Consider the following 266,964-nt stretch of genomic DNA (forward strand, 5'->3'; position numbering starts at 1 on the left):
ATGTTACTAAGAACCAAAGATCTATGCTGTTGAAAAGACACGAAACAGGCTAACAGCAGTAAAAAGCGAAAAACTGTTCTGTGTAGTTATTTGCGTGATCATCGACGCAACAGGTTGTTCTAATCAATTAAGTATTTTTTAATTGCAGTGATGTCATCAGAGTGACTGCTGGTGTTAGTCACATAAAGGGCGCCCATAAAACAGCTGTGACAGTGCATCCAGTGATAATGGTAACTATGGTGCAGCCAACAGTACCTAGCTTGAATGGAGGCATCGGATGGCTTTAACCCAAGTCCCTGAGGAAAGTGTTGAAACCCGCGGCATCGGGCGTCACAGGGGGAAGCCGTTTGGACAGTTATATTTTGTTGCTGGGAAGTACACAGCAAGCAAGCTGGACAAGCAAGCAGAGTATTCCTTTAAAAAAACGTTTAAAGATAAGTTTACGTTTTTTTCTTCAACATTGTGCACTATATTATTTGTTAGCACTTTTTGATTCAGGCAATAGCACCTACACTTATGAATAAGAGTTAGCCCTATGAAAGATGTGCTATGCCACCTGGCAAAACTTATGATATTGCCTTAAAATAGGTGGATATTTCTGAGGGTACTCTTTAAAATATTGAGTGAGCAGCAGATGTTGAGCCGGTAGCTTTTTTTTTTTTTTAATTGAAAACAACCTTGTTCGGAGTGGAATTGTTAGGTCCAAACCCCTTTACATAATAGTCCATATGTTTCGGTACCTGTGGCCAACTTCAGGGGCAGATTTTGAAGGTGTAACTGGACAGACAATCCATCTAAAAATCATAGAATAGAAATAGGGATATGAAGGTCTTCTTACAACACCATGGGGCTCATTTTCAAAGCACTTAGACTTACAAAAGGATCTAAGCATTGTAGTCGATGATATGTTGAAACCATGGGCGTAGTTTGACTGTTTCATTTGGGGGGGCAAAGGATGGGGCAGAGCATATTAGCATATTCATTTGCATATATATATATTCAAATGAATACGCTAATATGGAGGAAGGAAAGAAGGAAGGAAGGGAAAAAGACCTGGCTTTTTTTGGGAATAACCATAATGAATATGTATGAGATATCAAGCCAGCTCTTTTTCCCTTCCTTCCTTCCTTCCTTCCTTCCTTCCTCCTTACCCAGCACTCCCTCTTCCTCTCCAGTAGTATTTCCCCACCCCCTTTCCCATACCATGCTAGTGTTGACCTTAGAAATGCATAAGCTCTATATGTAGATCCTTCAAGAGGTAGTGTGTCATGATTTAGGCTCTACACCCTTTCTGATGTTTTGGTGCCACCTCAGTAAGGCCAACACACAATCTCTCCACTGCAAAACGCTATACACAAACTTGTGCAAAAACACACTCATATCCTTACAAAACCATAACAGCACTAATTCCAAGGACAGGGCGAGCTACAACCTTATGCATGAAAAGGCAGAACTGTAATTACACCAGGCTCTAAAACACCAATACACTACCTCATGAAAAAAACAAAAAAACAAAAAGGGCTGCAAATACTACACGCTAGCAGAATACTGCACCTTGATCACACATGAAAAACAAATGACACAACAGACATGACACAAGGAACTAGAAATCAAAAAATATGAAGGCAAAATACTGAACTGGAAAGTTACCTCAAGAAGTCAGACTCAGCATGCAGCAATACCAGAAAAATTGAAACTTACATGCAAAATATCACAGATGCACATTTCCAAAAGCTGACATATTCCAATTAATAAATTCTGAATAAAATACTTTTTTCTACCTTTGTTGTCTGATCATTTTGTTTTTCTATTCGCTTTGGTCCCAGTGTCTTCTGTTTTATGCAGTGTCTTCTTTCCATTTGATATTTTTTCTCTCACCATGTCCACCATCCTCCTGTGTCCTTATGCATCCTGTCTACCATCTATAGCCCTGTCCCTATCCTTCCTCGAGTTTCAGTATCTGCCCTCAACGTGTTCCAAACCAGCCCTTAAACTCAGCAGTTTCCCCTCCATCCATATTCAGCATTTCTCCTCACTCCCCTCCATCCATGTGCATCTACTTCCTCTGTCTTCCCTCCCCTCCATCCATGTCCAGCATTTCTCCTCTCTCCCTTCCCCTCCATCCATGTGCATCTCCTTCCTTTGTCTTTCCTTCCCTCCATCCTTGTCCAACATTTCTCCTCTCTTCCCTGCCCTCCACTCCATCCATGTCCAGCATTTCTTCTCTCTTCCCTCCCCTCCATCCATGTGCATCTCCTTCCTGACTTCTATCCTCTCCCTCCCTCCGACCAGCAACTCTCCATTCTCCCCTGCCCTCTCCTCCATCCATCCATATCCAGCAAATTTCCTCTCTCCCCTTTCCCCTCCATCCATCCATGTCCAGCAATTCTCCTCCTTCCCCTGCCCTCCGCTCCATGTCCAGCGATTTCTATTCTCTCCCCTGCCCTCCTCTCCATCCATCCATCCATCCATCCATCCATGTCCAGCAACTCTCCATTCTCCCCTGCCTTCTCCTCCATCCATCTCCAGCAAATTTCCTCTCTCCCCTGTCCCCCTCCATCAATCCCTGTTGTCCAGCAATTCTCCTCTCTCCCCTGCCCCATCCTGTTTCTGCTTCCTTAACTTTCTTTACAAGATCTCCAGTCCATCTCCTATTTTTTTCTCTCCCTTCCTGTCTTCTTCACTTCTTCTCCCATTTCCAGCATCTCCCCTGTCTTCTTACTCACCCTATGTCCAGCATCTTCCAATATCCCTTTCTCTTCCAGCATTGTCCCTGTGTGTCCTTATCCCCTCTCTGTCCAGCATTGTCCCTTTGTGTCCCTGTCTCTATGCTCCCTCGATGACCAGAATCTCGCTTCTCAGTCTCCCTGACACTCTCTTTTCTCTTCCCTTCCTCCTACCATCCATTCATGGTCTAGTGTCTCTTCTCCTTTCCCCAAGTTCAGTCTCCCTTCTTCCCTCCTACCAGCTAATCCACATCCACAGCAGCAACTCTTGGGATTTGCTCACACCGACCGGCTCCGTTCTATCCAGGCTCAGCCTCCTTCCTGCACAACAGCCGAAAACCCAGCGACTTTTCTGCCTGCCTTGTTTGTATTCTGGTGGTGACACATGGCCAGGTGAACTGCAGTGCAACTTTCCTAGAGAACGCAGGGGACTTCGCGCTATGTCTGAGAGTTTGCTGGTGGCTGAGGGTCCTTCGCTTCTACCAGGGGCCTCTACCAGTGCAAGCAGTGAGGGCAATGTTGGCGGTAGTGGCGCCTCCGGGAACCCGCTCTCCCGGAAGCTGCGCAAGATCAGGCTCGCTCAGGCAGGCTGCTCGTCGACATCACTCACATTGTCAAACGTCTTCTCTCTCCCAGCCTGCAGCCCGCCTCTGCGGGGCTTCTATTGGTCCAAATTGCCAGCAAATTGCAAATTGGCAGCAAATTAGACCAATAGAAGCCCTGCAGAGGCGGGCTGCAGGCTGAAGAGGGGAGGGGAATGCTGGGCTTGTCGTCAGACCTGCTTAGTGCTTGCTGCTTTTACTACTGGAGTGGCGCCCCGCCCGCCAGTTCGCCGCTGCGGGTCATCGTCATTTGGGGGGCAATGCCCCTCTCACCCCCCCCAGTCTATGCCCATGGTTGAAACCCTCTGCTCAGTGTGCAGCGGTGGCTAAGAAAGCAAATAGAATCTTAGGTTTTATTAGGAAAGGAATGGAAAACAAAAATGAGAACGTTATAATGTCTTTGTATCGTTCTGTGATGCAACCGCATCTCGAATATGGTGTTCAATTCTGATCACCGCAACTCAAAAAAGGTATAGTGGAATTAGAAAAGGTACAGAGAAAGGCAACGAAAATGATAAGGGGAATGGGACAACTTCCCTATGAGGAAAGGCTGAAGCGGCTATGGCTCTTCAGCTTGGAGAAAAGATGGCTGAGGGTAGATATGATATAAGGCTATAAAATAATGAGTGGAGTGGTAGACATGAATCCCTTGTTTACTTACTCTTTCCAAAAATACTAGGAGAAGGGGGCACGCAATGAAGCTACAAAGTAGTAAATTTAAATGAATCACAGAAAATATTTCTTCACTCAATGTGTAATTAAACTCTGGAATTTGTTGCCAGAAAATGTAGTAAAAGTGGTTAGCTTAGCGTGGTTTAAAAATGTTTGGATGGCTTTCTAGAGAAAAAGTCCATAGATCATAATTAAAATTGACTTGGGGAAAATCCAGTGCTTATTTCTAGAGTAAGCAGCATAAAATGTATTGTACTGTTTTGTAATCTTGCAAGGTACTTGTGACCTGGGTTGGCCACTGGTGGAAACAGGATACTGGGCTTGCTGGACCTTCGGTCTGTCCCAGTATGGCAATACTTATGTAAGGACGCCCATCTTCCAATTTGTGTTGAAAGATGGGCGTCCTTCTCTTTCGAAAATGAGCCTGATAATGTCCTACCTATAATATTGTACCAATTTATCCCACCTAAGTTGTAAACGGCACAGAACCCTAAACAGGGCATATTAGCAGTATATACGACCTGAATTGGATTGAATGAGAGGAAAAGATATGACATTCATGCCCTGCTTTTCCTAGACTGCTGAACTGCCAAGACTGGCAGATATAACTAAGAATGTGGATTGACTCCTTAAGAATGAGCAGCGATATTTATAAAATCATTTGTACCCCTCTTCAGTGTGCATATTTTGGAGGATTGCAATTGCAATATGACCTCGTATCCCTCTTGCTCCAAACCTAGGTCCAACCACTGAGCTAAAGCAACATCCCCCTTCCCCCAGCTGACAGATCAAGTTTAATTGCTCATACTCCTCCTTTTGTCACTCTACCCCGTCAAATATCTGTATGCTCTAGAGGGATATGTCTTTCCCAGTAACACCCATTTCTGTTCAGAGTCATGTTCTTGTTTCACACTCACTAAAGCACTCTGCAATTCAGCTGCTCATATAATTGCAGGAAGTGGGGAAAGGCCTCCTACTTACTTGGATTATTTTACAGCTTTAGGTTCTTCTGCAGCTATGATTAATCGGACAGCTGGTAGAGAGTTCAATGAAATGTCTAGTCTTCAGACCCACAGTGGCTACCTAGCACTGTAAGTAGATGCCTGTATCTACAAATAACATTCAACAGTTCATCCAATATGAGGAAATTTTTTATATAGGTTTTTTTGTGTGTAAAGCATGTATCACAGCCCCCCTCCACTAATCATGCAATGATAAAATGAGGGGCTGCACATATCTTGACCCCCTAACCGCCTCCACCCTCCTTGCATCCTGACCCATATTGAGTACATTGAGCCGGCCAAAGGCATACCTTCTTTACCTGCTCATCCCCACTTTCCAGCAATGGTGCCATATGCTCCACAGGCCACCATGCCACCCTTTGTTCCCATGGCCACCTCAGTTCACACAGCACCTGTGTCTGTGTAATGCATACCCACCTCCTCAGCAACCCCCCCCCCCCCAATCTGCCTGTTGCTATCTGTCACAGACTATGTGAGGAGCATTGCATAACATGTTGTCAAAAATAATGTATGTGATACCAAGAAAGCCCATTTGCTGAACCCTGTCTCTACCAACTTGCGTTTTCCAGATTCTTTAGAACCTTGAGTTGCTCTGGCACCAGTACAGGCATGCCCAGCATGAGAACCCCGGTCTAATCTGTTGCGTGCAGAAGTTTCTCAGGCCCGACATAAGTACCACAGACATAGCACACCTATAACAACTCTGCCCTCCATCAAGGCTTGAGTATGCAGCTACCCTTGTTACTGGGTCCACAATCTCCATATCTACTAGAATGTGTTGCAGCCAACACCCAACCTATTAGATCACATGGAAATTAAGGGGGGAGAAGGGAAGCCCTTTGGTCATCATCTTCCAGTGACCAACAGAAAAGTGCACATCATGTCACGCACACCTACCTACCATATTGCAGCCACTATGGCAGGGGAAATAAAAGAGTAACCCCAACCACCCACAATGGGAATCAAATTCCATCCCCTGCATTCAAGCCACACATGCATCTAACCAAAGAGTATTGAAGGAGGACAGTACACTGACCACAGAGGGCCATCACAGCATCAGTTTCCCCACAAATAGATGTTCTCTCATGCCCCCTAACCCACAACTAGTGGATATACCATTGTCCGCTCCAAAGGTCAGTATACTGCCCTGTGAGAAATCCTTCAAGACCCAAGCTGGGGGCTCCTGAAATCTCCACATCATAGTAGGTCCCCAATCCCCACTGTGAAAATTCCCACCTATGTATATACATCCCCCCCCCCCCCCCAGCATCCCCAAAGTATAGGCATGAGTCATGGGATGATGTACAGCCACTACCATCAGTGAATGCCTTAAAACAACTATTATCAGAACCCCATAGATAGATGCCCCCAAACCTAGGTTTCCCACCTTGATGTCTGGAAACTGCCTTTCTCTTGGGGGTCCCATCAGACATGCCCAGAAGGATTGGTGGCAACAAAGGGATTCCCTGCTATCTCCCAGTCAGCTGCAGGACACATAGGCATGGGGATGCACACACACACACACACACACACACACACACACACACACACACACACACACACATACCAGTCACAAATGAAATCAATGGCCCCATCCATGCAACAGTACAATGCCATACTACCTCCCAGCCAGTGTCTGCTCACCCAGGGCCCTCCAGCAGGCCCAGAACATATCCTGCATGCCAAAAGCCAGATAACCCTCTCAGGAAACAAACACCTCTGATATCAATGCCTCGACAGTTCCATGCTATGTCATCTCGGGGGTGCTACACCTCACACATGTCTTCCAGGGTGTTCTTCTGTACAGAGAGGGATCCAAGATGGCAGCTGCAGACTGATCTCTGTCAGACCTCTCCTTACCTCTTGCACTTTTCTTGTTGGGAAAGAGAAAGGTCAGTTAGCAAGTCTGACCCTCTTGACCTGTAGTTCCACCTGCTTCGGAACCCTTAGATACATTTTTGCAGATATCCACAGCTCAACATTTTCAGGAGCTGGCCAGATGAAATGCAACAAGACATGGGAGAACTGGAGGCGTCCTTTGGCCAAGATGTCCTGATTCTCTTTTACCACTGCCTCAGCCACAGGCCCAAAGCTCACTGGAACCATAGGTCCCAGTTATTGTGATGCAAGTCATTACAGATCCAAGTGTGAGAGGGAATGCCATCGCTTCAGAACCAGGAAGTGGAACTCTGTATGGTCCAGCGGCTTTGGTTGCCAAAGAATTAGTCAAAGGTTCAGTGCTACTAGAGGATCACTCAAGAGACCTGCAGGTATCGTTGGAGGCTGGTGCTGCCAATTTGGATTGAGGGTTGTTTTTTCGATTTCCTTACTTATTGATTCTTTGGTGTCTACAAAACCATCCTGACTGTGTTACCTTGGAGGTTATTTGGCAGGCTGTCATGGACCTAGCCAGAGCTATGATTCCTCAAGTTAATGTTTTAACTCACAGTGTTATTTGTTCTGCTCCCACATTCATGGAGGCAGGATGCATTGTTACGTATATTTAACATGAGTATTATTTGTATTCAATTGCATTGTCTGCGTAATAGATAGCACTGTGTATTAGGACTGCTTTTCCTATAGATTGCCGTATCCTGTGATTGACTCCTTATGAGCTCTCCCTATTGGCTGTTAGTTTTGAGCTAGGACCAGCCCTCCCTCTCTGCCCCTATGGGCTGTATGAGAGTGCCTAGGCTTGCTAGCATGCCTTTGTGATCAGCAACTGTTCTAGGGGCTGATCCCTCCTTAATTTACTGTAATTTCATCAAGGTTTCTCCATTTCCCCAAGTCATTCCCCATTTATTTTCACTGAGTTTCTCCCCCTTATTCTCATTTGAGTGTTACAGCTTTTCTTCTCAGCTGAGCTCTGGGCTCTTCTTGCCTCTGGGGTGGCTAGATAAAAACTCTATGTGCAGAAGGCAACAATTCTCTTCTAAGCAACTGAACTGTAAGTTGGATTTTGTGTATTATGAGTGCTACAATAAAGATTTGCTTAAGAATTGAGAGTGCTGGTAAAGCTTCTACTTGGAGATGGTTTAAGTTGGTTGCTTAAGCTACACTACTTTGCCAACAGTGCATTACTATTCTACAACAGCAGACTGAAAAAGTTTCAACTGAAGTAGAATCTTAGAAGGTGCATGTTTGCGATCTTGAAGAGCAATGTGGGGATATGAAAACAGTACAAATGACTATGATTACAGATGCAACTAATCTAAGGGGAAAGATAGAACTTGTGAGAAATTTGGCTAAAGCAACAAATTTGTGTTTCTTGAATTTCCCTTATTCTATGTATATAACACCTCAAAACATATGGAGGAAATATCTTATGCAAGTTGCAGATTCCAGAGAATAATTTATCACCTTGTACTAAAATATATTATTTGCCAGTGAAATCTTCAGTGAATCAAGATCAAAGACAGTATGGAGAATCAGAAATTTTCCTTAGAGATTGTTTCACAGGACTTGGACCTTGGAGATTTAACTAAGTATTTGGAGACACCTGAGCAAGAAACTGAAATGGTTTCTACTTTAATGGTGAAATTAGCCTTGACTTCAGATAGAGACTGCTGCTAAAAATTTACTTTAAGTGTAGCCAGAAATTATTTTATAATAAGAAGCAGGGGCATAGCCAGACTTCGGCAGGAGGGGGGTCCAGAGCCTGAGGTGAGGGGGCACATTTTAGCCCCCCCTGGCGCCGCCCCCCCCCCCAATGCCGACCCCGCCACCACCACCACCAACTTTGCCCCCCCCCCCCGCCGCCAACCCTCTGGAACCCCTCCCGCCGCCAACATGTCTGACTTAATAGACTTGCCACCAAGAAACGCAAAAAGATCATCCCGAAGCTTCCTCAATCTCCACTTCCCCAAGTGCAAAGGCATAAAATACAAAGTACTGCATGCATCAACCTTCTCCTATATGAGCACGCAATTCTGGAATACACTACCACACAACCTGAAAATGACCTACGAATTAACCGACTTCCGCAGACTATTGAAGACTCACCTCTTTAAGAAGATCTACTGCAAAGACCAAAACACATGAATCCACACACGCCAATAGAAAAGCACTAATACACTCTCTTCTGAATACTCTTCCCCTTACTTTCATTACACTTAAAACTCCACCATAGATAAAACTGTTATATCCAATATTCTCTTGCTATTGTTCTACCGCCCTATCATGTCCCCTTTGCTACATTCTATTGTTCTACTCCCAGATGTTATTTGACTTTGATTTTGTCTTCCCATAACTCTTCAAACGTACCCATAATCGTACTGTGACCAATTGTATTTCGATTACTCACAATGTATTGTAAGCCACACTGAGCCCGCAAATAGGTGGGAAAATGTGGGATACAAATGCAATAATTAAAAAATAAAAAACTCACCGTTGCCTACCTTTGCTGGCGGGGGACCCAACCCCCGCCAGCCAGGTCCTCTTCTTTCCGCAAAAGGGTTCCTTCTGTTTCTGACGTCCTGCACGTACAATATGCAGGACATCAGAAACAGAAGGAAGCCTTTTGCGGAAAGAAGAGGATCTCGGCTGGCGGAGGTTGGGGTCCCCCGCCAGCAAAGGTAGGTGATGGCGGGTTGGCGGCGGGAGGGGTTCCAGAGGGTTGTCGGCGAGGGGGGGGGGCAAAATTGATGGGATCTTTTCTTTCGAAGTATCATTGTAAATGTATGGTTAAATTTAATTCTCAGAGATATGGGTTTTTTGTTCCCTCACAATTGATGGCACTGCTGGTTACTAGAAGTTTATCTGCTGGGGAAGTGGATGGAACCTCTTCAATGGTTACTGGTTAAGGGATTAGCCTATTATCAGAAGTGATGCAATTTCTTCTTTACTTATTGCCTTTGGTGAAACACTGGACCAGACTGTCAAAGAGCTCAGGATGCTCCATCAGGAGTAGTTCTAGCCTCAATAAGGGCAATAGACAATATCCATCGTGTATATAGTTTTTGTGTTTATTTGATATAAATACAATTTTCTCATACAAAGGTCTGTGTCTCCACTCTGTTTAAAAAAACGTGTTGATTTCCTGATATGCAAGAAGACTGACAAGTGCTGTGGTGCCAACATTACTAGGCAAACCCTGGAAAAGGAAGACCACAGAAACGGGGCAGGGGAAGGGTTCCAGATGGGGAGGGAAGTGCCCAAAGGGCCCTCAGTGTCCACAATCAAAGCAGCTCTCCTTGAATGTCAAGTACTCGACCAGAGGGATGCGCTAACAGAGAGGGATCTAATGTGCTGTACAGCAGAAGGCCCTGTGCCCCCCCCCCCCCAGGGTGCCAGGCCACGCCCCAAACCATCATGCTGTGCCACCAGTACACCAAAATTAGGTGATAGTAAATGTCTTAGGGCCTGCCACAGCCAACAATAAAGGTGGAACTAAGGTTGCCCACTAAATCACTTGACACAAGTGTAAGGTCTATGCAAGTTTCTACCTAGTTCCCTGTGTGGGAAGTGGGGGGCATCAGGACTGCAGTCTCCCTTTCCACTCCTTTCTCCCAGATCATGGCTGTAGGGCATCTGGGAGAGGGGCCATTCTCCTGCTGAGTCATGAGACCAGATATTGCCCTGCCAGATCCTGGGGCCAGGCTGGTCCCTCAGTTAGCAAGGATATGGTCAAGAAAAATGTCTGAGGGAATGTGGCCATTGCATGCAAATGTCTCTCTGATAGATTCCTGGGCCAGCTCCTCTCCAAATGAGTTGCCCCCTGGACCTGGCAGGGCAATATCTGGCCTCTGGACTCAGCTCAGAAAGGGCCCCACTTCCAGATGCCCTACAACCATGAGCTTAGACAGTGTCCCTCCTGGGATTTGGAGAAGGTTTTGAAGGTGAAATGAACAAAGGAGATAATCTGCTAATATAGCTACAGTTACCTAGACATGAGAATACAAAGCAGGACACAGAAACAGCATTGTGGGTTGCAGTATGGGGCAGATTGCTCACCTACATCACCTTTATACTCTGTAGCCATCTCTCCCCTCGGAGTTTACAATCTGCCCATTATCCTACACCAAACGCAGGCGGATTGTGAAAAATTGCAGGAAGATCTTAGGAAACCGATAGACTGGGCATCCAAATAGCAGATGAAATTTAATGTAGAGAAATGCAAAGTGATGGACATTGGAAAGAATAATCCAAATCATAGTTATTTGATGCTAGAGTCCACTTTAGGAGTCAGCACTCAAGAAAAAGACTTAGGTGTCATTTTAGAATAATTAAGAGAGGGATGTAAAATAAGACCAAACCTATTATAATGCCTCTGTATTGCTCCATGGTGCGACCTCACCTTAAGTATTGAGTTCAGTTCTGGTTGTCGTGTCTCAAAAAAGATATAGCAGAATTAGAAAAGGTTCAAAGAAGAGTGACCAAAATGATAGAGTGGATATAACTGCTACCATATGAGGAAAGGCTAAAGAGGTTAAAGCTCTTCCTCTTGGAAAAGAGATGGCAGAGGGGGAATATGATAGAGATCTACAAAATCCTGAGTGGTATAGAGTGGGTGGAGGTGAATCGATTTTTCATTCATTCAAAAAGTACAAAGACCAGGGGACACTCAATGAAATTGCATGGAAATGCTTTTAAAACAATTAAGAGGAAATATTTTTTCACTTGATAAATAGTTAAGCTTTGGAACTCGTTGCCAGAGGATGTGGTAACAGTGGTTAGTGCATCTGGGTTTAAAAAAGGTTTGGACAAGTCCCTGGAGGAAAGGTCTATAGTTTGTTATTGAGATGGACAAGGGGAAGCCATTGCTTGTCCTGGGGATTGGTAGCATGGAATGGTGCTACTAAATGGGTTTCTGCCAGGTACTTGTGACCTGGATTGGCCACTGCTGGAAACAGGATAGTGGGCTAGATGGACCATTGTTCTGACTCAGTATGGCTATTATTATGTTCTTATGAAATGCTGCCATCAGACATCTAGTCTGAGGGAAAGCTAGGATTGATGGGGCTGCATGGCCTGTGACATTAATATTGGTGCAAACCTAGAATACTGGTCTCCTAGTCCAGCCCCACGCTGAAGGCTAGAACTAAGTTCCCTTGACAAAGATCCTAGGTAGACATTTGTACTGCTGGACCAGATGGTATTCATCCCAGAGTACTGATAGAATTTAAAAATAAACTTGCAGAACTATTGTTAGTAAAATGTAATTTATCGTTAAAATCAAGCATGGTACCGGAAGATTGGAGGAGATCTGGGAAATTATAGACCGGTGAGCCTGACGTCTGTGCTGGGCAAAATGGTAGAGTCTATTATAAAGAACAAAATTGCAGAGCATATTCATAAGCATGGATTAATGAGACAAAGCCAACATGGATTTAGTGAAGAGAAATCTTTCCTCACTAATTTACTACATTTCTTTGAAGAGGTTAACAAACATATGGATAAAGGTGAGCCAGCTGATATCATGTATCCGATTTACAAAAAGCATTTGTCAGAGTACCTCATGAAAGACTCCAGAGGAAATTGGAGTGTCATGGGATAGGAGGTAGTGCTCTAGTGTGGATTAAAAACTGGTTAAAAGATAGAAAACAGAGAGGAAGGTTAAATGATCAGTATTCTCAGTGGAGAAGGCTAGATAGTGGAGTTATATTGGGGTCTGTGCTGGGTCCGCTGCTTTTTAACATATTTATAAATGATCTAGAGATGGGAGAAACTAGTGAGGTAATTAAATTTGCTGATGACACAGTTATTGAAAGTTGATAAATCGCAAGAGGATTGTGAAAAATTACAAGAGGACCTTATGAGACTGGGAGACTGGGTTGATGTTTAACGTGAGCAAGTGCAAAGTAATGCATGTTGGAAAGAGGAGCCTAAACTATAGCTACGTGATGAAAGGTCCCACATTAGGAGTCACCAACCAAGAAAGAGATCTAGGTGTCATTGTTGATGATATGTTGAAACCTTCTGCTCAGTGTGCGGCAACGGTTAAGAAAGTAAATAAAATATTAGGAATTATTAGGAAAGGAATGGAAAACAAAATTGAGAACATTAAAATGCCTTTGTATCACTCCATGGTGTGACCACACCTCAAACACTGTGTGCAATTCTGGTCATCACATCTCAAAAAAGATATAGTTGAATTAGAAAAGATACAAAAGGTGACGAAAATGATAGAAGGGATGGGACGACTTCTCTGTGAGGAAAGGCTAAACCAGCTAGGGCTCTTCAGCTTGGAGAAAAGATGGTTGAGAGGAGATATGATAGAGGTCTACAAAATAATGAGTGCAGTGGAACGGGTAGACGTGAATCGCTTGCTTACTCTTTCCAAAAATACTAGGACTAGGGGGCACGAAATGATGCTACAAAGTAGTACATTTAAAACAAATTGGAGAAAATATTTCTTCACTCAGTGTGTAATTAAACTCTGGAATTCGTTGCCAGAGAATGTGGTCAAAGCAGATAGATTAGCAGGGTTTTAAAAAGGTTTGGATAACTTCCTAAAATAAAAGTCCATAAGCAATTATTAAGATGGACTTGGGAAAAATCCAATGTATTGTACTGTTTTGGGATCTTGCCAGGTATTTGTAACCTGGATTGGCCACTGTTGGAAACAGGATGCTGGGCTTGATGGACCTTTGGTCTGTCCCAGTATGTTCTTATGTTATCTTTTTAAGTAAGGGGTCACATTCACTGATGTCGGCCACAATTCCCCTACTCTAAGCATTACCCTGTCTGTTCCTGACAGATTGCAGTAGGAGACCAGACCTATAAACAATGGTGTGCTGGTAAATTTTTAACAACATGCTCTTTCCACGGTCCACCCCCATCTTTAGCCCCCCCCCCCCCCCGTCTCTGCTCCCCCCCCCAAAAAAAAAAAAATTGCAGATCTGGCAATACCTGGGGAGAGAGCCTGGGGGGGACAATACATTACTGTCTCCAAGAAAAAAAAATTAAATGCTCCCTGGTTCCAATCTAATTCATGTTTAATGTGACATAAAATGCCATAAATAAGTAAATAAATAGATTGAACGTTGTGCTTCTGATTCTCATAACATGATGTCTGTTTTAAAAGCCCTTCACCAGGAGGAAAAAAAATCTCTGCACCAATATAACAGGGTTAGGGTGTCCCTATAACCAGTCCCTCCAAATGACACACCGATTATGAAATATAACAAATTACTACTCTACCTATGAAAAGTTATTCCCTTATTACACTTCCTCTGTGTGTGTATGCACAAGCCAGCATGTTTGAAAATTCAACTTTTTTTTTTTTTTACAGTATCCGGTATATGGTCTCCACCCCACCTCACCTATTCGAGACCTCCTCCCCACTTTCCCCAGTGAAAATTTATTCCGTTATTGTACTTCCTCTGCATACATCTATATGCACAAGCCGGCATTCTTGAAAATATTTTTTTGCATATCCTCCCTACGGTCCCCACCCCACCTCACCCCACCTACTCCAGGCCTCCTCCCCGCACCCCCAATCCCCTGAGCCGCAGGGTCCCAGCACGTACCTAAAGGCAGGCAGCCACCCTGGTGGTCTAATGGATTCTTCGGGGCCTGGGCAGGAAAGATCCTCAGTCTTTCCTGCCCGCTGCGGACGCTGACCCTTCATTGCTGCGTTGTCATTATAATGGCTGCCGAAACTTACAAGGGCGGCCTCGCGAGACTTCAAGTCTCACGAGGCTGCCGCTGGAAGTCTCGGCAGCCATTTTTAAAGAGCAATGCGGAGGGTCAGAATCGACAGCAAAACCCGCCCGGCTGGCAAAACCTGCCCGGTTGCCTGGCCATGTCCTCAAAAAGAGGACTTCTCCGGGTAAAACCGGACATATGGTAACCTTATGTGCAGGTAAATGCAGGTGCTAGTATGGCGCTAATGGCCTCTAATGCCTGCATTTACTTTTGAGCACTGAGGCTTTATAGAATAGTGCCTAAGTGTAGTTACATATATAACCGCTGTTCACCCACATTTTGGCACTTAACTTCCATTTGAATACCAAAAATTATGCACCAATTTGGGGGTTTATGTTATTGTTATCACATCAAGAAGCAATAGCTGTGTGTGGAATATGCAGGTAATTGAGCCAAGCTAAATGCATTCCCCAAACAGAGGTCAAAGGGGCAGGAAAGCCCGAAAAGGAACACAGGCTCAAGAATCCCTGCCTATCACTAAAGAGCAAGTGAAACAAAATCTGATCAGTGAGACCAGAAAAGCACCAAGGGCAGTGCTTGGCTGCAAGGAAAGTTTGATTCCAAGCAGGTCAGTGAGACTGCCCTGCTGAAGCTGAGAAGGACTAGGCCATTGGCTAACAGCAAACCTGTGTCATCGTGTTGGCATGCGGTGCTGAAGTGTGAGGAATTGGGCCCGTAATTGCAGCCTGATTCCAAGAAGGTGTTTAATCAATTATAATACCCCATGTTTTTTTCCACAGCCCTGGGGGATGGAGACCCTGCCAGAGTGCAGTGGTAGGATGTCCCTGGGTGGGAGGAAGCCCAGCCTATGGGGAACCATCAAACATATAAACGGCAAGTGACCGACTCACCTGCAAATGCGCAGCAGAGACTTCCCTCTCTGTCCCGCCCTCTGATGTCATCACGGAGTCGGAGTCACTGTCGGACACTGCCACCTGGAAACGAACATCGCGTGCACCAACCTCCACCCTCCCCCCATCCCCGCCGCCGCTCCCGCCCCCCTCCGTATCGGGCCCCCTGCACTGACCTGACAGCACCTCTCACCTCCGTGTGGAACCGCTGCAGACAGCAGCAGAGCGATCTGCTGCTGTCTGCAGTGCTTTCACACGGAGGTGAGAGGCGCTGTCAGGTCAGTGCAGGGGGCCCGGCACGGAGGGGGGAGGGAGCGGCGGCAAGGAAGGTAGCTGGAAATCTCGCCCGTTTTAATGGGCTTAAAGGCTAGTATGAAATAAAATGCAGAACAATAGTGCCCTGGTACTGAAGAGTGATGGGGGAGGAGTTCATGAGGAGATAAGGCTAAAGCTATGCCCTTTAGTGGTGGTCGTCTATGGTTGCCTGCAGGTATGGAGTTGACTGATGGTACCCTGCCAAGAAATCAGAAGGAAGAAAGGGGAATCCTGAGTGAGGAGTGTGATCACTAGCTGTAAAGGAAGGTTGCAGTTCCTGAAAGTGGCAAACAGGAGTTTGTGTGTGCTCTGGGTGGGCAGAGGAGAAACCCAGCCCAAGAGCAGGGGATTTGAGCCAGGGAGAGCTCGGTCCCGAGACCAGGGTGGATCTAGAGAGGGGTCACCTCTGGAAGAGGGTTAGACCAGAGGAGGGTCTGAGCCCGCAGAGTTGGATTTTGTTCTGAGAGGAGGAGAAACTGCCACTGAAAATAACACTGCCTTACAGGATAGACATGGACAGGAGAAGCTTTAAATACCTGTAAATATAACACCAAAAGGGGCATAATCGAACGGGGCACCCAAGTTTTCATGAGGGCGTCCTCGCAGGACGGCCCCGCGAAGGGGCAAGGAAACGCGTATTATTGAAACAAGATGGGCGTCCATCTTTCATTTCGATAATACGGTAGGGACGCCCAAATCTCAACATTTTGGTTGACCTTAGAGATGGTCAACCTAAATGTTGAGATGGACGACCTTAGAGATGGTCATCGCTGGTTTTCGGCCATAATGGAAACCAAGGACGCCATCTCAAAAACGACCAAATACAAGCCCTTTGGTCATGGGAGGAGCCAGAATTCATAGTGCATTGGTCCCTGATATGCTAGGACACCAACCGGGCACCCTAGGGGGCACTGCAGTGGACTTCACAAATTGCTCCCAGGTGCATAGCTCCCTTACCTTGGGTGCTGAGCCCCCCAACTCCCCCCCCAAAACCCACTCCCACAACTGTATACCACTACCATAGCCCTAAGGTGTGAAGGGGGGCACCTACATGCGGGTACAGTGGGTTTCGGGTGGGTTTTGGAGGGCTCACATTTACCACTACAAGTGTAACACGTAGGGGGGGGGATGGGCCTGGGTCCGTCTGCCTGAAGTGCACTGCACCCACTAAAACTGCTCCAGGGACCTGCATACTGCTGTGATGGAGCTGGGTATGACATTTGAGGCTGGCAAAAACAAAATTTAAAGTTTTTTTTTTTTTTTAGGGTGGGAGGGGGTTGGTGACCACTGGGGGAGTAAGGGGAGGTCATCCCCGATTCCCTCGTCATCTGTTCAGTTCAGGCACCTTTTCACGGCTTGGTCGCAAGAAAAAATGGACCAAGTAAAGTTGCCCAAGTGCTCGTCAGGGACGCCCTTGTTTTTTCCATTATCGGCCGAGGACGCCCATCTCTTAATCATGCCCCAGTCCCGCCTTCGCTATGGTGCCAACACGCCCCCATGAACTTTGGTCATCCCCACAACGGAAAGCAGTTGAGGACGCCCAAAACTGGCTTTCGATTATGCCAATTTGGGCGACCCTGTGAGAAGGATACCCATCTCCCGATTTGTGCCAGAAGATGGGCACCCTTCTCTTTCAAAAATAAGCCTGCAACTGTCCTGTACATATAAGTCAGGGAAGAAATGGAAAAGGGCGTTCCATTTTGAGAATGACAACACTTTGGATTGGTAAATTGGCAGTTGCCAGAGGTCAAATATAGAGTTTCGATTTTTTTTTAGACTTTTTGGGTATTGCCTAGTTTGTGGAAGAGAGAGAGCTGAAGTGTTTAATCATAGCCTATCAAACCCCGGGATCTTTATTCCGGACCATTGACCCACTGCCGTGCTTGACTGCATGTGTGCTGGAACTGATGACTGAGAGAGATTGACACTGAATGTCACACTGAATTGAACTCTGCTTTGTGGCCCGGGTACGGAGCTAGTGTGCGGGTTAGACACGGGTTACACAATTATCTTTTGCAATGTATTCTAGGTGGACAAAGGAAAAGGCAGAGTGAGCAGAAAGTGAGAAGCAAAATCCTGTAGGTGGTAGGAAACTATGGAGGGTATGAAAAAGTTTGGAGGCTTTAATCAAATGGATGGGAAAGAGAGAAAGAAGGAAGACAAATCTATAGCTGTGGGGTCATTCAACAGTAATTCTTCCTCTGACAGCAAGGAAGATAGCATGAATGTGAATGAGGGAGCAGTGTATAATGGTTATCTTACAATGTGCAGGCCCAGAGTGGCTGATTAATGAGAGTTGGAAGTATGAAATTTCTCCACTTGGTGTTCATGTACTAGGAAAGATTAAACAGGAAGGTCTGAAAGGGTAAATACTTTAGATTGATGTGTTTTCACTGTTCTCAAGAAATCCTGATAAGGCCTGGACAGAGGGGCAGGGTGAGAAGGTAAGAAGGGTGAGGCAACAAGAGAAACAGCATATAGCAAAACCCATTTATAAGAGGATTCTAGGATTTCATGTGTTAGCAACAATAAGTGCTGTTGGCAAGAAGAAACATGACCTGTTAATGAGCAAGTTGAATATTTTGATAGAATAATGTGTATGTGCAGAAGATATAGGGGGAGGGGGAACGTCACCAAATTATAGTGAAAGTTTTAGGAAAAAATTAGTAAGTGAGGCATTTGTAGGCTGGTGATTTAAAGACATAAGTCTATGGTTAATGAGACTTCCTTCGGCAGTTCTCAGAGTAGTTGCATCCTTCCTAGCTCTGCTCAGGGTATTAGAAATGGGCCAGAGTAAGTAAATGGCCCTTCAGGGCCTCTGGGATGCGGCACAATCATAGCATGCCAGCAGTTTAATGGCAATAAACACATAGATTTTAGCACAAAAGTGCCAGGTATAGGGATGAGAACTCAGTTTACCTGCATCAGCTTGGGGATAGTGACGTTAGTGCAACCAGCATACGTCTTACAAAAGCCACTTCTCCAATATCAGTTCAAGCTCTGAGCATGTGGCTCTGTGGGAATCTGAGTCAAGATAACTAGAGAGTCAAGTTGACTAGAACTTTGGGAAAAAGGAGTTTGTTTATCACTTTCGGGTTCAATATGGCTTACGATGTATTAGACTTGACATACTACTTTCCCTCAACATGTTAACGAAGAGGTTCTCAACACAGTCCACATGACACACCCAGTCAGCTTTTCAGGAAACCCACAATAAATATGCATGAGATAGGTTTGCATACAATGGAGGCAGGGCATGCAAATATAGCTAATGCATATTCATTGTAGATATCCTGAAAAATCCGATTGGTTAGGTGTGTCCCAAGGACTGAGTTGAGAACCCCTGCGTTAAAGTGATTTATAATGCAGTAAAATAAGAACATAAGCATTACTCTACTGGGACAGACTGAAGGACCATCAAGCCCAGTATCCTCTTTCCAATAGTGGTCAATCCAGGTCACAAGTACCTTGTAGGATCCCAAAAGAGTAAAATAGATTTCATGTATATACAATTTGAATGATTATTTGTCTCACCACTCTATGCTGGATCCATATCAATATGGTTTTCACAAGGTCCATAGTACAGAAGCATTGGTAGCTGCCACTGTGGATAAAGTACGCTATGGATTGGACCAACATACGGATTATTTTTTTTGATTTTTCGTTCTATTTCTGCAGCGTTTGGTACACCAGATCAATAGATCCTGTTATCCAGTTGCGAGAATGTGGCCTTGCGTGAACAGTCCAGCAGTGGTTCCAAACTTTTTTGGTGGGAAAAATGCATTTGATTCATATTGGGAACAGGCTCATGTGTTAGAAACGGGGGTTCCCTGGGGGTCAGCACTTTTATCTGTATTATTTCATTTGTGTCTGAGCCTGCTGTGTAAATTGTTGAAGTTATTTGGTGTATCCTATAGGACAGTGGTTCCCAAACTTTCTCAGTTCATGGCACCCGTGGAGAGGCATAATCGAAAGGGGCGTCCATCTTTTGCTTCGATAATATGGTCGGGAACGTCCAAATCTCAACATTTAGGTTGGCCTTAGAGATGATCATCCTTAGAAATCGTCGTCCCCAGTTTTCATCGATAATGGAAACCAGTGACGTTCCTAGGCTGGCTGACACCCGAGGCGGATCGCCAATGCGCCCCCCTCCCGGGTGCAGCGCGACCCCCCCGGGTGCATTTTTACCTGCTGGGGGGGTGCTGCGCGCCTGTCAGCTCCGAGTCCGCTTGTTCCCTGCTGCTCCCTCTGCCCCAGATGTCAAGGAGCTGGGCATGACATTTGAGGCTGGCAAAAAATATTTTAAACGTTTTTTTAGGGTGAGAGGGGGTTAGTGACTACTGGGGAGGTCATCCCCAATTCCCTCTGGTGGTCATCTGGTCAGTTCTGGCACCTTTTTAAAGCTTGGTCACAAGAAAATATGAACTAAGTAAAGTCGCCAACGTGCTCGTCAGAGACGCCCTTCTTTTTTTCCATTATCGGCAAAGGACGCCCATGAGTTAAGCACGCTCCAGTCCAACCTTCGCTGTGTTTCCGACATGCCCCCAGGAACTTTGGTCATCCCAGCGACAGAAAGCAGTTGAGGACGCCCAAAATCGGCTTTCGATTATGCAGATTTGGGTGACCCTGGGAGAAGGACGCCCATCTCCCAATTTGTGTCAAAAGATGGGCGCCCTTCTCTTTCAAAAATGAGCCTGTTAGTGTCCAAGTAATTTTTCACGCCACCCCTCCACCACCACACATTTCTTCCCCCCTCCTCGGCCACACATTTCCTTTTTGGCTCTCAGGTGTCCCCTCTCCTTGACACAGCCATTTCCTTTTAGGTCTGTTGGATTATTTGTAGTAAATAATTAGCAGATTTTAGTACACACAGCTTCAGCTTTAGAAATGTTAATTTCTTTCTTCATCTCTCTCTCATACACCCCTGAATAATTCACTGCTGAGTCACTTTAAAGTTGAAGTAACAAAACATCTGTTTACTCACAGTTTGTAGTTTGATTATAATCAGACAGGCTTATATATACATATTATTATACATTTGTATTATCAGCTCCTTCCATGTGCTTAGATGGTAATGGATGCTCACACCACCATAGATCCTCTCAGGTTAGGAGAGATCATGAGCTCCATGTGCTCCATGTGCTGCATGTGCTGTGTCTAACCCCCACAGGAAGTTGCATAGCTGTGTGACCTCTCTAAGTAATTCACATCAGAGGTCACAGAGTAATCACAGAGAAATAATAGGTGACAGGCAATGCATGTAAAAATACAATACATTCCAACAAACCCCTTCTCATGCATAACTGTCATGCAATTATTTATTCATACAAAGTCCAAGCTTTATACGCAGATTCACAAAACGTTCTCTGGGTAACGGTTTGGTCATGATGTCAGCTGTCATCTCACTGGTGTGACAATAGTGTAGACTGATGACCCCTTCTTTCGCCAACTCTCGCACGTTGTGGTATTTCGTTGCGATGTGCTTGGTGCGTGACTGAACCTTGTCATTCTGTGACAGTCGGATGCAGCTCTGATTATCTTCCATTAACTGGATTGGTCTCTTTTCAGCTATTCCGAAATCCAGCAAAAGTTTTTCAATCCACATCAGTTCTCTGCACGCTTCCGATACGGCCACATATTCAGCTTCTGTAGAAGACAGACTCACAATACTTTGTTTATGACTGGCCCATGAAATTTGTACATTTCCATACATAAACACATATCCACTTGTGGATTTATAATCAGAATGATCCCCTGCCCAATCTGAATCACAGTAACATATTAGTTTTGGATTACTATTGGCTGAAATCTTTAATTTACAATCAATGGTACCCTTTAAATACCTTACCATCCTTTTAACTGCAGTCCAATCTGATTTGGTAGGTGAGCTGACCCTTCTGCTCAAAATTCCTACTGCATTTGCTATATCAGCCCTGTATGTGGTAGCTAGATATAAAAGCTTACCTATGGCTGATCTATATTGGATGTTATCTGGTAAAGGTTCTCTTACTGTTTCATCCTTCAGAAAATCAGTGATCATGGGAGTGCTTACAACTTGGGCATCTTGCATACCTAAACTTTCAATAAGCTCATTTATTTTCTGCTTCTGGCTTAGAAGATAAGAACCATCATTTTGTTTCTCAATTTCTATACCAAGATAGTATGACACATTTCCAAGTTCTTTTATCTCAACATTGTGGTTTAAATATTTTACAATGTCCTTGTACTCTTGCTCACTTTCGCTTGCAATGAGCAGATCATCAACAAAAGCTAAAATGTATGCATATTGTCCATTTGTGCACCTAGTGTACAAGCATTTATCTGCTTCACCTTGCTTAAATCCTAAATTTGTCAATATTTCATGCAATTTGTCATTCCAACATTTTGCACTTTGCTTTAATCCATAAAGACCTTTGTTTAATTTACACACTAGCTGTCTTTGTTTTGTATTTATGAAACCTGTTGGTTGTTCCATGTACAAGTCTTCAGTTATATCTCCGTGAAGAAATGCTGTTTTCACATCAATGTGTTTGACTTGCATGCCTTTTGAGACTGCAATGCTCAGAAGTGTTCTAATTGTCGTGTGTTTCACTACAGGTGCAAACACTTCATCAAAATCTTCTCCATATTTTTGAAGATATCCCTTTGCCACTAATCTGGCTTTATACCTTTCCACTTTTCCTTGTGCATTCCTTTTTAACTTGAATACCCATTTGCATCCTATAGCTTTCTTGCCAGGAGGTAATTTTGTAAGAATCCAAGTATTATTTTTATCCAATGCATCAATTTCTTCTTGTGCAGCTTTATGCCATTCAGCAGCTTCTTCTGCTGGCATTTTCTCAATCTCATCCCATGTTGAGGGCTCTTGAGCTTCTGCTGACTTTGTTAGGTAAGACAGTCTTGGGGTGGAACACCTTTGTTTTCCCTGGATGAGCGTCTGACAACAGGTTGGTCTGACCTTTCCGCATCCTCTAAATCTGAGAGTCCTTCTCCAATTGATTCCCCTTCTCCAACTGTACTGTCTTCTTCAATGATCCTTTCTGTGTCTGTTTCCTCTGCCTGTTCCTCGTTAGATACAGGTGAGTTGCTTTCAGACATCTGCCTTGGTATGGCATTTATATACACTGGCATGTCTATTATGGTTCTAGTTTCATATTCTGGATGATAAGGCTCATCTGGGATAATCCAGCCTTTATCAACCCTCTTGTTTTCATCAAAATATGTAACATGTCTTATGCCAACAATGCCAGTTTTCAGATTCAAAATTCTATATCCTTTGTGTCCTGGAGCATAGCCAACTAAAATGCCCCTTTCTGTTGTGGAATCCAGCTTATGCCTTCTTTGCTTTGGTACATGAGCATATGCTGTACTTCCAAATGTTCTTATGTGTGACAGGTTTGGCTTCCTACCATGCCATGTCTCATGTGGTGTGCGCTCAGCGCCTTTAGTTGGCATTCTGTTTTGTAGGTACACTGCTGTGAGAATGGCTTCCCCCCATAGTCTTTTAGGGAGATTGCTATCTGACAGCATACATCTGGTCATTTCCACAAGTAACCTAAATTTTCTCTCTGCAACAGAATTTTGCTCTGGTGTATAAGCTACTGTTGTGATATGTTGAATGCCTTCTTGTTCTAGAAATGTGCGCATGCTTTGTGAAATGAACTCACCACCATTGTTAGTCTGAAGAACCTTTGGTTTTCTTTCAAATTTATTGCTCACCATGGCTACGTATTTCTTCAGCATGTCTGTGACTTGACTTTTTTTTCTTTCAGCAAATAGGCCACACAATATCTAGAGAAATCATCCAAGAATATTAGCACAAATCTGTTATTTCCCAATGATGGGATATTAAACGGTCCACATAAGTCACTGTGTATTAAGTCCAGTACTTTATTACTCCTATTTCCTGTGTATGCAGGAAATGAGGGTCTCACACCTTTTTGAGTAACACAGTCTATGCATTTCTCCATTTTACCAGCATTCTTCCTTACTTGCGCCATATGTGAGGCTTCACCTGAAATGCTCAGTTTATAAACATCATTATGCATAAAAGCTTCAGCATACACTTCATCATTTTTAGAGATGGTGCACTTACTGTTTTCAAAATGAATCGCAAATCCCTTCTTATCTAATGTAGATACACTAAGCATATTACAAACTGCTTGGGGAATATACAAGACATCACTTACAGGAATTTCTTTAACTTCATTAGACACTTTGCATTTTAAGAATCCAATACCTTTTGCTTGGATCTGAGCAGTCCCTGCGTTTGCAGTTTTAAGAATACCTTCTTCTGGACACATTTCCTGAAAGAAATCTTTACAATTGGTTAAATGGCATGTGCTCCCTGAATCCAAAATCCAAGTACTTTCATTTGAATTATTATTTACCATAGTCAAAGATTTTTCTGCCATTAGAAAGCCCTTGTGTTTATCTTTGTCCTTCATACATTTCCTGGTTGGAGAATTCTTTTGTTCCATTGGCTTAAGTGAGCTAGAGGGAGTGTTTTGTGTTTCCTTACACCATTTAGATACATGTCCCTCCTTTCCACATGAGTAGCAAATCAGCTTGCCCTTGGGTGGAGTTTTCCCATAGCTCCGCCTTCCTCTGTTCTTTGCCAAGAAATTTGTTTCATTTCTCTCTGACTTGCTTTGAGAACACATCTCCTCAGAATCATTTATTATGCATTCCTGCCTTAGTTTTGATGTTGCCTGTTCAAAAGATTGCCCTTCAATGGCCTCATTTACAGACCTAAAAACATCAAACTTCTTTGATAGTGAGGTAAAAAGAAATGCTCTTTTCAATGCATCACACATGGGAATTCCAGAAAGTTCTAGCTTTTGAAATGAAGACATAAGATACATAATGTGATCATTACATTTACTTTTATCCCTTAATTTGGTTTCATTCAACTCTGCCAGCCAAATTGGTTGCTGCTTTGCATATGTAGTTGCATACATAGTTCTCAGTTTATATAAAATGTCCTTTGGTGTATCTTTTCCCTCCACTAATATGGCTTGTTTCTCTGAGAGAGCTTCCAAAAGCATGCACTTCACATAATAGTTTGCATTGTCCCATTCAGCCATATTTTCATCTGTTCTGTCTTGGTCTAAGCATATATTTAATCTTTTTGCTCGAAGGAGACATATGAATCTTAGTTCCCACTGCTGATAATTAAACTCAGTTAATTTAGGCACCTTGAGAGAATAGAACAATGGTGAATTTCCTCCCTCAGCCATTTTCTTAGCCTTCTGTCTGCTGTGTGGGGGGAGAGAGAGACAGACTGAATCTTTCCTTTAAAACTTAAGAGAAAAATGTGGCCTTTTTTTCTGCCTGGTAATATTTCTCTTCTTTTTCAATTCCTGAGCCCTGGGCCCATAACCCTTTTGTTGGATTATTTGTAGTAAATAATTAGCAGATTTTAGTACACACAGCTTCAGCTTTAGAAATGTTAATTTCTTTCTTCATCTCTCTCTCATACACCCCTGAATAATTCACTGCTGAGTCACTTTAAAGTTGAAGTAACAAAACATCTGTTTACTCACAGTTTGTAGTTTGATTATAATCAGACAGGCTTATATATACATATTATTATACATTTGTATTATCAGCTCCTTCCATGTGCTTAGATGGTAATGGATGCTCACACCACCATAGATCCTCTCAGGTTAGGAGAGATCATGAGCTCCATGTGCTCCATGTGCTGCATGTGCTGTGTCTAACCCCCACAGGAAGTTGCATAGCTGTGTGACCTCTCTAAGTAATTCACATCAGAGGTCACAGAGTAATCACAGAGAAATAATAGGTGACAGGCAATGCATGTAAAAATACAATACATTCCAACAAGGTCACCCCCCTCCCTCCCTCCAACCAACCTCCCCCCAGCTGCACATTTCTCTTGGACACCATAAATCTTGTGCAGCATCTCTCCCTCTCTCACCCCCTCCCCTCTCCATATAGCATCTCTCCCTCCCCCCTCCACCCCTATATCCAACATTTCTCCCTCTCTCACCCCTCCCCTCTCCATGCAGCATCTTTCCCTCCCTCTCCACCTCTGTGTCCCTCAGCCTCCCCCCAGCTCAAGGAAAGCTTTCTGTTTCAACGAATCCACAGCAGAAATTCACACACGCTGTCTGCCTACCCTGGGGGCAGGAAGCCGAAGGTAGCATGTGGGAATCGCTGCCGCTATTGTGCTGCAGTTACCTGAAACCCCCCATATTTTGATGGGTCTACATAAAGTTCAAATAACATGCCTTGTTATTTTTGTAAGTTGTGATGCCCTCTCAGAATATGTCAGTAGGCAAACCGGCTTGTCCAATGATTCAGATTTTTGAGGCTATAACAGCAGCTCTGGATTAACATATAGAGCCTGTAAAAAGGCCCTTTGGATCATCCACCATGGGTTACCCTTCTGCAAAAATCTTTGAAACAAAGTCTGTGCCTGTAACTTGAACTCAATATCTGTAGTACAAATGTGCAACTTTCTTTAAATCAGTCACCTTACTTTCTAACTCTTCTTAGTCTCTAATCTATCTATATGTTACATCTTTGCTTTACCCTTCACTATCAATTAAAATGTCTTATTATGTATTGTGTTGACATTGTAATTAGTATACTATGCCATACTTTGTATTGTTATTTAAATATTTTTACTGCTGTAATCGCCTATTGCTTATGTTTGATCTATTCTTACCGTACACTGCCTTGAGTGAATTCCTTCAAAAAGACGAGAAATAAATCCTAATAAATAAATAAATAGATCCTATGGGTACAGAGAGATTGACTAATAGGTAAAGCTTGTCATAGTCTAGCTGGATGACAGCTGTTGTACTTCAAATAAATATTCCTTTCCACAGGTTTGCGGTATACTGTGGTATGTAGCTTGCTTCCTTGTTTGAACATTCAAGTATCCAGAAACAAAACAGACTGAATATCTTTAATCATCGTAAACCTCAAATTTGGATTCAAAGAACTAAACCAAGTAGTAAATGATATTAAAGAGGCTTCTGTATGGGTCCATATAAAAAAGATGCACTCTCTCTACTCACTAACTCCCTGATCATCCCAACTTATCCCACCGCATTAGTCTTTTTTAAATCTCCTTTCCCTAGAGAACATATTTTCTAAGGCTCATAAAATAACTTGCCCTCTAGACCCAGTTCCATCCTCTTGGCTCTCTTGTCTCTTGTCATGCATTGTTACCCTTGCTTCTGATGATAATTAACAATAGTCTTTCTTCTGGTGTCATTCCTTCTAATGGAAATCAGCTCTTGTTAAACCAGTACTTAAGAAGTCTTCCTTAGACTGGTCTAACTTGGATAGTTACAGGCCAATCTCAAATATCTCTTTTGTTGCTAAGTTGACCAAGAGGACCGTATTTTCACAGCATATTGACTCTGCTTATTTCTCATCCCGCCCAATCTGGATTTTGTCCTGGTCATTCCACTGAAACTGTTCTCGCATCTCTGTTCAATGATGTGTGTTTGGGGAAGGTCTCTTCGGATGTCAAAGCTGCCTTTGACCTGATAAGTTATTCTCTTCTTTTATCATGTCTTGCTGAGATTGGCTTATCTGACACCACGTGGTTTTCCTCTTTTCTAGATAAATGCCCTGATTCACGATCTGAGTCTTTCCCTCTTTCTTGTGGTGTTCCTCAGAGCTCTATTCTTTCCTCTCTACTTTTCAATATGTTTTGAGTCCTCTGGCCACCTTGATTCAGTCCTTTAATACCAAATTTTACTTTTATGTGGATTGATATCTTATCAGTCTCATGTCAATATCCTCTTTGTCCCGACTTCTCTACTTCGCAATCTACCCTCGATGCAGTTGATGAGTGGCTTTATAATCACTGTTTGTTACTTGACCCAGCCAAATCAGTTGTTCTTTGGATCACTGATCATGCTTCTGCCCCCACGGTTGTTACTTGTCTCCAGTCTTCACCCATATCATTCATTCACAGTTGTCTATGCAAGCACAAGTTTCGTAGTTGGTACAGACATGTTTTTTTTTCAGTTGAAAGTTCTGAGTAAACTGAAACCTTTTCTACCAAAGTATGATTTTCAGATTGAGGTTCAGAGTTTAGTGCTTACAAAACTAGATTATTGTAGTAGTCTCTTTTTTTAGCATTCTAGGGGCTACTACTACTACTATTTAGCATTTCTATAGCGCTACAAGGCATACGCAGCGGCTAGACTCCATGCACTGCAAGTAGTTCAACATGCTGCAATACATATGATTTTTGGTTTAGGGAAAGGGAAATGGGTCTTGATATACCACCTTTCTGTGTTTTTTTGCAACTACATTCAAAGTAGTTTACTTAGTATATACAGGTACTTATTTGTACCAGGGGCAATAGAGGGTTAAGTGTCTTCCCCAGAGTCACAAGGAGCTGCAGTGGGAATCAAATCCAGTTCCCCAGGATCAAAGTCCACTGCACTAACCACTAGGCTATGAGTCTGTTATGGGTGCGATGAAAGCTCTTCATTGGTTGCCTATTACCTATATAATTCATTTTAAATTTTTATCACTGGTTTTTAAGACTTTGCATGATTCATCTCCTGAATAATTTAGGAAAGTATTGCAGTATTATAAACCTATGCGAGTATTGCGTTCTGAAAACACACAGTGCTTGATTGTTTCATTATTTAAATGTATGCTCTCTTCTGTTGTTTCAAAGACAGCATTATTTTATGCTGGTCCCAGTGGGTGGAATAAATTGCTATTAAGAATACATGTGCTGCAAAGATTTGACATGTTAAAGAGACAGCTCAAGACATTGTTATTTGCACAGGCATACTTAGGGTTTTAATTCCATGTTCCTGTATTTTATGATGATGTGACAGTTATATGATTATTATGCTGTTTGTATGTGATTTTATTGGATTATTGTGTTTGTTTTTTGTAACCCGCCTCGCCTTGTTAATAGGTGGGTTATAAATATTTTAAATAAATAAATAAATACTTTAAAGTATCTTGGTGTTATTTTAGATCATCAATTATCCCTGCATCCCCACATTATTATTATTAGCATTTGTATAGCGCTACCAGACGCACGCAGCGCTGAACACCTGATACAAAGAGACAGTCCCTGCATTTCATCTGTTGTTAAATCCTGGTTTTGCTCTCTTTAGAATATCCATTCCTTGAGAAATTTCCTTGATGATACTGCTTGTGCCACTCTTTTGCATGCTTTGGCTTTTTATAAGTTAGATTATTGTAATGTTATCTATACTGGTCTTCCTTTGTCGGCGCTGAAGAGAAAATTTGTCTCCTCTCTCGTGCTTTTCATTTTGATGTTTATGTTTTTAAAACTCCTCCTGGCAGTTGACTCTGGGCTGTGTGATATCAGTTGTCTTTTCAGTTATGCCTTCCTGTGTGTTTGATCTTGTGTGATTGTTCTGTCCTATCATTTATGGAGTTCTTTTCAGTTGTTATTTTATGCTTTGAATTTTATTGTAAACTGCTGCGATCCTTGTTAGAAGTGGCGGTATATTAAAATTTTGAATCTGATTGTAGGATGGTATGTATTGAATGCAGAATAAAATTGTTTCAGAGTTTCTTCACCCTCCATCCAAATCATAAAAATGTCATCGATGTACCAGTAGTATTTTAGAGGTTTGGTCTGGTGTGATGACATTTTTATGATTTGGACGGAGGGTGAAGAAATTCTGAAACAATTTTATTCTGCATTCAATACATACCATCCTATAATCAGATTCAAAATTGACTACTCCCCAGAAAAAGTCAATTTTTTGGACACCACGGTCTCAATCAGTGATGGCTGTATACAAACATCTATATACAAGAAACCCACAGACAGATGTAGCTACCTCCACAACTCCAGCTTCCATCCTTCACATACAAAAAGATCCATCATTTACAGCCAAGACACAAGATACCACCGTATCTGCTCTGACCCAGGGGACAGAGACAGACACCTTAAAACCCTGACTGAATCCTTCAAACAGAAGGGCTACAACCCCAAAATAATCTCAAGAATATTGCCTCCTCCCTCAAAACACCCAGGGAGAATCTGCTACAGTACAAAAAGAAAAAATCCACAGACAGAATCCCGCTTGTAGTGACATACAATCCAGAGCTGGAAAAACTGAGGAAAATCATACGAGATCTACAACCTATACTCCAGGAGGATGAATTACTGAAAGAGATATTCCCATCCCCACCAGTACTAGCCTTCCGACAGCCACCCAATTTAAAACACAAGCTAATCAGAAGTAAACTTCCTTCACAGACTGAAAAGGAACAGAAGGGCACACTTCCCTGTAATTTATCCAGTTGCAAACTATGCCAAAATATTTCACAGGACCCCAAAGTCATTCACAAAGGAAAGATATTCAACATAAAGGGATCTTTCACTTGCTCATCTTCCAATGTGGTATATATCATTCAGTGTAAAAAATGTAACGAAGGATGCTATATTGGAGAAACAGGCCAGATGCTTAAGACAAGATTCAATTTACATAGACATCATATGAACAATACTGGTGCCAGCAGGGTTCCCACGCCTGTTGGTCAACATTTTACAGGACCAGGACACTGTACCAGTGATTTCACAGTGAGAATCCTCAAAGGTAACTTTAAAACCATACAAGAACGTAAGACCTTTGAAGTCAGAATGATTGAATATTTTAACACCCAACAGAAAGGACTTAACAAGGATCTGGGGTTCCTAGCCCATTATAAACCATAAAGCTGTATGTCTCTGTTGATCACCCTCCCCTCACCTATCCACACCCACCCTGTTAGAATATCATTGATATGCTTTGATGTCCCCATGCATACTTCCTACCCACCCCCCTCCTCCCACCCTGTCAGACTGTCATAGTAATGCTTGAATGTTTTCACTTATATACACTGTCAGCTAGCACATTTGCTTATTTCCGATCTGAGGAAGAAGGGCAACCTTCGAAAGCTAATCAAGAAATGTATTAAGTTATGTCCAATAAAAAAGGTATCATCTTATTTTCTTTTCCATATTTTATTTTGTTTGATTTCTATTGATAAAGTAATTTAGGAATTTCTCATAGATTCCTATGGGGTTTTTCTATTTTAAATGGAGATTAAGTTGTGCTGCTCAATATTCTGCTTGTCAGCAGGCAGATGCGGAATGTTGAGCAGGACTTAGGATTGGCTGCTCGGGTTTGGAACTCTAAGCCGAAGGGTCCGTTTCCTGGGAAACGGCTTGGTGGACAGTTGGTCAGAGTGATTTGGGTCTTCAGTGAGTGAGGAAGCGTTGTGGTGTCTGTGAGTGAAAGGGTGTGATTTGGTGAGTAAAAGGGAAGAAAGAGTGTTTATAGGGTACCTTGATAATTAAGGGGAATAAGGAAAAGTGTTGATACAAGCGGGGAGCGTGTTTCCTTTGTGTTTGGTCGTTTAAGGAGTGTGAGTGGTGTTTGAATAGTGTGAGTGTGAGAGAGCAAGGTTGATTAAAAAGGGGAGGGGATAGATGACAGTGTTGTGCAAGATTAAAGGTGGATTAGGAAGCCGGAGTGAAAGTGAGGAAAGTTTTACTTAAAAATAGGAGTGTATATGGGAAGTGAAGGAGTGGAATGTTGAGGGGTAAGCCTGGTAACAGATTGTGGTGTGTTGTGCTGTATCGCTACAAGAGGAACAAACACTCTGTTTAGGTTAGGAAATAAAAGTACAAAGAGCAGGTTTGAAAAGGACAGGGTAATTTATTTAAATTTATTTCTTTGTAATTAATGGCCCCAGTTATCGATTGAAAACCCTTATTGACGGCATCCAGGAAGAAAAGCAGGAAGGCAGGGTATTGCTTCCTTTTTATTTGTTAAGTGTGAGGTGTAGCTGGAGGACAACACCGCTGAAGAAAGCATCCGTCCAAAGGGCCCCACCGCAAGAAAGACCTCGAGAAGTTTTGCAGCTCTACAGCTAAGTACAGTTGAAAAAGAACATTATTAACAATTTTTATCACAAAATTAACAGAGTTCATACTTACCTTAATTCCGGAAGAGAAGAGATACCTGAAAAAGAGAAAAGTGAAACAAAGAATCAATTTCTTAATTGAAATAGTCAGGAGTCATATATGCAGGAGGGTTTTTTAAAAGGTTGCATGACTATTTTCACATAGAGAAAAGGTTTTAAGAAAAAAAATATTTATCTGATAGTTGCTGGACTCTGATGGTAAAGGTGTTTGACCTGAAAGAAAGAAAAATTTAAGTCAAAAGGGTTTCTCTCTAAAAAAATGTATGACAAAACTGAGAATAGTTGATAAGTCCGAGTTCCGAAAAGATTTAATGTTATTTTAATTCTTGTGTTACTTGTACATTCAATAAATGTAAATTGTTTAACAGTAAAAGTCTGACTTCTTCCAAAATCAGGAACAATTCAATTTAGATTATTTTCCCTCTTCACTTAACGGAAGTGAAGAGCGTGGTTAGTGACCTGTACAGCTCTGCCGCTCGGTTGGAAACTGGAAATTGGTCCCGACTACTCCCATCAAATTTCCAGTGAACCCTTGACAACTGGGCGTGAGCACAGCTGATTACATTAAGGTATGGGGGAGTGGAGGGAGGGAGGGAGGGAGGGAATTGCAAGAGCTATGCAAGCTGGGAAGTGAAGGAAAAGGAGAGATAACCAGATCCTAAATGGATGTAGGGCTAAGAGGGGGAAAGAGGGACAGATGCAGAAGAGAGGAAAGGAGGGAGGGAGGGAAGAAACATAGATGTAATCAGTGATGAATCGATGGGGGGCAGCCTTGGAAATTTGGGCCCCTTCCTATGGGCTCCTATGGAGGAAGGTGGCAGCTTTAGTACTGATTCTCATCAACTGGAGGAGCTTTGGCATCCCTGCCAGCAAAGAAATAATATCTAATTTGGGGTGGGGGGGGGAACTCATGCCCTCTAATGGATTGTTGGCTATGCCCCTGCCTTTAATCGCATGATTAATCACAATTTAAAATGTTGATTGAAATGCAGCCCCAATTAATAATAATAAGAATATTAGGGGTAAGAGATTGATATTAAGTTACTTTTTTGGATCTTGTAAACTGACTGGTAGGTATTATGTGGGTTATGCAGTATATCAGACAATACTAAACACACAACTAATGTGGGATTTCTCCATGGCATGTGATATACTTGATCATAACACACTGACCTCTACATTGCTGAAGTTGGGAGTAGCCAGAATAGTTCTTCACTGGAGTGGCTTAGCTTTGAAGGGCCATCAAAAGAGGGCAATATTTCACATTAAATCATCTGCTCCTTGGATTTATTGAAGGGTCACTTGGCAGATCTGCTCTGTAAACAGAAATGGCACCCAGAAGCGAATGCTAACCTGCCTACTAGTTCAGCCTTTGAAATGAAGATACATGTTGTACAGTAGCAGAATCTGGGGTTAATTTATTAACATTGTTGCCAGTGTGAACCTGTTAATGAATAACAAAGAAGTGAAACATCGTCACTACAGGACAGGGAAATATGAAACACACTTCAGTGAGCTATTTGCTAGCTCGGTGTTACTGTTTGTTAGAAACTGTCATAGCCAAGGTTTTCTTGCTAACTCAGCAGGAAGTAAAACAGTTGACACTATATTTCTGGTCATAGCCAGTTCATAAGATGTAAGGTTATGCAAATTTGCTTAAAAAAATGTTTTAGCACAAGCTACTATGTAAATGAACTTTGCAGTACTGCATTGACTGCAGAACTATGGGTGTTGCCTCACTGTGTTTTATGCAATCGTTTTCATTTTGGTAGACTTTTGTTTCTTTTTGAGATTTTGGGTGATATCCTGAGAGGTTAAAAGCAAGACTACCAAAATTTCTAGCATCTAGAGGTGTGAGAATCAACAAATATAAATAAAATATAATATGCAAACTGTTTTGATAAACCTGTAAAATAATTTCTTTCATCCAATTTGTTTAGTAAACTGTACTTTGTGCAGATTCCTCTGAATGGCTCATCTGTGTTGGAGGTTGAGCAAAATCTATTGATTCACAAGATCCAATAGCAATCTGATTCAATGCACATTTCCACAAATTGTCAACTGTGCAATCTGGTCTGTGACCAAGCTGTTGTCAAGTTTTGATAAGCTCCTGTAGCAGCTCTGGAAAACACACACAAATTCATCTATTTCAAATCTGATATAAAATTGTTCATTGCACATCAGGGAACACTAGAGATTTAAGGGTCCTTTTACAAAGCTGCGGAAAGGGGGCCTGTGCTGGCATCAGCGCGTATTTCTGGCATATGCTGAGGCCCCCTTTTACTGCAGTGGGTAAAAGGCTGTCTTTTTTCCATTATCAGCCGAGGGCGGCTATCTCTTAACCACACCCCCATCCCGCCTTTGCTACCCTGCCGACATGCCCCCTTGAACGTTTGCCGTCCCCACGACGGAAAGCAGTTGAAGCCGGCCAAAATCGGCTTTCGATTATACCGATTTGGCCGGCATTGGGAGAAGGGCGGCCATCTCCCGATTTGTGTCAGAAGATGGCCGCCCTTCTCTTTCGAAAATAAGCAGGATAGACTCTCTCATCCCTTTTGAACTTTTTGATCTTGAATTGCCGGATGGATTTACGGGCAGCCTTCAACTTATTAGAAAATTCCAACTGGAGCTTAGAGTAGTCATCTGGAGGAACATTCTGTCGGAGCTGCTCAGAAATCTCTATTACTTTATTTTTAAGCTCCTGCTCAACAGATGAAGCGGTTTCCACAATTAAGAGCATCAGGTCTCTACTACACCTCTTAAGGATAACATTCCATTTTTTATAAAGTTCTCATCGTAGGTAAACAGCGAAGGAGCTTTTTGGAGTCTCAACCCCCTAGGGATCATATGGCATTTGATATATTGCGCCATAATATCCCCATGCAGTTCAGCTTGTATCAATCGTTTATTAATGTTCTCCAGTTCTGCCCAAGATGCTCCTCCAGGACCCGATCCTTCTTCCTGCAGAATAGCTGCTCGCTGAATCAGCTTAGACATCTGATCTTCAGAGTATCCAAACATCTCCAAGTCAGGCGCAGTCGCCATCTCAACAGCTGTGGCCTGGTCAATATTTGATCAATCTAATTTGACGTTGGACAGTTATTAAACTATAAAGAACAACTCTGGATTTTCCAATTGCATACTCTGCAACCTTTGGGGTTAAATTCTGAAATCGACTGGTGGTCACTGATCTGATTGGTAGCTACAGGTGGAACATGGCCCAATCAGGATTGCAGGTTTTGATCAGCTGTGGGCTATTTAAAGGTTAACACCACGTCAGACACTGTGGCCATTTTTTTCCATATGCAGGAGTGTGATGTGAGATGGTAGTGCTACAGTCTTTTTTGTCAATACAGGGACGCTTATTTTTATATGAAGATACAAGTATGCAAGTGATATTATGTTTCTTTCCACAACGAACCTCTTCCCTGAAGAAGGATCTCGAAACCTGGCCATGTTGGCAGAGGTTTGTTCCTGGTGAAAAATCGCTGCCAAAGTTAAGTGCTAATACACGCGCATCTCTAATGTTTAATGCTTAAAGCTATTTGGAATATATTTATCTATGATTGCATTAAGAAGATAAAAAAGTTCCAAAAAATATAAGAACATGAGTAGATCTATGATGATGTGCGCAGCACCATGAGTTTATTGGGGCGCTGTTCCCATATGGTGTATGTTGCAAGATACTGTGATCCCCATTAAAAATTGAGAAATGAATGTTATTGGGACTGTAGCTCTGGAAATGTTGAATGTTGACTGTAGATGATGCATTGTTGTATAACGCATACTTTAATTGCAAGTGTTTGGGACATAACAAATTGAGTTTATACATTTAGTCCCCACACTAGAACTGTAAGGTCTCTCAAATTAGATTGATCTATATATGGCTCTGCATGTGGAAGAATGTTCATTTACAGACCACAATTTGAGTTCAATTATAGTGTTCCAAAGACACAGCTCCTGATTCATAAGGGCTTGGACCCTAATAAGAGACACTCTGGCAAGGTAAGTATCCAGCAATACCTGCCCCTCCCCCCATGACAGTCCCATGAATGTACCAGCACTGGATATGGGCAGGCTACTGGCACTGAAGTCCCCCTCCTGTTACAGCACATGTAAGAGCTCTCTCACCAATCCAAGCTCTAACTGAATTCCCTCATTCAAGAATAATCAGGGATATATATGTGTACATCCATAAATATAATCAATGTCCACATCCTGTCATTAAATGCCTATTCCCACATGCCTGCAATACTGTACATGCTGCACAGAGAGGGCACTCTCTCTTCCCATGTTCACTTAACCTCACATATCATCTGTGCCTGTGTAATGTCTCCCTCCCTGCCCCCCCTCCCCACCACCACCATCAGTGATAGCTGTCACTGGCAATGTGAGGTGCATTGCACAACTTGGCTTCAAAAAGAATGACATCTGTGAAGGCAAGAAGAGCCACCCCCTGAACCCCGGTGTACAATCTTGTGTGATGTTTTGGCATCCAGCGTAAGCTGGATCATTGAGACGCCGGTAGCGGCATGTTTGACAGGACAACCCAACGTAAATCAGGTCAGCCTGGTGATCCTGACATCGGTGCCGGGCAAAATGGTAGAAACTATTACAAAGAACAAAATTACAGAGCATATTCAAAACCATGGATTAACGAGACAAAACCAACATGAGATTTACTGAAGGGAAATTTTACCTTTGAAGGGCTGAACATGTGGATAAAAGTGAGCTGGTAGATGTGGAGGGGCATAATCGAACGCGAACACCCATCTCCATGGACGTCTATCTCCGAGAATGGGTACGTGAAGGGGCGGGACAGACCGTATTTTCAAAAAAGATGGGCGTCCATCTTTTTTTCAATAATATGGTTTGTGCCAGCCAAATGCATCGGATTTGTACGGATTTGAGCTGGGCGGTATCGTTTTTCAGCGATAATGGAAACCGAAGGCGCCCAGCTCAAAAATGAACAAATCCAAGGCATTTGGTTGTGGGAGGGGCCGGGATTCGTAGTACACTGGTCCCCCTCACATGCCAGGACACCAACCGGGCACCCTAGGGGGCACTTGTAACAATTTTAAAAAAATTAAAATGCCTCCCAAGTCCATAGCTCCCTTCCCTTGGGTGCTGAGCCACCCCAAATCCCCCCCCAAAACCCACTGCCCACAACTCTACACCATTACCATAACACTTATGGCTGAAGGGGGGCACCTAGATGTGGGTACAGAGGGTTTTGGGGGCGGTTTGGAGTGCTCCCATTTACCAGCACAAGTGTAACAGGTAGGGGGGGTGGGCCTGGGTCCACCTGGCTGAAGTCCACTGCACCCACTAAAAACTGCGCCAGGGACCTGCATACTGCTGTGATGGAGCTGGGTATGGCATTTGAGGCTGGCATACAGGCTGGCAAAAAAAAGTTTTTAAAGTTGTTATTTTTTTGGTCGGAGGGGGTTAGTGACCACTGGGGGAGTCAGGGGTGGTCATCCCCGATTCCTTCCGGTGGTCATCTGGTCATTTAGGGCACTTTTTTGGGACTTGTTAGTGAAAAAAAGGGTCCAAAAAAGTTACCTAAATTTGCGCTAAAAACGCCTTTCTTTTTTCCATTATCGGCCGAGCGCGCCCATCTCTCCTCAGCTGATAAACACGCCCCAGTCCCGCTTTCACCACGCTTCTGACATGCCCCCGTCAACTTTGTCCGTTTCCGTTACAGATTGCAGTTTGGAGACGCCTAAAATCGGCTTTCGATTATACTGATTTGGGCGCCCACGGGAGAAAGACGCCCATTTCCCGATTTGGGTCAAAATATGGGCGTCTTTCTCTTTCAAAAATAAGCTGGATTATGTATCTGGATTTTCAAAAGGCATTTGACAAAGTACGTCATGAAAGACTCCAAAGGAAATTGGAGAGTCATGGGATAGGAGGTAGTATATACTATTGTGGATTAAAAGCTGGTTCAAAGATAGAAAATAGAGTAGAGTTAAATAGTCAGCATTCCTAATGGAGAAGGGTAGATAGTGGGGTTACCCAGGGGGCTGTGCTGGGACCATTGCTTTTTAACATATTTATAAATGATCTGGAGATGGGAGTGTTGGATTATTTGTAGTAAATAATTAGCAGATTTTAGTACACACAGCTTCAGCTTTAGAAATGTTAATTTCTTTCTTCATCTCTCTCATTCACCCCTGAATAATTCACTGCTGAGTCACTTTAAAGTTGAAGTAACAAAACATCTGTTTACTCACAGTTTGTAGTTAGATTATAATCAGACAGGCTTATATATACATATTACTATACATTTGTATTATCAGCTCCTTCCATGTGCTTAGATGGTAATGGATGCTCACACCACCATAGATCCTCTCAGGTTAGGAGAGATCATGAGCACGATGTGCTCCATGTGCTGCATCTGCTGTGTCTAACCCCCACAGGAAGTTGCATAGCTGTGTGACCTCTCTAAGTAATTCACATCAGAGGTCACAGAGTAATCACAGAGAAATAATAGGTGACAGGCAATGCATGTAAAATACAATTACATTCCAACAAACCCCTTCTCATGCATAACTGTCATGCAATTATTTATTCATACAAAGTCCAAGCTTTATACGCAGATTCACAAAATGTTCTCTGGGTAACGGTTTGGTCATGATGTCAACTGTCATCTCACTGGTGTGACAATAGTGTAGACTGATGACCCCTTCTTTCGCCAACTCTCGCACGTTGTGGTATTTCGTTGCGATGTGCTTGGTGCGTGACTGAACCTTGTCATTCTGTGACAGTCGGATGCAGCTCTGATTATCTTCCATTATCTGGATTGGTCTCTGTTCAGCTATTCCGAAATCCAGCAAAAGTTTTTCAATCCACATCAGTTCTCTGCACGCTTCCGATACGGCCACATATTCAGCTTCTGTAGAAGACAAACTCACAATACTTTGTTTATGACTGGCCCATGAAATTTGTACATTTCCATACATAAACACATATCCACTTGTGGATTTATAATCAGAATGATCCCCTGCCCAATCTGAATCACAGTAACATATTAGTTTTGGATTACTATTGGCTGAAATCTTTAATTTACAATCAATGGTACCCTTTAAATACCTTACCATCCTTTTAACTGCAGTCCAATCTGATTTGGTAGGTGAGCTGACCCTTCTGCTCAAAATTCCTACTGCATTTGCTATATCAGCCCTGTATGTGGTAGCTAGATATAAAAGCTTACCTATGGCTGATCTATATTGGATGTTATCTGGTAAAGGTTCTCTTACTGTTTCATCCTTCAGAAAATCAGTGATCATGGGAGTGCTTACAACTTGGGCATCTTGCATACCTAAACTTTCAATAAGCTCATTTATTTTCTGCTTCTGGCTTAGAAGATAAGAACCATCATTTTGTTTCTCAATTTCTATACCAAGATAGTATGACACATTTCCAAGTTCTTTTATCTCAACATTGAGGTTTAAACACTTTACAATGTCCTTGTACTCTTGCTCACTTTTGCTTGCAATGAGCAGATCATCAACAAAAGCTAAAATGTATGCATATTGTCCATTTGTGCACCTAGTGTACAAACATTTATCTGCTTCACCTTGCTTAAATTCTAAATTTGTCAATATTTCATGCAATTTATCATTCCAACATTCTGCACTTTGCTTTAATCCACAAAGACCTTTGTTTAATTTACACACTAGCTGTCTTTGTTTTGTATTTATGAAACCTGTTGGTTGTTCCATGTACAAGTCTTCAGTTATATCTCCGTGAAGAAATGCTGTTTTCACATCAATGTGGTTGACTTGCATGCCTTTTGAGACTGCAATGCTCAGAAGTGTTCTTATTGTCGTGTGTTTCACTACAGGTGCAAACACTTCATCAAAATCTTCTCCATATTTTTGAAGATATCCCTTTGCCACTAATCTGGCTTTATACCTTTCCACTTTTCCTTGTGCATTCCTTTTTAACTTGAATACCCATTTGCATCCTATAGCTTTCTTGCCAGGAGGTAATTTTGTAAGAATCCAAGTATTATTTTTATCCAATGCATCAATTTCTTCTTGTGCAGCTTTATGCCATTCAGCAGCTTCTTCTGCTGGCATTTTCTCAATCTCATCCCATGTTAAGGGCTCTTGAGCTTCTGCTGACTTTGTTAGGTAAGACAGTCTTGGGGGTGGAACACCTTTGTTTTCCCTGGATGAGCGTCTGACTACAGGTTGGTCTGACCTTTCCGCATCCTCAAAATCTGAGAGTTCTTCTCCAATTGATTCCCCTTCTCCAACTGTACTGTCTTCTTCAATGATCCTTTCTGTGTCTGTTTCCTCTGCCTGTTCCTCGTTAGATACAGGTGAGTTGCTTTCAGACATCTGCCTTGGTATGGCATTTATATACACTGGCATGTCTATTATGGTTCTAGTTTCATATTCTGGATGATAAGGCTCATCTGGGATAATCCAGCCTTTATCAACCCTTTTGTTTTCATCAAAATATGCAACATGTCTTATGCCAACAATGCCAGTTTTCAGATTCAAAATTCTATATCCTTTGTGTCCTGGAGCATAGCCAACTAAAATGCCCCTTTCTGTTGTGGAATCCAGCTTATGCCTTCTTTGCTTTGGTATATGAGCATATGCTGTACTTCCAAATGTTCTTATGTGTGACAGGTTTGGCTTCCTACCATGCCATGTCTCATGTGGTGTGCGCTCAGCGCCTTTAGTTGGCATTCTGTTTTGTAGGTACACTGCTGTGAGAATGGCTTCCCCCCATAGAGGGGCATAATCGACCAGAAACGCCTATCTCCATGGGCGTTAATCTCCGAGAACGGGTCCGTGAAGGGGCGGAGTGAACCGTATTTTTTAAAAAAAATAGACGCCCATGCTTTATTCGCCAAGGTGTGAGCTGGGCGTTTTTGCTTTTCACCGATAATGGAAAATGAAATCGCCCAGCTCAAAAACGAATAAATGCAAGGCATTTGTTCGTGGGAGGGGCCAGGATTCATAGTGCACTGGTCCCCCTCACATGCCAGGACACCAACCGGGCACCCTAGGGGGCACTTTTACAAAAACAAAAAAAAAGGTAAAAGAGCTCCCAGGTGCATAGCACCCTTCCCTTGGGTGTTGAGCCCCCCAAATCCCCCTCAAAACCCACTGCCCACAAGTCTACACCAGTACTATAGCCCTAAGCGGTGAAGGGGGGCACCTACATGTGGGTACAGGGGGTTTGGGGGGGGGTTGGACGACTAGTAGCATTAAGCAGCACAATTGTAACAGGTAGGGGGGGGATGGGCCTGGGTCCACCTGCCTGACGTCCACTGCACCCCCTAACAACTGTTCCAGGGACCTGCATACTGCTGCTTGGGAGGAGGGTATGACATTTGAGGGTGAAAGTAAAAAGTTGTGAAACATCATTTGTTGTGGTGGGAGGGGGTTAGTGACCACTGGGGGAGTCAGGGGAGGTCATCCCCGACTCCCTCTGGGGGTCATCTGGTCATTTAGGGCACTTTTTGGGGCCTTATTCGTCAAAAAACAGGGTCCAGGAAAAGTGCCCTAAATTCTAGCTACAAACGCATCCATTATCGGCGAAGGGCGCCCATCTCTGTTCGGGTGATAACCACGCCCCAGTTCCGCCTTCACCACGCCTCCGACACTCCCCCGTCAACTTTGTCCGCATCCGCGACGGAGTGCAGTTGAAAGCGTCCAAAGTTCGGCTTTCGATTATGCCGCTTTATTTGTTTTTGTGAGAAGAACGCCCATCTCCCGATTTAGGTCGGAACTTGGGCGTTATTCTCGTTCGATTATAAGCAGGATAGTCTTTTAGGGAGATTGCTATCTGACAGCATACATCTGGTCATTTCCACAAGTGACCTAAATTTTCTCTCTGCAACAGAATTTTGCTCTGGTGTATAAGCTACTGTTGTGATATGTTGAATGCCTTCTTGTTCTAGAAATGTGCGCATGCTTTGTGAAGTGAACTCACCACCATTGTCGGTCTGAAGAACCTTTGGTTTTCTTTCAAATTTATTGCTCACCATGGCTACGTATTTCTTCAGCATGTCTGTGACTTGACTTTTTTCTTTCAGCAAATAGGCCACACAGTATCTAGAGAAATCATCCAAGAATATTAGCACAAATCTGTTATTTCCCAATGATGGGATATTAAACGGTCCACATAAGTCACTGTGTATTAAGTCCAGTACTTTATTACTCCTATTTCCTGTGTATGCAGGAAATGAGGGTCTCACACCTTTTTGAGTAACACAGTCTATGCATTTCTCCATTTTACCAGCATCTGCACTTATCTGAATGCCGGTGGCCAGTTGCTTACTGTAAAGATCCTGGATCACCTTAGAATCACGATGTCCCAGGCGGCGGTGCCAGATTTCCAGACTACATTTACCATCATTCTTCCTTACTTGCGCCATATGTGAGGCTTCACCTGAAATGTTCAGCTTATAAACATCATTATGCATAAAAGCTTCAGCATACACTTCATCATTTTTAGAGATTGTGCACTTACTATTTTCAAAATGAATCACAAATCCCTTCTTATCTAATGTAGATACACTAAGCATATTGCAAACTGCTTGGGGAATATACAAGACATCACTTACAGGAATTTCTTTAACTTCATTAGACACTTTGCATTTTAAGAATCCAATACCTTTTGCTTGGATCTTAGCAGTCCCTGCGTTTGCAGTTTTAAGAATACCTTCCTCTGGACACATTTCCTGAAAGAAATCCTTAGAATTGGTTAAATGGCATGTGCTCCCCGAATCCAAAATCCAAGTACTTTCATTTGAATTATTATTTACCATAGTCAAAGATTTTTCTGCCATTAGAAAGCCCTTGTGTTTATCTTTGTCCTTCATACATTTCCTGGTTTGAAAATTCTTTAGTTCCATTGGCTTAGGTGAGCTAGAGGGAGTGTTTTGTGTTTCCTTACACCATTTAGATACATGTCCCTCCTTTCCACATGAGTAGCAAATCAGCTTGCCCTTGGGTGGAGTTTTCCCATAGCTCCGCCTTCCTCTGTTCTTTGCCAAGAAATTTGTTTCATTTCTCTCTGACTGACTTTGAGAACACATCTCCTCAGAATCATTTATTATGCATTCCTGCCTTAGTTTTGATGTTGCCTGTTCAAAAGATTGCCCTTCAATGGCCTCATTTACAGACCTAAAAACATCAAACTTCTTTGATAGTGAGGTAAAAAGAAATGCTCTTTTCAATGCATCACACATGGGAATTCCAGAAAGTTCTAACTTTTGAAATGAAGACATAAGATGCATAATGTGATCATTACATTTACTTTTATCCCTTAATTTGGTTTCATTCAACTCTGCCAACCAAATTGGTTGCTGCTTTGCATATGTAGTTGCATACATAGTTCTCAGTTTATATAAAATGTGCTTTGGTGTATCTTTTCCCTCCACTAATATGGCTTGTTTCTCTGAGAGAGCTTCCAAAAGCATGCACTTCACATAATAGTTTGCATTGTCCCATTCAGCCATATTTTCAGCTGTTCTGTCTTGGTCTAAGCATATATTTAATCTTTTTGCTCGAAGGAGACATATGAATCTTAGTTCCCACTGCTGATAATTAAACTCAGTTAATCTAGGCACCTTGAGAGAATAGAACAATGGTGAATTTCTTCCCTCAGCCATTTTCTTAGCCTTCTGTCTGCTGTGTGGGGGGAGAGAGAGACAGACTGAATCTTTCCTTTAAAACTTAAGAGAAAAATGTGGCCTTTTTTTACTGCCTGGTAATATTTCTCTTCTTTTTCAATTCCTGAGCCCTGGGCCCATAACCCTTTTGTTGGATTATTTGTAGTAAATAATTAGCAGATTTTAGTACACACAGCTTCAGCTTTAGAAATGTTAATTTCTTTCTTCATCTCTCTCATTCACCCCTGAATAATTCACTGCTGAGTCACTTTAAAGTTGAAGTAACAAAACATCTGTTTACTCACAGTTTGTAGTTAGATTATAATCAGACAGGCTTATATATACATATTACTATACATTTGTATTATCAGCTCCTTCCATGTGCTTAGATGGTAATGGATGCTCACACCACCATAGATCCTCTCAGGTTAGGAGAGATCATGAGCTCCATGTGCTCCATGTGCTGCATCTGCTGTGTCTAACCCCCACAGGAAGTTGCATAGCTGTGTGACCTCTCTAAGTAATTCACATCAGAGGTCACAGAGTAATCACAGAGAAATAATAGGTGACAGGCAATGCATGTAAAATACAATTACATTCCAACAGGGAGTAACTAGTGAGGTAATTAAATATGCTGATGACACAAAGTTATTCAAAGTTGTTAAATTGCAAGAGGATTGTGAAAACTTACAAGAGGATATTACGAGAGTGGGTATCCAAATGGCAGGTGACGTTTAATGTGAGCAAGTACAAAGTGATGTATGTGGAAAAGAGGAACCCAAACTATAGTTACGTAATGCAAGGTCCACATTAGGAGTCACCGGCCAGGAAAGGGATCAAGGTGTCATCGTTGATGATATGTTGAAACCCTCTGCGGCGGCAACAAAAGCAAATAAAATGTTAGGTATTATTAGGAAAGGAATGGAAAATAAAAATGAGGACATTATAATGCCTTTGTATTGCTCCGCACCTTGAATATTGTGTGCAATTCTGGTCATCGCATCTCAAAAAAGATATAGTGGAATTAGAAAAGGTACAGAGAAGGGCAACGAAAATGATAAAGGAGATGGGATGACTTTCCTATGAGGAAAGGCTAAAGTGGCTAGGGCTCTTCAGCTTGAAGAAGAGACAGCTGAGGGGAGATACGATAGAGGTCTATAAAATGAGTAGAATGGAACGGGTAGACGTGAATTGCTTGTTTACTCTTTCCAAAAATACTAGGACTAGGGGGCACGCAATGAAGCTACAAAGTAGTAAATTTAAAACAAATCAGAGAAAATATTTCTTCACTCAATGTGTAATTAAACTCTGGAATTCGTTGCCAGAAAATATAGTAAAACCAGTTAGCTTAGCGGGGTTTAAAAAAAGGTTTGGATAGCTTCCTAAAAGAAAAGTCCATAAGCCATTATTAAAATGACTTATGGAAAAGCCACTGCTTATTTCTTGGATAAGCAGCATAAAATATATTGTACTGTTTTGGGATATTGCCAGGTACTTATGACCTGGATTGGCCACTGTTGGAAAGAGGATGCTGGGCTTGATGGACCTTCGGTCTGTTCCAGTATGGCAATACTTATGTACATATGTACTTATCACAAACAGAGCAGCCCATAACACTTCTGTCCCAGATCAAGGCCTGAGGTTGCAGCTACCCTTCCTAGAGTGTGCCTTCAAACCCCATATGTGTTGCCCCCAACTGCCCATCTATGAGTTGACATGGAAAGGAACAAGGGAGGCAAGAAGCTCTTGCTCACCCTCCACCAGCCTCCAAAACCCACACTGCTACCTCTACAGCAGGGGTCATCAAAAAATTACTACTGTGTGCACAAACATAGTGGCTCATCCTCAGTGTTAAATGCTGTACCACTGGTCAAGGCACCAATGGTCCCTGTAGCAAAGAAAGGCTCTATAAGTCTCCCATCTGCCCCCCCCCCCCCACCACCACCACCACCACCACCACCACTTTCACAGCCTATTCCTCAATCCTTCATGCTTTGCATCTTAATTAGGCCACCTTTAGGTGATATCAACTAACTTATGGCCTTTACCAGCCTGTAATACCAATTGAACTAAGGTAGCCCACCACAGCACTGGATACTGGGGCTCATAAATGGTAGGGGTTTTGGGAAATACATGTCTGCAGTCTCCCTTTCCCAATCTATTCTGCTGTAGGCCATGTGGGAGAGAGGACATTTTTGACCTCTGTCTGGGGATCATAAACATTGGCCTGCTAGGTCCTGGGGGAAGGGTGGTCCTACTACTACTACTAATCATTTCTATAACTCTACTAGATGAATGCAGTGCTGTACACATTATATACAGGCACTTTCTCTGTCCCCTAGGGGGCTCACAATCTAAGTTTTGTACCTGGGGCAATGGAGGCTTAAGTGACTTGCTCAAGGTCACAAGCAGCTGTAGTGGGAATTGAACCCAGGTTACCAGGATCAAAGCCCACTGCACTAACTATTAGGCTACTTCTCCAACCTCCTCTGGTTATTAGGGGAAGGTCTGCAATGTAGAAGCATTAAGGGAGATGTTTCCCAAATGTAGCTATAGTGACATGGACATATCAATTCAAAACGGGTCACAGTATGGGGCAGACTGACCACCTACCTCGCCATACAACTCTATAGCTATCTGTGTCCCAGAGTGGGTGGGGACCTCAACTTTTGCTAGTATACCTATGCTCCCACCAGAGATATGGTGTCATTGAATGTTGTGGTTGATGGGGCTGCATGGTGTGACATAAACTTTGGTGTCCAAATGGCAAGTGGGTCCCCAAGTCCAGCTTGCATCACAGTCATACCATGCCACAAAGCATACATGTATAGGTGTTCTGCTATGGCCAGATAAAAGGCCACATGTACTGATCAGGGTCACAATTAACCTAACCAAGCATTTCCTGTATGTTCCTTACAACCTGCAGCAATTACACTGCCCCATTACCCCCTTGACAATACAGTCCCACACCCTTTAGACACACAGCACAGAGCTGCCTAAGAGAAAGGTATGTTGTCTCGCACTAGTGACCTGCTTGTTACCAACCAGCAGATGTGAACAGGCAGTGCCTAGACTTTAGTTTCCTCTCTGTTCTACAGGCTTCCTTACCCACAACCAACATGGATGAGGTCCAGGAAAGTCTTGCTAACAGCTGGGTCAGTTTTATATGTTGGAATGTAATTGTATTTTACATGCATTGCCTGTCACCTATTATTTCTCTGTGATTACTCTGTGACCTCTGATGTGAATTACTTAGAGAGGTCACACAGCTATGCAACTTCCTGTGGGGGTTAGATGCAGCAGATGCAGCACATGGAGCACATGGAGCTCATGATCTCTCCTAACCTGAGAGGATCTATGGTGGTGTGAGCATCCATTACCATCTAAGCACATGGAAGGAGCTGATAATACAAATGTATAGTAATATGTATATATAAGCCTGTCTGATTATAATCTAACTACAAACTGTGAGTAAACAGATGTTTTGTTACTTCAACTTTAAAGTGACTCAGCAGTGAATTATTCAGGGGTGAATGAGAGAGAGATGAAGAAAGAAATTAACATTTCTAAAGCTGAAGCTGTGTGTACTAAAATCTGCTAATTATTTACTACAAATAATCCAACAAAAGGGTTATGGGCCCAGGGCCAGGAATTGAAAAAGAAGAGAAATATTACCAGGCAGAAAAAAGGCCACATTTTTCTCTTAAGTTTTAAAGGAAAGATTCAGTCTGTCTCTCTCTCCCCCCACACAGCAGACAGAAGGCTAAGAAAATGGCTGAGGGAAGAAATTCACCATTGTTCTATTCTCTCAAGGTGCCAAAATTAACTGAGTTTAATTATCAGCAATGGGAACTAAGATTCATATGTCTCCTTCGAGCAAAAAGATTAAATATATGCTTAGACCAAGACAGAACAGCTGAAAATATGGCTGAATGGGACAATGCAAACTATAATGTGAAGTGCATGCTTTTGGAAGCTCTCTCAGAGAAACAAGCCATATTAGTGGAGGGAAAAGATACACCAAAGGACATTTTATATAAACTGAGAACTATGTATGCAACTACATATGCAAAGCAGCAACCAATTTGGCTGGCAGAGTTGAATGAAACCAAATTAAGGGATAAAAGTAAATGTAATGATCACATTATGCATCTTATGTCTTCATTTCAAAAGTTAGAACTTTCTGGAATTCCCATGTGTGATGCATTGAAAAGAGCATTTCTTTTTACCTCACTATCAAAGAAGTTTGATGTTTTTAGGTCTGTAAATGAGGCCATTGAAGGGCAATCTTTTGAACAGACAACATCAAAACTAAGGCAGGAATGCATAATAAATGATTCTGAGGAGATGTGTTCTCAAAGCAAGTCAGAGAGAAATGAAACAAATTTCTTGGCAAAGAACAGAGGAAGGCGGAGCTATGGGAAAACTCCACCCAAGGGCAAGCTGATTTGCTACTCATGTGGAAAGGAGGGACATGTATCTAAATGGTGTAAGGAAACACAAAACACTCCCTCTAGCTCACCTAAGCCAATGGAACTAAAGAATTTTCAAACCAGGAAATGTATGAAGGACAAAGATAAACACAAGGGCTTTCTAATGGCAGAAAAATCTTTGACTATGGTAAATAATAATTCAAATGAAAGTACTTGGATTTTGGATTCGGGGAGCACATGCCATTTAACCAATTGTAAAGATTTCTTTCAGGAAATGTGTCCAGAGGAAGGTATTCTTAAAACTGCAAACGCAGGGACTGCTAAGATCCAAGCAAAAGGTATTGGATTCTTAAAATGCAAAGTGTCTAATGAAGTTAAAGAAATTCCTGTAAGTGATGTCTTGTATATTCCCCAAGCAGTTTGTAATATGCTTAGTGTATCTACATTAGATAAGAAGGGATTTGTGATTCATTTTGAAAACAGTAAGTGCACAATCTCTAAAAATGATGAAGTGTATGCTGAAGCTTTTATGCATAATGATGTTTATAAGCTGAACATTTCAGGTGAAGCCTCACATATGGCGCAAGTAAGGAAGAATGATGGTAAATGTAGTCTGGAAATCTGGCACCGCCGCCTGGGACATCGTGATTCTAAGGTGATCCAGGATCTTTACAGTAAGCAACTGGCCACCGGCATTCAGATAAGTGCAGATGCTGGTAAAATGGAGAAATGCATAGACTGTGTTACTCAAAAAGGTGTGAGACCCTCATTTCCTGCATACACAGGAAATAGGAGTAATAAAGTGCTGGACTTAATACACAGTGACTTATGTGGACCGTTTAATATCCCATCATTGGGAAATAACAGATTTGTGCTAATATTCTTGGATGATTTCTCTAGATATTGTGTGGCCTATTTGCTGAAAGAAAAAAGTCAAGTCACAGACATGCTGAAGAAATACGTAGCCATGGTGAGCAATAAATTTGAAAGAAAACCAAAGGTTCTTCAGACCGACAATGGTGGTGAGTTCACTTCACAAAGCATGCGCACATTTCTAGAACAAGAAGGCATTCAGCATATCACAACAGTAGCTTATACACCAGAGCAAAATTCTGTTGCAGAGAGAAAATTTAGGTCACTTGTGGAAATGACCAGATGTATGCTGTCAGATAGCAATCTCCCTAAAAGACTATGGGGGGAAGCCATTCTCACAGCAGTGTACCTACAAAACAGAATGCCAACTAAAGGCGCTGAGCGCACACCACATGAGACATGGCATGGTAGGAAGCCAAACCTGTCACACATAAGAACATTTGGAAGTACAGCATATGCTCATGTACCAAAGCAAAGAAGGCATAAGCTGGATTCCACAACAGAAAGGGGCATTTTAGTTGGCTATGCTCCAGGACACAAAGGATATAGAATTTTGAATCTGAAAACTGGCATTGTTGGCATAAGACATGTTACATATTTTGATGAAAACAAAAGGGTTGATAAAGGCTGGATTATCCCAGATGAGCCTTATCATCCAGAATATGAAACTAGAACCATAATAGACATGCCAGTGTATATAAATGCCATACCAAGGCAGATGTCTGAAAGCAACTCATCTGTATCTAACGAGGAACAGGCAGAGGAAGCAGACACAGAAAGGATCATTGAAGAAGACAGTACAGTTGGAGAAGGGGAATCAATTGGAGAAGGACTCTCAGATTTAGAGGATGCGGAAAGGTCAGACCAACCTGTTGTCAGACGCTCATCCAGGGAAAACAAAGGTGTTCCACCCCCAAGACTGTCTTACCTAACAAAGTCAGCAGAAGCTCAAGAGCCCTTAACATGGGATGAGATTGAGAAAATGCCAGCAGAAGAAGCTGCTGAATGGCATAAAGCTGCACAAGAAGAAATTGATGCATTGGATAGAAATAATACTTGGATTCTTACAAAATTACCTCCTGGCAAGAAAGCTATAGGATGCAAATGGGTATTCAAGTTAAAAAGGAATGCACAAGGAAAAGTGGAAAGGTATAAAGCCAGATTAGTGGCAAAGGGATATCTTCAAAAATATGGAGAAGATTTTGATGAAGTGTTCGCACCTGTAGTGAAACACACGACAATAAGAACACTTCTGAGCATTGCAGTCTCAAAAGGCATGCAAGTCAAACACATTGATGTGAAAACAGCATTTCTTCACGGAGATATAACTGAAGACTTGTACATGGAACAGCCAACAGGTTTCATAAATACAAAACAAAGACAGCTAGTGTGTAAATTAAACAAAGGTCTTTGTGGATTAAAGCAAAGTGCAGAATGTTGGAATGACAAATTGCATGAAATATTGACAAATTTAGGATTTAAGCAAGGTGAAGCAGATAAATGTTTGTACACTAGGTGCACAAATGGACAATATGCATACATTTTAGCTTTTGTTGATGATCTGCTCATTGCAAGCAAAAGTGAGCAAGAGTACAAGGACATTGTAAAATGTTTAAACCACAATGTTGAGATAAAAGAACTGGGTAATGTGTCATACTATCTTGGTATAGAAATTGAGAAACAAAATGATGGTTCTTATCTTCTAAGCCAGAAGCAGAAAATAAATGAGCTTATTGAAAGTTTAGGTATGCAAGATGCCCAAGTTGTAAGCACTCCCATGATCACTGATTTTCTGAAGGATGAAACAGTAAGAGAACCTTTACCAGATAACATCCAATATAGATCAGCCATAGGTAAGCTTTTATATCTAGCTACCACATACAGGGCTGATATAGCAAATGCAGTAGGAATTTTGAGCAGAAGGGTCAGCTCACCTACCAAATCAGATTGGACTGCAGTTAAAAGGATGGTAAGGTATTTAAAGGGTACCATTGATTGTAAATTAAAGATTTCAGCCAATAGTAATCCAAAACTAATATGTTACTGTGATTCAGATTGGGCAGGGGATCATTCTGATTATAAGTCCACAAGTGGATATGTGTTTATGTATGGAAATGTACAAATTTCATGGGCCAGTCATAAACAAAGTATTGTGAGTTTGTCTTCTACAGAAGCTGAATACGTGGCCGTATCGGAAGCGTGCAGAGAACTGATGTGGATTGAAAAACTTATGCTGGATTTCGGAATAGCTGAAAAGAGACCAATCCAGATAATGGAAGATAATCAGAGCTGCATCAGACTGTCACAGAATGACAAGGTTCAGTCACGCACCAAGCACATCGCAACGAAATACCACAACGTGCGAGAGTTGGCGAAAGAAGGGGTCATCAGTCTACACTATTGTCACACCAGTGAGATGACAGCTGACATCATGACCAAACCGTTACCCAGAGAACATTTTGTGAATTTGCGTATAAAGCTTGGACTTTGTATGAATAAATAATTGCATGACAGTTATGCATGAGAAGGGGTTTGTTGGAATGTAATTGTATTTACATGCATTGCCTGTCACCTATTATTTCTCTGTGATTACTCTGTGACCTCTGATGTGAATTACTTAGAGAGGTCACACAGCTATGCAACTTCCTGTGGGGGTTAGATGCAGCAGATGCAGCACATGGAGCACATGGAGCTCATGATCTCTCCTAACCTGAGAGGATCTATGGTGGTGTGAGCATCCATTACCATCTAAGCACATGGAAGGAGCTGATAATACAAATGTATAGTAATATGTATATATAAGCCTGTCTGATTATAATCTAACTACAAACTGTGAGTAAACAGATGTTTTGTTACTTCAACTTTAAAGTGACTCAGCAGTGAATTATTCAGGGGTGAATGAGAGAGAGATGAAGAAAGAAATTAACATTTCTAAAGCTGAAGCTGTGTGTACTAAAATCTGCTAATTATTTACTACAAATAATCCAACATTATACATGTACCATTCTTCATTAATAGTATTATTGGTAAGGAGGAAAGGGAAACAACCATATACAACTGTGGAGGATACTTCCATGTGTCAGGAGTCAAAGGAAACATTAAATACATGTTTATTTGATCACAATTGCAAACAGTCCGGTACAGAACAGCAGGGGATGTTGGTCATAGGAATAAGTAGCCTTGATCTGGGATCAGCAGGGCACAGGGCTGGGGAATAGTGTAGGCACCAGGATGCAGTTGCCTGCAGCAAATGAAGAGCAGAAACTCTAACTGTTTCTGTTGATGGCTCTCTCATTCTCCCTGTCTCCTCAGCTTGAAACCTTGGGGTTATCTTTGACTCTTCTCTCTCCTTCTCTGCTCATATCCAGCAGATCGCCAAGACCTGTCGTTTCTTTCTTTACAACATCCATAAAATCCGCCCCTTTCTTTCTGAGCACTCTACCAAAACCCTCATCCACACCCTTGTCACCTCTCGTTTGGACTACTGCAATCTGCTTCTTGCTGGCCTCCCACTTAGTCACCTCTCCCCTCTCCAGTTGGTTCAAAACTCTGCTGCCCGTCTCGTCTTCCACCAGGGTCGCTTTACTCATACTACCCCTCTCTTCAAGTCGCTTCACTGGCTCCCTATCTGTTTTCACATCCTGTTCAAACTTCTTCTACTAACCTATAAATGTACTCACTCTGCTGCTCCCCAGTATCTCTCCACACTCATCCTTCCCTAAACCCCTTCCCGTGCACTCCGTTCCCTGGATAAATCCTTCTTATCTGTTCCCTTCTCCACTACTGCCAACTCCAGACTTCGCTCCTTCTGTCTTGCTGTGCCCTATGCCTGGAATAGACTTCCTGAGCCCCTACGTCTTGCCCCATCCTTGACCATCTTTAAATCTAGATTGAAAGCCCACCTCTTTAACATTGCTTTTGACTCGTAACCACTTGTATCCACTCACCTCCACCTACCCTCCTCTCCTCTTTCCTCTACACATTAATTGATTTGTTTGCTTTATTTTTTGTCTACTAGATTGTAAGCTCTTTGAGCAGGGACTGTCTTTCTTCTATGTTTGTGCAGCGCTGCATATGCTTTGTAGCGCTATAGAAATGCTAAATAGTAGTAGAAGTAGTAGGATGCCCTTCCCCCTTCTCCCTGACATTTGCTGTTGAGTCTGTGAGAGGCCCTACCTGTGGCCATAGAGAATATGGTTTGCAGGACTGTATAGAAAAGGTGCCAAGTTGCATGCCTATGGAGGATTGTAGGAGTATGTTCACTGCTGTTGAATTGACAATCAATACATACAATGATCCTCCCCTTAACCCTAGAAATGGGTGGGTACCTGAGAAACGGGGAATGGGGTTCACCACAAAAATAAGGATGGAGTCTTCTGGGGATACACATGAGATGGAAAGCGGGAGCAAAGCCACCAGATGTGGATGCCTATGAAGCTGGTGAAGATAGATGTGAGATGTAAATCTTGAGAATAGTCACAAGATGGGGAGCCCTTGTCCCTGAGACTAGTGGAGAAGATGGTATACTGATCCATTCCCAGGGGCTCTCCCCTCTCCTCCCCCCATGCAGGCAGCCACAACTGGGTATGTGCATTTGAGGACAAGACATTTGCACATAGGCTGGAAACAGTTTGTAAGAGTAACACAGTCCACAGTATGAGTCCACTGCTGACCAGCTCCAGGGCCCTATCCTGTCCTGCAAAAAACAAGGATTCCTTGGTTAGTAGATATATAGGGCAGAGCATGACTCAGGTCAGCTGCCTAGCAGAAGGGGAATGGTTTGATGAGAGGTCAATGCTTTCCTACAGAGTATAGCAACAGCAGAGCCCATCTGGCTGACAGCTTCCTAGGTAAGGCAGGCTGATCCTGGATGGGAAAGAGAATGGAGAGGCAAAGGGTCAGGTGTGGAAAGGTCAAAGCTGCTGAAAAGCCTTATCCCAAAACATTTATCACTGAGAGAAATCCAATTTCCCCAAAATGTCTACACATGAGTCCATTATCAAATCCCAACGTCTTCTGGGAGCATTTTGAAGACTCATAATTGAATGAAGGATGTTTAATTCCTGGCGATGTTTCCAGGTGTGGATTATAATCAAAAGTAAACTGTCCATCTCCAACACATCTAGGTGTGGCCGACGCTGGATGTTTCCGGGGCCCTATTTAAACGTTCATCTTGGGATTTTCAAAGCTTTAGCCAGTATCATAACAGCAGCAAACAAGCAGGCCCCTAGTTGAAAGGGAACCTTTTCAGAAGGGGAAATAGAGCTCCTGGTGAGGGAGATACAGAAAAAAATACAATTCTCTTTGCCCCTAGGGTCCACAGGATAGCAGCGACAACAAAGGGAAAAGAGTAGGAGGCAGTGCGGGACCGCATAAATGCAGTCTACCACTCAAAGAGGGACATTGAGGACTGTAAAAGAAAGTGGCACCTGCTGAAGAGGGATGTGAGGCACAAGGCTGGTGGCGATCCCACTGGCCAGAACACTGCAAATCTGAACCCTGTGGCGAGGATAGTCCATACCCTCCTTTGCCAGGAGGGAATCCATGGCAATGGAAGCCTCAACACCTCAGCAAAGCCTGAGGAGTCAGGTAAATGTGGCACTAGTAAACTATGCAGTCTGTTTTGTGTCACCCTCTCTTGAACAGGTGGGTGGAACACAACAGCAGAAGGAGAGTTCCAGGGTGGCTTCAGGCAGCGCATGAGGTTTGCTGATGTGTCTGCAGCCCCATGTGATTGTTTTTATGTGATTATGTATGTTTAACTTGTACACCACCTAGTACAATTGGATAGAGCAGTTTATAAATATTTTAAATAATAAATAAATGCATTAAAGGTAGATTGGGAAGGTGAGGAAGATGGGGAAGAGATGCCGGCCCATGAAGCTATTTTTAAGGTAGCCTGAGGAGAGGGGGTCGTGAGAAATAGAGGGGAAATGCCAGACCAGGGATGAAGGGAGAGGACTGAAGGAAGAAATGATGGGAACAGAAGAGAGGGCTGTTGTGTGGACCTGGAGATCCTGCCGTAGACCCTGGATTCCCTCCTGCATAGCCCGGAGCAGCTGTCCACAGGCCTGCTGAGCTTCCACCCCCTCCCGGAGCAGCTGCAGTTTCTGCCACCGATATTCTTTCAGCTCTACATTGTGGGTCAGGCGCTGCCTGGCCAGGCAAATAAGCTGCCTTCTCTGCCAGGATGTTTCCCAATGGCCCCGTGTTTTCCCCCTCATTGGCCTCTTCAGCCTGTTCTTCCTGTTCTGCAAAGGCTTCAGGAGTGGGGGCACTGCCAGTCCTGCAGCCTCCTGTGTCTCCTCCCCTGCAGGTGGCCCTTGGAGGGACACATCTCCTTCCTGCCCTTTGGCCCCACTCCTCTCACATGAGGAAAAGCTAAAGAGGTTAGGGCCTACATTTTTCAACCAGGGTGCCACAGCTGCTCCCCAGGTGTGCCGTGGGAGTTGGGTCAACTTAATTTGTGCCAGAATGGAGTAAGTTTTCTTATTTCTTGGGATCAGTGGCAGGGAGCGATTCATACAGCCTGCTTGCGCCATCTCCAGAGCCTTCTCTCTCATGTAATTTCTTGCTTCCACATAGGCAAGAAGCATCAGAGAGAAGGCTCCGGGGTTGACACAAGCAGGAAAGCTACAGGGCAGCTGCAGGCAGTGAATGAGACTTGCTGCCCTGCCGTGTCTTTAGTCCCACGTGCAGAGAAATGCATTAAAGATAGACCAGGAACATGAGGGAGATGGGGAAAAGAGAACAGACCGCGGGGCCCCCTGGAGCTGTGGGACCCAGGGCAGCTGCCTATTCCTCCCCCCCCCCCCCCCCCCCCCCCCCCCCCCCCAGTGCTGGCTCTGCTACCAGAAGTAATCTGGGTACTGCCAATATTCTGTAATAATATCCAGACAACTATCTGTACAAGTTAGGACAGCTATTATTTTGGTGTCCTAACTTGTCTGTATCGTTATTGGGATACTGGCACTGAATATCAGTGGTACCAAGCTCTGCCTTTGCTCCACTACCAGACTGCCCTGGCACTATCTAAATAGTAAGAGGCAAACAAGAAGCAAAAGTCTACAGAAACTAAGTGCTGCCAGAGCAGACCAAAAAGGAAAAATAATCTGAATAATGGACAGTGTCTGGATAATGCCACTGAAAATCAGTGTCTGGCCTGGTGAGTGACAACTAACCGAGTAGATGCCACTTTAACATGGATTAATGCCACTTAATATTGACTCAGAACTTTCTGCATGTGGTGGGAGATGGAAGAGAAATGAAGTCATCCCCATATAGAAAAAGCTGTTCCAATTACTGCAGCAAATACACACTGATTCACCATAGAGTCTTTCAAATTGTCCTCCCCTCTCAATCTTCCCTGTTAACCACAGACACATACTAACACAACTGCTCACATACAGACACATCACACACACTTGCAAGCATGCTCAGACATGCATACAAAACCTACATGTACATACATATGAACATGTACAGACATACCAGTCCACAGCAATTCATATTCACAGAAATATTACACACTCATATACAAAATCATCATTTAAAAAGCAGAGATACACTCACAAATTCTATGAGTATATATATAATTCATGAACCTCATGCTTTTCTTCAGCCACAAAATTAGTTCTTATTTATTTCCAAAGACTTTATGTACTACCCTTCAGGCAAACAAGCCCATCAAGACAGTTTACATTTCTAAAGGAATGTACAACAGCAAAAAAAAAAAAAAAATTGACAGCATCACATAAAAATTTGTGGGATCTGAGCAATTTTCTTGCCTCGGGCAGTCAGGGCTGGAAAACATTTTGCACTATGCAATCTGAGTTCGGTTTACTGGACTCTCAATTCTTCCAATGGCTCCAACTCAATGCCATGCTGAAAAAAAGCAAGGTGGCATCCCGCGTGGTGCATTGTTCTCCCGACATCCTAGAGTTAGCTAAGAAATTGTGCTCTGCAGGGCACGTCGCGTCTTAGGTTTACGCTCTCCTTATAGGTCATTCCTCTGTCAAATGCATTGGCCTGCGTTGCTGTTGGGAAGAGGATCTCCAGCAAACCATTACGGACCACAGTTGGGAGCAAATGTGGTGTTCTCTCTCTTTAAGTGTTCTTACTCCTCTTCGGTGACACAGTCACTTTATTTCTTCGCACACAAGTCACTTTGGACTCCTCTTAGATCGCATACGATCGATCCTTGCATTTCCAGTATGTGCTGGTCCTGTCAGATGCAGCGGGGTACTCTTAAGCATCTTATTTTTGACTGTAGGTGTGTCCATAACTTCTGGAGTAATGTATGGCTTACTTTGACAGAGATCTTTCATTTTACTGGTCCAATGCTCTACAAGTACTTGGGGTTCAAGGGTCAATGTTTTACTGATATGCTCAGTTCTGATGAGTCTCTGCTGGTCAGTACTATGCTTTCTTTAGCCATGAAAGTGGTTTTTTTCCCCACTGGAAGGCACTGCATCTAGCTACTCATCAGCAGTGGTGGAGTCTGTTGCTCCAAACGTATAAATTTGAAATGTATTTGGCTAAAAAGCATCCACGTTTTGTCAAGTTTAAGGAAAAATGGTCTGTGTTAGCGTCCTATCTCTTGACAGTGAGCTGAGCCTAGTTGCACGTTCCTTGGCCTTCTCTGCAAGAACAATCCTTTTTTTTTTTAACAAAACTCCTCTCTTTTTTTTTATTTCTTCCATGCCCTCTTGCACTTGTACCTGATTGCTGTATTTTGCTGTACTGTGTATTTGTGCAGTTGTGTTCCTTGTTGTTGCTTTCTCTTTTATAACAAAATCAATAAAGTATTTACACCTAAAAAAAAATGTGTGCAGCAAGTCACTTATATTTCCAGCCCTATTTTATGACCCCTCAAATGCCTGCTGGAAAAGTAAGTTTTCAGCTCTTGGTGCTGAACAACCTGATTACAGACATTTTTGTTTTCCTTTTACAACCATCCCTTTGGTGCCCAGACTCAACTGTCCAGTCCCAACAGACTTAAGGGCCCTTTCACAAAGCTGCAGTAAGCATTAATGTGTGCTTACTGCAGCAAAACAAAATGGTGCCATTACAGCTTCCAGGTTTATAGAGATTTCATTCACTTTCTCTGACTCGTCAGCTTTGAATACCATTTCTGGCACTGATATCTCTCTCAAATCTTCCTCAATGACGACCGAAGCAAAGAATTAATTTAATCTCTTTGCTATGGCTTTGTGTTCCCTGAGTGCCCCTTTTACCCCTCGGTCATCTAGCGGTCCAACTGATTCTTTTGCCAGCTTCTTGCTTTTAATATACCTAAAAATGTTTTTACTATATGTTTTTGCCTCCAACGCAATCTTTTTTTTCAAAGTCCCTCTTTGCCTTCCTTATCAGCGCTTTCCATTTCACTTGCCATTCCTTATGCAAAAATGATAAAGGGGACAGAACTCCTCTCGTGTGAGGAAAGGCTAAAGAGGTTAAAGGCTGTTCAGCATGGAAAAGAGAAAGATGAGAGGAGATATGATTGAGATCTACAAAATCCTGAGTGGTATAAAATGAGTAGAAGTAAATTGATGTTTTATTAGTTCCAAAAGTAGAAAGACTAGGGGACACTCAAAGAAGTTACATGGAAATACTCTTAAAACAAATAGGAGGAAATATTTTTTCATCAACGAATAGTTAAGTTCTGGAATTCTTCGCTGGAGGAAGTGGTAACAGCAGTTAGTGTTTCTGGGTTTTAAAAGGGTTTGGACAAGTTACTGGAGGAAAAGTCCATAGTCTGCTATTGAGACAGACATAGGGAAGCAACTGCTTGCCCTGGGATTTGTAGCATGGAATGTTGCCATGATTTGGATTTCTGCCAGGTACTTGTGACCTGGCTTAACCACTGTTGAAAACAGGATACTAGGCTAGATGGACCATTGGTCTGACCCAGTATGGCTACTCTTAAGCTCTTATTATTTTCAGTCAGATCCTTCTTCCATTTTCTGAAGGATTTTCTTTTAGCTCTAATAGCTTCCTTCACCTCATTTTTTAACCATTCCGGCTGTTTCTTTCTCTTGTTGGCTCCTGTACCATCTGCTCCATGAAGTAGTCCTTGATTTCGTCAAGGAATTTTACCTCCCTAGCATGCTCTGATGTTACATTTACCCAGTCAATATCAGGGTAATTGAAATCACCTATTATTATTGTGTTCCCCAGTTTGTTAGCCTCCCTAGTTTCTGACATTTCTACATCCATCTGTACATCCTGGCCAGGCGGACGGTAGTACACTCCTATCACTATCCTTTTCCCCTTTACACATAAAATTTTAATCCATAGGGATTCCAAGATGTGTTTTATATCCTGCAGAATTTTCATTCTATTTGATTCAAGGCCCTCCTTAACATACAGTGCTACCCCTCCACCAATTCAACCCACCCTATCACTGTGATGTAATTTGTACCCTGGAATGACAGTGTTCCACTGGCTATCTTCTTTCTACCAGGTCTCAGAGATGCCTATAATATCTAATTTTTCATTTTGTGCAATATATTCTTAGGCTTCTGGCATTTGTATATAGACATTTCTGTTTACATCTTGCTCAGCAGTTGACAGTAATAATTTGCAGTCTTTTGTCTGCTTTTTATTTAAAGACACCTGGAGGCATATTTTCAAAGCACTTAGCCTTCCAAAGTTTCATAGAAACCTATGGAACTTTGGAAGGCTAAGTGCTTTGAAAATATGTCTGCTGGGGTCCCTTTTACCAAGCTGTGGCAAAAGGGGCTGGCACTGGCATCAGTGCCTGTTTTACACGTGCAATGAGGCCCCCTTTTACCGCAGCTGGTAAAAGGCAAGTCTTGCTTTCTGACAGGAAATGGCCAGACGGCAAGTAATGGGTAAAAAGTGAGATGTTTGACCACGGAAGGACCAATCCTGGAGACAATATCTTAAAAACTTCTTTATTGGTGAAAAGACTCGACGCAACTGTTGTGTTTCGGCCAACAGGCCTGCATCAGGAGTTTCTGGTAATGTTGATGGAACTAAATGCTCCTTGAGATTTTTGTTCCGAGAATACACAACTACTAGTTCTTTATTCCTGAAGCATTCTAGTCCTTCTAAGATGTTGCGTATTCTCGGAACAAAAATCTCAAGGAGCATTTAGTTCCATCAACATTACCAGAAACTCCTGATGCAGGCCTGTTGGCCGAAACACAACAGTTGTGTCGAGTCTTTTCACCAATAAAGACGTTTTTAAGATATTGTCTCCAGGATTGGTCCTTCCGTGGTCAAACATCCCACTTTTTACCCATATCTGTGTCTTCCCGTGGGGCGTTCGAGTTCTCCGCTTGATTGCGGATTTTCTTTGAACAGACGGCAAGTAAAGCACTTGCTGTGCGGCCATTTGGGGGGGAGCCCTTACTGCCACCCATTGAGGTGGGGGGGCAAGGGCTCCCGCATTAACCCGGTGGTAGCCGGGCAGTGCAAGGCACTGCCCAATTACCGCCGGGTACACTCTGACGCTACAAAAATAAGTACATTTTTGTAGTGCCAGAAATGACAGCACGCTAGGGATAAGTACCTCCAGGCTGCTGCGGTAGCCCGGCGGTACTTCCTGTATAGTGAGTGGTAAGCCTGCATTGGGCTTACCGCCGCTTACTAAAAGGAGCCCATGGTCTACTATGGTCTCTATTGCAACCCTATCTTCCCTGTTTTGGTGATGATATCTTTGAAAGACACCTTGTTCCAAACCATGCGCTTTTGAACAACTGTTCTAGGATGGCCAGCGTTTCACACTGCTTCTTCAGGGTCCAGGGGATCTCATCTGTTTATCAGAAGTTGGCTCACAAGAAGTCCTTTGAGATAACTGCTGTGTTTGCAAGAGAATTTTGAGTTTTTGCAGTTTTTGAACTTGAACTAGACACTTAATAGGTGTTATTTCTTTAGGACACTTTAAAAATGAACTGAAGGTTTTTGCCAATGATGAAGAGTAGATCTTATTGATTGATATAGTTCCAGAGGTCATTGGACCTGGAGCTCTTTGAGGCTTTTCCTTCCTGTTCTGCTACATTGTACTGTTTTTAAATGTCTATTTTCTCTAGTTCCTGAGTGCAACATATTGTTTGGATTTTGAAATCTCCTATATAATAATTCTCAATCTGCGTCCCTGAGTGGCTGACTGGGTTAGTAACTGTATGCAAATGAGATATACGTAATCGGCTCGCCTCCAGCCTTCCCTTTCCTTCTCGCTCAGTGTCCCGCCCTCACGGAAAGAGGAAATTACGTCACAGGAGGGTGGGGCAGTGAGAGAGAAGGAAAGGGAAGGCTGGAGGCAAGCCAAGCCGAGCCTGCCGCTTTCACTAACGCCGCTGCGACTTCTGGTAAAATAAAACTTTTAAAGGAAGTGCGGCAGGAAGGAAAGGAGGGCTGTTGTAGGAGAAGAGGGTGGGCAGTTGAGGGCTGGGGTTGAACTGGAACTCGGGTGCTTAAAAGAGAGGCAGGTGGGGGCTGGGGGCAAGTCGCTGGACATGGATGGGATGGGAGGGGAGAATCACTGGACATCGATAGGATGGGATGAGATGCGATGGGAGGGGGAGAATCGCTGGACATGGATGGGATGGGACAGGGCCGTGCTAACACGGTAAGCGAGGTAAGCATGGCAGGGGGGCGCTTCCCTCTGGGGGGCGCCGCCGCACCATGCTCACCTCAGTCGCCCTCCCGCAACATTCCTTTTCTTTTTTTTTTTAAATTTACCTCCGTGGTGGCGGTTCCGGCAGCACAGCGTCAGGGAAGGAGGCGGCGCTCCCGACGTCTCTAGCCTTCCCTTCGCTGTGTTCCGCCTTCTTCTGACGTCAAGGAAATGATGTCAGAAGAAGGCGGAACACAGCGAAGGGAAGGCTAGACGTCGGGAGCGCCGCCTCCTTCCCTGACGCTGCGCTGCCGGAACCGCCACGGAGGTAAATTTAAAAAGAAAAAAAAGAAAAGGGATGTTGGGGGGAGAGAAGAGGGCGGGCAGTTGAACAATGGGAGCTGGAGGGCAGGAGAGAGACGAGAGCATAGATGCGAAGGGGGGGGGCATGGATGCGAAGGGGGGGGAGAAGAGGGCGGGCCAGGCTGGGACATGGGAGCGAGAGGAGAGAGAGGAGCATGGACGCGAGGGGGGGGTCATGGAAGGGAGAGAGGGAAATTGCTGGATAGGGATTAATGGAGGGGGCAGGGGACAGAGGAGCATGGATGGGCATGGATTGGGAGGGCAGGGCTCAGGGAGAGAGGGGAATTGCTGGAAAGGGATGAATGGAGGGGGCAGGGGACAGAGGAGCATGGATGGGCATGGATTGGGAGGGCAGGGCTCAGGGAGAGAGGGGAATTGCTGGATAGGGATGAATGGAGGGGACAGATGGGCATGGATGGATATGGATTGCAGGGCAGGGCTCAGGGAGAGAGGGGAATTGCTGGATAGGGATGAATGGAGGGGGCAGGTGACAGAGGAGCATGGATGGGCATGGATTGGGAGGGCAGGGCTCAGGGAGATAGGGGAATTGCTGGAAAGGGATGAATGGAGGGGGCAGGGGACAGAGGAGCATGGATGGGCATGGATTGGGAGGGCAGGACTCAGGGAGAGAGGGGAATTGCTGGAAAGGGATGAATGGAGGGGGCAGGGGACAGAGGAGCATGGATGGGCATGGATTGGGAGGGCAGGGCTCAGGGAGAGAGGGGAATTGCTGGATAGGGATGAATGGAAGGGACAGATGGGCATGGATGGATATGGATTGCAGAGCAGGGCTCAGGGAGAGAGGGGAATTGCTGGATAGGGATGAATGGAGGGGGCAGGTGACAGAGGAGCATGGATGGGCATGGATTGGGAGGGCAGGGCTCAGGGAGAGAGGGGAATTGCTGAAAAGGGATGAATGGAGGGGGCAGGGGACAGAGGAGCATGGATGGGCATGGATTGGGAGGGCAGGGCTCAGGGAGAGAGGAGAAATTGCTGGGCATAGAGGGGAGGGAAGAGAGATGAAGGAGATGAAATGAGGGAAAAGGAAGAGAGGAGAAAAACTGCACATGGATGAAGAAAATAGGCAGAAGCTGAGGACCAGAAATGAAGAAGAAAGGAGGAAAGGAAAGAAATAAATGGAAAGGAAGCCCTGGAAACGGAGTTAAGAGGACAGATAGCAGCAGAATCAGATACTGGGCCAGCATGATCAGAAAAAGAAAGTCACCAGACAACAAAGGTAGAAAAAAATCATTTTATTTTCATTTTAGTGTTTGGAATATGTCCACTTTGAGAATTTACATCTGCTATCTTATTTTGCAATGTATAGCAATTTGTTTCTAAGAATATTGCTGACAATTCCTGTCAGTGTGGCAAGTGGTGAGCGATCATTTTCACGGGGGGGCAGGGCTGTGCCGACACGGTAAGTGAGATAAGCATGGCAGGAGGGCGCCGTCCTCTGGGGGGCGCCCCGCCGCACCATGCTTACCTCGCCCTCTTCTCCCCAGATCCTTGTCCTTTTTTTTTTTGTTTAAATTTACCTCTCCGGCGCGTGGCAGCGTAGCGTTAGTGAGGAGGCGGCGCTCCCCCGCCCCGACGTGTCAGTCTCTTCCCTTCGCTCGGTTCCGCCTTCTTCTGACGTCAGAAATGACGTCAGAAGAAGGCGGGACACTGAGCGAAGGGAAGAAGACACGTCGTGGCGGGGAGCGCTGCCTCCTTCTCACTAACGCTACGCTGCCACGCGCCGGAGAGGTAAATTTAAACAAAAAGGAAAAGGATCTGGGGAGAAGAGGGCGGGTAGTGTAGCGATCGTTTTCAGGGGGGGGGCGCGCCGGCGGGGCCAACTGCAGGGGGGCGCCGGAGACCCTAGGCACAGCCCTGCGGGGGGGGGGGGAGGGCCGCCGCCACCAACAACTGATAGTCTGCAGGGGGGGCGCCAACTGATAGTCTGCAGGGGGGCGCCAGAGACCCTAGGCACGGCCCTGGGATGGGAGGGGAGAATTGGTGGACATGGAGGGCCTTCCTAGGGCCCATTTCATTTTTGGAGAAACGGGTGTTTTTTGCTTGTTCTTTATAAAATGCTTATGGTTGGTGTAGATTGTCCATGCATACATTTACATCAGCACCCTTTTGAGCAGCACCATATATATATTTTTAGAAAATGTTTGAAAAAAAATACTAGCTATTTTGTTGTTCGTGAACTTATACTTCAGTTTGTTTGTTTTTTTAACCCTAGGTCTCCTCCATATACCCAATGCAGTAAAGAGCAGGCAGAGCTGTATAGGCATATCCTGCCATTTCAGTACGGTGCTTTGTAGTAACGGATAGGATTTCAAGAGATGATTGGCAGGAAGTGGGTGAGGTTTTCTTAAAGAAAAAAAAAAGTCAGTAAGAACTGAGAGGGAGCAAGAGAGAGAGAGGTCCTGCCCAGCTGTTTGTAAAGTTGAAGATTTCCTGTTTCGCCCGTAGTGCCGAAGTTAGCTTTGAGTGAGTCACACACAGAGCTCATTCAGCCCCCCCAGGCCCCATCGGAATGCAGAGCTGCTAGGACTCTGGTCTCTTTCCATCCAAGAGAGTGAAGAAAAAAAGGGGGAAAAAACATCTTCAAAATTTGGTTTCTGTGCAGAGCTCCTAGTCCCTCCGTCTCTGTCTTTCCTACGTACAACAGCCCTTTACAGTTTTATGAGAACGAGGATATACAATGAGCTCAGAGCTAACTAAGTGCCTGTGGCTACACTTTTTCTGCTGGAGTTTGATAGCCGGCGCGATTTCTCCTTTTCTTCGGGCCTCGGCGGGTAAGTTCTAGGTGCCTTCTGGCTTTTTTTTTTTTTGCATTTTCTGGGGTGCTGGAAGTTGACAAGAGTTAACTTGACAGTTATTGTTGGGAGGAAAGCAGTGAGGGGGCGCTGCAGTCAGTCACTGCCTCGGCTCTGCTCAGCAAAGTCCTGTGACCTTGTATATTTAGAACTTAAGCCAGCTTCTCTAGCCAAGACTTGCGGGTTAAGCCCGGCTTAGCTCCGGGTGAGCCGGTTTTGCTGTGTTTTTAGCAGGTTTCCAGTATGCCCGGTTGCAGAATAGTTAATTCTACGGGCAAAGTTATATTTGTGCAATCAGCTACAAACCGAAAACCCGTCTATTGTAAACTTTTCCAGCAGACGTCACCCTGGTCGATGATTAGCAGGACACCACGTTTGATAGGTGGCCTTTTATGCATCACAGCCTTTGCTGACAAGTGCTGATGTGTTGTAGAAAAAGTATGTGGGCATAGGTGACTTAAAGGGGCATTTGGTGATCGTTTGGAAGTGACTTGTAGTAAAATCTGGCAGGGTTTCTTTCTAGTGAACAAAAAGTAGGAGGACAGGCCGTAGGGTTACCATATGGCTCCAGAAAAAGGAGGACGGATTGAGCCAGCCGGGTTTTACTTCCATTGCTTGAAAGCAATGGAAGTAAAACCTGGCTGGCTCAATTACTTCCATTGAAAGCAATGGAAGTAAAACCCGGCTGGCTCAATCCGTCCTCCTTTTTCTGGAGCCATATGTCACATGCCGCTTCAGGACGGTTTTACTAGGGTTAGTTTCTCCATGTGCACTGTAAGAAAATACTGCAGGCTGGAATGAAATGAAACCTGCCCTGATCGTGCGGGTGTACAGTGCTCCGGAAACTGAATGTGGTGCCTTGTGCCCGGGGCTAGAAGTTTTTGTTCTTTTTTTTTTTTTCCTTTTCTTTTGAAAGTCAAGCCTCAGATATATATATCTTCTTTCTTGTTCATTGGTTTATACTTTTTTTTGTGTTCCGCCATGGTGGCATGATCTACATGAAATTTTGATGACATTCTCTCTGCTGCTGGACTGAGCTTCCGTGTCAGTGACAGGCCGGGTTTGTCACAGCTGCAGGGCAGTGGCTCGCCCATATGAAAGATGAAAGGGAAGAGAGCAAGATAGGCTGTTTGTTTGCCCTTGGAAGGCAGCTGCAGTTGCCAATCACAATATTCTAGTGGATTTTTGAAGCATCTGGTAAAGGCCCCTGAAATGCAGACTCCCTTATTAAAGTGGCAGCTACTGTAAATCTTAGGGTGTGTGTGGAAACCCTGGCCAACCTCTAGTTGTTAAGTGAATTATGAAAGATCCTTAACAGCAACTGGTAAAATATAATTTTAATACATGAAAACAAAGAAATGCAGTTGTTTATGGTAGATTAAGAAACCCACACTCATTTCCTGACCATGGGTTTTGTTTGATCCCTGACTTCTGCTTTCTCACATGGGGTAGATCTGCAAATGGGTTTGTTTTGTGAATACCATAACAGGAATGAGTCTCACCCCTGTGCCAAGGTATGTGAAGTATGGTCTCAGTCTCTCAGATTTACTGCTTCACACATTTTAGTACTTAACATTGTGCCAAAGAGAGCATCCTTCCGAAGTTTGTAAGATGTGTTGTTAAAAGGATCCTGTGTTGCTCATCGCTGGCGTTTTGAATTCTGAATCTGTTTCTCTTACAATGCCTAACTGGCTGCTTCTTTGTGGCTGGAGTGTGAGGCAAGAAGGCAGAGAATGCTGTTTTAGCGCTATATACATACAGGACAAATCAAGCTTGGTCAGGAAACTATAAGGGCAAAATCAGGCACAGGGTGGTTAAAAGGGTTCAATCTGTCTGATTTTCAGCTATCTGACAGTATGTGTGTAGAGTTAGGCAATTACTTGTTTGGAGGAGAAACTAGGGCCGCCGAGAGGGAGCGGGGGAGGGAGGCAAGATTCCCTGGGCCTGGCCTCCAAGGGGGGCCCAGCACAGGGGTCTTCTCTCCTGCTCCTGTATGTTGGGACCTGGATGATTGTGTTAACATGAAAACCCGGGTCCCGGCACATAGGAGCAGGAGAGTGACAGACTGAGGGAGGAGCAGACGCAGGAAGGCAAGAGGGCGGGGGACAGCGGCGGTGGCTCGAATGGGGGGGAGCAGGAGTGGCAGCAGGGCAGTGGCTGCCCAAGTGGGGGGTGGGCAACGTCGGCAGCAGTGGCAGCTGCCCCAGGCCCGGGTTTGTCTCTCAGCGGCCCTGTCAGTTCCCTTTGGAAACAATTTGAGGTATTCACATGCCTTTGTGGTGGCTTGCTAGCTTAATGGTTAGTGCAACACTCTTTGGTCCAGATGATGTGAGGATTTGATTCCCACCTTCACTCCTTGTAGTGTTAGCCAACTCACATATAGTATAGTATAATTTCAAGTGTGCAGTGCTGCATATGTCTAGTAGCTATAGAAACTTACAAGTTTATGTAATTCGCATAACCACCCACTGTCAGACACAAACTGTGCACATATTTTGTGTTTGAAGATCAAATTGCTTTATGGAAGCTCAAAGTAAGGTGGCTTATTGAAAAATTACCATGTTAATTTACTGTACAGTAGCTGCCCAGGTTGCTGCTAATTATCACCAGTAGATAGTTTTTAGGATGAGAGAAAAGCAATACATACTAAAAAATAATTCCAAGAACATATGCAGGGGTGCTTAACAGTGAAGGGGTTGGAAAGTGTGCACTGCCCACTCTCTGAGCCCAGGAATAAGTGAGAGCTAAACGTCTGCAGGTGAAATAACAGTCATTAGTAAACCTTTAGAGGGGTGACTTTAGAGGATGGATACAATTATACTTTTTAAGGTAAGATTAATGTTTTGAGCACATGCTAATGGCTTGTAGTTTTAGAGTACACTTGTATTCATTCTTTCTCAGCTCCAGGAGGAATGCAACAGGCTGCATGAAATGCCAGAGTATGCCCCTGGCTTTCCAAGGCTAGGCATGATCTAATTTCAGGGGCTTTTATGTCCAGCTGAGATCCAAGTTTCCAAGTTTATTAAGGGCTTATATCCCGCCCATCAAACTAATGTTTGGATGGCTTACATTAAAAGCAATCAGGGAGGGGCGAGAAAGGAAAGCAACAGATTGTGAGGAAAGAGGGGCAGTGTTCCATAGGATAGGTGAGTGGGAAACACGAATGGGGAGGGGATTGTGTAGTTCAGATCAGTATCCAGTGCCCTCATACATGCAACAAGAATATCATTAAATCATAGGTGGCAGCAAGTAGGAAGGACTTGAGGTCAGTTTTAAATTTCTGCAGGGAGGATGAGAGGAAGGTAGGTTGGCAGTTTGTTCCAGAGCTCAGGCATTTTATAACATAGTAAATGACGGCAGAAAAAGACCTGCATGGTCCATCCAGTCTGCCCAACAAGATAAACTTATATGTGCTACTTTTTGTGTATACCCTACTTTGATTTGTACCTGTCCTCTTCAGGGCAAAGCTTTTGCTGCATGTAAACAGGCTCTTATAAAGGCACAGCTGAGTATACACCTCTTAAAGTACCTGTGTGTACACTTTCCTGAGGATGTAGGTCGGGTAGGGCAGGAGCAGAGCTGCAGTGCACTTGCATACTTTATTAAATGGCTGTGTACATGCGTAGAGTGTATATGCATACATTTACAGCTGCAAACACGCCTATGTTGTATTTAGAAAATGCATTAGTGAAAAACTATGATCCCGAGTACTCATAATATTTCTGTACTAGTTTTAAATTTAATGTGCTCCAAATGTGCGTGCTCAATTAAAGAGAGGGGGAGACACTTAGAAATTGTATCTTACTAACATCATCATCCTTCCAAATGCTCCATTTATAGATATCACTTAAAATGAATCCAGCTGAACAAATTAAAAAACATTTGTCTTTGCACTTTGAGTCATAGTTTCTCACTATCGTATTTCCATGTATATAACCCGCACATATGTATATCCTGCAGAAAAAAAAAGCTAATTTTGTATAACCTCGCACCTGTGTTTACCCTGAATTTATTGCCATAAAACATAAAATTGTATATTACTCCTATTGAAAAGCAGTGATTTTGTAAATAAATTCATGTATAACCCGCACTTGTGTACCCCACACCTCTTGCGAAAAAAAGTAAAATCATGTATATCCTGCGAGTTATATACTCGAAAATATGGTACACGTCATTTGTTTATCTATTGGGATTTATTAACAGCCTTTATGATGAGATTCATCCAAGGTATAGCTTGACATAAGACTTACGTCTTTTACAAAGGCGCACTAGCGTTCTTAGTGTTTGCTAATGATTAGCGTGTGCTAAATCTAGAGATGCTCATAGGAATATATGTGCGTCTCTAGCATTTAGCGCACACTTATTTTTAGTGCTTGCTAAAAACGCTAGCGCGCCTTTGTAAAAGGAACCCACAATGTTAACAGCATAGCAATAATAAAATGACCAAATATAGGAGTCTTTTTACCAAACTGCAGTAAAAGGTGGCCTTAGCATGTGCTTACATGGGTCATTCCTGTGCACTAAGGCTAATTTTATCACATGGTAAAATTGTTTTATTCTTCGCATTAATGGCCAAGTGGTAATTTTCTCAGTAGCTCGTGATCCCATACCCCCAACTGTTTTGTAGGTGGTAAGAGCTCTATGCTAACCATGCTCTAATTGGTTAGTGCGTGGTAATGTAGCTGTGCTAACCGATTAGCACAAAACACGCCTACTCTCCACCCCTGACCTGCCCCAGCGCTAAAAAATAAAATCTATTTTTTAGCTCGTGAGAGGCATGTGTCCATGACAAAATTACCACGGGATGCCTGAGCATTCCCCAAGGTAAGGTATTTTAAGCCGCAGTAAGCACGCGTTAATAAAGATAGATACAATCAGGGCCTCTTTTATTACTATGCTGCAGCAAAAGGGGGCCGGCGCTGACATCGGCATGTGTTTTACACCCGCGCCGAGGCCCCCTTTTACCGCAACTGGTAAAAGGGAAGTCTCGTCTTCCTATGGGAAATAGCCAGTTGGCAAGTAAAGCACTTGTCGTGTGGCCATTTCGGGAGGAGCCCTTACCACCACCCATTGAGGTGGCGGTAAGGGCTCCTGCGTTAACCTGGTGGTAATCGGACAGCATGCTGCACTGCCCGATTATACATTTTTGTAGCGCCGGAAATGACGGCGCTAGGGGTGGGAAGTACCGCCGGGCTGCTGCGGTAGGCTGACGGTACTTCCTGTACAGTGAGGGCTTACCGCCACTTAGTTGCTTACACTTGACGCTTTCCTCTACAAGCTGTGTGAGAACCCAACACATTGCATATCCCTATTGTGTTTGCCCATCCCCACCAACCTATCTTATAATGTAGTTCTACCCCATCCTCCCTTACTGTGAAACTGTCTCGCACACCCCTCAGTTATTTCCTTTTCAGAATGTAAGCTGCTCAGATATCCTTTTTTATGAGCGGGGGTAGAAAGCTGTTAAATAAACTAAGAAAACTATAAGGATTTCAGGGGAACTACTCAAGGGAAATTGTTTATACACTGCAGCCACTCATAATGACTTTGGCTGTTTGGGATTTCTTATTCACCTTCTATAATAGAAAGGAGAACCTTCGTCAGGTCAAAGGATTTGCTAGGTTTTTGTGGGCAGTACATTTTTAGAAAGAGAACCTAAATAATAGACACTCACGTGAGCATAGCTGTCTCAAGGAACGTCCATCCACAGTGGAAGAGACACAGAAGATTGTTGGGTTCAGCTGAATAAGGGGTATTCCTTGAGACAGCATCTTCAAAACATGAATCATGTCGGAGTACTGTCCGCTAGCCGATTAATCTCTTTAATCGGTTGAGTATAAGTTAATTTTTGAAAGAAGATTCTTATAAAATTGTGAAAACTTGAAAGATTTGAAAATACATTATGAGATAAATATATGACCTGATCTGGTGGAAGTTTTAGATTCAGAGAGTTACACTGCTGAGGTCTATAAGATATTAGTATATAATCTGAATATTATATATCACTGATGTCATTTGTAGATTGCTATTTGGCTATTAAATCCATTGATGTATTGCGTGATAAGTGCAGGTGTAAAGTTTCATTAAAAACTGACCGGCATATCACAGACACTGGAGAATTCTGCACAAATAATGTAAAATTTTCTTCATAAATAATAAAATAAAATTTATAATCTATGCACATCTGAAAATTAAATTTTAAAATATAAAACAATATAATCCATCAAGTAATAATGACTTTAAACAACAATACAGAAAACATGTTTCTCAGAGTTTCAGAATTTGAAGGTTTTGGTGCAGTTTTCCTCAAGACATATTGGAATAATATACCATATCTATAGGTTCTAGTCTTGGGGGGATTTTACTTTACCAAGCCACAGAGTCTGTGGTTGTTCTTAAAAAAGATAGTAATTCAAGAAGTCATTCTGTTGGCAGTTCAGAGTTCCTCTCAGGCTCCATGGATTGTCAAATTAAGATCCCAAAAACTGGAAGCCTAACCATATGCCATAGACCATTCATGGCCACCTCATGCTCACTTGGTCATCTTATTTTCTGTCCCCCTCAGTTTGTATCTCTAGCTAGTCCCCACCAGTCTCTTCTCAGTTAGCCAGTGACTCCCAAAGTGTCAGCTTCCTTCTAATTACCCGGCTAGTCCTCCCCAACCATAAGCTCTCACCCCAGCCCACTAGCTAGCTCTCTACCCCTCAACCAGTTCTCTCTCAAAACCAGCTAGCTTGCTCTCTCCTTCTCAAGTAGACAACTAGCCAGTGCCACTTCAAGCATCCAGTTAGCTGGTACCTCGTGCTCCCCAAATACAGCCAATTTGCTTTCTTCTTTCAACCAAACAAGTGGACAAAACATCATTCCGACCTTGCTGTACTGCTGATGCTTTTCCCCAGAGTGGTTGATATGTTCTGGAACTATATGACTTTCAGCTGAATCATGCCTATTTTTTTGTTACTGAGCTCTTAGGGGGTCTTTTACTAAAGCTTAGCTTGAGTTATCTGCAGCAGGGCCCATTTTATAGGAATAAAATGGGCCCTGCTGCAGGTAACTCGAGGTAAGCTTTAGTAAAAGACCCCCTTAATCTCACTGTTGGGAGAATGGTACAAGAGCACAATCATTGTGTAGAACAGACATGATGAAAAGTCATGTGGTACTGTAATGTGTCAGCTGGTACTGCAAGTACCACATAGATGGAGCACGGAGGAATGGCTAACTGGTGAGGATTCCCACAGCTTTTGCCCTTGATCTGGGAAGCCACCTACATAGTAACATACTAGATGATGGCAGAAAAAGACCTGCACGGTCCATCCAGTCTGCCCAAGAAGATATGTAGGACCCATACAGGGATTATGAACTTTAATCAAATGCTATAAGGCTCATCAGAAGAACACCTGCCTCCCTCATTCTCTCTCCCCCTCTAATTCCCAATCCTGTGTAACTTCAATTCTCACTCAATGCATGTACCCCTTTACCTCTTTCTTTTCACCAACCTTTGCTTCTCCTTACCCCCCCCCCCCCAAACATATATTTCACATCTCCATCTTTATCTCCCCACCATGTACACCCACCTTGCATACTCTCCTCCTCCCCCAACATGCACATACACTTACATCTTTTTCTTTCTCCACATTAGTCATACACCCCCCCCCCCCCCAGCTTGATCCAGAGACCCTCATCTTCATGGCACACTACCCAGCTCATCTTACTGCCACAATCTCTGCTGGGGGCTAATAAAGCTGCCAATGCCAGTGACTACACGTCAGAGGATTGAAAGCAATTCTGCAGTGGAGGAGAATTCTGTGCAAATCTGTTGTGGAAAGAGGTCAAACGGGATGTGGAGAAGGGTCTTGAAATCTGAGACAGTTTATTGAGACTTTCAAAACAGAGTGAAGGCAGTTATTCGGACTGTTATTGGTAGTATAACTATGGGGTATTACCGGCATTTTAGCGACATGTTAGCAGTTAGCACTGTTAGTGGCTAAAAGCAACATATATAGCTGTCAGTAGTTACTACTGGATACGTGGTTTAGGAAGGGGGGGAGTGAGGGTTTCATTGATTAGTTAAAAGGGTGCAGGAACCAAAAAAATGGCTGAGAATCCCTGCTTTATGCTTTGGATATCCATTCTGACTGACCTCTTTAGCATTGAAGTGCTGCCAGTTGCTTATCAAGGGGGTTCTCTCTGCTGCCAATGTCCCAACAAGGAACGTTTTGCAGTTCTGCGCCATCAGGTGAAATGGTCGGTTTTCATAAACTAATTTAACGAAAAGTTCCCAAGAGCCCCCAGGAGCTTCATCAAGCAGAACCCTACACTTTATAGCCCTCTAGTTAGGCTGTTATAAACAAGTGTAACACTGGATAAGATTGCATAATTCTTCACACCCTTTGTCACAGAAAAACCAGGTTAGCGCCGGTTCCAGAAATTGTCTTGACATGCTACCAGAGCCCACCCGAGTCTAGTCACAGTATTTGAGTCAATCTGAATATTTCTGGATGGAGAATCAAGCTGAAGTGAATTTAAATCTAAGGTCTGAACATACCAAAAAAAGACTTTTGGATAAAGTTATTCACATTTCAGCTTTATTTAATATGCCATACATAATAAAATATCTAAGCGGTTTACATTAGAAGGCAAAGGCACATATTGGGTGAAGGCTATACACACTTGGCCAATATGGAAGGGTGGCAAGAAAGAAACCATTGCTGAAGAAAAAACATTTCAGGGGCTGCCTAGAAATTAAAAAGAAAAATAAGAGACACCATGCAGGTGAGAGAAGGTTTTGTGGTCTAACAAGCCCCTGGTGGAACTATATAGTCTCAGTGCTAAGTCACATGTGTGATATAAAACAAACAGAGTACATCCCCCTATTAACACCATCCCTACAATAGAGCATGGTGGTGGTAGCATTATTCTGTGGGGAAGCTTTGCAGCAATAGAGATAGGGAGGCTTGTGAAGTTTGAGGGATAGATGAAGTACGGAAAGTATAGGTAGATCCTAGAAGAAAACCTGTCCTAGCCTGCCATAGCAGAAACAAACAGGATACAGTCAACTGTAGAACAGACAACCAAACAGCAACAGTGATCCTGTGTCCATTAATATATTGTGGAAACCTATTTGACCCCTGACGAAGGTTTTTCCGAAACTTGGTCAGATTGGGTCCTGTTTCTATTAAAGTTGATGATGTTTGAATAAACTCCTGCTGTGTTTGTCCTTCCTTGGATCGCTGCTGCTGTTTGGTTGTCTAGTCTGCTATAGACTTGGGTCTGGGGAGAAGATTCACCTTTTAGCAGGACATAGTTCCTAAGCACAAAGCAAAAGCAACAATGGAATGGCTCACAAGAAGAAAGGGAATGTCAAATCAGTGCTCGATCTGAACTATTTAATAGAAAATTTATGACAAGACTTGGACTGAAATCCCTGAGAGGGAGGGTCTAGCAAAAGTTTTAAACCTCCAGTTCTAAAGCTCCAACTAAGTGTTCGGTAGATGCTGAAAATATATACAAGCATGAGCAATTGCCTCATTCAGGTCATTCTAGCAACATGAAGCCCATATAACTTAATAATTTCTCATTGTCGTTCTTGCACCATAAATCACTTGGTAGTGGAAGCCTAAACTTATAGGCACAAATATGATGCAAAGACATGTAAGGAACATTTAGCACTAAGGGACCCTTTTAGAAAGGCAAGCTGAAAAAAGGCCTGCGGTAGTGTAGACACGTGTTTTGGGTGTGCACAGAATCATTTTTCAGCACACCTGTAAAAAATGCCTTTTTTAAATTTTTGGCAAAAATGGATGTGCGGCAAAATGAAAATTGCCACGCGTCCATTTTAGGTCTGAAACCTTACCGCCAGCCATTGACCTAGCGGTAAAGACTCACGTGGTAACCGGGCAGTAATGACCTACGCATGCCAAATGCTACTTAGCGTACGTCCAATATCCACGTCTGAAAATAAAAATGATTTGTCGGACACACGTATCGGATGCGCAAAAAAATGAAATTACCGCAAGAGCCACGTGGTAGCCGTGCAGTAATTCCATTTTGGCATGCGTTGGGCGCGTGTAGACGCTTATGCGGCTTAGTAAAAGGGCCCCTATGTAAGCGGGTGCTAGCCCACAAATTATTTTTAAAGCTAGCCTTATCTATGTCCCCACAAAATTAATTTTGCAGATAAACCTTATAGAATTTGTAGCCTAACAAATTTTTTTTTCAGAAATCCCAAGAGGTTATACTATAGCAAGCAATTTGCAAGAGGACAGTGGACAGAACCACTTTTTGACATATTAGATGGAGATTGTAAAAGACTAAAGAGAATCCACGTACGTGGAGAACTCAATAGATCCCACAGCACGTAAAGTGTAAACAAAAAGGTGGGAATATGAGCCAGGCTATCCAATAATTGGACCTGAAGCTAAGTTTAAAATAAACAAAATTTAATAATATTCAAACAAATAATAATAACACAATTCCACAATGCTCTAACATTATAATTGTTTCCGCAACGTGCAGCGTCAGACGGGTCATTTAACAAATGGTCTTTTTAAAGACCATTTTTAAATCCTTGTCTGCACTTTTCTCATTTGTAACTTGAGTTCTCTTCATCACGTCACTTGATGATCATATTTTATCATCGTCATTAGCCACAAGACTCCTGATGTAGGCCATCCAGCCGAAACACGTTGTGTCGAGTAATTTTTAATGTGGAATTGTGTTATTATTATTTGTTTGAATATTATAAAATTTTGTTTATTTTAAACTTAACTTCAGGTCCAATTATTGGATTGTAAAAGACTTCCTTTATCACTGCAGACTGAAGCCTTCATAGTTAAAGCTGAATCCATTATGATGTGCAGAAACATTAAAGATTTAGCAAATGAGATATGGGTGCCTCACAGATATGGCCAGTTGGTAGGGGGTTGGTGGTACTTTATATAAGATGCACAACCAGAGCCAATTTAAATTTTTCTAGACTGATCTTTAGTATATGAATCATAGGGCGTTCACAACTGGTAACCACCGTGAGACGAAGAATAATACCGTTCTACCAGCTGAAGCTCTCATCCCCCACCCTATCCCAACTCCACCATCCTCTTGTCCCAATCAGCTGCCATCATCATCTCCCCAGTCCTTCCAAGCTAGATCTCCCCCTCCCCAGGTTTCTTAATGCTCCCCAACCTTTCCCAGAATCTTGCTAAGGATACTACCTCTGGAACAGCTATCCTGTTTTCTTACAGCTTCATGTAGCTCTTGATAAGCTTGATCTGTGTAGTATTTATTTATTTAGAGCATTTAGATCCCACATTTTCCCACCCATGGGCAGGCTCAATGTGGCTTACATCAGGTTAAAAAGGCATACAGCAGTGTATAAAGGCTTCTTCACTGTTTGCACAGTCTCAAGAATAGCTTGGGAGTTTGTATACTGAAAAACTCAAATTCACTGAGAGCCGCACTGTCCTGAAGGAAGACACAGCAGTTGTTCTGGAGCCAGTGCCAGCAGCAAGCCTCTAGGTGGGGGAAATATATATAAAGAGAGAAAAGAGTTAGGGAGACACACCTGGGGTCAGTTGAGGCCACCACTGGCCCCCCGGACCTTGAAATAAAGAACATTGCCATTATAGTCTAATGGGCTACATAGAATTTAGCACGCATTAATCATTAGCACACCTTAGAGAAAGGACCACATAGAAAGTTATAACCTTAAGGCAGGTGCAGAGTATACTGTGTGGTTTCAGTGGCAGCCCATTACTCCATGCATTCCTTTGTTGGGAACACAAACTCCACTTTATGAGTTTTACGCTCCGCACACAGGTAAACTGATGAGTAACAGCTTATGCTGGCATTTGCTGAGCTGAAGTACAATAGGAGTCTTATCTTGGTGAACTGCACCCAGCTGACAAAAACAAGTGACTGGCAGGCAAGGAATTAATCCAGTCACAACTTGTTGAAGAGATCATATCCTGTACTTGAAAAAATATATATGTTTTGCTCCCCGTTTACCTACTGTTTTTGAAATTCGTTGCAGTAAGAAAATTGTTTTACCTACGGAATCTGTTTCCTAGACAGAATATTTATTCATCCTTTTGGCTGTTTTATATAAAGGCAAGCTGAAGCCATTCACAATTGCCAGTATACATTCCAGCTTATAATTGAAAAAGAAAAACGCCTATATTGCGACCCAAATCAGGAGATAGACGTTTATCTCAGAAAAACGAATAAAGCGGTATAATCGAAAGCCGAATTTGGACGTTTTCAACTGCACTCCGTCGCAGATGCGGACAAAGTTGATGGGGGCGTGTCGAAGGCGTGGTGAAGGCGGAACTGGGGCGTGGTTATTGGGCGATCAGAGATGGGCGCCTTTCGCCGATAATGGAAGAAAAATATGCGTTTTTAGCGAGAATTTAGGGCACTTTTCCTGGACCCTGTTTTTCCACGAATAAGGCCCCAAAAAGTGCCCTAAATGACCAGATGACCACTGGAGGGAATCGGGGATGACCTCCCCTGACTCCCCCAGTGGTCACAAACCCCCTCCCACCACAAAATATGCCGTTTCACAACTTTTTATTTTCACCCTCAAATGTCATACCCACCTCCCTGGCAGCAGTATGCAGGTCACTGGAGCAGTTATTAGGGGGTGCAGTGGACTTCAGGCAGGTGGACCCAGGCCCATCCCCCCCCCCACCTGTTACACTTGTGCTGGTAAATGGGAGCCCTCCAAACCTCCAAATTTAGGCGTACTTTATAGAATAAGCCTAAATTTCCACACAGACTGTAGAATACGCCGAGTGCCCGTCTGCATGACTAAATTTAGTCACAGGCAGTTACACCAAGTAAACCTTGGTATAAATCCTGATGCCTAAAGTGCAGACTGGGTGTATTCTATAACCACATTCATAGTTTTGAGAAATGCACGTGACCCACCCATTCCACGCCCATGGCCACACTCTCTTTTCAACTATGTGACTTAGAATTTACGTTCATCACGTTATAGAATTCGCTGAGACAGTTCTGTGTGTAAATTCTAATTAATGCCAATTAGTTTCAATAATTGATTGTTAAGTGGCAATTAGTGCTGATTGTCTTGTTAACTAATTAAGTTGCATGTGTAAATACAGAATATGACTGGATTTGCATACACAACATAAGTCGCGCAATATAGAATCTTGAGGTAAATGTGTAGCTTCACTATCTGTAGTATTAAGTAATATGCATAGTATGTAATGTGTATAGTATTGGGTCAAAAATTAGACTGAACAGCCCAATAATATTTGTATAATATGAAACCAGGTTTGAGCGGAGTGAGGGCGGGCCCAAAATAATGCAATTAGCAGCAATATTTAGCCACTGTTCAGGTAACCTATGCATTTAGTTTAGGCCTGCCAAATATCCTATACTAAGCGTATACTGCTAGCATGGTCAATGACCACACTCTAGGGGGGGGGGGGGGGTGGAATTCACTAACTAGGGCACTCTCCATTTAGGTGCCCCATGGGTGGATAGTAGGAACCTGTTCTGTAACAGAACCTAGGTGCCTAAGGTTCCATTATAGAATACTAGGACAACTGAGTACAGCAGACATAAACCTGACATAAACGCGTTCCCCTGAATGCGACAGGGATGTGCGTAACTTATAGTTTTACACATAAGTGGGAGTCCCGCCTTGTCCCACTCATGCTTTGGCCCTGTGTATGCCTCCCCCCTTGCAAATTGGCACATGCTTTCATATCTGTGTGTAAGCACACAGATATGTGCCTATGCCAGAATTGTAAATATTTACACATACAATGAACGTGTGAGTGTTAGTGTCTGGTTTACAGAATTACCTTATGTCTGTACAGTCTGTATTTGAATAACTGTACAATGATAAGATTATGAAAAGAGAACGTGATGGTTCCTATCTACCTGGCAAGGATCCCATGTACTTATTGATTGCATGTGTTCACTTTCTTCTTTCATTCATATGTTATCCTCACATTCACTCTACATACCTCCTATCACTGGCACTATGTGCGTTCTAGAAATCAGACCCAAATACAGACAGGAGAATATAGGTGCCACCTCAGCAGGCTATACAAAGACCGAAACCGCATGAAAGGACATGCAGACAAGGTACCTTTCTGCACTGTGTAGAAATGTACATAGAAATATTCACAGGCTGGACCTTCAACTACACAGCTCCATCTGTCCCCCACGGTAGCCTCTAGGAATCCATAAGGCAGGGAGCATCACGTTAACCCCTTGGCCAGATATAAGGTGCTGATAGGGACCAGTTAGTCTGAAAAACACGACAAGACACTACTACTACTACTATTTAACATTTCTAGAGCGCTACTAGGGTTACGCAGCGCTGTACAATTCAACATAGAAGGATAGTCCCTGCTCAAAGAGCTTACAATCTAAAGGACAAATGTACAGTCAGTCAAGTAGGGGCAGTCAAATTGGGGCAGTCTAGATTTCCTGAAAAGTATAAAGGTTAGGTGCCGAAGGCAATATTGAAGAGGTGGGCTTTGAGCAAGGATTTGAAGATGGGTAGGGAGGGGGCTTGGTGTAGGGGCTCAGGAAGTTTATTCCAAGCATAGGGTGAGGCGAGGCAGAATGGGCGGAGCCTGGAGTTGGCAGTGGTGGAGAAGGGTACTGAGAGGAGGGATTCAATAGAGGACTCAATCTAACTCAATCTAACAATAGTAAAACAAAGTATGTCTAGAACAGTAATTCTCAAATCTGCCCTGGGATATTCCAGGATATCTGCAGTGAATATACATGAGGTAAATCTGCATTATTCAGATCTTTCATTTGCATATTTATTGTGGCTATCCTGAAACCCCTAGTTGCTGGGAGATTGACAAGACATGTTTGGGAACCACTGGTCTGGAAAAAAGAACTAATTTTGATCTGGCAGCACATGTTGACTCCTCATTGAAAAAAGCAAGCAAACACCAGATCTGGAAGGAGAAGCTGCTGGGGGTAGCCTTCCTCATCCAACTATCAGTCTTAAAACCTGCTTACTGATCTTGGATGAAGTAACCACATTGCCCTTGTCACAAGCATTTTGAAGTGAATGACATTTTAATAAACCTTTGAAACAGTCTTTTCTAAGGCAATATTTTGGTCAGGCACATAGCAGTAATTTATAAAAGACTAGTAAAAGAGGCCCGTTTCTGAGCAAATGAAACGGGCGCTAGCAAGGTTTTTGTCGCCAACACCCCCCCTCCCTGCCCAACCCCTTCGTTGTTCTGCCTTTGCTCCGCCCTCAACGTCATGACGTTTGACGCGAGGGCGGGGCCCGGAGCGATTTCCCAACACCCCCCTGCCTCCCTCCCTGTCAACCTCTTCGTTGTTCTGCCATCAAGGTTTTCGTCGCCAACACCCCCCTCCCTGCCTCCCTCCCTCCCTCCCTGCCAACCCTTTCGTTGTTCTGCCATTGCTCCGCCCTCAACGTCATGACGTTTGACGCAAGGGCAGGGCCCGGAGCGATTTCCCAACACCCCCTCCTGCCAACCCCTTCATTGTTCTGCCATTGCTCCGCCCTCGAGGGCGGGGCCTGGAGAGATTTCGGTGGCTTCACTACCATGAACCTTCGAACCCTGTTTGAAGGAAGTCAGTGGCTTGGCTTCACTGACGTCACTGTCTTCAGAACGTTGAGGGTGAGTTTTATATATATAGATTACTGAAAAAAGTTTATTGCTTATTCAAGAGCTTGGAGACCAGTGATTATGAATCAATATTATGGCAACTAAGGGGCTCATTTTTGAAAGAGAAAAACGTCCAAAAAGTGTCATAAAGTTTGGATGGATTTTTTTTTTTTGTTACATTTGTACCCTGCACTTTCCCACTCATGGCAGGCTCAATGCGGCTTACATGGGGCAATGGAGGGTTAAGTGACTTGCCCAGAGTCACAAGGAGCTGCCTGTGCCTGAAGTGGGAATCAAACTCAGTTCCTCAGGACCAAAGTCCACCACCCTAACCACTAGGCCACTCCTCCACTTCTCAAAACATCTAAACTGGTATTTTTGAAACGTGTTTCTCAGATGCCCATCTATGCATTTTGTCTGCAGTGCGTCCAAATCATAAGGGAGTGCGTTGGGGCAATTTGAAGTCAAGATTAGGGCAGGCTTAGGACGTTTTACAGCTATAATGGAACAAAAAAACATCTAGGGGGAAAACTTCAACGTTTTGGTCTAGACCTATTTTTACAATGAATAATACACAAAAAGGAGCCTTAAATGACCAGATGACCACTGTAGAGATTCAGAGATGACCCCCTTACTCCCCCAGTGGTCACTGACCCTCTCTCACCCAAAGAAATGTGAATAAAAATAGTACTCACCAGCCTCTATGACAGCCTCAGGTGTTGTAACTAGGTCCATTAGAACAATGTGCAGATCCCAGGAATAGTGTAATGATGAGTGCAATGCACTGTAGACAGGTGGACTCAGGCCCATACCTCCCCCTAACTGTTACACTTGTGGTGGAAACTGTGAGCCCTCCAAAACTCACCAGAAACCCACTGTACCCACATATAGGTACCCTCTTCACCCATAAAGGCTATTGTAGTGGTGTACAGTTGGGAGAAGTAAGTTTTGGATGGATTCTGGAGGTTTTAGCAGACAAGATAAGTGAGCAATGGTGAGATGTGTACCTCGGAGCATTTATATGAAGTTCACAGTAGTGCCCCCCTAGGGTGCCCCATTGCTCTCCTGTGATGTCTGGGGGACCAGTCTGCTAAAAATGCTGGCCCTTCCTACACCCCAATGGCTTGATTTTCTACGTTTTTCATTTGTTCATTTTTTTTTAATGGCCTGAAAAGATAAACACACAGAGTACAAAACCTTGTTACAAATGATTTTTTTCAGGGAAAAAAAAAGATAGTCATTTTGCTCTTTTCGAAAATGGTTACATTTGCTATTTGGATTTGGGACATTTAGCGCAAAACGCCCAAAATCCAACTTAGACGTCATATTTATCTATTTGTTGCATTTGTATCCCACATTTCCCCCCCTATTTGCAGGCTGAATGTGGCTTACAATGTTCCGTCATGGCATTCACCATACCAGAGTAAAAGATACAATTGGTATTACATAAAGAACATGGATGACATAATAGAATTAAGCAATCAGGTACAGAGAGCTAACATTCAGAATATCAGGTAAATGGTGATGCGCTGCATTTCCTATTATGGATCGTTCTGGTATGCCTTGTTGAAGAGATGAGTCTTCAGTGACTTACGAAAATTGATTGGGTCATAGATTGTTTTCAGGTCAAGTGGCAATGCATTCCACAACTGCGTGCTCATGTAGGAAAAGCTGGACGCATGTATTAATCTGTATTTTAGTCCTTTATTGAAAATGCCCATCCACGAATCTCCGAATTTCATGATACACAAAGCAGCTTGATTGACATTTGAGGTCTTTTTCCTCCTTTTACATATAAGTAAGAAAAACATTAATGTTATAAGACATTTTTTTACAGTTATTCTTTTTGTGGATTGACATTTTGCACACATTGTGGTGTTTTTAGAATACATTTTTTTGTGTGGGTTACAACCCTGGTTTTTCTATTTTAGCTTTATAGGCGGCATAACAATCAGAAAACTGGAGACCTGTAAAACAAAGTCAACTTTAGAACTGGATGTGTATTAGTGAAGAGCCAATACTTTGATTTATTTTTTTGTACATTTGAGTCTTCATGGCTATTTGAGTTTATGTCACCAAGAAAATGAGAACCACATTGTGGATTTTAGAGGGCAGCATGATACAATGATAGAGCAGCAGTGTATGATAATCTCTTTTTATAGGAAGGATGTAAGACTTAGCAGTGTTTGACAATGAGTACTAAGGATGGAAATAGTTAAACTTCAGTCATAGGAATGTGTTTTTATTTGATGTAGCTTTTTTTACAGTATTTCATTGTACACTGAAATGTTTGCTTTAGATTTGTTGTAAATGTGCAGCTGCAGAGCTGGAGACAGTAGCAGCTGAATGGTGACCCTTATCGCTGAACCATGACCTTGCTATCAGTACTGCAGTACTGTCTGGCTACCAAGGAATGTGCTCTGGTGAGCTGTATATTGTGAGAACACATCTTAAATGCAAAGCAGAATTATGAGTTTTTGAACCAAAATGCTACACATTTGTGGGTTTCTGTGTTCTTTCTTTTCAACAGTTTGCATCCATTTAAAGGAGAGAAAAATGATCCAAATAGTGGAAATTATTAAGCATCCATTTTGAGGAGCGATTCTCAACCTGGCTCTTTAGGTCACCCTACAGTAGGCCTAGTGTTCAAGATATCAACAATAAACATTTGGAAAGTGTATTTGCATCTAAGATCATGTTTATTTTTGCATATTTTGGTTACTGTGAATTCTGATTTGCTGGGGTGCCTTCAGAATCAGGATGAGAACTACCAACTTTTTTGTTTTGTTTGTTCCTAGCCCTTTCTTCTGGCCTATCTTAGGGATTGTGTCTGGCAGTCCATCTGAGGAGTCTTCCCTGGATTTACATAGCCCCTCATTCTATAAACTTGCGTGCACAGTTTGATGCTTAATGTGCAAAGTTGCATGTGCAGGTTGTAGAATATTATCAGTTACATGCATAACTTAATTGTTAAATTAGCTTCTAACTGATGGTGACAACCTATAATTGATTACACTTGGTATTAATTGGTATTAATTTGCAGTTACATGCGTAACTGCACAGTCAGTATTCTAGAAATTGAGTGTGGAAATCCATGCCAGCTGATATTTAGCGCTATTTAACTGGCTAGGAACAGCTCCCTATAACTGGCTAAGCAGTAATATTCAGTGCGAGATAGATAGTTATGTCTGCTAAATATTAGCCCTTAGTGCAGGAATTCCCAAACTTTTTCGGTTCGTGGCACCCCCCCCCCCCCTCGGCCACATGGGTCTCCACACCCCCCCACATGGGTCTCCCATTCCCTGCAGTCCCCTCCTCTCACATCAGCACACCTCTGCCCTCCGTAAATCCAGTATCGCTTGCTACCTTTCTTCCTGCAGGTCCAGGATCACTGCCGCTTCCTTCTCCTTCCCCCGCTACCGCTGCAGTGCTCGCAGCTTAATTTTCGGGCCATCCGTGATTCACGCAGACACTCTGGGGCCTTCCCAGTCTGCCACTTCCAGCCCTCTCTGATGCAGCTTCCTGTTGCGAGGGCCAGACGCAGCAGAGGGAAGTCCCCGCAGTGCCTGTCTGAACTGTGGACGGCCCAAAAATATAAGCTGCAAGCACTGCAGTGGCGGCGGGGGAAGAAGCAGGAAGTGACAGATGCTGGACCTGTGGGAGGGAAAAGTAGGGAGCGATGAGCTGCAGCACCCCTGAGAGTTCGCTGCGGCGCACCAGGGTGCCGCGATGCACAGTTTGGGAACCGCTGCCTTAGTGCATAGTGGCAAACTGGCTATATTGCGCAATATAACCGGTTAGCTGTGAATGTTCTGTGCTTCGCTGGCTAAGTTTAGCGACCAAATCGGGCCACTTAAATAGCAGTCCTATCTTTGGCTGCTGTAAACTTAACCAGCCAGCGCTGAATATTAGCTTGGCTGGTTCAGTTTAATCCGGCTAAAAACCCCTGAATATTCAGTGTTGGTCACCGGAAACGGCCCGGCATTGAATATCCGATTGTGGCACTTAGCCAGCCTGCCTCTTGCAGGCTGAATATCGGCTGGACAGTGCATGACAGCCAAGAGGCATGGACCTGGGAGGGGCATGAGCGGGTCAAGGGTGTGCTTTATGTGCCGATTATAGAATTACTATCAGTTGCGTGCCTAACTCATCCTACTTAGGCATGAACATTTACACCAGCCTTTGAGCTGGCAAGAGTAGAAGAGTAGCCTAGTGGTTAGGGTAGTGGACTTTGATCCTGAGGAACTCAGTTCCGTTCCCACTGCAGCTCCTTGTGACTGGGCAAGTCACCTAACCCTCCATTGCCACCAAGTACAAAATAAGTGCCTGTATATAATGTGTAAACCGCTTTGAATGTAACCACAGAAAGGGGGTATAAAGTCCCATTCTCCTTATTATAAGTGGACTTATGTTAGCATTCTGTAACAGCAATTACAGGTGTCATTGACATGGTATTCATGCGTGGCATGCAGCATCCTGGCGTCTAAATTTAGGACAGTGTTTCCCAAGTCCGGTCTTGGAGTACCCCTTTCCAGTCAGGTTTTCAGGATATCCACAATGAATACGCATGAAAGGGATTTGCATATAATGGAGGCAGTGTATGCAAATCAAGTTCATTGTGAATATCCTGAAAACCTGACTGGCAAGAGGTACCCCAGGACTGACTTGGGAAACACTGGTGTAAGTGACCTTTAGAGAAATGTCCCATTATGTGCAGTTTTGTAAATGCCTGTCACCATGTGACATTCTTACGGGCTTTAAGGATGCTTTCAAATGAATTTTTGTTGTATTTTCTGGTACATGTATGTTTATATTTATACAGAACTTTAGATACCACAGTTCATTTTACATTTAAAAAGTCATAAAAATATTGGAGTAACAGAGGGGTTGAAATTCAGCTGAAAGTGCTCCGCTTGTTGTTGAGTGTCACTGGCATTATGCATGGAAATTTAATGCCAGGCTTCTGCATTGAATATCCGGATTTCTGAAGGTGGCGTTGAAGGAAGAGGAGGGAGGCAGGCTACCTCCCTCCTCCAACCCAAGGTAGGGGGGTAGGGAAGGGGTGGATTGACACTGGACCACCAGGGACCCTTGCCAATGCTGGGGGTTAAGGGGGCTGGAGACCCACCGGATCTCCAGCCCTCCCTGAATTGTGTTGGGGGGTCGGGGGGGATTGGAGGTCCAGCAGACCTCCAGCCCCCTTGTCGCTTGGGGGGGAGTTGGTCGCCCACTGCGCCACCAGGGACATTTTTGGAAATGTTAAGGGGAGTTGGGGGGGGGGGCTGGAGATCCACCGGATCTCCAGCCCTCCCTGAACCTAGGGGGGGGGACCAGAGATCCGCTGGACCTCCAGCCCCCTGTCGCTGGGGGGGGTCTTCAGGTTTGCTTTGTTGGGGGAAATGGGGGCCTGCTAGCATGCAAATGCATGCAGGACAGGGCTCACCGTTCCTCCCCAATGGTCTGCAAACCCTAACACCAGCTCGGAGCTGGCGTTAGGGTTTGCCGCAGCCAACAGCCCAATCTTTGGCGCGCTGTTCGCTGATCATTGGGGATGAATATGTTTAGCCCTGTTTTGCATGCATTTGCATGCTAGTTGTGTTCAGAGCCCTCGAGCGTGTTGTTTCATGCGCTCGGGGACTCTGATCATGGGGCAGTAGCAAACGCTGGCGCTAGTATGGCGCTAACAGCCTCTAGCGCCGGCGTTTGCTTCTGATCATCCCCCTGATAGAAAGGTAACTTATAGCCCTTCACATCAGGAAGGCCAGTGTGCATAAAACAAAGAGTTGTTACAGGGGTAGAGATCAATGTCCTTCTTACAGTAGGTTCAGATAATTAAAATCTATGCTAGTACTGAAAGGTGTATATTGTTAAGAGTTCACTTTTAGGGTTTCATTTACCCTAATTCACTTTTAGTCTCTTAAAGGAGAATACTGAAAAAAAACAAATATCAGAAAATAATAAACATGAGCCGCTATAATATTAGATATTTGTTGGGGGGGAGGGGAGAAAGTATTTTTCAGAGCCTGAAAAAAGATCACTTGGCAATACAAGAGGAAGTGTTCCTACAGAAGATCCACTAATGCCATGCGCTCGTCCTGTAGGCCTGCTGAAATATGTTCAGCCAAATGTGTCTGTGAATGACTTCTGCTGAGTAGCTAAGATAGGCATGGATCACTGTGTATTATTCTGTGAGGCAAACATGAGGTGAGTCACAGAGCTGATGCTGTGGCTTTTTTTGTTATGGTTGTGGATAAGAAAGGTATTTCCTCATGTTCTAGCTGTTCATTAACTTCCTGCAGCTATCTTCAGCCTTGCAGTCTGTTGGGACAGATATCAAATGGATGTTCCACAGTCTGAAAACCCGCTTCTCCTGTTTAGACACAGCTGGAGCTGCCTTTTCCTGACTTCTGCCAAAAAGTGCTGATATTTTGTGGTCTACTGTGTACTCTACCCAGAAAGAAGGTATATTCCATCCTGCCTAACATCACTGAAAGAAGAGTCTTTGAAGGCTGAGGAATGAGATGTGATTTCAGGCTTTCATCTCTAAGTAATCTGCACCATCATTAGGCTGTAGTAAAGAACAATGACCCTAATACCCTGATGGCGAACCTATGACACGCGTGTCAGTACTGACACGCGTAGCCATTTTCAGTGACACGCGGCCGCATGTGGCCGCATACAGAGAAGCAGCGGAGTTCCTTGCTGACACCCGGGGCGGATCGCCGATGCGCCCCCCCTCCCCCCCGGTGCAGCGCGACCTCCCCCCCCCCCCCCCCCCCGGCGAAATCACCCGGTGCATGTTTACCCGCTGGGGGTGTGCCGTGTGCGCTCCTATTGGCTCCCTCCCTGCTGCTCCCTCTGCCCCGGCTCCTCACTTCCGGCCGGCGGAGCAGAGAGCAGCGGAATGCCGTGGGGGACGCATCTCTGAGGGCCCTGTGATCACCATTACCAGCAACCATCATCCAATCTACTGTTCTGGGGTGTCGTGGATTTGTAATTGACCACCATTACTGAGATAGGTGAGGGGGAGGCTGGGAGAGGCGAGGGCATGTGCTATGGGTGCCGTTTCCCGCCATTAGAAATAGCGGCAGCCATCTTAATTTACATAAGGTGGTCAGTTAGGCTAGTTAACCCTTAATTGCCTGCAGGGCTAACAGGCTATCTATAATTCTATCTTCTGTCTCTGCCCCCCTGATGGAGAACTCAAAAAATAAAAAACCAAGGTTAAGTAAAGGAAGTGGTAGTAGCAGTAGCCGACCCTTTCAAGAGACATGGACCGAGATGTATGGCATTATAGAAAAAAATGGCAAATCATTTTGCGTTCTATGTACTGAAACGGTAGTAAGCAGAACGTGGAATATAAATAGACATTTTGAAACTAATCATTCCCAGCTCTTGAAAAAAAGTGAGGATGAACGGAAGGAATACATTTCCAGGCAGCTACACTTTTATAAGAGCCAATCTAAGTCCATCCTTAAATTTGTAAAAGGTTCTACAAATTTAACATCTGCAAGTTTGAGCATTGCTCACTCCATAGCTCAGCATGGAAAAGCACTCAGTGAGGGAGAATTTATTAAAGAAACTCTCCTAAGATGTGCACCAGTTCTATTTCACGATATGCAGAATAAAGATGCAATTATTAAGAGAATATCTGAGTTACCAGGAAATTTGGAGTGCCTGGATCCGATTACCAGACACTTTTAGCACCCTGAAAAATATAGCAATGGCTTTACTCACAATTTTTCCCTCTACGTACTTTTGTGAAACCTTATTCTCAGCGTTAAATAATATCAAAACCAACAAAAGAAACAGATTGACAGATGAAGTTAGTAGCGCTTGCTTGGGCTTGAAGTGTACAAAATACCAACCTTCAATTGAAGATTTAGCCAATGAAATTCAGCAACAAAAAAGTCACTAATAGGCAGATTAGTTAAAGAATTCCCCCTCCCCCTCACTTATCTTAGTTCATGGCACCCCACACAAGTTAAATAATATCAAGACCAACAAAAGAAACCGACTGACAGATGAACAAAGAAGTCACTAAGTAGGTAAGTTAAATAATTAGTTTTTGGTTTATTAAATACAGTTTTATATTACAATTATACATTTTTGTTATTTAAACTATAAATATCGCGAAATTATGGTTTTTTTCTCGAAGTGACACACCACCCGAGTTATGCTCGGTTTTTTGGCGAATTTTGACACACCAAGCTCAAAAGGTTGCCCATCACTGCCCTAATATTTAAAATGACTTTAATGTGGCACCTTTTTTGGGGGGGGGGTGCCTCTGTTTTTCATTGCAGGCCATACCTTACTGTAACCATTAGCGAGTGATACCTGCAGGACATTAATTCAGGACCACTTACCACCTCCTTATTTAGAAGGCGCTGAGTGTTGTTTCTGTGTTAACTCTGCGTTGGCCAGTTAGAACACTCTAAATATAATACACCAGGTGGTCATAGAAACACCTGACCTGCACTGAAAAATAGGGGGTACGCCTCCAAAAAGTGTCACGTTAAATCTGGGCTTAGCGTGCAGTAGCCATTGAGGTGGAGGTAAGGGCTCCCTCCAAAAAGGCCACGTGGCAAGTTCTTTCCTTGCCACGCGGGCTTTTACTACAGAAAAGCAAGACCTACCTTTTACCCGCTGCCGTAAAAGGGGGCTTCGGCACTCATCAAAAACACCCCCTTTTGCTGCAGCTTGGTAAAAGGGGGGGGCCCTACTACTACAAATCATTTCTATAGCGCTACCAGTCGTACACAGCACTTCACAATTTAACATGAAGAAAAGACAGTCCCTGCTCAAAAGAGCTTACAGTGACTTGCTCAAGGCCACAAGGTGCAGTAAGGAACTGAAGAACCTCTAGTTTCAATACCAGACCAAGTGTGTTTACCTTTTCTTCCCCCCCCCCCCCCCCCCGACTCATAAGAACATAAACGTTGCCATACTCTTTCCAACAGTGGCCAATCCAGGTTACAAGTGCCTGACAAGATCCCAAAATAGTACAATACATTTTGTGCTGCTTATCCTAGAAATAAGCAGTGGATTTTCCCCCCAAGTCCATCTTAATAATGGCTTATGAACTTTTAGGAAGTTATTCAAACCTTTTTTAAACCCTGCTAAGCTAAATGCTTTTACCACATTCTCTGGCAACAAATTCCAGAGTTTATTGAGTGAAGAAATATTTTCTCCAATGTGTTTTAAATTTACTATGTTGTAGCTTCATTGCATTCCCCATAGTCCTAGCTCTTGTCTACTCCTCTCGCTTTCCCCTCTGGGTCATCGCTTTTTGTCCTCCTCATCCCTCTGCCACCCTTATTCCTCAGCCACGCTCATTCCTCTCTGCCACTATTTACTTCTCACTCCATCCTGATTTCTCTCCCTCCAGGAACACCCTTCCTCATCCAAGTGCTTGGAACTCTCTTTCTGTAGAATCCGCAGGAGTGAGATTATGAATCTGAGCACACTGCTTACTGATTCCCTGGAACACTACACAAGGAGAGATAACTACAACTGCAGCAGTAAGGACAGTATACCAGAACAAAGGAACACTGGATATAATTCACAAAAGCACAAGGAGCCTTCAAGAATAGTGGGCGGACGCCCCCTTTTCCTGAAGGCTCCTTGTGCTTTTTTGGCTTTTCATCTTCGTTTAGGTGTGCTTTGGATTCCCTCGCCTACATTTCTTTAGGATATAATTCACCACAGTGCTGTGCGTGAATAAAACAAATTGATGGAAGATTCAGTCCAGCATGGAGTAAGAATTACATGATCCAAAGGTCCAGTGTGATCTAAAAACTTTTTTTAATACATACAGATGAAAATAAACATTAGAAATTTAGAACAGAAAGCAATCAAGACACACACAAATAGCAATAAATTACAGTTAGTTCAAAACCCCAGCTCACATTATGGAGAGAGAAATGGAGAAAGAAATCAATATACCACAGAAAATTAAAAAAAAATAATAGGACCTAGGCACCAAACATATCTCTTATAGAAGTCTACATAACCACCCCCTGAAGTACCATAAAAATTCAAGTATAGAAACTAATACATAGAAAAAAATTCTACAATTCAGAATTTTTTCTCTTTCAGAAAATTTTCTAGTTGAACAGCCTCAAGAAAAACATGCTCAGTACCTTTAAAAGATACAAAGCACTTACAAGGAAATTTGAGGAAGAAGGTAGCATCTACAGCCAAAACACAAAGCTTCAGCTGCAGGAAAGCCTTCCTCCTACACTGAGCACTACGAGACACATCAAGAAATACTCATTTATAAAACTGTTGTCCAGAAATAGGTAAAGCCTTCTGAAAGGAAGCCTTCAAAATTCTAGCTTTGGGGCCCTTTTACTAAAGTGCATTAAGATCTGTAGTTAATGCAGTTTTCTTAGCATCAGGTCCTGTTCTGAACCAGTGGGTGTTATCCCTTCCTACCAGCAGGTGGAGGTAGAGAAAACTGAATTCTGCCAGTGACATCACCAACATAAGCTAAGGTACTCCCTGGAACAATCCAGTATTTTTCTCTTCCTTCAGCAGGTGGTAGGTTGTGCCCATGGCTCTCCTGTCCCTGGTCTAGCTGCCTGCTCTGCTGGCCACAGCCGCACAGCGTGGTCAAGCCTAACATCCGCTCTCAGGTTACAATCTCAGGAACATAACTGGTTGAGCTTGGAGCTTGGCTTCAAAGCCCCCAGTCGCACTTCTTAGTGCCACAATGTGAGGCTTCAGCTCGGTCCTGCAGGGCCTTGCTTGAGGGGTGCAGGTCGCCACCCTCCCACCGCTCTTGCCTGTTCACCCTGTTTGGGTGTACTCCCTCCCTCATGGGCTCCCCCTGCAGCTCTCTGGTTTTCCAGAAGTGCTTGCTTTGGCAGCACATACACAAAAAAAAAAAATTCAATTGGCCTGGTTAGCTTTATGCCCTTTGTCAGGGACTAATGCTATGGTAAAGAACTAAGTACAGAATTTCCCTCTAATTGCACCAAGAGAAAGCCGGAGCCCCGGGCTGAGGTAGGCTGGGGCAGTCAGACAGGCCTGTGTGTGTCTGTCATTTGGTAGAGCATGCTGGTGGCACATTCTGGATTTGCAGAACAGGGAATGGGAAGGGATGTGGGGATGGGGAGAGAGATGGTATCTCAGAGGAGAGAACTGCAGAAGGGATCTCTGGCAAGAGGATAAAGGGATAGGGGATAGAAAGGGATGATGTACAGAAGGAAGGAAGATAGAAAAATCATAAAGCAAAATAATAAAGGATGAAGAGAGCAGAGAGAAGGGATTCTTGGAGGGGGGGGGGGAAGAGGGGATTCTACTTTGGGGTTTGCAATCTAGGATCAGAAAAGAGAGACATGATCTACTCAAACCCCAAAGTCCCTTCAATCTGATCACACTTTCTTCCTGTACAGCCCCCCCCCCCCTTTTTTTTGTTACATTTGTACCCCATGCTTTCCCACTCATGGCAGGCTCAATGCGGCAATGGAGAGTTAAGTGATTTGCCCAGAGTCACAAGGAGCTGCCTGTGCCTGAAGTGGGAATTGAACTCAGTTCCCCAGGACCAGAGTCCACCACCCTAACCACTAGGCCACTCCTCCACTCCTGTAACTCACAGCTCACAGCCCTTTTGCTTCCTTTATCCACATCCCACATTTGTTCCAGTCCTTTCTCTCTTTGCTTATCCTCTCTTATCTCCTCATTTTCTCCCTATCCCTTCTCACTCACACTTCATAAAACATCCGGTTTCTTCACCTGTTTTCCTCCCCTTCTCTCTTTCACAAAACAACCTACAACTCTCCCAGTCCCTTTCGTGCTCTCCCCCACGCTCTCTCTCTCTCTGTCTCTCTCTCTCTCTGTCTCTCTCTCAGTAGTGCAGTATTTTGGACCACATCCCTCTTCTTTACTGCCCAGGGCAGGTATAAGGCTTTGAACCATGTGGGACCTCTTAGTTGACAGGCGCATAACTCCTTTTATTCTATAACTTTTGCGTCAAGGTGTAGATTCTATGTATGGTACCTAGAAAATCTGCACGGAAAACATTTCTGCCTAGATTTAGGTGCGGTATATAGAATACACTTAGTTGATATCCTATTGCCTAAAACTATGTGCCTCCATTTACACCAGTAAAAATATGGCGTAAATCCTGGCGCATAGATTTAGGCGCAGAGGGCCATATTCTATGATAACGAATGTAAATTTTGAAACACCCACGAAATGCCCATTTCTCCTCCCATAACCACGCCCCTTTTTGCCTGCTTGCATGAAAATTTAGGCGCAGTGCATTACAGAATACGCCTCAGGAGTGCCAATTATTCTAATTATTGCCAATTAGTGCTCATTATTGCTTGTTAAGTGCTGTTAACAATGCTGATTGGCTTGTTAAGCCAATTAAGTTATGCACGTTGTTACAGAATATACTTGGATTTCAGCGCGGAACGCTAGGTGTGCTATATGGAATCCGGGAGCAAACCCCTAGGCACACCCCTGACCTGTCCATGCCCCCTTAGAAATTGCATGCAGTGGAATTGGCGCTTACAACTTCTTGAATAATGACTGAAAGCATGCGCATCTGCTAATTGCTGTCCATTAATTAACACCAATTAACAGCCAATTATCTGTGGGCAACCACCCTTATTCTATAACTTTAGTGCATAAATTTGTGCGCTAGACATAAATCTGAGTGACAAGTTTATAGAATCAGGGGGTTATTGTCTGAAGCAACAGAAAGTGTTAAGAGATTTATGGTGTCATAAGTACATACAGTAAACAAGAAATAAGTAAATTATTGCACCTTATCATAATGCACTGTAGCTTTGTATGATGGGTCTTGTGCACTGGTATCTGACTTGTCTGCCTTTGCAGTTGCAGTAGGTTTGAAAGAAATCTTGATGTGAAACAGAGAGAATTTTCCCATTTAGATTTCTCTGCAGTCTCATTTTTTTTGAGGGAAATCCCATTTCCCGTTGAGTGAGATGTGTCATTAGGTGTTCAGTGCTCTTTGTATAGAAATAGGAAACCACAAGGCTAACATACTGAAATTACCTCAACAGAACAGCTGGGGTGTGAGACATATGTTCATGGAAATGGCTATCAGAATGGGACTCATACAGTCCTGAGTTATTAAAGAGGTTTTTTTTTCTAATTTATGCTTATGAGAAAATCTTGTGATTGTGTTTTGGCCTCTGCTTTCTCCTTTGGGAGTCTGTTCTATGTAGCTATTACCCTTTCTATAAAGAAATATTTCCTCGTGTTACTCCTGTGTTAACTCCTTTGAGCAACATATCATGGTCCCTTGTTCTAGAACTTTCTTACATTAAAATAAAAATGTTCAGCAATGGAGGAATAACCTAGTGGTTAGAGCAGCAGGCTAAGAACCAGGAAAACTAGGGTTCAAATTCTACTGACCCTCTTTGATAACCTTGGGCAAGTCCCTTGAACTTAGATTTGGGAAGGGCAAATAATAAACTCAGAATTATATTTGAGGAATTTTGACTGCCCTTCTTATGTCCCTCTCTTTTACAATACATACTTTCAGTTCCATAAATTGTATTTCATAGATCTTATACTGAGGGTTACTTGGGTAGCTCCTCTCTGCACCATTTATAATCTGTCTATATCTTTTTAGGGATATGACCTTCAGAATCTGACAGGTGCTTTAGATCAAGCCTTACCAATGATCTGTACTTAGGCACTGTTATCGCTACTTGTTAAAATTTTCTATTGGTTATACCTCTTCTTACACATTCAAGCAGTCTTCAAACTGTCACTAATGTGCTACCTTTCAGATAGGTTCACATTGAAATTTCTCAACTGTCTGATATGCCAGCACTCTGTGTTCCATTGAGCTCTGCAGTCTGGGATTTCTGCTTCACCTTCGTGCTTTCTGTTTTAATTGTCAAACATTTGATCAGTCCTCAAGCGTTCTTAGGTTAGTCCTTGTTTTTATTTACTCCATCTGACATATCCACCAAATTGTAGATCTTTCTAGTGCATCTTAGTACTTCGTTTTTCATGTCCACAAAAAGATAAAAAAGTGAACGGGATAAGGACTGTGATAACTGGTCAGATGTGGAGCAAGGAGATTTTCTCCATGAGTGGGAAAGCGCGGGGTACAAATGAAACAAAAAAAAAAGTAAAATTAAAATTGACCTTTTGCTGCTGAGTCATCGAGGTTTGCATTTTCAGTTGTTCAGATCAATGCTAAAAGAAATAGTGTACATTAGGATTCACGGTATCTATTAATACATTTTAGTGTGCACTGTCTGGCTTAATGCACTCTGATTCATTTTATTAGACATGAAAATGAAATGGGCATGATAAAGTGTGATGACACTAAAATAAAATGAAGAACACCATAACGAGAAAAAGGGAAACAGAACTAAAATCAAAACAAAACATTATCTGCCTTTTACACCTCTCGTGCATATCGCCTTTCACCTATAGAGTCCCCATCAGCAAGGAAACATGCTGTAACAGACTTAGGTTAAGCTGAATCTGAATGATATTTCATCTTGGCTTTATGTGGCGTCTGTGTGCTGCTTCCCCCTTTATGATGTTTTATCTTATCTTTTCCTTTGATTTTCATTCCATTTATCAGACATACACACTGGCAGACAGATGATCAAAACCCCGCACTGTTCCAAACAGCGCTCCAAAAATAGCGCTGGAACAGCGCGGGGAGTTATTAGACCTATGATCAGAAATAATTGCATTCAAATTTAAGCACGCAATTATCTCTGATCATTGGGTAGAAGTGCGGGAGAATTGTGCCTGAGCATGCGCTCAGCACAATCCTCCCGCACTTGTTTGACAGATCTGGGCTGTCAAAAGCATATACAAAAAAATGTTTTTTTTTTATTGGGACAGGAAAAGGACCTGCAGTAAAAATTAAACCAGTGCGCCCAAAACTGGCCTGAGCCCTTAATGCCACCCATTGATCTAGCGGTAAAGGCTCACGTGCTACATGCATGGTGACTGGTCAGCACGCACCAATTTCCAATTACCGTGCGTAGGAGGAAATAAATAAATAATTCATCCACAATCTGAAATTACCACCAGGAGCTGTCCTGGCAGTAATCTCATTTGGGCGCACACTATACAGTGTATGTGCGTAGAGCCTACTGCAGCTTAGTAAAAGGACTACTCAGTTTCCAAAGAACTCAAAGGGATCAATCAAAGGCAGATAAAGACCTATACGGTCCATCCAGTCTGCCCAACAAGATAAACTCATTTTACATGGTATGTGATATTTTATATGTATACCCGAGTTTGATTTGTCCTTGCTATTCTCAGGGCACAGACCGTAGAAGTCTACCCAGCACTAAGTTCTAAAGCTAACGTCGAAGCCCCTTAAAATTTATACTCCAGCCCATCCCTATCTATTCAGTCACAATCAGGGCATAAACCATAGAAGTCTGCCCAGCTCCCATTTTGTTTCCCAATTACGTGTCGCCACCCAATGTCCGCTAAGATTCCACAGAACCATTCCTTCTAAACAGGATTCCTTTGTGTTTATCCTACGCATGTTTGAATTCCATTACCGTTTTCATCTCCACCACCTCCCGTGGGAGGGCATTCCACATATTCACCACCCTCTCCATGAAAAAATACTTCCATCTCACCCTGCACTTTCCCAAATGTCAAGGAACAGTATACAAATCTTCGTACTCAACCAACTTCACATACATCTGTCCCAAAATATGGAACACATTACCAAAAGACCTCAAAGGTACGAACAACTACTTGGCATTCAGAAAACAAATGAAAGCCCACTTCTTAAAACAATCCTTCCCTGACGACCCCTTGTAAGCAATCCAACCTACGACGGTACCGGATCTAGAACAAGAACTGAACTTGACAAGCGCCAACACATAGCAACTGTATAACTTGCATAACTAAAGTAACCTGTAAGCCACGTTGAACCGATTCCCTATCGGAAAATGCGGGGTACAAATGCAGAAATAAAAAAGAAAAGAAAAATATTCAGCAAGCGGTGCTTAGCGTTTTGCTGACCGCTGCCACCATTATGCTCAGAAATTCAATGCTGAGCCATGTCCGGGCTTTGGCATTGAAATTCTGGGTTTATGCGGCATCGCATAAAAGGGGTCCTTTTACTAAGCTGTGGAAAAAAGGGCCTTGCCACGTGCTAGTACCCTTTTTACCACAGCGGGTAAAAAGGACCCCCCCCAAAAAAATGGCCATTTGGCAAGATAACTCATTGAGGTGGCAGTAAAGTGTCTGTGGTAACCCGGTGGTAACCAGGCAATGTGTGCTGATGCCCAATTATCGCGGGGTTAGTGGCATGCTAGAGAAATTTTTTTTCCGGTGCCCAGGAAGTGGCGCAAGCTACAGCCAAAACTACCGCTAGTGACCGCGTTGAGCTGGTAGTTGTTCCAATTTAGCATGCAGTAAGCCCACATTGGGTTTTCCAGTGCTTTGTAAAAGGGCCCCAAAGATAGGACTGATTTTTATGCGGCCCTATTTACACAGTTACCTTGGCCAATTAAGCACTCAACCGGCCAAGTGCTGACTCCATCCCCAGCATGCTCCCTTAATAGCTGGTTTTGAGATCAGTGGTAACCAGACAGTTTCAGTGGTCCTAACCGGTTAAGAGCCACTGAAAATGACTAGTTAACCCTGAACAAGCGATTTGACCGGCTAGGAGCCATTTTTGGCTGGTTAAATCACTTTGAATATCAACCCGAAAGTAGTTTAGGCATCATTTTCAGTAGTCCGTATAATAGCAAAGTACACGGACACTTCTACCTCACAGAATTGTTAGCTCATTTTCAAAGGGAAACTTCGGCCAGTGTAAAATCTTCAAGCAAAAGGGGCATTTTTCAGTAGAAGGGGGAAATGGCAGGAGGGCAGTAAAGTGTTAAATTACCAAACACTTGGTTTCATGGGACAGAATGAACATGGGTTTAGCCAAGGGAAGTCTTCCCTCTCTGATCTGTTTTTTTTGAAGGCGTGAATAAGCATGTGGATAAAGATGAGTTAATTGGTATGAAAGGTGACTCTGTAACTGGGTTTGTGCAGTTACCTTCACTTTGTATGTGTAAGTGCACAGGAAAAGTGGCACTTTCACACATGTGTGCACTGTAGTCTATAAGATAACATATAAGTGTAATTGCAAGGGGCGTACACGTGGGAGGGGCATGGGCGTGCCTCTTACTGCTCCTGGAACAATATCTGAAACAATTCAAGGTTCTTTTGTTCAGTTCCCTAAGGATTCTGCATCATTGAATGAGCTGCTGCTTTTGGAGGAATGTGGAACAATATCAATTCTATAACGACTGCACAGGATTACAGGAACAATTCAATTTTTGGCTTACGAGTTTAACACTCAGAGATGGATGCAGAGATTTAAATCAGATTAACAAATAGGTAAATCATATCTGTTACACTGTTTTGAAACATTACTTTGTATCATTTCTATTTAGATTTATATTCAAGAATGCGCTTTTTGATGCTGCTTTTAACTCCTAACCCTTATTCACTTGTTCAGAACCCTTATTTTATCATCCTCACTTTAATATTCCCTTATCTCTTGTTTGTCCTGTTTGTGTGTCCTAATTAGATTGTAAGCTCTGTCGAGCAGGGACTGTTTCTTCATGTTCAAGTGTACAGCGCTGCGTACATCTAGTAGCGCTTTAGAAATGATAAGTAGTAGTAGTAGTAGTATATGTGCAAATGTGCAACTTCTAGAATATTGTAGTTATGCACTTTCAGTGGTGCACCTAAGTTCACCCAAATGGTCTCATGAGATAAGGCAGTGTCCTGTTGTGGAGGGGGGAGGGGGTCCTGGAACTGGAACGGGAGGGGTGAGGGGGTCCTGGAACTCGACCAGGAGGGGGCCTGGAACGCAGAGGACAGGGAGGGAGGGAGGTCGGGCCATGGAACTCGGAGGGGTAGGGGCCTGGAACTCTGAGGAGAGAGAGGGAAGGACACGCAGGGGTGTGGAACTCCAAAGACAGAGACCGAGGGAGGGAGAGCTGGAACTCCGAGGAGAGGGAGGGGGCCTGGAATTCACATGACAGGGAGGGAGGCAGGAGACCAAGCTGCAACTGTGAGGAAAACCTTGCTAGCACCCATTTCATTTCTATCAGAAACGGGCCTTTTTTACTAGTATATGATAGAGGTGTATAAAATACTGAGTGCAGTGAAATAGGTAAATGCAAAGTCATTGTTTACTCTTTCATAACATACAAAGACTGGGGCGCACTCCATGAAGTTACATATTGAAAACAAATAGGAGAAAATATTTTTTCACTGAACGCATAGTTAAGCTTTAGAATTTGTGGCCAAAGGATGTGCTAAAGCAGTTAATATAGCTGTGTTAAAAAATAAAAAATTTGAAAATATTCCTGGAGGAAAAGTTCATAAACCATTATTAAGGTAGTCCTGGGGAAAGCCACTGCTTATCCCTGGGGGCGGTAGCATAGAGTCTTGCTAATTCTGGGACACTGCCAGGTGCACGTGACCTGGATTGGCCGCTTTTGGAAGCAGGATATTGGGCTAGATGGACCTTTGGTCTGACCCTGTTAATGCAGATCTTATATTCTTATGTTAAATAGTCTGTTTTACTCCTCAGAGCTAAACACACCCACAAGACTGCCTTTTTATAGTGTGGCAGAAAGTACAAGCATTTTGAACCCTCTGTACAGTGTTTCCTCTAATTTGTTTTCCTGGATATATGTGAGTGAGCACTATCACTGAGCAAACAATTTTGGCTATGAACAGAGCTCCTTCCTGATTTCTCTCTATAGTTTTGCCGTGGTGGTTGTGGAAACTGGCATGCTGCCTCTTTCCTGAGTGTCTTAAAATTTGAGGGCCCCTACTACTAAGCCGTGTAGGCGCCTACGCGCGCTCCAAATTGGAGTTACCGCCCGGTTACCGCGTGGCCCTTGCCGTAATTTCAATTTTGTGCTTGTCTGCTATGCGCGTCTGAACAATATTTTTTATTTTCTGGCACGCGTAATGGACGCGCGCAGTCATTACCGCCCAGATTCTTTATCGCTAGGTCTATTGCTGGCAGTAAGGTCTCAGACCCAAAATGGGTGCACGGCAATTTTGATTTTGCAGCACGTCCATTTTCGGCAAAAAAACAGGCCTTTTTTACAGGTGCGCTAAAAAATGGATCGGCGCGCGGCCAAAACCCACGCCTACACTACCGCAAGCCATTTTTCAGCGCACTTTGTAAAAGGATCCCTTAGTGCACCGTAGTAATTGACTTAACAAGCACACAATGAATCTGCATGCCTTCAGAAGTTCTAATGTGCACAAAAATCTTTCTTTTAAAAGACAAATAAAAAATATATGGAACAATTTAAAAAACAAACCAATAGATGTGGCCAACTACCAGTTACATAATTCTCACCACTCGTTATATTTCCTTTGCATTTACCAGAAATTAGAATGCTAGACCCTTTCATCCTCTGGAATAATGCCTGACCAGAGCCTGAGGCATGAAATCCATCTGATAACTTAGCAGCCAAGGCAACTTGGATCAACAAATTGGTTTCTTTCAGAGTGGTAAACCAGTGACTGGAAAAAATCATAAAATTTTAGGCCTGAGTTGAGTTACAGTAAGCCTAAAATATAAGCTTAGAGGCTATGCCTCTTTGGGGTGATTCTTATAACAAGAGGGTTCACAGGATTCCAGGTCCCCACGTCCCTGAGCTGATGGGGAAAACCTGGATTCTTTGGGGGAGGGGATTAATCCACTTAAAGGCTAAAAACATAGGTATGTTAGGTAACAAACCACCGTAGACATGAGTGTGGTGCTCTAAAGATACCGGTTAGCTTCTGTAAAGAAATTGTTCAATGTATAGGTTTTAATGCAGTAACAATATGCATAGAGCAGACTAGGGTTAGATCCTTTCCTCTTTTTATGTCTCCTTGCTTCTAGGGACACTCATCTTCCCTTCTTTTGGTCTTTGGGTTCCCGTTTTACTGTCTGATTGGGTTTCTTGGATTCCAAGAGCCCCTTTTACTACCTGATTTCTCCAAAGCTTGGATTTTAAATTAGCAGCCCTCTCTAGAAATCCCTTCGGACTCCTGGATAAACACTCATGAGGTAGATTCTTCTCTTTCCTTTTTGTAGATTGGGGCATTAAAGACACATAGAAGGAGAGCTAGAAGCACCTATGCCAGATTCCTCTACTTACTACTACTACTACTACTTATCATTTCTATAGTGCTACGAGACGTATGCAGCACTGTACACTTAAACATGAAGAGACAGTCCCTGCTCGACAGAGCTTACAATCTAATTAGGACAGGCAAACAGGACAAACGAGATAAGGGAATATTAACGTGAGGATGATAAAATAAGGGTTCTGAACAAGTGAATAAGGGTTAGGAGTTAAAAGCAGCATCAAAAAGGTGGGCTTTTAGCTTAGATTTGAAGACGGCCAGAGATGGAGCTTGACGTACCGGCTCAGGAAGTCTATTCCAGGCATATGGTGCAGCAAGATAAAAGGAACAGAGTCTGGAGTTAGCGGTGGAGGAGAAGGGTGCAGATAAGAGAGTTTTACCCAGTGAACGGAGTTCCCGGGGAGGAATGTAGGGAGAGATGAGAGTGCAGTTGGCCTGCTATTTCCTCAGGCATCATTTCTTGGGAGACTAGACAGAGAAACCCAGGACAGAGTGTTTTCTTCTTGGCTCCGTTATCCATAACTAACTCCTCAGAGAGCAAGTAGCCTTACTGTGGTCTTCCACAGGTGTTCAGTCCTGGGATTGAGAAACACCTCCTCTGATTCTCTCACCCCAACCAAGCACTCTGGCTTGCTTGCTCTCTCTCTCTCTCTCTCTCTCTCTTTCTCCATATCTAGCTATAGCAATGTCATAAGTACAGAAGTATTGCCACACTGGGTCAGACCAAAGGTCCATCAAGCCCAGCATCCTGTTTCCAACAGTGGCCAATCCAGGTCACAAATACCTGGCAAGATCCCAAAAAAGTTCAATACATTTTATGCTGCTTATCCCAGAAATAAGCAGTGGATTTTCCCCAAGTCATTTTAATAATGGTGTATGGACTTTTCCTTTAGGAAGCCGTCCAAACCTTTTTTAAACCCCACTAAGCTAACTGCCTTTACCACATTCTCTGGCTACGAATTCCAGAGTTTAATTATACGTTGCGTGAAGAAACATTTTCTCCGATTCATTTTAAATGTACTACTTTGTAGCTTCATCGCATGCCCCCTAGTCCTAGTATTTTTGGAAAGAGTAAACAAATGATTCACATCTACCCGTTCCACTCCACTCAGCCGTCTTTTCTCCAAGCTGTCTTTTTTCTCTCTCTCTCTCTCTCTCTCTTCATACACCACTGAGAATCAAGCATTAGGCATACTCTGAAGGGCAGCCTTCTGTGAGTGATTCAGTCCAGAACAGTGGTGTGCTGGAGCAGGCTGGAGCAGGCTGGAGCAGGCTCGCAAGAGCCGGCTGTTAAGTTTTTAAGAATTTTGGGAGCCGGTTGTTAAAGTAGGGCCCTCCATGGCTACTTTAACAACTGGCTCCCAAAATGTGGGCTTGGGCCCCCTGCTGAATTTTCTTTTACTTAGCTGGTGGGGATGCTGAGCCCTGCCAGCCAAGTAAATAGACTGCTGCTGCTCCCAGCTCCTTGTTTCCAACTCTGAGCAGCAGGCTGGGACTTCTCCAGCATGTGTGAGAAGTTACAGCATGCTGCTCAGAGCAAGACGTTGGGAGTGGTGGCAGTCCATTTATTGGCTGCCAGCAAAGGTATGCCTAGCATGCCCGCACGAAGGGAGGGAGGAGAGAGAGGCAAGTGTTGCTCCCCCCCACCCCGGCCACCCCTAGCCCTTCCAATTGCAGAGCTGGCTACGTCCGGAGAAAGAGCCTGTTGTTAAAAATTTTCAGCACACCCCTGGTCCAGAACCTACACTCATTTACACCCATACAATCCTTGCAGTGCCCTGTAGAGAATCACAGGTTCTCCCACGTTATTATGTTACCCGCTGGGGGAATATAGATACCTAGTAAGGGACAGGGCACCCTTACACTAAACTCAGCCTATGCACCACACTACACTAAGGTCGTCAGACACCAACTATATCCTGAGAAAGTTACTATGGTGCTGTGCAAGTCAATCCACACTGGCCTCTCGATATACATCTCCTGAAAAAGAAAAAAGAATGTATTCCTTTTTTAAGTGAGCTTTTGAAACTTTAATTAGCAGACTTCTAATGAACAAGAAATTTGTTTTTAATTACAAATCAAAACCGTTTGGGTTGTTTTTTTCCCCTACAGACAGAATTAAAACTGAGTCAGGAAATGGCTCGGATGTTTGCCAGGCAAAATGGCATCATTGTAAACCTCTTCAGGTTTTTGGCACAGATGATATTATTAGGACTCTTTAAGGAGCTGAGCAGTGTGCTGGAAAGCCCAGCAGATCTAAGGGTAAGCATGCAAATGTTCAGTTTGTCTCCTGAGGAAGTAAAGAACCATCTATAGTAATTCCAACAACTTCCATTTTGAAGCATTCATTAGCGCAGTGATTATTAACCCTGTCCTTGGGAAACACCCAGCCTGTCTTATTTTCAGTATATTCATATTGAATATACATGGCATAGATCTACATGGACTGGAGCCAGTGCATGCAAACTTATCTCATGCATTTTCATTGTGGGAATCCTGAAAATGTACTGGTTATGTGTGCCCCAAGGACTGGGTTGATAATTATTGCATTAGCTTATAAAGGTTTCATCCTTACGCCAAGTATTTTCCTGATATTCTCTGTACATGCAGTGGTGTGCTGGAGCTGGCTTGAACTGGCTCTTGAGTGCCATTTGTTAGTTTTTTTTTAATTTGGGGAGCCAGTTGTTAAAGTAGCTACTTTAGCAACCAGCTCCCAAATTTGGGCTCGGGTGACTCGGGTCCCCTCCTGGCGGCGTCAGCTCGTCCTTCTCCTTCTCCTTCCCCCCCCCCCCCCCCTGTGGCTTGTGCATCTTCTCTACCCACTTCCCCTCCATGCAGCACCTCTCATGCTCGCTCGCTCTCTATGTCCACCCCTCTTCTTTTGCTACAATTCATGTTTTTAAGCAGTTCTGGCACACATCAGCAAGAACAGGCTTCTTCAGCCCAGGAGCCTTCCTTCAGCTCTCAGGTGCAGGACAGGCTGAAGGAAGCCCCCCCCCCCCCCCGGGATTGGCTGAAGCAGCCTGCTCTTGTTGATGTGTGCCAGCACTGCTTAAAAAGAATAGTGGCAGAAGAAGCAAGGAGGTGCGAAGGGAGGACAAAGAGGGAGAGAGCAGAGAGGTGCTGCTTTGGTTGAGGGGAGAGTAATGAGGGAAACAGATACTGCATTATGGGGGGGGGGGGGCAACAAGGGAGAGAGCCAGCCAGGTACTGTATGGGGAAGGGGAAGGGAGGGACAGAGGTGCTGCATCAAGAGGGGCAGGGAGGGAAAGATGTGCTGCATAGGGGGCAAGAAGGGGGAGAGGTGCATGGGGGGGGGGGGGGTAAGGAAGGGGAGAGGTGCTGCATTGGAGGGCAATGAGGGAGACAGCCAGTCAGGTACTGCATAGGGGGAGGGGGAGGGAGGGACAGAGGTGCTGCATAAAGAGGGGCATGGAGGGAAAGATGTGCTGCATAGGGGGCAAGAAGGGGGAGAGGTGCATGGGGGGGGTAAGGAAGGGGAGAGGTGCTGCATTGGAGGGCAATGAGGGAGACAGCCAGTCAGGTACTGCATAGGGGGAGGGGGAGGGAGGGACAGAGGTGCTGCATAAAGAGGGGCATGGAGGGAAAGATGTGCTGCATAGGGGGCAAGAAGGGGGAGAGGTGCATGGGGGGGGGGTAAGGAAGGGGAGAGGTGCTGCATTGGAGGGCAATGAGGGAGACAGCCAGTCAGGTACTGCATAGGGGGAGGGAGGGACAGAGGTGCTGCATAAAGAGGGGGAGAGAGGGGCAGAAGTGTTGCATCAAGAGGGGCAGGGAGGGACAGAGGTGCTGCATGGGGGGCAAGGAGAGAGAGAGGTGCTACATGAGAGGAAAAGAGGAAGAGAGCTGCTGCTGCATGGGGGGGGGACAAGGAGGAAGAAAGCTGGACAGGGAGGTTAGGTAGGTAAGAAAGATTCAGTGAGGGGAATGAGGAAGAGAAGGGGGCGTAGAGAGGAAAAGAGGTGCTGGACTTGGTGGGGGGGATTGGAAGGACAAGAAAGGAGAGAGGTCCAGGAGCTGTGGGAAAGAAGGAAGAGGGAGAAGTGCTGACTCTGCAAAGGGGGAACAGAACAGGAGCAAGGGAAGAGAGAGAGGAACACTCGCTGGACCCCTGGGGAGGGCAGAGGGAGGGAAGAGATGCTATTACGTGGTAGGGGGCATAGGGACACAGAAGTGTTATACTGGACAAGGCAAGAATAGGAACTCAGAGTTGGGAAATGCTCAACATGACAGGAAGACAGGGGGTGATGCTGGGTCAGATAGATAGGGATGCAGCTGAAGATAAATGGTGGACATGAAGAGAAAGGGAGTGCCAAATGGCCAAGGAGACTGGCAAAACAGTTAAGAGAAGAAAGAGGAAAGCAGAAACCAGAGACTGGGACCAACACAAAAAGAAAAATAAAATGAACAAAGGTGGAAAAAAGAATTTTATTTTCTATTTATTGATTCAAATATGTCAGTTTTTGGAATGTGCATCTGCCAGAACTGGTTTTAGACATGGCTGGGGCCCACAAGAGAAACCTTACTCGGCCTTCAATCTCCAGAATAGTGGTGGTAAATCTCCAGCTTTGAGATGAGCCTCCCTTGGCGTCTCAGAACTCCTTTACCTTTGCTGGCAGGGACACCGAGCCCCACCAGCCAAATAAATGGACTGCCGCTGCTCCCCGCTTCTTGTTTCTGGCTCTGAGCAGTATGTCAGGACTTCTTGCGCAAGTATGCATGAGAATTCCTGACATGCTAGTCAGAAGCCAGATGCTGAGGCTCGGCATTCTTGCCAGCAAAGGTATGCCTAGCATGCCCGCTTGGGGCGAGGGGGAAGAGAGGAATGAGTTGCCCCCCTAGTCCATCTCAGGGCTCCCTCAAATTGCAGGGCTGGCTATGCCTGGAGAGAGAGCCTGTTGTTAAAAATTTCCCAGCTCACCACATGTAATATATCAGATGAGTAACAGGTTGCACATTTCAACATATAGTTCCATTACCCCTTTCTTGGGTTATAGCCTATGTTTATCTACAAACTCAAATAAGCTATGCATTGCTATAATTTAGTTTGAGTCACTAATTATACAGTTCTTACTGTTTTCCTGACCTGCAAGGTTAATCGAGAATGGCACAAAAAAAAAACAACCCACCGTAGTAAAATAGAAAGAAAGTAACCCCCAAGCAGTATTTACTGTACTGTAGTAATCCAGAAGTTAGTCTAGTGAAAGGACCTAGTCCTCAGGACACACCTAAATAGTTGGGTTTTCAGGATATCCACAATGAATATGCTTGAGATAAATTTGCATGTGCTACCGCCACTGTATACAAATCCATCTCATGCGTACTCACTGTGGGTGTCCTGAAAACCTGACGGTTAGTTGTGTCCTGAGGACTGGATTGAGAACCCCTGGTCTAGTGACTGACACTATATAATGAGGCCTATGTACTAAGCATAAACACAAAATATTAAAACTTTAGGACTAATAAAGCTTCATAGCAAAATTAGAACTAAAAGCTTAGCTGTGGAGCTATGAGTTTTGTTCTCATGAGGGAAGAGACCAGAGAATAATAGAGATTTTGCTGCTTTTGGACAACTCAAAGGGGATAGGTAATTCTGTGAAACATTTGCATACCTATTACATACATAAATGATTAGAATAATGGCATATGTGTGCACATATGCATTTAAAGAGCGGGGTATAAATGCCATAAATAAATAAATACATTTCTTTGTGCTTTTGCAAGGTTTGATCTTGTGCTTGTTATTTTGTTTTTGAAGTATTGTGCTAGCTCGTCTGCAGTTAGTGGTGTTTCAGTTGTCGCTAATATGTTCTGAGTTTTCAGTAGTTTGTTCATGAGTTCAAATATTTTTTTGTATTGGTCTGGTCGAGGTTCGTATACGTACTGCAGTGTTCTGCTTTTACTTTATTTATTCTGTTTGTGTATGTTCTTATGGCCTTTCTACATATGGTTTTGTTTGCGTCTGTTTTGTTTTTGGCCCATGCTCTTTCAAGTTTCCTACAGAGTTTCTTCATGTGTAGTAGTTTGTCATTAAACCAGGGATGCGGTTGCTTTGTGATTTTTGTTTTGTGTGGTGCTGTTTTGTTTAATGTGTTTTCACTTGTTTTGTCCCAGTTTCTCATGAAGTGTTTATCCTCGGGTGATATGTTGTTGAGTTTATTTTTGTTGTTGTCCAGAATATGTGGTTGTCTACTTTTCCTCTGGTTGTGGATGTGTGTTTGGTTCTTGGCTCTCTTTTCTTGCCATTTTCTTTCCATTGTAGTGTGAAAGTGAGCTTGCTGTGGTCTGATCATGGCATCTCTTCCCATGTGTGATTTGTGAATTTGTGGTTGTTACTCGCTGAGAATCTGTGGTCTAGTATTTCTAATTGGTGTCCTTTTCTGTGCGATGAAACTCCTTGTGCTGTTGTGAAGTTCCATTGGTTATGAAGTTCATTAGTGTTCTGGTGTTTATGTCATTTTGTTTTTCTAGGTTCAGGGGGCTTCCAGTTGTTGGAGTGGGCGTCTTCTTCCTGTGATGCATACTGGTATTTTGTTCCATTCGGTAGGAGTTGTTGCTGGTATTCGCATTATCCACATAGTTATTGTATAGTAGAAGATCCATGGCCTTAGGTTGGTCATTTTGGGAGGGTTACTTCTGGCTTGGGGGTGTTTGCGTGTGAATATGTGTATGTTTGGGCTCTGAGATGCTTGTGTTTGTGTGTTGCATGGGGCTGTTTTTTTTCCCTTCTTTTGGCTGGGGATTTACCTGCATCAGTGAGAATGATCAGTTAGAAGAGAGGAAGTGAAAAATGTCCTTCAGTAACAGTCACGTCTAGAAGATAAATGAGCAGCGGAAATTCTTGCTCAGAGAGTGGAGGATGCTGTGGCTAATTGTGGCAGCCAAGAGGAGCAGCTTCCCTTTTAGCACTTAATTACCATTATATGCCGTTATCACACCTTCAGTTAGACACCTAATTCGCACCTAATTCACACTGTGTAGATTTACTCCTGTGGCCCCTGTGGAGGAGTAGCCTAGTGGTTAGTGCAATGGCCTGAGAACCAGAGCAACTGGGTTCCATTCTCACTACAGCTCCTTGTGATTGTAGGTAAGTCACTAAAGGGTTGGTACTCAGGAATGGGCTTTTGCCATGCGCCAATCCGCAACTAACGCTGGATCCCGGCAGTAGTTCCCACCCCATTTCCAGTGCTACAAAAAATATTTTCTATTTTTTGTAGCACCGGGGCTACTCAGCGGTAATCGGCACTGCCCAGTTACCGCTAGATTAGCGCGGGAGCCCTTACCACCACCTCAATGGGTGGCAGTAAGAGCTCCCCCTCGGAAATGACCTTGCGGCAAGTGGTTCACTTACCACACAGCCATTTCTTTTAAAAAGAAACCCAGCCTTTTTCCCTCAAGGGAAAAGGGGGCCTCAGCGAGCGTCATAAAAACACACGCTAGCGCAGGCCCCCCTTTACTACAGCTTAGTAAAAGGGCCCTTTAACCCTCTTTAGCACATAAGCACTGCCACACTGGGAAAAGACCAAAGGTCAATCAAGCCCAGCACTCTGTCTCCGACAGCGGCCAATCCAGGCCCCAAGAACCTGGCAAAAAACCCAAAATTTAATAACGATCAATGGACTTTTCCTTCAGAAATCTGTCCAGACCCCCCTTTAAACTCAGCAAGGCCAGCTTCTCCGGCAATGAGTTCCAGAGTCTAACCACGCGCTGAGTAAAGAAAAACTTTCTCCGATTTGTTTTAAACCTACCACATTCTAATTTCATCTTGTGTCCCCTGGTTCTATTATTGTTAGAAAGCGTAAACAAACGCTTCACATCTGTCTGCTGTATCCCCCTCATTATTTTGTAAACCTCTATCATATCACCTCTCAGCCGCCTTCTCTCCAGGCTAAAGAGTCCTAGCCGTCTTAACCTCTCCTCATAGGGTAGTCGTCCCATCCCTTTTATCATTTTTGTTGACCTTCTCTGCACCTTCTCCAATTCCTTTATATCTTTTTTGAGATGAGGCGACCAGAACTGAACACAATACTCCAGGTGCGGTCGCACCATGGAGCGATATAACGGCATTATAACATCCTCATGCTTGGTTTCCATCCCTTTTCTAAAAATACTCAACATTCTGTTCGCCTTCTTTGCCCCAGGAATAAAATAAGGGCATTGTTTAATAAGTGCACTAATGTTTTTAGTGCATGTTAAAAATTTGCACACACTAACCATGGAGATGGCCATAGAAATATTATGGGCATCTACATGGTTAGCATGTGCTAATGCTTAGGCGCACCTCTAGCGTGGCCTAGTAAACAGGGCCCTAAGTACCTGTATATAATATATAAACCACTTTGATTGTAACTACAGAAAGGCAGTACCGTATATCAAATCTCATCCCCTTTTGCCTGTGAATATTTGACTGGCAGGACATAGGTAACAACTCGACTACCTTTTTGTTTGCTGCATTTCTTTCACACACAACACCCTGAGCTGGTTGTTTTATTTATTTATTTGGAAATATTGTACATAAATGTAAATTATACTAAAATTATTGACTATTGACTGTTCCAAGAATAGTAAATCCATGACAGTAATGTTGAAAAAATGAATTTTTCTGTGTGCAAATGTTTTTCTCAGCTAGCTGTCATGTCTTAAAACCCAAAGCCTGCCATCCTCTGTTTCCATACCAGTGCGGCTTTGGCAGAGGTGAATGGCTCAGAAGGAAAACAGATGTGAAATACCGTAATGTCCCTGTCTTCTGGCATGTCTGAATGAATCTGCTGTATTTGTGTACACTTTTGTCAAATCGGCAGCAGTAAAAGAAAAAGCATGCACATACACATTGTTAATGTCAGGACATATTTTGCAGCCATTTGAGATGTCATTCAGAGAGCGCAAAAATGCGGGAAGAAATTAGGCTTGTTTTCCCTAGTCTGAGATGATCATTCTAGTTGACGCGAGCATCCAAACCCAGGAAGCAGACAGGAAGAACAAACAGAGCTCTGTATGGCTTCCAAGAATTTTAACACAGCAGGTGGACTTTACATACTTGAGATTACAACTAAGCTCTTTATGAGCAAAGTAAGATTTTTCCAAGAACTTTGGCATGGTGCAGTGAAAATAAATTCACAGAAACTGTATTTGCAGACTAAATAGTTTGATATTTGCAGTGCTCCAGTCTGCATTCCTATTCAATAACTAATTTAAGTATGATCTGAAAATTATTATAAACCTTATGCTTGCCACAGTTTGCAAATAATTCCTTCCTTAGACAGTCCCCCATGTATCTCCCTCTCCCTTCTGTATACCAGGTATTTCCAGGCATGATGTTGATAAAGCATGTTAAAAAGAGCCGGCCTGAAGACTAATCCCTGCGGTACTCCACTGTTAGCATTCCTTTCTTCAGAGCAAGCTCCATTTACAACTACCCTCTGTCTCCTTCCATTCAACCAATTTTTAACCCAATCAGTTACTCTAGGTTCCATACCAAGGGCACTCAATTTATTTATCAGTCGCCTGTGCGGAACTATGTCAGAGGCTTTGGTGAAATCTAAGTATACCACATCTTGCGCCCCTTCCATGTTCTACTACTACTACTATTTAGCATTTCTATAGCGCTACAAGGCGTACGCAGCGCTGCACAAAAATAGAACAAAGACAGTCCCTGCTCAAAGAGCTTACAATCTAATAGACAAAAATAAAGTAAGCAAATCAAATCAATTAATGTGTACAGGAAGGAGGAGAGGAGGGTAGGTGGAGGTGAGTGGTTACAAGTGGTTACGAGTCAAAAGCAATGTTAAAGAGGTGGGCTCATGTCCAAGTGTTTGGTCACCCAGTCAAAGAAATCAATCAGATTAGTCTGACACGACCTGCTTCTAGTGAAGCCATGCTGCCTCGGTCCTGCATTCCATCCAGTTTGAGAAACCTCACAATCCTCCGCTTTAGAAGCGTTTCAATTAGTTTATTCACCATGGAGGTCAGACTGACAGGTCTGTAATTCTCAACCTTCTCCTTACTTCCACTCTTGTGCAAAGGGACCACATCCACCTTTCTCCAGTCCTCTGGTTCCACTCCAGTCTCTAAGGAAGCACTGAAGAGGTCAGTCAGCAGAGCCGCCAGAACTTCTCCGAGTTCCTTGAGCACCCTCATGTGTATCCCATCAAGCCCCATCGCTTTCAGGCTTATTTTTGAAAGAAGGGCGCCCATCTTTCGACACAAATCTGGAGATGGGCGTCCTTCTCCCAGGGTTGCCCAAATCGGCATAATCGAAAGCCGATTTTGGGCGTCCTCAACTGCTTTCCGTCTCGGGAATGACCAAAGTTCTCAGGGGCGTGTCGGAAGCGTAGCGAAGGCGGGACTGGGGTGTGCCTAACACATAGGCGTCCTCGATTGATAATGGAAAAAAGAAGGGCGTCCCTGATGAGCACTTGGGTGACTTTACTTGGTCCTTTTTTTTTACGACCAAGCCTCAAAAAGGTGCCCGAACTGAACAGATGACCACCAGAGGGAATCGGGGATAACCTCCCCTTACACCCCCAGTGGTCACCAGCCCCCTCCCACCCAAAAAAACGTTTTAAAATATTTTTTGCCAGCCTCAAATGTCATATCCAGCTCCATCAGAACAGTATGCAGGTCCCTGGAGAAGTTTTATTGGGTGCAGTGCACTTCAGGCAGGTGGACCCAGGCCCATCCCCCCCTACCTGTTACACTTGTGGTGATAAATGTGAGCCTTTCAAAACCCACCAGAAACCCACTGTACCCACATCTAGGCGCCCCCCTTCACCCCTTAGGGCTATGGTAGTTGTGTACAGTTGTGGGAAGTGGGTTTTGGGGGGCTCAGCACACAAGGTAAGGGAGCTATGCACCTAGGAGAAATTTGTGAAGTCCACTGCAGTGCCCCCTAGGGTGCCCGGTTGGTGTCCTGGCATGTCAGGGGGACCAGTGCACTACAAATGCTGGCTCCTCCCATGACCAAATGGCTTGGATTTGGTCGTTTCTGAGATGTCCTCGGTTTCCATTATGGCCGAAAATCGGGGACGACCATCTCTAAGGACGAACATCTATAAGGTCGACCTAAATTTCGCGATTTGGGTGTCCCCGACTGTATTATCGAAATGAAAGATGGACGGCCATCTTGTTTCGATAATACAGGTTTCCCCGCCCCCTTTGCTGGGACATCCTGTGAGGACATCCTCAGGAAAAATTGGGCGCCCCTTTCGATTATGCCCCCCTTTGTCTACTTTTAATTTAATTAGCTCCTCATAAACACAGTCTTCTGAGAACGGGTCTTGGTCTGCCATACATCCATCCCCTTTATCATTTGTTTTCTGCAGTCCTACCCCCAGCCTTTCATCCGTGAACACAGAGCAGAAATAATTGTTAATCAGTTCACCTTTATCCTTATCATCTTCTACATATTCCTCCCCCTCAGCTTTGAGCCTCACAACGCTATTATGACACTTCCTCCTGTCACTTACATATCTAAAAAATGTCTTATCTCCTAATTTTACCGTAATAGCTATCTTTTCTTCTATTTGCCGCTTTGCTTTCCTGACAGCTTTTTCAGCTTCTCTTAGCTTATCCAGGTATTCTCACCTGTCTTCTTCTTTCTGAGTTGTCTTATACTGTGTGAAGGCTAACCTCCTTTCCCTTACCTTTTCAGCTACTACATTCAAGAATCAGAGTTGCCTTGTTTTCCTCTTACTTTTATGTAATTTTCTAACATTAAGGGACCCAAAATGATGAATTGAATTGGAAATTAGTTGACTGACAGAAGACAGAGGGATGGTAAATGGAATTCGCTCGGAGAAATGGAAGGTGAGCAGTGGAGTGCCTCAGGAGTCAGTGCTGGAGCTGTTTCCGTTTAATATATTTGGGAGAGGTATTGCTGGAGGGATAGAAGGAAAAGTTTGCCTTTTTGTGGATGACACGAAGATAGCCAATAGAGTGGATAATCTAGAGGGAGTAGAAGCCATGAGAACAGATCTCCAAAAATTAGAAGAATGGCCAAGGTCTGGCAGATAAAATCTAATTCGAAAATCAATCAAAAAATGCAAAACCTGCAATTCAATTGTCACAAACACTGGTTTATTGGCAGAGAACCACATTCAGGCACTCGAAAAAGTAGAGAAAAAAAGCCTCAGTAAAACCACCCAGCCAACCCAAATTAGGTTATAAGGCGTGGACCCGGCTCACCATCGTGTGGCTCAAATAAAATCTCCACTCATCCACCGTGTTCAAATTTCCAAAAGTTCTGAATTCAAAACAGTTCAGTTCAATTCAACCATGCTGGTGATGTAATCAAAAATTACTTATCTATCTCTTCATTTGTTCTTTACTTCATGTGTTACTCCAATCCTGATAACATAGCCAGCCAGCCCACGCCTTATAACCTGATAATTTGGGTTGGCAGGGTGGCTTTACTGAGGCCTTGTTTTCTTCACTTTTTCGAGTGCTTGAACGTGGTTCTCTGCCAATGTACCAGAAATATAGAATGCCCCAATCTATCCACCCTATCAGATTAACTGTTCACTTGTCCTCTAGATTGTACACTTGTCTTTAGATTGTTCTCTTGTCTTTTAGATTGTAAGCTCTTTGAGCAGGGACTGTCCTTCTATGTTTAAATTGTACAGCGCTGCTTAACCCTAGTAGCGCTTTAGAAATGTTAGTAGTAGCAGTAGTAGTAAGTTTAAAGTTTGGCTGGATTTCTTTTGTCATTGAAAGTTAAAATGTAATGTCAGGAAGTGCAGAGTGATGCACTTGGGGTGCAGAAGTCCAAAAGAAATGTACCAGATAGGAGGGGAGAGATTGGTAAGCTTGCCTCAAGAAAGGGACCTTGGGGTGATGGTGTCTGAGGATCTCAAAGTGAGGAAGCAGTGTGACAATGCAGTGGCTGCAGCCAGAAGGATGCTAGGCTGCATAGAGATGGGTATAACCAGCGGAAGAAAGGAGATGTTGATGCCCCTATACAAGTCATTGGTGAGGCCCCACTTGGAGGCTGTATGTTGCTAAGGATGTATAAGACTTGAAGCAGTGCAAAGAAAAGCTACAGAAATGGTATGAGGTTTGTGTAGCAAGACATTCAAGGAGAGACTTGATGACCTGAACATGTATACCCTGGAGGAAAGAAGAAACAGGAGTGATATGATACAGACGTTCAAATATTTGAAAGGTATTAATCCGCAAACAAACCTTTTCCAGATGCAGGAAGGTGATAGAACTAGAGGACATGAATTGAGGTTGAAGGGGGTGTGACTCAGGAATAATGTCAGGAAGTATTTTTTTCACTGAGAGGGTATTAGATACCTGGAATTCCCTCGGGAGATGAAAACGGTAATGGTATTCAAAAATGCGTGGGATAAACACAAAGGAATCCTGATTAGAAGAAATGGATCCAAAGAAGCTTAGTGGAGATTAGGTGGTAACACCAGTAATTGATCTGATTGTGGCTGGACAGATTCAGCTTCAGAAGATGGAGAACAAGGCCAGTGCTGGGCAGTCTTATATTGTCTGTGCCCTGATCGTGGCTGAATAGGTTTGGATGGGTTGGAGTGGATCTTTTCAGTGGTTTCGATGACAACTTCAGAAATTTTAGAACAAAGACCATGCTGGCAGACTTCTATGGTCTATGCCCTGAAAATGGCCAGGACAAATCTAGATCAGGTATACATATGAAATATCACATCATACCTTATGTAATGAGTTTATCTTCTTGGGCAGACTGGATGGACCATACACGTCTTTATCTACCATCTTCTACTATGCTACTATCCTGCTCATTTTCGAAAGAGAAGGGCGCCCATCTTCCAACACAAATCAGGGTCACCCAAATCGGCATAATCGAAAGCCGATTTGGGGCGCCCTCAACTACTTTCTGTTGCGGGCATGACCAAAGTTCAAGGGGGCGTGTTAGCAGTGTACTGAAGGCGGGGCGGGGGCGTGGTTAAGAGATGGGCGTCCTGGGCCGATAATGGAAAAAAGAAGGGCGTCCCTGACGAGCATTTGGCCGACTTTACTTGGTCCCTTTTTTTTCACGACCAAGCCTCGAAAAGGTGCCCGAACTGACCAGATGACTACCTGAGGGAATCGGGGATGATCTCCCCTTACTCCCCCAGTGGTCACGAACCCCCTCCCACCCACCCCCCAGAAAAATTCAAACACATTTTTTTCCAGCCTCTATACCAGCCTCAAATGTCATACCCAGCTCCATGACAGCAGTATGCAGGTCCCTGGAGCAGTTTTTAGTGGGTGCAGTGCACTTCAGACAGGCGGACCCAGACCCATCCCCCCCTACCTGTTACACTTGTGGTGGTAAATGGGAGCTATGGTAGTGGTGTAGAGTTGTGGGTAGTGGGTAGTGGGTTTTGGGGGGGCTCAGCACATAAGGTAAGGGAGCTATGCAGCTGGGAGCAATTTGTGATGTCCACTGCAGTGCCCCCTAGGGTGCCTGGTTGGTGTCCTGGCATGTGAGGGGGACCAGTGCACTATGAGTGCTGGCTCCTCCCATGACCAAATGCCTTGGATTTGGTTGTTTTTGAGATGGGCATCCTCGGTTTCCATTAACGGTGAAAACCGAGGTCGCCCATCTCTAAGGTTGACCTAAATGTTGAGATTTGGGCGTCCCCGACCGTATTATCGAAACGAAAGATGGACGCCTATCTTGATTTGATAATACGGGATGCCCTGCCCCTTCGCTGGGACGTCCTTAGAGATGAGCGCCCATAGAGATGGGCGCCCCGTTCGATTATGCTCCTCCATGTCTTCAGCAAGATCAGTGCTGACCTATATAGAATCTAGCAGTAACTGCTGCTTTGGGGAACCGTTCCATTCACTCTGGGTAAATGTATGTGCATACGGGCTATGCATGCACAAGTTTATTCACTATGTGAAAGGCATTTGTATAGAAGGCTATTTCTGCACAGAAAGCACTGCTTTACTCACAGAAAACAATCAGGCAGATGATCCACAAGATTAAGAATAGACAACAAATAAAACAATGTATGTAAATAATTAAAAACCTGACACTGCCATATTTCACCCTATCAAGGGCTTTGTTGAAGGCTATAAAAAGACTGTCAATAAATACATAAAAATATGTTGATATAAATCATAAATATAGAAGATGCAAAAAAATACAGCTACAGATGGTGGTGCAAAGCATAAATAATTACACTAAGTGGTCAGTTTCTCAAGCCACGCTAGAAAGTGGCCAGCACTTCAGTTAGCATGCGGGTTTGCCATGTACTCCAGCCACTTTCTAACATGGCTGAAAAATGTCCACAGTTGGGTTTATTTAAATGGCCATGTGCTAATTTCCCCATTAGTGCGTGGCCATTACCACCTGGGGCTCTTATCACTATCTATTTAGGAGGTGGCAAGGGCTCCCGCGCTACTCCTGTGATATTCACCACCTCCAGACACGCCTTCCGCATCAATAATATATATTTTTTCCCACGGAAGTAGCACATACTGCTGGCCAAACTACCGTGGGATACCTCAACTTGTCTCACAGTATGCCCTTTTACCACACTGTAGGCCTGCGTTTAGCCTACCATGCCTTAGTAAAAGAGCCCCTAAGAGAACTGGCAATTATAGATCACAGATCTCAGCCAAAAAACATGCATATAAAAGGATACACCAAGTCCATGTAAAAGACATGCATAAAAGTGTTTAAGGCAATTAAAAAACTCACATACCCCAGAGGTATATTCAGAGTGTATCACCTTCTGGTAAAGGCTGTAAAAAAATGAATCAATGCATCATAAGTAAAGAACTTATGTTTATAAATGCCCCCCCCCCCTTTTTTTTCAAATAACCACCTGGGCAGCAGTAGGTTAAAAAGGCATAATCAGCCTTTTTAACCTACTATTAAAATAAAGCACACATACCTTCTCTTCATGTAGCAGCATCTGGCTTCTGATGGGTCATAGGTCACAGCACAATATTCTTTTTATTTTATTTTATTTTAAGTTATTGAAATACTGCGCTCATAGATTTATACATCAAAAAATGTAATGCCTTATTTTATAGAGTGTACATTGTTTTAAACTAACAATTAACTCTGGGATTCTATATGTATATTTCACTGAGATTTCCGCACAGAAATTGAAGCATATTCTGTAACAATATGCATAACTTAATGAGTTAACAAGCCAGTCAGCGCTGATAATTGGATATTAGCAACCAATTATCAGTACTAATTGGCATTAATTAGAATTTACATGCACTACTTGCTAAGCGTATTCTATACTGTGGTGCACGTAAAGATAAGTCTCATAGTTGAAAAGCGGGAATGGGCAGGTCACGGGTGTTACTAAAATCTGTGCACATTGTTATAGAATACACCCGCTCCGCACCTCATTTAGGCGTCGAGATTTACACCAGGTTTTACTTGGTGTAATTGACCACAACTAAATTTAGTTGAGTGGACCAGCGCTTGGTGTATTCTATAAACCATGTGGAAATTTAGGCTTGTTCTATAAAGTACACATAAATTAAAGCGTACCTTATGGAATACACCTAAGCAAATTTCATTTTGGTGCTGAATTTTTATGCTTGATATATACAAACTAGTCCTAAGTGTATGGTCACTCCCTATGTAAAAACTCCCTATGTAAAAACTTCAAAAATCAAACTGCAGCTAATTTAAAAAAACAATCATAAATATAAGGAATACTCATTAAGGAGAACAAAATCACACTGTTTTTGACATTTTTAGACCCCCCCAAAAGCTAAAAAAATAGCAAAACGCTGCGGGAACTATACATTCCAACAGTCGTTCCAATGGTGTCATTATGTGGAATTGATGCCATTGGATGCTAAAACATCAGGGGACATGCTAAAAAGCCATAAAAACTGAATATAATTCCATAAAAATATCATTTCTTGACGAAAATATTAAAAGTGAAGGCAATAAGGAAATAGACGTATGTACAAATAAATAATCTGGTACATAAACACAAGATAAATAATTATCTGATTGCCTTACAAAGAATAAATAAATAAATAGTGAATACATAAACACATAGGGGCCGATATTCAAAGCGATTTAAGCGGGCAGGAGTCTCTCGTGCCCTCTTAAATTGCTTCCTACTGCCTAACTGGGGATATTCAGTGGCACTTAATCGGAAAGTGCCGCTGAATATCCCCTCAGACTGCCCAACCAAAAAGTGGGCAGGGTAGGGGCAGTACTGAGGAGGACCCCGGGGTTATGCGAGTGCTGGCAATATTCAGTGCCGGCACCCGCATAGCTAAGTGGCCTGATGTAGAATAGTTCAAAAGCTGTCATAAATTATGCCTCTTAGCTATGTGAGCGCCAACACTGAATATGGGGCCGGCACCCACATAACTGCTTTTTTTAAATAAAACCCTTCCAATCCCCCTCCTGGCTTCTATAATACCCCCCCCCCCCCTTACACCCCTACCATGTCGCTAATCCTCTCCCCTCCCCCTGAATGAACACTCCCTCCCCTACCCCTGAGTGGCCTACCTAGACACCGGGAAGGGGAGGGGCAGAGATGGGGGAGGGTTTGTTCAGGGGAGGGGAGGGACTTAGTAACATGGCGGGGGGGAGGTAGAAGGGAGGCTGGAAGAGGGATCAGGACGGTTTTAGTTTAAAAAATAAAAACGTTATGTGGGTCCCAGCCGATATTCAGCACTGGATTCTAGGGGTTAATTCAGCCAGCGACGGTTAGCGTTTAAAAAAATGCTGACTGCTTCTGGCTGAATATCAGGGGGGGGGGGGGGGGGGGATAATGCATAATTAGCTAAAAGGCCACTGTAAACATACATGTGCTCACAATTTTTTTTATCAGTTATGTTAATGGCTTCATTTTTACGCCTATGTTTACTAAGTGGTGCTATGGGCGCATTAGCGTTTTAATGTGCGTACATGGTTTACGTGCATTAAATGCTAATGCGCCCATAGAAATGTATAGGTGTGTTAAACCTTAGTAAACACACACCTTAATTTATATATTAAAACTTTTATTTATGTAACCATATGTATTTGTATGCATTTTATTTATACATATATGCTTTAAATATTCTTTTATGTAGACTCCTGATGCAGGCCAATTGGCTAAAATGTGGCCTGTGTTGAGTCATTTAGAAGACACTCATTTACCTTTGTGCACCATCGATTGGTTTGGTTTTTTGTCGCCTCCACTGTTTTTTGTGCTGTCTTGCAAAGAGTTGAGTTTTGTTTTTCTGTTTTCTTTTGGTAGTGAGTAATCTTGCCCTTGGTACTTGGACCGTGGCTGGGGGAACTGTGTTCCTGGGCCGTACAGTAAGACTCTGCAAAATAAACCACTATGGACTACTCTTTCCAATTTGGAAGTTTCTTTGAGCTCTATGATTGATAATGTTCTGGGACCCTTACTTGGGCTCCTGGAGCAAGATGCCAAAGTGGAGCGGCAATGCAGAGAATTTTAGACTAAGCAAGGAGCTTCAGAAACTAAATATTCTGAAATGCGAAGCAGCAGTAGTTAAAGATATGGTGAGGATTCAGTGTAAATTAAAGGCCTTTGAAAATGTTTCCATGAGACTTAATTAACATTTTTGAACTTTCTGAGGTCTGGCGATGTGCCCCCTTTAGAAATACTGAAAAGTTATTATAAGGAAGCCCTTAAAGTTCCTCCAGAGGGTAAACTTCCAGTTACCAAAGCGTTCTACTTGCCAGCTTTCACCTGATGGTGCTGGAGGGAGGTCACTAATAGAAGCCTGCATGTATCTTCCTCACTACACGACTCTTTGTTTGATATCATATCAGGGACAGACAGACCATTTTGATTACTTGATCTCTGGAACGCAACAAGATTTGGGCACTGAAGTTTTTAGTCTGTGGTGTTTCTTGGATCTAATATATTTCCTTGATTCTAGGCAGAATATAATTTTCTGGATTGCTACTTTTACATTGAGATTTCCTTGTCTTTGTGTGGTCAAGTTTCAGGGCTTGAAATATATATTTTATGATCCAGATCAGCTACACACGTTTTTCAACAATAGATAGGTCTTGTGGTGATGCTTCTTTGATTGTAGCAGAGTTGGGGGTCAGCGAGGGGTTTCATTCATGAGAGGGGCTTGATTGTCCTGTCTTATTTTTCTTTATTTGTGCCCTTTTGTGATTATATCTTCTTTGTCCCCTTCTTTTCTGATCTTTATACAATATATAACAGAAATGTTATTGCATATTTTGTTATTGAGATCTGTATTTCTTTCTGTGTGAAATATTAGAATTTCTTTTTTTATTATTATTTTATTTATCAATTTTACATTTTAATTCAAGTGTACATCTTGAAAATAGAAAAAGATGATTTTAAGTCAAAACATTATCAAGGAAATAAATATATTACATTATTAATCAAAGTATTGATCTATTACTCATCTTTAGTCCGATATGAGGAGGCGTTTCACAATACTTAAGGAAATTAAAAAGATTAGAAACTTAGAATGGAATAATTTGTTTATTTATTTATTTTATTGCATTTGTATCCCACATTTTCCCGCCTATTTGCAGGCTCAATGTGGCTTACAGAGTTTGGTTATGACATAATCATTCCATGATATCAGTTACAATTAGTAATGTTCAAAGATTAGGTAACGGAAGAGAGAAGGAAGGTGTTAGGCAGGGTAGAAGGTGGACTGTAATAACTGTGTGGATTGGTGAGGTAGTTTTGTAAGGCTATGGGTTCTCTTTGTAGGCCTTGTGGAAGAGATGTGTCTTAAGGGATTTGCGGAAGTTAGTAGTTTAAAAAAAGAAAAAAGCGGCTGAGAAGGGCTCCCAGGGATAATTACATTTATTACGGTGTTCAAGTTGTTAATGTCCTTGGATGAAGCATAGGTGATTCAGCCAGCTTCCAGAAAAGAGATTAGTTGTTTTGATTAAACAAAAACATATTTAACAGAGTTGAGTTTTAAGATACACTTGCAAGGAAAGTTCAACCAAAATAAAGCGCCCAATTGCAAAGCTTTTGGGCGAAGTTTAAGAAACTCTTGTCTTTTCTTTTGTGTTGTTTTAGAGACATCTGGGTAAATTCTTATTTTACAATCCAGGAAAAGTTGTTCACTATGAAGGAAATATTGTTTAAGTACCCAGTCTCTATCAGGTTGTAAAATGAAAGTTACTTTAAGTGTAGCAGTTGTCAATCCCACTTTATCATCTTGAAGTATTTGAGTTAAATTCATATCTAAGGTTTCTATAGGTCTCACTCCTGATTATTGCTCCTTCTTGTAAAAAGGTTATATATAATATATTTTTGATATAGGAGGATGTGATTCTTCAGGAATTTTCAATACCTCACTTAGATATTTTTTAAATGTTATCAAAGTAGAGATTGAAATTTGCTAACATTAAAAAAAAAAGCCAAGCCTTTAGTTTTTTCAAAAACACATTAGTTTCTCCAACATTTTCAAATGAAATGAAATACCATTCCACAATGTTGCTCCAGCACATGGAAAGGTCGTCTAACATTGTTAGGGGGGCTGAAGTAAAGCCTGCTGAGGTGACCGCAAACCACTGCCTGGTCTTTAAGACAAAAACAGGAATTAAGGAATTATGTTTAGTAAAAACTTGTCGCAAAATACCAACATAGAAGGATCTAAGCAGTTTACAATAAAATCAAGCACATAAAAAATAGAAATGAATGTTAGGGTCAAATAGGATAGAGAACAAACATTGATCCAAGGTCATTTTTCCAAAGGAAAGAAAATACTTATATAAACCAGGAGTCATACCAGCAATTTAAGAGACAGAAACATTAACAGAAGGCCTGCTGAAGGAAATGGACTTCCAAAGGGCCTTTAAACCTTTTAAAGGATTGTTCAGAATATTGTTCCTGGAAGACTATTCCAAAGGGAAGGTGCCAGATAGGATAATGCTGAATGACTGGTGAGTTCATGTGTGATATGTTTAGGGTTGGGTATAACCAATCTGTTGGAATCCAGGGACCTGAATTGGTGAGCAGAGGTGTAAGGAGTGACTAAATTTGAGAGATACAACAGATTCTCAGAATAATATTCTTCAGGTTCATTTTCAAAAGAGAAAAACATCCAAAAATTGACATGTCTGCATTTCGATGTTTATCTCACAAAGATGTCCAAATCAGTATTTTTGAAACCCATTTTTAGACGTCTTTTTCTGAAGTCCATCAGAAGGATGTCTAAATCTCAAGGGTGTGTGCCAGGGGTGTGTTCAAGGCGTGATTTGGGTGTTCCTAAGACTTAGACATCTTTCAGCCATAATGAAACAAAACAAAAATGTCCAAGACTAAAACTTAGATGTTTTGAGCTAGACCTGTTTTTATAAAGAATAGCTGCAGTGGGAATTGAACCCACTTCCACAAGGTCAAAGTCTGCTGCACTGACCACTAGGCTTCTCCTTTACTCCACACAAGAGGTGCCCCAAATGACCAGATAACCACTGGAGGGAATCGGGGATCACCTCCCCTTACTCCCCCAAATCACAAAACATTTTTCCAAACAGCATTTTCAAAAGGAAAATATAGATTTTTTTTTTTTTTTTAGAACATGACCTTTCCTGTTCTGATTTTGGACGTTTTACAAAAAAACGTCCAAATTCAGACTTAGATGTCATATCCAAAAATGCCCCTTGTGCATTTGACTTGCCCAAAGTCACAAGGAACAGCAATGTGAATTGAACCTATGCTGCCAGGATCAAAGCTCACTGCACTAACCATTAAGCCACTCCTCCTCTGTTTTAGATGTCTTGCATTTGGAAATCTTTTGTTCAAAAATGGACCAAAACAAGGACATCCAAATCACAAAACGTTCAAATCACAAGACGTCCATAGTAATTTTGAACACAAAAGATAGATGTCTATCTATCTTTTTTCGAAAATAACCTTCTTTCCTGTTCAGAATTTGGACGTTTTTGTAAAACGTCCAAATTCTGATTTAGACGTTCTATCAAAAATGCCCCTCTTTGTGTACTAACATAAGAATTTTAAAAGCAAAATGGAACTTAATGGGGAGCTAGTGTATTCTAAGTAGCAAAGGAGAAGCATTGCCGAGTAAGCGAGCAGCACAGTTTTGAAGTCTTTTGAGTTGAGATTGAGTAATCCCGCATAGACCACACTGCAGTCGTCCACATGGGAAATAAGTATAGCATGAAGCGCAGTGTGAAATGATTGAAAATCAAGCATGCAACAGATAGTCTATAATAGGAACTCAAGAATGAACACACATCATCAGTAGGACCTTAACATCTATATTCTAGCAAATTGGTAGCTAGTCTCAAGACTCTAACACTGGATGAATACGGTCCCGCAACCCAGCTCTCGACACAGTCCATAACTGCAACCTCTGCAGCTGACATTTAGATAGTCCAACATTGAATGTATTGCAGTAGTCCACTCGAGAAGTGCTTAAAGCATCAGTTATTGTAACTAAGTGTTAATATTGTGTATGTCCTATAAGTGGAAAGAAAGCATGATTTCAAAAACAGCCTCAATTTGCTTCTGGATAGAGAGGCTGGACTCTAGCCACACACCCAGAATTGTAACTTCATCTTTTGGTGATAGTAGCTGAGAACTCAAGTAAATCTGAGGGCAAGAAAAAGTAATTGAGGGTCCAATCCTAAAGCATCTCCATCTTTGTGTGATTTAGATTTAGTTTATTAAGCATTAGCCAGTACTCCACTTTGGCAAGACAGGTATTTAGCTTGTCCTTCCTATTCTCATAAGGGCATAACACTCAATAGAACTGGAAAGTGCCTGTATAGAGGGAATGTCTTATACCAGCTTGATGCATGTGAATATTAAATAATGTAAGAGAAAGGAATGATCCCTGGGGCATCCCTGACATCAAGCGCCAAGGCTCTGATTAAGATGCTTCCCAATGCACGTTCTGTATGCGACCCTCCAAATAAGATGTGAATCAGATATGCACAGTCCCATAGGCAAGATTGCAGACTCCTAAATCCAAGGTATCAAAAGCTTCAGACAAGTCCAACAAAATAATTACAAAATCTTTGCTTGCATCCAGCCTCTGTCCAAGTCATCCATCAAGGATAACAGTGTTGACTCTGTGCTGTGGCATGCATGGAATTCTGATTGGTCAATGGCAAAGATGTTCAAGGACTCAAGGAAATCTAAAAAACAGAGAACTAACCACCTTATCAATCAATTTATTCCAGTAAGAAGTCCATTCTTTACACAAATCCTGGTTTGAACAAATGAGAGATATTGGATTAATTCCCCATTTCACATGAGATCACCTTCTGGCCATTCTCACTTTCAGTAGGCCTCACATGGACCCAAGGATTCTCCTTTGGCATCTCAAACTTGGGCACCAGATACCTTCCTGGCCCAGGAAAGAGAAATGAAAAGAAAAACCTCAGTACATGGCTTGTGAATTGTGTTCATACTTCATATTTTGGAGACCCCTTCCAATTGAGAAGCATGTGTGACTGCCCCTAATTTCTCGCATTTCACTACCTCATCATTTGTTCAGAAAAGGCTGTAGTGCCTCTATCTGAGCTGTCATGATTGTTTAAAATTACCATCTCCACACCTCATTACAGTTGCCAAATTACCCATTTCCAGGAAAGAAACATGTTTGATCACTCCTAGTTTTGAAGTTGCATCTGACAGCTTTGTGGTATTTTTAACCTCAGATTCCATCCATTGAAGTCACAAGAATGATGTTTTGTCAGAAATCCAGAACTGGCCTCAAATCTCCCTCCTAGAACTGGATGACTTTTCAGTTGTCCGTCCAAGTTTGTAATCCTAGCAACTGCTCCTTTTATTTTCCTTCTAACTAACTTCCTCATTTTATCATAGTCTTCTTTCTGAAGCTAAGGTGTCATAGGTTACTGTTAAAAAGTGTTATTTTATTTCTTTATTATTATTATTATGTTTTCAGTTGTCAATACAGAGTACATGAAATGCAATCATCGAAATACACAAAAAAAGAAGGGACGTTTTTCCTCTCTGTTAATATAATTTATCATCCATTTATTGTATTACAACTAGAGCTTTACCGAATTACATAGTTTATTATTCGCCCAAAAAAGAATAGTGAAAAATATTATGCTGCTGATTATGAATACCAAATATGAATAACGGGCATTGAGCTTTAGCATAACAAATAATAAAAGAAGCGATGTGAAATCAGAGTTCAACTGTTTATTTCAGTAGAATTTAGCACAGTAGAAGCTGGGATTATTTGTATTCAAATTTAAATCACTATTCAGCTGAATACGAATAATGTAGTTGGAGCACTATTCAGGGTCGCATCGAATATGAATATTTGGTATAGCCCTTATTGGAGCCCTCATGTGGTAGACGTAAGCCAATATAATTATCTTTTTTTGTATTATTCTTTATCATAGGAAGAACTTGACATTTTTTTTGCCTCTTTAATTGGTTTTGCTGTTCAAGTATATTTCTTGGTTTGCAATTAATAATTTGATAAACAAGAAAATATTGTTTTAAAAATATTTTATTTTACTGTTAACCCCAGTTAGTAACTAGGAGCCTCTTTTACCAAACCACACTAGCAATTCTCACACAGCAATGCTGACGAAACTCATTCAAAGTGAATGTGCTTTGTCAGCATTGCAATGCTGGAAATCAGTAGTGCTGTTTAGAAAAGGGGTCCTTAGTTACTAATAACTGGGGGGGGGGGGGGTTACATGGGGCTTGTGTTAAAATAAGACGAGTCAGTGGTAAAATAACTGATCTTAACAGTTGCCCATGTTCATAACTACAGCCCTCAATGTATTTTTTTTATTCTTTCTACAGTGTTTGTGTTGAATTTGACTACATTATGATCACCATCACCAAGTGGCTACATCACTGTTATCCCTTATTCCAGGTCCTGTATTCCACTAAGAAGTAGATCCAAAATAGCTCCTTCTTGCATTGACTTCAGAATCAACTGCTCCAGTATCGGCCCATATTTTTGAGTCAGTATAGCTATAGAGCTTAGTAGTTGGTAAGGACGGGCAGGCTAAATAGGCCGTGTCATTTTCTCTGTTTCTATTTTTGGTATTAAAGGACCAAATAGGATGATTATAACACAGCCACGTGGGTTTCCATGAAAATGTAGCATCTATATAGCCAAACAGAACTGTATAGAGAGCACTTTGTGTCCAGGTGCGGAGGCATCTTGGGTACTAAAAATTTTCTTTGGAAAACAAAACACTAGTTTTAGCACATAACTGGGAACATTTTCAGCAAATGTCTAAATTCAGAAGGGCACACCTACTTTTCAGCCTACCGTGATGAGGGTATAAAGTATGCAAGTCAACAGCATACCTGCTGTGTGTGTTGAAAATGTAATACATATGCATAGTTTCCAACCGTACCCTTAATCTTCTATATAACCAAAGCTATATATGTTATGAAAGTACTAGTTTTTACTTTCAGGCAACTGAAAATTTGCTTACGTAGATTCAACTGATTTACCCATGTAATGCTTGGTAGTATCTAGGCAGTTTCTGACTAAACTTTTGATAAAGGGCCCAAAAATACATACTTGATTGCCACTGTATGCAAGGGAGAAAGTGGAAACAGTTTTGGATAGACCAACCACAAAAGAAAACATTTGGGTTCAGTTTATAATTTTTTGATGCATAAATGCAATTCTGCATGCATAAAATTACCCCATGCATACGAGTGTGCACTATCACAAGTAGGTGTGTACTTGTGCGTGACCTAGATGTAGGTAAAGGGTCTGGGTGGGGTGACAAGGTGTGGCATAGGTTATAGAATGGTACCTACACATATTCTTCACCTACATAAATTTACGTTTGCTCTTGAGCTGGTATAAATGTACACTGCTGCATTGTAGCTATGATATCAGGTTTTATGATGATATTTTTATAGGTAAAGGGTAAAGCATCATGGATTTGATATACTGCACATATTGGCCTCCCCATCTAAGGGCTTCTTTTACAAGCTGTGCCAGCGATTCTGAGTGGGCTCATCTCATTTGCCATGCCGGAATCTCTAGCGTGGCTGTGTAAAAGAAGCCCTAACTGACTTGTTATAAAATTACCCTCTTAAAGTAATGTGTTTCCTTTTTAAGGCATTTTAGCCATGTTCCTCTCAGTGCCTTGATTCAAATAGAAATAAAATTGAAAACATGCATTTCCAAGCCAGAATGCAGAACTTTAAGTCATAGAAATATGAAGCAACAGCTTACAAAGTCTGTGTAAACAGATGCTGGGTGTGTTGATGGCAGCCGCTCGGACAGTCTAATTATAGATTACATTCGCACAGGCAGCTACAGTATATTTATCTGGTTTCATTGCCTAGAAGTCATTTTGCTTCAGCAGTCTCGCCTGCAAATCAAAACAAGGAAGAAGATTTAAGTATGTGTTTTGTTGATTTTTTTTTCCACTGGGAAGAGGAGGAGTGAAATTGGCTGCAATGAGAATCAGAGTTGCAGAGATGAACCCGGAACTTCCCCAGGCTTTGATTTCAGTCCCAAAACAGATTTGCAGGTCTAGATCCTTGCACCTTATTTTGGTGCAGTACAGAACCGTGGTCTCATTATTGCCATGCACTGTTATCACTCAATGCAGGACAACAAGATGAGAGCATTACTAATTTCTATAGCTCTACTATACGTACGTAGTACTGTACATATTATATACAGGTACCTTCTCTGACCCTAGAGGGCTCACAATCTAAATTTTTTATTTTTTTTTTACCTGGGGCAATGGAGGGTTAAGTGACTTGTCCAAGGTCATAAGGAGCTGTAGTGGGAATTAAGCCCATGTTGCCAGGATCAAAGCCCATTGCACTAACCATTAGGCCACTCCTCCACTCCAACACCTTATAAGGGGTGTTTTCTGGGTCACCATTGTAACACACCTCTACTACCTTGATCACGGCAGGTAAGTCCTCTTCATTTCTCTCTAATGTTAAGTTACGGTCCATTGTAACGCCAAGGATTTTCAGGCTGTCTGAGATAGGGAGGGTGTAGTCTGGGGTGTTGATACTTGTGGGGTTGTCCGTTCTGTATTGGGATGAGAGGATGAGACTGTGTGTTTTTTCTTTATTGAGTTTTACTTGAAATGCATTTGCCCATGAGTTCATGATGTCTAAGCTGAGCTTGATTTTGTTGGTGATTTCTGTCAGTTCGTGTTTGTATGGAATATATATTGTGACATTGTCTGCATAGATGAAAGGGTTAAGGCCTTGGTTGGATAAGGACTTGGCTAGTGGGGTCACCATTAGGTTGAAGAGGATCGGTGATAGTGGTGATCCTTGAGGTACTCCACTGTCTGCTTTCGATGCTGATGATATGTTTGAGTTTGATTTCACTTGATATGTTCTTGTGGTTAGGAAACCCTTGATCCAGCTAAGTATATTTCCACCAATCCCAAAGTAATCTAGTAGTCTTAGTAGTATATTATGGTTTACCATGTCGAATGCACTAGACATGTCGAATTGGAGGAGGAGGATGCTTTTGCCTGTTGCTATTTCCTGCTTGAATTTGGCTAGGAGGGTAATTAGTACTGTTTCAGTGCTGTGGAGGGGACCGAATCCTGATTGTGATTCATGTAGTATTGAGAATTTGTTTATATAATCAGTAAGTTGTTTGGGTACCATGCTTTCCATCAGTTTACACAAGACACATAAAAAGCCTGATAATACCTCTGCTCCTGGACAAGTGATGTCTTGTGGTTCTGCACCACCCCATCATGTGCCATTCTCACAAGTCAAGCTTGGGAGTACACACATCATGTAGTTGAAAGTTGCTGAGAGCTGTATGGGGGCAAGAAGGCATCGTTTGTTCAGGAGACTGTGTAGTGGAGCAACACTGGACAGGATTGACTAGGTGGTGGGAATGGGCTTGGGGAGGGCAGATGCGGGCCCGAGTAACTCCTGCTGTGTTACTTATGATTCTGTTAGCTCAAGCAGCTTGCTCTAATTAAGTGGAAGAATATGTAATTCAAGAGAGGGGTGCTTAGGGTTACCATATTTGCAGAGACAAAAAAGAGGATAGAAAAAATAAAAATGGTTGCTACCTTTGCTAAAGAAATATTTAATCATAGCCTTTAGTTAATGAACACATATCAAACAGTGGCTTACTTACAATAGAGCAGTAAACAATCTACTTTTCAAGAACTTTGGAATTTGATTTTGACCGAGTTTGAGCGCAAGCTTATTTATCAGAAGAGTGCATAGCCCTCAACAACTTTGGATGGCTTCTGAGATACATGTGAAAGTCTTTACATGACATATGTTTAAAGTTGTGCTGCACAAACAAAATTCCTTTGACAGTTTCAACCAGCAGGGGAACAAAGAGGGGATCAGCAATGTCTTTCTGTCTCTTTAGCACCCCCACTGACTAATAGGTCATACATGGTTTCTCTCATTTTGTCGGTAGGTGTGCTGGTCATAGGCATATAAAAGAAAAAGAGGACATTTCCCTAAAAATTAAAAATCCTGGAGGACATATCTGAAGAAGTCCAAAAAGAGGACATGTCCTCTTAAAAGAGGACATATGTTAACCCTAGGGGTGCTCAAATTCTCCATCGAGAACTGGCAGTAAGAATACCTCATGATCTTCTCACAGAACGTAAATACAGATCAGATTTGGCTGTGGAACAGGCTGCTTCCTGCTGTGAGATCTATCAGCCAAGAAAGTTTTCTTAAGGCTGTAAAAACTCATTTGTTTTAATGGAAATTGATGGACTGATTTACTCTGTTAAGCTGGCAGATTGATTGTTATTGTATTGTAATGTTAGTATTGTGTTATTTTATTATGAATGTAAGTATGTAACCCGTTGTGGGTGTGGTTGGGAGGACGGGCTATAAAACTGAATAAATAAATACAAATTAAAAGCAGACAAACTGGAGACTCCTAGAAGCCAGGCTCTGTATGCAGAGAAACAGAACACATTCGCTTTTCTATTATGCAAAATGCAGTGACATAAGAGATGCACATTTCCCCAAATTAACAGAGACAATAAAAGGCTTACCACAAAAGAATAATGAGGAAACACTCTATCTAGTCTTTTCAAAAAGGTGAAATAAGAAATCCAACAGCAAAATATGTGGCATCTTGTCACTAGGCCAGAAATATAATATGATCAAGACAACACTGAACATCAGCAGAATGCTTAATATATCTGCATTATTTCTCATCTCTCTTTGCCGCTCTTTCCTTTAACTGTACAGGGCCTTATGCACTAAAGCTTAGTGTGCACGTTAAACCCAGATACAACACATGAATACCTACGTGCTACAAATAAGGGTGGTAATTTTACTGGTCTTAATATTCAAGTTATCTGTTTACTGGCAGCTGCTGAATGCATAACTTACTTATCTCTTGTTTTTTGATTCTTGTATGGATAAATTGGGCCATTTAACTCACTGATGGGCTCTTTTACTAAGCTGCATCAGATGTTAACGTGCGCTTAATGCAGCAAAAATGGCCCTAACGCAGGACCTGCTAAAGCATTCTAGGCCCAATATTCAGACCACAGGAGTTAGCCAGGCTATTCCGGTGTCCAGGAATTGAATATCTGGGTGTTTTTTGGCTGGTTTTAACTTAGTTGGCCAATCCGATATTCAGTGTTGGCCGATTAAGTTGAAACTGCCCAAAGATAGGCCTGCTATTTCAGCAGGGAAATTTGGCCACCAAACTTAGCTGGCGATGCGCTGAATATTAATGGATAGCCAGTTATATTGCGTGATATAACCGGTTATTCGCTAATCGCTGACCAGCAATATTCAGTGGGAAATAACTGGCCATCTCCCACTGAATAGCACTGGTTAGCCGGTTAAGTACCATTTAACCGTCCAAGAGCCATTCTTGGCTGGTTAGGTGGTTTTAAATATCAGGCGGTCTGTGTTTTGTCATCTGCACACACTAAGCAGATGTCAGAGGGGCATGTCAGAAATGGATAATGGGCATTGATACACACTGACATGACCACCACTCTAACTAGTTAGCAGGTCCATAACACCGGAGCCCTTAGCTCCTCCTAAATAGGAGGCAGTAAGAGTCCCTGTGGTAATTTTTAGCACATGGCCAGAAAAAGATGTAGTAGAAAATGGCCTCTATTACATCCACACTAGATATGGGTTTAACGCACAGGAAAGACTAGCATAAGTGTGCTCTAAGCCCATTTACTGGTGCAGCTTTAATTTACATAATGTATCAATATTATGTGCATTTAATGAGACCAATAGTGAGGTGGGGCAAAGACAACACCAGTATTTATACATAATTGACATGGAGTAACATATAATTTGAAAATTAGGCCTGCTGAATAGCAAGTCTAAATTTAATGTAAATACACTGTACATCAGTATATTCAGCAGCACTAGTTAAAGAGATAACCGCTGAATATGCAAATGAAGTTAAGCCCAAATGTCACTGTTCACCATGAGATGCTTGCTGGACTCTGAATATCGGGCCCATTGTTTTGAGATTTCCTGCATAATTGTACCATGCTCTGAACATCAAATGACATTGAAGCATGAAAAAAAAACCCTCCTTTCCTTGTCATCAAGCAGATGAAGCCATTACGTATGGGTTATGTCCATCAACCAGCAGGGGAGATAAAGAGCACTCAAACTTTCACAGTGCCCTCTTGGCCAGCTAGCTCCACTGCCTCTTCAGTATTCTCTATCTCCCCTAGCAGGGTGGCTGCAGCTTGTTCGAGCTCCAGAAAAATCTGCCGGGAGGTGGTTCCTGGCTTGCCAGTTGTTAACCGGGGTGTTGGAGGCTATAGCAGCTTCACTTTAAAGGCACATAGGTTAGCCCTTTCCCTGCCTTACCCATACCTCTGTGGATGTGGACATATTGCCTTGCTTTCCCTGTCCTTACCCACCAACAGTGGATGCAGGCATATAGGTTCGCCCTTTCCCTGCCTTTCCCACTCATTTGAGCCTCCGGAGTCTTCAATACCTCTGCTTTCCTCACAGCTTTAAAAAAAAAAAAAGTTGCGTCGCGTTTTTAAACGCAGAGACGCTGGAACAGAGGTTTTTGACCTGATTTTCAGCAGGATCGTAGTTGTACACTAGATCCTTTGAGGTAAGAGTGTTTTCCAACTCCTCCGGGGTGGGCCCGCGATCGGGGCGATTTTGGCGCGAAACCGCCATTTTGGATTTTACCGCCGTTTTTCGGCGATGGCTGCGGACAATGTAAAGCGCTGTTCCACTTGTGGCAAGCGCAAATCAGCAGCAGGGCTCTGTAAATCGTGCTGTACTGGCGTAGGAGCCGGCCCGAGCATGGCGAGCGATGTTTCTTCCCGCTCTGAGCTGGCAGCGGGTGCCATTTTGCTTACACCGCATGGCGCGGCCTCCGTGGACACAGAGAGACCTGAGCCGGGTGGGGCACCTCGAGATGAGGTTATTTCAGGAGTGGCTAGCACCGAACAGGATTTGGGTGCCCAGGGTGAGATTTTCTCCCCGGATTTTGTGCTTTTGCTGCATAAAGCATACATGAGGAAAAGAGCCCTTCCTCAAGGGTCACCTGAGGCTCCTCTGATTGCCCGCCCGATGGATTCTGGCCTGGGACTGCCCAGTGAGGCTTTTTTCCCAGATGCTTGGCCTAAAGATAAGCGCAGAAGGGTTAATTCCCCTTCAGATTGTGGTGCACCTTTTTCCCCCCCGTGGTCGGGGTGTGAGGATTCGGAGAACTCTGACAGACGTTCTTGGTCTGAGGAACCAGAGTCAGGTGCGGATTTACCACAGGATCTGGATGATCCCTCCGCGGTGAGGATTTTCCACCGTGATGAGCTGCCAGCGCTTATTTCAGATACCCTGCAGGCCCTCTCGATTGAAGATCCTGACAGTGGCATGGCCTCCTCTGGTAATCCCAGGATGGCTAGTACCAAGAAAGCTGCTCGGGCCTTCCCTTTGCATGACTCCATCCTAGAGCTTGTTTCGGCTCAGTGGGCTGACCCCGAGGGACCTTTGAGAGTTTCCAGGGCTATGGGGCAGTTATACCCTCTGCGTGAGGGACATATGGCTCGTTTTCAAATGCCTACAGTGGATGCCCTAATCACTGCGGTGACAAAGAGAACTACCCTCCCTGTTGAAGGAGGTGTTGCCCTGAAGGATGTTCAAGACCGTAGGCTGGAAACAGCATTGAAATGGTCCTTTGAAATTGCAGGTCTCACTGTTCGGGCGTCTGCATGCAGCTGTTATGCTGTGAGAGCCTGCCTAGCTTGGCTGCAACAGGCAGTGGCTCAGCCCGGAGATGGAGCGGAGCCCTTCTTGGATGTGGCTCCGCGGATGGAGGTGGCCTTGTCCTTTTTGGCTGATGCCCTTTATGACCTTGTCAGAGCTTCGGCTAAACAAATGGCAGTAGCAGTGGCGGCTCGCCATCGTCTGTGGCTACGACACTGGGCAGCGGACATGGCCTCTAAGCAAAGGTTGGTGAAGTTGCCTTTTCAAGGACTTCTCCTATTTGGTGAGGAGTTGTAGAAAATTGTGAAAGGCCTGGGTGATCCAAAACCCCAGCGCTTGCCCAAAGATAGGCAGAGGCCTTCCTCTAAGGGCCAGGCGGTCCACTCCTCGTACAGACCTCGCTTCCGTGAAGCTAGAAGGTACTGCCCGGGGCGTTCTGCTGGGTTCACTTCACGTGCCCATGGTCAGCAGAGGAACTCCTTTCGCTCGGACAAGCGTTCCGCAGCCGGTGGCTCAAGACCAGGAGTTCAGGGGCGACCCTCTCAATGATGGTGCGCCGGCCCTCTCCTCGATGCCTGTCATCGGAGGACGGCTTTCCCTCTTTGTCGAGGAGTGGGCCAAGATTTCCTCAGATCAGTGGGTTCTGGACCTGATCAGAGATGGATACAGAATAGAATTCAACGCCCCAGTAAGAGACGTTGCGATGCGGTTCTGCCGTCAAACGGGCGGCGGTGGAGGAGACTTTACAAGGTCTGATTCAGTTAGGGGCAGTGACCCCGGTGCCTCCCGCCGAGCAAGGCTGCGGCCGATACTCCATCTACTTTGTGGTGCCGCGAAAAGGTGGATCCTTTCGCCCTATTCTGGACTTAAAAGAAGTGAACAAGTCCCTGAGAGTGCGGCATTTCCACATGGAATCCCTGCGCTCCGTCATTGCGGCGGTTCAGCCAGGAGAGTTTCTCACGTCTCTAGACCTGAAAGAAGCTTACTTGCACATACCGATTTGGCCCCCGCACCAGAAGTTTCTGAGGTTTGCGGTGTTGGGAAAACTTTTCCAGTTCAGGGCCTTGCCTTTTGGCCTCGCCACAGCTCCCCGAACCTTTTCGAAGGTAATGGTGGTAGTAGCTGCTTTTCTCAGGCGAGAAGGTATCAGGGTTCACCCGTACCTAGACGACTGGCTCATCAGAGCAGACTCTGCAACAGAGAGCTTACAAGCTACAGCCAGAGTGGTCTCAGTTCTGCAATCTCTAGGCTGGGTCGTCAATATGGCCAAAAGTCACCTGTCCCCTTCACAATCTCTAGAGTTTTTGGGGGCCAGGTTCGACACAGTCTCGGGCTATGTGTTCCTACCCGAGCTAAGGCGGTGCAAGCTTCAGAATCAGGTCCGTCTGCTCCTGAGGATGCCCCGCCCGCGAGCTTGGGACATTGTCCAGCTGCTGGGATCGATGACAGCCACGATGGAAGTGGTACCCTGGGCGAGAGCGCACCTGAGACCTCTACAGTATTCCCTACTCCGGAGATGGTCTCCTTTTTCTCAGGATTACCAATGCAGACTTACTTGGCTCCCTGCGGCCCGACTCAGCATGGAGTGGTGGCTCTCGGACAGCATGCTGCGGCGAGGAATGCTGCTGACGCTCCCCGTTTGGTGCCTAGTGGTAACAGATGCCAGCCTGAAGGGCTGGGGCGCACATTGCAAGGGGAAGCATGCCCAGGGTCTATGGACACCTGAGGAGTCGGAGTGGTCCATCAACCGCCTAGAGTTGAAAGCGGTGTTTCAGGCGCTTCTGGCCTTTCAAGTGACCCTGGAAGGATTGGCTGTCAGAGTGATGTCGGACAACACGACAACGGTGGCCTATATAAATCGACAAGGCGGAACAAGGTGCAGAGCACTAGCCGCGCAGGCCGAACTGATTTGCCACTGGGCCGAGCTGCATCTTCAGTGTCTGTCGGCAGCTCATATTGCAGGTCAGAGCAATGTGCAGGCCGATTATCTGAGCAGGCATCAGATCGATCCAGAAGAATGGAATCTGGCAGACGAAGTATTCCTGCAGATCTGTGCCAAATGGGGCAAGCCCGTGATGGATCTAATGGCGACAAGTGCCAATACCAAAGTCCCGTGCTTCTTCAGCAGACGGAGAGATCCTCGCTCGGCGGGGTTGGATGCCTTGGCTCAACCCTGGCCTCCGGGTCTACTTTATGTGTTTCCCCCATGGCCCTTGATAGGGCGCCTGCTCTTGCGGATTCGGCTGCACCCAGGAGAAGTGGTCCTCATCGCCCCGGATTGGCCAAGGAGCCCTTGGTATGCAGACCTCCGACATATGCTCCTGGAGGCTCCTCTGCCGTTACCTCTGGTACCGAACCTGTTGACTCAGGGACCGGTAGCCATGGAGGACGCCGGCCGCTTTGGTCTTACGGCATGGCTATTGAGAGGGCGCAATTGAGGGATAAAGGTTATTCCAATAAAGTTATTTCCACTCTCCTGCAAGCCCGCAAGCGGTCCACTTCTGTGGCTTATGCCAGGATTTGGTGCCTGTTTGAGTCTTGGTGTGCTTCCAGAGCCATTGCTCCAATGCGGGCTCCTGTCTCGCCGATTCTGGACTTTTTGCAGGAAGGTGTACAAAAAGGCTTGGCCTATAATTCCCTGCGGGTGCAGGTGGCAGCGTTGGCCTCCCTTCGTGGTAAGGTGGAAGGCGTGTCTTTGGCTGCTCACCCAGATGTGGCACGGTTTCTTAGAGGGGTGCTTCGGCTCCGACCTCCAGTGCGAGCACCCTGTCCAGCTTGGAACCTGGGGCTAGTTTTGAAAACCCTGCAGGCATCTCCTTTTGAGCCGCTTCGGCGAGCATCGAAGAAAGATTTGACACTGAAGGCCGTTTTTCTGGTGGCCATTACCTCGGCGAGACGGGTGTCAGAGCTCCAGGCGCTGTCCTGTAGAGACCCATTTCTGCAATTTTCAGAGTCCGGAGTCACGGTTCGAACCGTGCCTTCCTTTATGCCTAAGGTGGTTTCAGCCTTTCACCTAAACCAGCCTATTTTCTTGCCCTCTTTTTCAGAGGAAGAGTTTCCAGAATCTTTTGGGCAGCTGCACCTTTTGGATGTGCGCAGGACTCTGCTGCAGTATCTGCGAGTTACTAACTCTTTCAGGACTTCTGATCATCTGTTTGTTTTGCTATCCGGTTCTCGCAGAGGGTCTCCAGCGTCTAAAGCCACTATTGCCCGCTGGCTCAAAGAAACTATCTTTTCAGCTTATCTGCTGGCCGGCAGGGTTCCGCCTGTAGCCTTTAAGGCACATTCTACTAGAGCGATTTCTTCCTCTTGGGCTGAAACTGGAGCACTCTCTCTTCAAGAGATATGCAGTGCAGCAACATGGGCTTCTAAGCTCTCCTTTGCCCGACATTACAGGCTGGATGTGGCTGCCAGGAGGGATGCGCGTTTTGGTGCACAAGTGCTAGCGCGTGGTGTGGCTTGTTCCCACCCTATCTAGGGATTGCTTTGTTACATCCCATACGTAATGGCTTCATCTGCTTGATGACAAGGAAGGGAAAATTAGGTTCTTACCTTGGTAATTTTCTTTCCTTTAGTCATAGCAGATGAAGCCATGAGCCCTCCCTGTATGATTGTCTGTATGCTGTGAATCTGTTTTTCAGGTTCTGTTCTAATTTCCTGAAGTTCCTTCCTTGGGAGAAAGTTGGAAAACAATCTTCAGGATTCATGTTCAGTTTAAATTTAGGAGGATGTGTTCATTCCCTCCAGCATGTTTTTTTTGGAGGATGTTTTGATTCTCTCCAGGAGGCGCGTGTGTTCCCCTCCAGTTCTATAAATAGGAGGATGAGTTCATTCCCTCCAGTGTGTTGGGAGGATGTGTGATTCCCTCCAGGAGGCGCGTGTGTTCCCCTCCACTTATACAATAAGGAGGATGAGTTTATTCCCTCCAGGAGGATGTGCATTCCCTCCTTTATGAGTTCATGCCCTTGTGATGGGCCATCGTTCGCTGTGAGGAAAGCTCTTGTGATTCCCATTGCGGTTTGCCATACTGCTTTGGAAGCTTCAAATACTGAAGAGGCAGTGGAGCTAGCTGGCCAAGAGGGCACTGTGAAAGTTTGAGTGCTCTCTATCTCCCCTGCTGGTTGATGGACATAACCCATACGTAATGGCTTCATCTGCTATGACTAAAGGAAAGAAAATTACCAAGGTAAGAACCTAATTTTCCCATACACTAAGTCTGGTGCAAATAGGTGCAAGATCTTTCTGCCCGTAATAAATAAGACCTGCTCTGAAGAGGGGGTAATAGGGTAACATGGTCGCAAAACCAGTATGCTAATATTTAACAGTGGAGGGAGGCCATGTCATCAAGGCCTCCCTTTCCAGTACACAAGGCCCTGTTTCTCCAATTCACTCTAGCATCTCCCAGTGTATCTTCAAAGCATAGACCGTCTTTCCATCTTCTTACCCCTAGCCCTAATGGCAGTTTAGATGCCCTGTTGAAGGAGGAGGCCCCTACTGAGGAGAGAGCCCCTGAAGCAGGATTTTCCCCTGAGAAAGGCCCTCACAAGGATGGAATCCATGCTCCAGGGCTCAGCCTGATCCCTGAGAAAGTACGTCATCTCACTAGCATGGACCCTACAAAACTGGGATCACTTAGGCTGATATTCAGACCACGGGAGTTAGCCAGGCTGACTCCTGTGGTCAATGCTATAAGTGGATATTCAATACTAGGCCATTTCTGGTGACCGGCATTGAATATCCGGTTTACTTTTGGCTGGTTTGACTTTGACTGGCCAAGGCGATATTCAGCACTGGATGGTCAAAGTCAATCCAGACAAAGATAGAACTGCCTTGCACGCGGCCAAATATGGCCACTAAAGTTAAGCGGAGATGTGCCAAAAATCGACGAATAGCAGGTTATATTGCCTGATATAACCAGCTAGCTGCTAACTGGCAATATTCAGCGGGACATGGCTGGCCATGTCCCGCTGAATATCAGAGGATAGCCAGCTATGTAACATTTAACCGTCCAGGTGCCGATCCTGGCCAGTTAAATGCCTTTGAATATCGGTGGGACTCCTTTAAGAACAGTGTGCCAATCTGCAATCCCCCACCTGCTAATCGTCCCTTGTGCTTGCCAATTTGTGCAGTTGCTGTAGAGACTACCTTGAAGCAGGCATACAACAATGTAGTGCATCACTTGCATTCTGAAACTTCATTAGCCCACCCAGTGAAACCTTTTTAGCATTTTAGTATATAAACCCGTATATATATCATTTTCCAGCATGTACAAAATTGTCATGCCAACAAAGTTTCTTGAATCTGATTCTGAGAATTGCCAGTCACTTACTGTATACGAACTTTAAAAGTAGAGGGCTGTGGCACGGAGAGCTTCAAGATGATACACGCACATGAAGGCAGATTCTTTTTCATCTCTGCAGGCGGTACCAGAATGAAGTAATCATAGGGCCTGATTGTATAATCAGGAACCAAATCTAATTCATCGTTTCTTTTCCCAGGGCACTGATGCAGCAGCTCAGTAATGCTCAGTCTTGCTCGCTCCATCAGTCACTTTAGCACTTCAGGTATTGCTCTTGATTTCCTAGAGCAGGTGTTCTCTGAAGGCACCGTGCAGACTGCTAATAGCATTCATTTTAATATATAGACCAGTGATGGCGAACCTTTCAGAGACCGAGTGCCCAAACAGCAACCCAAAATCTAATTATTTATCGCAAAGTGCCGGTACTGATTATGGGTGGGGTCACCACCTATGACTCCACCCCTATGATAGCCACACCCCTTACACCAGCCATGGCGCATATAAACAGACATCATTGAAAATATTATACTAGTATAGGAGAAAAAAATAACATAATTTTCTTTCATTATAAATCATTTCTATAAGCTGTTACAGCTCCAGTATACCCAGTGCAAAATAAGGCAGCAGATGTAAATTCTCAAATTGGACATATTCCAAACACTAAAATGAAAATAAAATGATTTTTTCTACCTTTGTTGTCTGGTGATTTTGTTTTTCTATCCATATTGGTCCTAGTCGCTGATTCTGCTGCTCTCTATCTGTTCTCTTAACTCCATTTCCAGGGCTTCCTTTCCATTTATTTCTTTACTTTCCTCCTTTCTTCTTCATTTCTTGCCCTCCATCCATGTCCAGCAACCCTCCTCTCCCCTCCAGCCACAAATGTCCAGCCACCCTCCTCTCCCCTCCAGCCACCCTCCTCTCCAGCCACCCATGTCCAGCCACCCTCCTCTCCCCCCTTCCCTCCCACCCTCCCAGCACCCAGCATCAGCCCTCCCAGCACCCAGCATCAGGCCTTCCTCCCACCCAGCACCCAGCATCAGGCCTCCCACCCAGCGCCTGCCTCCCTCCCACCCAGCAGCACCCAGCACCAGGCCTCCCTCCCTCCCAGCACCCAGCATCAGGCCACTCAGCACCCAGCATCAGGCCTCCCTCCCACCCACCCAGCAGCACCCAGCATCAGGCTTCCCTCCCACCCAGCACCAGCAGCACCCAGCACCAGGCATCCCTCCCTTCCAGCACCAAGCATCAGGCCTCCCACCCACCCAGCACCCAGCAGCACCCAGCATCAGGCCTCCCTCCCTCCCTCCCAGCACGCAGCAGCACCCAGCATCAGGCCTCCCTCCCACCCAGCAGCACCCAGCACCAGGCCTACCTCCCACCCTCCCTCCAACCAAACAAGCATCAGGCCGCCCGCCCGCCCGTCCTCCCTCGCTCCCAACACCAGGGCCCCCCCTCCTCTGAAATTTAAAAAGCATACCGGGTTAAGGCAGCGTCGGCAGTGGCAGCGGCAGCAAAAAGCGTGTTCTTCGTTCGGCGCGCCTTCCCTTCTGTCTCTCAAGCACTGGTCCCGCCTATGAGCCAGAATGAACATAATGAAACTACTCCTAGGAATCTACTCTTTAACATTGGTCCAAATACTGTTAGCCACACCTCTCGATGATTATAACACCATACCAATACTACACAGCCGATTCAGGATTACCAGACACACCAACCTCAACCAAACTGGCAACAGAACTTACAATAGCAAAACATTATCCCACAAACAAACTGCACAACCAACACAAAAAAGCTCTAATAAATCCAAATCAACATACAAACGACAACTAATAAAGGTTCCCACTTTCACCATTATGGAAGATCCATACCTTACAATTCAAATAGGTTACATCAATGCCAGATCAACAGTAAACATAACAGAAATTATAAAAGATTGGATCACATCGGAAACCTTAGATTTACTCTTCATCAGCGAAACCTGGATCCATGACCAAAAAGATCCCATAATACTGGACCTTTGCCCTCCTGGATACAACATTACACACTAGACTAGAATAGGTAAAAGAGGCGGAGGCATTGCCTTAATCTACAGATCCCATCTCATGTTCGAAACCACTGCTGAATCAATCACTCCTCAACTAGAAATTGCCTCAATCAGATTGCAACATAAAACTGTAGCCGGCAATCTAAATTGTGTCCTATTCTACAGACCGCCAGGCTGTTGGAGCAAAGCATATATAACCCTAATGGATTTCATATCGGCCACTTGTACATCTAACTCAAACATACTAGTCATTGGGGACATAAACCTTCATTTAGAAGACCCAAACTCAACTGGTGTCCAAGATTGTAAGGAATTCTTCCAACTATGGGATTTCGAATGGCCACATCCGAGTGCCACCTACAGAAAAGGCCACAAACTTGACCTGGTAACTCATAAATTCGCATCAGACCAAATCATTAAAGTCATTGACCACAAATGGACGGAAATTCCATGGTCAGATCACTTCATATTAAATCTGACCCTACATGGGCTGAAGAATGGGCATCTCAAAGCTGATGAAAACAAATCTTACCAAACTAGAGGTAAAGTGGACTCAACTGCATTTTGGCAATCAATTTATGACAACAATTGGTCTATTCCACCTGATTCCATCAACTATCTTGCAGATTGGGAATCGAGATGTATCACCGTTCTAAATGAATTAGCTCCTTTACGAACAAAAAAACATTCACAAACCAAACAGGACCCCATGGTTCAACAAAAATGTGAAACAATTAAAATCTAGAACCAGACAACCCAATCGAGCATGGAGAAAAAACAAAAATGATCAAAATCTAAACGCTTGGAAAGAATCACATAGAAAATACAAATATGAAATAAAAAAAATCCAAACGGAACTACTATAATGAACAACTAGGTTCTGACTACAAAGACATGAAAAAGTTATACAAGCTACTGGATAAATTACTAGACACAAAACTAGTGTCCTCAACAAAATCAGGAATCCCAGCAGCAGACAATCTTGCTAACTACTTCAAAGGCAAAATTGTCGATCTACGCAAAAATATGTCATAGGACTACACCAACCGTGATAACTTCCTCAGAAGAATACCCAGCCGAACGAACTTGGAGAAATTTCGCCCAGATCACACAAGAAACAATAGCACTAGCAACCAATAAGATCTCTACAGCCTACTGTCAATTTGACACCTGCCCCAATTATCTAATGAACCCCCCCCCCCGCTCGATTCATCACTGAACTTATCTCCCACCTCAACTTCTTGTTTCAGCATGGCATTTTCCCCAAAGACAAAGGTAATATACTACTCCCACCAAAACAAAAACTAACGATATCACCAACTACCAACCTGTGGCATCCATCCCACTTACAACCAAACTGATGGAAAGCATTGTAGCTAAACAACTTACTGAATACATCAACAATTTCTCAATCCTTCATGAATCACAGCTGGGCTTCAGATCTCTCCACAGTACGGAAACCATCCTGTAACTCTCCTAGCCAAGTTCAAAAAGGAAATCGCATTAGGTAAAAACATACTCTTCTTGCAATTCGACTTGTCAAGCGCATTCGATATGGTTGACCACTATATACTATTAAGAATACTCGACAAGATAAGCATAGGAGGGAATATAGTCAAATGGATCAAGGGTTTCCTAACCACAAGATCTTATCAAGTAAAAGCAAACTCAAACATATCACCATCATGGAGTACCGATTGCGGAGTACCCCAAAGTTCACCTCTCTCACCCATATTATTTAATCTGATGATGATCCCCCTTGCTCATGCCTTATACAAGCATAATCTTAATCATTTTCTGTATGTGGATGATGTCACCATTTACATACCACTCAACACTAATCCAACAGAAATCACACTTGCAATAAAGACTAGTTTAAGCTTAATGGATGCCTGAGCATCGGCATTCAAACTCAACAAGGAAAAAACTCACTGCCTTATTCTCTCTTCTCAACACAAAACAAACCTCCCTTCATCCATAAAAATCCCAGAACATACTCTCCCAATTTCGGACAAACTGAAGATCCTTGGAATTACTGTTGACACCAACCTAACCCTAGAGATCCAAGCCTCTGCCACCACGAAGAAAATGTTCCATGCAATGTGGAAACTCAAACGGATCAAAAATTGTTCCCAAGCGAAACTTTCCATAACATAATTCAAATAATGGTACTATCACATATTGACTACTGTAACGCCGTATATGCGGGATGCAAAGAACAGATCTTAAGGAAATTCCAGACCGCTCAGAACATGGCAGCTAGACTCATTTTCGGAAAGACAAGATTTGAAAGTGCTAAACCCCTACTCAAAATACTGCACTGGCTACCAGTCAAGGAACAAATAGCCTTCAAAATTTGCACTCTGGTCCACAAAATAATCCATGGTCTGGCCCTAACCTACATGACCAAATATATCGACTAGAAACATCATCGAATCATCAAGAACGTTTCTAAACCTGCATTACTCAAACTGTAAAGGACTAAAATACAAATCAACATATGCATCCAGCTTTTCCTACATTTGCACCCAGCTCTGGAACACTTTACCTAGAAACATTAGGTAATTTCAAAAAGACCTCAAGACTCACCTCTTCCGGAAAGCCTACCCAGCAGACCCGAACTAATTCATGAACAATGCGTCACATCTTTCGATCTAAGAAATGAACAGCACCCCTTCCACATAATCCTATTACTTCAAACTGTACGAATTTTGCTACTCCAGTTATAATTAAGTGCTCACTAGAAGCTGTAGTCCCATCCCCAGAAACTTATCAGCCTCATTGGGATTTCTTCTCTCTATATGCTATACTATATATTTGTCCCAGAGTTGTATTCTTTTTTCCGGAACCTTACCAACTTCCTTGCACCTACTGTTACTCTATTTTCCACTCTGTATATATTCCTGGAGTTGGTACTCTCCTCTCCGGAACCTGTGAGCCACATTGAGCCTACTGCCATGCAGGAAAATGTGGGATAGAAATGTAATAAATAAATAAATAAATAAAAATACCTACTACACCTGAATGTAACTCACCTTGAGTTACTGCAGAAAAAAGGTGGGAGCTAAATAGATAATATCCTGCAGAGCTAAATAAATAAAAACCTGCAGACACATGTGAGCAGCATCATAGCTTTACATGGGACGAGTCAAAGATGTCCCCTAGAAATCAGTACCATTTTTAAACTATCAGTACATGAAGGGTAGTCTTCGACCTTATACATGGATAATCTTGTGGACAACAAGGTACTGCAACAGGAGAACTTTTCATTGTTCTTATGTAGAATGGTTTACTGTCCTGAATGATAAGAGACATGGAGGGGAATTTTCATTATGACATCTAAGTCTGACTTTGGACGTTTTCCTCAAAACATCTAAAATCTGAATAGCACATATAGAGGGGGATAATCGAACGGGGACGACCATCTCTAAGGGCGCCCATCTCTAAGGACGGCACCCCGAAGGGGCGGGGCTTCCTGTATTATCGAAACAAGATGGGTATCCATCTTTCATTTTGATAATACGGTCGGGGACGCCCAAATCTCAACATTTAGGTCGACCTAAATGTTGAGATCGTCGACCTTAGAGATGGGCGATCTCAGTTTTCGGCAATAATAGAAACCAAGGGTGTCCATCTCAACAATCCAAGGCATTTGGTTGTGGGAGGAGCCAGCATTCGTAGTGCACTGGTCCCCTTCACATGCCAGGACACCAACCGGACACCCTAGGGGGCACAGCAGTGGACTTCACAAATTGCTTCCAGGTGCATAGCTCCCTTACCTTGTGTGCTGAGCCCCCCAAAACCCACTCCCTACAAATGTACACCACTACCATAGTACCTTAGGGATGAAGGGGGGCACCTAGATGTGGGTACAGTGGGTTTGTGGTGGGTTTTGGAGAGCTCACATTTACCACCACAAGTGTAACAGGTAGGGGGGATGGTCCTGGGTCCGCCTGCCTGAAGTGCACTGCACCCACTAAAAACTGCTCCAGGGACCTGCATACTGCTGTCAGGGAGCTGGGTATGACATTTGAGGCTGGCATAGAGGCTGGAAAAAACATTTTTTAATTTTTTTTTGGGTGGGAGGGGGTTGGTGACCACTGGTGGAGTAAGGGGAGGTCATCCCTGATTCTCTCCGGTGGTCATCTGGTCAGTTTGGGCACCTTTTTGAGGCTTGGTCCTGAAAAAAAATGGACCAAGTAAAGTTGGCTAAATGCTCGTCAGGGACGCCCTTCTTTTTTCCATTATCGGCCAAGGGCACCCATCTCTTAAGCATGCCCTTGTCCCGTCTTCGGTAAGCTGCCGATATGCCCCCGGGAATTTTGGTCGTGTTTGCGACGGAAAGCAGTTGAGGACGCCCAAAATCGTCTTTCAATTATGCTGATTTGGGTGACCCTGAGAGTAGGACGCCCATCTCCCGATTTGTGTCGAAAGATGGGCGCCCTTCTCTTTCAAAAATGCCCCTGATAGCGATTTTCGAAACATTTTTTCAAAAATGGCCACTTGCTAGATGTTTTTGTGCTCTGTGCATTTATCTTTTTGGTCCGTTTGTGAAAAAAAACACAAAAAAACATCCACATGAAAAACGCACAAAATCAAGCCATTGGGATGTAGGAGGAGCAGCATTCTTAGTAGACTGGCCACACAGACATCCCAGCAGATCAGTGGAACACCCTAGGAGGCTGTCTTATGTGCAAGGATGGTGAGCCCTTAGGTCCCGTAAGGCCCCGAGGGACCTTAAGGAACAGCCATGCAACCCCAATTCTTCACCCGCTGCAACCGCCGTTCACCAAGGGTTGAGCCCCCAGCTGCAGGCAGTCAATGGGACTTCAGGAACTGCAGGGTGCCAAGCTGTGGAGACAGGGACCAGGAGAGCAGAGGGCAGCTGGAGAAAGAGAACATCCGAAAACGGGCAAAGGTCAGGGCTGGCAGCAGACAACGAAGTCAAGATCCGGCAAGAGGTCGAGGCAGGCAGCGAGCAGGGAATACCAGGAACAGTCCGAGGGTCATAACCAGAAGAACCAGGAACGCAGAGAAACACAGGAGCCACAGGAAACAGGCCTCGGGAACAGAACCTGAAGCAAAGTTCAAGACAGTCATCTTCCTTAAGTACTGCTCAGGATCAATCGCCCCACCCCCGCAGGTATTGCCGACCAACCTGAGCCTGGTGTTTGACAGAGCCCTTCTGATTGGCTCTGTCCGCCCAATCCAGCACCTCAGAGGCGGAGCTCCAGACCCCCACGCCCGGGAGAGACGAGGACGCCGGCCATCGCGCCCGGGCACCGCCTTCCCCTGCAGTGCCAACCCTGCCCCCACAGCCGGTGACCGAGAGACCAACGGCCGCAATCGCCGGCCTCCGACCTCGGCCCCGAGTTGAGCGGCGGGCCTCGGCTCCCTGCCGCGGCTTCCAAATCGCCGCCCCCTGCCGTGGTGGACGCCGGCTCCCGCCCTCCATGGCGGAAGCGCCGGGGGGAGCCGCGGACGCGACAGAGGCACTGCAGTGGACTTCATATAAAATCTCCCAGGTATACATCTCACCAGAATCCCCTTATATTGTATAGTGAGCACTCCAAAACCTACTGTACCCAACTGTACACCACTACAATCACCCTGAAAGTGTCATCTATATGTGGGTACAGTAGGTTTTTGGAGGGCTCACACGTTTCACCACAAGTGTAACAGTTAGAATAGATTGTTGTTTCTCCATAGCGCACTGCACTGACCACTAGGCTACTCCAGGGACCTGCTTGCTGCTCTAATAGGACTCGTTATAACACCTGAGGCTGTCATGGAGGCTAGTATGTACTGCTACTTTCAACATCTTTAGGAGGTGGGAAGGGGTCAGTGACCTCTGGGGGAATAAGGGGGAGGGGGTCATTCCTTTATTCCTCCAGTGGTCATCTGGTCATTTAAGGCACTTTTTTGTGGCTTATTCATTCTAAAAACAGGTCTAGTTCAAAATGACGTTTTTGTTTTGTTTCATTATGGCTGAAAAATGTAGATGCCTCAGGTACGCCCAAATCCTGCCCTTAACATGTTTCCTTGAGATTTGGATGCACTGCTGACGAACAGCATAGAAAAGCTTCTGGAAAATGTGTTTGGAAAACACCAATTTGGATGTTTTTGCAAGAAAAATGTCCAAATGCTGTGTGCCACTTTTTAAACGTTTTTGTCTTTCAAAAATGAGCCCCATAGTATGTTTTCATTAGCAACCAACCAGTGTATTCTCTTCATCCTGCAAATTATTCATGTAGTGCTGCAGAATTTAAAACATTCTCTTCGTCAGTGAACATGCATGTTCCAAACTGTCAGAAATTAGGCTTGAACACCTACCCTGCTTACCCATGCCTTTCTCTTTTATTCAGGTGACCAGTCTTTTCTTGAGATGTACAGCTCTGAAAACTCAGTCAAGTGGTGCAGGCGTTGTAAGGAGAAACCAAGCTCCTGCAGCAACCAGAGCATTTGCACTAGCAACTGTGGCACCTCTGTTCCCTGTGAGAGGCCTGGGGACACCTGTGCAGCCATATGGTAAGATAGCGTTTTTATGCATTCTACTAGCTGAGCCTCCCAGCCTTGCTCAGGAAGTCTGGTATGTAATAGTCAAATAAACTTTAAACAGCATTCTGAGTTTATCCGGGCATTTAATCCAGTTGACTGAAAATTTCCGTTAACGGTGTAAGTCGTTGCTCTAACCTGATTCTGCTCCAGACTGTCTGGTACTAATCGGATGAGTGTGATAGCAGTCACAGCTGAAATTCAGCGCATTGTCTGCTTCAGTGCTGCCGACTATCAGCCTCTCCTGTCCAGTTAAATAGTTTTGAATATCTATCCATTGGTTTTTTTAGTTTAGATAAAGTTGCTCACAAGAAAAGCAAAGAGTCACTGGTATAGCTGCTTCCGTAAGTGACTGTCTTTGAGCTTTATTGAGCGAGAACAGAGTCGGTGAAAGGACAGTGGGTGTTCCAGGTGAAGCTTCAGCCTTATACTTCACTCCCAATTGAGTTTTACACGCTTAGCCTGCAGCTCCCACCCTCCGAAATTTCAAAAATTGAACTCTACTATCATGATCATCACACAAAAATCCTGTATAAATTCAGGTTAAAGTATGTTCTGAGGACTCTCTGAGTTTCTGTAGCTGTCAGGACCTTTTGTTTTGCTTAGCCTGTTCCTGCCCTTTGCTGCCTCAAGAACTAAGCTGCTGCTCATGGTTCATTGCCTGGATTTACCTAATGTTTGGGCCAGCCCTGATGGAGGATCAAACACAGAGAGAGTGGGTATCTTTCTCAGAGAGAGAGAGTGTGTCTCTCAGAAAGAGAGTTGGAGAAAAATGAGAATTTTTCTTTTGTCAGAGTCAGAAATACAGTGTGCTTGCATTTCTAGCAGTATATGTGTGTTTTGTAAGCTCTTTAAGCAGGGACTGTCTTTCTTCTATGTTTGTGCAGCGCTGCGTACGCTTTGTAGCGCTATATAAATGCTAAATAGTAGTAGTAGTAGTAGTAGTAGTTTGTTACAGAAAGAGAATGCATGTTTCTTGGAGAGACTGGTTATGTGTGTATTTCTCAGGGGGGGAGTGGAAGTGTATGTTTCTCACAGTGAAAAAGTGTCTTTGTGTGTTTCTTAGAGGGAGGGAGAAAATCTCATTTGGAAACCTATAGCTTGTAGACATCTGGACATTTTGGGGGGTAATTTTAGAAAGCCACTTTTGCATGTGTGTGACCACATGCTTGTGTAAATGGCCTGTTATAAAGTTCTGACTGGCATATAAGTACACATGTTGGTACTTTGGCGGTAGGTGTGCACAGTGGCGGACTTTGGGTAGAGCACAGTTGGAGTTTGCAAGTACATGCATAGATTTTAAAATACATTAAGTTATGTGTATCCTTAAATAAGGTGCATATATTCATATCTATCTTCGGGCAAGTGCAAATGTCCATGCCTGAAATGTTGGTGCTATTAATGCTGTTTATGCTAGTACTATATAAGGACACATAGGTGTCTGTATCTTTATAAAATAAAACTTAATCAGGCACCTACCTAAGACCCCCCTTTACTGCAGCAGGCAAAAGGCTGTCATTTTTTTCTAAGAAATGGCCATGCGGTAAGTGAACCACTTGATGCGTGGCCATTTGGGGAGCACTTACTGCCACCCATTGAGGTGGCAGTAAGGGCTCCCATGCTAACCTGGGAGTAACTGGGCAGCGTGCAGCACTGCCTGATTATCACCGGGTAAAGACTGGCACTACAAAAATAAAAAAAATATTTTTGTAGTGCCGGAAATGGTGAGCGCTGGGAGTGGGAACTACCACCGGGCTGCTGGGGTAGCCCAGCGGTAGTTTCAGATTAGCAAGCGGTAAGCTCGCGTTGGGCTTAATTCCGCTTAGTAAAAGACCCCCTTAATTAGGTGCCACCTTATAAAATTGCCCTCTGGATCAGATGGTAGCCCATGACTTTCCTCTTGATGAACAGTATCCAGGACCAAGTTTGATTGTAGTTACTTGAAAGATGTCCAAATACATAAAGAACGATCAAACGTTTGAAAAAAAAAAAAAAATATATATATATATATATCTTTATCATTTATTTGCAGTTTACTATATTGCCAGAAAGGTTGAATTTACGGAACAAAGTATGTTTATTTTATTTATTTATTTATTTATTTATTGGGATTTATATGTCTATAGAGGTTCTCAAGAAAGTCATAAGAAACATTTTGGGTAGTATATAATTATAAGGAAACCAGTGATGATTTTGAGCCACGAGGCTGTGATTCCTTGTGTGAAACGAGTCACCAGCTGAGGTTTCTGAAGACTAATGTGTGAATAGGAGGTTTTGACTGTACAACAGATAAAATGAAGTGTATTGAGAAACTGTTTGAAAAGCCTCAATATTCTTTGGCCAACTTGAACAAGACCCACATCTAAAATGTCCTCGTAATTTTCCACTCGTATCGCCACCAGTACAGACTGGTCACATCACTGAAGCAACAACTCAGTATATGTTGTTAGTGTGGGAGCATGATAAAGAAAGGCAAATCTCCCAAAAGCGGAAGGTGATTAGATGCCACTGGAATGCTTTACATGGACAGTTTTCCCATCCCTTTGTGCTTCTGCTGCTTGACAAGTTTTTCCTCTTTTTATGAGATGTTTGACCTTGTAAAAACAGAACTACATAGTGCTGGATTCGCAGTCCAGCTGGTCTGTATTGTACATCATATGTGTTTCTTTCTTTTTTTTTTTTTTTTCTTTTTGTCACTGGGGAACAGTAAAGGAGAGTTCTCATTTTAGATGATTGATTATATACGGACATGTGAGGTGATGTCAGGCTTTTATTTCTTCCTTTGATTTATGGATTTCCTTTGGAATCAGCCCATTTTTACCATTTTGAGGGCAATCCTTAAAGCCATTTCTGTGGTAGAATACCATTTCCATTTTACCTGTAGAAATGGATTGAGTAATTAATTAATTAATTAATTCGAAAGATGCCCACCTTCTCTGTCGGTAAATGTGTTTACTTTTACCCCGATGGAATGGAAGTATTCCCAAAGGCATGGCTATGTAGGGGGAGGCAAGAACATATATAGTTTTGGCTGGAAAAGTAGCTGCAGAAAATGTAGTCACCAATCTCTTTGCAGTCTTTTTTCCTGGGAAAACAGTCAAAGTTATTTGGAAAAAAAAGTTAGGCACTCCTGTACCTCCCTGGGGGCAATTGTCAATAAATCACTTAAAAGTTATGCGCTGGGTTGATGCATGCTAACCTTGGATTCTATAATGGCAGTTACACTAGTTGGAAATTTGGGTGTGCAACTTTATCGAATTAGGAGGCTTATTTCTTAGTGTGCACACACCTCCGCATCACAGTTTTTTCACACTAATTTTTAATTAGAAATGAGTATAGGGCATTGGAATGTATGGTAGTCATTTGTATGCATTCTTTGTTTTGTTTTTTAATGTTTTAATTATATTTTGAATAGGGTCCACAGTTTGCTTCTTTTTAATTAAGCAAACTAATCTTATCTTCCCCTCATTGGGATGTACTTAACAAAATGAAACAACAAAACGACACTTTGGTTTTGACTCAAGACACATGACTAAACAAACTTTTAATGAACTCCTGAAGGAAGCTCTCTTTGGCACAATGTAAGTAAATGTTAGCAGTAAATTTGAGAGACTCAGTTCATACTCCACATGCCCTGGCTTAAGAGTGAAGTTCCTTCCTTCATGATATGCGCAAAACTAACCCATTTGGAGAAATTTCCCCCTAGACAATGAGAATTTACACCCGGACAATTGCTCCCCTTTTTGGCCTCAAAATACCCTTTCCCCTAAATAAATTCCTTTCAGTGGAAGGCTACCTTTCCTATATGAATATTTTTTTTTTAGTATGCTTTAAAAACTATAACATTAGAAGGAGTGTACCAAGCTGGAATCGCACCTTGTGCAACACACCCCCTCTGGTGCCCCTGCCCCACCCATTGTGGTGGCCAAAAAGAAAAGACAGTGGTCAGTGAGCACTTTTGGTGCTCCCTCATCCTGCTCGCATAGCCCTCAGTGCAGCCCTGCTACAGTCTCTTAGGTGAATATCTATAACCCTGATTCATGTGATTCTGGAATGCTCAGTGCATGAAGAGATGAAGACATTGGGCAGACAATGAAAGCAGAAGGAATTCAAATATTTCTTTCTTTGGATTTAGCTCAGACTGTTTTTTAGTTGTAGATCAAGGCAAGTTACATTCATGTACAGTAGGTACTTCCCTGTCTTAGGAGAGCTCACAATCTAAGGGGCACTTTTACAAAGCTGTGGTAAACACTAATGGAGGAGTGGCCTAGTGGTTATGGTGGTGGACTTTGGTCCTGAGGAACTGAGTTCAATTCCCACTTCAGGCACAGGCAGCTCCTTGTGACTCTGGGCAAGTCACTTAGCTCTCCATTGCCCCAGGTACAAATAAGTACCTGCATACAATATGTAAGCCACATTGAGCCTGCCATGAGTGGGAAAGTGCAGGGTACAAATGTAACAAAAAAAATGGTGTACCGCTGGGCACAGTAAGGTGTCCTGTGGTAATTTTGGGATGTGCACATGCTACCTGCATGCTAAAAAAAATTGATATTTTTCCGGTGGGGGTATGTCTGGGGACTGAGAGTAGGCATATTCTGTGCTTGTTGGTTAGCACAGATTTATTGCTGTGCGATAACCAACTAGCATGTGCTTAGTGCATGAGTCCTTACCACCTAGTTTTTAGCACATGAATAGCATGCGGAGATGCACAAATGTTAAGGAGTGCCTTGAATCAAATAGACTAAAAATTCTGCAGGACATGAAACACATCTTAGAATCCCCATGGATAGAAATTCCATGTGTAAAAGGGAAAAGGATAGTGATAGGATGAACAGACTGATGTAGAAATGTTATTGGAAATTAGGGAGGGCAACAAACTAGGCAACACAATACTACTACTACTACTACTGCTACTACTACTACTACTTATCATTTCTATAGCGCTACTAGACGTACGCAGCACTGTACACTTGAACATGAAGCGACAGTCCCTGCTCGACAGAGCTTACAATCTAATTAATAATGGGTGATTTCAATTACCTTGATATTTACTGGGTAAGTGTAATATCAGTGCATGCTAGGGAGATAAATTCCTTGATGAAATCGACTGCTTTATTTTTTTATTTTTTTATTTATTTCTGCATTTGTACCCCACATTTTTCAATCTAGATGTCAGTTCAATGTAGCTTACAGTTTACTTCGAATAGGGAAGTTGCAATGTTGTTTGGGTTAGTCTAGAGTTTAGTTCATGATCTGTTAGTGGTCAAGCAGCAAGGTGTGTTGATTGTTGTTCAGGCTGATTGTGTGGGTTCATCGAAGAACTTACTGAAGAAGTGAGCTTTCTGGTGTTTGCGGAAGGTTATATAGTCATTTGTCCATTTTATTACTTTTTGTATTGTATTCCAAATCTGAGGGCAGATGTTTGTGAAGTTGGTTGAGTATGAATATTTGTATTTTAGTCCTTGGCACCTAGGGAAGTATAGTATGAGCTATGTTCTTGCTCCCTTGATTGCATTACGTATAGGTAGTTCAGTTAGGTTTGACATGTATTTCAGTACTTGTCCGAAGATTATTCTGTAGGCCAGCGAACATATCTTGAATGATATACATGATTTGACATGTAACCAGTGTAGTTTTTGGAGCAGTGGTTTTGCACTTTTGAATTGGTTTCTTCTGAATGTAAGTCTTGCAGCTGTATTGTGCTGTTTGCATTTTCTTTGGTAGTTGTTCCTTGCATCTGGCAGATATTCCGTTGCAGTAATTGGCATGTAAGAGGACCATGGATTGGATTAATAAGCGGAATACATTATTTGGGAAGTAGTTTTTTATGCATTTTAGTTTCCACATAGTTTGAAACATTTCATTCTTGGTGTTTCAGATTTGTTTATCGAATGATAGGTTGTGGTCAAAGATGACTCTTAAGAGTTTTAGATTGTCAGTTATTGGAAGGAATGTGCCCATGACGGTTATGTTTGAGAAGTGATTGGTTTTGTGTGGTGATGAGATTATCAAGCATTGAGTTTTTTCTTTGTTCATTTTGAGTTTGAATGACTTGGCCCATGATTCCATTGTGTTTATGCTGTCCATTATTCTGGCCATGATTTTAAGGTTCTTTTTGAAAGGGATGGAAATTGATACCTCGTCAGCATATATAAGAAGGTTGAAACCTTGTCTGGATAGTGTTCATGCAAGTGGGGCCATCAGTAGGCTGAATAGCATTGGCGAGATTGGTAAGCCCTGGGGAACACCGCATTCCACTTTCCATGGAGGGAAGAGAGATGTATTCATCTTCACTTGATAGGATCTGGTGGTCATGAATCCTAGGAACCACTCAAGGACTTTCCTTCCAGTACCGATTTTATCAATTACTCTTTTGAGGATGTAGTGGTCCACCATGTCAAAACTGCTTGACTTGTCAAATTATAGTAGCAAAATGTTTTTTCCATTTTCAATTTCCTTTTTGAGGTTAACCAGTAGTGTAATTAGTACTGTTTTGGTGCTGTGTTGTGTTCTGAAGCCTGACTGTGAATCGTGTAGTATAGAGTGTTTGTCAGTGTAATTGGTTAGTTGGTGGGTAGCCCTTCCATTATTTTTGTCATTAGTGGGGTGGATACCACTGGTCTGTAGTTTGATGTATCCTTGACGTTTTTTTTAGTGTCCTTCGTGATAGGTGTGAGTAGTATGTTACTGTTCTCCCTTGGGAACTGGCCTTCCTGGAGCATTTAATTCAGATGGGAGGTGAGTTGGTCTAAGAACCGGTCCGGTGTTGTTTTTAATAGGTGGTTGGGGCAGGTGTTTAACATGCAATGGGCAGAGGAGAATTTTCTTAGCACTTGTACTACCAACTCAGATGTGAGTTGTGTGAAGTTGGTCCATGCCCTGTCCACTGGGGCTTCTTCTCGAGGGTGATCGATTTCATTTATGAGGGCTTTGAGATTTGTGTCATATTGTGTTAGACCTTTCCTAATGTTTAGGATCTTTTCTTCGAAAAATTTGGCGAGTTCATTTGCTGATGGGTCTGTTCGTTCGCTGACATTGCTGGTTTGGTGTTTATTAGTTTATTTATAAGTTTATATAGTTTCTTTGTGTCTTTGTAATCCGAGCCTACGTGTTCTTTGTAATGTTTTATTTTGGCCTGTCTAATTTTTGTTTTGTAACTTTTACATGTTTACCTCCATGCATTTTTGTTTGTATCATTTTTATTTTTTGGTCCATGCTTGTTCTAGTTTTCTGCAGTGGGTTTTAGCTGTTTTAAATTCTTCATCATACGATGGTACTGCTTTGTGCCTCTGCCCTGTTTTTGTTTTTGGAGGGGCTATTGTGTCCAGTATGTGCTTGCATCTTTTGTCTCATTCTAGTAGGAATCCTTCTGTTAGTCAGTGGTGACCACTGATCATCATAAGTGGCCGTCTAAAATTTGATTGTGTCAGTTTTTCCACGTGATTTGTATGATGTCTGTGCTTATATAGGGTGGATTTTGTGTTCTTTCCAGTATAGGGTCGTGTTTAGCTTGAAGTGATGAGACCAGGGAATTTCTGTCCATACCAGGTTCTGTATGCTAAGTTCATTGTCATGTGAGAATCTGTATGATAGTAAGTTGATGGTATGACCTCTAGTATGGGTTGAAGTTGTAGGTAGTCTCTGGAAGTCCTACAGTTGACGGAATTCGTCACATTCTTTGAAGCTGTTCATTCTCTGGTCGTCTAAATGTAGGTTGATATCTCCTATTAGCAGGGTATTGGAGATAGCTGCGCATATGTTTGAGATGAGGATGAAGTCCATGAAGTTTGTTTGAGTCGCTTTCCAATTTCCTGGGGGTCTGTAGAATAGGATGCATCTCTCTTGGTTATGTAGGTTTTAGTCATTGATTTTGAATGAGGCAGTTTCCAGGTGTGGTGTTATGGATTCCGCAGAAGCTTCGACCTTGAAGAAGGATCTGTAGATTAATTCCCCCACTTTTTCCCATTTATGGTCCAGTGTAGGATTTTATATCCTGGTGGGCATATTTCTAGGACTATAGGGTGTTCTTTGTCATGGATCCCAGTGAAGAAAACTAGTCCGAGGTCTTTGTCAGTTATCAAGTCCTTTATTGTTTCTGTTTTGTTTGTAACTGATCTAGCATTGATGTATCATACTGGTATTGGTTGGTAGTCGCCCTCCGATGTTGTGACAATAGTAATTTTGGGTAGTTGATGGTGGTTAAGGCTTCTGTGTTGTTTTGCTTTCATTTTTTTTTTTTTTTTTTGCCTCTGTTGAGTTTGAGATTCGGGTAAGTGATTTCCATTTTTTTGTGTGCCCTGTAGGACTGTTATGGAGCAACTGGTTCAGGAACCAACAAGAGGAGAAAAAAATTCTAGACCTAGTCCTTAGTGGAGCACATGTTCTGGTGCAGGAGGTAATGGTGCTGGGACCACTTGATAACAGTGATCATAATATGATCAGTTTTGATATCAGCTATGGAGTAGGTACACACAGGAAATCCAATACGTTAGCATTTAAATTTCAAAAAGGAGACTATGATAAAATAAGAAGAACAGTCAAAAAAAAACCTAGAGAAGCAGCTGCGAAGGTCAAAAATTTACATCAGGCATGAATGCTGTTCAAAAATACCATCCTGGAAGCCCAGACCAGACATATTCCATGTATTACTGCCAGCATGGTTAAAAAGTGAGGTGAAGGAAGCTATTAGAGCTAAAAAGAAAATCCTTCAGAAAATGGAAGAAGGATCTGACTGAAATTAATAGGAAACAGCATAAGGAATGATAAGTCAAATGCAAAGCTCTGGTAAGGAAAGCAAAGAGAAACTTTAAAAAGAAGGTTGTGTTGGAGGCAAAAACACAGAATAATAACTTTTTTAGCTATTTTTTTACTTTGTTATTATTTATTAAGATTTATTTACTGCTTTTTTAAAGGAATTCACTCAAGGTGGTATACAGTAAGAATATGTTTGTCACGAAAAGCCTAGCCACTCGCATGGAGTTACCCAGCAGCCACTTAGAGGATCTATTGCCAGCACAGCTCAGGTCTGCCTGCACCTGCTGCTTGTGCTCTACACTAGCACCCTCCTCCCACCGACTGGGTCACAACCACTTCTGGGCGAGTCTCCCACTCACAAATTATCCCCAGCGATTTCTAGATTACTAGGACCACACGTCCAGTGGCCCCACAGTTCCCAGAAAGCACTTACAGACCCAGCACACAAACCACCAGAATTTTTTTCAGTCCAGACAAACATGACAAACAAACAATTGTTTATTCTCTTTAAAAAATATTGAATAGTGGAACAAAATAGTGCAATTGGCAAACAATAACAGGTAACTGAAATATGGATCAATCATAACACTAACTAAACACTTCCTAGAAAGTACCTGGGGAGATCAGGGCATATATCTGTTCACAGACCTTCAGCAAAAGAGATCTCTCTCTCCTCTCAGGCTAAAACTGAAGCAACAGCCAGCATCTGCTGGGTAATTTCAAAACTCCATCTCAATCAGAGCCCAGAACAGTCAAGTTTCGAATAAAAACTGGTTACATCACTACAGGCACATCCTATTATCTGTGTGCCAAATAAAAGAAGGAGAAGTCAGTCTTCTGTAACAGCTTTAAGCATATACATGCACCATCTGCTGACCAAACAAGAGAAATACACTTCAGACATATTTAAGACAGGAAAATATCCAACACATTTTGCAGGCTTAAAACATGTTTCTTCACAACATCAACCATAAGCAATAGACAATTACAGCAATAACAATATTCAAATAACAATACAAAGTATGGCATACTATGCTACATTACAATGACAACATAATACACAAAATATTTTAACAGACAGCATAGGGTATTAGAAGCAAGAAGTCGGCAAAAGAATGAGTTGGACCATTAGATGACCGAGGAATAAAAGGGGCAATCAGGGAAGACAAGGCCATAGCGGAGAAATTAAATAAATTCTTTGCTTCGGTCTTCACTGAGGAAGATGTAGGAGAGATACCGGTGCCAGAAATGATATTCATTTCTGACGAGTCAGAGAAATTGAAACAAATCTCTGTAAACATAGAAGATGTAATGGAGAAATTTGACATATTGGAGTAGTGATAGAATTGAAAAATGAACTTGTAGAGCTATTGTTAGTAATATATAATCTATATATATAAAAGGCAACCCCAACGTTCTGAAGCCTCCACGGAAGTTGAGGCGCCCGAGATATCCGGTGTGCCCTGGAGTGTCTGCACCGCCCTCGCGTCAAAACGTCATGACGTCGAGGGCGGAGCTATTGACACTCGAGGGCCGAAACGGCCCACAGCGAACAAGGCAAGTAGCTTCCAGGGACGGAGGGAGGGCGAACAAGGCAAGTACCTTCGACGGACGGAGGAGGGACGGAGGGAGGGCGAACAAGGCAAGTACCTTCGACGGACGGAGGGAGGGCGAACAAGGCAAGTAGCTTCGAGGGACGGAGGGAGGGGGCCCCTTGCTAGCGCCCGTTTCATTCCGCTCAGAAACGGGCATTTTTTCCTAGTTTATCTATAAAATCAAGCATGGTACCAGAAGATTGAAAGGTGGCCAAAGTAACACTAATTTTTAAAATGGGTTCCAGAGGTGATCCTGGACATTATAGACCGTGGTGAGCCTGATGTCAGTGCTGGGCAAAATGGTAGAGACTATTATAAAGAACAAAAGTACAGAGCATATAAATAAGCATGGATTGATGAGACAAAGCCAACATGGATTTAATCAAGGAAAATCTTTCTTCACCGATCTACTACATTTCTTTGAAGGGGTGAATAAGCATGTGGATAAAGGTAAGCTGGTCAATATTGTGTATCTGGATTTTCAAAAAGCATTTGACAAAGTACCTCATGAAAGACTCCTAAGGAAATTAGAAAGTCATGGGATAGGAGGCAATGTCCTATTGTGAATTAAAAACTTGTTAAAAGACAGAAAACAGAGAGTAAGGTTAAATGGTCTGTATTCTCAATGGAGAAGGTTAGATAGTGGGGTTCCCCAGGGGTCTGTGCTGGGACTGCTGCTTTTTGACATACTTATAAATGATCTAGAGATGGTAATAACTAGTGAGGTAATTGAATTTGCCAATGACAGAACATTTTTTAATTCTTTATTTATACTTTTTAACAATCATAATAAATCCTTATGAATGATAATACACGAATTAGTAATCCAAATACAAAATTCTAACAATTCCACAAGTATGTTCTGCTATCGATCACAAATTTAAGGTAATGGTCCAAGAATATTAGAAAAATTAAAAATACTTAACTATAAGCATAATCACAAATTAAATCAAAAGAGCAAGTTACATCTCGAGCGGCTGCCTCAAGTTGCCATACAGTGTTACATGTGAGACTAGACTTCTACATTTACCTCCTCTCTGCTTAACAGAAATTTCTCCCAACTGTTTCGGGTCAAAAAATTGGTATTGCCTAGATTGAAATTTTATTCTACATATACATGGATATCTCAAAATGAAGTCTGCACCTATTGCTATTACTCTAAGACGTAAGGATAGAAACTTTTTACGCGTTTGTTGAGTGTCTCTAGCCAAATCAGGAAACACACTAACCTTTGATCCCAAAAACATAGAATCCAAATGTCTAAGGGAAAGTTTAAGGACTGCATCTCTATCTAATTCCAACGCAAATGTCACCAAGAGTGTAGTTCTTTGAGTTATAACCTCCAATGAAGACTCAAGGAATGCCGTAAGATTCATTGCTTCTTGTGTTTGTTGATTTTCAGATGATTTCACATCTGTTTGTATATAATGAGCTCTAGTTATGGGAGGCAAGGAATTCTCCGGCATTCCCAGAGTCTCCATTAGATACTTTCTGACCAATGACTGAACATTATTCAAAATTGTTAAATTACAAGAGGATTATGAAAAATTGCAAGAGGACCTTACTAGACTGGGAGACTGGGCATCCAAATGGCAAACGACTTTTAATGTGAGCAAGTGCAAAGAGATGATGTGGGAAAGAAGAATCCAAACCATAGTTACATGATACAAGGTTCCATATCAGGAGTCACCAATCAGGAAGGGATCTAGTTGTCATCATTGATGATACGTTGAAACCCTCTGCTCAGTGTGCAGTGGCGGCTAAGAGAGCAAATACAATAGAATTATTAGGAAAGGAACAGAAAACAAAACTGAGAATGTTATAATGCCTTTGTATCGCTCCATGGTGCAACTGCACCTCGAATACTGTGTGCAGTTCTGGTCACCACATCTCAAAAAAGGTATAGTGGAATTAGAAAAGGTACAGAGAAGGGTGACGAAAATAATAAAGGGGATGGGACAGCTTCCCTAGGAGGAAAGGCTAAAGCAGCTAGAGCTTTTCAGCTTGGAGAAGAGATGATATTATATACTTGATCATGGTCTTTCTTTGTTGTTTTTGGGATATAGACCATAGAAATCTGCCTGGCTCTGTCCTTATGTTCCAACTGTACACCACCTTGGGTGAATCTCTTCATAAAGGCAGTTAATAAATCCTAATAAATAAAAAAACTACAAGTTGCCGTCAAAGCCCACTCCAGTCTATCCAAACCAATCGTGTAATTTGCACAGCACTGTCCTCACATTCCAAATTACTGCAGTTTCTGTCAGTGCTCTCTACAATCCATCTTAAACCAGATTGCTATATGCGAGACTCAGACAGTTCAAGCCAGCCCAGAACCAGCCTTAGTTGATACAGCTAGAGTTGCCATCTAAGCACCACTTGACATGCAAACATATATGCAAACCTTTAAGTTTTGGTTTTATACCATTCATTTTCTAATTAGAGATCATCTGTGTTCAACCCACACCATTTTGAATTCCGCCACAGTCTTTTTCTCCACCACCTCCCTTGGGAGGGCATTCAAGGCCTGTTGATATAATCATTAGAGACATCTCCTGTCCACAATTTTCATTTTTCAGGTCTTCTATTTCCAATTCCTGAGCCTTCTCAAGAACACACTTAGACCCCTTTTACAAAGCTGTGGCAAAATGGGGCCTTCTTTTTTATTGGTGCATGTTTAACACACGCGCTGAGGCCCCCTTTTACCACTACTGGTAAAAGTGCCGGTCTCGCTTTCCTTCAGGAAATGGCCGTACGGCAAGTAAAGCACTTGCCGCGCGGCCATTTCGGAAAGGAGCCCTTACTGCCACCCATTGAGGTGGCAGTAAGGGCTCTGGTGCTAACCACTGCCCGATTACCGCCAGGTAGTATCCAGTGCTACAAATTTGCGTAGAACCGGAAATGATGGCGCGGTAGGGGTGGGAAGTATTGCCGGGCTGCTGCGGTAGCCGGAGGTACTTCCTAAATAGTGAGCGGTAAGCCCGCATTGGGCTTACCGCCACTCAGTAAAAGGAGCCCTTAGTTTAGCGTGTTTATACTAATGTCTTTTCAGGTCCAATTTAGGAGTAATTTCCACACATATAACACTTCTTATAAAATTGTCATGTGTACCTGTAGAGTAGGTACGCTCAGGGGAGGATTTGGGGTGGAGTGTGGATACACTAACATTAAGGCTTTCTCCCAAGCAGGTATAAATTTCATAGCCCACAATCTGCAGGTTGTGTGCCCTATGATACGTTGAATCTTATTTATGGGAGATTTTTTTGTGTGTTTTGTATATTTTTATTTTAAATTTTGTTGTCCTCTGCTTTGACATTTGTTTATTAAGGCAGACTATCAAGTCTTTCTAAATGAATTCAAATATGCACATTCCTGCCTTTTTAACTAGGTACTCCGTTCTAAAATTACCTTCCATATGTACATGTTAAGTCTGTCCTGTTATGCTCATTATTTTCAGCATGCACAAGAGGGTTGTAATGTGCACGTTAAAGTTTATTGCATGAGCCCTGTCTCAGAAAGCAAAAAGAAAGGATACTTAATCTCATCTTTCACATACTTTCTTTTTTGTTTTGTCTCTCCCCCCCCCCCCCCCCCCATATAATTTTTAGGCGAAAGAGAGGTGAAAATGTGACTTTGGAAACAAGATGCCTTGATCCCAGCCAGGAAATGTATGTCCCTCACTTCAAAATGTGTATGATGCAGAAAAGGGAAGAGCTTAATGAAACCACATACATGTGCTCTTGCACAGAGGATGAATGCAACAATATGCTTTATTTTGCGCTTGGTAAGTCGTCTTGATGAGTTTTTCCTTCAAATTAAAAATCTCCAGAGAGATTTTACTGGCTTCCTATGTGACACTATATATGTATTTGTAACATGTTCTCTTTTGTTCAATAATAAAATACAAAAAAATATTTTAACAGAATGCTCAAGAGTTTCTGTTCCAGTTCTCCCCCCCCCCCTTCCCGAAGAGTGTAGGTTGAAGTTCACAATCTAGTCCTCAGGACAGCCAGTCAAAATGTACATAATGAATATGTGAGAGATAAATTTGCTTCTGATACCTCCCTTGTACTCAAATCTAACCATGCATATTCATTGTGGTATCTTGAAAATCTGACTGGCTGTGTATGTTCTAAGGACTGGGTTGAGAGGCACTGGATTAGAGCAATCTGATTTTTTATAGACGCTACGAGTAGTCATCTGGGGCATAAATAGAATACAGTCCATTAGAAAATGGCCATGACGCATGATAGGAATCCCACAGGAACCGTGGAGGGGCATAATCGAACGGGGCCGGCCATCTCTAAAGCTGGCCCCGGAAAGTGGCATACTCGACCGTATTATCGAAACAAGATGGCCGGCCATCTTTCATTTCGATAATACGGTCGGGGCCGGCCAAATCTAAACATTTGGGCTGGCGTTAGAGATTGCTGCCATTGGTTTCCGGCCAATAATGGAAACTAATGGCGGCCATCTCAAACCCAGCCAAATCCAAGCCATTTGGTCATGGGAGGAGCCAGCATTTATAGTGCAGTGGTCCCCCTCACATGCCAGGACACCAACCGAGCACCCTAGGGGGCACTGCAGTGGACTTCACAAATTGATCCCAGATGCATAGCTCTCTTACCTTGGATGCTGAGCCCCCCCCCCCCCAAACCCACTACCCACAACTATACACCACTACCATAGCCCTCAAAGGGTAAAGAGGGGCACCTACAAGTGGGTACAGCGGGTTTTGGGTGGGTTTTGGAGGGCTCACATTTATCACCACAAGTGTAACAGGTAGGGGGGTATGGGCCTGGGTCCACCTGCCTGAAGTGCACTGCACCCACTAAAAACTGCTCCAGAGACCTACTGCTGTCATGGAGCTGGGTATGACATTTGAGGCTGGCATAGAGGCTGGCAAAAAATGTTTTAAAAATTGTTTTTTTGGGTAGGAGGGGGTTGGTGGCCACTGGGGGAGTAAGGGGAAGTCATCCCCAATTCCCTCCAGTGGTCAGTTTGGGCACTTTTTGGTAGCTTGGTCCTAAAAATAAATAGACCAAGTGAAGCCAGCGAAGTGTTCATCAGAGCTGGCCTTTTTTTTTCCATTATCAGCCGAAGCCGGCCATCTCGTAACCACGCCCCCGTCCCGCCTTCCATACCCTGCCGAAACGCCCCCTTGAACTTTGGCCGGCCCTGCGACGGAATGCAGTTGAAGCCGGCCAAAATCGGCTTTCGATTATACCAATTTGGCCAGGTTCAGGAGATAGCCGGCCATCTCCTGATTTGTGTCAGAAGATGGCTAGCCTTCTCATTTGAAAATAAGCAGATCAGTTATCTGCTATCTTCAGTGAGACTATAAATATGTATCAGTAAACACTGGTTCTAATTCCAAGCACGAGTAGATAGAATCAAAAGAAAATTATTTGTCAGCTGCGATCCTCAGAGTCGCACCTTGATTGTTTCTTGATTTTGTTCCTCACTCTATTGATCATATGGTCTAGGCTTTTCTTTTTCAGTCTTAGGATATTTTATTTTGCTAATTTTGGGATCCTATGCGTTTTTTGAAATAAAGAGGTCGATATTCAAAGCAATGTAAACAACCAGGAATGGCTCCTGCCTGTTTAAATTACTTATCTGCGGCTAACTGGGTATATTTGGAGGGCACTTAACCACATAGGGCCAGATTCTATATATGGTGCCTGAAAAATCCATGCGGAAATTATTTCTGCCTAAGAGTATTTTATAAGCAGCGCCCAGATTTAGGCGTGTTGCATGGAATACGCTTAGTTGATATCCTAGCACCTAAAACTATTCGCATCCATTAACACCAATGAAAATGTGTTGTATATCCTGACACGTAGCTTTAGGTGCATTGGCCCATATTCCATAACAGTGCGCGTAAACTTCGGAACGCCCACGAAGCACCCATTTCCCCACCCATAACCACGCCCCTTTTGCCTGCATGCATTAAAATGTGGGCTCAGTGCATTACAGAATATGTTTAGGGAGTTGTGTGCGTAAATTCTAATTATTGCCAATTGGTGCTCAATGTTGCTTGTTAAGTGCTGTTAACAATGCTGATAGGCTTGTTAAGCCAATTAAATTATGCGCATTGTTATAGAATATGCTTGGATTTCAGCATGGAACGCTAGGTGTGCTGTACAGAATCTGGGGGATAGTGCCACTGAAAATGCCTTGTTAGTGCACCCCCGGAATGCTCTTTTGTGGGCATTCCGGGGGTGCAGGTGGCACTTAGTTGGTTAAGTACTGATATTCAGCACTTAACTCTCTAAGGGCCATGTTTACTAAGGTGTGCTAACGTTTTTATTAACGCGCACTAAACGTTAAGAGTCACCCATATGTTCTTATAGGCAACTTTAAACAAAAAAACAGCACCACGGGCCTTTAAAAATGGAACACAGTTCTTTAATGAATGAGCCTTGACATAAAGACCTGACACGGGCCGTGTTTCGGAGACTAGCACCTGCGTTTGGATACAGAAAGTGAAAGTGCCTTGTTGCTTTGTAGCTTTTACTATATAAGACGTGGGGTAAGGCATAATATATTGTAGAGGAATATATTCAAGTTATTCCCCAAGTTTTCCACGTCATCACTGTGACCCCTGACGCAGGTGCTAGTTTTCCAAACAGTGGGCAAGCCAAGTCACAAGTACCTGGCAGAAACCCAAATTGTGGCAACACTCCATACTACATTCTTCCCGTGTCTGTCTCAATAGCAGACTATGGACTTTTCCTAAATTGGAAACAGGATACTGGGCTAGACGGACCATTGATCTGACCCAGTATGGCTGTTTATATGTAAGTGGGCAGGAGCCAAACAGGTATGAATCTATCACATGTGCAGCAATAGGAATTTTTAAATAGTAATAGAAAACACCAGCCTCTTGCCTTTCTCACTGAGAAGGGTGTTAACTGTAAGCACTGGTCATTTCACTTTCATTTAGCCTACAGACACTTTTCACTGAGTGGCAAAATTATCATTTTGAGATGCTTTGGTATTCACTTCCCCCTTCCCCGACAGTAGCTGCACTTTTTTGCAGACACATGCTTATTTAAGGTGAGTCATGTGGAAGAGGAGTTCATTGATGCTAGTGGAAAAAGCTCCTGGCTAGCGCTCTCTGTACCTTTCACACCACCATGGAAAGTAACTCTTTAAGGGGTCCTTTTACTAAGGTGTGCTGAAAAATGGCCTGCGGTACTGTAGACGCATGTTTTGGGCACACAATGAATCATTTTTTTAACGCACCTGTAAAAAATGCCTTTTTAAAATTTTTGCCGAAAATGGACCTACAACAAAATGAAAATTGCCACGCATCCATTTTGGGTCTGAGACCTTACCACCAGCCATTGACCTAGTAGTAAAGTCTCATGCAGTAACCGGGCGGTAATGACGTCAGAAAATAAAAAATATTTTGCGGACGCAGGTATTGGACGCGCGCCAAAAATGAAATTACCGCAATGGCCACACGGTAACTAGGCGGTAACTCGGAACTGGCACGCGTAGACGCTTACGCAGCTTAGTAAAAGGAACCCCTAAAAATATTAGTGGGAATTCAGACAAAACAACCTAGAAAATAGCACATGCTAGGGTGGATTATTTGTTACGCTTTCTGTTGGAATCATTTATTAATTTTGCAGTAAACTACAGTGGGACTCAAACTCAGTTCCGCAGGATCAAAGTCCACTGCACTAACCACTAAGCTACTCTTCCACTCTGGGGTGGATCTAGTCATGGAAAGCCCAAAGTAGGAGCTACTTGGAAATTGAAGGGAGCTATAAAACCTGGATGTAGGGAGATGCTCAAGGTTTTCCTTCCTTCACAATGGGAAGCCAAATAAAGATCTAGTGGGAGGAGTGGTGGGTTCCCTGCCCAGGGTCCACCAGGACTTTGGTTCCCTAACTTAGGGGTCCTTTACTAAGCTGCAGCAGTAAAATAGCCAATTTTCCATTTTTTTTTCAATTAATGGCCATGCACTAATGTTGTCATTAGTGTATAACTATTTAAAAAAATGAGCATGTGAGCACTTATCGACACATGAGCGTGTCCTGCGTTGAGCCATTTTAAGTTGCAGTAAGTGTTCGCCTACCACAGTTTGAGCCCTTACGCCAAGCCCCTCCCTGCCCGTCTTCAAGTCTTTGCTTAAAGCCCACCTCTTCAACGCTGCGTTCGGCACCTAACCCTTACCAATTGAAGGGGGGCAGACTCAAGAAAAATGTCAGGAAGTATTTTTTCACAGAGAGAGTAGTGGATGCTTGGAATGCCCTCCCGCGGGAGGTGGTGGAAATGAAAATGGTAACAGAATTCAAACACGCGTGGGATAAACATAAAGGAATCCTATTCAGAAGGAATGGATCCTAAGGAGCTTAGCCGAGATTGGGTGGCAGAGCCAGCCGGTGGTGGGAGGCGAGGATAGTGCTGGGCAGACTTATACGGTCTGTGCCAGAGCCAGTGGTGGGAAGCAGGGCTGGTGGTTGGGAGGCGGGGATAGTGCTGGACAGACTTATACGGTCTGTGCCCTGAAGAGGACAGGTACAAATCAAAGTAGGGTATACACAAAAAGTAGCACATATGAGTTTGTCTTGTTGGGCAGACTGGATGGACCATGCAGGTCTTTTTCTGCCGTCATTTACTATGTTACTATGTTACCGTTCAGTGAATCCAGACTGCCCCAATTTGACTGCCCCTATCGGACCGACCGTTCACTTGTCTATTAGATTGTAAGCTCTTTGAGCAGGGACTGTCTCTTTTGTTAAATTGTACAGCGCTGCGTAACCCTAATAGCGCTCTAGAAATGTTAAGTAGTAGTAGTAATAGTAGTAGTTTAGTAAAATGACCTCTTAGAGACTATTGGGAGGAGAGGAGAAGGGAAGGGCCAAGACTGAAGCTCACGATTAAGGACTGAGGAGAGAAAGATTGGTTTGATTCTGAGCTACACCTGAATCCCCAGGAGGAGGAGAAAGGAGGGATCATCAGTAAAATTACATTCAAAAAGAGGAGAGTCAAGCTGCAGCTAGTTTCGCTCCCAACATAGGAAGATGGAAAGCAGTGAAAGTATCTGTTTGAGACCCTGGTGAAATAGGATCCAAGTCCTGGGTGCATCCTGCTTGCCTTGTTCACAGAGATTGAAAAAAGAAAATAAATAGAAAGGAAAACCTGGAAAAAGAATATAAGAGAAGACTGACACAAAAATGTGGAACAGACTGGGACCAACCCAATTTGAAAAATAAAGTCCTCAAACAATAAACGTAGAAAAACATTTCTGTTCAGTTTTTAAGGACTGGAATGTGTCTGCTGTGGGAAATGTGCATCTTATATCTTTTTGTACTTTGCAAACCAAGGAGGGAACATATTTCTGGTCCTCTTTTTCCAGTATTGTACTGCTCAGAGTCTAGCTTCTTGTGGTTTCTATTTCAGTTTTTGTTTGCATGTTTGCTTCATATTTGAGGGTCTTTCCATGCTCTCAGTGTGTGACCAAGGTGATGGATTCCGCTAGTGTGTAATTCCGGTATAGGGGTCTGTTGCAGTCTCATTTGCTCTAGGAGTCAATGTAATATTTGCAGTGTTGACTTTCATAGGTAGAGTTGAGTCTTAGGAGTTAGTTCTGTTTGGTATGGTGTTTGCTATTTAGGTGCTAAGTATCATTTTTTGCAGGGTTGTATAAACTTTACAGAATGTCTGTAGTGGAAAGTAAGTGTGTTGTTCTTATAGCACTATTAATATTTATGTATTTTGTATGGTGAGTAGTAAGAGGAAGTGTTCTAGTTTCATTGTTGGGAACATACTTTATATAGGCTCAAGACTACACTCACAGAGGAATCCATTGAAGGACAGTTTTACTGGGTGGCTGAAACTGAGTGGAGGTTTCTTTATACAAAAAATTCTCTTGTAACCTTTTTTGTAGACTCTTTTATGAATAATTTAAAAGAGGGAGGGGAGAGAAGGGCTGTGATGTGGACATGATATGCAGAAATGTCACTTTGGCTTCTCTGCCCTTCCCCCCTTTGGCTTGCCCCTCTCTTGCCTCCCCAAATACTTCTGTCTGGAGATGACACTGTTCTTCCCCCCCTCCCCCGCTAGTTTTCAAATGCCATCCTTGGCCGATTGGCTCTGGACGTGCTGCTGCTCCTCCTTACAGGGACTGGTCTGCCCAGTTCAATTCTGCTGGGTCTGAACAACATGGCCAGAGTCCTGCGCCATTCAAACTGTGCGACCAAAACAGTTGATTTTTGAACAGTGCAGGGACTCTATTGACAAAGAGGCCTATGATTCAGAGAGAGTGGGATTGAACAGTGCAATGTAGACCCTGTAATAGGGAGCTGCCATGTGACCCAGTGCCATCAGCTCCAGCCATACCAACTTATAGGTGCTCAGATTTGGTTGAGTGACAAAGTGGGGGGGGGGGGGGCAATACAATGTTTGGGATGGCACCTGTTCCTATGGAGGAACATTAGCTGCAGAGCACAAGGGAGACTGGGTCAAAAAAATTGTTCCCCATCCATTGCTTGCCTGCAGTGGCTGCGTTGCAGTGGGAGGGGTGGGCACACTAGGGGCATGTCTGAAAGGGCGTGACTCCAGCTGCCTGCAGATTGGCACAGTAATCAAGTATTGTCACCCTTATAGGTCTCACCATACACTCACCTGTCAGGGATTGCCCATGTATATGAGTAAGATCTAAAGATGTAGATCTTCCAGTGAAAACAGGGTTCCAGATGGAAGAAGAGCAACTCAGCTGCCCCTAGGAACAATTCAACGAAGGCTACTAATAAAGTCACTGCCTACATTGCACACAGAGGGTACCAAAAATGACATGACTGACAAGCTATTCATTCCTTTCTCTTTTTCCAGATTTTAAACCACGCCAAAGTGACGCCAGGGGTGAGAATGGAGAAATGCTTTATTCAGGACTGTGCAAGTTTTGTGATGTGCAGGAGTCGACCTGCAACAACCAAGACACATGCCAGAGCAATTGTGATCGCACATCTATCTGTGAACAAGTTGGTGAAGTCTGTGTAGCAGTGTGGTAAGTCACCCTGTTTTATGTTAGGATTCAGGCTACACACTGTACTGTCCTATAGCAGAGTACTATGGAAGAGAAAAAGTGGAAGACATGAGCAATACATCATTAGAGATCAAAAAGAGTGAATGAAATGCAAAGTTGTTTCTCCTCTGCCTTATTCTCTTGTACCTGCTTTAAAAATATACCTCCCGATATTCAAAGTGATTAAACCAGTAGGAGAGGCTCCAGCACACTTAAATCACTTGGAGCCACCCAATCGGCGATATTGAGTTGCACTTAACCGGGCAGTGCCTCTAAATATCGACTCTTTCTGCCTAACAAAAAAGTAGGCAGGTCAGGGGGGCAGTACATGGGGCGGTACACACATAGCTAAGTGGGTGGATTTAGAATTAGAAGAGCTCAAAAGCTGTCCTTTATTCATCTGTTTAGCTATGCAGGCTCCGGCACTGAGTATCGTCAAGGACCCGCATAACTACAAGACCCTTAGAAGGTCCCCCCGATCCCCCCCCTCCCCCGACACAGGAGTACCTTATCCCCACCACTAGAGGTCACGATAGCCATACTGGAATGGCAGCCCCTAGAGGCAGGAACAAGTGAGCGTCACTCCTGCCCCCAGCACAAGGGATATGCAGGTAGACCTAAGAAGGCCTATCTTGCATGTTAGAAGGATGGGGGGAGTGGGGGTTCATAATTGATGAGAGGGGCAGGGATCAGGGGCTCTAGTGTTGGGGGAGGGAAGACGGATTGAAAGACTCCATTCAGGAGGATGGGGGGGATCAGAGGGTTTTCTAAGGATTTTGCAGTTATGTATGTCCCTGCTGATATTCAGCTCCCTCGGCCTCAGATATTCAGTGCCAGTACCTGCACATCGCCTGGCACTGAATATTCAGGGCTAATGTAGCCGGCCACGGTCAGCATTTAAAAAAAATGCTGACCACCGCCAACTGACTGTCTACCCCACAGAATTCTCTTGTTTTGATTACTTTTACCTAAAATATCAAGTTAAGTTTCAAACTGCTACTTGTATGTTCTCTGTAGTCCCTAGGTAAAGAGGATTTGGTAAACTATTTAACACTACTACTACTACTTAGCATTTTATAGCGCTACAAAGTGTACGCAGCGCTGCACAAACATAGAAGAAAGACAGTCCCTGCTCAAAGAGCTTACAATCTAATAGACAAAATATAAAGCAAGCAAATCACTCATTTCAGGGGGAGTGGGCTTCTGTCAGAGATTCAATCACAGACGAGGGATCTATTAATATACAGGTCTAACCCTGTTGGAGGCTATGTTAATTTTTAGATAGAAAGTATTTATTCTATTTATTTACTTATTTATTATTTTTAAAAATTTATATACCATTTAAAATCTAGGTAGCTTCTATACAAACATACTTAATAAAAGTAGCTAGTTAAACCCTGCTGAGTAACTCAGCACATGATCTTCAGTGGCATTTAACCAGTTAGTGCCTCTATCTGACCATCTTCTAACTGGTTAGGTTAGGGGTGGGCCGGGGGGTGGAGCGCACATGTAGCTGGTTAGCAACGATTTTCAGTCTGCTAACCAGCTAAGTAACTGCATGAAGTTAGGACAGGGAAAGACTGAGCTAACTGTATGCGCTAAAGTTAACCGGGGCCAGTTCCCTGTTAACTTCCAGGTGACCGCTGAGACTCAGAGATTCATGCATGTCCCAGTATTGAATATTCAGGGTTGTTCAGCCCATGGCTGTGAGTGGCTCAGATGGCGCTTACCACTGCAGACTGAGTATCAGGCAGTAGATTCCTTTCATATCAATTATGTTTTACTCTATGGGTACAGCTTGGGACACAAAAGTAAAAATGTATTGTCCAGAGTACTTATGCTATAGAATTAAATATATATAGTCAGAATATAAAGTAATAACTTTGATTTCTGGTATATAAGGTTCGCCATGTTAAGTTATGTTGCTTTTTGTACTGAAGTCTTAGAGGGATTGCCTAAATTGCCAAGTATATACGTGGAGGGGCATAATCGAATGGGGACGACCATCTCTAAGGGCATCCAACTCTAAGGACGATCCGGCAAAGAGGCGGGGAAACCTGTATTATCGAAACAAGATGGACGTCCATCTTTCGTTTCGATAATACGGTCAGGGACGCCCAAATCTCAACATTTAGGTCGACCTTAGAGATGGTCGTCCTTAGGTCATTTTTGAGATGGTCATTTCTGATTTTCGGCGATAATAGAAACCGAGGATGCCCATCTCAAAAATGACCAAATCCAAGACATTTGGTTGTGGGAGGAGCTAGCGTTCGTAGTGCACTAGTCCCCCTCACATGCCAGGACACCAGCCGGGTACCCTAGGTGGCACTGTAGTGGACTTCAGATATTGCTCCCAGGTGCATAGCTCCCTTACCTTGTGTGCTGAGCCCCCCAAAACCCACTACCCACAACTGTACACCACTACCATAGCCCTTATGGGTGAAGGGGGGCACCTACATGTGGGTACAGTGGGTTTGTGGTGGGTTTTGGAGGGCTCCCATTTACCACCACAAGTGTAACAGGTGGGGGGGGATGGGCCTGGGTCTGCCTACCTGAAGTGCACTGCACCCACTAAAACTGCTCCAGGGACCTGCATACTGCTGTCATGGAGCTAGGTATGACATTTGAGGCTGGCATAGAGGCTGGAAAAAAATGTGTTTTAATTTTTTTTTTTTTGGGTGGGAGGGGGTTAGTGACCACTGGGGGAATCAGGGGAGGTGATCCCCGATTCTCTCCGGTGGTCATCTGGTCAGTTCGAGCACCTTTTCGAGACTTGGTCGTGAAAAAAAGGGACCAAGTAAAGTCAACCAAATGCTCGTGAGAGATGCCCTTTTTTTTCCATTATTGGCCGAGGACGCCCATCTCTTAACCTCGCCCCCATCCCACCTTCGGTACACTGCCGACACGCCCCTGTGAACTTTGGTCGTCCCCGTGACGGAAAGTAGTTGAGGACGCTAAAAATCGGCTTTCGATTATGCCGATTTGGGTGACTCAGGAGAAGGACGCCTATCTCCCTATTTGTGTCGGAAGATGGGCGTCCTTCCCTTTCGAAAGTAAGCCTGATAGTCACTCCCAGGTATATATGTATTGTCTATTGCCAATGTCCAAGTACAACCACCAGGAAAGCTTTATTACTTCTGGTCTGCTTCTTAACTAAGTTCTGTGAATTCCTTCTACCTATGTGATTATTATTACAAGTGACTATGATTTGCAGTTACTGTAATTTTTGCTAATTGTGTTTCACTTCAAGGTTTATAGTAATAAAGTGGAAAATCAAATTAGAATAAATAAATAAGAACAGACACAATAACAATTCTTCCTAAATTTGAAAGGGTCGATTATAATACAATTCTTCAGTTCCAAATGTTATGTACTCAGCTTAATTTGTAATTGCTTGATCCAGCTGGAAGGTGGCAACCAGGAACATTAGACCATTTATTTTATTAGATTTACAAACTGCTTAGTTGAAAAACACCCAAAGCGAGGAACAGCAGATTTGCAAGAACACGATAACTGTGACACATTGGATCGTTTGTCACTGGCTATCAGTGGCTTTTCCAGACATAAATATTTGGGGTGGTAACAGGTAGGGCAAGCTAGGGACATTTCCATATATAACCCCCTTCCCCCCTCCACTTTTAAATTAGCAATCTTCTAAACATAAAAGAAACCCTCCCCTCTCTAGTCTGTTTAAACTACCCGATAAAATCATCGTTATATAAATAATAGCATCATTCAACAAATTCTTTTGTGTGGGCGTAAAGTTTGGAATTTCTGCAAGATTGGTCTGAATCTCAATAGCTCTAGTTCTATATCACAAACTCATATTACCCAACACTGATGCTACCCCCTTACAACTGGCCACCCAAAAAATATTCAGATTATGACAACCTACTCAGGAACAGCACACTTTCCTTCCACTGCCAGATAATGTTTAAAGTGCATGGGTTTTTGTTTGTATGGTGACTCTACCGCAGTGCTTCTGAACCCAGTCTTTGTGCACCCCCAGCCAGTTGGGTTTTCGGGATATGTACAATGAAGATGCATGAGATAAGTCTGTATACCAGTATGAACATCTCTATCATGCATCTTCACTGTGGATATCCCGAAAAGCCCAGCACTGCTGTACAAGAAGTGGAGACCCCACTAGTCCTGAGAATTTTTATTTTTCAAACAAATCAGACACTTTGAAAAATAGCACAAAACCCAGCAAAAAGGCACTCATAACCCATATAAAAAACTTATCAAATCATAATAGCCCTATGAAGGCAGGCCCTAGAGCACCAAAAGAACCTGCTGTTGGGAAACTAGAGCAAGATGGACTGTTACATAATCCTACACAGATACCATATACCTACAGAATCCTTCACCTCAGTTGCAGATGTAGAGCATGACTCTCACCTGATACAAAATAGAGAATCGCAAAAAACATGCAGACAAAAACTGAAATGGAGACAAAAACTGAAAGCAGAGATACCAGACTCTACATATTGTGCAACACCAGAGAACTAGAAAGAAATGCATGTCCTTCTGTGCAGTGCAAAATGAAACTGACAAATGTATACTCTCAACGCCAACATAATTCAGTCACTAAACTGAAAATAAAATAATATTTCCTACCTGTGTTGTCTGGTGATTTTATTGTTCTAATCATCTTGTTCCCAATTTCTGGTTTTGCTTTCCTCTGTCTGTGCTCTTAACTCTGTTTCCAGGGTCTCCTTTCCATTTATTATTTCGTTTCTTACCTCCTTTCTTCTTCACTTCCTGCCTTATGTCTGTTTGGCACTGATTTTTCACATTCAGCTTTCTTCAAATTTTCTGCCTTCTTCTCAAATCTATCTATGTTTCCCTCTTCCCTTCTGTCCCTGTGCAGCCTGTCTCCCCTCTTCCTTTCCCTTCATGTGCAGCACGTCTCCCCTCTTCCCTTCATATGCAGCCTTTCGTCCTCTCCCTCCCATTCCATTCCGTCCATGTGCATTCCTCCCTGCCCTCCTATCCAAGTGCAGCTTTTCCTTTCTCACTTCCCTTCCCCCCATATCCAAGTGCAGCATATTCTCCTCTCCCTTTCCTTCCATCCATGTGCATTTCCCCTTCTCCCTTCCATTTCATTCATGTGCAGTCTTTCCCTCTCCCTTCCCTTCCATTCTGTCCTATCCATTTGCATTTCCCTCCTTTCCCTTTCATTCATATGCAGCCTTTCCCCCTCTCCCTTCCATTCCAAATGAATTTCCTTTGTGGGAAACTTAAAAAAAAGAAAAAAAAAAGAAGACTCCAATTGCCCGAACTTTTAATTCAAGAATGCCTTCCAGTGGGCTTCAGTGGTCTGTGAGACATCAGGAAACATCTAAACACTAAAACTATGAAACAAGGCATCTTTGGACCCAAAGCAAGATTTTAAAACCAAAAACTTACCTAATTCTGTTTCTTTGTCTTTTTAAGCGGAAGCCTATCTGGCTTTTTTTGTCATCTTGCTTAGGCCTCCTTGTCTGATTCTCTGCCAGAGGATAGAACTGATTCCTCTTTCTCCCCAAGTTCCTCCCAGAGAGTCCATTTTGTTTTCTTCAATCTGTTTTTCTTCCTGCCAACTTTATTAGCTCATTATCTCCTGTGTCGTTAGGAAAGTATTACCATAATTAGGGGTCCATTTAGAAAGGCGCGCTAATCTTTAGTGTCTGCTAAATGCTAGTGACGGTCTTAGAAATATATGGGCAACTCTGATGTTTAGCACGTGCTTATATTTACCGCATGCTAAAAATGCTAACGTGACTTTGTAAATGGACCCCTTAGTAACTGGTATGTCCTGTGTGCTCCATTAGAGTCATGTGATTACCATCCACATATGTGTATTCTCATTCTCCCTTTGTTGTTGTTATGGCAAGATAAAGACAGACTCTTAAAAACATTTAAAAGAAACCATTTTTAAAACTGTTTTTTTCACCAATGATTGTAGGAAAAAGAATGATACTCACACAACCTTAGAAACAAAATGTCACGATCCAAAACTGAGCCTCCACGACATTATGTTGGAAGAACATACCCCTAACAAATGTCTGATGAAAGAAAGAAAGGTGTCTGGTGAAACCATGTACATGTGCTCCTGCACAGGAGACGAATGCAACAATGTGCTCATATTTTCAGAAGGTAAGTGCATATCCACCACTTGAGGAGAAAACAGAAAGAGAGAGGCCCTTTTTCTAAGCTGCGTAAGGCTCTAAACGTGGCCAACGTGCGCCAAAATGGAGTTACCGTCAGCCACTGCGCGGCTCTTACAGTAATTTCATTTTTGGTGCAAGGCCGAAAAATAATTGTTATTTTTGGACGCTCGTAACAGACGCGCACCAAGTGACATTTGGCACACGTAGGTCATTACTGCCCGGTTACCACGTGAGATTTTACCGCTAGGTCAATGGCTGGCGGTAAGGTCGCAAGCCCAAAATGGACACGCAGCAATTTTGATTTTGCCATGCTTCCATTTTCGGCAAAAATTTTAAAAAGGCATTTTTTCAGGTGCGCTGAAAAATGATTCTGCGCGCGCCCAAAACCCACGCTTACACTGCTGCAAGCCATTTTTCAGAGCACCTGAGTAAAAGGACCTCAGAGACAGTTAACTAAATAAATTCCATTGCCAGAAATTAGTTGGGCACAAATTTTCATTTAGTTTTTGAGTAAGATATGTATATATATAGAGAGAGAGAGAGAGAGAGAGAGATTTACTTCACTGTCTAACAGTGGCTTGATTTCTTTCATATTTTTCAAATGAGCAGTCTCAGATTATAATGTAAGCTGATTCAACTCAGATTTGTCCAGCTTGTCAGGTACAGGATGCAGGATGACTTTTGTAGTCTAAGCAATTTTTTTCCCTTAAATGACCTTTTATGGCAGAATTTTTATATGGCATTCAAAACCATTCGTCATAGTTTAATGTGCTGAGATATTCAACTGTCATAAATTAAAGCATGGAATCTGCTGTAAGGCCACACAGTGGCACTGTTCTGTTTAAGGGATTTATATAAAAGAGGTATGTTTTCTCTTGTTGCCTCCTCTTTGTACTATGTGTTACTTGTGATTTGTTAGTTATTATGTATAAGTCACTGTTCTCATTGGTTCTCCAAAGACAAGCAGGCTGATATTCTCACAAGTGGGTGACGCCACGTCGGCCCCGGAGGATTTTAAAGCAAAATCTCAAAATCTCTTTACGGCGTTCCGTCGCGCGAGCGATCGTACTGCGCATGTGCGCACACCTCTTCCCGCTCGCCGTGCGGACACGCCCCTCAGTTTTTCTTTTTCCGCGTCTGAGGAGACACGGAGTTCGTTAGGGCTTCGTGTTTTCTTCAGGTCTTCGGAGTTAAATCTCTTTTTTTATTTTTTCATTGTACTTTTCATGGCAGGCTCATTGTGGCTTATATATACAGGTATTTTTTGTACCTGAGGCAAGAAAAAATTTAAGTAATTGCCAGAGTCACAAGGGGCTGTGCCTGAACAAAGCATATAAGCTTCTCTTTTCTTTTTTCTTGAAAGTGCTGGTATATTGTTATCTGTGGGCTCTCTCTAGCCAGCAAACTAAACAAGCCCACATTTTTATGATCCATTTATTAAAACTTTACAAACGGCTCTCCAGAGCTGTGACAGCCTGCTCCAGCACACCACTGTTTTTAAGCCCCACAAGTGGTAAAGGTGTATGTCACAGGAAAAACCAGGAACCTAAGCAGGTGCATCCCTGGTCAGCCACTGAATGGGCAACCTGGTGACACAATATCAGTGGTGTAACCTTTGAAGTGAGTCTCCTCCCGCCTCGGCGCCTCCTGCTCTGCAGGTCATTCGGGCGCATCGGAGGATGTGTCTTGGGCCGGATCATCTCCCTGTGAAGCGCAAGTAGTGTCTCAAAGAAACGAGACGTATTCTACTCTGCCAGGGATGCCCAAAGGAGATCATTCTGGAGTCCGACAGAGACCGATGCACGCTGGGTATAGTTATGCATCGAATAGGTCTCCACCTGCCTCGGCGCCTCCTGCTTGGCAGGTCATTCGGGCGCATCGGCGGATGTGTCTTGGGCCGGATCATCTCCCTGTGAAGCGCAAGTAGTGTCTCAAAGTAACGAGACGTATTCTACTCTGCCAGGGATGCCCAAAGGAGATGCCCAGAGCTTTGCTCCCTCGGTTATGGAGGTATCCGGGCTTCAGACATCAGTCGGTGCCGAGAGCGTTGCTCCCTCTGTTATGGAGGTATCCTGGCATTGGACGTCGATGCACCGGTACGTCGGTACCAGGTATCATCGGTACCATGGGTCCCGTCGGCACCGGGTATCATCGGTACCATGGGTGCCGTCGATGCCGAGTGTCATCGGTGCCATGGGTGCTGTCGGTACCGGGTATCATCGGTGCCATGAGTGCCGTCGGTACCGAGTATCATCGGTGCCATGGGTACTGTCGGTACCGAATATCATCGGTGCGTCGGTACCGAGGAGTATCGATGCCGACTACATTGGTACCATGGTCGGTGTCATGGGTCCCGTCGGTACCGGGTATCATCGGTACCATGGGTCCCGTCGGCACCGGGTATCATCGGTACCATGGGCGCCGTCGATGCCGAGTGTCATCGGTGCCATGGGTGCTGTCGGTACCGGGTATCATCGGTGCCATGAGTGCCGTCGGTACCGAGTATCATCGGTGCCATGGGTACTGTCGGTTCCGAATATCATCGGTGCGTCGGTACCGAGGAGTATCGATGCCAACTACATTGGTACCATGGTCGGTGTCATGGGTCCCGTCGGTACCGGGTATCATCGGTACCATGGGTCCCGTTGATGCCGAGTGTCATCGGTGCCATGGGTGCTGTCGGTACCGGGAATCATGGGCACCATCGGCACCAGGTATCATGGGCACCATCGACTATCGGTACCAGGTATCATCGCCCATCGGTACCGAGTATCATGACTGCCATCGGTACCATAGTATCAGGTATCGTCGGTACCGTGGATACATGGGTATCAGGTATCATGGATGCCGTCGGCACATGAGTACCATCGATACCAAATATCATAACCAGGTACCATCGGTGCCATGGGTGCCATTATTACCAGGTGTCATGAGCACCGTCAGTGCCATGTGTACCGTCGGTGCTGTTGGTGCCGGATATCATGGGTACCATTGGTACCACATGTCATGGTTACCATCGGTACCAGGTATCATGGGTACCATCGATACCAGATACCGTGACTATCATCGGTACCAAGTACCATGGTACCATTGGTACCGGGGTCCATCGGTACCATGTGTATCATCGGTACCGTCGGTGCCATGGTCTAGCAGTCTGGTTTCGATTCCCTTGCATTTCCAGACTTTGTCCTTGGCTTCGGGACCATAGGTACCATTGGATGCCATGGGTGCTACCGCCTCCTGCGGCATCTGGCTTTTCACCTGGTCTCCTTCACCGATGCTGCCTCTGGTATGGGTGTTCGCACCCTACTGGGGCAACTTCTCGACCCATAGTAGCCTCCATATCGGACGTGTTTGGATCTGAGCTGCTCTGTTTGAGTAGTTAGTTCAGTTCAATGATGGTCATCTGACATTACAGTGGAGATTGTGAATCCCAATGCCCAGATGCTAGAGGTCCTGGACTACTATCTTCACCTGAGTCTTCTGCACTCAGAACAGATAGGAGTTTTAAGAACTTACTTTGGCGCCCCCGGGGCCAGAGCATTCATCCTTAGCCTCTTTTGGAGAATGGCGTACCAGGCTGGCATGATCGCATCCCAAATCAAGTCTTGTCAGATCTTTACGAGCATTCCCACCGGAGTAGGCTACACCTTTTCACCAAGTGGTCAGGTAGCACACGGTGTGTCGCAGGTTCCTGTCCAAGGGCATTTTCGACACTCTTAATGTAACACCTAGATTTCTGCTCTAGGTACAGTGATGCGCAGACTCTCATGACTGTGTGCCTCTCTCCTGGAGGAGGAGACTCAGCAGAAAACTGTAGATATGCTGTACATACACTTCCTCATCTTGGAAGTTCTTTAGAGAGAGGAGTAGTTTTCCTTGTGCCTTAAGGGGTCGTACCTATACTCCTACTTCTCGACAGCCGGTTCGGGCTATGCCTCAGCACGCTCGTTCTAGTCAGCGGCGTGCACCTAATCAAGCCCCTGCAGCTATTCCCCAGGAAACAGAGGGGTTTTTGACTGGCTCCAATTCAGTATAGCCACTAAAAAAAAAAAATGTCCGTACCGGCCATTCTGCCTGTCGGGGGGAAGTTTACATTTTCTCCACCAAAGGTGACTTCATTATCCTCCAACCGGTGGGGTTTTTCAACTAGTCCGGTTAGGATACATTCTCAATCTGGAACCAAACCCTCCACATTGTTCATTGGACGCTTAATCCCTTAGCTTCCATCAAAAGTGAGTACTTGCAGAGGAACTCTCTGCTTTTCTCAGCGCCAATGCAGTCGAGCCCGTTCCACCAGGGCAAGAAGGGTTGAGATTCTATTCCAGGTCTTTCTTTGTGGGTTGCGTCCCATCATAGACATAAGGGGCCTAAACAGATTTGGTTCGGGATGCTTTCCCTGGGCATCCTTCTTCCCATACTTCAGGAAAACGATTGGTTATGCTCTCTGGATTTACAGGATACTTATACTCTCTTTGCATCCAGAGTATGTTTTTTTCCTAGTGCCTGGCTGTTGTTGCAGCGTATCTTCATGGACTGGGAGTGCATGTCTTCCCTTAACACGATGATTGCCCGTCTCAACAGATTACAGCACAGTACATATTGAGACTTCTAGACACATGGCTTCCGCAGTTCATGTAACTCCCATGGCACTTTTGCACATGACATCCGCTCAGTGCATCCTAGCTTCCCAGTGGTATCAAGTTTAGGGTATCTAGAGGATGTAACCCGACTGTTCGCCAGTCTTCGGTATCCCCTTCAGAGGTGGTTAATTCTCTCTATTTTGATTCTGAGGCATCTTACTCAGTCAAAAGCTGCTGACGAAGGTTGCATCCCTCCTGGCTATCCAACCAAATTATTTTAATTCAACAAACAATCGGGTTGTGATGTACTCGATAACAAAGGAGTACTGGATCTTGCCCTCTGAGTTAGGATGCCATGCAGATGTAGCGGTGGGCCCGCAATGCGGCATGTTTTCTCCAAGCCACTTATCTAATTGGCGTAAACAGCAGTCTGGCCGACAGGCTGAGCAGGATAATGCTACAGTTGAGCATGCCTATAGTTCGAAAGACCCCTCAGTGGATCTTTTTGCTACTTAGTCCAATCGCAAAGTCCCTCAGTTCTGTTCCAGGCTGCAGGTTCACGGCAGGCTACCATCGGATGCCTTTCTCCTTCTTGGGAGACAGGTTTTCCGTATGCGTATCCTCCCATACATCTGGTGGAAAAGACTTTGCTGTTTCTCAAGCAAGATTGTGGAGCCATGATTCTGATTGCTCTTTTCTAGCTGCGTCAGATAGGATTTCCTCTTCTTCTGGAGTTGGAATGTTTTCCAGCTCTCATTACGCAGAACGAGAGGGCACTTCTACATCCCAACCTCCAATCTCTGGCTCACACGGTCTGGATGTTGAGAGTGGGGTTTCGTTGAGTTTTCCAGAGTGTCTCCCGACTCTTGCTTGCTTTCAGAAAAGATTTCACAAAGAGGTGTTATTCTTTTTCATGGAAGAGGTTTGCCGTCTAGTGTGACAGCAAGGCCCTAGATCCTGCATCTTGTCTTATACAGACCTTGCTTGAGTTCTTTCTACACCTGTCTGAGTCTGGTCTCAAGACCAACTCTGTCAGTATTCATCTTTGTGCAATAGAGCTTATCATCAACGTGTGAAAGGTCAGCCTTTAGCTGTCCACTTCACGAGAGGTTTATCTCTCCCCCAATATTGAGAGAATTCCTTGTATGTGTCTAGGGGAGATTATTTCTGTTGGGCTTAGCACCCACAATAATTTTGGCAGTTGGCTCTTATGCTTCGGTCAGAGTTCCTATCACTCCTTATCCAGTATCTTGGGGTCCCAATGTCGTTTTCATCCAGCTGCTGCAAGCTCAATTCGGGCCACTGGATTCCTGCCATCTGAAGTATTGGACCTGGAAGGTCGTTTTCCTTAGTGGCTGTTCCTTCAACTCGTAAGGTCGGTGAGCTTCGGTCTCTAGTAGCTCAAGCGCCTTACCTTACTTCTCATCTTAACAGAGTAGTTCTCTGCATGTAGACAAAGTTCTTACTGGCGCTGGTATCAGAGTACCAGCTGATCCAGTCAGTTGTCTTGCCAACATTCTTTCTCCCTCATCTTACAAGCCCTGGCGAAAGCAAGCTCCGCACTTTTTGCATGGAGCAGACGAGCTCCCTCGGACGGTCCGCCCAGTTGTTTATTTCTTTTAATGCCAGTTGCTGTCGGAAACTGCATAATTTCTTCTTGGATAGCAGAGTGCATCTCCTTCATTTTTGTCCAAGCTGGACTGACTCTAGAAGGCCATGTCACGGCTCACAAAATTAGAGCCATGGCTGAGTCGGTGGCTCATCTAAGATCAGTCACTATTGAAGAGATTTGCAAAGCTGCGGTGTGGTCATCAGTCCACACATTTTCATCTTACTACTGCCTTCAGCAATAGCCGACTCGTCAGTCGGTTTGGGCAGTCGGGGCTGTAGAACTTCTTTTGGGTTTAGAATCCAACTCCAACCCTCTTAAGCCCATTTTTGTTCTGTTCCAGGCTACACTCATTTAGATATTTCTTCTTTTCAGGTCAATTTTATTCTGGCCTCGCCGTTGCGAGACTCAATTGACCACTGTTGTTGTGTTGTGTAAGCCTGGAAGCTAGGGATACCCCACTTGTGAGAATATCAGCCTGCTTGTCTTTGGAGAAAGAGTAGTTACTTACCTGTAACAGGTGTTCTCCGAAGACAGCAGGCTGCATATTCTCACAAACCCTCCCACCTTCCCCTTTTGGAGTTGTCTCCTCCATCTTTTGGATTTAACTGAGGGGCGTGTCCGCACGGCGAGCGGGAAGAGGTGTGCGCACATGCGCAGTACGATCGCTCGCGCGACGGAACGCCGTAAAGAGATTTTGAGATTTTGCTTTAAAATCCTCCGGGGCCGACGTGGCGTCACCCACTTGTGAGAATATGCAGCCTGCTGTCTTCGGAGAACACCTGTTACAGGTAAGTAACTACTCTTTTTTCACTGAGGAAATGCTAGTCATTCCCTATCTTGAGCTGCAACAAAATGAAGAGGGTTGTACGCTTAAAATTGTCCTGTTTCACATTCCTGCTGCGGCTTGTTTTTGAGTGTTTTGGAACATGTACAATCTGTAATATAATGAACCACCTCAGGGCTGATTCAGCTGAAAAATTGCAAACCTTACCCCTTCCATGGCCTAGTTTATTGTTGGTAACTCTGAACTAGCTTACCCATTTTCTGTTTATATCTCACACCAGGGTGGTGGTATTGAGCATTGGTGTCCCACTTCCCTTTCCCTCCCCTCTCCCCATCTAGGTTCTTAGGTAGCATTCAAATGTTTAAAATAAATAAATAAATGTTGGTGTCACCAACCACTGATGCCATAGGCAGCCACATATCTCTGCCACCTGTTCCAGCAACCCTACTTGGAATTTGCATTTACCACTGCCAAACAGCTATGTTCAGGGCTTAATTTCTGGGAGGATAGCCTGGAATGCACTCTGCCACTTTTTTTCAGATTCGAGAGTAACAGGGATATTCTGCTCCAGCCCCTCCTTTCCAGGCAGTTAGCAGGGAAACAGAGGGGAGGAGGTGAGTTTGGAGCAAACCAGAAAGCAAACTGTCACTCTGCTCCCTACTCCAGACCCTCTTCTCCTGTTGTCCCTGTCCCTAGCCTGCTGTAGTGTTGCCATTAAGGAAGATTTCTAATGACTCAGAAGATTAGCTCTATGGACCTGATTTTAGCAGTATGCCTATCTGGGAAGTTCAAAAAGGCAGAATGTTCCTATATAAGATGGGCACCCATTCAGCCCCAATAGTGCACAAATTTTGATATACCGAAACTAGTGCAAATGGTTGGGTGTATGTGTATATTTTAATAAATACTACCTTCCCCTCTCCCTTGCCCAGAAACAGCTAAACATGGATTCTATACAGTGGGGGAAATAAGTATTTGATCCCTTGCTGATTTTGTAAGTTTGCCCACTGACAAAGACATGAGCAGCTCATAATTGAAGGGTAGGTTATTGGTAACAGTGAGAGATAGCACATCACAAATTAAATCCGGAAAATCACATTGTGGAAAGTATATGAATTTATTTGCATTCTGCAGAGGGAAATAAGTATTTGATCCCTCTGGCAAACAAGACCTAATACTTGGTGGCAAAACCCTTGTTGGCAAGCACAGCGGTCAGACGTCTTCTGTAGTTGATGATGAGGTTTGCACACATGTCAGGAGGAATTTTGGTCCACTCCTCTTTGCAGATCATCTCTAAATCATTAAGAGTTCTGGGCTGTCGCTTGGCAACTCGCAGCTTCAGCTCCCTCCATAAGTTTTCAATGGGATTAAGGTCTGGTGACTGGCTAGGCCACTCCATGACCCTAATGTGCTTCTTCCTGAGCCACTCCTTTGTTGCCTTGGCTGTATGTTTTGGGTCATTGTCGTGCTGGAAGACCCAGCCACGACCCATTTTTAAGGCCCTGGCGGAGGGAAGGAGGTTGTCACTCAGAATTGTACGGTACATGGCCCCATCCATTCTCCCATTGATGCGGTGAAGTAGTCCTGTGCCCTTAGCAGAGAAACACCCCCAAAACATAACATTTCCACCTCCATGCTTGACAGTGGGGACGGTGTTCTTTGGGTCATAGGCAGCATTTCTCTTCCTCCAAACACGGCGAGTTGAGTTCATGCCAAAGAGCTCAATTTTTGTCTCATCTGACCACAGCACCTTCTCCCAATCACTCTCGGCATCATCCAGGTGTTCACTGGCAAACTTCAGACGGGCCGTCACATGTGCCTTCCGGAGCAGGGGGACCTTGCGGGCACTGCAGGATTGCAATCCGTTATGTCGTAATGTGTTACCAATGGTTTTCGTGGTGACAGTGGTCCCAGCTGCCTTGAAATCATTGACAAGTTCCCCCCTTGTAGTTGTAGGCTGATTTCTAACCTTCCTCATGATCAAGGATACCCCACGAGGTGAGATTTTGCGTGGAGCCCCAGATCTTTGTCGATTGACAGTCATTTTGTACTTCTTCCATTTTCTTACTATGGCACCAACAGTTGTCTCCTTCTCGCCCAGCGTCTTACTGATGGTTTTGTAGCCCATTCCAGCCTTGTGCAGGTGTATGATCTTGTCCCTGACATCCTTAGACAGCTCCTTGCTCTTGGCCATTTTGTAGAGGTTAGAGTCTGACTGATTCACTGAGTCTGTGGACAGGTGTCTTTCATACAGGTGACCATTGCCGACAGCTGTCTGTCATGCAGGTAACGAGTTGATTTGGAGCATCTACCTGGTCTGTAGGGGCCAGATCTCTTACTGGTTGGTGGGGGATCAAATACTTATTTCCCTCTGCAGAATGCAAATAAATTCATATACTTTCCACAATGTGATTTTCCGGATTTAATTTGTGATGTGCTATCTCTCACTGTTACCAATAACCTACCCTTCAATTATGGGCTGCTCATGTCTTTGTCAGTGGGCAAACTTACAAAATCAGCAAGGGATCAAATACTTATTTCCCCCACTGTATATGGTGCCCAAATTGGCATTCATTAAAATTTGCACGCTCATTTGTTTACAAAGCTGTGCTAAGGGCGTACTAGTGTTTTAACGCACGCTGATTAGCACATGCTAAACACGAAATCACCCATAGGAACATATGGGCGACTCTAGCATTTAGTGTGCTAAAAACACTAGCACACCTTAGTAAATAGGGCCCTTAGTGAAAGATGTTTGGCAGGACACCAATGGATCCTAAATGCAGGGGTATCTTTCCTAGGCCCAGATGTGAAGAGCAATTCTATAACAGTGCACTCAATACAGGGTGAATTGGCACTCACAACCAGAAGTATTCTAGGCTCTGTTCTATAAGGGTGACCCAGGATATCGTGTTAATGCAATCATACAGGTCCCGGCACACAAGAGCAGGAGCAGTCAGAAGCAGAAGGCAAGGGAGTGTATGGCCCGAATGTAGGGAGGACGATGCGAGTGTGGGGGGGCCCAGGTGAGGTGAAGGTCTTGCCCTGGACCCAGCTGTGTCTCTTGGCAGCCCTGCGCCTAAGCCTAAGTCCAAGTCCGTGATTGGCTCTAACCCTTGATATCTCTTCAACAAAGCTTACAACGAGAATCCTTAAGCATCTACCACACACTACCACTCCTCCCTTATTCTGACTCTCTTCCTACTATAACTGATTGATTAGAACGTCTTGACATCCTTGATACCTTTGAAACACCAATTGTATTTTGCACCCTGAAATGGCGATGCCTTAACAGGTCTCTGTAAGCCACATTGAGCCTGCAAATAGGTGGGAAAATGTGGGATACAAATGCAATAAATAAATAAATATTCAATGCCACACCATTTCCAGTGACTGGCATTGAATATCCGGGGTTATTTTTGGGCCGGTTCAAACCTAACCAGCTATGTCAGTATTCAGCACTGGCTGGTTAAGTTTATAGCAGAAAAAGATAGGACTGCTGTTTAGGTGGTCTGATTTGGGTGCTAAACTTAGCAAGTCAGTGCTGAATATTGCCGATTATCACGCGATATAACTGGTTATCTTTTTTGCGCTAACAGGCAATATTCAGCCTGCCTGATATTTAAAACCATTTAATTGGGCAGGAATGGCTCCTGGATAGTTAACTGGCCCTTAACCAGCTATCCAGGGATATTCAATGGACTAGTCTATAAAATAATGAGTGGAGTGGAACAGGTAGACGTGAATCGTTTGTTTACTCTTTCCAAAACTACTAGGACTAGGGGGCACGCCATGAAGCAACAAAGTAGTAAATGTAAAACGAATCGGAGAACATTTTTCATTACTTAACGTGTAATTAAACTCTGGAATTCGTTGCCAGAGAATGTGGTAAAAGCAATTAGCTTAGCGTGGTTTAAAAAAGGTTTGGGGGACTTCCTAAAGGAAAAGTCCACAGACCATTATTAAAATGACTCAGGGAAAATCCACTGCTTATTTCTAGGATAAGCAGCATAAAATGTATTGAACGTTTTTGGGATCTTGCCAGGTATTTGTGACCTGAATTGACCACTGTTGGAAACAGGACGCTGGGCTTGATCAAGGACCTTTGGTCTGTCCCAGTGTGGCAATACTTATGTACTTATGAGATCGCTGGTTATCTCCTGCTGAATATTGCTGGTTAGGAGCGCTGAACAGCAGCTTGGCCAGTTAAGTTGAAACCAGCCAAAATACACCCGGATATTCAATGCCAGTCACTAACTCCCACGGTCTGAATATCCGGCCCAGTGGAGATAACCAGTTATCTTGCACTTAGCGATTAGGTGCCAAAATACTGTTTAACCGATCAGTGGCAATTTCTGGCTGGTTAAATAGCTCTGGATATCGTCGGGACTGTCATTTGCTTGCATTGCTTGCCACAATGAGGCATGCCCATTTACATCTGCCAGGTGGGCATCTATATTTAAGTGTCGCTGTGGGGGTTTATGCTAGTATTCTATACAAAATCTGGGCGCAAAGATGGTGCTATAGAACAGGGCTTTGCCACGGTGCTTCAGGGCACCTACATTTACATGCCACCTTATAGAATTACCACCATAATGCACATTTACATAAGGGCACAGAGTGTTAGCATAAATGAAGCATGTTTACCTTTCCTATCAAAATACTTTAGCTCTTTTCTTTTGCTTTGTGTTTTGTTAACTGCTTTGCTCTGTTCGACAGTTAAGGTGGTATATCAAGCAGGGGCGTAGCCTAACCTCGAGGTGGGAGAGGGCCAAAGCCCAAGGTGAGTGGGCACATTTTGGTCGCTGCCCCACTGCCGCCCCTCCGCCACTGCCCCTCTTCCACTGCCCTGCCACTCCCCACCCACTGTTGCCGCTGTACATAATCTTGGCTGGTGGTGGTCCCCAATCCCCGCCATCTGAAGCACCGCTGCCGCAAATACCTTGGCTGGCGCCAGCTGAAGACTTCGTCCAGCTCTGGTCTCCGGCGCCGCTGCATTGCCTGCCTGCTCTCTCTTCCCCTCACATCCGGCACGCTCCTTTTAGTGAAACTGAGCGTGCTCAATTTCACTAAAAGGAGCATGCCCAATATGAGGGGAAGAGAGAGCAGGCAGGCAATGCAGTGGTGCCGGAGACCAGCGCTGGATGAAACCTTCAGCTGGCAGGGGTTGGGGACCCCGCCAGCCAACCAGGGGCCCAGAGCAAATTTTTTTTTGGGGGGGGTGGGGACCAGGCCCCTGTGGCCCCACGTAACTATACCACTGATATCAAGCTTCAAATAAATCAATAAATACTGTAAATAAATAAATACATGCATCTTTATATACATCCCTCTTAATCAGAGGTTATCAACCCAGGCCTCAGGACATACCTAGCCAGTCTGGTTTTCAGGATACTTACAATGAATATGCATGAGATAAATTTGCATACCATGGAGGTAGGGCATGCAAATCTATCTCATGCATATTCATTGTGGGAATACTGAAAGCGTGACTGGCTAGATGTGTCCAAAGGACTGGGTTGAGAACCCCTGCTCGTAATCCATTAGTCCTTAGAAGGAGATTCATTTACTTTAACACCATTCCTTGAGAGAAACCATAATAATAATAATGGTAAAGAAATGCTCATACTCAGGGTTCAATCATTCACTTTTTGAAAAATGATTTCAAATGAGTTTTACTCTTAAATGAAAACAGCGCTTTTCAGTTGCTTGCCTGGATAGCACTGGCAGGAAGACAAATGATCTTGACAGCCTCAGACATGTGGTTTCCTGTCTGTATTTAACTCGGAGCAGAACATCACAGCCAGCTGGTCCACAGCCCCTTCAGACAACTAGATAATAGGCAATAATAATTTTCTCTTGGACTGGCTGTCATCCTAATTCATTTCATACATTTCTGTCGTACCCTGCATTTTTTTTCCTTTCATGTAATAGATCATTCAGTAGCTATGAATATTTTAGGCCCTTTGTCTCTATCTTTATTACCTACCGTAACAAGAATCTCTATAGATCTAGCCCGTCGGCGAAGCATGAAAGCAGCCAATAAAAAGCTCTTTTTGTGGCTATTTACCAGTCAGCTATATATTTATTGTCAGTAGCATTTATTTACTGCAGTAAATAGAAGGAACCCCCAAGCAGGACTTTCTCTTTTTTACCTAAGGATTTTGGAAGGAGACCATAGAAAGTATATAACAGCACTGTTTTAGCAAGCTAGAATTTTGTCCTTTGACACAGAAAAGGAGGAGGAGAAAAATGGAGCATCTGCAGCAGGTTCTCAATGTGTGATAACTATGTTTTTCATCGTGCTGTAACCCGCTTAGAAACTTCTTTGTTAAAAGCAGGATATAAATACGTAGAATGGAATGGAATTGTTTAGGGTGTTTAGGAGCTCAGAGTGATGCTAGGATAGGTCTAACAGTCCTGGTGAGGAGGATGCAGTGGCGTACTGAGGGCGGGACGATGGGGGCGGACTGCCCCGGGTGCACACTGCAGGAGGGGTGCAGGGAACAACCGGTTCCCTGCTCCCTCTGCTCTTACTTACTGTTCCGGGGCAGAGGGAGCAGGGAACCTGTGGAGCTGACAACTGTGCAGCTGCTCCCAGCACCCCTGCAGGGAAGAAAAATGCACCCGGGGGGGGGGGGGGGGGCTTGGCGGTGATGCACTGGGGGGGGGACACTGCACCCGGGAGGGTGTCATGCTGCACTCGGAGGGGACAGATGACACTGCAACCCGGGGAGAGGGAGGTGCACAGCCGACCAAGGAACACCACTGGGAGGACGAGACAAGTGGTACCTCTATATAACACCTAGTGCGAGGATAAGTAATTCCTGTTTGCAAGAGCCAGAACCCTGATAGGTCTTATATTAGTTGGAGAACTATTATATTTGTAAGCAGACTGCAAAAAAATTGGATCGCCTCTCAATTCTGATTAAATTTACAGGCCCATATTCTAAACGATTTAACTGGCCAGGAGAGGCTCCTGACTGATTAAATTGCTTGTACAGGGCTATCGGTGGCACTTAACCGGTTAGTGCCACTGAATATCAGCACTAACTGCCAGATTCTATATATCGCGTCTAGCGTTCTGCGCTGAAATTCTAAACTTATAACTTATAACATATAACAATGCGTATAACTTAATTGACTTAACAAGCCAATCGTCATTTTTAACAGCACTTAACAAGCAATAATGAGCACTAATTGGCAATAATTAGAATGTATGTGCATAACTTGTTAAGCATATTCTGTAATGAACTGCGCCTAAATTCTAAAGCACGCAATTCAAAAGGGGCATGGCCATGGGCATTTCATGGGCATGCCCAAATTTACATGTGTAGTTATAGAATATGGCCCAGTCCATATAAATCTACACACAGGGATTGACGCCACATTTTCATTGGTGTAAATGGAGCACGTAGTTTTAGGTGCTGGGATATCACCTAAGCATATTCTATATACCGCACTTAAATCTTATAGAATACGCTAAGGTGGAAATTTTTTCCATGCAAATTTTTTAAGCACCATATATAGAATATGGCCCTAAACACAAAACCAGCTAATTTGTGGGCAGCCCGGGTGTGAGTCAGCAGATATGTAGTTAAGTGCCAATACAGGAAACAGTGAAGGTGGCCCAAAATGGAAGACTGGACAATTCTTCTATTTTTCTGAACTGGAAATTTTTAACAGACTCAACATATTAAAGTGCTTTGTGGTAAGTAAGCGTTTTGTGTGCTCTAAGCACTCATTATCTAAATTTTTGTATTTATGTTTTTGAGGGGGTATGTCAGGGGCAGGGAATGGACATGTACGTGCTATTCAGCTAAAGTGTTGACATCTGCGCATGCTAACTGGTTAGCATGTCCATAATGTGGGAGCTCTTACCATGCTCCTGTGCCATTTTTTTTAGGTTACACACATTAATACAAACATTATCGTATGACCTGAAAAATAAATACATGAAAATGCCCTATTTTGTGGGTGCGCTGGAAATGGGCTTAGCACGCAGGAAAGTTTGCATTAGCGTGCGCTTAGTCCATTTCCCAGTTCCCTTTATTTATTTAGTTAGTTGTTACATTTGTATCCCACATTTTCCCACCTATTTATAGGCTCAATGTGGCTTACATAGTACCAGAGAGGTGTTTGCAGACTCCTGGGTAAACAAATACAAAGTGATGTTATGGTAGGATAAGGTTCATGTGGTAAGACCACATAAGGAATCGTACAACGGGAGAGTTGTGTAATGTCCATTACGTACTTTAGTGTTGTTGTGTTGCAGAGATCAGGCATTTATGTTGGATCGGTAGGGTATGCCTTTTTAAACAAGTGAGTTTTTAGAGTTTTCCTGAAGTGTAGGTGGTTGTACATAGTTTTCAAGGCTTTTGGTAGTGCATTCCACAGTTGTGTGCTGATGTAGGAAAAACTGGATGTGTAAGTTGATTTGTTCTTGAGTCCTTTGCAGCTTGGGTAGTGCAGATTTAGGTACGTTCGTGTTGATTCGGGTGTGTTTCTGGTTGGTAGGTCGATCAAGGCTTCACCATAGATAATTTTGTGAACCACAGTGCAGATTTTGAAAGCAATGCGTTCTTTGATTGGGAGCCAGTGTAGTTTTTCACGGAGGGGTTTTGCGCTTTCAAATTGCGTTTTTTCCAAAGATGAGCCTTGCTGCCGTGTTTTGAGCGGTTTTGAGCGGTTTCTTTAAGGTTTGTTCTTTGCATCCCACATAAATTCCATTGCAGTAGTCTACATGGCTTAGTACCATTGATTGTATCAGGTTGCAAAATGTTTCTCTCGGGAAGAATTGTTTCATGCGTTTGAGTTTCCACATTGAGTGGAACATTTTCTTTGTTGTAGATGTCACTTGGCTCTCTAGTGTTAAGTTGCGATCCATTGTAACACCAAGGATTTTCAGGCTGTCTGAGATAGGGAGGGTGTAATCTGGGGTGTTGATAATTGTGGAGTTGTCCGTGCTGTGTTGGGATGAGAGGATGAGACAGTGTGTTTTTTTCTTTGTTGAGTTTTAGTTGAAATATATTTGCCCAAGAGTCCATGATGTTCAAGCTGATCTTGATTTCGTTAGTGATTTCTGTCAGTGTAGATTTGAAAGGAATGTATATAGTGACATCGTCTGCATAGATGAAAGGGTTAAGGCCTTGGTTTGATAAGGTCTTGGCTTGTGGGGTCATGATTAGGTTGAAGAGGATCGGTGATAGTGGTGATCCTTGTGGTACTCCGCAGTCTGCTTTCCACAGTGTTTGATATGTTTGAGTTTGATTTTACGATATGTTCTTGTGGTTAGGAAATCCTTGATCCAGCTAAGTATGTTTCCCCCAATCCCGAACTTATCTAATAATCTTATTAATATATTATGGTTTACCATGTCGAATGCACTAGACATGTCGAATTGGAGGAGGATGTTTTTGCCTATTGCTATTTCCTGCTTGAATTTGGATAGGAGAGTGAGTAGTACTGTTTCAGTGCTGTGTAGGGGGCGGAAACCTGAGTATCCAAGTAGGCATACCCCTTAATTGACTTAATGTAACCAGTGAGTAAGAAAAAGAAAAGGTTATTTTACCTAGGTCTGAGGGGTTTTGTTTAGGGACTGCCAGGGGCCATTTTGTGGCCTGCTTGTTTTATTGGTGGCCATCTGGTAGTTGCCTGGGGTCCAGAGGTGTTTTGGGATACTCTGGGAGGAGGTCGTGTCAGGCATGACCTTCCTCGACGCTGCCTGACCAGGAAAATGGCCAATCTGGGCCTGGTCAGGTCTTCACACATGTGCAGTAGTGCTCTGGAAATGCGGCTAGGCCCAAACCGAAGCTGAGGCCTCGATTTTTAGGCCTACTGGTTTTGGTTCCATGGCTTTACGTTGTTTTTCCTGTGGTTGCTGGGGGTCTGTTGGGACACATTCAGCTAGTGGGGGTCAAGTGAGGAGACTTAAGTGATCAAGGTAAGAGATCTGCACTTTTTTGGTCCCGTTTAGCTGGGAGCTAAGGGGTTAATGTTTATTGAAAGGTAAAGGTAGTTTTGGGGTCCTGAGAACCTCCTGAGGTGGAGTGATACAATTTTTTGCAAAATTCATTTTGTAGGGAAAACAAGAAGGTTTTGATTTTGGGGTATTTCTGGCTTTTAAATTTATTTTTTTTTTGGACAGAAATTGTTTGGGGGTTTATGTGGGACTTTATTAAATATTTTTGGAGTAGACAACCTTGGTTTTTTTGAGGGGTTTGGAGCAATTTTTGAAGAAAATGTACTAACTTCTGTAAAGGAGGAGCAAAATCTATGGAAAAAATGTGGAATGTGGGATTCGATGGGCAGTAGGGTATTAGGGCCTTTTGAATGAATTTTGTGGAAATTTCTGTGTTAATTTTAGTAAAAATGTCTCTTTCCCTTTGATTTCTATGAGAATAAAATAGAGACTTTAAACTTTTCAGTTCATTTCCATAACTTTCAAAGTTTTGTGGAATGGGATTTGATTGGCTACCAGAAGTCAGCTGGTGACTCCGAGTCCCTGTCACCCCTAGCAACAGCTGATCAGATTGTTGTCAGAGGGGCTGAAGATCTCAGGGTGTCTTTTACTAAAGCTTAGCTCGAGTTATCTGCAGCAGGGCCCATAGGAATAAAATGGGCCCTGTTGCAGATAACTCGAACTAAGCTTTAGTAAAAGACCCCCTATATGTTTCATCTTTACTTATACCCTATACTGTCAATTAAAATGTTCTATTACGTATTGTGTTGACATTTGAATATTTTTACTGCTGTAATTGTCTATTGCTCATGTTTGATTTATTCTTACTGTACACTGCCCTGAGTGAATTCCTTCAAAAAGGCGGTAAATAAATCCCAATAATAAATACATAAATAAATACAATAACATCTTTGAATGATCTACATCGTCAAACGCCGCTGAAATATGAAACTGAAGAAGAGCTGTTGTTCATAAAAACTGCAGATATTCACAGCCTTCCACTGGTCGTTCATGGCTTCATTGATTTCCAGTTAAAAATATCTTCATATTTTTCTTAACATATTGCAGTATATGATCTCAAGGCATGAACCAGCTCACACTGAATGGAGCACTGCTATCTTCTTGAGATAGTTAAGCAGCAGTGAGCATATTAAGGAGCCATCATTTGAAATGCATTACATGAGCACTCTGCACTGATGAAACCATTATAGAAACTGAACTAAAAGAAATGAACAGATGTACTGCATTGAAAACAGTCAGAGATTACTAAACCATAGCTGCAAAGTTGTGTGTCAGAATTAATCCCTGTTTGCTTCACTGATGTATACAATTGGTATTAAAACTTTTTATTTTTTGAATAACTAAAGGGCTCTTTTACTAAAGAGCGTTAAAATCTGTGATTAACGCGTCTAAATGCGTGAATTTCCCATGAGCTAAGTCCAGATTCAATGTGGCACAATTTAAGGCATTTTCGAATTTTTTTTTCACATCCTTAAGGTTCACATCATTTAAAAATGAAGATGGTCAATATTAAGCCGGTGGCAGTCAGCATTTTTTAAATGCAAATCACTACCGTAGAAATTGTGCTCAGATATTCAAAGGTGGACCACGTCAGGGTCTCAGCGTTATATATCCATGTGTGTGTGGATAGTTATTTATATGGTTCTATTTAACCAGTTAACTGGTTAAGGGCTGAATATTGACACTTATCCGGTTAGGCGCCCCCAGATCACCCACACAGTAGACGGTTTCGGCTTATGCAGTTAGAGGGGATATTCACTGGTAGTATCCGGGTAAATGCCGCTGAATATTCCCTCAGAGCCTGGTCAGCTTGAGTTAAAAGTCTCTCTTAACCAATTAATGCACTTTGGATATCAACCCTGGAGTACATACAAAAAATTTCCTGAGCAAAACAAAGAGCTGTTAGGCAACATCTTAATGTTTCCTAAGATAGAGGGGCCCTTTTACTAAGCCGCGTAGGCGCCTACGCATGCCCAATACATGCCAATTTGGAACTGCCGCTCAGTTACCATGTGGCTCGGGCAGTAATTTCATTTTTTACATGCGTCCACGTCTTGCACACGGCATTAACCGGGTGGTAATCGGCAGCGTACGCGCACTGACAATTATTATCCGGTTAACGCATGAGACTTTACTGCTAAGTCAATGGGTGGCGGTAAGGTATCAGGCCCAAAATGGACGCGCACCAATTTTTATTTTGCCACATGACCATTTTTGGCCAAAAATTAAAAATGGCCTTTTTTGCAGGTACGCTGAAAAATGGACCTGCATATGTCCAATACAAGCATCTACACCAGTGCAGGCCATTTTTCAGCACACCTCCAAAAAAAGGCCCTTTGTTTTTGGCCAAAAATGGACGTGCGGCAAAATAAAAATTGGTGCGTGTCCATTTTGGGCCTGATACATTACCGCCATTTTTCAGAGTGCCTTATTCTAACATAAATTTTAAGGAACTAGTGCTAACATATTAAATCAAGTCCTAAAAACTACTGGCAACCAGTGAAGGCCTTCTAAGGTTGGTCTTATGGATTTAACTCTTCCTGTTTTAAATAAACTGTAGTCTTTGTATCTGCAACTTTGAAGATCCTGCACAAAACATTGCAAAGTCTATCCTAGTGGTGAACATATGAGCAACAGTTACCAAATCCTTATCTTTCAAAGTCTTTCAATAGAGTAGTTATAGAAAAGATCTAACTTCCTTTGGAATCCGCATTTACATATTCACTTTTCTGTCTGGACCACACCCACAATTCTGGCTTCTGAATTCATTCCGGCTGATATTCAGCCCATGGGAGGCAGGCCAGCTAAGTCCCAAAATCCGTGCTGAGCCCGGATATTCATTGAACACTCATTATTTTGTAATTCTTTAACAGTTTTCTTCACGGATTCAAATTAAGAACATCTGTAATCTGGAGGACATAATTTAGTGATAATAAAAGAGTCAGTTTGTAAAAGCCAGGTCTCAGGCAACCAAAGGATGCCCAAATTCATTTATAGATTACTTTCAAGTACTAAATCATGAACTGTAGTTATTTTAGATCTAATAATATGTAAAAACAGAGGACATGATGGCAGATTAACATCATGGAGTAAATTCTCAAAAGTTCACCAAACTTTAGGCACGGGATTTTTGCGTGCTAAGCACAAATTCTATAACGACAGCTGTGTGTACAACTGCTGTTATAGAATACTAGAGGATAGCCACATTTATGCACACCTAACTTTAGGTGTAAGCTCAAGGTTGGTTCAAATGCTCACGCCTAAATGTAGGTGATTAGGTGTATGAATGCTAGAATTTTATAACCTGTGTGCATAACTGCCTGACATGCCCCCAACCTGCCCACGCCCCTCTCAGGTCCACATCTCCCTCAAAGTTGAGCGCTATGGAATTTGAGCGTGCCTCTGTGGAAATATGACATCAGCTGTCACACTAAATGTGACACGTGGAGGGGCATAATCGAAACGGGTGCCCAAGTTTTCCTGAGGATGTCCTCGCAGGACGTCCCAGCAAAGGGGCAGGGAAACCCGTATTATCGAAACAAGATGGGCGTCCATCTTTCGTTTCGATAATACGGTCGGGGACGCCCAAATCGCAAAATTTAGGTCGACCTTAGAGATGGTCATCCCCGATTTTCGGCCACAATGGAAACCGTAGACGCCCATCTCAGAAATGACCAAATCCAAGCCATTTGGTTGTGGGAGGAGCCCCCCTCACATGCCAAGACACCAACCAGGCACCCTAGGGGGCACTGCAGTGGACTTCAGAAATTGCTCCCAGGTGCATAGCTCCCTTACCTTGTGTGCTGAGCCCCCCAAAAACCACTACCCACAACTGTACAGCACTACCATAGCCCTTACAGATGAAGGGGGACACCTAGATGTGGGTATAGCGGGTTTGTGGTGGGTTTTGAAGGGCTCACATTTACCACCACAAGTGTAACAAGTAGGGGGGGATGGGCCTGGATCCGCCTGCCTGAAGTGCACTGCACCCACTAAAACTGCTCCAGGGACCTGCATAGTTCTGTCATTTGAGGCTGGCATAGAGGCTAGCAAAAAATATTTTTAAAAGTATTTTTTGAGAGTGGGAGGGGGTTAGTGACCACTGGGGGAGTAAGGGGAGGTCATCCCCGATTCCCTCCGGTGGTCATCTAGTCAGGTTGGTCACCTTTTTGAGGCTCGGTCGTAATAAAAAATGGACCAAGCAAAGTCGCCCAAGTGCTCGTCAGGGACGCCCTTCTTTTTTCCATTATGGGTCAAGGACGCCCATGTGTTAGGCACGCCTCAGTCCCGCCTTCGCTATGCTTCTGACACGCCCCCGTGATCTTTGGTCATGCCCACAACAGAAAGCAGTTGAGGACGCCCAAAATTGGTTTTCAATTTGGGCGACCCTGGGAGAAGAACGCCCATCTCCCGATTTGTGTTGAAGAATGGGCGCCCTTCTCTTTTGAAAATAAGCCTAAAAGTCAGCCATTGTAAAAGCACTGTAGCTTTTAGTTTCAGTTTTTATTACCTGGTGTCCCTATTTATTTATTTATTAGGATTTATTTACTGCCTTTTTGAAGGAATTCACTCAAGGCGGTGTACAGTAAGAATAGATTAAACATGAGCAGGAAGCAATTAGAGCAGTAAAAATATTTGAACAACAATACAAAGTATGGCATGGTATACTACTTGCAATGACAACACAATATGTACTAGAACATTATAATTGGTAGTGAAGGGTAAGGCAAAGTTGTAACATATAGATGAGTAAGAGAGTAGGAAGAATTAGAAAGTAAGGTGATTGATTTGAAGAAAGTTGCACGTGAGGTCAGAGAGATGGTTAAATATTATCTCAGCTAGGGTAGGAGTGGATAAACATGTCCCACTGCAGTATGTGCAGCCCGAGTCAATCCTTGTGTGTGTGAGTGAGACTAGCAAGTTAGTTACTTCTTCTGTTAAAGGCTTGGTTGAAGAGCCGAGCTTTCACCTGCTTCCTGAAGTAGAGATAGTGTTGTGTTAAGCGGAGCCTTTCAGGCAATGCATTCCAGAGTATGGGGGCTACTCCGGAGAAGGCTCGCTTGCGGGTATCACATTGTGTAATCTCTTTTGGAGAGGGTGTAGTTAGTGAAAGTCCTTGGGAGGACCTTAGTGTCTTTGGCGGTGTGTGGAGGATCATCCTATTCTTCAGATACTCGGGGCCATTTGCTTTCAGGGCCTTGAAGATCACCCATCTGAAGAAGATGAACCTGTCCCACTAATAACTTTTCATTTTATATCCCTAAAAGAAAACTAATCACTTGGATGCATCCACTGGCTAAAAGACAAAAGCAACTGCATGAAAGAAAAGGGGGGGGGGGAAACAAAATTTTCCAACAACAGAGAAATGTGTACAATCTTAGCCATATCTTCCGATCATTCTTAAGTGTCTTTGGGCAGGCCCAGCCACCAGGTGGACTAGGTGTCTCTGCCTAAGATGACAGCATTTAGGGTTGGCAACCAGGGGCGTAGCCAGACTTCAGCGGTAGGGGGGTGCAGAGCCGAGGTGAGGGGGCACATTTTAGCCCCCGCTGCCGACAACCCCCCCCCTCCCCGGCCGCCATTGCTGACACCTCCAACAACTTTGACCCCCCCCCTGCCAACGACCCTCTCGACCCCCCGCCAGCCGTCGCCTACCTTTGCTGGCGGGGGACCCCAACCCCCGCCAGCCGAAGTCTTCTTCCTTCGTTTGGTTTCTCAGTCTGACGTCCTGCCCGTACAACGTGCAGGACGTCAGACTCACAAAAAACAGAACGAAACCCTGGCAACTTGGCAGGAGAGCACTGTCTAATCTCCCCTTTCTTTACCATGGTTCAGTATCCAGCATGTACCTTCTCCTTGGCCAGAGTAAAGATGTGGAGATGATATGCTGGACCTGTGGGGGGTAGGAAGGAGTATGACAAATGAGAGCCCGGACCAGGGAGGGTGAGAGAGAGAGGTGAAGAGGAGATGCAGTAGGGAAGGGAATATAAAATGCTGGACTATGAGGGGGTAGAGCCTTGAGCCCACCCCTGAATATATGTGTGTGTGGGGGGGGGGGGGGAGAGCAGCGTATAGCTGAAAGTTCTCCTAGGGTATCAGACACCCTTGGGCTGGCCGTATGCGCCCTCTCAGTGCTGCACAGAGGGTTGCATGAAGTTGAAGGTTCCTCTGGCATGTTTCTTGGTCAGCAGCTTGCAGACAAAGCCCTGCTCTGGACCAGATCTTTTTAGAAAGAAGCATGGACCATGAATGATGTCATGTGCTTGGGGGTGAGGTTCACTGACAGGCAGGCAGGTCGGGGGTATCATCAAAGCAAACCAGCTCAGCTTTAACCCCCAGTGTAACTACAGCTGACATACAAAGGTTTAAATTTGATCAAGGTTTGATAACTGGCACTATTTTCAAACTGCATACTTGTACTTACTCAGCCCTATTGGTATTTATTTGTTAATTGGGATTTATTAACCTCCTTTATGAAGAGTCACCCAAGGCGCTATATTTGTTATCAAATGTTCAATATAATCTTGTCTATCTACTAAAATAATCTATATTGTTCAGGCATAATTGTAGCTCACTTTCAAAGAGAAATTACTGTGGTAACTACAATTAGCGTAAAGCATGTGTATTGAAAGTGCTCAGGTTCTATGTACTTCCTGTTTGTATGGATGGCTGAGAGGAAGTAAAATACTATGAGTACTTTTAAGAAGTCTAAGGTGCCTGTTTTGTTTTGCTCTTTTACCAAAACAACACCCCTTCCTCTCATTCCCCCCTCCCCAGAACACCTCTTTCACCCTGGCTTAAACATATTTGCTGTATAGAAGCCCACACATACTTTTAACTACTCCGAGGAGGGCAATTTTTAGATAGACTAATTTAACCAAATAAATTGTTATTGTCCTCTATATATGCATTGGGCCTACTATTAGCCCAAGGTAATGACTGTTGATTATTAACTGTATTGTGTTTCATATTGGATTCAGTGGTCACTTACACTCTGTTTCCAAATCTTGTAGATAACCAAGTAGAAAGGAATAGTTTCTGGTTATCATTGTCTCATATAATCCACTAAAGTGAAGCTGTATTCCTTTTGTTTTATTCAGAAAGCAAGGAGTGGCAAGAGATGATTCCAAAGGTAATGCTAATAAGTCTTCTTCCTCCGTTTGGGATCGCTGTGGTGGTCATAACTGGCTTCTACTGCTATCGTGTTCACAGAAGAAGAAAACTCAACAAGGAATGGGAAAAGGATGTCAAATCCATGAAGCACCCAAACATGGATTGTAGTGATGTTCATGCGATTATGATAGATGATGACCGTTCTGATATCAGTTCTACATGTGCCAACAACTTGAACCACAATACAGAGCTGCTTCCAATTGAGCTTGATACGTTGGTTGGAAAGGGACGGTTTGCTGAAGTTTACAAGGCCAAACTGAAGCAAAACACATCTGAGCAATTTGAAACTCTAGCTGTCAAGATCTTCCCGTATGAGGAGTATGCCTCTTGGAAAACAGAGAAAGACGTTTTTTCGGATGTAAATCTGAAGCATGAGAATATTCTTCAGTTCCTGACAGCAGAGGAGAGAAAAACAGACCTTGGGAAACAGTACTGGCTAATCACTGCCTTCCACTTCAAAGGAAATTTACAAGAGTACCTCACAAAGCATATTATTAGCTGGGAGGACCTCTGGAAACTAGGAGGGTCCTTGGCGCAAGGAATTGCTCACTTGCATAGTGACCACACACCCTGTGGCCGACCCAAAACACCTGTCGTACACAGAGACTTAAAAAGCTCCAATATCCTAGTAAAGAGTGACCTCACGTGTTGCCTCTGTGACTTTGGTTTATCCCTGAGGCTTGACCCTACACTTTCAGTGGATGATTTGGCCAACAGTGGGCAGGTAAATCAAAGTACCATTGTGAACTAAAATCTTGCAAAGCAAAGTGGGTGACTCATTTGTGAATCACTCTTGGGAAGATAAAAACACAGTGCTGGCAATTTGTCAAGGTTCTGACAATAACTCTAAAATGATATGACTGTGTTTATATATAAAGCGGCTTTAAACCTAAAAGACAGTATGAATAGTGTCAGATGGCAAAGGTTTGTGATAGTGAGTCACCCAGACCAATTCAGACAGGAAGCATATGGTGATAATGAACTGTAAATGTATAATGTTCTACACCCTCTGGTTAAAAAGTTATTGCCACGGTAGCAAACATATTAGACAGAAGGATGAAAGTACTCTGTTACTTGTCTAGTTTTTACAGGCTAGGGTTTTGTTTTGTCTTGTCTTATTTTGCAAGAGTTTATTTTCAGCCGACTCTCCTCAGAATGAGAGTACTGCAAGATACATAAAGCACAGCAGGGTAATTGTGCAGCTGCTATTCATTCCCCATGCTCCTGCTGAAAGAAGCTAAGGTGTGTAAGTTTGGCCATTTTGTGGCCTGCAACATACCCATCATGCACAGTACCTGATATTTCTTAAGGGAAGTGTATCAGAACCCCTATGTGTGTATGGGGGGGGGGGGGGGGTAAAGGGGTTGTGGTGGTATAGTACTGTGAAAGGATATATCAGTGCTTGTAGTGCTTTAAATTTACAGCCTGTCTCACTAACACAGACTGCTCATTGGTTACCGTGGATTCTTTTGGATTCGTGACAAGTAAATGAAACCTTTATTAGGGAAGCTAAATTCTACAATGGTTAATATATATACACATAATGGTTAGCACATATACAAGGATTAGCTGTATAAACAATAATTACATCACTGGTCTCTACATCTAAGCAAATGCAAAGAGTTCTTTAGACCAGGAAAGGAAGCAAGAATATACATTATACATTCAATCATCACTGGTCTCCATCATCCAAGCTCTTATCATCAGCTGGAGGGGCCCAGTTTACACAGCGAGAGCTAGGAGCTTTTTGGACCAGGAACAAATCTCTGCGCAGTCCATACGTTACTCACAGATGAACCCCACCTTACTGTGACAAGCCCTACCTTTTATAGGCTCTGAGCTCATGTTCAGAGCTATGGAAAATTACAGACAGCTTACGTCTGTGGGAACGTGATCACATGCTTTCCCAAGTCCAGGTGGCCAAGCTGGGCCCGGGAAACCAGTGCCATCCTCCCCTTTGCATACCAAATTAGTTAGAGCTGTGTCTTCTCTTCTGCATTCAAGAAAAGTTACTTTCGGTCAAAGACAAGATTACTTCAGAGTTCATTATCGGACAAAATCAGGATTGAAAAGCAATCCTTTAAGGTAACACTTAAACAATCATTTTTTAAACAGAATTACTTCTCAACAATACAGACCCCCGAGTGCACTAGTCGTTCAAGACAGGGTTGAAAAACAATCTTTTAAAATTCACTTCCATTACAGTGGTGCACACTAAACCACAAATATAATCTAATATTGGATTGTACTACTGTTCGGTCAGCCGGTTGGTGCACTGTGGATACTTCTATTGCCAACATAGAGGATTATAAAGCATTCTGGGAATGATTCTATAAAGCTGGTGCTAAGATTTAATGCTAATTATGCAAATAAATTATAAAGATAATGGCATATATGCATGCAAGTGCGCACATGTGTATGTGCCATAAATGTCAAAAAGATGCCTAAGCACTATTCTGTAAAGATTCACATATCTTACATAACACATATTTGACAAGTAGGCGTACTACACACGGACAGGGCATGGGCAGAACTCACACTTACATGCCTAACTTTTAGAATACTAGTAGTTACATGCTTATCTCGGGCAGTTAGGCATGAGCAGGCAGAGCAGCTGCAAAAAGCACAAGACAGGGTGCAAAAATCATTACTCATCCATTGTCTCCCTTGCTGTGGCTGAAGTGCAGTGGGTGTGGTCGAGCGCTAAGAGACATCTTGCACAGGGCACAATTCCAGCTTGGGATGTTCCTTCTCACACCGAAGCACATACTTGTGTATATATACCGAGTTATAGTAGTATTCTACAAAGGGTTAGTGCAGCGGCCTGAGAACCTGGGGAACTGGGTTTAATTCCCACTGGAGCTCCTTGTGACTCTGGGCAAGTCACTTAACCCTCCATTGCCCCAGGTACATAATAAGTACCTGTATATCATAGGAAGGCAGTATAACAAGTCCCATCCCCTTTCCTTTTCATTAAACAATAGGCTCCTGTCAAGTCTATATAAGGGCACACAGTCATAGGTTTGCTCTCTACTTGGTTAATATCGACACTTTGGGCTAGATTCTATATATGGCGCCTGAAAATTCCGCACGGAAAAAAAACGTCTAGGCATATACGTCTAAATGTTATAGAATAGGCTTAAATTTCTGCACAGTATATAGAATTACACTGAGCGCCTCTCCACGCAACCAAATTTAGTCACAGCAAGTTATAGCCACAAACGCCCACACCATAGGAGCCAACTTTTCAAAATTATTGGGGGTGCTAAGCCCAATGAAAATAACCCCTCCCTGCACACATACAAGGAATTTTCTCAATATTGGGGGTGCTCAAGCACCCACAGAGTCGGCTCCAATGGCCCACACCCCACCCCCTGGTCATATCCCCTTTTCAACTATGCAACTTAGAATTTACGCGCACCACATTTCAGAATATGCTTAGCGAGTTGTGCGCGTAAATCTTAACTGATGTCAGTTAATGCTGATGCTTGTTAACATCTAGTTAACAGCGCTGATTAACTAGTTAAACAATTTAGTTACGTTCATTGTTATAGAATACACCGATTTCCGGGCAGAAATTAAGGCACAAGATATAGAATCCCGGGGTTTATGCTAACGGCTACATTGTATGAAAGGACAGACATACTATATAAAGCACATTACAGCCCCAAAGGCTTTTTGTTCTAATTTTAATACAGTGCAATTCGCTTAAGTGCAAGGGTCAGGGACCAAAGAAATGCATGCAGTTAACCGTTGTGACCCAAAGAAGCTTGACATCTGATAAATATATGTACAGTACTGTTTATTATTATACTTACAGTATACAGTCTCTGTTAACTGACATTAGGCTTACTTGAAGTAATCAGTTATAGTCCTCTGTACACTACTGGGTTTGTGAGTTCCATAGACTATGTCTGCCAGACGGTAAAAACTGTCATAGCACTGACATCCAGTGGCCTCCAGATAGGCCCACACGGTGTTGAGACTCTCCAGCGCTCTTGCAAAAGTGACAGGAGGAGGTTCTTGAATTTCGTCAGCATGTGCCTCGCTGCTCATTTCTTCATCTGTTTTATCATCAGCCATTGTTGCCTGCGTGTAGGCGCATATCTCGACATTAGTGCTGTCGTCAGCTGTTTGTAGATCGTAATCAACAGCTATGTAGCGATGAAACTCCTCTTCAGTAACAACGGCTGGGGTGTCAATAACCTGTTCATCTGACGCATTTGCAACAGCTGCATCTGTTTCTTCTCTCTCCACATCCTTAACAAAGCTTCCCCGCTTGTAGCAGTTCACAATGGTTACCTGTGTAACATGATTCCAGGCTTCTTTCTGCATATGTAGGGAATCCAACAGTGATAGATTACGAGCCAGTTCAACAGCACGTTTATCCTTGCCTGTCTTGTCTTGTCATCCATAACGCTCATCAGACGACGTAGCACAAGAGCCCGATAATGTTGTTTGAAATTGGCTATTATGCCCTGATCTATAAGTTGGATCAGAGAGGTAGCGTTTGGTGGCAGGAAGACCACCTTGACGTTAGACAGCCTGACATCATCCCTGTGTGCAGCACAATTATCACAAAGCAACAAAATCTGACGCTTTTGTGCCCGCATTCTAGTGTCTAACTGCTTTAGCCACTGCTTCCAAATTTCCCCAGTCATCCATGAATTTGCATTAGCCTTGTATGACACAGGAAGTCGCTTAACTTTCTTTAAGCAACAGGGCTGTTTGCTCTTTCCAATGACAAGGGATTCCAACTTCTCACTCCCATCCATATTGCAGCAAAGGAGGATCATCAGTCGATCCTTCGACGTTTTGCCTCCAGTAGTTTCGGCATGTTTGAATGCAAGTGTTCCATCAGGAATCGCTTGCCAGTAGAGACTGTTTTCGTCAGCATTGAAAATGTCACGAGGTGCAAACTCATTCAAGAGGGTAGGAAGAACTGAAACAACCCAATTTTCAGCACCAAAGTCATCAGCGTCTTGTTTCTCACCATGCTTTTTCTTGAATTTTATGTTGTTTTTCTCCTTCCATCTTTCCAACCATCCAACAGTGGCTTTGAATTCAGTTAGTCCAAGACTTTCAGCTAGCTGGTTAGCTTTCTCCATAAGCAGTGGACCACTGACAGGAAACTGTCTGCTCCTGATTCGAGAAAACCACCGAAGAAGAGCATCTTCTACCTCCTCAGCTTTTCCCGCCTGTTTTCGTTGTGGATTTGTATTGTTTTGCCAGTCTTCCAGAAGCTGGTCCTTCAGCTTCAAGACACTTGAAATTTGACTGGGTTTGACACCATATTCTTTAGTAATAGATGCTTGACTTTGTTTTCTAATTTTTTAAGAGCTTCTATTCGTTCAGCCAGGGTTAAAATCTTACAGTTCCGCCATGACGACGACAATGACCCCAGTGTGCACTCTAATAGCATTCTTTCACTTATTCTGCCTGTGGCAGCTAAAGGGGTGGTAAATTTGAAATCTCGTTGGTTGTCACGCGCCAATCGGGTTCCATATTCCCTGCGCGTGCTTATGCGGAGTCTTCCCTTCAGAGGAGCGGTCTTAAACCATGCATGTAAGTGAATCTTGCACTTATCAGTGGTGCGCTAAACTGGTTTGTCCCCATAGAAATTGATGGCACCAAAAACGGGACCGAAGTATGGCATGCAGTTAAACAGAGCACGCGCTTATCCGATGTGCACTTAAATGGAGTGCACTGTACATATGTCACTAATAATGTGAACTGAGAGCTTTGAAAAACTTAACAACTTCTCAATTACAAGTCCATTCGATAGGGCAGTGCGAGGAGGGTGTTATACCACGTGCTGCAGTTTGTAAGGCATTGCTTACGGCGGGGAGGGGCACCATGTCATTACAGTTTGTGCAGTGATGTCCCAGGCACAGCTACAATTAGGACTGGCATTTGCTACTGTTAGGACTGGCATTACTATTAGAGGAAAAGAAGCAGTGAAATTGAAACTCAGAGAATGCATTTACTCTCCTTACTAAAGATGTTTGTCTTATAGGTTGGCACGGCGAGGTATATGGCTCCAGAAGTCCTCGAATCTAGAATTAACCTAGAGAACATGGAATCATTCAAACAGACTGATGTGTACTCCATGGCCTTAGTGTTATGGGAAATTACATCACGTTGTCATGCTATTGGAGGTATGTATACCTTTGTTTAAAAATATGCTCCTTAATTGCTGTCAAGATAAAAGATGATGCGACCATTGAATTACTCATCTATATTATGTTAAATCAAGTCAAATAATATGTGTGTCGCTTAAAATTACAATGCGCTAGTGAGCAAGACATTCTATAGATTGCATTTCTGTGTAGATTTCTGCATTAGGAAAGAACTGGGGATTTGCTGGATTTTATCTGAAGTCTCCAGACTTAACTGATCTGTTACTTGTTTTCCAGCAGTCTCCAGAGGGTGTTGTGGCCAGTGGTGTTCATTGCACTAGCTGCCAAGAAACTAGAAGCAGGAAATGGGATGGGTTTGGCAGCAGCACCTGAGAGCACTTCCACTTCAGAGTAGAAGGCGTTGAGGGTGGCTCAGAGTCAAAGCAGAGGAAGAGGTGAGAATGGAGCAGAATCAGGCACATAGTTATGAAAAGTAAAGATGAGGAGACCTGATGAAGGAGAGTAAAAGAGGAAGTGGACGGTGGAAAAGGCATGAGAGGAAAAAGAAAGAGAGGGTGAGGGATTCATTTAGAGCAGGGATTCTCAACCCAGTCCTCAGGGGACACCAAGCCAATCAAATTTTTAGGATGCCCACAATGAATATGCATGAGATAGATTTGCATACAATGGAGACAGTGCATGCAAATTTATATAATGCACATTCATTGTGGATATCTTGAACATCAGACCAGCTTGCTGTATCCTGAGGACTGGAGAGTGATAGTGAATCAGAGTGATGAGAGAGTTAGAGTGATAAGGGAGAGGACTAGGACAGTTGGGAGAGTGGGAGGAATAGAGATATGATTTAAAAAAAAAGATCTACAAGGGAGACTAAACAAAAAGCAATAAAAGAGATGGGGCAAAGAATAGGGAAGCAGGACAAATAATGGAATTAGAGAGTGGCAAAGGTACATATGAATAGAAAAAAAGAGGGTGCTAATAAAGCAGAAGAGAAAAGAAAAATATATGAACTATGGAAGACAGTAATAGCTAAAGGAAGAAAGTCCTGTTAAAGGGTAATGGAGGATATGCCTAGTGTGCATTACCTCTAGTGGCATCATTAAGTATTTAAATTCCCTTACTAATAAACCATACACAGGCCTGATGAATTTGAATAGCAGAGTAAGAGTGAAGGTTTCTGTAATGTCCTTGCTTTTCTATCATTCAAATCAGAGTCTGTGCCAGGGAGGGAGAAGAAAGAGTTCAACCTTTTATGCTAACATTTTTACTTATTGATTGATTGATTGGCTTTGCTCACACCTTTTTCAGTAGTAGCTCAAGTTAAGTTACATTCAGGTACACTGGATGTTTCTCTGTCCCAGGAGGGCTCACAATCTAAGTTTGTACCTGAGGCAATGGAGGGTTAAGTGACTTGCCCAAGATCACAAGGAGCAGCAACATGTAATAAAAGTAAAGGCTATTTTATACAGAACATTGGGATTGGAACTGAGATACCCAGATTGGAGCCTGCTCAGTTCTGGCAGTATTTTACAAAGGTTCTGATTAATGTGGAATGTATTATAAAATATATGTAAGGACATAAATGAGTTCACCCATTCTGCACCTGAACTAGCTTGCTACACACACTGTAACAGACCACTTCTTTATACCATGATTAACTGTACAAAGAACTTGCCTTTAATTTAGCCACTCGTTTATTTATCCCAACTGACTCGGTACCATGTATCTCACCCCCATCTATAATCTGCATTTAACCCCTCAACTATATGGTAAGCTGTATTGTAGAAAAGCATTAGTATCATAGCAATGTTGTTTGAATGTTCTAATCATGTACTTATTAGATATTCCATCACTATTATGAATTCCAGTGCTGTTAAATATGTATATTTTTGATACTGTTTCATGGTGGTCTTTTTATTAGTTTTCAATCTGCTGTTTTCAAGTTTTCCTCTTCCATTCTATTTATGTTTATACTTGTATATTTTACTATTGTTATGCTGTGTAACAGACCAGAGAGGGTTCAAAGTACAGAACAATTTCCATAATACAGCAAAAAGTACCAAGAGCCTTCAGAAATGGGACACAGTTCTTTATTGGTGAAAATCAATGTTCCAATGAGGACCCGACACGGGCCGTGTTTCAGCGCACAGTGCCTGCGTCAGAGGTCGACTCTGTTCAATTGCCAAGCTTCTTCCCTACAAAATAGGGGGATAATCCATCTGCTTAGTAAGTAGTTACTCGATGCGTCGAGATCATAAGCTGTTTGCTCCTTCATCAAGGAACAAAGGGACCTTATGATCTCGACCATGCCCTGTCCTCTAAACTTAGAGAGCTATCTCCCAGGCCCCGATGATCAAAGGTAAATGTGGGCGCTAGAGGCCACTAGCGTCTGCATTTACCAGCAGAGAATAAACAGAGGACCCTGGCACGGCAAACAACGAGTGCGCAATGAAATACTGTTTGGGCCCCCTACAGTGGTAAGCCACATGTAGCTGCAATATTTTGTTGACAAAGAACTATAATACAGGAAGGACATGGCGTTTGTAATGCAAGCTGAATAGGAATACAACCTACGCTACATTTACATTATCACTGTTTTAGGGCAAGGATTTCACCAGTAATTCCAGTCCAAAGTTTAGGTACACAACAACAAAGCCTCATGGGCATTGCTGGGTCCATAATGAAGTCTGCAGGCCTTCAATTTTCTGGAACCACTCTGATATCCCCAGAATTCTTTCTTAAGACCTTGATCTGAGGACCAATTAAGTTCCTCAGTAACAGAAGCAGCTGGCAATATACCATTCTCTATACCAAGGCCACAAGAGCATTTTTCCCGTATATACATACCTGACCCCTAGCTGTAATATTGCTAAAGGTCTTGATGGCCATTTTGGTTAGCAGGAGCCCACAAGGTGGGCACAAATGGACATTGCTCCCACCTTATTAACTACTAGGAACCTCCAGTAAGTCTGGAGACTGGTTGGGAGGGGGTCCTGGGGCCTTTCTACTGATGAGGGCGGGGGTTAGCATGTGTGTGGAAGGGGTGGTGTGGCTGGCAGGTGGGTCAGCTTGTGTGAGGGGGATGGGTCAGGGTTTGTGTGAGGGGAGGTAAAATTTGACTGGCAGAGGAGTTCTGGTATGCAGTCTAAATTCTGACATCTGGATTTTCCTCTACAGACATGGATTCCCTGTGTGAAATAGGGAATGCACATCTCCCTCTCCTTGCCCTCTCCCACCCCCTACCATCTGGACGCACTTAGCTTCTCACCATCTAAAAGGCCCCCTGTCTAAAATGGCATTTAGTTGCCTCTCTAGATTTTTAAATGCTGCCATTTACACATTGAGGAGTTTCTAAAATAAGGGCCTCTGTTTACTTAAACAACTTTGGCTCCAAATACAAAATACCAGTGTCCCATTGAGCAAAACCTAGTTCAAGGCCAGCATGCATCTCTTAACAATATTATCACAAAACCAAGTACTCCTTCCTAAGATACAGTTACATTTCTTTACTTTAAGAGGTCTGTGTTCATTTTGACAAATTTTAATGTGGGTTATTTTTCTGTGTGCTAATACATAATGAAATAGTTTGGTTCTCATTACCTCACTAGCATAGACTGTTGCATAAACATTTCCATAAGCTAATTAATGCACATTAAAAGCACATAGACTAGATTACACTTGGTAGCAATACTTCTAACATGTGTTAACTCTTGCAAAACATTAATGCACTTTGAAGCACTTGCCTCTTTGTGGGTTAGCATGAAAGACGACACTAAGGGACCCTTTACCAAAGGGGTTTAACCCCCGGATTCTATAGAGTGAGCCGAAATCCAAGCGTAACTTAATTGGCTTAACAAGCCAATCAGCGTTGTTAACAGCACTTAACAAGCAATAATAAGCAGTAATTGGCATTAGTTAGAATTTACGCATACAACTCCCTAAGCATATTCTGGAACACACTGTGCCTAAATTTTAATGCACACAGGCAAAAATGGGTATAGTTATGGGCAGGGAAATGAGCATTTCATGGCATTTCAAAATTTACATTTGTTCTTATAGAATATAGCCCTCTGCGCCTAAATCTACGCACTGGGATTTATGCCACATTTTCATTAGTGTAAATGGAAGCATGTAGTTTTAGGCACTAGGATATCAACTAAGCGTATTCTATATACTGCACCTAATTGTAGAATTCGCTTAGGCGGAAATGTTTTCTGTGTGGATTTTCTAGGCGCCATATATAGAATCTGGCCCTAAGCACTTAACGCACAGTTAGCGTATGCAAAGAAGCTACCGCAAAAACACGTTAAAATGTTTTGCAGTAATTTGCCTGTTGCAGATTTTGGGGAGGGAGCATGTCATGGGTGGAGAGTGGACATAGAAGCATTTCCCAGAGACCGTGTTATTATTATTATTTGTTACATTTGTATCCCACATTTTCCCACATATTTGCAGGCTCAATGTGGCTTACATAATACCGTAAAGGCATTCACCAAGTCCGGTAGGGGATAAGTACAAAAAATGTTATAGTGGGATAGGGAAGATAAGAGTCACTGAAGTTGTGTTTGAGGTAAAAGGGTTTTTTAATGTCCAGTACGATCTTTGATAGTGAAGTGTTGCAGGGTTGAGGCATTCAAGTTGGGTCAGTCGGATATGCTAAAATTCTAACACAGAGTTAAGTCAGGAGCACTTAGTACATCATAAGTCGGAGCAGTAAGTGCTCCCATATTAACTCTATGTGGGTACCACAGCCTAATGATATTATTTCACATTCTGCAATAAAATATATTTTAAAAATCCCTTAAAACTGCTGTGGTAAATCTGGGCTTAGAGTGAGGAAAAATTCCGCATTACCACACGATCAACCCAGAGTCTATCATAGTTTACTAAAAGGGCCCCTAAATTTCTGTAATATTTTTTTTCAAATTAAATCTTTATTAAGGTTTTATTTTAACAAAATAGAACAGAAGCCACAACCATATCCAACTATTGTGAACAAAAAGAATAACTGCACAGAACTCTTCTTAAACCCTCACCCCGCCCCCTCTTCCTGAATTTCTGTGATTGGCCATGTATATCCTCACAGTAATTTGTTTGCTATTCTGTTTAAAAATTGTCTACAGCCTTGTAGTGGCTGAAATTATCCTTACAAAAGTGCGTGTCTGGCATATGTCCTGCCAGGGGTATGATGTTCCCTATAAATAATGATGGTGCACAGCTTTTTTTTTTTTTTTTTTTGAGTAAGTTGCCATGAACTCACAGGAAATAAAATTGAAAATAACAAGTAGTTTTTCTCAGCGTAATTCCGTCAGGAAACACAATGTGAGACATGTTTGCTACAGTGGTGCAATAATTTAACTGTGACATAAATGTGAATTCTTGTCATTTTCTAAACAATGAGCCTTTTAACGCTATTTCATGAAAATTCCTCATAGCATTTTAAGCCTGTAGTCATCACCATTGTAGACAGTAAATTATATGTGCCCAAAGCTTCTGCTTCTGTTAGCATACGCTTGTAGAGGCAAGTTCATAATAGACACCTTCAGAAATAGGTGCATCCAGCCCTGAACTTTCCATGCCCCTCATAATTACCCAGCCTAGAGAGATAAGATGAATCAACTTCAGTTTATGAATAACCAGACCTTCCATCTGTGCAGAACACAGTTTGACAAAGTTTTCTGGGCACTAAAACCTTCAAGTTATTTTAATCTTTTGAAAGACCACTCTTCTGTTTGACTTAATACATTTAAAGGTCACTTTTACTTTCATCCTTATTTTCTTTGTTGGTTAAGTGAACATTGGTGAAATATTTGCTCTTTAACCTACACTTAAGTTAATTGTGTTTGGCATCTCACATCATTAAAGATATCTCAGTTATTTCCTCTGAATTTTTTCACAGCCACAAATCTTGCCACAAGGCCAATGTCTTGAGGATATTGTAAAGAAAATTTGAAATGGAAAGTCAACAGTTTGCTGAGAAACTGTCTAGCAATCTCCCTTTAAAATATTTAACATGCACTAACACAATTTAATGCACTTTAACCTCTGAATTAACACACATTAAGGGACCTGTTTACATAGGCATGCTAGAGTTTTTAGCACACGCTGTATAGATGCCTATACAAATATTATATCACAGTAATCACTAGGCATACATAAAATTTAGATAAAAAAGGGAGTACGTAGTCAATCTATCTCATTATACTCAACTTCACATAAGATACTTCCTTATTCAAACACAATGGTATAATTAATCAAAGGCGCTTTAATAGGATCATCAGATCAGCGTGTCTGCCTCTATAGTGGCGAAGTATGAGCCAAGCATTTTTAGTAGGCAGTACCGCAATCCTCATCGACCCCAATTTTTGTTTTTTTTTAACTTATTTTTACATTATAATATTCACTAATATCATTTATCTTAATTTTTCCACACTTATTGTCATCTTTAGATTCCAAATTAATACTTAGCTTTTCAGCTTCAGTAAATGGTACATAATGGAGACCCAGTGTCACCGACATAGATCCATGTTTTGCTGTACGCTGTTTCAAGGTAGTCTTCAGACCTGTTTTCTCAAAGCGGTGACATCGGACAATTACCGCCCGGTTAACGGGAGAGACTTTATTGCTAAGTGAGTGAGTGGCGGTAAGGTCTCAGGGTCAAAATGGACGTACACCAATTTTCATTTTGCCGCACGTCCATTTTCTGCCCCAAAAAAAGGCCTTTTGTGCAGGTGCGCTGAAAAATGGGCCTGCGCAGCCGCCACAATATGCGTCTACACCAGCGCAGGCCACTTTTCAGCACACCTTAGTAAAAGGACCCCTATATAAACTCCACCTTCCTACCCCTCCCCCAAACATGTACATAGGGCACAGTTCTATAAAGGACATTAAAAGTAGGTGCCAAGATGCAGCGTGCTCAGTGCTAATTCTGTAGTGTCATCGGGGCATCCAGATTCCATTATAGAATATGTATAAATCTGTTTATGCTTATTAATTATTTAGGGGGTCTTTCACAAAGGCATGTTAGTGTTTATTACATGCTTATTTTTTGTGTGCTAAAAACGGTAGCGTGCCTTTGTAAAAGGCCCACGTGGAGGGGCATTTTCAAAAGGGACATCCATGTTTTGATATGGACGTCCTCACAAAATGTCCCGACCCAGGGGCGGGGAAACCCGTATTTTCGAAACAAGATGGACGTTGAAAGATGGGCGTCCTTCTCTTTCGAAAATGAGCCCGTTAGTGTACTACCATTTCTACATAGCAGTCAAGGCCCAAACTGAGGTGTGGCCCACTTACACAATGTCAATAACAGTTGTAAATATGTGTACCTAAAAGTGGCATCGCAAGAGGATTGTGAAAAATTACAAGAGGACCTTAAGAGACTGGGAGACTGGGCATCTAAATGGCAGATGAAGTTTAATGTGAGCAAGTGCAAAGTGATGCATGTGGGAAAGAGGAACCCGAATTATAGTTATGTAATGCAAGGTTCTACGTTAGGAGTCACTGACCGGGAAAGGGATCTAGGCGTCATTGTTGATGATATGTTAAAACCCTCTGCTCAGTATTCGTCGGCCACTAAGAAAGCAAATAGAATGTTAGGTATTATTAGGAAAGGAATGGAAAACAAAAATGAAGACGCTATAATGCCTTTGTATCGCTCCATGGTGCGACTGCACTTCGAATATTGTGTTCAATTCTGGTCACCCCATCTCAAAAAAGATATAGTGGAATTAGAAAAGGTACAGAGAAGGGCGACGAAAATGATAAAGGGAATGGGACGACTTCCCTATGAGGAAAGGTTAAAGTGTCTAGGGTTCTTCAGCTTGGAGAAAAGATGTGTGAGGGGAGATATGACAGAGGTCTATAAAATAATGAGTGGAGTTGAACTGGTAGACGTGAATCACTTGTTTACTCTTTCCAAAAATACTAGGTTTAGGGGGCACACAATGAAGCTAGAAAGTAGTAAATTTAAAACAAATCAGAGAAAATATTTCTTCACTCAGTGTGTAATTAAACTCTGGAATTTGTTGCCAGAAAATGTAGTAAAAGCGGTTAGCTTAACAAGGTTTAAAAAAGGTTTGGATGGCTTCCTAAAGGAAAAGTCCATAGACCATTATTAAAATGGACTTGGGGAAAATCCACTACTTATTTCTAGAATAAGCAGCATAAAATGTATTGTACTGTTTTGGGATCTTGTCAGGTACTTGTGACCTGGATGGGCCACTGTTGGAAACAGGATGCTGGGCTTAATGGACCTTCGGTCTGTCCCAATATGGCAATACCTATGTACTTATGTACTTATGGCACTGTAGCGAATAACATACAGTATTCTGTAACTTGTGCATGTAAATGTGGGCTCCACCCAAGCCCCGCCCATGTGTACGACCCTTGCATTTATGTGGTAAGTGAGTTAGATGCCCGTGTTATAGAATACCACTCAGGATGACTGTAATATTCACATGCTTACGTGCTAATATTCTATAACTTACCTGCCAAAATTGGCGCCTAACGTGAGGCGACGTGTTATAGAATGAGAGGGATAGTAGAAAACAGCAAAGTATGGGGCCCTTTTATAAGGCTGTATCAGACACTAATGTGCTCGTAATGCAGCTTAAGCTGCCGGATTCTATATAGCATGCCTAGAATTCCACACCGAAATCTAAGCATATACCATAACTACCCACGTAACTTAATTGGCTTAAGATAATCAGCAGTGATAACAGCACTTAACAAGCAATAATGGGATATTGCCAGGTATTTGTGATCTGGATTGGCCACTTTTGGAAACAGGATGCTGGGCTTGATGGACCTGTGGTCTTTCCCAGTATGGCAATAATTATGTACTTATGTAATGAGCACTAACTGGGAATAATTAGAATGTACGCACAGAAATCCCTACGCATATTCTGTAATGAACTGTGCCTAAATTCTCATGTGCGCAGTTCAAAAGGGGCATGGTTATTGGCGGGAAAATGTGCATTTCGTGGGCATTCAAAAATGTATGAGTGTAGTTACAGAATATAGCCCAGTGTGCGTAAATCTACGTGAAGGGATTTAGGTCACATTTTCTTTTTTTTTTATTTTTTATTTCTGATTTTATTTATTTACATTACAAGTTAACACACTTGATATGAAAAATGATACTAATACAAGAAAAAATATATCATAGGATATTTCCAACACCTTATCAATTAAAAATCTTATTAGATCATATAAGTCCACAATATGGGAGTCCATGATCGAATCCTGGAGAAATAAAAGGAAAACTTATAATAAACTTAAATCGAGAGGTATACGTTTGCAAGCTTGAAATTACAATCTTATGCGGCCTTTTTAGTTGTTAAAAATGAGGACAGTTGCGAAGGATCAAAATATACATATTTTACCGATTGATAGGTAACCAAACACTTGCAAGGATACTTTAAATAAAAAGTTCCTCCAATCTGTATTGTTTCCTGTTTCAGTTGTAAAACTTTCTGTCTACGCCTTTGTGTCTCTCGAGCCAAGTCTGGAAATACTCGAACCAAAATACCTTTAAATAATTTATCTCTTACTTGAAAAAGTTTTTTATGTATCCAGGTCTTATCTGTATGTAACACAAACGTTACTAACAAAGTAGATGGTGTCACTTGCTCTGAATCAGATGTTTCTAGCATAGCCGAAACATCTAATGGCTGATTATTTCCTTGCGTTTGTAAATTCCTTTCAGGTTTTTTGGGAATGTAAAAGATCTGTGCCACTGGAGGAATAAGATCTTCAGTTATATTCAAAATCTCTTTACAGTAAGATTTTAACATTTCCCTTGGAGAAATCAGCGAATGAAAAGGAAAATTTATAAAACGTAGATTGTTGCCTCGAGAGGCATTCTCAAGAAACTCTGATTTCCTCCTCAGGCTCATCAAATCTTTAATCACCGTCATTTGCACAGTTTGTATCTGTTGAATTTCCTTCTCAACTTTATTCACCTGTGATGACAGGTTCCTAATTTCAGAGTCCATTTCTTTCACTTTCCCCATCAATAACCACTATTTTTTCTTTCATCTGATTTATTTGGGGGCATAAAGCCTTACCCAGTTCCGCTATCAACATCGATAAACTATCTAATGTTACTTCCACAGGTTTTTTTTGAAAAGTCGTTAATAAAGTATCCATTGGCTCACCAACTCGTAGCATTTTCTGCGACGCTACTGCTCCTCTATCCTCCTCTGTTGATCTTAAAACAGGGTGTGCAGTTAAAGCTGGGGTTAAAATACCCCCGCTTTCTTCCAATATTTGTAGAATTGCCTCCCGTCCTGAAGATCCCGCTAACACTTCGGTATTCGGGTCAACTGGGGCCGATATCGGAGAACTGCTACACACCGGTTGAGGAGGTGGCTCGCGTCCGTCAGGGGTTAGGGTGATATCCGGCCCAATGCTCCGCTCACTAACTCCACTCGTGGCTTGAGCTTGCAGGCCGCTCACCGACAGCATCGCCAAGCTTGCGCCCCTCTGTATATATTGGGTAATCAATCCCGAAGGGACAGAGGTCCTTTGCTGCTGGGAGGCAGCAACGGCAGCTCGTCCTCTCCTTTTCGGCATTTTAGAAGCAAGAGGAAAAAAGTCTCAAGGCAAAGACAGAGGAAAGCTCAAACGCGTCCTCCTCGATCGGCGGCCATCTTGGACTCCCTTCACACACTATTTTACCTAGGTCACATTTTCTTTGGTCTAAATGGATGCGCATAGTTTTAGGCGATGGATATCAACTAAGCGTATTCTATATACCACACCTAAATTTAGGCACCACTTATAGAATATGCGTAGGCGGAAATGTTTACCGCGTGGATTTTTTAGGCACCATATACAGAATCTGGACCAAAAGGGCTTATCATGGGATGCGCTCATATGTGGGGCTTTTGATTCTTTACCCTGGAAATCTTTGCAACAGAAACAAACTAGATCTATATCACATGAGTAATCAACTTGTCCAAAGTAACGCAAATAAATGGCTGCAGATCCAGCTGCACATCAGAAATTGCATCTAGCAATTTACACCGCCAAACGCGTATGGGGACATTAGCGCATGTCCATTGATTGAATACATAGAAAATCAGCCACTTTACTGCTGCGGTAAAAATGGCCTTCATATGCAGGAAAAAGCTTCTTTAAGGGTGCGCTAAGGCCACTTTTTCCCACAGCTTTGTAAAAGGGCTCCTAAGCATGAAATATATTTTCCAGTTTGTTACCCTATATCCCCTTTCAACTGGCTAGCCGAAAACTTATTGGGCTTGCATATTGCTGATGACTTTGTCATAACAAAATTTTGTGTTGCTTCGTTTTGAATGTTGGACACTATAGTATCAGTTTAGAGAACCCTATTTGCTAGAATTGCCAATTGGCTCCTTTTCTCAAGACATCGGATTCCAGTGCTGGTTTTACTCACTGCAATGGAACTGTGGTTTCAATTTCTCTTACGTAAAGCAAGAATATAAAGTTAATTCATGCAATGAGGCAAAGCCAGGACCGGATTAACCTGATTTGCAAAAATGGAGCTAGTTGGCAAGTCTGCTGTTTTCTTAAAGGTATAAATGGTCTTATTTTGATTGATTTTTGGTTACTAGTCCATAAGGGGCTCCTTTGCTAAACAGGTCTACTTCGCAACTGCATTAAGATGTTTTGCGGTAGTTTCCTTGATTCCGTGCATTAAATTGTGCATTATTGAATTTTCCCTAATTTTTCATTCAGGGGGAGTGGCATGGGTGGAGAATGGTTGTGGAAGTGTTAGCCAGCTCTGGGGCCTTTTACTTGGCAGTAGGGCTACCACGCATGTAGTGTGTGCCAATTCGTCACTACCGCCTGGTTAGTAGGAGGGGCATTCCTGATGGTAATTGGCAGCGCAGCCACGTTGGTGCATGCTGCATGAGTCCCACTCATGTAGCACATAAGCCCTTACCGCTAGGTCAGTGGGTTGCGGTAAAGACTCAGGCAGTAAATAGCCACACGCTACTTTTAATTCTAACGCACGGCCATTTACTGCCCCCATTGAAAAAAAGCTTTTTTTCCCCAGCCGCAGTACAAAATGGCCAAGCGCATGCCAAAAAACACGCGCTCGCACTACCGCAGGGCACTTTTTAGCACGACTTAGTAAAAGGACTCCCGAGTGCATTACACTTACTGAGCGCTATCTGGCCAATGCAGAATTAATGTCAGAGCACTTAATCCTTAGGGAAAACTGTAAACCTACAATCAAGCTAAAAGAAACCTTTTTTGCTCTGTAAATAGAAAATCAGTTAAAACTAATGGCTGGGCTGTCAAATGAATTTCACCCTGTGAGTTGATATATATTTTTTTAGATAGTAAAATAGCACAAATGAAAAATAAGACAAGAGGCAGTGTTAAAGCTTTTTTGGCTTTTCCCTACAATGTAACTTAGAAGGCACATTTAGAAACCCAATATAGTACTGCTTGAGGGAGGACATCCACTGATTTACAGCACTGCCTTAATATTTCAGTCAGCAGAACAGGAGTGCAGCACACGCCAAAGGACGTAAGAGCAAAAAGTTTCCACACATACCGAAGTGGCTGGGTGGGAAAAAGGACACATATTGCTATCCTGGGGGGGGGGGGGGGGGAACCTTTTACTAAGCTGCAGGAAGAAGGATCCTGCAGTAGCGGCAGAGGCCATTTTTCCTGCGCACCAGGGCCCTTTTTACCGCAGCAGGTAAAAAGCCCCCCTCCCCCCACAAAAAAATGGCCATGCAACAAGATAACTCTTTTTAACTTACTTCGTGGCTTGCGGCGGAGAGCACTTACTGCCATCCATTGAGGTGGTGGCAAGGGCACCCTTGGTAACCCAGCGGTAACTGAGCAGCAATTCCAGATTACCGACGGGTTAGCACCGCAATATAAAAAAAAAAAAAAAGAAAAGGTGCACACTGGAACTACCGCCAGCAGCCACACTGGGCAGGCAGTAGTCCCAAATTAGCATGCGGTAAGCTTGCATTGGTCTTACCGACGCTTTGTAAAAGGGGCCCTGGAATTCTTCTACAGAGAGACTGCAAGCCCCTGAGTGCAGAAGAACAGCTGCAAGCCTTTCATGAATTGGGTAGGGGCACGGGCTTTCAGACAGCTTAGGAAGGAGTTTATAGAAAATGATTCAAACTGCTTCTGCCAGGGAAGGACTGACATACTGGCTGATAGTTTAGCACTTAGCAGCACATGTCTGGGATACCAAGCAGAAGCCGCTATTTCTCTAAGCATTCTTACTCTTCTTAGGTCATTTGAGGCCAGGAATACTGCAGGAAGATAAAACAATGAGGCAGACCATGTAAAAAACAATATCTTTATTAGTAGATTAAATAAAATGCCTGACATGGCCATGTTTCGCTTTCACTATAACCACAGCAGGTTTCTCTGAGAGACTGTTCCCAGAATGTAGCGTTCTATGTTTTAACAGCCACACCAGCCTGGCTACTTTTGAAGTTTTTTTAATTAGCTGGTGACCCACTGCCCCTGACGCAGCCACTTTTGTACTGGCGAAACATGGCCATGTCGGGCATTTTATGTTGAATATATGTTGAATATCTGGGAGCTTTTAATCTACTAATAAAGATATTGTTTTTCACAAGATCTGCCTCATTGTTGTATCTTCCATATTGGATTTGGCGGACCAACTGCCTTGTTTCTTGACTCGGGAATACTGCAGGGACAACACTTCTGGTATTCACTGTGAGGTGGAGAATGAGAGGAAGGTTGTAAAGTGAAGGTGTAGACTTGGTTAAAACTGGCTGAGTTACAGATTACTTTTTTTTCTTATTGTATTTTTGGTCCAGCAGGGGTTCTTTTTTTTGGGGGGGGGGCGGGGGGCTTCCTGTTTAATCATAGTCAACCTCTGTAAGGCATCATGTCCCATCATCGTCAACTAACCAGGGTTTTGACCTCACCTAATCCATTCTATTACTGCAGCTCCTTGTGATCTTGGACAAGTCACTTAGAGGGTCTTTTAACCACATGCTAAAATGGACCTACCGCCAGCCCAACACAACCACCAGCGGTAGTTCCGGCTGGAGCGCATGCCATTTCCAGAGTTCCAGGAAAGTTTTTTCTGTAGCGCGGTGCTAACCCGGTGGTAATTGGGCATCGCCATGCGCTGCCTGGTTATCACCGGGTTACTGTAGGAGCCCTTATCGCCATCTCAATGGGTGGCGGTAAATGCTTCACACTACATGGCCATACGGTAAGAGTAATCTTACCGTATAGCCATTTTGGGGGGAGCTTATTACCCACTGCGGTAAATAGTGCCCTGGCACACGAGAAAAACAGCCCCAACGCTACCACAGGGCGCTTTTTTTCCCACAGCTTAGTAAAAGGACACCTTAACCCACTATTGTCACAGGTACAAACTCAGATTGTGAACTCTCAAATGACAGAAAAATATCATGCACCACTTTGATAGCTGTAGGGCTTCCATGTAGTATGTAAAAAATTAAGAAGAAATGATAATCCTTGGCCAGGAGTCACAGAATGCAGCTCCTTCTGTAACCTGCTGTACTTCCTCCTTCAGTCTGGCCAGTAGGAGTCACTATTAAGTAATATCTGTGATTCCTCTCCTTTGAGGCACTCTGTAAGTCTGGGGCACTTTTTCTTTTAAGGTACGAAGTATCTGGATGGAAATTTTAAAAAATAGAGCCATTTTCCTTTGCAGGTATTTTAACATCTACTCACTTGGGGTGAGTACATTTTCTTGAGTGGTGGGCAGATTACCGTGAGAGTGGGAGAAGGCAGTGCATCATGTGCCCCATTTAGGCCCATAGGAGGAGGTATCTATGTGCCACTGCAGATCCACAAGGAGAAAAGTAAGGCAAGTAATAGAATTGCAAGGGTGGAAGGAAAGAGGAGAGGCAGAAAGATGCAGAAATACAGGAAAAGAGAAGGATAGCAAAAGGGCTGCAGGTTGTTGGAGGTGAGAGTGTGGCAGAGGAAGGGAGAAGAGAGAACTGCAGTGGTGGAGGGGGGAAGAGGAGAATATCGGGATGCAGAGGATGAAGGAGAAGGGAGGAAGAGGAGAGAGATGCAGGGAGTGACAGCAAAGGAGGAGAGAGAAATCAGGAGGGAAATGGAGAAAGAGAGGGCTATGTTGAAGGGGAGAAGGAGGAGAGAAAGAGATGTGGGAGGAACATGAAAGAGTAGAAAGAGAGGGCTGTGAAAAAGTGGAGGAGCACAGAAAATAGCATTTGTAACTCATAGGTCATGCATTTTGCAAACATTTTAGGTTGCTACAGATGTCCTGCTGTAGCAGGCGATTTAGAAACCTCTAGGGGAATTCCTAGTGTATTTACTAGTCCCTACTGCAGAATGAAATCCCAGAACGGAAACCCACAAGAAAGCAAGCAAAAAGTCAGAAGTACTCGATACACAGAAATTCTGCTTTATAATGAAACTAGTAAAAAAGCCCCGTTTCTGATGCAAATGAAACGGGGGCTAGCAAGGTTTTCTTCAGAGTGTGCATGTGGGAGTGTGTGTCCCTGCCCTCTCTCCCTCCCCCTCCCCCTCCCCCCTCCGAGTCCACTCCTTCAGTGTTAAGTTTCCTGCTGTTCTGTGTTTTTGTTACAGAGAGAGTGAGGGCATCTCTCTCCCCTCCCCCCTCTGAGTCCTTCACTGTGTGAGATTTCGTGCTGTGCTGTTTTCCTTCACTCATGGGGAAACCGGATATCTCTGGCGCTTCACACTTCCGGCTGGAGGCTTCATAGAACGTTCTTTTATATATATAGATTAACAATACCTTGCCATTGTTTGTGCTTAAATAGATGTGCAGATACATTTTTTGCTGCTTGCCAGAATGGTTTATAGCTCTAGACTAGTGGTTTTCAACCAGTGTGTGTGTGTTTTGTGAGCACCCGGGAGGTGTGCTGTGGGGCTGGCACATGGGACTTTTTTAATTTTTTTTTTTTTTTAGTTTGTGGTATGACTTTCCCCTCCCCTTCCCTCCCACGGTGGAACCAGTACTCCTCCCCGAGTCTCTTTTCCCTCTCCCTGCCCCCCCCCCCCCCCCGGTCCATCAAACCTGCTTTGTTTAGTGGCCCCTGCAGCCTCTGTGACTCAGCCACTACATGCATACTCTGGCCCCTGTAGACTAGTTCACCCCCACAGTGGTGATGTCTGCCCCTTAGCCTGCATTCTGCTAGCTGCTCCTTCTTCCCGCTGCACTGGTGGGATGCACAGAACTTCAGCTTCATTTGGATCAGCTCAGCCTCCTATCAGCCACACCATCAGCTATCTGCAGACCCACAGAGCAGATAAATGGTGGAGAGGTGAACAAATCATAGTGCTGCCATGAAGTGCTATCCAGCCACCCATTTGCACACCACTTAAATGAACAAACATGCTGAGAACAATGTCAATAGCTTATTATATAGTGATAGAGATTTAGGGCTTCTTTTACAAAGCTGGCTAGCGATTCCTGCGTGGCAAATGAGAGGAAGCTCATTTAATTCCTATGAGTATCTTCTCATTTGCCACACGGGAATCGCCAACGCGGCTTTGTAAAAGAAGCTCTTAATTTCCTACAATTTGTGCATGGGAAAAAAAATCTTAACGGGAAAATGTTCAGTCAAACATTTCTGCCTCACTCACTGTGGGACTTTTTCCTGAAAGTGTACATTTAAAATTCAGGCAGAAGTCTCACCATATATTTTGCAGAATGTGCACATTTTTTGCTTTGCACATTTTTTATTCCTGTGAATTTTTTTTTTTGTCCTACTAGAAATGACAGAAAATTAGCTGATCACGTGAAAACATTATGTTGCTTTAACTTCTGCAAAGCAAAGTTGATTTTCAGGCCTTTTGTATTTTTCCAAGTACTTTTGTGCAAAATTAAAATCTGAGCCATAATAGTTTGATTGCATTAAAACAATTGTGCCTTTCAGTACTCAGTATGTAAGAAAGTGGCACCAGTCCCCCTTCTCTGTTCCATACATAATGGTGTGTATGTCACCCCCACTGGAGATAGATTTTGTCCTACTTATCAGTCAAAGAGACGTACAGTATGAAACCGGATGAAAGGCAGCATACTTCTCACACAAAGGACATATGCACTTGGTGCAGTGTTCAGCTACAGATTTTTATTACTGGCTGGGGTTATCTCATAGACACAAACATGTGGTAGAACATGCTAATATCAGTGATCACTTGTCTTCTCTCCTTGAATCATGTTCCAGTCTCAGGAAATTTCTGGGAACAGGATTAGGTTTTCCATCTGTTCACCAAACCAACGTCATTCTCTAGACAGTGTTAAATCCCAGTGTACTGTTTACAGAACAGGAAATTTTTCCATGGAACCAGATGTTGAAATGACTCTTGGCCATTTTTCGTCTTTTTTTTTTCTATCTCATCTCATCTCATATCTGTCTTTCTCTTTTTCTCTTACCTTATCTCTTATTTACTCTCTCTTTTCTTCAACTGATTCACTCTGCTTTTCTGTCTTTGCTGTTTAGAGTAGTGACCAGATTCTTACCCATTTTTCCTTCAAAGGAAGAGTGAAAATATTGTTTTTTCTAAGCATGAAAATATGACAACATAAGAACAAAAGATGTACAATAACAAGTCAAGTCAAAGGTCCATGAAGCCCTGCATGTTGTCTACAACAGTGGCCAATCCAGGTCGCAAGTACCTAGCAGGACCCAAGGAGTAGATCCATACCCAGAGATGAGCAACGACTTTCGGAATCCTACCTGGCTAGTTTAGAGACTTTTCCTCCAAGGACTTGTTTAGGGACTTTTCCTCCAAGGACTTGTCTAAACCCTTTTTTAAACCCAGCTATGCTGACCACATCTGACAACAAATTCTATAGCTTAATTCTATTTTGGGTGAAGAACTTTCTCCAATTTCTTTTTAAATTTGAAAGAGAAAGATCATTACTGAAAGACATTATGCTTGGCAAGGTTTGTCCTGTTTGTCCTAATTAGATTGTAAGCTCTGTCGAGCAGGGACTGTCTCTTCATGCTCAAGTGTACAGTGCTGCGTACGTCTAGTAGCGCTTTAGAAATGATAAGTAGTAGTAGTAAGGTTGAAGGTCAGTGTGGAAGAAGGCTACCGCTGTGATGGATCGATACAATAACAATAGCTCTGGATGCCCCTCTATCAACCATTAGCTGCTTGACTGAAGACCGAACACAATTCAGGGCAACTATCCAGAGGGTCACTACGAATCGACATCGTCTTGACGGCATATAACAACAATAACCACAACCTCATGTCCCTTTTGTCTTGTGGTTTCAGTTGTTAAGAAGTCTGCATTGTTTTTCTGTAGGCCAAAAGATCTGTTCTCTTTCACAGCAGAAAGATTCTTTTGTGCCTTTGCTATAATTTTTCCCAAAAGAAAAAATAATTACGGTGTAGCTGCTGCTGCTTCTAAAAGTATCTTCTCATTTCTCTTTTCTGATCACAAAAGGCAGCAGGCACTTCATAAAGTTTCAATCAGCATTTTAATATAGACACAAGTAGCAGCTGAAAGAGTATTTAACCGTATATGGCTATGCCCCTCTCAACGCTTCTTGGCATTTTGTAAAGTCATTATTGTGTACTTGTGCTGTAGTGTAATGTAAACCACTATGAAATTTCATATAAGCCTTCAGGAAGGCTGAGCACATAGGGGCAAGGGAGATGGGAAAGGGTTTCACTGGTCAGGCCAAACGTTTTATCTGGAAACTGTAAGCACCTGATACCCTTGCCAGGTAATCTCAGCTAGCATCTTCAGCATCTGCTAATTTGGTTGGTATAATTAGGGGAGCAGCTAGAGGTTTCTATGCACACCTTGAGAGGCTATCATTACTTCACAATATTGGCCCCTATTCTCTAAAAGACGCTAAGGTTTTGAAGTTATCGTGTGGTAATCACCAGAACCTATGCACAGCAAGGAAGCAGTTTCATAAAGAGATTTTTGCTCATTTTTGCAAATAAAAGGCCACTAATGAAATTATCCTCCATGTAAAAGTAGACAATTCAGGTGGGCATATTTGGGGGGTGATTTTGGGCATAGTTCCCAGGATTCTATATAAGGCATGGCGAGTAGCGCCTTTTGTATTCGGTGCACGGCCAATATATGTGTAACGAGATAATTAGTGCTGATAATTGGCCAATAACAACCAATTATCACTAATTGGCAATAATTGGAATTTATAGTACTTCTTTTTAGGCGTATTCTAAAAAGAGGCGCATGTAAATTCCAACATGCAAAGCTGAAAAGGGGGCACGGAGGAGTGTGGGCATGTTGGGGTGTCTATCACATTTACACGTGCAGTTATAGAATTCAGGGAGTGCACGTATATTTAGGCATAGGCTTTTACACCAGGTTTTCGGTGGCATAAATGGCCACGCTTAAATGTACACGCATTCCCCCAGCCTGTGCACTATTCTATAAACTGCGTATTACTGTAGATAGAACAGCATTAGGCGTGTTAGAATAACCCACCTACATTTTGGGCGCCATATACAGAATCTAGCCCAGTGTGGGTGGAGACATGATTTTTACAATACATTTTTACAAATATGTTAAACATTTAGACCTGCTCCTGGGCAGGTGTAACTTTCTACAACTTCATTTTAGCCATGAGTTCAGCTGCTTTTGTGGGGCAATTGTAGGTACTTATGGGTCTTTCTAAAATAGGAAGAGGAAATGGGACTTGATACACTGACTTTCTGTGGTTTTTGTAACTACATTCAAAGCGGTTTACATAGTATATACAGGTACTTATTTGTACCTGGGGCAATGGAGGGTTAAGTGACTAGCCCAGAGTCACAAAGAGCTGCCGGGCGAATTGAACCCAGTTCCACAGGATCAAGGTCCACTGCACTAACCACTAGGCTACTCCTCCCCTCCCAAGGCCCCAAATAGCTGCCTAATTGCCCTTCCAACATAGGCAACCTGTTATAAAATTACCCTCCACTTACAAAACATTTGTACTAACTTGTGGGCATCTTGAGTAGAGATAGGCAGTCGTTTGCAGTGACAGAAGAAATATCAGCAACATCCCCTCAGTTATTTCCTTTCATTGGCAAACAAAACTGGGAAGAGTTTCATTTGCTATTGGCAAGTTTGGCAATGGCAGCCTCCCCCCCCTAGGCCTATTCCACTCCCCCCCCCCCCCCCCAATGCATACTGTGAGATTAGGGTAAAAGCTTGCGGGTGCCATATTGAATATGGCTGCAGCTATAGGTAGGAGCAAATGGGCATCGCTCCTTCCTTAACAGACCCTCAGTGAACCACCACCAGCTGAAGTGGGGGCCTATGGGGGCAGGAGTACCATGGAGAGGGCCAGAAAATATCTTTTGTGTGTCATCTCTCATGATAATAAAAGGGAGAGCCATTGAACAAAACAGAAATTTCCCTTGATGGCATGGGAAACAATAAGAAACAAAAATTCTCTGGCCGCCCATCCTTAATCTTGAGGTGAGGTTATCTATTCTGTATTATCTGCTATGTTAAGTTAATACGTAGTAACAATCTTTATGTTAACTGTAAGACAGAGGGCTAGATGCATCAACCAAACGTTAAAAAATCTAAATCGTAAAAGTGCTTAACGAATTTGAAACAACGAAGAATGCACAAAAAAAAACAGCTCAGAAATGTTCGGTGCGGTATTGAAAAGTACAATGTATCAAGCTTTCGTAATCCCCATCGTTAATTTGCCCCTTAAGCATGCGCAGAGCAGCCACAAACGTATTAAACCTACGTAGGTTGCTTACGTCAGACTGGGGCATGCGAGGGGGGGATCGCGACCTGCAAGCCTTTTAGCTGTCTGATCTAGCAGAAGAGTGCAGTTGAAGATAACTCTAAAAAGAACAACCCTCGTAAATCCCCTTTTGTAACAAAAGACCTCTTTACAGCTTGTTTACAGTACTGGGATAATTGGCTTCAGGGGATAGCAGAGAGTGTTAATTTTCAAAGCTGTGGGAGAAGGGGAGAAACAGGATTTTTAAGCTGCAGGGAGAAGCAGTATGTTTTGTTTTGTAATGATGCAGGGGAAAGCGGAGAGCCACGTGTTTGTGTTTGTATCTCACTTTTCTTTTTAAACATGCTGGCTTGGATTTTTATGGTGCAGGGGGCAGCGGGGAGATGATAGCTCAGGCTTTAACGACAGGTCTGAGTGCACGTAAAATTTCTGACGGTAAATGATTCGTTGCAATCGTCGGTATGGTTAGTGCATTCCGAATTGTCCACATTTCAATGGTAGTTTCTCCTTTGCATTCCGTTTTCGTTAGCTGCTTGCTTCGTAGGAAAAAGGCCTTTAATGCATGCAATGGTTAGGAATTTCCTTTGTTAAAGGGTTGTTAGAGGGTCGTTAAGGTTTAGTGCATCTAGCCCAGAGTCCTTTCTCATTGCCCAACTAATGGAATTTTTTGCATTAGCTGTTTAAAGCAGCAATTAGCACAGACGAACAGTTAACATGCTGTGTTAACTTTTCATGCAGGTCCATACTGTTAGTATGTAGTAATTACTGCATTAAACAGCTAGCATAACTTAGTAGATAGGCCCCTTTGTGTTTAGTAAGGGTTTTTAGCAGTAGAGATTAGTGGGATATTCAGTATTTTGTTCTCCAGTCACGATCATAAACTGTGCTTATGGCTCAAATAATTGTTGCTAGGCCTTGTTTATCACACAACAGTCAGAGACTGTGATCCCTTAAAAATGGGGGGGTGGGGGAATGTGTCTCTTTGGTGCCCTTTTACAAAGCTGCGGTAAGCACTGATGTGGCATCCTGCAATAATTCTGCCAGGTGCGCATTATTTATTTTTTGGAGCAGGGGCGGAGAGTGAGCGTGTTCTGCACTAATCAGCACAGCTACATTAACGCACACTAACCGATTAGCATGTCCTTAGCGCATGAGCCCATATTGCTTACATAATGGGTGGCGGAAAGGGCTCACGCGCTAATCTGTTTTAATGGCCTTCTGGCTAATAATACCACAAATAGGAATTTCAGCCATTTTACCCCAGCTGTAAAAATGGCTTTAACGAGCAGGAATGACCCAGGTAAGGGTGGACTAAGGCAACTTTTCACTGTTTGGTAAAAGGGCCCCTTTATTTCTTCCACTTTCAAGAATATTATTATCATGATCTGTGATCTTAGTGTGATAAACCCCCACTAATGTGAAAATCTTTGGACTATAAGTGAGGTTTCTTAACAGCATGTTTCACAATTCTATTCCTGCTTTAAGAAATAGAGGAACTTAGCCAAAAATGAAGCAGAATATGAGTTGCCTCTTGGCACTGAGCCTTCTTTCTTAACTGTTTCTTACTTTGCAGTATTCAGCTGTAATTATAGAAACATATAGAATCAACTAAAAAAAACAAACAAATGGCTGTGGAATTACAAAATCGCTTAAGCAAAACCACACAGAGTAATCCACGCAAAATGAACTTATGGAGCACAAATATATACCCTCAAGAAGCTCAAAATTGAAAGATTTAAAGAGCTATTATGATCAAACCAATCTTCACTTCATCAAAAATATACAGTCTCTTTTAGCAATTTTGATCAATATATCTAGATAGTGCATACATTATAGTCTTCAGTATTCAATATCATAGAATTATGGGAAAGCACCTATCTTTAGTAGAACAAACATTATGTGTCAAATAAGCATCCAGATGAATTCTTCCAATTCTCCTCTCGCCCCAACGATGGTCAGCGTTTCGCTGAGCTGCTTCAGAGTCCCAGGTGACAGAGCAGTTCTAAGGAAAAAAGGAGGAAGTATCACAAAGAGTTCTCCATAAAACATGATCTGCTCACAATCTCATACTTCTATCAGCAACACTCTGGAACCATAATGACTGTCATATCCAAGCTGATGCATCCAAAATGGCTCCCTATTAATAAAACAATGATGTCAGACACCATTGCTAAAGCAGCCAATCGAGAAAGGAGATGGGAATTGGAAAAAATGGCACCATTCAATCCGTGAGTTCAACCCCCTCAGTTCAAGAGATTGCAATGTAAAGATCCATTTCTGCTCCTGCTGAAGTAAAATCCACTGTCAGTCTCCTCCTCTGTGGAGTGGCGGCACACGTTACAGAACCACACATCTGAGATCTTGAAATGATTACACAGTGTGCTAATAGAAGCAGGCCAGTCTTATTGGTTTGACCAACATACAGTTTGTCACAAGGGTATATCAAGCAGTAAATCACATAATCAGATTTGCAAGAAGTTTTAGCTCTCAAATAGTAGGTCCTATGGTCCACCGGGTTAACGAACACTGCTGTTTCTAGCTTGACATCACACATGGTACAATTGCTGCATTTGAAGTAACCTACCATCCCCGTACACTGAGAAAGATCAACGGAGGAAGTAGATAAAATTGCGGGGCTCAAGTGCTCCTTTAAATTCTTATTTTGACTAAAGGAAAATTGCAGGAATGACTCCTTGAAAATTGGAATGGTCTTCACAAGTTCCCAGTGCTTTCTGACGGCTGCAGCGACCTGGGCAGAAAATGGATTAAATTGCATGACATATGTTTAGAGTATCTTCATCTTCAATAGAAATAGCTGACAGATGTCAAAAGAAGATCCCGATTGTTAAACTTAGCTCAACGAAAGGCTTTCCGAACAACATCTTTGGGATAGCCCCATGCCTGCAATTTGGTAGATAGATTTCTTGATTGTCGCTTAAATTCATCATCAGTAGAATAAATTATTCAGTGTCTAATAAACTGTGAAAAAGGCAGGCTGTTCTTCAAGGAAACAGGATGACTACTTTTATCATTCAAAAACGTGTTTCTATCAGTACTCTTGTGAAAAACTGTAGTGCTAAATCCTGTGACTGTTTTCTTGACTAAGATATCTAAAAAAGAAATCTCAAAACGATCATAATGTAAAAAAAATTTAGGGAGTCTTTTACTAAGGCATGCTGACATTTTTAGCGTGCGCTAAAATTGTGGGCTCGCTAAATGTTAGAGATGCTTATAGGAATGCCTTGGCGTCTCTAACATTTAGCACGCCCACAATTTTAGTGCACGCTAAAAACAGCGCGCCTTAGTAAACGACCCTCTTAATGCGTGGGTGGCATCCATTTAGGTAAGACACGAATTGGTGCAAAAGATAAGCACTGCCCTCCCATAACACAAAAACGTCATCGATATAACAAACCTAAAGATGAACTTTGCTGAATAAATCTGGCGTGTAAACATATTTCTACTCAAAAGCTGTCATATACAGATTTGCCACAGAGGGGGCCATCGTCATCCTCATCGCGACTTCTGAGACTTGTTGATTCAAAGTAGTTCCAAACTGGAAAATATTCTTCATGGCTAATCCCACCAATTGTAAAATAAAAGAAGTAGGAACCCTACTCGGAGCTCTATCATCCAAAAACAGCCGCATAGAAACATGATGGCAGATATGGGCCAAATGGCCCATCCAGTCTGCTCATTCTCAGTAACCACTAACTCCTCCTTTTTCTAAGGGATCCCATGTTCCTGTCCCACACTTTTTTAAATTCTGACACAGTATTCATCTCTACGACCTCCACCTGGAGGCCATTCTATGCATCTACCACCCAATCCATGAAAGAGTATTTACTTGGATTCCTCCTAAGCCTATTTCCTCTTATCTTCATCCTATGTCCTCTCATTCCAGAGTTTTCCTTATATAGCAGGTACTGTACAGCTCTATGTGAGAAAATAGTTTAGAATAATGATCTAAAAAACTACATTTGGGGCCTGAGTATAGTAGAAGGCCTATCTGAAAAATCCAAAATGGTGCCTATTTTAAGCCTGTTTTCTAGAGGTTTATAAAATAGGCTCCCAAACCCAGCTCCATTAACATAAGACAAGAATTTCTGTACTGCTTCTACCAAAAATTGTCTCAAGGCAATTTACAAAGGTATAAGTGTTAACTTTCATAATATAGCCAAACAAATACAACAGAGTAATTTCATAAAATAAAAATTGTAAACAGTTACAGAATCAAGAAAAAATGTTTTTAAAAGCCTCATATTGAGCAACTTATGAGAAATCTGATATTTAGTCTCAGTACACAAATCAATTAGGGATTCTTTTACAAAGGCGCGCTGGCGATCTTAGTGCTCGCTAATGATTAGCGCACGCTAAACACTAGAGACGCTTATAGAAAGCCTAACTTTCTTAAAGTAGTTGGTGATAAATACGGCATTAAATTTGTGTGGGCTTGTCATGAAGAGCACATCTGTGAACGAAGAAGTATGAAACCAGAAAGACATAATACATATACAATCTTAAAAGCTAGACAGACTAATTTAAGAACATAGGAATAGCCATACTGGGTCAGACCAATGGTCCATCTAGCCCAGTATCCTGCTTTCAACAAATGGCCGATCCAGGTCACATGTATCTAACAAAAACCCAATTAGTTGCAACATTTCCATTCTACCAATCCTGGAGCAAACAGTGGCTTCCCCCATGTCCATCTCAACAACTATGGACTTTTCCTCCATGAAATTGTCCAAACCATTTTTTAAACCCAGATATGCTAACCGCTGTTACCACAACCTCCAGTAATGATTTCCAGATCTTAACTGTTCTTTGAGTGACAAACTATTTCTTCATATTTGTTTTAAAAATATTTCCATGTAATTTCACCCATCTCTTTTCCAAGCTGAAGAGCCCTAACCTCTTTAGCATTTCCTCATATGAGAGGAGTTCCATCCCCTTTATCATTTTGGTTGCTCTTCTTTCAACCTTTTCTAATTTTGCTATTGCAACCCCCTGTTTCCTCGATGCGTCAGCATCAGAAGCGCAATAGACATATGGGTAGTGACGATGAGACAAATATTTTTCATGTCCCCTCTTTAAATGAGTCTCCTTTAAAAATGCAACTTGAGGTTTATGGAACAGCAATTCCTTAAATAACTTTTGACGTTTTTGAGGAGAGTTCAGACTCTTGACATTGTATGTCAAGAACTTTAGATCCACGCTCATTTTGAATTCAACACACAAGCTTGTTAACTCTGATACAACTTGGAAACCAAGTAGCCTCGAAAATGTTGGAAGGAGAGGGAGAGAAGAAAAAAAAACCTCTCCAATCCCCCCTCCCATCCACAACACCACACAAACAAGAGTACAGAAAAATAGCTAAGTGAGATAGTACCAGCCCATGTCATCCTGAAACAGAGGTAACAATAAGGCACTCTACCCTGATGAGAACTGCCTAACCCACCCCCCACCACCCTCCAGAGCAACCCCACACACATCACCCACCACTAAACAGGGACAGACAAGGTCCCCTAATTAAAGCAGGAGAAAGAACCCCACCACACCCGAAACACTACCCAAGTCGCCCCTCCCCACACATCCCCACCTCCACACAAACACCCTAACCACCTGAATACAAAACAATTCTAACACACACACATAGAGAGAGAAACAAAAACCCACACTCAGCCTCAGGTCCCCCAGTCATACCAAACCCCCTCATACAACCCTTTCTCAATGACTAACCAACTGATGTACACATCATGAACACATCGTATATAACCAAAATTATAACCATAGCAACAAAATTCCGCGGAGCAGCTTGGATATGACTGCAAACAGACCAAGCAATCCATTCAGGTGTCTGTCGGGGCAGTCTTAGATTTGCTGGGAACACGTTTCCATTTTTGGAGTTTAGCCCGAGTTGTGGTGGCTAGGTCTACGGGCGGAGTCTCAGTAGTCGTCAAACCCTTGCCATATAGGATCTTCCAAACCTCAAAAAGGAGTCAAATCCGGTGTAATCCCCCCCCCCCCCCCCACCCCCACCGTAAAGCATAGAGTAAAAGGAAAAGCCCAGCGGTAAGGGATCTTATTTTTTATTAAAATGTCCAGCGCAGGTTTCATCGCATGTCGTTGGGACAGTGTAAGCTGGGATAAATCTTGGTACACCTTAATTTGAGCCTCATTATAATCAATGTGTGGAACCTGGTGGGCCCGCTGCAGCACTTGCTCTTTAGTGGAAAAGGTGGTGAAACAGACAACAATGTCCCAAGGTCGGTTATCTACTCTCTTTCCTAGGTCTCTTTGCACCCTTTCAATAGCTATGTCCTCCGTCACGAGCAACTTTCCGCAGAGCATCTTAGCAATCGCAACAACATCTTCTTTGTCCCCCACCTCAGGGACCCCACGAAAACGGAGGTTGTTCCTGCGGCCTCGGTTTTCTAAGTCGTCCACTTTGTATTGCAGGTCTTCATAATACTCAAAAAGCTTTGATAATCGTAAATCAGCCCCGCTCAAGTGCTCATCATGCTCTTTTGCACACGCCTCCAAGTCCTCCACACACCCGCCCAACTCTTGCAGATCAATGCTCAGGACATCCATGCACTCTAAAATTTCCTCTTTGGAAGATTTGATCTCCTCCCGAATCTCTGTTAAGCATTTGGTTAGGTCTTTTGAAATACCCCATTTAGAAGAGGCTTTACCTGCCTCGGTAAGGGACATAGCGGAGTCAGAGTCCGAGTGCGAGGTGCGAGCCGACGACAACATATGGCGCCGTGGGACCTTACTCGCCTGCCTTACCGGTTGGCGCGCGCTCTCCTTCCGAGCTGTCTACATGACTTCCATTCGACCAGAAAAGCCCTCACTCAAGTCAAACGCCTTGCTTTGATGAAAAAATTTCCAATTCAGGGATGGATGGTTGCTGATATTGCTTAAAGAAGGCAGGGACACGTCGGAGCTACAGACTCAGGCAGCCATTCAGGTCCGTGACGTCACTTCTTCCTTGCCATACCTTCGTTTTTAAAAAAATTAATCATCATTTTAAATCTTCCAACCAAATAATTTTTTATATTGATGATAAAAAAATTTAAAAAATCATCCTGAGTTCAGTAATTAATGCAAGTAGACAGGTTGCTGTGCTAAAATCCTTCCTAAAGGCTGACTACATATCATCCAAAATCTCAAAGTCCCATAAATACTTAGAGGTCCTTTTACTAAGGTGCACCGAAAAATGGCCTGCGCTGGTGTAGATGTATGTATTGGACGTGCACAGGTCCATTTTTCAGCGTGCCTACAAAAAAAGGCCTCTTTTTTTTGGCCGAAAATGGATGTGCAGCAAAATGAAATTTAACACGCATCCATTTTGGGTCTGAGACCTTACCTCCACCCATTTGAGCTAGTGGTAAAGTCTCACATGTTAACCGGGTGGTAATTGTCTACGCACGTACAATGTCGATTACCACCTGGTTAGCACCGCATACCGGAAAATTTCCAGCGCGCTTAGTGGAAGCACATAAAAAATGAAATTACTGCCTGGGCCAGGTGGTAGTTCAAACTTGATAAACGTAGGATGTGCATAAGCACCTATGCGACTTAGTAAAAGGGCCCCTTAATAAGTTGTTCAGCTACTACTGTCTCAGGTATGCTGGTTACTGGATGATAATTTGAACATTCATTTCTTCTCTTCTATCAATAGACGAGTAATAGAACCTAATGATTCTGGAAAAAGTCATTGTCCAAGTGTTAAATGAACATCTTCATGGAGGTTTCCTATGTAAAAGAAAATGTTTAAGAGAGAAAGAATAGCAAATAAGTTTATCTTTTAGTTTACCTTTTCTCCACTTGATTGAAAATCCTTTCTAAGCATTCTGTTTCTATTTTCTTTTGGCAGAGGTAAAAGACTATGAGCCACCTTTTGGTTCCAAAGTACGAGAACACCCTTGTGTAGAAAGCATGAAAGACAGTGTCCTGAGAGACAGAGGGCGACCTGAGATCCTCAACAGCTGGCTCAGTCACCAGGTGAGAATTTAGAACTGGATATATATTGGTAAGCTAGAGCACACTGGCATGTAGGGTTCCCATATATTGGAGGTGAGTTTAGAACTAGCCACATACGTGGATATGGCTGGTGACCAAGTAAAAAGTGCCATGTTCTTTCCCTTCTAAAACCACTGCTTATGCATGCACCCACCTGTGGCAAACATATTTTTGAAGGTGTAAATGTCTTCAGGGCTATGCATGCATAATTTGCATTTTGCAAAATATAGATGCAAATCCCAAATTGCACCCAGCTCCACCCCTGAGATCTTCCACTTTATACATATATGAAAGCAAATTTTGCATAGCTGGCTTTCCAAAATTGGCCCCCGTGTTTGAAAAGACCTAGCCTTGTGTAATTTGCTTACTCTAGTTTTCTATAAGGAGAGTTCTGGGTACGAGTAGTCTTTATGCCAGATTCAGAGATCATTTGCATAGAAACATCTACAACTAGAAACTGTGATTTTATAACAGGCTGCCTCATTCATGCAGCAAGTGTGTTCACAAGTTACGCTGATTTTCAAAGGGAAACCACGTGCATATATTCCTTGTGAAAATTATCCAACAGAAAGCACAGACACACACATTTACAACTCCTATTTTCAAATGCACAGATTTCCTTTTTTATTTGTTGCATATGATCACATTTTCATAAAGTATGTGACTTAGAATTTAGGCACACCACATTACAGAATACGCTTAGCGAGTTGTACGTATAAATCTCAATGCCAATTAGTGCTGATAATTGCTTGTTAACATTCAATAAAAAGCACTGATTAGCTAGTTATGAGCATTGTTGTAGAATACGCTTCGATTTCCATGCAGAATTTCAGGCACTATATATATGGAATCTGGAGGTTAGTGCTCATTTTTTTCAGCACCCAAATTTAGGCACCATGTACTGAATCCAGTCCTAAGTGGACATTTTCAGTGGCGCTATCCAGTAAAGTCCACAACACAGAAATAAAATAAAAGGCGGGGGGCAGACCAGTGTGGTTCCAAAACAGGTGGTTTATGTCAACTAAAATGACTCGACGCAGTTCTGCGTTTCGACACCCCTCGCACCTGCTTCAGGAGTCAAAACAATTTTGTTCAGCCACTGATGACAAATTGCAAATGTAAGGGCAAAAACATCCAATAATTCAGCATCCAAAGAGATGATAAGCAAAATGACAAAACAAAAAAGTGTGTCGTCAAGTCATTATCACCTGAACTTTTCACTCTCTCTTTCCAACCCGCTCTTTCTCCCTAGTAACTCTGAAGGAGGGGTCTCTCATCAGTTCTAGTAAACCCCAGTATAATGGGGGTTGCACTGATATAGCCCATGCATCAGACAGGATTGGGAAAAGAGCAGCTGTGATCCTTGGGGAAGGAGCAGCTCCTCCCTCAATCCTGTTCTGTGCACTACCAAAAGAAGAGATCTTGTGCTGGGATTTCATTCTGACCTCTGACGCAGGCATTTGCTGAAACACGGGCCATGTCAGGTCTCCATTTGGTCGCATTTGGCTCTACTTTGTTGTCCTGTCTTTGACTCTACACACTGTCTGTGTACCTTAATATAGACACCTTTTCATAGATTTGCCCTCAAAAAGCTGTTTTACCCAGAGAAATGCCTTTTAAAATAACCAGGTAGTTTCTCTGTGATAACCATTGTACAGTGCATGTGCTGAAAGTGCCTGTATACAAAATGTTTTAATACACATTAAAAAAATATATTAAAACAAAGGCGTGAAACAAGCAGTGGCGTTCCTAGGGGGGCTGACACCCGGGGCGGATCGCTGATGCACCCCGCCCCCTGGGTGCAGTGCCCCCCCCCCCGGATGCAGCGCGACACCCCCTGGCGAAAGGACCCCCCACGAAAGAACCCCCCCCCCCTGGGTGCATGCCCCTGGGGGGGTGCCGCGCACGCCTGTCCTTCCTTCGTTCCATGCTCCCTCTGCCCCGGAACAGGAAGTAACCTGTTCCGGGGCAGAGGGAGCATGGAACGACGGAAGGACAGGTGCGCACGGCACCCCCCCAGCGGCGTGCACCCGGGGCGGACCGCACCCACCACCCCCCTAGGAACGCCACTGGAAACAAGCCTGAAGAAAGTATGAAAACTGGGAAGAAAGCCTAGCCAAACTGAAAACAAATGGAAAATGCTTGCTATGTGCACGTCCCTAATAGATCCCTGTAAGCACAGAAATAGGCTTTGAATTCTTAAATACAGGTCATCCCCTTTACTACCAGTAACAAGAGTTCATCTTTGTCAGAAATCTGGTGGCTCTGTAATGCAGCCTAGTCACAGATATCCTGAATTACTGTGAACATATCCATGGAAAAACACAAATACTCCAGCCTTCCCCCTATCAGAAATTACAAATAGCCCTAAAAATTAGAGGATGCCATTTTGAAGATGGCTGCCTCCTGATGATCACTCATGCTTTGAAGTTAGTCTTTAGGGGGATGTCAGAAGGTCTGTCTAAAATAAAAAAAAGTGTGGCCAAGGAGGAGAATTGGCCCTTTGTAGGGTAATTTTGGGCTTATGCATAATATGTGTGTGGGAGGCCAACAGGGATACCCCAGTGACAATGGTGGAGGGACTCCAAATATCATTCGGTCCACAAATCTCTCAGGTCATTAGACGTTGCTTCTACAAAACTTTAAATGATGCATACCATTAAACATCTTTCAGATGGCACCTTGGAAAACTCTCAAAGATACTATGGGTTTTTCCTCATGTTTTAACCCTCCCCCCCCCCCTCCTATCTGTCCTATTTAATATTGTAGTTCTACCCCCTCTCCTTCAATTCATGTCTATCTACCTTTTTACTATTTTCGCTTCTTGCTTTTCTCTCTTTATCGTAGATTGTAAGCCACCTAGAAGGCCTCCCATAGGGCGGGATAGTAAATAACTAATAAACTTGAAACTTTTCATTTTACGATAACCAGCCTTTTAATTTGGCCCCTGCTTTAACAAACCAGTGCTACTGGGAGAAAGTTAATTACGTTTCGGGAAGTGTAGTTGATTTTTACAGAGCAACACGTGAAAGGAGCACCAAAAGCCATGTTAGCCCTTTTATATAATAATGAGCTACTTTGCTGCATCTGCATATGATGGAGCTCATTATTTTCTTCATATAGAGCCTCTAGTATATTAAAAGTCACTTTAACATGGTTTAACATGGGCTACTGCTTTAAAAACATGGTTGTTCACAAAGACATTTTCTATTCACTTTTTTTTTTATATTTATTATTTAATATTCTGCTTTAACATGCATTATGTTGCTACTGATCGTATTTGTTGTTCTATATTTTACTTCCCCTCCTCATATATATATGTTTGATCTTTTTTTTTTCTTCCCTTGTCTAAATATCATTTTGTTCCATTTTATGTTAAGGTCTATTGTAAACCACATTGATACTTTTGTGATCCCATAGTACATTAAATTGTACTAATTAATTAATTAATAATTAACATGCATTAATTGCCCAGTGGTGCTCATGAATGCCGCTTAGTAAATGGCTGCCCATGCACGATCACGCCACGGATGTCTGCACAGAATGTTGCTACACAAGCATTTATATGACCCTTGGCCATTTGACAGTGGCGATGAGTTAGAAGTTTTCAGTAATGAGCTTCTGTTACAAGAAAGGCAGGTAGTGTGATCTGAATTCTTACCCACTTGCCTTCTGAAAAGATTATTTATTTAAAATATTCCTTTGCTCACTCAAAACAAGGTGCATTCTGCCAGGGGAAATATCCTCAGCCATCATAAACTAGGCAAAATCAAGACATCCCTTTGTATAATACATTAGTATAGTAAGGCAGCCTCTAAAGCCCAGGATGATTTGTCATTAGGATTGCAGTAAATCCAAGATGTTTTATTGATTTTAATATCACGCGTCTTCGGTGTTCATTTTCTTCCATCTTGTTGTTATTAGTTTAAGTAACACATTCTGCACAGTGCTGAACCTCCAGAGCGAGTTTGCATTAAGCACAAGCAATAATCATTTCTTTCTAATGGAATTTGTTGCACTGCTGATTTTAAATGAATCTTTGGCTACTTAACTTTATTTACTGCCTATAAATTTTGGTCTGAGAATTGCAAGGAATTGCTGCTGCTAGTAATGCTGCCATTGCTCTGAAAGAGATGTCAGTCAAGTAGGTAATTAGTAGAGCTCATTGGATTCATCTTGCTAGTACAACTACAGTTCTCAAGTGCCACAGGCAGGTCAGGTTCTCAGGATATCCACAATCAATATGCATGAGAGAGATTTGCATGCAGTGGAGATAGGGGCACTTGAGGTCCTGAGTTACTATCCCTGCGCTAGAGCAGTAGGAATTATCATTTACATATAGATTTAAACTGTAGTGATCCATCATTTTTTGACATGTTTTCACCTGCATTTACTCTTGTTGCAATCTTAACTGCACAAAGATTTCCTGAAAACCGCCTCTGTTATATAGAAGGGTCTCCTCTAAAAAAAGTATCCTCAATCCACCTACCTACCCCAAGAAGAAAGAAAAACAAACAAACAAAAATGCTATTTATCCAGCAAGGAGCTTAGCCTGATCTCTCAACACCCCACTAATTCTATCAGGAAATGCTCCTATTGATAAAGCCAGTCGCCAGTGACATAGGAAGGGGTGGGGCGGTCCACCCCAGGTGCACGCCGCTGGGGGGGTGTCAGCTCCGCTGGTTCCCTGCTCCCTCTGCCCCGGAACAGGTTACTTCCTGTTCTGGGGCAGAGAGAGCAAGGAACCAGCGGAGCCGACGCAGCTCCCAGCGACGTGCACTCGGGGGCGGATCGGCCCTCTCGCCCGCCCCTCGCTTCCTAATTGAAGTAAGAATGCGCTCCGGGGGGGGGGAGGGTGCGCGCCGAGGGGGGGCGCCGTGCTGCACCCGAGGGGGGTGCGCAGCGGCAACCCGCCCCGGGTGTCAGCCGCCCTTGCTACGGCACTGCCAGTAGCACTGTTCCTCGCTTTTCCCTCATCCTTTTGACCCATCTATGCCCCACCATGTTATTCTGAGGCAATTAAGAGGACCATTTTATAACAAGACCCCTGGGAAGAGAAGGTAGACAGATGCCTGTGTTGTGTCCACAGGCAAACTCTGCAGGACTTCAGAGAGCATGCCAGTCCCTAGTGATTGAAAATACAGTATTGAAACACTGACCCCCACTGGTAGCAATGCAGTTGGAGGACTCCCGCTCAGATTAGAGGGAACAGTTTGTGTCTGTTGCATAGCGACAACATATGCACTTTCGTGCCTTTATAAAACTTCCCTTCAGAAAACTCCCATACAGTTACACCTGCAGCAGTAACTTTCAATGTGTACGTGTGGTAGGAATCAATGCACGTGCGTATACTGTATTTTATAAAATGCACATAGAAGTGTTGATCCTATCATACTCTGCTCATTCTCCATTCTTGGGAGTATCTACACATAAATAGTTGAATTCAGAAAATGATGCTCAAAATCCAGCGTCAAAAAAAATCAGCGCTAAATGGTATTCTATAACAGGCGTTCCAGCATCAGCACCCTTTATAGAATAGCATGTAGCGGCGGGATCCGCGCTCAACTTTGGGTGCAAGGAATTACACCAGCTGAAACCAGGTGTAAATCCTGGCACGAATCTGCACTAGTCTATAACACTGCGCACATTTTAAAGGGAACGCCCCTGACCCACCCGTGCCCCTCCCATGGCCACGCCCTCTGTGCAGATCTGCATGGAAACATTCTATGAATGGTGCGTAAGTATGCGTAAGATCTGCCATTTATGCCCCGTTTTGATGCTTTGCATCTGTTACAATACTTTTCTGCGCCAAAATTTTGGTATAGAGGTAGCGCCTAATGTCCAGCGCCATATATAGAATTCCCCTGAAATTGCATAAAAGTAAGGACTTTGATTTCTAAGCACCTACTTTGGTGTACATCTATCCCAAGCGTGTGAAATGCTGTGCTAAAGACTCAGGTTGCCTAGAACAAGCCCCCCCCCCCCTCCCCTTCCCCCAAAGTAACTATAGTATTCACTCTTCCCTTTAACTTTAGTATCTGCTATATTAACACTACAAGTCATTGAGGGGCCCTTTTACAAAGCTGCGGGAGGGCTAACGTGTGGGTAGCACGCGCCAAATAGGCACTACCGATGGGGTAGCACGTGCGCCTGCCAGTAATTCTGAGTTTGGCATGCGCAGAATCCTGTGGTGGAAAATATTTTTCTATTTTGAATCGGTGGGCGGGGGGCATTCCCAGTGGTAATCTGCAGCGTGGCCACATTGGTGTGCACTGCATGGCTACCGCATTAGCCATTACCGCATTAGCCCTTACCAGTAGGTCAATGGCTGGCGGTAAGGGCTCAGGCCGTAATAGGTGCACACTAGTTTTAGTATTAGTGCGGGCCCATTTCCCAACCCATTAAGAAATGCCCTTTTTCCCAGCTGTGGTACAAAATGGCCCAGTGTGCACCAAAAAGACGTGCTTACACTACTTCAGGCCACTTTTTTAGCACTTCTTTGTAAAAGGACCCCTGAGGTCCTTATTCTATAAAGTTTATGCTCCTAAATTTACACACCTAAATTTAGAAGCGTAATTTATGCTCCTAAATGTATGCTAAATGTATGAGCGTAATGGGCCCTAAATTAGGAGCATAAATTTAGGAGCATAATCTTTATAGAATAAAGTTGTCAAATATTTTAGACAGCTTTCTGCCTAATTAGATTGTAAGCTCTTTCGAGCAGGGACTGTCTCTTCATGTTCAAGTGTACAGCGCTGCGTATGTCTAGTAGCGCTACAGAAATGATAAGTAGTAGTAGTGATTCCTTACCAGGCTGCTTCACTGTGGAATTCTCTTCCAGTAACTGTTCATTTGATATCTAATTAGTTGATGTTTCATAAGCAACTTAAAGTGGTATTACTTGAGCAAAATGTAGGTTAATTGAAATCTGATCTGTATTGTTAAATGTTCTATTCTCGCAGCTAAATGGGCTGTTTTTTCTTTTTTCTATGACTTTGTGATCTGCACAGAACCTCAGAGGATGTTGCGAAATATAAGACTACTGTAATGTAATGTATTGCAACACTGTGTACATAGGTTGCACAAAATCAATAATGAAAAGGTTGCAAACAGTAAACCTTTGCCAATTAGGATTAATAAGGCCCTAAGGGGGCAACTTTTAAAAAATGTGTATGTTTATATCTATACTTCCCCAGCTGTATCATTTTCAGTTGCTAGAAGTTGCATGTTCCAGCACCTATATATAATATGCAAACCTTGTGACGCTGAAATGCAAGCAGTGCAGACTAGCTGAGCGGACTTGACACATCTTGAAGCAGCCAATGAGCAGAACTTTGGCCACAGTCGGTGGTGGAGTCCATAGCTAAGCACATATGAATGAAAGCTAAGACCCCTGTTTATAAGGCCACGCTGGCGATGCGGTACTACCGACACAGCCCATTCACTTTGAATGGCCTGTGTTGGCATTCCTGCATGGCAGCTAGTAAACAGGGGGATGTTGGTCACATGAGTCACATTTTTGAAGGCTCACCAGGATAACAGCAGAGCACAGAGTTTTAATGAATTAAAATGGAGGTTTTGTTTGTTGTGCCGGTGATTACCCTATGAAACCTATCACTTGGAAAATGTAAATAAGGTGAAGGTGGGGTTCTGAGGTTTTTTCCTCCACTATTGATCATACTCTGTAACTTTAAATATGCTATTGGTTAAATATTGTATGTGTTGAGCTGGCAGGTTTTGAAGAGTTTTTATATATAGTTGCTATTGGTCTCTTCTATCCTCTAACTGACAGAATGTAGTAACCACTTTGGGTTGTACCACAGAAAGGAGGTATATCAAATTCTAGACCCCCCTACCCTTAACTTTACCCTCTAAAGGAAGAAATTCCTTTTGAAAATGGAGTTGGAAAAGTACATACACAAATCAGTGCCTACTATTTATAGGGGTACATTTTCCATGTGTACTTACTTGTATGCATACTGTTAATACCAAGAATTAAGTGTAGTCTGTACCACACTCAACCTTCAGGAACACCTCCTTGATATGTGAGTACTTTTACTCCTGTATTGGCTGCATGGGCATAATTCTACCAGAATATGTGTTGGATACTTTTCAAAAGTCCTGTTTCTAAGCCCTGCTCTGTGCACAGACACATTTTTGAATATTGCTGTCTACTAAAATGATTTAGAAATCTTTTACATCTTTTGTTCAGAAGGCTACCTCAAAGCAGTGACGTAGCTACGGGGGACTTTGGGGGCCTAGGCCCCCCATTTAGGTTCAGAGGCCCCACCCCCAAGGTCTGCTGGTTTGGCTGGTGGGGGTCCCCAAGACCCAGTGCACCAGGGTGGGAAAGCAGAGTAGGCGGCGTGGCGGCAAATATCGCCGCAGGAAAGCTTCTGCTGGTGGGGCTTGGGGACCCCAACCAGCGCTTAGCAGAAGCTCTACAATTGTAATGTTTTGTTAATGCCCTAAATAAATATTGTCTCCTTTTAACTTTATAGCATCTATTTTAAATTCCTTTTAATTCCTAGCATCAGAAAAACTGTCAACGAGCCATCATGCTTTCTTGGCTTCAGTATTTCTTTTGAATTGTCCCTACCTTTACTCCCATCTCTCACTCCCTGCTTTTCCGCATTCCTTTTCAAGGAGTTCTCATCATTGCAGGTGACTTACTGATCCTTTATTCAGCTTAGTTCTGTTCAGTGAGATACTTATTTTGATAAGGGTCTTTTATGACCCATGGGTACTCTCTTTGGCATTTCACTGACTTAAGAGATGGCAGAGGATCAATGAAATGCACAATTAGATAAGGGCAGTAAGAGAAACCACCACCTACATCAAACTTCTCATTTTATTTGCTCAGTAATTTCTTGACTGGGCACTTTCCTGCAATGATCAACTTATGAGAGAGAGAGAGATGCTGTGGTATAAAGTGGCCTTAGCAAGCCCTTTTTCTGCATACTGAGACCATTTGTACTGCAGCAGTAAAATGGCTGACTTTCCCTTTTTTACATTAATGGTCGTGTGCTAATGTTGCCATTAGTTTGTGGCCATTAAAAAACAATTACTGCATTAGCACTTACTAACACCTATTCTGTAGGCAGTAAGGACTCATGCAGTAATCATGCACTAACTAGTTACCACATGGTAACGGAGCTGCGCTAAGAAACGCCCATTCTCTACCTCCAGACATGCCCTCTCTACGATAAACTAAAAAATATCTTTTAGCATGTGGTTTGTGCATATTGATTTGGCATTTATGACAGGATGCTCTAGTAAAATGACACCTTAATTATTTAATTAATTAATTTAAACTTTTTTTTTTACAGGGTATCCAGCTTGTATGTGAAACTATCACCGAATGTTGGGACCATGATCCGGAGGCACGACTCACTGCGCAGTGCGTGGCTGAGCGCTTTGACGGCATGGAGCATTTAGACAGGCTGTCTGGGAGAAGCTGCTCTGAAGAGAAAATTCCAGAAGACAGCTCTGTGAACACTAAGTAGCTGCCAAAGCAGAGCTTGCTTGTGAACTGTAACAGTGTTTGTTTGAGGAAGCAGTTCCAACTGACTGGTTCATCTGTTTCCTACAGAGCTAAGGAAGCCACCTTCACTCCTCTACTGCCGCGACCCCCAAAGAGGAACAAGCTATTGTGGGAGTTTGAAAATCAAGAGTGTAGGTGACATGTCTTTTGAGACAATCAGCCTCGTCATAGGATAAACTGGGTTAGCATTTCCTCAGGATTTGAAATTCATAAATAGCCATTAACAATTGCACTTTATAAAAACTTGTATATATCTATGGAGTAAGTATATTTTTATATACAGTCATAATCAGGAAGGAACAGTTTCCAGGAAAATGCAGATGGAAAGAAATGTCCAATTTTAGCAAAAGGTAGAAGGGCAGTGGTGGCACAATATACCAACATCTACAATATGGCCGGCAGATGATGTCATAAGTAGAGCTGTAAACATCACCATCTTTGAGGCCAGATCATTTTCAAAGGGACTGTACAATTAACTACACGTACACACTTCTATCCCAAAGTCCACAATATTTATACAGAATAATCAATCTGATAAACATCAGCGGTGCAACTTGACAGGACTCAAATTTCAACATTGCAATAATTACTGAGCCCACCTCCTCATCGGTAATCAGGTAAGATTTATATCACATCTTCAAAATTCAATCTGGAGGAGTGGTCTAGTGGTTAGAGCACCGGTCTTGCAATCCAGAGGTGGCCAGTTCAAATCCCACTGCTGCTCCCTGTGATCTTGGGCAAGTCACTTAACCTTCCATTGCCTCAGGTACAGACTTAGATTGTGAGCCCTCCTGGGACAGAAAAATATCCAGACTACCTGAATGTAACTCACCTTGAGCTACAACTGAAAAAGGTGTGAGCAAAATCTAAATAAATAAATACTTCCAGATTATCAGATTGATTATTCTGTATAAATATTGTGGACTTTGGAACAGAAGTAGAGCTGTAGTTGGTCAATCACTGCATTTGCCACTGATTGCTTTTAGCTTCAAGAAGGCAATACTGTTATCACAAGATTGAATAGGAATATGAGGACTAAAACCCAGACCTCTCTTGCTGTTGTTTAGATATTTGGTGGAGGGGGGGGGGGGGGGAGAGGCAATTTTCAAAATAGTTCATATAGGAGTAAATTCTATATATGGCACATAAACAATCAGCACCAAAAAAAATCAGCTCAGCACTATTCTATAAACAGTGTGTAAAGTTAGGTGTGGTCTGTAGAATAGTGCAGATCCCACCTTATTCTATAATTACGTGCGTAATCGAAAGGAATGCCCCTGATCCACCTATGACCCTCTCATTGCTGTGCCCCCTTTTCTGACTTGCACATAAAATTTAGGTGTGGATACCACAACTAAATTTACACGTGTACATTATAATTCATTCTAATTAGTGTCAATAATTGCTTGTTAAAAAGACAGTTATCAGCGCATATTTGCGTACACTATTGTTAGCACTTTTTTATAGAATTTGGGGGATAGATGCAAAGTCTTCAGGTATGTATACCCCTGGATTTCACACAAGTTCTCAAAGGGAAAGTACAGGTGTGCTTTCTCTAAGTACCTGCTTTTCCTGTAAGTACTTTATTCTCTCTAGATGTGTAGCTTTGAAAATGCAGACTATCAGGCTTATTTTCGAAAGAGAAGGACGCCCATCTTTCGACACAAATCGCAAGATGGGCGTCCTTCTCACAGGGTCACCCAAATCGACATAATCGAAAGCCGATTTCGGGCGTCCTCAACTGCTTTCCGTCGTGGGGACAACCAAAATTCGGAGGGGTAGTGAAGGCATGACTGGGGCGTACCTAACACACGGATGTCCTCGACCAATAATGGAAAAAACAAGGGCATCCCTGATGATCACTTGGACGACTTTACCTGGTCCTTTTTTTTTTATGACCAAGCCACAAAAATGTGCCTTAAATGACCAGATGACCACCAGAGGGAATCGGGGATGACCTCCCCTTACTTCCCCAGTGGTCACCTTCCCACCCTCAAAAAAAAATTAGAAATATTTTTTGCCAGCCTTTATGCCAGCCTCAAATGTCATACTCAGGTCCATCGCAGCAGTATGCAAGTCCCTGGACCACTTTTAGTGGGTACAGTGCACTTCAGACTGGAGGACTCAGGCCCATCCACCCCCCTACCTGTTACACTTGTGGTGGTAAATGTGAGCCCTCCAAAACCCACCAGAAACCCACTGTACCCACATCTAGGTGCCCCCCCTTCACCCATAAGGGCTATGGTAGTGGTGTACCGTGGTGGATATTGAGTTTTGGGGGGGATTGGGGGGCTCAGCACACACGGTAAGGGGGCTATGCACCTGGGAGCAATTTCTGAAGTCCACTACAGTGCCCCCTTGGGTGCCCGGTTGGTGTCCTGGCATGTGAGGGGGACCAGTGCACTGTGAATGCTGGCTCCTCCCACGACCAAAGGGCTTGGATTTGGTCATTTTTGAGATGGGTGTCTTCAGTTTCCATTATCGCTGAAAAACAGAAACGACCAAGTCTAAGGACGACCATCTCTAAGGACGACATAAATTTCAAGGTTTGGGCGTCCTCGGCCGTATTATTGAAATGAAAATTGGACGCCCATCTTGTTTCGATAATACGGATTTCCCTACCCTTTCATGGGGACGTCCTGCAAGGATGTCCTCAGAAAAACTTGGGCGTCCCTTTCAATTGTGCCCCTCCATGTATTTTAGTTTAGCCAATCTGTGACATGCCTATGCTGTACCCACTGGTAGAGCCCATTCATGACACACCTATGCTCCACTCACTGGTATAGCCCATCCATGATACACCCATGCTCCACCCACTGGTATAGCCCATCTGTGACAGACCCATGCTCCACCCAGTGGTATAAACCATTCATGACACACCCATGCTCCACCCCCTGGTATAACTCATTCATGACACACCCATGCTCCACTAAAATGCATTTTCAAAGCCTGCCTACTTTCCCACCAGTGAAGTTATGCACATTTTTAATATTTACATGTATTTACAGCCACGGAAACTGTAGACAAAATTGAGATAGCTGAGTAAATCCCATATACATTTGCACCACGTTTCAGTTCGTACAAATAGCCATGCCTAACTTTAAACATGGCTTATAGAATAGAACTATTTTTGGCACCATATATAGAATTCATCCCTTAGCACCAATTCTATAATGGTGCTAAGGCATGCCTAACCAGTAACAGCATAGGAACGCAAGGCTGCTTTGGCATTCCAAAACATAGGCATGATATCTTACGCCAGGTCAATCATTGGCAGGCATAAGCTGGCGCACCTATGTGTGCCTTGCAGTGTTGGAACATGCAAGACGTCAGGACTCACAGAAACAGAATCCAGATCAGCAACGCGCCGTACACTGGTGCTGAAGAGGACTTCGGCTGGCGGGGGTTGGGGACCCCCACCAGCAAAGGTACCTGGCGGCGGCGGGAGGTGGGTCGAATGTGGTGGTGGGGTGGTGAAAGTAGGGGTGGCCAAGGCTAAATCTATGGGGGCCCATGCCCCCGTGGCCGCACCTAGCTATGCCCCTGCCATATATCCACCCCCCTTTCCGTGAAGAAGCATTTCCTTAGAGGATAGACTCAGGAGTAGCCTTTCACTTTCATCTTATGCCCTCTCATTCCAGAGCTTCCTTTCAGTTGAAAGAGACTCGCCTCCTGTGCATTTATGCCTTGGAGGTATTTACAGGGTTGGTGTTAAACATGCTGCAATCCAATGCAGAAAAGTGGACGGGGTCCCAGAACTCACTTCCAGGTTATATCTCCTTCAGATTTAGGTAGGCTTAGGGCTTCCTATAGCATGAAAACCCAGGGCAACTGCTCTGTTTGCACCCCACCCCCTTCCCTCATGCTGGTTCTGGATATTTAAATCTATCCTATCTCTTCTCTCCCACTTTTTTCTGAAGTATACATATTGCGATCTTCATGCGCTTTCAAATGAAGACTACTGACCATTTTAGTAGATGCCCTCTGGATCGACTCTATCCTGTTCATATCCTTTTGACTCTGCAGTCATTACATTGCTTCTTCTGTGGTATCGCTGTACTCTGGCTTGGGAAGTAATGAAATTAATTTTGCATTGATTTACCGTTGACTTACAGTTTGAAGAAGCTTACGTGCTACAACATTTTGTTCTTGTTATTTAAACATTATATGCAGGTCCCATGCTGTGTTGCTTTGCATTTCATGTTTGTACTGGAAGGTTGAGCAGGAACTGTCAGCTGTTTATTTCCTCTTTGCCCTGCAGAACCAGGAAGGATAAACAGAAGTACAGCACATGTTTTGCAGTTCAAGTACACTCATGAAAGACACTACTGTCCTTTATGTGTCCTATGCATATATTGTACTTATAAATACAGAACACAGTTATCAATATGTAAGTCAGAGTTCTTCGATTAAAGGAGGAAAACGCCTCAAGAACAAGCCCCTCCCACAGATATAAATGGGGTGAAGGCTACAAATTCATCATCATAGGCGTTTTTACAAACCTCCTCGTTTTAAAACATTTTTTTGAAAAGTTCTTTTTCTTAATGCTCAATAACAAAGCTGCTCTGCCGAGTAAGCTATAAAAAAATTTTTTACTTAGCTTCGGCTAACTGCAGACTTTCTCCTCCCAGACCGTGATTCAACTGTGGTCAACGGGTCCCGTTTCACATTCCGCTGCTTCAGGACCACAGCCATTCAATCAACCAGTTCATCGGTCATAAATCAATCCGTTCAAAAATGCCGACGTATGTTCAGATGTAGTAATTCTATAATAAAACTGCACGCCTGCCAGCCATTGAGGCATTGTACTTCCAAAAAATTGCAAGCTGAAGGCAGAGGTAATGTACCTTCAGGTGCAGTAATTATATAAGCAACCTGCAATGCCCGCTGGCTATTGTGGAAGTGTATTTTTCGGTGTAGCTGATATATACGAGGTCTGCAAGCCGAGTTTTATTGGAGTAGTGTACATTCTGGTGAAGGTGGTACGTAAGACAACTGCAGGCCTGAAGGCTATTAAAGCAGTGAACAGGTGCCTTTAGTATGGACGCAACCTGCAAGCCCTAAGTGTCTTGCATGTGCACTTAGTATATACAAGAAACCTGAATCCATGGGTTAATCCGGTTCCAGAGATATATAAGAAAACTGTGGAGGTGTATAAGAAACCTACGAGCCGAAGGCCAATAGAAGCTGTTAATGTTCGGGTGTAATTAGATATCATAACGAACAAATTTAAATCGGATTCAACTATCATGATCACGGACACAAGTTGGACACCTACACTATGGTCAGACCACCATAAAGCAAATGTCACTCTCTGCTGGCGAAAAACACACTTAAACACGACCAATAAACCCAAGTGAACAACATACACAACGAGAGGAAAAATAGACTCCACAACATTCTGGCAACAGATCTACCAGTACGAATGGACAACAAACGCTGACACCATCCAATTCCTCCAAGAATGGGATGAGCTATGTACAAAGACATTAGACAAAATCGCCCCAACCCAAACCAGAACATCACACAGGAAAAAAGCAAACCCATGGTTCACCGAAGAGCTGAAAAAACTTAAAACAGAAGTCAGGAAACTAGAACGAGCTTGGAACAAAAAGAAAGACGAACAAACACTAAACGACTGGAAATTACTTCGGAGAAAATACAAATACACCATAAAACAGACAAAAAGACAACACTACAAAACAATAGTAGGACCAAATTACAAAGACACACATAAACTCTTCAACCTCGTGAACAAACTGCTAGATACCACACCAGTTACAAATAACGGTAAAAACATACCAGACGTCGACAGCCTTGCGAAGTACTTCAAGGAGAAAATTATACTATTACGACACAAAATACCCGCCAGTCCCATAGAATACGCCACTCTTCTAGACTGTCTGGACCCAGAAGAAGGAGCACACCCAGCAGACAGAACCTGGACCGAGTTCGAACCACTATCAGAAGACCTCATCTCTAAAACTCTCAAAAAATATGCCAAATCCAACTGCAAACTAGACGCATGCCCAAACAGCCTCATGAAATCAGCCCCTCAACAATTCATAATTGACCTAACGAACCATGTAAATTACATGCTACAAAATGGACTCTTCCCAAAAGAAAAAGGAAAAATCTTACCCCAATTCCTAAAGATACAAAGAAAAACTTGAGCGAAATTACCAACTACAGACCAGTAGCATCCATACCACTAATAACCAAGTTAACCGAAGGGATGGTAACCAAACAACTCACAAACTATCTAAACAAACACTCAATACAGCATGATGCCCAATCCGGATTCCGGTCGAACCATAGCACAGAAACAGTACTAGTCACCCTTATGACCAAATTTAAACAAATAATAGCAACCAGGAACAATATACTCCTCCTACAATTTGACATGTCAAGCGCCTTCGACATGGTCGACCACGAAATCCTACTACACATACTTGAATACTTCGGCATTGGAGGAAATGTCCTGAACTGGTTCAAGGGGTTCCTAACCCTGCGCTTGTATCAAGTCACATCATACTCAACCACGTCCAAGGCATGGACACCTGAATGTGGAGTTCCACAAGGATCACCTCTCTCACCAACTATTTTCAACCTAATGATGATCCCTCTAGCAAAACTCCTATCAAACCATAACCTCAATCCATATATATAAGCTGATGATGTGACAATATATATCCCTTTCAAACAAGACATCAAAGAAATCTTCAACGAAATCAATCATCATGAACACATGGGCAGACACATTCCGTCTGAAATTAAATGCAGAAAAAACTCAATGCCTGGTACCTCCCAATACAACACTAACGAATTCAACGCAATAAATACACCAAACCTAAACCTTCCAATCTCAGAAACGCTAAAAATCTCTATTTTGAAAGTATGACTTTAAAACCATATCCTTATCCATTTTATCCTGAATTGTCACCAAAAGAGTCATTCTTGGGAAAATACTATCAGTAGAGTCTTCCTAAAAAGCTGTTAAATCTATGGAACGTTTTGCAGGAATCACTACTCTTAGAGCCATCTTGTTCGAAATTTAACATAAGAGTCATACTAAGGCAGACCGATGGTCCATCTAGCTCAGTATTCTGCTTCCAGCAGTGACCAATTAGGTCACAAATACCGTGCAGAATTCCAAATAGTAGCAACATGCCATGCTACCAATCCCAGGGACAACAGTGACTTTCCCCATTTCTGCCTCAGTAGATAGCCGTAGAGACATATTTTTCTCACTCTGCCAGTTGTTCTAAATTGCATAATGCAGTCTTGGCATGGGGTGGGAGCTTGATCTGGGATAACGTTCTACTGTAACTGGCTATTACCTATAGCTTCAGCATCTCAAATCCAATTCTCTCTCTGCCTCGTTAGTCTTCTTTTGTGTGTGTGTGTGTGTGTCTTTATCATCTCTTCCCTTTTCTTATTTCCTTTATAATGATATAGTTACATTTCTTTTTCTAGAATATTAATTTTAAATTAACATAAGAACATAAGCGTTGCCATACTGGACAGACCAAAGGTCCATCAAGCCCAGTATCCTGTTTCCAACAGTAGCCACTCCAGGTCACAAGTGCCTGGAAAGATCCCAAAACAGTAAAATAGATTTTATGTTGCTTATCCTAGAAATAAGCTGTGGATTTTTCCAAGTCCATCTTAATAATGGCTTAAAAACTTTTCATTTAGGAAATTATCCAAACCTTTTTTAAACCATGCTAAGCGAACAGCTTTTACCACATCTCTGGCAATGAATTCCAGAGTTTAATTACACATTGAGTGAAGAAATATTTTCTCCAGTTTGTTTTAAAGTTACTACTTAATAGCTTTATTGTGTGCCCTCTATTCCTAGTCTTTTTGGAAAGAGTAAACTAGTGATTCACGTCTACCCGTTCTACTCCACTCAGTATTTTATAGACCTCTATCATATTTCCCCTCAGTCGTCTCTTCTCCAAGCTGAAAAACCCTAGCTGCTTTAGCCTTTCTTCATAGGGAAATCATCCCATCCCCTTTATCATTTTTGTCGCCCTTCTCTGTACTTTTTTAATTCCGCTATGTCTTTTTGTGAGATGCAGTAACCAGAATTGCACATAGTATTTGAGGTGCGTCGCACCATGGAGTGATACAAAGGCATTATAAAATTCTCATTTTTGTTCTCTATTCCTTTCCTAATAATTCCAACATTCTATTTGCTTTCTTAACTAGCTGCTGCACACTGAGCAGAGGGTGTCAACAAATCATTAATGACAACATCTAGATCCTTTTCCTTGGCAGTGATTTCTAATGTGGAACCTATAGCTATAGTTTCGGTTCCTCTTTTCCACATGCATCACTTTGCACATGCTGACATTAAACTACCATTGGAATGCCCAGTCTCATAAGATCCTCTTGCAATTATTCTCAATCCTCTTGTGATTGAATAACTTTGTGCCATCAGCAAATTTAATCACCTCACCAGTTATTCCCATCTCTATATCATTTGTAAATTTGATAAATGTAAACTGCTTCTCTCCCTGCCTGAGTACCAGTAAATCAAGCTCCAATAAACTTGAAACTTAATGTGTTGCAAGAATTATCTCACACTACAGTATCTGATGATTTTGCATGTGCTATTTTTCAGTTGTGAACTCCTTTGTAAAATTTATGCTAAATCACTAGTGAACTCAGAAATCGTGCAAATCAGCTTCTTAGCAATTCAGTAATTGTTTATGTGCACAAACTTTTGTTTTTGCAAACTTCTCAGTGAAATTGGGGGGTTTTGTAAAAAAAATCCACAATGTTAACCTTTTTTTTTTTTTTTAAAGAAAAATTATGCAAATCCATTTTACATATTTAAATAAGCCATTAGCTCATGTCAGGAGAAAATTATCGCTGATACATCAGCCTCCGTGCTATGCCGTGGCTAATGTGGTTTAGAGCATGACAGACCTCTTGGTGGGTAATGTTCAAAAAGTACTTCAAGTGAAGCATATGATTTTAAGAGCCCCAGGTGAAGTACCCAAGGTGGTAATAATAATTGTGTTACTAATTTGCTATTGCTCCGTAATAATGGAGTTACAGAATTGGTTTTGTATCTCAGCTGCTGTCAAGCAATTGTCAAGTGTGATAGCTGACCACCACAGACTGGAATACAATATAAGCTCAAATCATTGCCTTGTATCCAGTGAGTAGTACAGACTGAGGAACAAGGTCTAGAAATTTCTGAAAATGCTAACTTGTATACTGTTATGTATAAGGGGAAATGTTACTCTTTAATGGAAACTTCCAGCTGCATTATTGTATATAAATAGGAATGTGAATTGTATATGTACTCTTATCAAATGCACAAGCATTCATTTTTCTTGTAAACATGTGTTTCTTTTTTTATTACACACAGATATATTAAAATATCAAATGTACAGTGTATCACAAATAAAACAGTACTATGAATGAAAGCTCGCTGACTGTTATTGGGGACTTGCTTGTTTTCAGTGTTTGTTTTTGCTGAGGTGAGGAAGCGGGGTTTTGGCAGGGGGTAAGTTGTTCATTTCTGTTATATGTATCAAATTTCTCCACGATTCACAGACATATCTTTTTTCAGTGACGTATTGTGAGTTTTGGCTGAGACAAACATTCTTGGAGCTCTTTCCTCATACTGTGCTCTGTAGTGTTGTTCCTGTCTTGCTTAAGAAGAGCACTTTCTTGATGGAAAGATTTAAACAAAATGTAAGGGGCCCTTTTACTAAGCCGCGTAAGGTTGTGGAGTTGGTTTTGGAGGATAAGGCAGTTTGTTGGGTGGAGGGGCAGTTATGTGTATGTGTGGTGGGGGACAGTTTAGGAGGGTTGGACCATACAAACTCCTCCACACAGCTGGGTAGGACTACCAACTTTCTATGCACTAATGTTTAAGAAACACAAACTGAATAATTGAATGCACTGTGATAAATGCATGTTCCTATTATCTTCAGAATACTTACAGTAGAGATATACAAAGCTTTAGGTTCAGAACAACTCAGGAAGGATCTAGTTATATTTGTACATGCTTGCTCAATTAAAGCCCTGTTTGCAACCCAGACATGCTGTGACTGGTCTGCTTGCTGTACTGCCATACCTGTTCATGGGATTGCGTGCACAGAGACTCCCGAGTCCCACCACACATCTTCACTGCCAGCCTTGCACATTCACCCTCCCCCCCCCCCCCCCCCCCCAGTCTTGCAACTCATGATAAAAAAGGACATTTGAGGTCCTGCCCTTTCACGTTGCAGTTCATTTCAACAAGTAATGTATTCCCTTTCTGCCCTCTCTTACCTCAGTGTGTGTGTGTTTGTGTGAGTGTGATTGGGGGGGGGGGGGGGCAGTTGAATGATGCAAGCCTAAAATTAAGAAAACTAGCACCATTACAGCAAATGTAAGCCACACTGAGCCTGCAAATTGGTGGGAAAATGTGAGATTCAAATGCTACAAATAAATAAAAAGCAGTGAAAGGAAGACGAGCTTGTATATCTGATGAGCTTACTAATATGAAACCCACATTGCTATCAGACTTTCCTCCCTCTTCTCCACAGTTTCCATCACGCTTTTCTGCTCAGACTCTTCTGTTTGTACATATACAAATACATATCACGGGGTTGGACTCAATAATCACCATATAAAATCTTTATTTGAGCCATCATTAGATAGTTTCCAGAAACTATAAAAGGAACCCCCAGGAAGCATTTCAGAGCTAGAGAGTAGTTAATGACCGCCTATTCATACTGAAAAGGTTTTGTTCTTGTTGATAATGAAGGAGGAGTTGAATGATTATAATAAGAAGTGCTGTTTCTAGCACAAAAGCCGTAGCTTCCTGCTATGGACTCCAGCCTCGAATGCTGCATTTTTACTGAAAACCTGATGCAATGCCTTGACAGAAACGAAGGGAGCCTTCAGTGTACCCTCTCTCCTGCCGACTGAGAGCTGTGCTGAAATGGCTAATTATATGCCTTAGCAGATGGAATAAAAAAAAAAGCAAAATGGTGGCATGATTGAAGAATGGTTCTCTAATGCCAAGGTTAAAAAGATGCCATGCTAACTAGCCCCCACTTCTAGAATAAGGCAGAACAATCAACTAAGGCTGTGTGTAAAACTGAACTTTTGGATGAAAAAAATTGGTCAGTAGTGTTGCAAAACAAGTCCTAGTAGAGGTAATCAAGGTTTATTCAGGCGGCTGAAAAACTTGGTAAACAATCAGAAGCTGGTGTTAAGGTTGGAGAATCATTATCTTCAAAACAACCACTGGTAATACAACAAAATGTTCAAGAGAACCAAGATATCTCAGCTTTTTTAGAAGAATCGATCTCAGAAGTGGCTCAACGTCGAACTTTAATAGTATCACTGGTTTTTGAGCAAGATCTGAAGTCTATAATTAAAATGTACTTTAAAAACTCCTTAAAACCATATTGTGGACAAAGAATCTGGATTTTTCCGGATGTTATTAAATCAACACAAGACAGGAGGAAAAAAATGTTGACTTTAAGAGAAGAGACCAGGATAATGGGAGCTACATTTCTATTAGTTTATCCTTGCAAGTGTTTAGTTAAATATATGGGAAATAAATATGTATTCTTTGAACCAGAACACTTAAAAAAATTTCTTGAAATGAAAAAACTATCCAATAAGCCAAAAGAGCAAGAGTAAGACAATTGATTACTAAATGTATATAATGGGATATTACAGACCATTATATACATTTAGTAATCAATTGTCTTACTAATTTTACTTTATAATTTTTCATTATGATCTCCTTATCTCTCACACGCCTCCCCTTTGATTTAGATTGTGGTCTAAGGAAATGAAAAATTTGATTGTGAAAAAGTATTGTTAATTATTTCTTTGAGAGTTATTCTCAGATTTTTCATTGTATTTCCATGCATGTGTATCGTGTAAAATTGTAAAAAGCAATTAAATAAATAATAAAAAAAAAGATGATGGAAAAACAAAATGTCAAGATTAACAAAGGTAGAAAAAGTGTTTTATTTTGAACTTATTAACTGGAATATGTAGCTTTGGGATATGCACATCACAGATGGTTTCTGATTTGTGTGAGGGAGGGGGGTTTGAGCCCAAAATGGGTGAGCACCAAATTTTCTCCCCACCCGGCTGCAAAATATAAATATGTGCAGAGGTCCAAATTATTATATAGGATGGGGGGAGGGGAGAAGTCTCATCAATCACCAGGTTGCACTCTATCCCGTTATATGGAGATTTGTTGAAAGGCCTTTATGGTGATAAGTTTAATCATTGACAAAAAAAAAACCCTCAATCCATTTCCAATGGCTTAAACATAAAGTGACTCAAAATTAGTGCATCTGTGGATAATATTAGAACAATGCCAAAATCGCAATGAAATAGATTGCTGGGTAACTAATATGACATATGCTCAGCAGGCTGCACTTATCTTTGGCATTATGAAGGGGAGGGGGTCGTGGGAGGCGGGACTGGTGGTTGGGAGGCGGGGATAGTGCTGGGCAGACTTATACGGTCTGTGTCCTGAAGAGGACAGGTACAAATCAAAGTAGGGTATACACAAAAAGTAGCACATATGAGTTTATCGTGTTGGGCAGACTGGATGGACTGTGCAGGTCTTTTTCTGCTGTCATCTACTATGTTACTATGTTACTTGAGCTGGCGAGGATCTCCCAAGCCCTGCCAACTGAAACCTCTTCCTCCAGTCTGGCAGCCAGAAATCTCCAAGCTCTGTAGTTGTTGGCAGTATTCCCAAATTACCACTGCCCCCACCACCACCATGCATGTTGATTTCCTGAATATGAGAAAGATGAACAGGTGTTGGGGGGGGGGGGGGGCAGCAGCAGCATCTCTGCTAGCTACAGAGCTTGGAGTGTTCTGGTCATTGGATCTGAGGAGGGGAAGGAGGTGGTCATCAGCTGGTAAGGCTTGAGGAGCCCCACCAGCCACAGCAAGGGAGATGTTAATTTTTTTGGGGGGGGTCTAAGTCCTCTCCTCCTTAGTGGTTATGCCACTGATTGTTTCAGTAGAAAATGAAGTACATTTCTATTTTTATTTCTCCAGTTTGGCAGTACTTACCAAGTTTTTCTTCTTGGGGTTCCCAGTTCCATTTTGGCGTTCATATTTCTAATCTGTGATCCCTTGTTCTGTATTTGGTGAAGGTCTGTCTGTGTTTTGTGTGTGAAGAAGTCATTTAAGGTTGTTTTATGTGTGGTAGTAATGATGGGTAGGGAAATCGAGGGAGGGGGCAGGGAAGAGAGGGGATTGAGGGCCCCCTCCTTAATTTCTGCCCTGGGCCCCAACATTAAGAAAATTCATTGTATGTATCCAGGGAAGGATTATTTACACTAGGCTTTGCACCCCACAATAATTTTGAAAATTTGGCTCCTATGGGTCTAAGCACTGAGTGTTGTGAAGAGAGTGTGAGGAATGAGTTTACACGAGTATTCTAGAAGGGCATTTTGGTGTACAGATGCCATTATAGATCTGGCCTTTAGTTTTCAGCATCTATGCACCTAATTCAAGGCACCAAATAATAGAATTGCCCCCAAAGGCCATAAATAGAAGGCATAGAAATTTTGTCGTTAATGTCACCTATGCTCAGTATAATATAATATTATTACGCTCCACGTGGGTTGTACAATAATTTTTCTTATTTTTTGGAATTGGTTGTTTCCCTTGGTTTGAATTTTGTTAAAACCACTTTATAAGGTGATTTTAATCTTCATGTAGATTTATTGTATGAAAATGAGACAGTAACTGACCTGTTGTATGTTCTGTCATTTCTTGATTGGCAGCAACTGGTCCATGTACCTACACACATTAATGGTCATACATTTAATCTTTGCTGACACTTTCTCAAGGCCGTGGACTGATCATTATCTCATTTGTTCTTTACTTTGCGAGAATTTGGATTGGATTAACTCACCTAATAAGAGCTTTTTATGTTGTGGGGACTTTTCTTGCATGTAAATTAGAGACTACATTGATTGATTTAAAATTCTTTAGATGTAACTTCTCAGAAAACAACTAAAATAAAGCAAGAATTGAAAAATCCTTCCATCTCATTAGAGTAATTCTTTAATTTAAAAAAATCAATCACCCTTTTGCTCATCTATGAATAGAATTTGGTCAACATTTTAACCTATCACATTGGACCAAGTCAATCATTTGCTTCACAAATTTACCAAATCACAATGTTTGCTTGACTCCTGCTCTAATTATCTCTTAAAACCAGCCCCTAAGGTTTTAATTGATCATCTACATTCAAGTCTAACTTTAATGTTATCTCAGGGTATATTCCCTACTTGCAATGCAGTAGTAGCATAATCTTAACTCCGATTCCGAAAAATAGTCAAATTAGTATTAGTATTATTTCCAACTACAGACCAATGGCCTCAGTACCTCTATTAGTCAAAGTTTAGAGAGGCTAATCACTCATCAGTTAATGGAATATCTTCAGCATCATTCAATTCTACATAAATATAAATCGGGTTTCAAGCCCTCATATAGTACTGAAACCATTCTTACTACATTAGTAAAAAATCATAGACGAGAATTAAGCTTAGACAACAAAGTTTTAATTCTCCAATTCGACATACAGTATATAGTGCTTTTGATACAGTAGATCATGGCATCCTTTTAAACATACTTTACTATAAGCTGGAGCACCTGCTGCAGGAGAATGGAGATTATTACCATATGCTGCTTTAAAAGATAAGATAAGATAGGGTCTGACTGGGGGAATCAGTTTGCTTACATACAAATTAAACACTACATGCAGACGCTGACTCAGGATGCCTTGAGAGGCCATTTAGGAGACAAGATGCAGGGGTTCTTCATTGACCTGGCGTCAGAAAGGCACGCGATATCTGATTTATATGGGGCCCTGGTCCGTGAGAGACTGACAAAACAATATGAGGAAATTAAATTTAAATGGGAGCAAGACCTTGGGACTTCATTAGCGTCCTGGGACGTGGCGGCATCACTGAAGGGGATCCGACAGTTAGTCACGGATGAAAGACTGAGAGAGTGTGGGTACAGGGTTATACTGAGGGGATACATGACCAAAACACAGCTGGCTCATATGCAGAGGTCAGAGAGCGCTAACTGTTCTAAATGTGATGGGGGACCAGGCACGTTCTACCACGCCCTTTGGCAATGTCCTAAGGTGGGGGCATTTTGGCAACGTGTTTGTGGATTTTTGATACAGCTAGGAAATAAAATACAGGGAACCGAAAGGCAATTTTTGCTGGATCAGTCTAGGGCCTTTGCCTCCCTCAAGGCGCCGGCAGCTCTTTTATGCAGGAAACTGAGTTTGGTGGCTCGCAAATGTATTATGCAATATTGGGCTTCTCCGGAAGCACCTGCCTACTGGCACTGGAGAAACCAGGTACATCTCTTGGCCTTGTGGGAAGCCCGAGATTCAAAAACATCAGTTAAACGTAGAAGGCAATTCCTTCAGGTTTGGTCCCCTTATTTACAAATGCTGAGCCCACGGGGGAGAAGTCTGCTTATCAACTCCAATTAAAGGTTACAGGGTTTGTTAGAGTCTACTGTGTTTACTCCCAATTAGGTCTTGTCTATCTAAGGAATGGGTGGAGAGGGCGGGTGGGGGTTGAATGGGGGATGGGAAGGGAGGGAGGGGGGTGTTTCGGGGTACATTAAGCTTAAAGTTTGCAACTCATGGGGTGCAGAACCGCTGTGTTATCTGGGTGATGGACAAGTTTCCACTGCTTTGAGAAAGCGCTGTAAGTTTGAACTGTTTCAAGTCTCTGCATTACAGTCTGGCGAACAATAGCAGCTAGCAGATATCTATTTCTGTATGACAGTTCTTCTCAATAACCGCAGCAAGTTGTTTAACCAACCGTCCGATCGTAGATGTTAGGATCAGCTGCACAGTGTGATTATATCTTTGGTTTCTACAGAAGGAGGGAGTATAGGTACGGGGCTATCAGACACAATGTACTGTTTTGATTTGTCTTGGAGATTTTGTCATAGATTTCTCTATGTATTAGAAATGTTCCTTCTATGTTCATTTTGTAAAACTTAAAACAGATTTAAATATAAACATACTTGACTATAATAGAATCTGTGGAACTGTCTTGAAATGGTTCTCTGGATTTTTAAAATCCAGGTCTTACCAAGTTAAGAAACGGTACTATCTCGTCATTATGGGTTTCTTATAGTGGAGTGCCACAGGGTTCTCCTGGGGTTTTCATCATTCATATATGCTGATGTTACAATTTATATCCCATTCGTCAAAGAATTACATGAGATTGCAAACAAAATCAAAGTAGCTATTAACATAATGGAATCCTGGGCTCTTAATTTTAAATTGAAAAGTAATACTGACAAAATTAAATTTATGATAGTAAGCCATTATCACCCAATAGCCATCTCAGATTTTAAGATTGATAATGTTACTTATTCTTTGGATTCAACAATGAAAATCTTAATTGATCAGTTTCTTTCTTTTGATTGTCAGATTTCCAAAGTAATCTCACATGTCTTTAATTCATTGTGGAAACTTAAAAGATTAAGACCTTTCTTTTTCAAGATCAGTGTTTCACACTTTAGTTCAGTCATTAGTCTTAACCAAATTTGACTATTGCAAATTCAATTTATGCAGGTATTAAGCAGAGTCTCCTAAGAAAACTGCAAACAGCTCAAAACATGGCTGCCCACCTTATATATAGATTGCCGCATTAGGTTAAAGCATCTCCTCTTCTTAAGGATCTACTTTGGTTATCTATCAATGAAAGAATTTCATTTAAGCTCTGTGTTTTTGTTCATCAGATTCTTTAAGGTATCTTATCATCTTATATGTTAGATCTCATTATCACTACGAAATGCCACCTCATCATCTAGAGAATATATCATATTACATTTCCTAAGTTGTAAAAACTTAACCTTCAAAGCTATCCATAATGCTAATTTTTCTTACCAAAGTACCAAACTCTGGAACTCATTACCCAAGTATATCAGACACTCAGTCGATTATATGTCGTTTAGAAGTTTACTTAAAGCCCACTTCTTTAGATCTGTGTTCAGCTAATATGAAAATATATTTTTAATAGTTGTATTCTTGTATTAATATTGTCTTCTAATGCTTCTTAATTTGTAATGTAAGCCACATTGAACCTGAGCTTTCTTGGGAAAATGTGGGATAGAAATGTCATAATAATAATAATTTATGGCATGCCTCATTGTCAGAGTCTTTAGACAATATTGCTTCGAGTAGTGAACTTCACTTTAAAAGAACTAACTATACACCTTGGAAATGATAAAAGCTCTCCTGAATAAGGAGAGTTATCCTATGAGTAATCACTTTTGACTGGTAGCTGGGATGTATCCTTGCCATGCAGACAAAAGGTATTTGTTAGAATGCATTTGGTTTGTTAGTGCTCCTTAAAATATTTAATGTGCACTAAGGGACCCTTTTACTAAGCTTTTACTAGGTAGTTAATATATGGTTTAGCATGCGGTAACAACCAATGCACAAATATAGTAACTGCTTTTGTGGTATTTTTGCCATTACTGTGAGGTAAACCGCATTAATACCATTTTTTGCTAGGAGGGCATGGGTGGAAAATGGATGTGAAGAAGTTGCAGCACTTAATGCGCTGCACTTACCACATGATGCAGGACCACTTATGCCGGCTAAATAGGAGGCACTAAGGGCTAGATTCTGTATATGGCATCCAAAAAATCAACACCGAAAAAAGCGCTCTTCTATAAGCTATGCTTAAAGGTAGGTGCAGTTTATAGAATAGTGCTTATGACTGGGAATTGCGCCTAACTTTGGGCATGGCCATTTTCACCAACTGAAAAATGGTGCAAATTGCATGACTACATTAGACATGTATCCCCATTATTCTATAACAACACACGTTAATTTTAGGAATGCCCCATTACACCCATGACCTTCCCATTTCCATGCCCCGTTTTCCAGATCACACGAAAATTTTAGGTGCAGAAGCCATGCCTAAATTTACTTGCGTAAATGCTAATTAAATCTAATTAGTGCCAACAATTGCTTGTTAAAAAGCCAATTATTGGCACTAATTAACTCATTAGTCAGTTAAATTGCATGCACAAATTTTGGCAACCTTTATAGAATTAGGGGGCAAGTGGTTCCACATTAACTGCTACCTCAGTACTGTGTGCTAAGAAAACTGAATGTGGGACCTATACTGAAAAATGCAGGGAAAGCCCCTATTAGTTTCCATGTTACTTTTGTAGTTACCATGTGTTAAGTTGTTAATTTACTGTGGTAAACCATGGTATCTGCAAAATCTAAGCACTTTAGTAAAGGGTTCCTAAATCAATTCGACATGCATTAGTCTACAAATCAACAAGCATTGAGGGATCCTTTTACTAAGGATTGCTGAAAAATGGGCTGCGCTAGCGTAAGCGTGTGTTTTGGGTGCGCACAGATCCGTTTTTTTAGCACGCCTGTAAAAAAGGCCTTTTTAAAATTTTTGACGAAAATGGACATGCGGCACAATAAAAATTGGCACCCATCCATTTTGGGTCTGAGACCTTACCGCCACCCATTGACTTAGTGGTAAGGTCTCATGCGGTAACCGTGTGGTAATCATCTACAGGCATAGAATGACGATTACTGCCCGGTTTCCGCCGCACACAGGAAAATAAAAATTATTTTCCGGCACATGTAGCGGACGTGGATAAAAAATGAAATTACAGCCTGGGCCACGTGGTAGCTGGGTGGTAACTCCAAATATTCGCATGTAAGGTTCACATACTTGCCTACGTGGCTTAGTAAAAGGGCCCCTAAGTCAATTAGCATGTCTTAAAATTTTCTAATGAATCACCTTCAATTGGTACCCACTCTAATCATCAATCTTTGTTTGGACAGGGGTAATCCATAAATGTAGTATCTTAAACAGCACAACATTCCTTCAGTTTCTATCTTCTAAATTCTTAAAGGAGCAGTATTCAGTTTACAATTCATAGACCTCAGTAGCAAATGTTTTCATAGGAGCCAGAAAGAACTCTTAGCTTATTTTACCTCCTCACTGGCCTATTGTGACTTTAGAAGTTTTGTAGAAGTATGTTGATCTTTTAGAAATACGCTAAGTTGATTTGTCTTAACTCAGAACATAAAGCAATTTAGACTTAGCTTATCATATTCTAAAAGTTGGACTGCTGGCTGACATTTAGAAGATACAAACCAAAGGGATGTTGGATTGTTTGAGGTTCATTAAAAAGTTCTAATGCAGTGGTTCTCAACCCATTCCTCAGAGCCATCTAGTTAGTCAGGTTTTCAGGATATCCACAATGCAATCAAGTAAGATAGTTCTGCATACCAAAAGTCAGTGCATTCAAATCTAGCTAATGCATATGTATTGTGGATATTCTAAAATCCTGACTGCTCCGAGGACTGAGTTAAGAAGCATTGTTCTAATGTGTATTTATAAATTTATATCAAAAGTAATTATATGAAACAACTTAAAGAGAAAACATCCAAAAATTGGGGGAAAAGTCCAAATGAACATCACTTACTATAAAATACCATGAAATAATCACAATCCATGTTTAAAAAGTCAGATTGAAGGCACCAAATACCTCTGGAAAGCCAAATAAATATTCTTTATATATTTATTTTTAATCTGCTTCAAATGATTTGATGCATTTTAAGCTTCATTATATAGTATGATATGATGAATTTTCATAGTTTTGCTGGAAAACAGAAACAGATATATAAAAGTGTTGTGCTATGCAACGAGTAGGATCAGAAAAACAGGTCTGATCTCCGCCCTCCCCCACTGAAGACCACTGATAGCTTATAACAATAGAACTGGATGGGTGGATACTAAAGTTAATCACCACATCTCCACAGAACAGAGTCTGCATATTGACAGCAATCAAAAAGACTGGATAACAAAAGACAGCCCATCTGGAAAGCCCTTCTACCTGAACCTTATAGAAAATGACCCACCTAATCTTGTCAAGTACCAGCAGATGGTCAGCCAGAAACCCTTATGGCATAGTTTAAACTCAGGGATAGGTGAAACTGGTTCTTTTAGTTTTCGAGGTGGAGTCTTGGAAAATGTCAATTTAGCTGATCACATGTTTAAACTATGCCATAAGGGTTTCTGGCTGACCATCTGCTGGTACTTGACAAGATTAGGTGGGTCATTTTCTATAAGTGACCAGCTAAATTGACATTTTCCAAGACTCCACCTCGAAAACTAAAAGAACCAGTTTCACCTATCCCTGAGTTTTCATTGGATCAATACACCCTACCTGACTTCAGCCTATGGCCCAACAAGAAATTACAAAAAAAATGGAACACTCTCAGTCTGTGATCTTCTCTACTTTACCTCTCTTGACCTGTATCTCTCTGGACCTGCACCCTTCCCTGGTCCCTGCCAGCTGGATGATCTGCACCTCTCTGGACCTTCACTGAATCTGTCTGGGACAAGCCAGGTTCTATTCTCAACAAATCTGCCAAAAGACTTCTTTTCCAGCAAGAATCTCCTTCACCACTCCAACCAGCCGCAGAAATAATTCATCTGAGCCTCAATCAAAGTGAGTCACTATTAAGCCATCCTAATTAATAATTCAGATTTTCTAACAATATTTATTTTGTGGCATATTTCCCGTGTGTAAAATCCCTACATGCAGAGCTGCTCAATTGAAATAAGGCAGATGATACCATTTGAGCATACTGTCATAGTGATGCTAGCGCAAACTAGAGGCAAGAAATCAAAAACACTGATTCACATTTCAGTCACTGCATGGCCTTATTGAATTGTGTAGATTATAACTTTGTTTAAATTATTAAATAACCAAAATATGATCTAAACCACTTTTGGAAACTTAGTGCACAGAAGGCAATAAGAAAAAAGTATATGAAAATGAATTTTATTGGATAAAACAGTCATATTTTATTTATCGGAGTAACAAAAGCAATTGTTTAGAGGGATACAGTGAATGCTGCCTATCTGAACTTTAGTAAGGCTTATGTTGCAGTTCCATGTAATACTATGACAGTAGGACAAAGTTCTAAATTGCATAATGAACTAGGTGAACAACAAAACACAGAATGGTAGTCAATGGAGTCCATTCATTAGAATGACTAGTAAGGTAACCCAAGGATTAGTGCTGGGGTCAATTATTTTCAATATCTTGATTAGTGACATTCAGGTGTGGTCCAAAGCAATCTGCCACCTGAGGTAGGGATGAAATGGTGCCACGACCCCCCAGCATTGCGCCCCCCCTTCCAACTCTTTCCTGCCCCTCCTAGCCATGGTCTAGAATTTCTCCCCTCCCCTGAGCCTAATTTCTTTTTTTGTTGTTGTTTTCAAAGGTTGGTGGCGGCATTGATCCCCATACACTGCCCTGCCACTTGTACCAGCGTCTCCTCTGTACTGCGGCCTGCCTCCGAGGAAACAGGAAGTTATGTCAGAGAGATGGGCACAGTACAGTGGAGACGCCAGTTCCGGCAGCAGGGCAGAGTATGGGGATTGCTGACGCTGTTGACTTTTCAAAAACAAAAAAGAAGGTAAAATGTGGAGGGGAGTTGAGGAAGGAATGGGGAAAGATGCCACTCCATAATGTGTTGCCTAAGGCCCCTGGCTCAGTTGGCCTAATGGTAGGGCCACCACTGGTGACATTGCTGGGGAATGTGAAAAGAAACTATATTTGCAAATGATACAGAAATCTGTGTAATGCTGTTACTGTTTGCCAAGAAATAGGTACAGGGGCCAAGTTAATTTTTCACAAAAAGAGATCCGACCATGTTACTCCATGTCTTATAAAGTTACATTGGCTTCCAGTGTCCACTCGGATCTCCTTTAAACTGGCATGTTTGATTTACAAAATATTTGATGTTTCTAGTCCAGATTACTTGGTAAATTGTTTTATTTTCCTTCATCTTCCAGAGTAGGTATGTCTTGACTCCTTTATTTTCCATCATTATTGGGGGTCAGACATAAGAAATTTTTGGAATTATCTTTCCTTATCAGGCGGTTAAATTGTGGAATTCTTTACCTACTTTTCTTAGAACAATTTCTACATATTGGTCTTTTCACAAAAGTTTGAAGACTTACCTTTTTCAAAATGTTACAGTTATTCTTGATATTATGATTATTATGTTTCTGTCTTAATATTGTAACTTGCTTTGGCAGGTATAAAACTCATATCATATCATACCCCAGAGTACTAAAAGAAATAAAAAATGAAATTGCAAACCTGCTATCAAATAATTGGTAACTTATCATTAAAAAAACCAGTTGAGTGAGAGCCACAAAGTGTAGTGGTAAGTGGCTGCTTGTGCTGATGCTTCTGGCACTCCATTTCACATGGGTTCCTTCCTCACTGCTGCTTGTGGCACCAGCACACATGTGCAGGAAGATCCTTGATTTAAAGGGACCAATGGCAGGATGCCCAACGATGACATCTGTTGAGGCCTTTATTAGGGACTCTGCACTGCCATTCCAATGGGTTTCCTAGGTGTGAGTTGCTTCACTTGTTCCTGCCTGCCTGGTCTCCTGTTTACAGAACTTTGCCTTGTCTCCAGTCTGCCAGCACCTTGACTTGTTCCTGCCTACTTTGTCTCCAGCCTGCCTGAACCTTGCTTTGTCTCCATTTTTCCAGCACTATACCTTGTTCTTACCTGCCTGGTCTCCTGCTTACCAGACCTTGACTTCTTAGCTGCCTTCCTAGGCCCCAATTACTGCTCTGGATCTCCTTTTGGGAAGCCTACATCTCTCCTGGGCCAATCATTCCTCTGTTCCTGCCTTCCTCTCCTGGTGTGTCTTTAGATTTGCCCTGCCTTGTCTGTACCTGGGTATGACTTGCCTTCCACCAGTAAGGGCCTAACTAGCCTCCAGGTTGGTTAGGCAGCATAAACCTATCTGTGACCCAAGGGCTCACCCCCCTTGTTGTGCGACAGTGGATACCATGAGAAGGGAACTAGCAAAACTTGAAAAATTGTCTAGAATTTGACAGCTAAGATTTATTGCTAAAAAACGCAGGGTCTTGCATTTGGGTTGCAAAAACCTAAGGGAGAGGTACAGTACAGTGCAGGACCTGGGGAATGATTGTATCTAACAATCTTAAGATAGCCAAACAGGTAGAAAAGGCAATGGAAAAAGCCAGAAGATTGTTTGGGTGCATAGAGAGAGGAGAGGCCAGCAGGATCAAGGATAGTACCTGTGTATAAGTCTCTGGTGAGACTTAAATTTAGAATATGATGTACAGTTTTGGAGACCACACTTTCAAAAAGACAAACAGATTTGAAGTTCTTGCAGAGTGTCTACTAAAATGATCAGTGATCTTTGTCGTAAAGCATATGGGAACAAAGATAAAGATCCCAATATATATATATTCTTTGGAAGAAAGGTAGGAGAAGGGGAATATGATGGAAAAATTGTAAATACTTCCATAACCTAAAAGCATGGGAGGAAGGTTTCCTTCAATTGCAGAAAAGCTCTGGATCGAGGGGAGATAGGATGAAGGTGAAAAGGGATAGACTCAGGAGTAATCTAGGGAAATATTTTTGGGGCAATGTCTTTACTTTATTTCTTATATTCTGCATCTACCCATAGAGTTCAGTGTGGATTACAACAAGAATCAAACAAGCAGACCCTGTGAATAACAACAATCAATTAATTCATATTGATTAGGGGTGGGCATTTAAGTGCACCATAAGTGCGATTAAATTTTTTAATCGCAATCGGCCCTTTTTAAATTACAAAAACTCTTGTCTACTTTCCACCATTGCTTTCTCTCCCCTGCCTATGTTATGGGAATCGCGGCCAGAGACCCTATGAAGAGCCAGATAAATGGGGGGATGCTGAACCTGTGTGCTTGGGGGGGGAGGGGGTCAGCAGCAGAAGAGGAGAGAAATGAGTATCTGTGTGTCAGGGGGTAAAAGGTTTAATAGCAGAAGGGGAGAGACACTTGGGTGTATGTATAGGGGAAGGATGCAGCAGGAGAGGAGAAAGGTAAGTACCTGTATGGAGGAGAGGGAAAGCAATGTGTTGTGGGAAGGAAGTGTGTGTATGCAACTTTTCATTATATTCAGCAGGTTTAAAACATTTCCATGGACTGGCAATTTACTAGTAGCAAGCCATCCCGCCCAGAGGTACAAGTAATCATTTGATTATAATTTTTAATGCCACAATTTTGATTAAAAAATTTAAAATATCATTGCCCACCCCTAGTTGAATAGCATGTTGTGAAGGATAATCAGCAACACTGAGCATCTGTTCAAAAGGATGTTTGGGTCATTTAAAAACATTTGTAAAAGCTTGTGCCCAAGATGCATGCCGTGATTAATCGTGATTAATTGCGCAATTAACATTTTTGATCATGTGCTTAATTACAATTTAATTTTTTTATTGTTGCCCGCCCCTAATATTGATATTAAGAAAATGAATATATACTAATAATAAAACTTCTTAAAAAGAAATGTTTATAGAGCTTTCCTAAAAACAAATTGAATTTTCTCAGTTGTATAGACAGAGAATTCGGTAACAAAGGGGCTTGATACATACGACTAGTAGAATAAATGGTC

At 42.9% G+C, this 266,964-nt stretch overlaps 1 protein-coding gene across 1 annotated transcript; it reads left to right on the plus strand.

Annotated features, from left to right (window-relative positions):
• The first annotated feature begins 64,181 nt into the window (after positions 1-64,181).
• Positions 64,182-243,137, plus strand: TGFBR2 (transforming growth factor beta receptor 2). The gene is made up of 9 exons (XM_030205906.1): positions 64,182-64,493; positions 146,132-146,294; positions 160,279-160,454; positions 167,522-167,696; positions 173,665-173,855; positions 197,931-198,727; positions 204,020-204,161; positions 232,734-232,861; positions 242,209-243,137. The coding sequence occupies exons 1-9, from the start codon at positions 64,400-64,402 to the stop codon at positions 242,383-242,385; spliced, it is 2,043 nt and encodes a 680-aa protein (XP_030061766.1). The 5' UTR covers positions 64,182-64,399; the 3' UTR covers positions 242,386-243,137.
• The last annotated feature ends 23,827 nt before the right edge of the window (positions 243,138-266,964 follow it).

Source organism: Microcaecilia unicolor, chromosome 1 (assembly GCF_901765095.1).
Source record: "Microcaecilia unicolor chromosome 1, aMicUni1.1, whole genome shotgun sequence".
Lineage (NCBI taxonomy): Eukaryota > Metazoa > Chordata > Amphibia > Gymnophiona > Siphonopidae > Microcaecilia > Microcaecilia unicolor.

Bases quoted from the DNA above. Each gene is read 5' to 3' on its own strand.
- TGFBR2 (XM_030205906.1), top strand. From the start codon at position 64,400: ATGAGCTCAGAGCTAACTAAGTGCCTGTGGCTACACTTTTTCTGCTGG. The intron at 160,455-167,521 runs GTAAGTCGTCTT...CTCTTTTTCCAG, and splicing joins TATGCTTTATTTTGCGCTTG to ATTTTAAACCACGCCAAAGT. The intron at 204,162-232,733 runs GTATGTATACCT...TTCTTTTGGCAG, and splicing joins ACGTTGTCATGCTATTGGAG to AGGTAAAAGACTATGAGCCA.